At 47.1% G+C, this 288,358-nt stretch overlaps 1 protein-coding gene and 1 long non-coding RNA gene across 4 annotated transcripts; one reads left to right on the top strand and one right to left on the bottom strand.

Moving 5' to 3' along the window:
• Positions 1-1,480: 1,480 nt before the first annotated feature.
• On the bottom strand, positions 1,481-143,102 carry RNF19A (ring finger protein 19A, RBR E3 ubiquitin protein ligase). Of its 3 annotated transcripts, none has more exons than XM_063924201.1 (10): positions 142,818-143,102; positions 31,913-32,662; positions 25,509-25,717; positions 23,719-23,863; positions 20,639-20,801; positions 18,842-18,956; positions 18,032-18,193; positions 14,089-14,302; positions 5,316-5,459; positions 1,481-3,573 (listed from the first exon to the last, which is right to left on the bottom strand). In XM_063924201.1, the coding sequence occupies exons 2-10, from the start codon at positions 32,527-32,529 to the stop codon at positions 2,910-2,912; spliced, it is 2,433 nt and encodes an 810-aa protein (XP_063780271.1). In that variant the 5' UTR covers positions 32,530-32,662; positions 142,818-143,102; the 3' UTR covers positions 1,481-2,909. The 3 variants fall into 3 exon arrangements, with proteins under 3 accessions (XP_063780271.1, XP_063780274.1, XP_063780272.1); XM_063924204.1 differs by lacking the exon at positions 142,818-143,102 and adding an exon at positions 137,588-137,696; XM_063924202.1 differs by lacking the exon at positions 142,818-143,102 and adding an exon at positions 84,367-84,549.
• On the top strand, positions 143,057-164,638 carry LOC134928463 (uncharacterized). The gene is made up of 3 exons (XR_010177934.1): positions 143,057-143,284; positions 152,762-152,840; positions 164,586-164,638. It is a non-coding gene; the product is annotated as an uncharacterized LOC134928463 (long non-coding RNA).
• The last annotated feature ends 123,720 nt before the right edge of the window (positions 164,639-288,358 follow it).

Below are 288,358 nucleotides of genomic sequence, written 5' to 3' on the forward strand. Positions count from 1 at the left end.
GAACCTGTGCTAATTAGAACACCTGAGGGTAGTTGGGAGAGGTAGTGGTGGGGGGGGGGGGGGGGGGGACTGCACACCCTATTTCTATGCATATTAAGAGATGCTACCATGCTGAGGCTTCTAGTGCTACGCTGATGCACACTCCTTAGCACTAAGTAACATTTCTGTATGTCTGAAAGACACCATCCCGGTAACATGTTCCCGGGTTGGCGTCCCTGCTATTAACCAGGGTTTTTTCCGGGACAAAGGTTAAGTGTGAATGGTGTGACCCGGGATTTTACTCCCAGGTAGCACTTAGAAGCCTCTGATAGGCTGTTCGGGTCTGGCAGGAAGGGACCGGGTTTGCCTGCTTACACCCTGAGCTGTGTGTCATCGAAAGTACGCTTTCAGCAAACTGTACATGTATATGACATGTATGTCATGACATTAGTCTGGCAGCCCTGGCTTGTAGAATGCCAGGACAGACCAGGCTTATGTCTGAAAGGGGACGATCAGGGAATTTCCCAGGCCTTAGGTGTAGTGTGAAAGGGGGTCCCACCAAAATCCCAGGATTTTGGGGAGGTGAAAAACCCGGGTCTGTGCAGGGAAATTCCCAGGTCGCATGTCTGAGAGTGGTATAATAAGTTCTTCGTGCAACTGTTCTTAGTTATTAAGAGTGTGCATCAGCATTTTTCTTTTTCCAGCATTGTACTAGAAGCCTCAGCATGGTAGCACCTCTTAATATATTTAGAAATAGGGTGTGTAATCCACTCCCACCCCCCTCCCCCTTTTTCCAACATTATATTGGTAAGAATCTCATGCAGAGAGCTAGAACAAGGGAGAATCGCTACTTTTGCAGTGTTACAGGGTGCATTGTTTGCAACACTCTTTACTACAATTATACCCCTTTCACACCGCACAAATATCCCAGTATCGACACTGTATATTGCCAGGTAGACACGGGTCGCTGTGCTGTGACAAAGGTGCCACGGACGAATTCCTGGGTAGCCTGACCCGGTAATTCAACCTTGGAATAAAGAAGGGTTATTCCTGGGTTAACTACCGGGTCTGGTGCAGTGTGAACGGGTTGCCAGGTCGATGCGACCCAGGACCCGTTCACTGCATAGGGAGAGGCGGCGTGGAGATTATGTAATCTCCCAGTGCCAAATCCGCACCAGACGCCGGCTCCGTCCCCGGATAGCAACCCGTCCCATGGCGGTGTATAGGGTCTAAGGCTGGGTCCCACCTGGGAAGGACCCGTTTCCAATTCCCGGATGGGACCCGGCATCGAGATGTGAAATTGGTATTTAGTAATCAATTTGTAAGATGCCCAACGCTGCTGCCAGTAACAACCAAGTGTATAGTGGAGCGCTCAGCTACAGCTTAGCCTGTTTTGAGGGGGTTTTCCCCAGGGATATATGAAATCGCCACCCTGGAAATCCTCACAGTCCAGATGCCACCGGCACTTGTGTTATTCAGACCGATAAAAGACAAGGGAGCGCTCAGCAGACACATTTATTCAGGTATGCATTATACACGCATCATTTGAAGCAAATTAAAACAAATATACAAATACAAGCTTTGTCAAATGTAACTGGCACTAGTGTTCTAAGCGGAATACACTGGTGATTAGAATCATGTATTGGACTGCAGCGCATGGTGTATGATTGTAGAATCACTGCAGGACATTCAATAGCACCATCCATCGTGACAATACTTACAGAATACCGACGTCCCAATACCTACACCTGGTCTGCATTGTCAAAGTGAATACATTGCACAGATCACCAGTAAAGATGCTTTCACCACTTTCCGGACCTTTAGATTTTACTTTTTCTTTAAGATAAAACTATAAGACTAAAATTGCAGCCATATGCCACAGTCCCCCTTTACCACCCACACTGTGATTTATCTTGCAATTTTAGCTGTCACTTCCTCTTCTAAAGCCTGAGAGTGTCTTTGGTAGGTGAATACATTTGTACTTCATGACAGACATTTATAATGCTCTACCACAGTCTTTGCTTGGCCCGAAGGACATACAGAACTGTGAGGAAAATAAAATAAACATACATTTAATAAAAATTCTCAAAATGACCAGGCACTTATAACCCAGTCTTTGCTCACTGAAGGCACCAAAATAACCAGAGGGTGGTCTGCTCCCCTAAAGAAAGGTGAAATTGAACTGCCCTTTGTTTTCTCAGAGTAAGATTGGTTTAGATAGTGTCATATGGACGCCATTTTGTGTTGGTCTGTTTAACACAAATGATGCTAGAAAAGGGATATTTACAATACTTCTATTCAACATGTACCAGTTCTCTTTGTTGTGCAAAAAGAAAAAACAAAACAAAATACCTCTGCATAACTAAGTCACCACTACGCAACCGGATGCCCCATACCTTGCAGAACAATTAGCTTAAAACGTAACATTTTTTTTTCTCACAACCTCAATAACTTGGAATGAAGTTATAGTATACCCAGAATTAACTAGTGATTGTACTTAGGACCCTGTTATAAACGCTTACAGCAAAAAACCTCTCAGAACATTGACATGCAGTCAATATGGCCGCCCTGCAGTGCACGCAAGCCTGTTGTATATTGGGGAGTTTCAAGTTTGGCTGCAGTTTGCAGGTGACCCCTTACTTTCTGCTAATTGTAGAAGCACAAGCACTGAAAGATTGGGCACTTGGTAACCTTTCAACCGACTAACATATTATTATCGCCATAAATGTGCATTAGACATTGTCATTTTGTCACAATGCTTCAAATACGGGATTTTCAAAATCAATGTTACACAACGGGACGGTTTCAAGTTCTTTATTACTGTATTTTCCCGAGTGGTTACCCAACTGTTTAATTTTTTTTTTTTGCAAAGCTTTCCATATTAGCAGAACTGGTTAGTGGTAAAGAGTAGTATTGCAGCAATTACAGGCCTATATATCAGTTTGCATTGCACAGTTCCCTCCTGGGTGTGTTTTTGGATCAGTCTCTACATCGTCCTCTGTGTTTGGTATGCTCTGACAGGCACCCTCCTCTGCTATATAACTTAATTGTGGGACGTCCGTGCAAGGTACCGGGATGGTAACCATAGCAACTCCACTTGGCTGAGGAGAATTTTCCAGGCGGTCGTTTTCTACTTCCGGTAGTGGGCTGACGGTAACAAAGCGGCTGTGATACTCATTGGAGCCATGGCTGCAAGAAGTCTTCATGCTCTCCATATCGGAACAGCTGAACTCTGAGAAGTGACTGGAGTGAGAGTCTGCCACTGATGGTATGCTGTCACTAAGAGATGGGGAGTCACATTCACTGGAATGGGTGCTTTGCTGCTCCAGGAGCTGAGCGTCCATGTCCTCTCTCGTCTCATTAATCTTGGTGCTACTTTTCTTTCTTAGTTTGCCTTTGCACTTTTTGCCGGCTGTTGCATCTTTGGACCACTTGGTGGCGCTGCACTTACTCTCCGTTTGGCAGGCTACAGAACCACCTGTATTACTGCGGCTCGGGGCACTTCCGTCATCCATGCTACTGCTGCCACTGTGATGCCTGAATTTGGCTGGTTTAGACTCAATGTCCACCTGTACCTCCATGCTGTTACCTTCCCTGCAAATACATTTGTTGAACAATTAGCTCATACAGTGATTCAACCGTATCTGACAAGTAGACACTGGCAAGATATAGCCTATTAAAACAGTTCATTTATTATAAATCAGTAGCTATGGAAATGTGCCAAGACTAAAACAAAGCATTTCAAGATACAACCAGTTAAACAACACTGAATCAGATTGTTGCGTTATGGAAATAAGATCTCTCTCATAAAGCAGCAAGTATTTGCAATTTGATATTTAGCTTAGAATAACATCATTACTGTGACTGTCGTCGTCATGACTGTCTGGATGCTAACTACATCCCAAATATAGCATTTGTGTCTGGCCAATAGTCGTGTATAAAAGGGATTTGAATATCCTTAGCCAGGATTCAGTGTATGAGATTGAGGGAGAGATTTAGCAAAGCTTGAAGAGAGAGGTAAAGTACCAGCCAATCAGCTTCAGTCATACAGGCTGTGCTGGTCAGTCAGGAGCTGACTGGATGGTACTTCTCTACTTTGTGTCTCTCAAAGGCTTAGTACATAACCCTTTCTGTAAGGTAATGATGTTATTCTAAGCTAAATATCAAATTTGGGATGTAGTTAGCATCCAGACAGTCATGACGACGACAGTCACAGTACCGTCCGCGCAACCCCCCCCAGACTGTCCGCCGGTAAGTAATAGGGTTAGGCTGCAGGAGGGGTGGGTTATGGGGAGGGGAGGGTTACTTTACCAAAATGTGTCAGGATTATGACAGTCAGGATGCCGTTGTCGTCATTTTGACCGTCGGCATCCCATACTTGACCTGTATATTTCTATCATAGAGACATATGGGGGAGGAGCCATGAATTTACCTTGCATAAAAGCCTGTTCCGATTACATTAGATCTAATCAGAGCAGGACATGGAGACAATATTGAACAGAGCACCTATTGAGCTGATATAGGGCTGGGTTACAAAGGCGTCTAAGAACAATCTTCTATAAACAGTGGAGTAAGGATCTTTTTAGAACGTATTAATGTTCTCATAGCTCATCTATGACAACTAGCATATAATAGTATAACCAAAGCGTGAATGCTAAATTTCCCTGTTGGAATTCAGAGGCCACACACATACACAAATTGGACATGTCCGCCTATTAGAAACTCAGACTAGGGGGTCACTAGCCTGAGTGACACCAAAATAGCATGCCGCTTGGCAAGCCCCCAGCTTGATGAGAATGGGGATGTGACAAAAAGCCACACCCCAAAAATCATCACATACCAGGGGGTGTGGGGCCACAGGCGCAGGACACTCCCCCTTTCTCAGAGTACAGACAAGGGGGTGACACCCTAATGACCTCACTAGTCTGGGCCACTTTGTGTTGCTCTAGTACTAAAACACACCTTTCACTTAGTGGAGTGGGAAGGGAGACGTTTTGGGGCTCTGTCTATGTTGAAAGCCTGACTTAGGTGGCTGGACTCTTGGGATTGTAGGGCTACATCATCGTGACTATTGGATCAGCTCCAAAAATGCTTCCATTAGAGCACATTTACTTACATTGCATGTAGGTGCAAAAACTTACACTGAACTACAGAAGCCAATCAGCAATGAGCCATCACCTGTCTAGCGCAACATGGCTGCTTCGCTGCAGAACATGGCTGCTTCGTTGCAGTGGCTTAGTACAGATGCACCTATATGCAATGTTGATATTTATTACGGCGTTTACACATCCTAACTGGTATGAAGGACCACCAGGTTGGATAACAGAACTACGTACCTGTCCAGCGGAATATAAGAGTTCAGAATGGATCCAGCCATGGCTTTCGTGCTTGCATTGTCGCTGACTGTTCCTAAACTCACAGTGCCAGATTCCCCACTCAGGCTGTACCGCTCCTTCTGAATGTCTGCTTGGACTTCCAGCCTGCAAAGCGTTAGATAAGGACATGTAAAGCAATGGACAGGAGCACACTGTACGCAGATAGCACCACCATGAGTGAAGGTTAATCCAGGAATCACATCTGTCTCATTCTCCCACCACAGCCTACAACACTAGTAAAATCAGAGGTGCAGTTTTATCCATCACAGTAACCACTTTCATGCAAGACATTGGACCACCTAGCATGATGGGTAATTCCCGCAACATATACCGCCCTAACCATGAATACTTTTGTAGACATTGAGGCTTTGGAAATCTCCCAAGTCTTCTGCCTAATACTTGGGAGATGCACCTTTAGCCACGATTACAGCTGAGACGATAATTCTCATTCATCCATATACAAGTATATACATAACATATACAAATTTCATATTGGGCAACAGGTTTTTGATGTGACAAAGGTCCAGACTACTTTCTTGTATTGAAAGCACTAGATCCAGTATGGGTCTATTTACTATGCCTTGGTGAGAGAAAGCAGAGAGAGATAAAGTACCAAGGAGCTCCTGTTATTTTTCAAACACAGCCTGTAACATAACAGTTAGGAGCTGGTTGGCTGGGACTTTGGGGCAAATTTACTAAGCAGTGATAAGAGCGGAGAAGTGAGCCAGTGGAGAAATGCCCATGTCAACCAATCAGCACTGAAGTAACATCTATAATTTGCATACTATAAAATGATACAGAGCTGCTGGTTGGTCGATGAGGAAATTTCTCCACTGGCTCACTTCTCCACTCTTATCACTGCTTAGTAAATGTACCCCTTAATCTCCGTCCAAGGCTTAGTAAATAGACCTCTAAATCTCTCTCCACGGCTTAGTAAATAAACCCATATGTAATTTTGAAGTCAACCGAAATACCAAAAATAAGAATTTACTTACCGATAATTCTATTTCTCGTAGTCCGTAGTGGATGCTGGGGACTCCGTAAGGACCATGGGGAATAGCGGCTCCGCAGGAGACTGGGCACATCTAAAGAAAGCTTTAGGACTATCTGGTGTGCACTGGCTCCTCCCCCTATGACCCTCCTCCAAGCCTCAGTTAGGATACTGTGCCCGGACGAGCGTACACAATAAGGAAGGATTTATGAATCCCGGGTAAGACTCATACCAGCCACACCAATCACACCGTACAACTTGTGATCTGAACCCAGTTAACAGCATGATAACAGAGGAGCCTCTAGAAAAGATGGCTCACTACAGCAATAACCCGATTTTTTGGTAACAATAACTATGTACCAGTATTGCAGACAATCCGCACTTGGGATGGGCGCCCAGCATCCACTACGGACTACGAGAAATAGAATTATCGGTAAGTAAATTCTTATTTTCTCTAACGTCCTAAGTGGATGCTGGGGACTCCGTAAGGACCATGGGGATTATACCAAAGCTCCCAAACGGGCGGGAGAGTGCGGATGACTCTGCAGCACCAATTGAGAGAACTCCAGGTCCTCCTCAGCCAGGGTATCAATTTTGTAGAATTTTACAAACGTATTTGCTCCTGACCAAGTAGCTGCTCGGCAAAGTTGTAAAGCCGAGACCCCTCGGGCAGCCGCCCAAGATGAGCCCACCTTCCTTGTGGAGTGGGCATTTACAGATTTTTGGCTGTGGCAGGCCTGCCACAGAATGTGCAAGCTGAATTGTACTACAAATCCAACGAGCAATAGTCTGCTTAGAAGCAGGAGCACCCAGCTTGTTGGGTGCATACAGGATAAACAGCGAGTCAGATTTTCTGACTCCAGCCGTCCTGGAAACATATATTTTCAGGGCCCTGACAACGTCTAGCAACTTGGAGTCCTCCAAGTCCCTAGTAGCCGCAGGCACCACAATAGGTTGGTTCAGGTGAAACGCTGAAACCACCTTAGGGAGAAACTGAGGACGAGTCCTCAATTCCGCCCTGTCCGAATGGAAAATCAGATAAGGGCTTTTACAGGATAAAGCCGCCAATTCTGACACGCGCCTGGCCCAGGCCAGGGCCAACAGCATGACCACTTTCCATGTGAGATATTTTAACTCCACAGATTTAAGTGGTTCAAACCAATGTGACTTTTGGAACCCAAAAAACTACATTGAGATCCCAAAGTGCCACTGGAGGCACAAAAGGAGGCTGTATATGCAGTACCCCTTTTACAAACGTCTGAACTTCAGGGACTGAAGCTAGTTCTTTTTGGAAGAAAATTGACAGGGCCGAAATTTGAACCTTAATGGACCCCAATTTCAGGCCCATAGACACTCCTGTTTGCAGGAAATGTAGGAATCGACCCAGTTGAATATCCTCCGTCGGGCCTTACTGGCCTCGCACCACGCAACATATTTTCGCCAAATGCGGTGATAATGTTTTGCGGTTACATCCTTCCTAGCTTTGATCAGGATAGGGATGACTTCATCCGGAATGCCTTTTTTCCTTCAGGATCCGGCGTTCAACCGCCATGCCGTCAAACGCAGCGGCGGTAAGTCTTGGAACAGACAGGGTCCTTGTTGGAGCAGGTCCCTTCTTAGAGGTAGAGGCCACGGATCCTCCGTGAGCATCTCTTGAAGTTCCGGTTACCAAGTCCTTCTTGGCCAATCCGGAGCCACGAATATAGTGCTTACTCCTCTCCATCTTATCAATCTCAGTACCTTGGGTATGAGAGGCAGAGGAGGGAACACATACACTGACTGGTACACCCACGGTGTTACCAGAGCGTCTACAGCTATTGCCTGAGGGTCCCTTGACCTGGCGCAATACCTGTCGAGTTTTTCCCAACGGTTTATAATCATGTGGAAGACTTCTGGGTGAAGTCCCCACTCTCCCGGGTGGAGGTCGTGCTGAGGAAGTCTGCTTCCCAGTTGTCCACTCCCGGAATGAATACTGCTGACAGTGCTATCACATGATTTTCCGCCCAGCGAAGAATCCTTGCAGCTTCTGCCATTGCCCTCCTGCTTCTTGTGCCACCCTGTCTGTTTACGTGGGTGACTGCCGTGATGTTGTCCGACTGGATCAACACCGGCTGACCTTGAAGCAGAGGTCTTGCTAAGCTTAGAGCATTGTAAATGGCCCTTAGCTTCAGGATATTTATGTGAAGTGATGTCTCCAGGCTTGACCATAAGCCCTGGATATTCCTTCCCTGTGTGACTGCTCCCCAGCCTCGCAGGCTGGCATCCGTGGTCACCAGGACCCAGTCCTGAATGCCGAATCTGCGGCCCTCTAGAAGATGAGCACTCTGCAACCACCACAGGAGGGACACCCTTGTCCTTGGTGACAGGGTTATCCGCTGATGCATCTGAAGATGCGACCCGGACCATTTGTCCAGCAGGTCCCACTGGAAAGTTCTTGCGTGGAATCTGCCGAATGGGATTGCTTCGTAGGAAGCCACCATTTTACCCAGAACTCTTGTGCATTTATGCACTGAGACTTGGCTCGGTTTTAGGAGGTTCCTGACTAGCTCGGATAACTCCCTGTCTTTCCCCTCCGGGAGAAACAGCTTTTTCTGGACTGTGTCCAGGATCATCCCTAGGAACAGAAGACAAGTCGTCGGAACCAGCTGCGGTTTTGGAATATTGAGAATCCAATCGTGCTGCCGCAACACTACCTGAGATAGTGCTACACCGACCTCCAACTGTTCCCTGGATCTTACCCTTATCAGGGAATCGTCCAAGTAAGGGATAACTAAAATTCCCTTCCTTCGAAGGAATATCATCATTTCGGCCATTACCTTGGTAAAGACCCGGGGTGCCGTGGACCATCCATACGGCAGCGTCTGAACTGATAGTGACAGTTCTGTACCATAAACCTGAGGTACCCTTGGTGAGAAGGGTAAATTTTGACATGAAGGTAAGCATCCTTGATGTCCCGAGACATCATGTAGTCCCCTTCTTCCAGGTTCGCAATCACTGCTCTGAGTGACTCAATCTTGAATTTGAACCTCTGTATGTAAGTGTTCAAAGATTTTAGATTTAGAATCGGTCTCACCGAGCCGTCCGGCTTCGGTACCACAACAGTGTGGAATAATACCCCGTTCCCTGTTGCAGGAGGGGTACCTTGATTATCACCTGCTGGGAATACAGCTTGTGAATGGCTTCCAAAACTGTCTCCCTGTCAGAAGGAGACATCGGTAAAGCCGACTTTAGGAAAACGGCGAGGGGGAGACGTCTCGAATTCTAATTTGTACCCCTGAGATATCACCTGAAGGATCCAGGGGTCTACTTGCGAGTGAGCCCACTGCGCGCTGAAATTCATTGAGACGGGCCCCCCACCGTGCCTGATTCTGCTTGTAAAGCCCCAGCGTCATACTGAGGGCTTGGCAGAGGCGGGAGAGGGTTTCTGTTCCTGGGAACTGGCTGATTTCTGCAGCCTTTTTCCTCTCCCTCTGTCACGGGGCAGAAATGAGGAACATTTTGCCCGCTTGTCCACGAAAAGACTGCGCCTGATAATACTGCGTCTTCTCATGTTGAGAGGCGACCTGGGGTACAAACGTGGATTTCCCAGCTGTTGCCGTGGCCACCAGGTCTGAAAGACCGACCCCAAATAACTCCTCCCCTTATTAAGGCAATACTTCCAAATGCCGTTTGGAATACGCATCACCTGACCACTGACGTGTCCATAACCCTCTACTGGTAGAAATGGACAACGCACTTAGACTTGATGCCAGTCGGCAAATATTCCGCTGTGCATCACGCATATATAGAAATGCATCTTTTAAATGCTCTATAGGCAAAAATATACTGTCCCTATCTAGGGTATCAATATTTTCAGTCAGGGAATCCGACCACGCCAACCCAGCACTGCACATCCAGGCTGAGGCGATTGCTGGTCGCAGTATAACACCAGTATGTGTGTAAATACATTTTAGGATACCCTCCTGCTTTCTATCAGCAGGATCCTTAAGGGCGGCCATCTCAGGAGAGGGTAGAGCCCTTACAAGCGTGTGAGCGCTTTATCCACCCTAGGGGGTGTTTCCCAACGCACCCTAACCTCTGGCGGGAAAGGATATAATGCCAATAACATTTTAGAAATTATCAGTTGTTACCGGGGGAAAACCACGCATCATAACACACCTCATTTAATTTCTCAGATTCAGGAAAACTACAGGTAGTTTTTCCTCACCGAACATAATACCCCTTTTTGGTGGTACTCGTATTATCAGAAATGTGTAAAACATTTTTCATTGCCTCAATCATGTAACGTGTGGCCCTACTGGAAGTCACATTTGTCTCTTCACCGTCGACACTGGAGTCAGTATCCGTGTCGGCGTCTATATCTGCCATCTGAGGTAACGGGCGCTTTAGAGCCCCTGACGGCCTATGAGACGTCTGGACAGGCACAAGCTGAGTAGCCGGCTGTCTCATGTCAACCACTGTCTTTTATACAGAGCTGACACTGTCACGTAATTCCTTCCAACAGTTCATCCACTCAGGTGTCGACCCCCTAGGGGGTGACATCACTATTACAGGCAATCTGCTCCGTCTCCACATCATTTTTCTCCTCATACATGTCGACACAAACGTACCGACATACAGCACACACACAGGGAATGCTCTGATAGAGGACAGGACCCCACTAGCCCTTTGGGGAGACAGAGGGAGAGTTTGCCAGCACACACCAAAGCGCTATATATATACAGGGATAACCTTATATAAGTGTTTTTCCCCTTATAGCTGCTGTATTGTTAATACTGCGCCTAATTAGTGCCCCCCTCTCTTTTTTAACCCTTTCTGTAGTGTAGTGACTGCAGGGGAGAGCCAGGGGAGCTTCCCTCCAACTGAGCTGTGAGGGAAAATGGCGCCAGTGTGCTGAGGAGATAGGCTCCGCCCCTTTTTCGCAGACTTTTCTCCTGCTTTTTTATGGATTCTGGCAGGGGTTAAAATTCATCCATATAGCCCTGGGGGCTATATGTGATGTATTTTCGCCAGCCAAGGTGTTTTTATTGCTGCTCAGGGCGCCCCCCCCTAGCGCCCTGCACCCTCAGTGACCGAAGTGTGAAGTGTGCTGAGGAGCAATGGCGCACAGCTGCAGTGCTGTGCGCTACCTTGGTGAAGACAGGACGTCTTCTGCCGCCGATTTTCCGGACCTCTTCTGTCTTCTGGCTCTGTAAGGGGGCCGGCGGCGCGGCTCTGGGACCCATCCAGGCTGGGCCTGTGATCGTCCCTCTGGAGCTAATGTCCAGTAGCCTAAGAAGCCCAATCCACTCTGCACGCAGGTGAGTTCGCTTCTTCTCCCCTTAGTCCCTCGATGCAGTGAGCCTGTTGCCAGCAGGTCTCACTGAAAATAAAAAACCTAAACTAAAACTTTCACTAAGAAGCTCAGGAGAGCCCCTAGTGTGCACCCTTCTCGTTCGGGCACAGAGATCTAACTGAGGCTTGGAGGAGGGTCATAGGGGGAGGAGCCAGTGCACACCAGATAGTCCTAAAGCTTTCTTTAGATGTGCCCAGTCTCCTGCGGAGCCGCTATTCCCCATGGTCCTTACGGAGTCCCCAGCATCCACTTAGGACGTTAGAGAAAGTGGAATTCAGTTGTACTGGCGATGTGATGCTGGGAAATGGCATGATGCCTTGCCACGAAGAGTTACACTAACCCTGGCATTGCAAGTTATCTTGCGCAGCTATATGGGGTGTAGGGCAAAATGTGAGATGTAGACGGACGTGATCTGCTGTTGCGGAGTGACAATCCCGTCCATCACGCTGAATTTCCCTCAAAGTGTCCACATATGGAATCCAATATGGCTTCTACAGACAACAGACTGCACCAGGGTATGTGTATCTTAGCACAATGGGCGAGTACTGATGTAACCAATGGTAATTGTGGGGTCCTTTTCTAACTGTCATCAGTAGTTTGTGCTGGATGTAAGAGAACACAATGAGGAAAAGGAAAAACTTTTTATAGCCGCCGGTTGTATTATTTCACACAAAGCAAGTCACTTTTGGCTTCCAGTTTACTTTCAGCTTATGTATACACTTAGTAGGTGTTGAAAGACATTAAATTGTAGTATTGTTATCCAGCTGTCTAAAGGTTTTACCTCAGGAAATTTAGTTTTAACTTTCCATTTTTTTTTTATTTTGAGACCTCAATCTGCAAAACATTTTCATTCGGCACAAAAGGAGCCATTGAAGATGCTCTAGTACACTCGTTCCCAGTTTATTTACTCACACCCTAGGCATCCACAGGTACAGAAGCTAGGGCAGGCAAGCTCACCTGTACACATTAATGCACATTGGTGACCGAACGACTATACAAACTGTATATCCATGAGACCGCTCCACGGTCCGCCTGGTGATACAGCAATCCTAACTGGGCATAAAGCACTGGTCACCTTACATATAGTGCATCAGGCATTGTGTCAGGAGAACACAGCACATTAACTCTCTAGGAGCCAGAACCCCATGAATACATTGCTGTCACTGGCTCCAGTTCTAGGATTACGGATCACATATTAGTTTTACCCCCAGATATAAAGCCACCTATGGGGCACTCGTTATGATGTTGGGCAGGTGGGGAATGGTAAGCACATAACTGCAGTGAAGATGGTTTATAAGCAGTCACCACTGATGGACACTATGCAACTGAAGATAATAGCGACTAGGTCTGTACCTTGATGATATTAATTTTAAATCTCACATATAACCTACAAAAGGTTTCTTTTAATCATTATTGCTCAGAAAAATTATCTGGGATAATACATGTAATAGCGTTCTCCAATCAATCATTTTATGCCTACATAAAGCGGAGGTAGCCAGATTGAAAGGAACTGGAATTCATAATGGCAGTCTGTAACATGGCAGTTAGGAGAGGACTGGCTGGTGCAATTTATCACTTCACAGTGAAATTTATCACTCATTGATAAATGAGCCCAAATGTTTCTATTAATGAACTGCACAGCCATAATAAGAGGGGAAACGAGTGTAAATCCTACGTGCTCTGTTATGGAGCCTTACAGCACACACACCACAGTTGTGTATCATTACCTGAAACATTAGAAGCAAACCATGTATGGGTAACCGTGCATTGCATTAGCCTGTAGGGTTATGCATGGGAGTGGGCTGTGGATAATGGGAGTCAGTCTGTATTGCTGCTGGTACCCAGAGGATCCTGGGACGGTTCCAGCCACTAAGGGCTGCTGTCAGTGTTCTGTATCCATAGCTGAAGCAGTGATTGGTTGATAGCACCTTTAGTCTCCGGTATAACGGGTTCTGTAGTTGTGCTGCTATGTAAGCTTTGAATGATCATACGATGTGCAGATTGGAGCGGTATTTGGATATTGTTGAGTCAGTGATCTAATGGATATATCGGAGTTAGAATGGGCATGACTTAGTGGTCAATAAATTCTTCCTGTAAAGACCCCCCAACATCACTCTGGGTAATCCAAAGGGTGACATCATAAACACCATTTATTTGGCAGAGAATGATTGGATAGGAATCCTTGCTGTCTGCACTATGAGAATACAGGAGCCTGTCCAGTATGTCTTGTGTAATGGGGAATATAAGGAACGGATTATCAGTATGTATACTTGTCACATTCACACTTGCTTACAGGTTTCATGCTAAGTAATATGTACCACTGACAGCTAGAACTTGGGCAGAGAATACATTTATTTCCCTGTTCTCCACACAATTAGCTGGAATGGAGAACGTGACTTGTACTTTACCTATTAAAGCAATTCACCATAGCACTCCCAGAGAGGCTGCCAGTAATGCTGGCCCCTGCCAGCGCCATGGTACTGGCGGTCTCGCTCAGGTTGTCTCGGATTGCGCCAATCCTGTCCATGTGACTGCCGCTGGCGCTCAAGCTGCCAGTCATGCCTCCTACGCTTCCTTCCCCGATACTGGGGTTATGCAGAGCCTCTGCTACAGATGTGGTGTCTAAACAAAACAGAGAAAAGGTTGGAGCAATGCATACAAAGCGCCGACTGCCGCCCACTCTGCACAAAACTACATCACCATCAACTAACAGGCTGTGAAAGCTATGCAAACAATGGCTGAGGATTGCAAAGGTCATACGCCAACAATGACCGGTGACACCAGATCTCTGTTATGTCATATGACATTAATGGCTGAGATCAGGAAGTTACCAGGGGAAATCACGCTTCATACTTTCCCTGAGAAGTCACTGCTATCCTTGGCTCACACACAGTAGCAGGGAAAAGTAATGGGCCTATAGAGAACATAGAGTTCCCCTACTGGAAAATAAACAGGTCTAGTGGATAAAAAACACAGGGGGAGATATAGCACACATTCTGAAAGGGACAAGCTCAGGTGTTGCCCATAGCAACCGATCAAATTCCTTCTACTATTAGAAGGATCAATAAAACTCAGCCACAGGGACTTAATATTCAGATTACACATCTATCACAGCACATTCAGTGATTTCACGGGTATTTGGTGCAGCAGTGTCCGGTGGAACAGCAGTGTCAGGCAACATTCACAGTCACAATAAGCAGTGTGTTTTTTATCACAGGACATTTGGTCTAATGTGCTTTGCAGAAGTAACAGAATGTTGTAAAAATATTGTCACGGTATATTTATACTTTGATTTTTTTCCCCCCATCTCTGTGTCTGTTACAAATATGTATATATATACACACACACACACACACACACACACACACATACATATTTATATATATATATATATATATATATATATATATATATATATATATATACACATACACACATATATATATATATATATATATATATACACATACACACACACACACACATATATATATATATATATATGTATATATATATACACACACACATTAAAAAAAACTCATAAACATGATTTTATTTATGTATAATAAACCTTTATTACAAGCCACCAAACTCGTGTAGGGGTGTCTCTCGGGGTATAAACCGATCACTGGTTGCTAGTGTATAAATGGGCGGCATTCCTGTGTAGCGCGTACTATATGTTCTCTCCAATTACACACAACTGTCCAGTCTCTTACAGAACGCCGTAACACCACAAGCATTTATTCTGCAATGTAATCCTATGAAGGAACATGGAAATTAGTCACATCTACTCTGTGGTTTGCCTAATAGCAGAGGATGATTGCTACACAATGCATGACTGTTCAGTGTCAATGCTGCAGCCCTTGGCAAACTTTAGCCAGAAGATAATTATTTGTCATCTTGGCTGGGAGATTGCTGGCTTGTCTGTGTTAGAAACTATTCTCTTGGCATGAACGGAGCGGTTTGGAGCTTAATCTTGCCTTATATGGGAGGAGACAGCCACCGAAACTGAACAGAGCACCTAACAAAACCCAGCTGTGTAGCTTTAAATGACCAGCAGAGGGCAACAGGGTGTCTTTAATAAAAAATAATATATAGTGTAGTCAATGCATTGTAGTACTAATCGACATAATGCAAATTAGCTGGAGATCTGAAACGCAGACGCCTATCACAAGTTCTGAAAGAGACAGGACACAGAGTACTTTGCCATAACTGTAAAGGTTACAGAAAAATGCTCTATCATCATGTAGTTTTCAAGTCTTATTGTGGATGCTTCTTGGTGTGCTGGGGCAAAACTTCTCTTTTTCTAAGGTTATGGAGATATTAAACTTGGAAAAAAGCAACCACCAAAGTGGCAGAATATATGAGCCATCCCATGGGCGAATGTGGGGAAATCGGCGCTCTATGGCTTTTAGGAGGGGCCCGGAAATCCTTGCAGGCACTGCTGTCAGACTTTCTGCAATTATCATCTAGCCATGCCCAATCCTCACTGTGGATAAGGAGAATAAATGTAAACAGATCAGGATCTACCTTTTCTTTTTGCTTAACTTATTGGGAGTGCCAGCAGGCAGTACAGGAGACAGCCTAATGGCACTGGGGACCTGACGGACCCCAAGTCATGACATGGGCGTGGGAATACAGAAATATAAAGCCTAAGCAGCTGATTACCAAACCAATAAATAATCAAGTGCTAACTTCTCACTGGTGACCACTGACAGGCCCAGGAGACCAACCACATTGATAGACAAGGACACCTTAACTTTAGACTGGGAGCCACCATGTTAATTCTGCTTAGAAATTGCTGGTTCTGGCGCCCCACTCTGAAATAAACTGTTCAGCCCGCCTATATACCCTCCCCATTAACAACTATTTTTTTTAACTCTTTGGGGTCGATTCTATTCGGCAACTTAAGAATAGCGCCGGGAATTAGCTCCCGACGCTATTCAATTCAGCTGCTAGTGACCCGCAATTGTCGGGAATTCTTCTCTCATCCCCGGGGGATGAGAGAAGAAACCCGACAAAAGTGCTGCCTCGCGGCCGGCGCGAGGCTGATTCTGTCGGGAATCAGCCTCGCCGCGGGTAGTTAAGTCGGAGAATGCCCGTTCTCCCGACAAAACTACCTGTTAAGTCGGCGAGAACGGGACATCGCCGACTTAACTGGAGCTGAATTGAATAGCGTCGGGAGCTAATTCCCGGCGCTATTCTTAAGTTGCCGAATAGAATCGACCCCATTATTTATTCAGCAAGAGCCAATTGGACATACAGAAATATATATGCGGATACTTATAAACAGATAGCTCTCAATTTTACAAATGAAAAAAACAAAACATAGTACAAAATGAAGTTAAAGAAAACAAATCATAAGAAGGGGAGGGGGCGGGGGTGGGGGTGGGGGGGGGGGGAGATAGTCAGGTAAAAAAAAAGAAAAGAGAAAGCAAGACAACAGTAAGTACAATTACTGGCGGTAGAGTATTCAGTAGTAAGCTTATAGTAAAAGCAGTGTGGGGAGGGCCCGAGCGCAAATAGTCAAAGGTTCAGGAACAGTTTTCGAAAGAATTGCCAATCCTTAACTAGGACAAGGCGACCTTGCTGACAACCAGGGGTCTCCAACTAAATTGAATTTATGGGGGCAGTCATGGAGAGTACGTAGTTGTCTCCACATTGGCAATAAACCAGATCTAGTTGCTTAGAACTTGTATGGTGAGGGGGGATTTTACATTTCTGGCGATTAAGGATTTTGCAGTACTAAGACATGGGAGAATAATTTGTTCAAGGTGGGGGCCAACATCCTGAAAAGGGCAGGCCAGCAAAAAGACCCAAGGGTTTAGGACAAGCGGAATGCCGGAGAAGGATTTCAACAGATCAAGGACTTTATTCCAGAAAGGAACTATGATAGGGCAAGTCCACCACATGTGATACAAGGTGCCTCTAGCCGCAGCCTCGCCAACTAACCGGAGTAGTAGAGGGGAAGCATTTAGACAGTCTATCTGGGGTATTGTACTACCTATAATACAATTTATAGGAGGTTTCTTTTATGCGAGTTGAGAGTGAGCTCTTAGCAATTCCATCGCTCACCTCCTCTAACATGAGTCACCCGGAGGGGGGCAGAGATCCCACTCCAGCTCATGGTGGGTCCGCACGGGAGAGGCAGCCTCAATCAGTATCTAGTAACCCATTAACAACTTTTAAAGCAACATCAAACTGAATATAATATGTAAAATTAATGTAATACCTTCAGATCTTACAAAGCCTGCGGCGTAGAACCTTGAAAATTTGTCCTTTGTACCCACAAGTTAAGACATGAATAAGTGATTTATAGGGTTTTCCCCTTACTGAGACTATAGCTCTCACCTGCTGCAGTATTTGCTCCTCCAACATTTATATCATTTTCATCATCAAATTCTATCCGGACACCTTTGCCACTGCCAGCTGACACGCCACACCCTCCACTGCGGCAGAGTGATATGGGAACTACGCCGTATACATACGCTAACATAATAGGGACTCCGATACCTTCAGGATAGAAAAAAAAAATCCATGTAAGACAAATAGTTTACATACAAACTCATTTAATGGGGAACAAAAAAAAAATAAGAATAGAGGAAACAGAGCAATTAATGTCTGATTACATTCACACCCTGGAGCGCTGGCAGAAGGATGCACTCCTGTCTGGTAGTACTCGACACCAAGGCAATGTTCTACCACTGTGACTGCAAGTCACAGGCTACTGTCAGACAGTCTTGTCACATGGTGTTTGCAGAGGTCTAACAATTAATTTGTTTAACCAACCACATATCAGATCAAATCATGGCCAGTCTGGTTTAACACCATGTTCTGTGGAATTACTTGTATTCGCTGGTATGGGCTGTCTGCTTTCACTAGTCTCACTTGTATCATATACAAACCCTTAGGGGTCAATCCCATTACGTTCAAGAGGGGTGAGTTGCCATTTCAACAGCACCCTAACTCGCCCTGGAACTGGCATATAGCCACAATTACTCACCGGTAATAGGACTGACCCTTTGATGGAAGGTGGAAAGAAAAAAACAGCCACTTGAATCAGTACAGCAGCTCTTACATGTCAGTCGTACACATACAGGGCACAGAATATATTAGAAAAAAGGGTACTGTAAGCTAAATTTGACATGAATGCTTCCTTACCTACGGTTACAGCAGCAACAACTGGAGACACGATGACGGACAAAGTGACACCGCCCGCAATGGCCAGATTTCTCTTGTGCTTTGAAATGTCTTTACCCTCGTATCGGTTGTGGATCTGAGGAAAACAGTCATTGTGAACACCAGTATGACTGTAGCATAACATACATCTGTCACACTAGAAACACAACCCTATGGAAAGGCTGTGTATCTCACTACAAATAAACAGATTTATTTGATGAACTGACCAGAAGGAATATGCTTCTATAAGTGCAGAGGCTAGATTGCTACAAGAATAAACAGATATAGATGAACACGTGAGCCCCTGGATGTGATTTACCCACCATGGTTACTAATAAAGCTCACCATAATATAATATCCCCCCCTCCTCTCCCACTGAGAGGTGCAGCCATTCATAAACAGGTGAGCATTTGGTCCACCTACTTGTAGGGTGAGCAAGGCTCCCACACCATATAGTATCACTTTATGTCAAGGCGACATTTTCTAAAGTCAAGGGAATCATTGGGTCTATAGTCTCCAATCTACTGAGGTGTTTGCATTAGTGTGACTTTACCAGAAAATCCGTCTGCTTCTGTGCCTTACCCAGTTGCAATACTGAGTAATGTACAACCACATGCAAAGCAACCAAACGGGAAAGTTTTCCCAAAATGAGGACGTAACACATTAAGGGGGTGATCCAAATAGGCATCTGTCCAATTAAATTAGCTACAAGTACCCCGCATGCTAAGCCTCAGATATTGAATTGATCCTGGCGTGAGCTATTCTCCACGCAGCAAACCCTGCTCCTATTTGAATTTTAAACCTCCCCCCCCACCCCCTAAAGATGCATCTAAAAAAGTTGGTGCATGGGAGAAAGACACGTGACCTACAGAAACCAGTGTGGCCTTTATATTGTAGAGCAAATTAGAAGATGAAAGTAAATGTGTTCGTTTGATACGGACTACAGCACCGTTTTACAGTGCACCAGTTTCCTGCACGTCCCGAATTATAGGCAACTGGGAATAGAGGGCTCAGAAGCAGATAGTGAGAACAGAGCATCTCTATATCAATCAATATGCCAGGGCCTCGCTGGTAGAATTACACTCACAGTCATTGTAGAGACCTACAATGAGGTGGGAATGACATGTAGAAATGAATCATAGCACCGTACTACTATTATCATCAACAATGCTATAAGGTTTCTTTCATAGGTTCTCTTTCTCATACCAGCAATCATATACATGGCAGGAAAAATAGGTTTAATATATGTAATAATTATGTTAAAAACTGTAATTTCATTGTAAATGACACAGCTTAGTCGTTACGCATTTAAAAGGACAGTCACATGTATGCAATATGTACACGTATGAGATATTACAGCACATGAACTACTATAACTAACACTGTCGCTTGTTGCTATGGAAAAGAATATGTGGTAGTGGATCGTATAGAGACTGTAAAGTCTCCCACCTGCCCAAGGAAATGGTTTTCTCGCACCCCAAACACCCCCCTCCCCTCCCGGAGCAGATGCCACCTGTAACTTCGCCCATCTGAGCTGGCACTTGTTTACTATGTCTGCACACGTTGGACATGGCTGCACCAGATAAAGAAGGATAAAGCCATGGGAGAATGGAAAGCAGACCAGCACGCTATCTCATATGAAGGCTTATTAAAGAAGAGACTGACCAGAGCTACGCGAGACCCAGCACACGAGGGCATAAGAAGACAGTGCTCTGAAAGCTGTCATAGATAATAATAATAATAATACGATAATAACTAGCAATAGAAAAAAGTCTTTACCTTGCGTCCGACGTACACCGGTATACCAATGATCATGGCGGGAATGGCAATGCCAGCTATCAAAGCTATGCCAACAGGGGCCCCAACTAGGGTGCCAAGCTGCCACAGGATCTTCTTCTTCCGGCTCCAAGGCTTCTTCCCCCAGAACGTACATCCGGAAGGGCTGGAAGATGAAACAGCGACACTACATGAGAACACCGCTCTATCCAAGAGATCCAGAATGCAGCAGCCAAGGAATGTAAGGATGCATTGGGCTGGTGTATACCCAATTACCCTAATAAAGAACCCCGATACACCCTGTCATCAGACGGGCATTACACCATCAGACAGGAATTACACCATCAGGTGGGAATTACACAAGAGGGGTCATCAGACGGGCATTACATCAGACCGATATTACAGTAACATGGTTCTAGATAGCAGATTCACAATACACCATATTTCTGCACTCTTGGCTATGATCATGTTTCACACCAGTTAATAGTAATATTTTACGAGTATTTTGTCCTAATTAATTATCATCAATACAGTAGCAGCAATGATACAACAATACAGCATTTCCAGAAAGCGTTAGACAATTCAGGAATTCAGTATGATATGCCGACATCCTCAAAGTTCACACTGACATAATGGGGACATTCAGAATGTGGACAATACTATTTGTCAACATTGTGGATGTCAATGTACTCAGTCGACACACTCAACCTGTCGACACCCCGAATGCCGACATACTGACTGGAACCCCATTTGGGTAGGATGCATTTTTCCCAGTAATATGCAGTTACCTGTCCTAGAATATGAGAAACATATACATTATACTAGTTGGTTTATCTAACGAACACTTACAGATGCAACACAGGATATCATTGCAAAATAGCAGCCTAGAGTCTTAGATGGAAGAGAAGTTTCCTTGTAAGTATCTGTGTGTGATCTCTTTACCAAGAAGCGTTGTATACAGAAATTCCAGTAACCAGCAATAAGGAAGTAAGGGCTAAAACACACTACCCGGCTTTTGCCGGCCGGGAAAAAACCGTCCGGCTTTTTCCCGTGCCGGCATTGTAGTTAACAGTGTGAGGGCTAGAGTCCCTTCACACTGCACGGCCCCGGCCCGGCTGCCGGGTTGCAGCCGGGTCTCACCACTGGAAGGTCCGGCGGCCGCCGGGCCGTCTTTGCAGCCAGTGAACCGTGTGTGTGAAGGGGAGCTTTCACACACAACGGTTTTTTCTGAAGCAGTGTCTGATGCTGCACATGCGCACAGCATCACACACGGCTCAAAGCCGTCCTGTGTGCGAGACTCTGCCGGTTTCTCCCGGATGGCAAAAAGCCGGACAAAGTTTGTCCGGCTTTTTGCCATCCGGGAGAAACCGGCCAGTGTGTTACAGCCTTAACTGTGAGGAGCACTGATAAAGTACCAGGAATGACAGGCAGTGTGGGGGAAAGATGAAGGACATTTATAAATCTTATATCACATACCAATCCTAACGCCTTTACTGTACTAGAGTGTGTACACAGCCAACGCTTAGGGGATAAAGGTTCTATTTGCAAAACAGAGTATTATGGTGTAGCTTCTGTATTTAACGCAAACATAAATACTGAAACAAGCAAAAACAAACCCCAATGAAACCAGAGTTATTCATTAACTTGAATTCTAAAATGATTCAAAGGAAAACAGAGTTTTTAAACTGAACCGTGGGCCATTTACCAAAGGAGTGTGAATCCGTAGCAAAAGACGGTCGAGGCAAGTAGGACCCAGGCTCTTGTCCAATGGTCGTTGCTACAGCCACACCAAAAACACACTCTCAAAATAGTCACCACTTTCTCCACTTCTATTTAAACCCGTCTATTCTGGGAATGAAAGCCATAATCATCCTTAAGAACACAGCAGGGGAAACGCTATAAACAGCCAAATGCCAGGCTGTATACAAGAGACAGCTATTACTCAAAGCACAAAATGTTTCATTGAAAGGTGACAATGGTAAAATAAATGAAGCTGTCTAAATCCCAACTCTCCGGCCTCATACACATGGGAACTGAAAATCAAGAGCACATCGGCAAAGCCTACCGATGGCCACGCTCCAAAATATAGCACGCACACGAATGGGCCCGTACAAGCGTTGGCTTCACGTCCATTTCCTGACGCTTGGTAAATATGATGGCGTGCTGAATTAAATATATAGGGGTCAATTCTATTCGGCAACTTAAGAATAGCGCCGGGAATTAGCTCCCGACGCTATTCAATTCAGCTCCAGTTAAGTCGGCGATATCCCGTTCTCGCCGACTAAACAGGTTGAATTGTCGGGAGAACGGGCATTCTCCGACTTAACTCCCCGGCGCGAGGCTGATTCCCGACAGAATCAGCCTAGCGTCGGCCGCGAGGCAGCACTTTTGTCGGGTTTCTTCTCTCATCCCCCGGGGATGAGAGAAGAATTCCCGACAATTGCGGGTCACTAGCAGCTGAATTGAATAGCGTCGGGAGCTAATTCCCGGCGCTATTCTTAAGTTGCCGAATAGAATCGACCCCATAGAGTATGCAGCCGGATTACTCTGAGAATGCTCTTTGGTTTATTAAAAGTAAAAGAACAAAGGGGGGGGGGGGGGTGAAACCTCCTCCAGAAAATACTATAGAACACTGTATAAAACTAGTGCAAGAATTATGAAGACTTGTGTAACAGTGAGGTTTAACATTAAAAAAACAAATGTGAGCGTGACTAATTTCTTCTACACGGCAGCTTAAGCTACAAGAACAGCAACAGGTTGATTAAACCCACACACACGCACGAGGTTACTCTCCGCAGCAGCAACCTATGGTCTCCAGGAGGGTGCAGAGCAGGTAATGGTGCATGAAATCCTGGCTGACAGAGCACGCCGGGGGGGCAGATCAGCACTAGGCAGTGAGTTTGGGTCTGCAATCTGCAACACAGCTTAATGCCACAATGTAGGGAAGTTTCCATGTAATTCACATGCTCAGGAAGCCGTAGGGGCTCTGGGACAGTGATATAAACACGGAGAGTCCCATTCATCAAACAAGCTAAGGACAGGCGTGGGCCACTTCATAGTGCGTTTATCTATCGTGTACCAACCTTAGATAATGCAGGTCTGAGATTTCCTTCATGCACAGCCAGCAGAACTCACAGCCGCACACAGCACATGTCATGTGGTTACAGCTCCCGTCATTCATCTTTATGATATATGCAGCACATCTCGGGCAAGGCTTGATATCATCCGCTAGTCACAAGAAAGCAAAAAGCAATTTGTTTAATCCCACCAAACATACAAGATAAGATAAAACAAAAATACCACTTGCACTAGATTTACTAACATATGAAACATGAAAGAGGTACAGGCCTGGGTTTCATTAACGCCATCCTTAACAAACCTCTCAGACATCTTTTCTTAACTTGCCCTCTTTTATTGAATGAAATGTAAATAAATTATTATTACAGGTTGAGTATCCCATATCCAAGTATTCCGAAATACGGAATATTCCGAAATAGTCTTTTTTGAGTGAGAGTGAGATAGTGAAACCTTTGTTTTTTGATGGCTCAATGTACACAAACATTGTTTAATACACAAAGTTATTAAAAATATTGTATTAAATGACCTTCAGGCTGTGTATATAAGGTGTATATCAAACATAAATGAATTGTGTGAATGTAGACACACTGTTTAATGCACAAAGTTATAAAAAATATTGGCTAAAATTGCCTTCAGGCTGTGTGTATATGTTACATAAATGCATTATGTGCTTAGATTTAGGTCCCATCACTATGATATCTCATTATGGTATGCAATTATTCCAAAATACGGAAAAATCCGATATCCAAAATACCTCTGGTCCCAAGCATTTTGGATAAGGGATACTCAACCTGTATAACCAGTTATTTATATAGCGCACACATATTCCGCAGCGCTTTACAGAGAATAATTGTCCATTCACATCAGTCCCTGCCCCAGTGGAGCTTACAATCTATGTTCCCTATCACATGTACACACACATTCACGCTAAGGTTTTGTTGGGAGCCAATTAACCTACCAGTATATTTTTGGATTGTGGGAGGAAACCGGAGTACCCGGAGGAAACCCACGCAAGTACGGGGAGAATATACAAACTCCACACAGTTAGGGCCATGGTGGGAATCGAACTCATGACCTCAGTACTATGAGGCAGTAATGCTAACCATTACACCATCCGTTCTGTGACTATACTAATGAGAACAGAAGTGGTCACATGACAGTTTACTGGTATGTAGCAAAGGGGCATATGGAATAAAGGTACTGATATATTAATGGTGCATTCTATATAAAGGCCCTCAGTGTGGGGGTTATTTTGTGCACTGCCCCCTACTGTGAGCAAGCAGCACTTACACTTTAACACTAATAAGCACTGGGCTCGTCAAATCCCAGAACTGCAAAGACTGCGAGCACCCACAACCATTAAGTCTGGAGGATCACACTAGTACGTATCCTCTGCTGCTAAGGATACACTGTGCAATAGCCTGGTTAACTATTACATCAGACTTTAAAGCCCTGTGTATATTATTCACCATGTGATTCTGGGTACAGATGGGTTATCATCATCAGCACCAGAGAATCACAGTTATCTTACTGCAGAGATATTGTGCTGGCAGCTGGGCTCTATGCCAGGATGTGTGTAATAACGAGACATCTTTACACTGCCTGTCCCGGATCTGCTAGCTGCAAGAAAGTCATTTATACAGGACAACTCTGTGGCTCAAGCTAAGCGGTAAAATATGGAAGAACAAAGATCACCATCAGTATTTTATTACTGCATGGAGAACGGACACATCCAAAGCCATCTTTTTCCAAACCAATCACTATCTTACTACTAAATCATGATAGGAGGAGATACCTGCAGCTCCAGACTCCTGGCTATAACTGATGGACGATGAGCGGACGGTCCTCAGGCGCAAGCTCTGCGCTCTTTCTTGGCGTGCAGCGTCACAGGTCTGATTTGGGTGCCAGATCTGTTTGCAGTGGTAGCAGAACTCTGTCCCGCACCCGTCACGGCCGCAGGTTATCTTTGGGCAGCTGGCACAACCAAAAGCAATTACGGCATAGCTGGGAGACAGAAAAGGATATTGAAAAATGATGGCAATTGATTAGGAGATCAGCAGTGATTGAGAACACAGATATAACTATCATGTCATATATGTGCAACATTATTATTAATGATCTCAGCGAGATCTCGTGGTTTCAATTTACATTAAAAAATCATTTCTAAAATTGCCTTAAACACAGCAATAATAAACAATGAATTTTATAGTGTTAATAATACGAACAATTTAATTGTAACTGCAAAATACTGTTGTTACTGGATGACCTCACTCCGCCAGTCAATCACAGATTCTTTTGTCCACTGACTTGCAATAGAGGAGGGTTGTCCCTGGGGAACCTGAGCGAGCTTATTATAACACTCCTAGGGATTCCCTCTCAGATACAGCCTTTAACTGACTCCTCCTACTGCGCAGAGAGCAGGCAATTTGCTACCACCACCAGGATCCCATAGTGTCACATGGAAACACTTCTCCCAGGCTCCTACCACTGGCACCTGGAAGTGTCTACACACTGCTGCAACACCTCCTGGGTAGAGTCAGCTAATACCCACTGGCTCCTAGCCAGGGATGGACTGGGCTCTACAAGAGATCCTGGCATTCCAGCAGACACAGCAAGGGAGCGTGGTCAGGACTCACAGGGGCACCCCACTGTATGCCGGGTGGCCGAGCTGAGCACAGGGAGGTGGTGCTGTTCGGCCTTCCCCTGGCGCACTCAGGCTTTTAGGCCGGACCGATCCATCAGCCCTTCTGGAATTTGCCATAGGTGCCCAGCCCTGCCCCTAGTTATGGTCCAGTCTGCAGGGTAGCTGGCAAAGTGTTTCAGCTTAGAGACACTGGGCTCAATGCAGCGCTTCAACTTTAACTATTTCACAGCTGGCAGAACTGGTATATTCCCGTGATCTGGGGCGCATATCATACAATAATAATAGATATATTTGTAAAACCCACGGCGCCTGCTGCTGGCAATATATTTGAGAAAATGGCCCTTAGCGGCGGTCTTTTTGAAAATAAATAAATAATAATCTAACACTGGGATCGGCCAACATCACCTTCAGTTTTAACTCCAACATTTCTGAAAAGAGTATTGTGTTTGCATAAGATGCTCATGTAACTTACACTAAGATTTTACTATAACAGGCTAATCTACTGTCAATATTCATTCTTCTTCCTAACTTCCTTATAACAGTAACTGGGTGGGGGCATCACCTCTGGGAACCAAACATTTGCTGTAATTAGTAAGGTTTTGGTAATAATTATTTTAGTTATAGAGCACTTTTCAACAGTAGGGCTCAAAGTCGCTTATGACAAATCAAATCCATCTGAGGAATGTGTGCATCTATCTCGCCAACACTAACACCTACATGTAGCAGCACAGACCAGTGATGTCCCCAGGAAATGCAGCACGTGCTGGGAATAGTGGGAGGTGGAGACGATTAGGGCTAAGAGAGGGGATTTAGTACAGGCAATAACGGTTACTCTCTCCGCATTCACCAAGGTAATCCGTAGCGATCGTTACTTTGGCTATAAAACTATTTTAAACAGGTGTAATAAGAACACAATTGGCTGGAAGTATGCAAGTAACTTTAAGATAGTATATACTTCATGGAGGTGTTTCAATTGTTTTGGGCGTAATTCCTTTTTCCATCTAAACCCTTTTTACACCCAAACAATTAGTCACAATTTAATTGTGTTTGGGCCCCCATGCATAATGCACAAGTCGCGCCCAAACAGACAGGGTTTAGACTCACAAAACAGCTAAACCCTTCTAACGCCCTGCTTTGGGGCGTCCAAATTTTCGTTTAGATGCCCAAAGTGCCCGCTTAGCGCACATTTTTTCTTGGTTCTTAGAAGGCTGCAAGAATTGTGATCCCCAACAGTTAACGTGCTTCTAAGCGGAACAGCAATTGAATTGCTCTGTTTTGCACCCCCTAGTGGTAGCCGCGGGGGAAAACAAATGAAGTGGCCCCCATATGTTTATTTTACTTTGCTATTTCAAATTACCACTTTTTTATTTTGTTTTTATTGTTAAAAACACTCATTATAGTCAAAGACTGGAATTTTAATTCTTATACGTGTGTTTTTGGAGAATTTGCCCCAGGAGTCTGGCCTTTCGGTGACTCGCTGCGCAGCCAAATCCACGGGTGCTGCAGACCGCTTTCTGGAGATTATTCTGCAGGTGACATCCATTGCTTCTGATTGCAGTGTTCTTCAAAATGATTATTATTTTCTAATTCTGGAGCTTTTATTAAAGAGTTTCCTTTAGGGGTTCCATTTCCGATGGCCTTGATGTTTCAGTTGGGCGTCGGTGATGGGAGCACGTTCGTCTAACCTGTTACAATGACGGATACATCTTTTATTTGACGATGCGGGGGGAAAAAAAATCCCTTTTTCCTTCTAAAGATGTTAAAGTTGATAGGTTACATTTAGTTGCAAGTCTGCTGGTGACGGTATTAAAACATACGTCCTTCAACAACTTATTCATTACGAACATCAAATGTTTACTGTGGATTCATATATGGTGTCAAAATAGCAGTAATTGTTCCCAAGACAATCAAGGAACCCAGGAAAGTGGCATTACACTTGTTAGCCAAATATCGCATCTCAAACCTGCCAGGAAAAAGGATCAACTATTCTTAATACTATGCAAAGTCATCCGTTACACTAAAGTGCTTTTACCACTGACAAAAACAAAAGGAGCTGGTCTCCTGCTGAGATCCGCAGTGTGTACTTTGTAAGTACAAACCTCCTATTGCCAGGGTGCACACTTACAGCAGATGTCCACCCAAACACATTAACATAGTCAGAATTAAGAGGGAGTTTCTGATTGGTAGATCTGCCAGCTGTTCCTGCACTCTCGTACTTATGTAATGGATTGCCTTGTGCCGAGAAAACCACCGTCGTCATTTTTCCCCTTCTACGATGCAATCCATAATATAAACAGCAGCTCCTGCTAAGAATTCACTGTCTGCAGATAAACGGAAATATGCAGGGAGAGGGGAATGGCCACGATAAACTATGTTTTAGTGTCCATTAAACCAACATTGCTTGTACATAAAGTGCAGAGTATTTATTGGTGGATCGGCCACGCAGAGAGTTCTGTTCATGTCACACGCATGACACACAGCATGCGTCTTATTCCCGTCCTTAAACACTGAACGATGACAAATGCTGTGACTATGGAAAATGCTGCAGGAGTCATTGATAGATCAATAAGACTATAAGTGGTTTCCTATACAGATGTGCCAGAAATTCATGAGAATTCATTCAACCAAACCACCTGGAACAACCAGTTCCGCAAAACTGGTTCTTAATGTCATGAAACATTTACTTTCACTTTCTAGAAGTAAAACATGAGCAGCTCTGGGCAAAGTGAAGAGTCTACAGATTTACCGCTCTAGGAAATTATTGGCCCAATTTTCCTTATAATATGTTACTGTTCAGCATGTGTGTATAGATGAACAGTAATTTGTCAGCGGAGTTATGATGTTGTGTAAACCATTAACTCTGACAGAATGTGGAAGAAGTGGTATTATTGAGGGAGGAGGCAGGAAACTTGCAGGCTTTACTGAGCAATAATGTTTTCATTATTAGGGTAATTTACTTTTGTACGTCCACCATTTGCAATGGTTTGGGAAGAGGGTGGAGAAGCAAGGGGTGCCAGGTTGTGTCTGATGGCAAAGTAGAACACACTACGCAATAGCATCCGTTCAGCCGATGAACGATATACTGCACAGTGCGTGTGTGTGTGTGTGTGTGTGTGTGACCGGCCCTGCTGCACAGCCGAAGACAATATATTTAGCAGATCTATTGTTTAATCTGCATGCAGGCAACCCGCCGACTGGCCCATTAGGAAGCCGCAGTAGCTGTCGACAGTGACATCACAACGTACCCCTGTCTGTGTCACCCCTGTCTGTCTACCCCTCCCCTTTAGAATGTAAGCTCTCACTAGCAGGGTCCTCTTCCCTCATGTGCTTATCCTTTTCTTACTTTAATAACCTTCAACTGCACCAAATCCCGTGGTCTTCTGCCCCCTGATACTTATGTCAGGGTCATCTGCTGATGTAACTATGTTTATTTACCCTGTACTTGTCCTATACTGTCATCAACTGTAAGTTGCTGTTTTCCTGTTTTGATTATTTGTTTATGTACTATGTAATTGGGCGCTGCAGAATCCTTGTGGCGTCATATAAATAAAGGATAATAATAACAACAACAACAACTGTGCGGGCAAATGTAAATGCCCACTCACTTCTTACGTCTGCCCAGATATAATGAGCGGCCTATGGGTAAGTGAGTACCGCATCCCAAATAGGGAGCTTGGTCAGTGCGAGGGCTGTCTACTTCAGGTATGCTACCCAGCTAAAGACACAAGGGGGACTAGTTGTCCCACATCGGGTAAGGCACATATTCTGTTTCTCTCCAGGGCCTATAGCAGTGATGGCTAACCCTGACACTCCAGCTGTTGTTGAACTACACATCCCAGCATGCTCTGCATCAGTTTTAGCATGGCCAAATAACAAAACTGTAGCAGGGCATGCTGGGATATGTAGTTCAACAGCTGGAGTGTCAAGGTTAGCTATTACTGGCCTATAGATCTGTGAGATGTATTTGACAACATGTTCTGTCCTACTTGACAACACTTTAAAAACAATCAACAAAATATTCCAAAGTGCGGCAGAAAAATCTGGATGTGTACAGTATGTCCAGCATACAATTCTGCCTTATTCGCCCCATATTAGTCAGCGGCACTGCTTCACCCCCATATCTAAACTCCCACATGAACTCAAGACTAATATTTTTGTTCTGGGATACTTATAAGGCCTGGATCTCTATTCATAAGACGTTTTGCAGTAACCCCTTTTGAGTCTCCAAATCTACCATTATGGGGCAATCCTAATTTTCCTTCATCATTCGATAACCGACACTTTTACACATGGAAATGCTGAGGAATATTTGCAATTAAAGATGTCTTTGATCCTGGTAGACAGATGCTCTCTTTCGCACAACTGCAGGACAGGTTTTCCTTGCCTCGCTCTCATTTCTTTATGCATCTTCAGACACGCCATTATATTAGGTCCCTCACAGATCCACTGGGTAAGGCGATCCCCACTTGTGTAGTGCTCGATACCCTCACGTTTTGTAGATGTAATCCATTCAAGACTTGTTATCTCTATAATGACTTGATTGAGGTGTCCGCCCCCTCTTGGTCCTCTCTCTCCTTAACCTGGAAAAAGGAAATCCCGGATGCACCCTCGATAGACGAGAGATCTGCAAATACTGAATCAGTCTTGAAAGCTCTAAAATCCGCTAAATTGCAGAAAGTACATTTGCGGGTTATAAACAGGATGTATGTGTCTCCCTCTCAAAGGAAACACTTCCATCCTGAGGAATTAGGCCTTTGTCCTAAATGTGGAGTATGTAGAACTTCTGTCGCACAATATCTTTGGTTTTGTGGGAAAATCAGAAGGTTTTGGTGTATGATCCTTCAGTATCTATTCCGTTTTCTCAAGATACGCCTTTCTAGAGAGGCAGGCCCGCTTCTGTTTGCAGATTTCTCATCCTGGGTCTTGCAATTTGACCTCCTATGATTACCTTACTGACAGTTATGTTCACGGTGGGGAAGCAGGTCATACTATGATTTTTAAAACGGCTCCGACAATCAGAGAGTGGGAATCAGTTCTATTAGACCAGGCATGTCCAAACTGCGGCCCTCCAGCTGTTGAGAAACTACACATCCCAGCATGCCCTGACACAGCTTTAGCATTTTCTGACAGCAAAACTGTGTCAGGGCTTGCTGGGATATGTAGTTTCAGATGTTGAAAAGTCTGACAGGCTCTCTGACTTAATATTTTAGCCCTTAAATTGTACATTACTTGGGGAACATGGGGCAGATGTATTAACCTGGAGAAGAGATAAGTGATAAAGCAGTGATAAGTGGAAGGTGATAACTAACCAGCCAATCATTACAGATTTGAAAAGAGACAGAAGCTCACTGGCTGGTGCGTTATCACCTTGCACTTATCACTGCTTTATCCCTTCTCCAGGTTAATACATCTGCCCCACTGTCTCTTAAATAGTCCTGCTGGCTATTTCAGAGCTCTTCGTCATTTATTGCCATTACAAATACAACTGTGATAACAAAACACTGTATTACATTTACATACACCACATTCTACACAGCTATAATTCAGTCTCTTACCCACAGTCTGGAGCTGGACACCACCTACAATCTGGGTCGGCAACAAGCCACCTCCTGAGCATAAACTCTTCATATTTCTCCATCAATACGTCATCGTTCAGTATTAAACGGATGTCATAGGGGTTAAAGCGTTCAGAGCACTCTGGACAGCTGATGTTAACCCTGCTCTCTGAGATTTCTATCCGTAGGTATTGACGCAAGCAGTCCGCACATGACCGGTGGTGGCAGGTCATTATTTCTGGGAAACGGTCCTTAGAGTGCCGTAAAAGGCACAGGGGGCACTCCATATAGTCTCCACTCTGTTTACTGACAATGGCTGCCCCGGTGTCGGTGGAGTTCACAGAGGGGGAGAAAATGGAATTTTTATCAGTGCACATCTCAGAGTGAATGCTTTCAATGCTAGCAATCCCATCGACGCCACCAGTTAGGTCCCGTGATTTCCGTTTGGGGTCTTTTTTCTTGCGGAAGATGGATCCCCATGGCATCCTCCTTTTCTTTGGTGCCTTTTTAACTGGAGGGAGGCTGACTGAGGAAGTTGATGACTGGAGGTCCCGATCTGAACCCATCTGCCGATGCAAACTCATTTCTACTACACCACAAATGTTTTGTTCTAACATTTGTGCGCTGCACAGATCATAATTCCAGACCGAATTAGTGCCCTTGAGTAGTAGAAAAACCAGCTGGCTCGTCAATCCTATTCATCCACCTTTCAGTTGGTCAAGCTTGTAAAGGTGTCCACAGTAATCTGATCTGTGAATGCAAACAAGAGCAAGTCAGTATAGCACAAACACGGTCAGAATGCAATATCCAATGAATATAGACTGACAATGACTATAGGCAACTCTCAAAGCTGATTGGTGAATTTACAGATATTATTCAATCCTCTCAATTAAATCATACAGCCATCTCAAAAGATTGGGGGGGGGGGGGGGGGGAGATATTTACTAGAGTGCGTGTTTATAGACATGGAGAGGTTTACCATAACAACCAATCAGATTTTACCATTTATTTAGCACCTTCTAGAAAATAGCTAGAACCTGACTGGTTGCTATGGGCACATCTCCACTTCTATAAACCTGTACTTTAGTAAATATACCCCTAGGAGTCTACGATATAACAACATGTTACAGAGAATAATCAATACAATTCCTGTCACTAACGTACAATTGCTACTGTAACACCTTTTTACGCCTACACTGCTACCTCTTTCTAGTGCGATGCCTTGGGGTGGGTTCGCTTGTGCTGGCCTGCGGGAGTCCCCGTGCCCTGGACTTGAACCTTAGGAATGTTAGGGACCCATCAGATGTGGTCAACTGGTTGCAGTTGGTGGGCCCATATTTTTAGCCAAAATTATGCTAAGCACTTCAGATGTGCTCTATGTTATAGCGCAGAGTTTATCATAGTTATTCAGATTAGCAGTGTTTAGTATTTAGAGTGTGCACCTGCATTTTTTTTTTTTCTGTGTGGAACTACAAGTCTCCGCATGGTAGCACCTCTCATTATGTTTAAAATTAGGGTGTGAAGTCCAAAGCCGAGTACACACTGGAGCGAAGTCGGGACGATTTGCCATTTTGTATCTACAAATCACCTACATCAGTCAGTGTGTACGGGTGATTTCTCGCTCCCGATGGACGTCAGCTTTTATTTATTCCACAGAAAAAACCTAGCGATATCGCTAGCTACCTTGTTTATGCTAACAGAGGACGAAAATTGTGTAGTCTGTTATTAAAGTTGTTCCAGGGTGACACAGAATCATGGCTCAAGGGCATTCGTTCCGCCATCGGGACGATTGCCCGTCGCTCCAGTTCGCACCCAGCTTGAAACTCTTTGAAGTCCAAATGTGAATTACAGCTAAATTTGTTTTATTTGCAACTTAGTTTGTATATAATCTTGCATCATTTTAGTTTATTGGAACAGCTTTCAGTCATTCATTCCCAGTACAGTGACACGTTAACTGCTGCTGAGAATTTTTACTCAATAGTGGAAGTTTGGCCTTCAAAAACGTCCCACTGCTAATAACCATCTATTCACGTTCTGACCTATAAAGATAAGACATATACACAAGCATCATGATTTCCATTCACCTAAAAACAATCCCAGCCGCATCTGTAAAAGGTCTGAGGAGACTTCTGTTATAGGAAAAGATGAGGTGGCCGTCGTAAAGTAAAAGTGTTTTACACATTCCTTTGATCTTTGTTGCGGTGGACAGCGAGAAAGGTTTTTGCAGTATAAAGTTGAAACCAAAAGGAGACACGTAGGTGTCACTTGCAGTAATAATAGGAAAGCGAATACATTTTCTTATATGGAGACTATAAAAAGACAATGATTTGGTTTATAATGCTTTAGAAAAAAAACAAGAACGGAACAGGCGTCAGAACCTACTGTGTGGGCGCAAACCAGGTAAGCCGTATTAAGCCTACGTCTAATAGTGTGACATTTGTCTACACACACTTCAGTGTTGTCTAGTGTAAACATAGTAGGAGAACCCAAGTCACATCGCACTAAACTTAATGCACAACACACTCCTAGAGTTCCTGTATCGCTCACACTGTGTCAAATGTCAGCACCAGGCCTTCATGTTTAAGGGAGTTTATGTCTGACTGAGCCAGGATGCCTTAAGGCAGCAATTCCCAACTCCAGTCCTCAGAGACCCCTAACAGTACGTGTGTGGGCACTGGTGCATTCATTACTGGCTGACACACGGAGTCAGGAGTCCCTGAGGACTGGCGCTGGGAAACACTGCATTAGGCACTTGGATGTAACATTATGATGTAGGACTCCCTTCACTTGTAGAAAGGAAACGGTTTGTACCGATGTATAAGCAGAGTGACTTTTGTGCGGTTACATAACTCTTCCTCTTTATTAGTTATGGGAAACCACGCATGTTACAGTAACATTACGAACTTTTGTACTTTCAGTTATGGTTCTGGGTAAGATAACAGAAATAATACATTCATCATTTGTGTTTTCAATCTGAAAGTTTGTTCCAGTGAGAAAGAAAAGCTGAATACATTTATTACAATATTTTCCAACCTTTATAATAAAGCACCAACAAATCAGTCATAAAATTGGGGTCATGGACACCAACGTGCCTACTTAGCCCCTGAATCACCATTTGTGCTATAGGTCGGTTATGGCAATCACTCTAAAACTCAGCCATTACACTACTCGTTTTAAGGACGTACATGCTTGAGCATAGGTCTCTAACGTTCATTTAGCCATCTGAACTCAGGCTTCCTTATAACCTGGGCTGTAATGGCAGAGTTTGGAGAACCCTGCTCTAAGGAGTCAATTCAATCAGCTGCAAAATGAATCATGGCTGTGAGACATGGAATAACTATATCCAGTATACACCATCAATAGCTGTACAGCATCCACCGTAAAGAAATAAAGTGGTCAGCAACTACACAGTGGGGTCGATCCCATCCCCTGCCATGCTATCGTGGGTGCGAGTAAGGGCGGCACTATGCTGCACTTATGCTACCGCTGATTCACGTAGGGCTGCGAGCTAAAAAGCTGCAAGTCGGGTACTAAAAGGAGCCGTGACAGGTGCGAGTCCAGGTGCCTGTGTTTACATGCCGCGTCAACAGCGCCTCGCACCCTTCGCAGTCAACTGGATTGACCACAGTCTTTGAGGACAGTCTCTAAGTCTGCCCAGCACCAGGTGCTCCTGCAAAATGCAATAAAAATAAAGGGCATTGGTTCAACGTCGGAAATAAACATTTTTAGTGGGCATTAATGGCTTAAAGGCCACCTGCCTACACACATTGCATGAAGCAATGTGGTAGACTGACCTAAGAGTAGGGAACTTCCTGACCTATATTCACAGAGTACTGGTGTATTCATAATGGCTACCATCTTAAGAATATGGCTTCAAACCATAAAATGGCTGCCATCACTGCTTAGGTGACATGAGCCCTTTGAGATAGGGCTGGACACATCCCAGCAGCCAGGTAGATAATACATGAAGAAAAATAAATGACTACTCCTAACTTTGAGCCCTTTCTCTTGATGTCCATGTATCTTCGCTGGCTCCTGAATTACAGATCATTCTGACCGCCCTTGCTTTATAATGTTCCTTTGCTTTTCACCCGTATTGAGCTCATTGCAGTAATATGTGCAACTAATTTATCGGAGTGTTACAGAACAGTCCACATCATATTCAGCCGAAAGCCTACAGATCCTAAATGGGAGAGAATGCAGATAATTACCTTGTCTTGTTATTGGGCTGGAACCCGGCTTCTCACAAGTGATTTGCTTTCCCGTGGGAGTGGAGACATAGCTACAGCTGTTATGTGTGAGCTCTTTCTCACGTATGCGTACGCTGAAGCCCTTCCTCATATTCGTTTTGTACACCCACTGAGTGCTGCATAGTCGTGCATTCCAATATTACTATTACTCCATGTATAAACTGGCCTGAGCAGGATACAAAACCATTTTGCTAAAAGCTGTGCTTGTCTATGCAGGATGCGTGTGCAGAGTACAGGCCTGTATTGATCAGTAGACAGACATATAAATGACATGACAGGCCATGCCCAGGGAGAGAATATGACAGAAGCATCAGCTCAGTAACAATGGTGAGAATAGTATAGCCACCACTTTCTGCCATGCTTTGCGTCTGCCTGCTATAGGGCATTCGATTTGCGCGTTCAAAGAGCGTCTCTCACAAATACTGATCACAAATGCAACAGGGTGATCCTTAATGGATTATACACGGGAGCAGCTATTCTTATGGAGCGCTACAGTTCTATTCAAGGAACCTGTGCCAGCGCCATGTGTTCATTGGAATGTAGCAAAACCCACATGGCTCACATGTAATGTACACGTGTTCTGTGTCTAATCACTAAAACTGTGCAGAGTTTGTATATTCTCCCCATACTTGGTGGGTTTTCCTCCGGGTACTCCGGTTTCCTCCCACAATCAAAAAATATACTGGTAGGCTAATTGGCTCCCAACAAAATTAACCCTAGTGAATGTGTCTGTGTGTACATGTGGTAGGGAATATAGAGTGTAAGCTCCACTGGGGCAGGGACTGATGTGAATGGCCAAATATTCTCTGGAAAGCGCTGCGATTATGTGTGCTCTATATAAATAACTGGTAATAAATAAATAATAAATAACTTTTATTTATATACTTGGGTTATTTTATTATTTATAAAGCGCAAACATATTCTGCAGCGCTTTACAGAGGATATAATGGCCATTAACATCAGTCCCTATCCCAGTGGAGCTTACAATCTATATTCCCTATCACACGTACACAACGAACACTGCTTGAGGATCCCTTGTTCTTGATCCGAAGACCGGAACTTTGTGATTGAGTCGTGACGCCATCAGGTCTACATCTGGTAGGCCCCACTTGTCCACTAGGAGTTGAAAGACTTCCTGATGAAGACTCCACTCTCCGGCGTATACGTCATGACGACCGAGGAAATCAGCTTCCCAGTTGAGGACTCCCGGAATGAACACTCCCAAAATTGCTGGTAGATAGCGTTCCGCCCAACAAAGGATTTTTGACACTTACAACATTGCCATGCAGCTTCGAGTGCCACCTTGATGATTTATGTATGCCACCATGGTGGCGTTGTCTGATTGTACTTGAACAGGCCTGTTCTGTATCAGAGGCAGGACAAGAGGGTATCCGTTCACATGGTCGACCATGTTATGGTCGACAGTCATTAGGTCGACCACTATTGGTCGACACTGACATGGTCGACATGGACACATGGTCGACACGTGAAAAGGTCGACACGTGAAAAGGTCGACACGTGAAAAGGTCGACATGAGTTTAACTTTTTTTTCTTTGGGGGAACTTTTCCATACTTTACGATCCACACGGACTACGATTGGAACGGTAAAGTGTGCCGAGCGAAGCGGTAGCGGAGCGTAGGCACCATACCTGAAGCATGGCGAGCGAAGCGAACCATGCGAGGGGACGCGGTGCACTAATTGGGGTTCCCAGTCACTTTACGCAAAAAACGACACCAAAAAAAGTTAAAAAAATCATGTCGACCTTTTCATATGTCGACCTTTCACGTGTCGACCATGTGTCCATGTCGACCATGTCAATGTCGACCAATAGTGGTCGACCTAATGACTGTCTACCATAACATGGTCGACCATTCATACCGGAACCGGACAAGAGTCAAAGCATTGAACACTGCCTGCAATTCCAGAATGTTTATCAGGAGGACAGATTCCTCCTTGGTCCAACAACCCTGAAGAGAGTGTTGCTCCAGCACCGCGCCCCAACCCCTCAAACTGGCGTCCGTAGTCAGTAGAACCCAGTTGGGGATCCAGGAGGGACGGCCCCTGCTCAACTGCTGGTCCTGTAGCCACCAGCTCAGAAACAGACGAGACTCCGGAGTAAAGGAAATCATTTGAGACCTGATACGATGAGGTAGGCCATCCCACTGGGAAAGGATTAACCTCTGTAGAGGGCGGGAATGAAATAGAGCGTACTCTACCATGTCGAAAGCTGACTTCATGAGGCTTAGCACTTGCATCGCCAAGTGTATCGACACTCTTGGGCGAGAGACGAAGTATCTGATCCTGTCCTGAAGTTCCAGGACCTTCTCTGGAGCCAGAAACAGTCGTTGACTGTGTGTGTCCAGCAGTGCCCCCAGGTGCACCATGCTCCGAGCAGGGACCAGCGAGGACTTCTTCCAGTTGACGGGCCACCCCATGGCTTGTAGGAAGCGTACAGTCAGGTGCAGATAACCGAGGAGGACATCTTGGGAGTTCTCCAGGATCAGCAAGTCGTCCAGATACAGCAGGTTCCTGATTCCCTGACGACGCACATGAGCTGCCATCACGGCTATAACCTTGGTGAAGATCCAAGGGGCCGTAGCCAGCCCAAACGGCAGAGCCTGAAACTGATAGTGAAGTGTGCCAATTGAAAACCGCAGATATTGCTGATGCGATATGGCAATAGGTATATGCAGACAAGCATCTTGTATATCCAGGGATACCATATAATCTCCGGGTTCCATGGCCAGTACAATCGAGCCCAGCATTTCCATACGGAACTTGGGCACTCTCACAAATTTGTTCAGTGATTTGAGGTTGAGTATAGGCCGGAAAGACCCATTGGGTTTCGAGACTAGAAACAGGGTCGAGTGGTATCCACCGCCTCCCTGGGACAGGGGTACCGGCACTACCACTCCTGTATCCAGGAGGGAATGCACAACCAGGTGTAGAGCTTGCGCCTTCAACGGATCTGAAGGAATAACCGTTGTGCAGAACTGGCGAGGGGGACGTCTCTTGAAAGAGACTACGTACCCGCGAGAGACGACTTCTCACACCCATGCATCTGAAGTGGCCTTTAACCAGACCTGGGTGTACTGCAGAAGTCGGCCTCCCACCCTGGGATCCCCCAGGGGGAAGCCCGCTCCATCATGCAGCAGGCTTGTCTTGTTTGGAAGCAGGCTGACTTTCCCCTGAGGTCTAAAGGAACGAAAAGTGGTACTCTTTGCCTTCTGTACAGAACGATTAGTATTCGGGAGAAATGCAGTCTTGGCAGCCGCTAGTCAGTCACAATCTTATTCAGATCTTCCCCAAATAAGATATTTCCCTTAAAAAGAAGTACCTCCAAGATCTTTTTGGAGTCCAGGCCCACCTTCCATGAACTCAACCACAGAATTTGGCGAGCCAGGATGGACGTAGTGGACGCCTTTACACCTGCCTCAGAGGACGCCTCCTGAATATATTGGGAGGCAGATATTGTCTGACCGTGTCAGATATATCCTGAGGCAGCTCATCCTCTATTGCCTGAACCCATGCTTCAATTCCTTTTGCGGCCCAGGAGGCCGCTATAGTGGGTCTATGTAGAGCACCTGTAAGAGTAAATAGATTTCAGGCATCCCTCCACACGCTTATCTGTCGGTTCCTTCAGTGAGGTGACAGTGGTGACAGGCAGAGTAGATGACACCACAAGACGGGTGACATGGGAATCCACCGGTGGTGAATTTTCCCACTTGTTACACAACTCAGCAGGGAGAGGAAAGCGAGCTAGCATCTTTTTAGACAGGGAGAATTTCTTTCCTGGAGAAGACCAGGGTTCCTGACGTATGTCTACTAAGTGGTCAGAATGTGGTAAGACTACTTTAGCTACCTTCGGACGGTTAAACTTATCAGGTTTCTTAGACGAAGTAGTGGGATCTACATCATCATCGATTTGTAGAATCAGCTTAATGGCCTCCACTAGGTCAGGGACATCAACATGAGTTGTAGGTTCCTCGTCAGAAGCAACTGATTCAGTGTCTGATGGAGCAGTATATTCCCCATCCTCATCAGAAGAATTATCTGAAATATTAGTGGATTGTGAGGAAGCAGCCCTCTTAGATGACCCCTTGACCCCAGAGGTACGTGGGATAGGGGTTTGTCTAACCAAAGATTGATTCAATTGCTGCAACTGGGTACACAAATTATCCACTCAAAGCAGATTTACCATAGGGACAATATGTGGCTGCAATGGCACAGGAGGTCCCATAGGGGGTGTAAGGTGTGTCACAAGCGTATTGAGCATAGTTGAGAACGCCGCCCAAGGTGGCTCCTGATTGGTTACAGGAGCTGCGGACTGACTGGGAGATGTATGGCACATATTACACAGATCATCAATTAAAGCTTCCCCCCTCAGGCAAATCCCTGGCGCATGTGCTGCATGATACAGGAGCGTCCGTGGATTTCCCACCCTTCGTGTTAGACATTTTAGTGAATGTAACCGCAGAGCGTATGAGAACTACAGAGTACAATATCTGCAAATAAATCCCCTGGTATGTGACAGCATACACAGTACACAACACCAGCATCTAAATCCAGTACTATGCAACTGCGTACACAGTACACAACACCAGTGAATAAATCCAGTACGAGTTGACAAAGTAGAATACACTTAACGGTAAATACTGTGCAGCACTATATATGAGACCCTGATGCACCTAGTCCAAGGGTGGCCAACCAGTCAGAGACAAAGAGCCAAGAAATCTTGTTAGGTACATCAAAGAGCCGACTTCGAGCCGAAGGCAATGCGCGGTCCGAGACCGGATGTATACATCAGAATACTCGTACAATATATTCTGGTAGAGGTACACTTGTTCTTAACTAACACGGTCTTAAAATGACACGTAGAATACTTAAGTGTCTGTAAAATCACAGCGCTGATGAATCAGGCGGATTTACAGGAGACCTTGCCCTGCAGTCCCGGAGACCAGTCGCAGCTACTGTGAGAAGATGGCGCCCAGCGTCTCAGTCAGAGAGTGTGTGAGGCAGCTCCAGGGCGGGAACACCAGCATTAGATGGCGCCCTGAGCTGGGGGCGGGGCTACAGATCAAGCGCCTTTTCCCCTATGCTGGTCCTCACCACCGGGTACTATGGAGCCTTATTAAAGTGGATATTTTATTATCCGACCTGTGCTCCCATGCCCTGGTGGATATAGTGGGGTCCCTGCTCTGACACAGTGTCCACGCGAGCGTCGCGGTTCGTCTACTTAAACCGCATCCGGAACGCGATTTAATGGCTGGTCCCACCTTGGGGACCCTCTTACCTCCTCCCTTAGTAGAAGCCACGTGATCCAGGAGAGCGTCTGCGGTGGTGTGCCTAGGAACTGGAGCGCCTCCGCCGCAAGTTCCCGGGAACAGAGCCAGCGGGAGTGTGCGATGCCGCTGGGGAGGTGATGGAGCCACAGCACAGTATGTCACACTGACATAAGTTTTCTAAAAAGCTTTTTCAGAGCTGCCTAGAGCAGCCCCCCTGTTGAGTAACCTGCTTCATGCAGACACCAACTCTAAAACTGAGCTCACAGTGCCTGGAGGCGGAGTTAGAGAGGAGGCCCCACAATGCATCCTGAGACAGTCTAAAATTTAGCCTGTTGGTGCCTCTGGATCAAGATCCATCTCTACACCCCGATGTATTCCCTGTGGAACACCCCGCTGACCTGTTTTCGCATGAAAAGGGGTCAAGTTCGGCAGAAAAAAAGCGGGCTCCAGTTGAACTGTCCGGTCATAAATCGGCCAAAATTGAATTCCCCCTTAGTGTCCCGTAAAGGAAATACATAAAAATAAGGGGAAAAGTGGAGAAAGTCCACAGTAACTTGGTGGTAAAATATGTTCTCATTTTATAAAAGTCTCACATTTTTACTTCCAAATTAGTACCACAACAGGAAAGTAAGCGTGATGGGGTTTTACCAGGCGGAAAACAAACTGCATGCACAGTAAGAGAGCTACATAATAGCGTAGAACCATCATAGTCACTTGGATCTGGCTCTGCTACACTAAAGTAATAACCACCTGCAAATTTACAAATATGTATCATCTAAAAAACAAAAACAAAAAAACCAACAACAAAAAAAAACCATTTGTCTGGAATGCAGAAATGAAGCAGAGTGGACTCTGGAATCCCCTATTTTGTTATCAACACAGCAACACCCAGAACCTTTACAGATGTCACACAGAAATATTGGCATACTGCCCTGGCTTCTTTGAAACAGAATTGAAGAAGTAGAAATAACTTTGGTTGTTCAAGTAATCTCATCGTGCAATTAACAGTTCCTCATAGAAATGCATTTGGAATAAAAATCCAGATTGAGGAACCATGTCTGCATTGCTCAATTGCTAATAGATGGAAACATGGCAGATAAGAACAATTTGGCCCATCTAGTCTACCCCCGTTTTACCAAATTTTTACCTCAATCCTTATTTGATCCTTATTTCTTTGTAAGGATATCCTTATGCCTATCCCATGCATGTTTAAATGACTCTACTGCCTTAGCCTTTACCACCTATGCTGGGAGGCTATTCCACTTTTCCACTACCCTCTCTGTAAAGTAATTATTTTCTCAAATTTCCCCGGAACCTACAGTACCTCCCTCCAGTTTCAGTGCATGCCTTCAAGTAGTATTAGAACACAAGGACATTTACTGAAATTGGAGGGAGGTAGGTTTTAGGGGAAATTTGAGGAAAAATTACTTCACAGAAAGGGTAATGGACAAGAGGAATAGCCTCCCAGCAGAGGTGGTAGAGGCTAAGCCATAGAGCAATTTAAACATGCATGGTATAGACATGAGGTCTATGGTACAAAAAAAAACCAAAAAAAACGGCAGAATAGATGGGCCAAGTGGTTCTTATCAGCAGTCAAATTCAATGTTTCTAATCCATCCACATGTCCGCACCAGGCAGACACGACAAACTATAAATGGGAGGTGCTCATTAATGAGGAGTTCCTAATATACAGTAATAGCTGGTTAGAGGGAGTAACCAACACTCCCAGATATAAGCGGACACTCTCTCCGGAATATGATTTATTAGTTCCCTTGGATCAGGATACATTCCTGACACAATAATAGCAGTAATAAAAACCACAAAAACATTTATTCCTCTGGGAATAGATAAGAGGGAATTTATGTTTATCAGTGGTTTCCAATGAACGGATACTCTACATTAAAATGAATATTGGCTATATGATTAGGCGACAGGTAAATCTGAATACCTAAGCACGTAATAAAATAATATCTTGTAAAGTACAGTAATACACTTTGGCTGTGCAATCCCCTGAGAATTATGGCAAAATTGGCAATGGTGGTGCCTGCAAGAGGACATTCTAATAAAAGGCTGCCTCGGGCCTTCACTACTGTGCACATGTAATAAGTACAGTACTCGGGAGATAGGCAATAAGATGACGAGTAATAGTTTGCATTAATGGTGTAAAAGTTAACTATGGGAACTACTCATTTAAACTGTATTTCTCCACATCATGTGCATAAAATATATATATATTTTTTTACACAACATGATCTCAAGTGAAACCATTATTTCTTCTGAAAGAATATATACAATTTGTTACTTAGAAATGCAAGTGCAACGGTGTAACCTACCGCCTGTCATAGAGGCTCCAAATCATCTGAGTTTAAAATATTTACAATCAATTGTCATCAAACCTAGTAAGTGACAAATGACTAGCTAGTGTATTTTCCAGATGCCAATAGTATGATTTTAAGACACAACTTAAAAAAGTATCTACCCACTTACGTACTTGTACCATACAATCCCTACTAGTGCACTGCATCATGCAACCCAAACTAGTGAACCAACTCCAACTAGTGTACTGCGTCATGCAACCCCCACTAGCGTTCTGCGTCATGCAACCCCCACTAGCGTTCTGCGTCATGCAATCCCCACTAGCGTTCTGCGTCATGCAACCCCCACTAGCGTTCTGCGTCATGCAACCCCCACTAGCGTTCTGCGTCATGCAACCCCCACTAGCGTTCTGCGTCATGCAACCCCCACTAGCGTTCTGCGTCATGCAACCCCCACTAGCGTTCTGCGTCATGCAACCCCCACTAGCGTTCTGCGTCATGCAACCCCCACTAGCGTTCTGCGTCATGCAACCCCCACTAGCGTACTGCTTCATGCAACCCCCACTAGCGTACTGCTTCATGCAACCCCCACTAGCATACTGCTTCATGCAACCCCCACTAGCGTACTGCGTCATGCAACCCCCACTAGCGTACTGCTTCATGCAACCCCCACTAGCGCACTGCATCATGCAACCCCCACTAGCGTACTGCGTCATGCAACCCCCACTAGCGTACTGCGTCATGCAACCCCCACTAGCGTACTGCGTCATGCAACCCCCACTAGCGTTGTTCTGCGTCATGCAACCCCCACTAGCGTTGTTCTGCGTCATGCAACCCCCACTAGCGTTGTTCTGCGTCATGCAACCCCCACTAGCGTTGTTCTGCGTCATGCAACCCCCACTAGCGTTGTTCTGCGCTATGCAACCCCCACTAGCGTACTGCGTCATGCAACCCCCACTAGCGTACTGCGTCATGCAACCCCCACTAGCGTACTGTACCATGCAACCCCCACTAGCGTTCTGCGCCATGCAACCCCCACTAGCGTACTGCAACCCCCACTAGCGTTCTGCGTCATGCAACCCCCACTAGCGTACTGCGTCATGCAACCCCCACTAGCGTTGTTCTGAGTCATGCAACCCACTAGCATACTGTATCATACAACCCCACTAGCATACTGTATCCTACAACACCCCCGTAGTATCCTTTATTTATATAGCGCCACAAGGGTTCCGCAGCGTCCATTTACAGAAGTGTACTGTATTACACAACCCCCACTAGCGTACTGTATCATCTAACCCTCACTAGCATTCTGTATCATACTACCCTCACTAGCGTACTGTATCATACTACCCTCACTAGCGTACTGTATCATACTACCCTCACTAGCGTACTGTATCATACTACCCTCACTAGCGTACTGTATCATACTACCCTCACTAGCGTACTGTATCATACTACCCTCACTAGCGTACTGTATCATACTACCCTCACTAGCATACTGTATCATACAACCCCCGTAGTGTACTGCATCATACACCCCTCACTAGTATACTGCATCACACCCCCACACTAGCGTACTGTATCATACAACCCCCACTAACGTACAGCATCATGCAACTCCCACTAGCGTACAGCATCATGCAACCCCCACTGGCGTACTGCTTCATACAACCCCCACTAGCATACTGCATCATACAACCCCCGCTAGCGTGCTGCATTATACAACCCCCACTAGCGCACTATCCTACAACCCCCACTAGTGTACTGTATCATACAGCCCCCAATAGCATACTGTATCACACAACCCCCACTAGCGTACTGTATTATGCAACACCCACTAGCATACTGTGTCATACAACCCCACTAGCATACTGTATCCTACAACCCCCAGTATTATCCTTTATATATATGGCGCCACAAGGGTTCCACAGCGCCCAATTACAGAAGCGTACTGTATCATACAACCCTCACTAGCATACTGTATCACACAGCCCCCACTAGCGTACTGTATCACACAGCACCACTAGAGTACTGTATCACAAGGCCCCCACTAGCGTACTGTATCACACAGCCCCCACTAGCGTACTGTATCACACAGCCCCCACTAGAGTACTGTATCACAAGGCCCCCACTAGCGTACTGTATCACACAGCCCCCCACTAGCGTACTGTATCACACGGCCCCCACTAGCGTACTGTATCACACAGCCCCCACTAGCGTACTGTATCACACGGCCCCCACTAGCGTACTGTATCACACAGCCCCCACTAGCGTACTGTATCACACAGCCCCCACTAGCGTACTGTATCACACAACCACCACTAGTGTACTGCATTATACAACCCAATGAAAACAAATCATCAACAGTATGATGAAGCTTGACAATCCACTGAAAGCATCTAAGGCAGTCTCTGAACAGCTTTACTGGCACATTACTGACACAGACACCAGCTGCGTAAGCCAATCCGATAAGGAGAAAGATTACTTACAGGGATGGACGCCTAGTGCAGGCTCTCACTCGATGTGATGACTGATATACACTCAGAGTAATCAGGACAGACACCCCAGCACACTCACAGCACTCAGTCCTCTTAGGTAAATGGGAATGCTAGACTTTCAGTAATGGGAGTGTTACAGAAACACATCACTTCTTCCTGTGTTGTCAGAGTGAAAGCTGCTCGCATGAATGATTGTCGTTAGATATCAACGCTGCAAGTTCCTCATGAACAGGTTGTGCTGCTGATTCACGTTCATAGCAGTACAGGAAAATCATAACACAAAGTGGTAAAGTGGGGGTCTGTAGCTCACATACATTATTATGTGGGAGGCCAGTGCTGAACGTTAATCATTACCAAGCACAGAGATACTGTATACACCTAAAGGACACAAAGGCTGAGAGAGTGACCTTTACAGCAAACATTCTTCTGCTCTGACCGACACTTCTCAGACAGTTTTACAGAAAGACAGTAACATAAATCTAGGCTGGATCTAGAAGTCTCAGCCCTGGCCAACACACACCCAGAGGATCTCAGGAAAAAACACAACGCTCACTGCAATAAACCAGCTTCCTGTAGCTGCTGTGCAATGCCAAACCAAGCGGATGGGGGAACCATTGCTCCTGCAAGCACATTCGGAGCCAGCCTGCTAAACTGTGACTAGGCTTAGTTCACGTTCACCTAGTTACAACTACATGTAGGCAGGTATCCAGTGCTAAGGTGAATTACTAGTCTGTGTAGCACAGATGGTGTAATGGTTAGTATTACTGCCTCACTGCACTGAGGTCTTGTGTTCGATGTCCACCTTGGCCCTAACTGAGCGGTGTTTGCATGTTCTCCCCCATGCTTGTGTGGGTTTCTTCTGGGTGCTCCCGTTTCCTCCCTACACTCCAAAAACATACTGGTAGGTTAACTGGCGACCAACAAAAAATGAACCCTAGTGTGCGTGTGTGGCAGGGAATATAAATTGTAAGCTCCATTGGGGCAGAGGAACATGGAATGGACAAATATTCCCTGTAAAGCACTGCGGAATATGTGTGCGCTATATAAATAGCTGGTAATAAATACACTATTAGACAAAAGTGAAAAAGTGATTGGATGCTGCTTTATTAAGTTGCATTACCTTCTACCCTATCCTGTGCTTTCACTCTCTTGTAGCCTCATGGGATACTGTAGGCAGCCATCTTAACCAGGATTCCATAGGGGGTCATTCTGAGTTGTTCGCTCGTTGCCGATTTTCGCTATACAGCGATTAGTCGCTTACTGCGCATGCGCAAGGTTCGCAGAGCGCATGCGCTTAGTTATTTTACACAAAAGTTAGGTATTTTACTCACGGCATAACGAGGATTTTTCATTGTTCTGGTGATTGACAGGAAGTGGGTGTTTCTGGGCGGAAACTGGCCGTTTTCTGGGAGTGGGAAAAACGGGGGAGTGTCTGAAGAAACGGGGGAGTGTCTGAAGAAACGGGGGAGTGTCTGAAGAAACGGGGGAGTGTCTGAAGAAACGGGGGAGTGTCTGAAGAAACGGGGGAGTGTCTGAAGAAACGGGGGAGTGTCTGAAGAAACGGGGGAGTGTCTGAAGAAACGGGGGAGTGTCTGAAGAAACGGGGGAGTGTCTGAAGAAACGGGGGAGTGTCTGAAGAAACGGGGGAGTGTCTGAAGAAACGGGGGAGTGTCTGAAGAAACGGGGGAGTGTCTGAAGAAACGGGGGAGTGTCTGAAGAAACGGGGGAGTGTCTGAAGAAACGGGGGAGTGTCTGGCCGAACGCTGGGTGTGTTTGTGACGTCAAACCAGAAACGAAACTGACTGAACTGATCGCAATGTAGGAGTAAGTCTCGAGCTACTCAGAAACTGCTAAGAAATTTCTATTTGCAATTCTGCTAATCTTTCGTGCGCAATTCTGCTAAGCTAAGATACACTCCCGGAGGGCGGCGGCTTAGCGTGCGCAATGCTGCTAAAAGCAGCTAGGGAGCGAACAACTCGGAATGAGGGCCCATGTTCATTTGACAGACCAATAATAGTAGATGAAAATAAATTGTAATGTGTGGTCAGCAGTATGTTCACATAGGTGTTACACAATCCCCGTCCACCCAAAGCTACATTGTGCTCAACTCACATCACGATGAATGCGCCGATAATGTCATCTGGTTTATGGATGGGTGTTGAAAACAGATGGGTACGTTCATGACAAAAAAAATAAAAAAAACGTGCTAAAATGCTAAGAATAACAAACATGAGCAGTATAATTTGACCTGAAGTCCACTTGTCTGCACTACGACTCCTCAGTACTGAGAGTAACACGGGCTAGTAGTTATCATCGCAACCTGTTTGGGACATGGTTGATTTGCAGGATTTGTTAAAATAATAAAATAAATGCATATTATAATAAGAATTTACTTACCGATAATTCTATTTCTCGGAGTCCGTAGTGGATGCTGGGGTTCCTGAAAGGACCATGGGGAATAGCGGCTCCGCAGGAGACAGGGCACAAAAAGTAAAGCTTTCCGATCAGGTGGTGTGCACTGGCTCCTCCCCCTATGACCCTCCTCCAAGCCTCAGTTAGGTACTGTGCCCGGACGAGCGTACACAATAAGGGAGGAATTTTGAATCCCGGGTAAGACTCATACCAGCCACACCAATCACACCGTACAACTTGTGATCAAACCCAGTTAACAGTATGATAACATAGGAGCCTCTGAAAGATGGCTTCCTAAACAATAACCCGAATTAGTTAACAATAACTATGTACAATTATTGCAGATAATCCGCACTTGGGATGGGCGCCCAGCATCCACTACGGACTCCGAGAAATAGAATTATCGGTAAGTAAATTCTTATTTTCTCTATCGTCCTAGTGGATGCTGGGGTTCCTGAAAGGACCATGGGGATTATACCAAAGCTCCCAAACGGGCGGGAGAGTGCGGATGACTCTGTAGCACCGAATGAGAGAACTCCAGGTCCTCCTTAGCCAGAGTATCAAATTTGTAAAATTTTACAAACGTGTTCTCCCCTGACCACGTAGCTGCTCGGCAAAGTTGTAATGCCGAGACCCCTCGGGCAGCCGCCCAAGATGAGCCCACCTTCCTTGTGGAGTGGGCCTTTACAGATTTAGGCTGTGGCAGGCCTGCCACAGAATGTGCAAGTTGGATTGTGCTACAGATCCAACGAGCAATCGTCTGCTTAGACGCAGGAGCACCCATCTTGTTGGGTGCATACAATATAAACAACGAGTCAGATTTTCTGACTCCAGCTGTCCTTGCAATATATATTTTTAATGCTCTGACAACGTCCAGTAACTTGGAGTCCTCCAAGTCACTTGTAGCCGCAGGCACTACAATAGGCTGGTTCAGATGAAATGCTGACACCACCTTAGGGAGAAAATGCGGACGAGTCCGCAGTTCTGCCCTGTCCGAATGGAAAATCAGATATGGGCTTTTGTAAGATAAAGCTGCCAGTTCTGACACTCTCCTGGCCGAAGCCAGGGCTAGTAACATGGTCACTTTCCATGTGAGATATTTTAAATCCACCTTTTTTAGTGGTTCAAACCAATGAGATTTTAGAAATTCCAAAACCACATTGAGATCCCACGGTGCCACTGGAGGCACCACAGGAGGCTGTATATGCAGCACTCCCTTAACAAAAGTCTGGACTTCAGGAACTGAAGCCAATTCTTTTTGAAAGAAAATCGACAGGGCCGAAATTTGAACCTTAATAGATCCCAATTTGAGACCCATAGACAATCCTGATTGCAGGAAATGTAGGAATCGACCCAGTTGAAATTCCTCCGTCGGAGCACTCCGATCCTCGCACCACGCAACATATCTTCGCCAAATGCGGTGATAGTGTTGCACGGTTACTTCCTTCCTTGCTTTAATCAAAGTAGGAATGACTTCTTCCGGCATGCCTTTTTCCTTTAGGATCCGGCGTTCAACCGCCATGCCGTCAAACGCAGCCGCGGTAAGTCTTGAAACAGACAGGGACCCTGCTGAAGCAAGTCCCTCCTTAGAGGTAGAGGCCACGGATCTTCCGTGATCATCTCTTGAAGTTCCGGGTACCAAGTCCTTCTTGGCCAATCCGGAACCACTAGTATCGTTCTTACGCCTCTTTGCCGTATAATTCTCAATACTTTTGGTATGAGAGGCAGAGGAGGAAACACATACACCGACTGGTACACCCAAGGCGTTACCAGCGCGTCCACAGCTATTGCCTGCGGATCTCTTGACCTGGCGCAATACCTGTCCAGTTTTTTGTTGAGGCGAGACGCCATCATGTCCACCATTGGTCTTTCCCAACGGGTTACCAGCATGTGGAAGACTTCCGGATGAAGTCCCCACTCTCCCGGGTGAAGGTCGTGTCTGCTGAGGAAGTCTGCTTCCCAGTTGTCCACTCCCGGGATGAACACTGCTGACAGTGCTATCACATGATTCTCTGCCCAGCGAAGAATCCTTGCAGCTTCTGCCATTGCACTCCTGCTTCTTGTGCCGCCCTGTCTGTTTACATGGGCGACTGCCGTGATGTTGTCCGACTGGATCAACACCGGTTTTCCTTGAAGCAGAGGTTCTGCCTGGCTTAGAGCATTGTAGATTGCTCTTAGTTCCAGAATGTTTATGTGAAGAGACGTTTCCAGGCTCGTCCACACTCCCTGGAAGTTTCTTCCTTGTGTGACTGCTCCCCAGCCTCTCAGGCTGGCGTCCGTGGTCACCAGGATCCAATCCTGTATGCCGAATCTGCGGCCCTCCAATAGATGAGCACTCTGCAACCACCACAGAAGAGATACCCTTGTCCTTGGAGACAGGGTTATCCGCTGGTGCATCTGAAGATGCGACCCTGACCATTTGTCCAACAGATCCCTCTGGAAAATTCGTGCATGGAATCTGCCGAATGGAATTGCTTCGTAAGAAGCCACCATTTTTCCCAGGACTCTTGTGCATTGATGTACAGACACCTTTCCTGGTTTTAGGAGGTTCCTGACAAGCTCGGATAACTCCTTGGCTTTTTCCTCCGGGAGAAAAACCTTTTTCTGAACCGTGTCCAGAATCATCCCTAGGAACAGCAGACGAGTTGTCGGCATTAACTGGGATTTTGGAATATTCAGAATCCAGCCGTGCTGTTTTAGCACTTCTTGAGACAGTGCTAATCCCCTCTCTAGCTGTTCTCTGGACCTTGCCCTTATTAGGAGATCGTCCAAGTATGGGATAATTAATACGCCTTTTCTTCGAAGAAGAATCATCATCTCGGCCATTACCTTTGTAAAGACCCGAGGTGCCGTGGACAATCCGAACGGCAGCGTCTGAAACTGATAGTGACAGTTTTGTACAACGAACCTGAGGTACCCCTGGTGTGAGGGGTAAATTGGAACGTGGAGGTACGCATCCTTGATGTCCAAGGACACCATAAAGTCCCCTTCTTCCAGGTTCGCTATCACTGCTCTGAGTGACTCCATTTTGAACTTGAACTTCTTTATGTACAGGTTCAAGGACTTCAGATTTAGAATAGGTCTTACCGAGCCGTCCGGCTTCGGTACCACAAATAGAGTGGAATAATACCCCTTTCCCTGTTGTAGAAGAGGTACCTTGACTATCACCTGCTGAGAGTACAGCTTGTGAATGGCTTCCAAAACCGTCTCCCTTTCTGAGGGGGACGTTGGTAAAGCAGACTTCAGGAAACGGCGAGGCGGATCTGTCTCTAGTTCCAACCTGTACCCTTGAGATATTATCTGCAGGATCCAGGGATCTACCTGCGAGTGAGCCCACTGCGCGCTGAAATTCTTGAGACGACCGCCCACCGCCCCCGAGTCCGCTTGAGAAGCCCCAGCGTCATGCTGAGGCTTTTGTAGAAACGGGGGAGGGCTTCTGTTCCTGGGAAGGAGCTGCCTGTTGGTGTCTCTTCCCCCTTCCTCTGCCTCGTGGCAGATATGAATATCCCTTTGCTCTCTTGTTTTTAAAGGAACGAAAGGGCTGCGGTTGAAAAGTCGGTGTCTTTTTCTGTTGGGGAGTAGCTTGAGGTAAAAAGGTGGATTTCCCGGCTGTAGCCGTGGCCACCAAATCTGATAGACCGACTCCAAATAACTCCTCCCCTTTATACGGCAAAACTTCCATATGCCGTTTTGAGTCCGCATCGCCTGACCACTGTCGCGTCCATAAACTTCTTCTGGCCGAAATGGACATAGCACTTACCCGTGATGCCAGTGTGCAGATATCCCTCTGTGCATCACGCATATAAAGAAATGCATCCTTTATTTGCTCTAAAGACAGTAAAACATTGTCCCTATCCAGGGTATCAATATTTTCAATCAGGGACTCTGACCAAGCTACTCCAGCACTGCACATCCAGGCTGTCGCTATAGCTGGTCGTAGTATAACACCTGTATGTGTGTATATACTTTTTTGGATATTTTCCATCCTCCTATCTGCTGGATCTTTAAGTGCGGCCGTCTCAGGAGAGGGTAACGCCACTTGTTTAGATAAGCGTGTGAGCGCCTTGTCCACCCTAGGAGGTGTTTCCCAGCGCGCCCTAACCTCTGACGGGAAAGGGTATAAGGCTAATAACTTCTTTGAAATTAGCATCTTTTTATCGGGGGCAACCCACGCTTCATCACATACATCATTTAGTTCTTCTGATTCAGGAAAAACTATAGGTAGTTTTTTCACACCCCACATAATACCCTGTTTAGTGGTACCTGTAGTATCAGCTAAATGTAACGCCTCCTTCATTGCCAAAATCATATAACGTGTGGCCCTACTGGAAAATACGGTTGATTCGTCACCGTCGCCACTGGAATCAGTGCCTGTGTCTGGGTCTGTGTCGACCGACTGAGGCAAAGGGCGTTTTACAGCCCCTGACGGTGTTTGAGGCGCCTGGACAGGCACTAACTGATTGTCCGGCCGTCTCATGTCGTCAAACGACTGCTTTAGCGTGTTGACACTATCCCGTAATTCCATAAATAAAGGCATCCATTCTGGTGTCGACCCCCTAGGAGGCGACATCCCCATATTTGGCAATTGCTCCGCCTCCACACCAATATCGTCCTCATACATGTCGACACACACGTACCGACACACAGCAGACACACAGGGAATGCTCTTAACGAAGACAGGACCCCACTAGCCCTTTGGGGAGACAGAGGGAGAGTTTGCCAGCACACACCAAAAGCGCTATATATGACAGGGATAGCCTTATAATAAGTGCTCCCTGTATAGCTGCTTTTATAATATAATTTTTGCCACTATTTTGCCCCCCCCTCTCTTGTTTTACCCTGTTTCTGTAGTGCAGTGCAGGGGAGAGACCTGGGAGCCGTCCTGACCAGCGGAGCTGTGTAAGGAAAATGGCGCTGTGTGCTGAGGAGATAGGCCCCGCCCCTTTTCCGGCGGGCTCGTCTCCCGCTCTTTAGTGTATTCTGGCAGGGGTTAAATATCTCCATATAGCCCCCGGAGGCTATATGTGAGGTATTTTTTAGCCAAATAGGTTTTCATTTGCCTCCCAGGGCGCTCCCCTCCCAGCGCCCTGCACCCTCAGTGACTGCCGTGTGAAGTGTGCTGAGAGGAAAATGGCGCACAGCTGCAGTGCTGTGCGCTACCTTTAGAAGACTGAGGAGTCTTCTGCCGCCGATTCTGGACCTCTTCATGTTTCAGCATCTGCAAGGGGGCCGGCGGCGAGGCTCCGGTGACCATCCAGGCTGTACCTGTGATCGTCCCTCTGGAGCTGATGTCCAGTAGCCAAGAAGCCAATCCATCCTGCACGCAGGTGAGTTCACTTCTTCTCCCCTAAGTCCCTCGTTGCAGTGATCCTGTTGCCAGCAGGACTCACTGTAAAATAAAAAAAAACCTAAGCTAAACTTTCTCTAAGCAGCTCTTTAGGAGAGCCACCTAGATTGCACCCTTCTCGGCCGGGCACAAAAATCTAACTGAGGCTTGGAGGAGGGTCATAGGGGGAGGAGCCAGTGCACACCACCTGATCGGAAAGCTTTACTTTTTGTGCCCTGTCTCCTGCGGAGCCGCTATTCCCCATGGTCCTTTCAGGAACCCCAGCATCCACTAGGACGATAGAGAAAAAAGAACAATGGTAACATCAGCTCTAACAAATACAGCGATTGGCCTAAACATTTACCTCCAGGAAGTAACCGAAAAATGAGTAACTTCATTGGTGACTCTCACTGTAATTACACATGGGCGATAATTTTTGCTCACGTTCTCATCAGCAGGCTACAGGATGCAGAGAGCAGGTTATCCCCATAACTATGTAGCACAGGGTGTATGTCAGTGTTACTACAGGCGCTGGGAAAGCATCAGCAGGCTACAGGATGCAGAGAGCAGGTTATCCCCATAACTATGTAGCACAGGGTGTATGTCAGTGTTACTACAGGCGCTGGGAAAGCATCAGCAAGCTACAGGATGCAGAGAGCAGGTTATCCCCATAACTATGTAGCACAGGGTGTATGTCAGTGTTACTACAGGCGCTGGGAAAGCATCAGCAAGCTACAGGATGCAGAGAGCAGGTTATCCCCATAACTATGTAGCACAGGGTGTATGTCAGTGTTACTACAGGAGCTGGGAAAGCATCAGCAAGCTACAGGATGCAGAGAACAGGTTATCCCCATAACTACGTAGCACAGGGTGTATGTCAGTGTTACTACAGACGCTGGGAAAGCATCAGCAAGCTACAGGATGCAGAGAGCAGGTTATCCCCATAACTATGTAGCACAGGGTGTATGTCAGTGTTACTACAGGCGCTGGGAAAGCATCAGCAAGCTACAGGATGCAGAGAGCAGGTTATCCCCATAACTACGTAGCACAGGGTGTATGTCAGTGTTACTACAGACGCTGGGAAAGCATCAGCAGGCTACAGGATGCAGAGAGCAGGTTATCCCCATAACTATGTAGCACAGGGTGTATGTCAGTGTTACTACAGACGCTGGGAAAGCATCAGCAAGCTACAGGATGCAGAGAACAGGTTATCCCCATAACTACGTAGCACAGGGTGTATGTCAGTGTTACTACAGGCGCTGGGAAAGCATCAGCAGGCTACAGGATGCAGAGAGCAGGTTATCCCCATAACTACGTAGCACAGGGTGTATGTCAGTGTTACTACAGACGCTGGGAAAGCATCAGCAGGCTACAGGATGCAGAGAACAGGTTATCCCCATAACTATGTAGCACAGGGTGTATGTCAGTGTTACTACAGGCGCTGGGAAAGCATCAGCAGGCTACAGGATGCAGAGAACAGGTTATCCCCATAACTATGTAGCACAGGGTGTATGTCAGTGTTACTACAGACGCTGGGAAAGCATCAGCAAGCTACAGGATGCAGAGAACAGGTTATCCCCATAACTACGTAGCACAGGGTGTATGTCAGTGTTACTACAGGCGCTGGGAAAGCATCAGCAGGCTACAGGATGCAGAGAACAGGTTATCCCCATAACTATGTAGCACAGGGTGTATGTCAGTGTTACTACAGACGCTGGGAAAGCATCAGCAGGCTACAGGATGCAGAGAGCAGGTTATCCCCATAACTACGTAGCACAGGGTGTATGTCAGTGTTACTACAGACGCTGGGAAAGCATCAGCAAGCTACAGGATGCAGAGAGCAGGTTATCCCCATAACTATGTAGCACAGGGTGTATGTCAGTGTTACTACAGGAGCTGGGAAAGCATCAGCAGGCTACAGGATGCAGAGAACAGGTTATCCCCATAACTACGTAGCACAGGGTGTATGTCAGTGTTACTACAGGCGCTGGGAAAGCATCAGCAAGCTACAGGATGCAGAGAACAGGTTATCCCCATAACTATGTAGCACAAAGTGTATGTCAGTGTTACTACAGGTGCTGGGAAAGCATCAGCAGGCTACAGGATGCAGAGAACAGGTTATCCCCATAACTACGTAGCACAGGGTGTATGTCAGTGTTACTACAGACGCTGGGAAAGCATCAGCAAGCTACAGGATGCAGAGAACAGGTTATCCCCATAACTATGTAGCACAGGGTGTATGTCAGTGTTACTACAGGAGCTGGGAAAGCATCAGCAGGCTACAGGATGCAGAGAGCAGGTTATCCCCATAACTACGTAGCACAGGGTGTATGTCAGTGTTACTACAGGCGCTGGGAAAGCATCAGCAAGCTACAGGATGCAGAGAACAGGTTATCCCCATAACTATGTAGCACAGGGTGTATGTCAGTGTTACTACAGGCGCTGGGAAAGCATCAGCAGGCTACAGGATGCAGAGAACAGGTTATCCCCATAACTACGTAGCACAGGGTGTATGTCAGTGTTACTACAGGCGCTGGGAAAGCATCAGCAGGCTACAGGATGCAGAGAACAGGTTATCCCCATAACTATGTAGCACAGGGTGTATGTCAGTGTTACTACAGGAGCTGGGAAAGCATCAGCAAGCTACAGGATGCAGAGAGCAGGTTATCCCCATAACTATGTAGCACAGGGTGTATGTCAGTGTTACTACAGGCGCTGGGAAAGCATCAGCAAGCTACAGGATGCAGAGAACAGGTTATCCCCATAACTATGTAGCACAGGGTGTATGTCAGTGTTACTACAGACGCTGGGAAAGCATCAGCAGGCTACAGGATGCAGAGAGCAGGTTATCCCCATAACTACGTAGCACAGGGTGTATGTCAGTGTTACTACAGACGCTGGGAAAGCATCAGCAAGCTACAGGATGCAGAGAACAGGTTATCCCCATAACTATGTAGCACAGGGTGTATGTCAGTGTTACTACAGACGCTGGGAAAGCATCAGCAAGCTACAGGATGCAGAGAGCAGGTTATCCCCATAACTATGTAGCACAGGGTGTATGTCAGTGTTACTACAGACGCTGGGAAAGCATCAGCAAGCTACAGGATGCAGAGAGCAGGTTATCCCCATAACTATGTAGCACAGGGTGTATGTCAGTGTTACTACAGACGCTGGGAAAGCATCAGCAAGCTACAGGATGCAGAGAACAGGTTATCCCCATAACTATGTAGCACAGGGTGTATGTCAGTGTTACTACAGGAGCTGGGAAAGCATCAGCAAGCTACAGGATGCAGAGAACAGGTTATCCCCATAACTATGTAGCACAGGGTGTATGTCAGTGTTACTACAGACGCTGGGAAAGCATCAGCAAGCTACAGGATGCAGAGAGCAGGTTATCCCCATAACTATGTAGCACAGGGTGTATGTCAGTGTTACTACAGGCGCTGGGAAAGCATCAGCAGGCTACAGGATGCAGAGAACAGGTTATCCCCATAACTATGTAGCACAGGGTGTATGTCAGTGTTACTACAGACGCTGGGAAAGCATCAGCAAGCTACAGGATGCAGAGAACAGGTTATCCCCATAACTATGTAGCACAGGGTGTATGTCAGTGTTACTACAGGCGCTGGGAAAGCATCAGCAGGCTACAGGATGCAGAGAACAGGTTATCCCCATAACTACGTAGCACAGGGTGTATGTCAGTGTTACTACAGGAGCTGGGAAAACACAACACACGGATGGCCTCTATATACAGTAAAGTGGTGTATATTTGTGAGTACACAGACAGGCAGCACATTGTTAGGATTCTCTTGTACACTCCCAGTGTAATCCTCAGTGTAATTCCACTGCTCTCTCTCCTTTTTATAGCCAGTGACACTTCTATTTTCCTGTATGACTATTCTAAACAAACATTTCCAGCACTCGGCCCTCTTCCTTCTAACCCAGAGTCTATTTCTGTCTTAGTGCTGCTTTAAAAGTGTCACAAGACATTACATGGTTTCTTCTCGCACTTCCCCACGTAACCTTTGTACAGCAAAGTACAGTCCAACATTTTATAGTTCTTATGACCGCTGGTGATTACTTCACGTGTTTCACTAGCATTGTAAACATTTGTACAACATCTGTAAACGGTTCTGAAAACAGGACACATTTACCATGCTCGCTAGTACTGGGGGTGACACTGAGTAGGTTTTCCACTCCCAATATTAGTGAAGCCTTATTTGCCTTCAACGTGCCTTTTCTCAAGTGTTTGTACAACGCAAAAAAGAAAGACGCCAGGAAGTACGAGGCACTAAGGGTTATGAAATCCATTATCCAGGAGTTATGCAGATAGCTCTGTTGGTCTAATATGGGGCTCAATTCAATGTGAATGTCATAGCACTACACTTCCATCCTCCTTTCCTGCACATCACAGCGCTACACTTCCATCCTCCTTTCCTGCACATCACAGCGCTACACTTCCATCCTCCTTTCCTGCACGTCACAGCGCTACACTTCCATCCTCCTTTCCTGCACATCACAGCGCTACACTTCCAACCTCCTTTCCTGCACATCACAGCGCTACACTTCCAACCTCCTTTCCTGCACATCACAGCGCTACACTTCCAACCTCCTTTCCTGCACATCACAGCGCTACACTTCCAACCTCCTTTCCTGCACATCACAGCGCTACACTTCCAACCTCCTTTCCTGCACATCACAGCGCTACACTTCCAACCTCCTTTCCTGCACGTCACAGCGCTACACTTCCATCCTCCTTTCCTGCATGTCACAGGGCTACACTTCCATCCTCCTTTCCTGCACGTCACAGCGCTACACTTCCATCCTCCTTTCCTGCACGTCACAGCGCTACACTTCCATCCTCCTTTCCTGCACGTCACATCGCTACACTTCCAACCTCCTTTCCTGCACATCACAGCGCTACACTTCCAACCTCCTTTCCTGCACATCACAGCGCTACACTTCCAACCTCCTTTCCTGCACATCACAGCGCTACACTTCCATCCTCCTTTCCTGCACGTCACATCGCTACACTTCCAACCTCCTTTCCTGCACATCACAGCGCTACACTTCCAACCTCCTTTCCTGCACATCACGGCGCTACACTTCCATCCTCCTTTCCTGCACATCACAGCGCTACACTTCCAACCCCCTTTCCTGCACATCACAGCGCTACACTTCCAACCTCCTTTCCTGCACATCACAGCGCTACACTTCCAACCTCCTTTCCTGCACATCACAGCGCTACACTTCCATCCTCCTTTCCTGCATGTCACAGGGCTACACTTCCATCCTCCTTTCCTGCATGTCACAGCGCTACACTACCATCCTCCTTCACTGCACATCACAGCGCTACACTACCATCCTCCTTCACTGCACATCACAGCGCTACACTTCCATCCTCCTTTCCTGCACGTCACAGCGCTACACTTCCATCCTCCTTTCCTGCACATCACAGCGCTACACTTCCATCCTCCTTTCCTGCACGTCACAGCGCTACACTTCCATCCTCCTTTCCTGCACGTCACAGCGCTACACTACCATCCTCCTTTCCTGCATGTCACAGCGCTACACTACCATCCTCCTTTCCTGCACGTCACAGCGCTACACTACCATCCTCCTTTCCTGCACGTCACAGCGCTACACTTCCATCCTCCTTTCCTGCACATCACAGCGCTACACTTCCATCCTCCTTTCCTGCACGTCACAGCGCTACACTTCCATCCTGCTTTCCTGCACGTCACAGCGCTACACTTCCATCCTCCTTTCCTGCATGTCACAGCGCTACACTTCCATCCTCCTTTCCTGCACATCACAGCGCTACACTTCCATCCTCCTTTCCTGCACGTCACAGCGCTACACTTCCATCCTCCTTGCCTGCATGTCACAGCGCTACACTACCATCCTCCTTCACTGCACATCACAGCGCTACACTTCCATCCTCCTGTACCACTTCACCTTAGCATCTTTTACACTGCTGTGATGGATGACCCAGCAAATATGACAGAGCACAACACACCACTGAGCGGAAGCATCTCTGCGAGACCTGATGCCCTCTATAATTACAGCCTTGTTACCATAATGTAGAGTGCCAGGAGCCATTACATATAGGCCCAAGCTCCGTGCTGCACAACAGTGTGTGACTGCACTGCTCTGACCATCAATGCTGCCAATCACAGGTACCTTTACGGCACGACACTGCAGTGAGTGGATCGGTCCTGCAGCACTACCACAACATGCAAGCCGCAGGGCTTGTTTTCCTAAGAACTACACAGACACATAGCTGTTACAGTGACAATGCTAACCAAATGTGGGCATGGCCTCCTATAACAGCTGACAGGCACACTGTCAGGATACCTTATTGAATGCACACAATTCATTGCAAACAGAGCAGCGTAACGCTTTATCTTCTTATCTGTGTAATTACCAGAAGAGTCAGTCTCTGGGCAATCCCGCTGGCAGCGCAGACAGACTGCACTACATAATGCAAGCCACCTAGTGATGTCAATAGCCAATTATCAGTCTAGAATCTCATGGAGAGTATTAGATTTGAAGTTTGCTTGCACTATACCAAACCACAAATTGGGTTGATACTGTAATGAAGAGCATACATGTGAAAACGGCCTACCCACCAATACCTGCAACATAGCAACACAAGTCCCCTACGTCCTCCCCTAAAACGTGACCACTGGCTGATCACACACCCCTTATCCCCCCCCAGCTGCACCATGATCCCCCAGCCCACAGTATGCCAAACTAATCACTCACCATTCCCAGACTTCTGCCCACAACCCACTTCATGTTGCGCTGACATGCCCATGTCGCTGGCTACAGACATATACTGGCACAGTGGCATGACAATGACAGATTACAAAGCAACTGTGACCCTACATGTCACTGATAGGGAAACACAAGTTGGAAAGCTCTTACCAAAAAATGAAAGTTACTACCTGCAATCACATAAATATAAATAAGTGGTTAGCATTAGCTGGGAACACTGGGAGCTTGGGTTCAGCCCCTCCTCTTGCCCCCCTTAATACTGCAAGGTTGATCATCATAGTAGGGGATTTAGCATGTAAGCTCCAAAGGGACACTGGGGCAGATGTATTAAGGGGTGTAGTATGGTATGCCGGCGCTCGGGCTCCCGGCGACCAGCATACCGGCGCCGGAAGTCCGACCGCCGGCATACCGACAGCGTGGCGAGCGCAAAGGAGCCCCATGCGGGCTCGCTGCGCTCACCACGCTGCGGGCACGGTGGCTACGCGCGCCACACTATTTTATTCTCCCTCCAGGGGGGTCGTGCCGGGTGTCGGGATTCCGGCGCCGGTATACTGTGCGCCGGGATCCCGACATTCGGCATACTGAAGACCACCCGTATTAAGCCTGGAGAAGTGATAAAGAAGTGATACGTGCAAGGTGATAATGCACCAGCCAATCAGCTCCAATATGTAAATTGACAGCTAGGAGCTGATTGGCTGGTGCCTCTATCACCTTGCACTTATCACTGCTTTATCACTTCTCCAGGCTTAATACATCTGCCCCAGGGTGTGATGTGATTGGTTACTTACACTAGTCGGGAACTATGGAATCCATGGCATCATACAAATAACCCATGGTAATTTACACAAATACATGTAATAGGTCCACCAAGTGCTCACATGCTGTGCGGCAGGAAATCATTGCTGCACAGTAACATCTGATACCGTCATAGCAACTTATCCTGTTACATATCTTGTAGAGGGATTTTATAAACATTTCTATTTCTGTATTTTAATAGTATTTGCTTTTTTACCCTGTGGAAGACGCAGGGATCCTCTCTGCTCATTTGCTATAGTGCGGACATGTGAGAACAAGCAGCTTGAAGCCTTCATTTTCATTGTGGTGTTTATGACACATTCACTTATTGAGGACAATTTAACATGGTCCAGTCCTACTTACATAGATCGCATTACATGCAGGACGTTTTGCATTAAAGAGGCTCAACAGAAAGCTTCCATGGAACTACACAGGACATGGCCGACTGCTGCGCCATAAGTGTTGAGGAACCTAAAAAACTGCTGTTTAATTATACTGCAGATAATAACAGCAGATGATACGCTAGCATTGTAAAATAAAAGAGAAGAGACCTGTCGCTCTCCCAGCACAGGAAGCCATGCTATAGCAGCAGCTGGAGAGTACAGGTTGCCTACATTTGCAATACAAATATTCTCTACAACACAATCCTAGTTAATGTGTACTTCATCAGAACAGGAAATGACCTTGGTGGCCATAAACAATTACACTAGTGATCTGAGCTCCTTCCTTCCCCTTTACCCAGGAAATGTCTAGTGCAGTCCCTAAAGCGTCTCTAATACCACTTTCATACCGCCTGAGGCGTCCCAGTGTGCGACCCGCCTCAATACCCCCTTTCACACCGCAGACTGCAACCCGGCAATATGCTGGGGCGGTGACGCGGCGTGGGCGGTGCTGGGAGATCACATGATCTTTAAGCGCCGCCCATCCACACACTGAACGGGAAACGGGTCGCACTGAACCGGCTCACGTTCACACCGCACAGCAAGCCGGGTTGAACACGCGTTCAACCCTGCTCGCTAGCAGGGTTGAAATACCAGGTCACTCAACCCGGTATATTGCCTCTGGTACCTTTCACACCGCACAGGAACACGGGTTATGCGCGCCAATAACCCGTGTTCAAAGCTGCTGGTATGAAAGGGGTATCAGTGGCCCTGATGGCTGGGTTCCAGAGTTATTACCGTTTGTGCCACATGGAGGGATGTACAGGGTCTCCCCCTTACAGTCTTTATTTGGCCTGCGCAATAGTATAGTGCAGGAATCTTTGGTACTCCAGTTGTTGTTGAACTACACATCCCACCATGCCCTGCTACAGTTTTGCTATTTGGCCATGCTAAAACTGTAGCAGGGCATGCTGGGATGTGCAGTTCAACAATAGCTGGAGTGCCAAGGTTCCCCATCACTGGATAGTGTGTCAATACTGCTGCAACTGAGACTTCTAATCAATGCACCTCAGAAGATGGACAGAGGAGGGGGACATTGCCCAATTGATCACTGGCAGAAACATGACGGGAGCAGTTGGGTCACAAACGGTTCTTTAATTAAAAAATAAGAATTTACTTACCGATAATTCTATTTCTCGTAGTCCGTAGTGGATGCTGGGGACTCCGTCAGGACCATGGGGATTAGCGGCTCCGCAGGAGACAGGGCACAAAAATAAAAGCTTTAGGACTAGGTGGTGTGCACTGGCTCCTCCCCCCATGACCCTCCTCCAAGCCTCAGTTAGGATACTGTGCCCGGACGAGCGTACACAATAAGGAAGGATTTTGAATCCCGGGTAAGACTCATACCAGCTACACCAATCACATTGTACAACTTGTGATCTGAACCCAGTTAACAGCATGATAACAGAGGAGCCTCTGAAAAGATGGCTCACAACAATAACAACCCGATTTTTGTAACAATAACTATGTACAAGTATTGCAGACAATCCGCACTTGGGATGGGCGCCCAGCATCCACTACGGACTACGAGAAATAGAATTATCGGTAAGTAAATTCTTATTTTCTCTGACGTCCTAAGTGGATGCTGGGGACTCCGTCAGGACCATGGGGATTATACCAAAGCTCCCAAACGGGCGGGAGAGTGCGGATGACTCTGCAGCACCGAATGAGAGAACTCCAGGTCCTCCTCAGCCAGGGTATCAAATTTGTAGAATTTTGCAAACGTGTTTGCCCCTGACCAAGTAGCAGCTCGGCAAAGTTGTAAAGCCGAGACCCCTCGGGCAGCCGCCCAAGATGAGCCCACCTTCCTTGTGGAATGGGCCTTTACAGATTTAGGCTGTGGCAGGCCTGCCACAGAATGTGCAAGCTGAATTGTACTACAAATCCAACGCGCAATCGTCTGCTTAGAAGCAGGAGCACCCAGTTTGTTGGGTGCATACAGGATAAACAGCGAGTCAGTTTTCCTGACTCCAGCCGTCCTGGAAACATATATTTTCAGGGCCCTGACAACGTCTAGCAACTTGGAGTCCTCCAAGTCCCTAGTAGCCGCAGGCACCACAATAGGTTGGTTCAGGTGAAACGCTGAAACCACCTTAGGGAGAAACTGAGGACGAGTCCGCAGTTCTGCCCTGTCCGAATGGAAAATCAGATATGGGCTTTTGTGAGACAAAGCCGCCAATTCTGACACTCGCCTGGCCGAGGCCAGGGCCAACAGCATGGTCACTTTCCATGTGAGATATTTCAAATCCACAGATTTGAGCGGTTCAAACCAATGTGATTTGAGGAATCCCAGAACTACGTTGAGATCCCACGGTGCCACTGGAGGCACAAAAGGGGGTTGTATATGCAGTACTCCCTTGACGAATGTCTGGACTTCAGGAACTGAAGCCAATTCTTTCTGGAAGAAAATCGACAGAGCCGAAATTTGAACCTTGATGGACCCCAATTTGAGGCCCATAGACACTCCTGTTTGCAGGAAATGCAGGAATCGACCCAGTTGAAATTCCTCCGTGGGGGCCTTCCTGGCCTCACACCACGCCACATATTTTCGCCAAATGCGGTGATAATGTTGTGCGGTCACCTCCTTCCTGGCATTGACCAGGGTAGGTATGACCTCTTCCGGAATGCCTTTTTCCCTTAGGATCCGGCGTTCAATCGCCATGCCGTCAAACGCAGCAAGTCTTGGAACAGACAGGGTCCTTGCTGAAGCAAGTCCCTTCTTAGCGGCAGAGGCCATGGGTCCTCTGTGAGCATCTCTTGAAGTTCCGGGTACCAAGTCCTTCTTGGCCAATCCGGAGCCACGAGTATAGTTCTTACTCCTCTCCGTCTTATAATTCTCAGTACCTTGGGTATGAGAGGAAGAGGAGGGAACACATACACTGACTGGTACACCCACGGTGTTACCAGAGCATCCACAGCTATTGCCCGAGGGTCCCTTGACATGGCACAATACCTGTCCAGTTTTTTGTTGAGGCGGGACGCCATCATGTCCACCTTTGGTCTTTCCCAACGGTTCACAATCATGTGGAAGACTTCTGGGTGAAGTCCCCACTCTCCCGTCCTGCTTCTTGTGCCGCCCTGTCTGTTTACGTGGGCGACTGCCGTGATGTTGTCCGACTGGATCAGCACCGGCTGACCTTGAAGCAGAGGTCTTGCTAGGCATAGAGCATTGTAAATTGCCCTTAGCTCCAGTATATTTATGTGGAGAGAAGTCTCTAGACTTGACCACGTTCCCTGGAAATTTCTTCCCTGTGTGACTGCTCCCCAGCCTCTCAGGCTGGCATCCGTGGTCACCAGGATCCAATCCTGAATGCCGAATCTGCGGCCCTCTAGTAGATGAGCACTCTGCAGCCACCACAGAAGAGACACCCTTGTCCTCGGAGACAGGGTTATCCGCTGATGCATCTGAAGATGCGATCCGGACCATTTGTCCCGCAGATCCCACTGAAAAGTTCTTGCGTGAAATCTGCCGAATGGAATCGCTTCGTAAGAAGCCACCATTTTTCCCAGGACCCTTGTGCAATGATGCACTGACACTTTTCCTGGTTTTAGGAGGTTCCTGACTAGGTCGGATAACTCCCTGGCTTTCTCCTCCGGGAGAAACACCTTTTTCTGGACTGTGTCCAGAATCATCCCTAGGAACAGCAGACGTGTCGTTGGGATCAGCTGCGATTTTGGAATATTTAGAATCCAGCCGTGCTGTTGTAGCAGTACCCGACATAGTGCTACTCCGACCTCCAACTGTTCCCCGGACTTTGCCCTTATCAGGAGATCGTCCAAGTAAGGGATAATTAAGACGCCTTTTCTTCGAAGAAGAATCATCATTTCGGCCATTACCTTGGTAAAGACCCGGGGTGCCGTGGACAATCCAAACGGCAGCGTCTGAAACTGATAATGACAGTCCTGTACTACGAACCTGAGGTACCCTTGGTGAGAAGGGCAATTTGGGACATGAAGGTAAGCATCCTTGATGTCCAGGGACACCATATAGTCCCCTTCTTCCAGGTTCGCTATCACTGCTCTGAGTGACTCCATCTTGAATTTGAACCTTTGTATGTAAGTGTTCAAAGATTTCAGATTTAGAATAGGTCTCACCGAGCCGTCTGGCTTCGGTACCACAAATAGTGTGGAATAATACCCCTTTCCCTGTTGTAGGAGGGGTACTTTGATTATCACCTGCTGGGAATACAGCTTGTGAATTGCTTCCAATACTGCCTCCCTGTCGGAGGGAGACGTTGGTAAAGCAGACTTCAGGAACCTGCGAGGGGGAGGCGTCTCGAATTCCAATCTGTACCCCTGGGATACTACCTGTAGGATCCAGGGGTCTACTTGCGAGTGAGCCCACTGCGCGCAGAAACTCTTGAGACGACCCCCCACCGCACCTGAGTCCGCTTGTAAGGCCCCAGCGTCATGCTGAGGACTTGGCAGAAGCGGTGGAGGGCTTCTGTTCCTGGGAAGAGGCTGTCTGCTGCAGTCTTTTTCCCTTTCCTCTACCCCGGGGCAGATATGACTGGCCTTTTGCCCGCTTGCCCTTATGGGGACGAAAGGACTGAGGCTGAAAAGACGGTGTCTTTTTCTGCTGAGAGGTGAGTTGGGGTAAAAAGGTGGATTTTCCAGCTGTTGCTGTGGCCACCAGGTCCGAAAGACCGACCCCAAATAACTCCTCCCCTTTATACGGCAATACTTCCATGTGCCGTTTGGAATCCGCATCACCTGACCACTGTCGTGTCCATAAACATCTTCTGGCAGAAATGGACATCGCACTTACTCTTGATGCCAGGGTGCAAATATCCCTCTGTGCATCACGCATATATAGAAACGCATCTTTTAAACGCTCTATAGTCAATAAAATACTGTCCCTGTCAAGGGTATCAATATTTTCAGTCAGGGAATCCGACCAAGCCACCCCAGCGCTGCACATCCAGGCTGAGGCAATCGCTGGTCGCAGTATAACACCAGTATGAGTGTATATACTTTTTAGGACATTTTCCAGCTTCCTATCAGCTGGTTCCTTGAGGGCGGCCGTATCGGGAGACGGTAACGCCACTTGTTTTGATAAGCGTGTGAGTGCCTTATCCACCCTAGGGGGTGTTTCCCAACGCGCCCTAACTTCTGGCGGGAAAGGGTATAATGCCAATCATTTCTTAGATATTAGCAGTTTTTTATCGGGGGAAACCCACGCATCATCACACACTTCATTTAATTCATCTGATTCAGGAAAAACTACGGGTAGTTTTTTCACACCCCACATAATACCCTTTTTTGTGGTACTTGTAGTATCAGAAATATGCAAAGCCTCCTTCATTGCCGTGATCATGTAACGTGTGGCCCTACTGGAAAATACGTTCGTTTCTTCACCGTCGACACTGGAGTCAGTGTCCGTGTCTGTGTCGACCGAATGAGGTAATGGGCGCTTTAGAGCCCCCGACGGTGTCTGAGACGCCTGGACAGGCACTAACTGATTTGCCGGCTGTCTCATGTCGTCAACAGTTTTCTGTAAAGTGCTGACACTATCACGTAATTCCTTAAATAAGACCATCCAGTCAGGTGTCGACTCCCTAGGGGGTGACATCACTAATACAGGCAATTGCTCCGCCTCCACACCATTTTCCTCCTCATACATGTCGACACACGCGTACCGACACACAGCACACACACAGGGAATGCTCTGATAGAGGACAGGACCCCACTAGCCCTTTGGGGAGACAGAGGGAGAGTTTGCCAGCACACACCAAAGCGCTATATATGTATAGGGACAACCTTATAAATAAGTGTCTATCCCTTATAGCTGCAATATATCTATATCTAGCCAAATAAGTGCCCCCCTCTCTTTTTTACCCTGTTTCTGTAGCAGGAGTGCAGGGGAGAGTCTGGGAGCCTTCCTACCAGCGGAGCTGTGTGGAAAAATGGCGCTTGTGTGCTGAGGAGATAGGCTCCGCCCCCTTCTCGGCGGCCTCTCTCCCGCTTTTTCTGAGGTAAAATGACAGGAGTTAAATACATCCATATAGCCCAGGAGCTATATGTGATGTATTTTTAGTCATATATAGTGTTTTCATTGCGTCTCAGGGCGCCCCCCCCCCCCCAGCGCCCTGCACCCTCAGTGACCGCGGTGTGAAGTGTGCTGAGAGCAATGGCGCACAGCTGCAGTGCTGTGCGCTACCTTTATGAAGACATGGACGTCTTCTGCCGCCGATTTCTGGACCTTTTCTGTCTTCAGCATCTGTAAGGGGGCCGGCGGCGCGGCTCCGGGACCCATCCATGGCTGGGCCTGTGATCGTCCCTCTGGAGCTAATGTCCAGTAGCCAAGAAGCCCAATCCACTCTGCCCGCAGGTGAGTTCGCTTCTTCTCCCCTTAGTCCCTCGATGCAGTGAGCCTGTTGCCAGCAGGACTCACTGAAAATAAAAAAACCTAAGTCTATACTTTTATTCCAAGCAGCTCAGGAGAGCTACCTAGATTGCACCCTTCTCGGCCGGGCACAAAAACCTAACTGGGGCTTGGAGGAGGGTCATGGGGGGAGGAGCCAGTGCACACCACCTAGTCCTAAAGCTTTTATTTTTGTGCCCTGTCTCCTGCGGAGCCGCTAATCCCCATGGTCCTGACAGAGTCCCCAGCATCCACTTAGGACGTCAGAGAAATATATATATTTGGTTACTAGATTTAGCCTCTGTCTCCTAAGTTTTGATGAAATGTGTCCAGGCCTGCCATACCTCAGGATAAAGGGACATACGTTTCATTGCAGAACCTAACGTGAGCTTTGCACATTGGTCTGCTCCCATTCTGCCTACTTATCATCTAATTGCTGTACTCAGAGCCAGAATGCTGATGTTAAGAGCAATTTACAACCCTGACCTAATTCAGCACAGGGTACTACAAATGGAAAATAAATTATCAGGACGGTTGCGGATTGTTTTATTAGTCAATAAAGTGTTTCACCGCTGCAGAGTTAAAATGTTCTACACAACATCTAACCTTTAGACCAAGCTGCTACTTCAGCCCCAAACATAACACACCAGGCACTAAGTTACCATACAAAATACTGCCCGTTAGGGCGCTGTGTTCATTCACTGAATTATCCAATCAATGTCAACCTTGGCCAAACCGTATAGCGCAAGCTGTTCAGAGGGAGCGCTGATAGAACGGGCAATCACATACAGACCATTGCAGCAATTAAAGTCAGCATCCTGTGACCTAAGGTCAGGGGAAAACAACAGTACAAGTCACAGTATTCCTAGGCTGTGGATCATTAGATCGACAGTGTCTAGGTCGACAATGTTTAGGTCGATCACTATAGGTCGACAGGGTTTGAAGGTCGATATGTTCTAGGTCGACAAGTCAAAAGGTCGACATGAGTTTTTCATGTTTTTTCGGTGTCGTTTTCTCCGTACAGTGACCGGGAAGCCCAATTAGTGCACTCGCTTCACTCGCCATGCTTCGGGCAAGGTGCCTCGCTGCACTCGGCACAGGTTACTATTCCCAATCGTAGTCAGCGTGGATCATTAAGTATGAAAAAGTTCAAAAAAAAGAAAAAAAAATTGAAAAATGCATGTCGATCTTTTGACCTGTCAACCTTGAAAACATGTCGACCTAGTGACTGTCGACCTAGTGACTGTCGACCTAGTGACTGTCGACCTAGTGACTGTCGACCTAGACACTGACGATCTTGAGACAGGATCCCATATTCTTAGTGGGATGGAATCTACTTGGGGACTAGTGGATATTACAGCCATGGCTCATTGTGCCAATAGCAGGTCTCTGTATTTGCCTCCAACCACACTATGTATCTGGGAAATCTCTGTTGGCATTCAGAAACCACGATCATCATTTATTACTGAGAGACCATAATATATCCTAAGCATCAGTTCACCTGAGAGCTAAGGCAAAGGACCAGGAAGATGTACTTTCCTGCTCTGTCAACACCAAACAGAAACAAGATTATCTTTTGCTCTCCAAAGCCGAAGTGAAAAATCGGAGCTTGGGCTCTCTGAGCGGAAAGGATAATGATGCTTCCTTATTTTGTTACAAATAGTCACCAAGCCAGCCAAGCCTTCCAATGTGTGAAGGCGCGGTGACACCTGTTGCCGTGCAGGATTGTGTTCCAGTGATCCATTCATAGGAGATGCAACCGGACACTCTGCTAATCATAGGGCTAGAGGGAAATAATAACTCTGTCCTCGTAAATCATATTTACAGAATTACAGTGAAGCGCAATCATAAATGCAAGTTTTAGGATGTATAATATTTTCAATTGTTTCATTTGGTTTTAAATACCACACTTATTTCTCTAAGACAGCCAGGAAACTAAGGGGCTGATTTGGAGTCTGATGCAGACTTATTGCAAACACAGCTACAAAGCCCTTCCCTGGCGTATAACTGTGCGCATAAACGGGCAAGGACTGAGATGCAGAAAATAAGAATTTACTTACCGATAATTCTATTTCTCGGAGTCCGTAGTGGATGCTGGGGTTCCTGAAAGGACCATGGGGAATAGCGGCTCCGCAGGAGACAGGGCACAAAAAAGTAAAGCTTTTACCAGATCAGGTGGTGTGCACTGGCTCCTCCCCCTATGACCCTCCTCCAGACTCCAGTTAGGTACTGTGCCCGGACGAGCGTACACAATAAGGGAGGCAATTTGAATCCCGGGTAAGACTCATACCAGCCACACCAATCACACCGTACAACTTGTGATCTAAACCCAGTTAACAGTATGATAACAGAAAGAGCCTCTTAAAGATGGCTCCTTAACAATATAACCCGAATTTGTTAACAATAACTATGTACAGTATTGCAGATAATCCGCACTTGGGATGGGCGCCCAGCATCCACTACGGACTCCGAGAAATAGAATTATCGGTAAGTAAATTCTTATTTTCTCTATCGTCCTAAGTGGATGCTGGGGTTCCTGAAAGGACCATGGGGATTATACCAAAGCTCCCAAACGGGCGGGAGAGTGCGGATGACTCTGCAGCACCGAATGAGAGAATTCCAAGTCCTCTTTTGCCAGGGTATCAAATTTGTAAAATTTTACAAACGTGTTTTCCCCCGACCACGTAGCTGCTCGGCAGAATTGTAATGCCGAGACCCCTCGGGCAGCCGCCCAAGATGAGCCCACCTTCCTTGTGGAATGGGCCTTAACAGATTTAGGCTGTGGCAGGCCTGCCACAGAATGAGCAAGTTGAATTGTGTTACAAATCCAACGAGCAATCGTCTGCTTAGAAGCAGGGGCACCCAACTTGTTGGGTGCATATAGTATCAACAGCGAGTCAGATTTTCTGACTTCAGCCGTCCTTGAAATGTATATTTTTAAGGCTCTGACAACGTCCAACAACTTGGAGTCCTCCAAGTCGCCAGTGGCCGCAGGCACCACAATAGGTTGGTTCAGGTGAAACGCTGATACCACCTTAGGGAGAAAATGCGGACGAGTCCTCAGTTCTGCCCTATCCGAATGGAAGATTAGATAAGGGCTTTTATAAGATAAAGCCGCCAATTCAGATACTCTCCTGGCGGAAGCCAGGGCCAGTAACATAGTCACTTTCCATGTGAGATATTTAAAATCCACCTTTTTCAATGGTTCAAACCAATGGGATTTGAGGAAATCTAAAACTACATTTAGATCCCACGGTGCCACCGGAGGCACCACAGGAGGCTGTATATGCAGTACTCCTTTAACAAAAGTCTGTACCTCAGGAACTGAGGCCAATTCTTTTTGGAAGAATATTGACAGGGCCGAAATTTGAACCTTAATAGATCTCAATTTGAGACCCATAGACAATCCTGATTGTAGGAAATGTAGGAAACGACCCAGTTGAAATTCCTCCGTCGGAACACTCCGATCCTCGCACCACGCGACATATTTTCGCCAAATGCGGTGATAATGTTTCGCGGTGACTTCCTTCCTTGCCTTAATCAAGGTAGGAATGACTTCTTCTGGAATGCCTTTCCCTTTTAGGATCTGGCGTTCAACCGCCATGCCGTCAAACGCAGCCGCGGTAAGTCTTGAAAGAGACAGGGACCCTGTTGTAGCAGGTCCCTTCTCAGAAGTAGAGGGCACGGGTCGTCCGTGACCAACTCTTGAAGTTCCGGGTACCAAGTCCTTCTTGGCCAATCCGGAGCCACTAGTATTGTTCTTACTCCTCCTCACCGTATAATCTTCAATACCTTTGGTATGAGAGGCAGAGGAGGAAACACATATACTGATTTGTACACCCAAGGTGTTACCAGTGCGTCCACAGCTATTGCCTGTGGATCTCTTGACCTGGCGCAATACTTGTCCAGTTTCTTGTTGAGGCGAGACGCCATCATGTCTACCATTGGTCTTTCCCAACAGTTTATTAGCATGTGGAAGACTTCTGGATGAAGACCCCCCTCTCCCGGGTGAATATCGTGTCTGCTGAGGAAGTCTGCTTCCCAGTTGTCCACGCCCGGGAAGAACACTGCTGACAGTGCTATTACGTGATTCTCCGCCCAGCGAAGAATCTTGGCAGCTTCTGCCATTGCACTCCTGCTTCTTGTGCCGCCCTGTCTGTTTACATGGGCGACCGCCGTGATGTTGTCCGACTGAATCAACACCGGTTTTCCTTGCAGGAGTGGTTCCGCCTGGCTTAGAGCATTTTAGATTGCTCTTAGTACCAGAATGTTTATGTGAAGAGACTTTTCCAGGTTCGTCCATACCCCCTGGAAGTTTCTTCCTTGTGTGACTGCTCCCCAACCTCTCAGGCTGGCGTCCGTGGTCACCAGGATCAAATCCTGTATGCCGAATCTGCGGCCCTCCAATAGATGAGCCTTTTGCAACCACCACAGAAGATATACCCTTGTCCTTGGCGACAGGGTTATTCGCAGGTGCATCTGAGGATGCGACCCTGACCATTTGTCCAACAGATCCCTTTGGAAAATTCTTGCATGGAATCTGCCGAATGGAATTGCTTCGTAAAAAGCCACCATTTTTCCCAGGACTCTTGTGCATTGATGTACAGACACCTTTCCTGGTTTTAGGAGGTTCCTGACAGGTCGGATAACTCCTTGGCTTTTTCCTCGGGAAGAAAAACCTTTTTCTGAACCGTGTCCAGAATCATCCCTAGGAACAGCAGACGTATCGTCGGAAAACAGCTGCGATTCTTGGAATATTTAGAATCCAGTCGTGCCGTCGAAGAACTACTTTAGATAGTGCTCTTCCGACCTCCAACTGTTCTCTGGAACTTGCCCTTTTTAGGTCGTGCAAGTAAGGGATAATTTAGATGCCTTTTTTCTTTGAAGAAACATCTTTTCGGCCATTACCTTGGTAAAAAGGCCCGGGGTGCCGTGGATAATTCAAACGGCATCGTCTGAAACTGATATTGACAGTTCTGTACCACGAACCAGAGGTACCCTTGATGAGAAGGACAAAATTTGGACATGGAGGTAATCCTTGATGTCCAGGGACACCATATAGTCCCCTTTTTTCCGGTTCGCTATCACTGCTCTGAGTGACTTTATCTCGATTTGAACCTTTTATGTAAGTGTTCAAAACATTTTAGATTTAGACTATGTGTCACCAAGCCGTCTGGCTTCAGTACCACAATATAGTGTGGAAAAATAATACCCTTTTCCTTGTCGTAGGAGGGGTACTTTGATTATCACCTGCTGGATATACAGCTTGTGAATTGTTTCCAATGCTGCCTCCCTGTCGGAGGGAGCCGTTGGTAAAGCAGACTTCAGGAACCTGCGAGGAGAAGATGTCTCGACTCTCCAATCTTTACCCCTGGGATAATACTCGTACGATCTAGGGGTCAACTTGCGAGTGATCCCACTGCGCCCTGAGACTCTTGAGACTACCCCCCCACCTTGAGTCCGCTTGCACGGCCCCAGCGTCATGCTGAGGACTTGGCAGACGCGGTGGAGGGCTTCTTTTCCTGGGAAAGGGCTGCCTGCTGCAGTCTACTTCCCTTACCTCTATGTCTGGGCAGATATGACTGGCCTTTTGCCTGCATGCCCTCATGGGAAAGGAAAGATTGAGGCTGAAAAGACGGTGTCTTTTTTAGCTGAGATGTAACTTGGGGTAAAAAAGGTTGGATTTCCCAGCTGTTGCTGTGGTCCCCAGGTCCGATGGACCGACCCCCAAATAACTCCTTCCCTTTATACAGCAATACTTCCATCTGCCGTATGGGATCTGTATCACCTGACCACTGTCGTGTCCCTGACATCTTCTGGGAGATATGGACAACGCACTTATCTTGATGCCAGAGAGCAAATATCCCTCTGTGCATCTCACATACATATATATAGAATGCATCCTATTAAATGCTCTACATGAATAAAATATTTTCAGTCAGGGAATCCGACCAAGCCAACCCAGCACTGCATCTCCAGGCTGATGGCGATCGCTGGTCGCAGTATAACCACCGTATGTGTGTATATACTTTTTAGGATATTTTTCCAGCTTCCTATCAGCTGGCTCCTTGAGGGCGGCCGTATCTGGAGACGGTAACGCCACTTGATAAGCGTGTGAGCGCCTTATCACCCTAAGGGGTGTTTCCCAACGTACCCTAATTTCTGGCGGGAAAGGGTATAACGCCAATATTTGCTATCGGGGTAACCCTACGCATCATCACACACTTCATTTTATTTTATCTGATTCAGGAAAAACTACAGGTAGTTTTTTCACTCCCACATAATACCCTTTCTTGTGGTACTTGTAGTATCAGAAACACGTAACACCTCCTTCATTGCCCTTAACGTGTGGCCCTAATGAGAAATACGTTTGTTTATTCACCGTCGACACTGTATTCAGTGTCCGTGTCTGTGTCTGTGTCGACCGACTGAGGTAAATGGGCGTTTTTAAAACCCCTGACGGTGTTTCTGAGACGCCTGGACCGGTCCTAATAGATTGTCGGCCGTCTCATGTCGTCAACCGACCTTGCAGCGTGTTGACATTCTCACGTAATTCTCTAAATAAGCCATCCATTCCGGTGTCGACTCCCTAGAGAGTGACATCACCATTACAGGCAATTTCTCCGCCTCCTCACCAACATCGTCCTCATACATGTCGACACACACGTACCGACACACAGCACACACACCGGGAATGCTCTGACAGAGGACAGGACCCACCAGCCCTTTGGGGAGACAGAGGGAGAGTCTGCCAGCACACACCAAAAACGCTATAATTATATAGGGACAACCTTATATAAGTGTTTCTCCCTTATAGCATCTTTTATATATATACAATATCGCCAAAATCAGTGCCCCCCCCTCTCTGTTTTAACCCTGTTTCTGTAGTGCAGTGCAGGGGAGAGCCTGGGAGCCTTCTCTCCAGCTTTTCTGTGAGAGAAAATGGCGCTGTGTGCTGAGGAGATAGGCCCCGCCCCTTTTTCGGCGGGCTCGTCTCCCGCTATTTTTGAAGTTAGGCAGGGGTTAAATATCTCCATATAGCCTCTGTGGGCTATATGTGAGGTATTTTTTGCCTCTAATAAGGTTTTTATTTGCCTCTCAGAGCGCCCCCCCCCAGCGCTCTGCACCCTCAGTGACTGCCGTGTGAAGTGTGCTGAGAGGAAAATGGCGCACAGCTGCAGTGCTGTGCGCTACCTTTATGAAGACTCAGGAGTCTTCAGCCGCCGATTTTGGACCTCTTCTCTCTTCAGCGTCTGCAAGGGGGCCGGCGGCGCGGCTCCGGTGACCATCCAGGCTGTACCTGTGATCGTCCCTCTGGAGCTAGTGTCCAGTAGCCAAGCAGCAAATCCACTCTGCACGCAGGTGAGTTCACTACTTCTCCCCTAAGTCCCTCGTTGCAGTGATCCTGTTGCCAGCAGGACTCACTGTAAAGTAAAAAACCTAAGCTAAACTTTCTCTAAGCAGCTCTTTAGGAGAGCCACCTAGATTGCACCCTTCTCGTTCGGGCACAAAATCTAACTGGAGTCTGGAGGAGGGTCATAGGGGGAGGAGCCAGTGCACACCACCTGATCTGGTAAAAGCTTTACTTTTTTGTGCCCTGTCTCCTGCGGAGCCGCTATTCCCCATGGTCCTTTCAGGAACCCCAGCATCCACTTAGGACGATAGAGAAATACCGGTAAACACACCAGACCTATGGTGGGTACAGTTTCTCTGCCCGAGTATGGCCTCCTATAACTTTAACCTCTATGCGAGCGTTCGCGCATCTGCTTTCAGCGACATGCAAGATGCACTCTCATAAGGCGGTCAAATCCTTGTGCATCTAACTAAGCCAGGAACGCTAAATATACATAGAAACCAATTCTCAGACCGTGCATCTACCATGTACCTCAATCACAACTGTCACTATCTGGACACATGCGCACTGCGGTTTAGATGAATACGCAGAAGAAAAAAACAATCGCTCCATTTGTCTCCACCACTATTTAGGTCATTGGTGGAAATGCCTCAGTTCCATAAAGAGATGGAACATTACCTTGGCTTAGAGACAACAGATCATGTCATCTCTGGCTGGTAAGAAGACATCACTAGCCGATTATACACCTACTTGCTAACACTCTGACAGACACTGATCTCCCCAGTCACTAGTAGCGGGGAGATTCATTTGTTTAAAAGATAGGCATATGATACTGTGGATACCAAATGTCTGTCAAGGAGTTTTAAAGGGAAAATTATTGCTTTGGGCTTCTAGGGTGGATCAAAAAAATTAGTAGTATTCTTGTCCAGAAACAAAACTTGATCAAATGATTCAAGTAACAAAAACATAAAAAAAATAAAAAAAAATAAAAATCTCACAAAATGTTCTATCTTCGCTCACGATGAAGCTGAAGGTGGGATCGGATATGATGCATTGACAGAGATCTGCGTTTGGATAGGCACCTTTCTACCTAAACTGGTAGATACAGTAGTTGATCTATGACACGGACCCCTCTGGTGGCTGATAGTGGGATTGCTGAGACAGTGTCTAAACACCAAAGAGAATACAAACACTACATTCTCTTTTGTAAGAAATTCCATCTTGAGGCCACCCAGACATGACGGAAAAGAGGTCTCTTTAGTGAGAGACATGAAGGAAGCACTCAGTCATATCCTGCTCCTATCTAACCAGAGCATGTCACATTCTCTCTTGTTCAGACTTTTTCCATGACAGAGTAGTAATCACTGTTTGTTTTGTAAATACAAAAAAATCTTTAAACTTCAAGTACTTAGGTTTCAGGTAGCTTAATGGTATGTGTAATATGTAGCATAGCAGCATTCGGGTGTGAAAGGATGATCCCGGATATTCAGAGTGTAAATGATGACAACTTCTTGTGTTGATTCAAAAAATGAAAGCCAGCCAATCAGAGGACAGCAGGAGTCCGAGCAGAGGCAACTTGCCCAATAGCATTTTCAGCCAATGTTTTAGGAATAACCATGATTTGGAATTTAAAGGTACTTAAACTGTGCATTGAGCCTCCGTGTTTTTTTTTTCTTCTAGGACTATGGAAGAGAGAATGATGCCTGGGTACTTTCAGAAGACACCGCTTCTCTAAAGAACCTGAGGGCACGGCCCTGGCGTTCCCCATACAGCTCAATGACCGCACCAACTATCTGACTCTGTTCTCCGGTTACAAAACTGGAGGCATAACAAATATAGAGATATAAAAGATTTAAAAAAAAACTAATCAATAAGTCCAACTTCTGAGTACCAACCAGGAGAGCAGTCTGGGAAATACCCCCCTGAAAAGTGGCATCACCTATAGATTGGTCAGCATTGGAGATGGCACCTATTGCAGGACAGAAACCTATTGCAGGACATTTCTAACATGGCTTTAAAGAGAGGTAATAATCATGGGAGACTTTCAGAGGGGTCTTTTGTAAAGGGTGCATACACAATGGACGTTTTTGCAAGTGTGTTGCAGAGCAATGATGTGAACATCGCTGGGTGGAAAATCGCACAGTGCATACACATGGAGCGATTTTCACCCGGTCCAGCGATGTTCACGTGGGGGAGACTGTGGATGGTGGTTTGCACAGCCGGCAAAACATGCCGGCGAACGGCGGAGTCCAGCGATTATGTGGGAGTGTGCATCAGTGTTCACCGCCCGGCCATACACACTAGGCGATTTTGAGGTCAAAGTAGCTCAAAATCGCCTAGTGTGTATGCCACTTAAGTTCCACTAGACATAGTGCTAAATTCCTTGCAGGCAGCCTACTCCCAAGGATGCTATTTTAGGCTTGATATACACAAGTAGGGCAGAATATCAGACGTAATAGATAGATAGATAGATAGATAGATAGATAGATAGATAGATAGATAGATAGATAGATAGATAGATAGATAGATAGATAGGACGATATGACGTCTCTGTGTGGTTCTTTGTCCCTTTCAATACATATGCACAATCAGTGGTCCATATGAAAACATAATTAATGGCAAAACATAGTGTCATTCCAAAAAGTAACAATTTAACTAATCAAAAGGTAAAAACATAGCATTATAGCTGTAATAAAATTGGTATACTTGCAAGATGTGGAGAATACAGTAGCCAGATGTACGTAGGTATTGCACAACTACAATATAATGATGTCACATTCAGGTAAATGTGTGAGAACCCAGGATCCAGTGATCATCCAGCAGTATGGTTTACTATAAAAGACTGGGTTCGACTCATACCAAAGACATAGCCTTTAGGAAATATAAGCAGCTCCACATAATGAGAACAAAGTACTGTATCTTGTCAGACAGTTGCATAGGGAGAGGAATCAGTACCAAGAAGAAAGAAGTAATAAAACCACTGTATAGGTCTTTCGTACGGGTGTAGTATGTCTGACCGGCGGTCAGCTTACCAACGCCGGGATACCGGCAGCATACCGACGCCGGAATCCCGGCAGGGAGGGGCGAGTGCAGCAAGCCCCTAGCGGGCTCGCTGCGCTCGTCACGCTGCGGGCTCGGTGGCGACCAGCGGTCGCCACGGGTTCTATTCCCACTCTATGGGTGTCGTGGACACCCACGAGTGGAAATAGTCCCTGTTGGTCGGCATGCCGACCATCGGGATAGTAACCCGTCGAGCTGGTGGAGGAGGTCATGTGACTGTCGGTCAGCTGACCGGCGGTCACATGAATACCACCCCCTTTCGTACGGCCCCATCTAGAATACTGTATGCAGTTCTGGAGGCCATATCTCCAGAAGAATATTAATACATTAGAGACTGTACAAAAAATGGCAACTAAAATGGTGCATGGCCTACAGCACAAGATAACTTAAATGTATAGTTTGTAGCAGAGAAGGGAAAGGGGACAGGATAGAAACTTCAAATATATCAAGGTTTTAACAAGGTACAGGAGGGAAACTTTCTTCAAAGGAAGAGAAGCATTAGGGCACAAGGACTTATGTTGAAACTGGAGGGAGGTAGGTTCAGGGGCAAACTGAGGAAAAATGACTTCACAAAAAGGGTAGTGGGCAAGTGGAAAAGCCTCCCATCAGAGGTGGTAGAGGCTAAAGGCCAGTACTGACGGGAGAGATGTGTGCTGAGCAATCTTAACACAGACCGCTCAGCACACATCTCTCCCCCCGCTCAGCACATATTCCAAGAATATAAGAATATACTGGTAGGTCAATTGGCTCCCAACGAAAAATGAACCCCAGTGTGTAAGTGTCTGCGTGTACATGTGGTAGAGAATATAGATAGAAAACTTCTCTGGGACAGGGACTAATGTGAATTGATGAATATTCTCTGCAAAGCACTGCAGAATATGTGTGTGCTATATAAGTAACGGGTAATAAAAGAATAATTGCGGCGAGTCGGATAGGTATGTGTTTATAAAACATGTGCAGTTTCCTGCATGTGTTCCCTAACTGTGCCAAAACCACAACACCATTCCCAGCCATTGTTAGCGAAATAAAGTACATTTCATTGTGGCAGCCATCAGAATATCCAGAGAAATGGCTGCAAGGTTAGTGCCTAAACATTTAACCAAATAAGGGAGATGTCCACCTTCAGATGACTAATGTAATGACTCATTCACTCTTACAGGCCCTACACACTTACAGATTACAGTGAGCGATATGAACGAGCTATTATTCATATCACTCAGTGTGTAGGCACCAACGATGAATGATGCGCGGCCCCGCGGTCATTCATCGTTGGTGCCGGCTCGTTTATACATGCAAGCCAATATGGACAATCTCGTTTATATTAGCATGCAGGGCTATAGGGCCGGGTGACGTCAGGGAGTGTAGAAACTTCACTCCCTCCGTCACCACCACCACCCGCCGCGTCGCCCGTATCGGCTGTCGGGCACCATGGCGGAAAATGGCCAGAGTGTAGGGCCCTTTACTTATACCCCTATCAGACCGCCAGCTATGAACACGGGTTATTGGCACATGAATGCGCATAAACCGTGTTCATGTGCGGTCTGAAAAGTGCCAGGGTTGAAATACCGGGTCAAGCAATCCGGTATTCCAACTCGGGTAGTGAGTGGGGTTACGTGTTACGGCTCGCTGTGCAGTGTGGATGGCAGCCGGGTCGGTGCGACCCGTTTACCGTTCACTGTGTATGGACGGGCGGCGCTTGGAGATCATGTGAGGCGCGTTGCACCCTGGGAGCTCCCGTGTCAGGCTCCCAGGCGCGACTTTGCCTTTCTATCCTCCTGCTATGTACTCACATAATCAGACAGATCGGTTTTATTGCCCTGGGTTATGACATAGCTTTGCTGCGCCCTTTGGACAACTAATCAATACAGACAGCAAATTTCTTTTGTATCTATAGGCAACGAAAATAAACAATTATGCATCCTGATAAAAAGACAGATTACACAAGGAAAAGCTATTAAACAAAGGAAACAAAAAAAAAAATCGTAAAGAGGGCATGAACAAACGGTTCCGGTATGAATGATCGGCCATGTTATGGTCGACAGTCATTAGGTCGACCACTATTGGTCGACATTGACATGGTCGACATGGACACATGGTCGACACATGGAAAGGTCGACACATGGAAAGGTCGACATCAGTGTTTTTTTTTGTTTTTTTTTCCGGTGTCGTTTTTTGCGTAAAGTGACTGGGAACCCCAATTAGTGCACCGCGTCCCCTCGCATGGCTCGCTTCGCTCGTCATGCTTCGGGCATGGTGCCTTCGCTTCGCTCGGCACAGATTACCGTTCCAATCGTAGTCCACGTGGATCGTAAAGTATGGAAAAGTTCCCCAAAAGAAAAAAAAGTTAAAAAACTCATGTCGACCATTTCCATGTGTCGACCATGTGTCCATATCGACCAATAGTGGTCGACCTAATGACTGTCGACCATAACATGGTCGACCATGTGAACCGATACCGAACAAACTAATACATTACAGCCACATGAAGGTGGAGAAACCAGAAGCTACTATCATACAGACATGGATCCCAAAGTTTAGTTTTACTCAATAGCTTAAAAGATCAAAGAAAACTTCAGGCAAAATCCAATACAGACAAAGAATTGAATGCAATGTGAGCAGAGACGTCACACACAAAGGAGGACACCATAATTCAATGGTGATTCCTCAGCTTTACCCAATCTGATCAATAGAATTTAAAGCTGGCCATACATTAGGGTGATATCGATTTACACGCATCGTATGATGCATTGTGTGCGCATCGTATGTGTTTTGGGTATGATTACGATGCGAAGTGCGGACCAGTGGTTCGAATGTCGCATCATATTATCCGTCGGAATCGTATGCACATCGTACCTCGTTTTACGCACATACGATGCATCGTATACGATCAGCATCATTTTTTAGAGGCATTTCCTTCCAGGTGATCGCGTGCTTTTTGTGAGGCACACAATCGATAGACTGTGTGCTTCATCGTATGCACATAAAACTCCAAATTGTGTGCCAAGGGCTCCTGGGGTGATTGAAGAGCAATCGTATGAGGAATCGGATCAGATGCTGGTCGTCCGAATGTATGGCCAGCATCACTCCTCATGTACAAACAATTGAATTATGGGAATATAGATTTTCATTATTTATGCACTGGCAGCATAATATAGGGAGAGAGGAGAACACAGGGCATTGGCAGCATACATATATGGAGAGAGGAGGACACAGGGCACTGACAGCATACATATAGGGAGAGAGGAGGACACAGGGCACTGGCAGCATACATATAGGGAGAGAGGAGGACACAGGGCACTGGCAGCAAACATATAGGGAGAGAGGAGGACACAGGGCACTGGCAGCATACGTATATGGAGAGAGGAGAACACAGGGCACTGGCAGCATAGGTATAGGGAGAGAGGAGGACACAGGGCACTAGCAGCATACATATAGGGAGAGAGGAGGACACAGGGCACTGGCAGCATACATATAGGGAGAGAGGAGGACACAGGGCATTGGCAGCATACATATAGGGAGAGAGGAGAACACAGGGCACTGGCAGCATACATATAGGGAGAGAGGAGGAGAACACAGGGCACTGGCAGCATACGTATAGGGAGAGAGGAGGACACAGGGCACTAGCAGCATACATATAGGGAGAGAGGAGGACACATGGCACTGGCAGCATACATATAAGGAGAGAGGAGGACACAGGGCACTGGCAGCATACATATAGGGAGAGAGGAGGACACAGGGCACTGGCAGCATACATATAGGGAGAGAGGAGGACACAGGGCACTGGCAGCATACATATAGGGAGAGAGGAGGACACAGGGCACTGGCAGCATACATATAGGGAGAGAGGAGGACACAGGGCACTGGCAGCATACATATAGGGAGAGAGGAGGACACAGGGCACTAGCAGCATACATATAGGGAGAGAGGAGGACACAGGGCACTGGCAGCATACATATAGGGAGAGAGGAGGACACAGGGCACTGGCAGCATACATATAGGGAGAGAGGAGGACACAGGGCACTGGCAGCATACATATAGGGAGAGAGGAGGACACAGGGCACTGGCAGCATACGTATATGGAGAGAGGAGAACACAGGGCACTGGCAGCATACATATAGGGAGAGAGGAGGACACAGGGCACTGGCAGCATACATATAGGGAGAGAGGAGGACACAGGGCACTGGCAGCATACATATAGGGAGAGAGGAGGACATAGGGCACTGGCAGCATACGTATATGGAGAGAGGACGACACAGGGCACTGGCAGCATACATATAGGGAGAGAGGAGGACACAGGGCACTGGCAGCATACATATAGGGAGAGAGGAGGACACAGGGCACTGGCAGCATACATACATATAGGGAGAGGGGACACGGCACTGGCAGCATACATACATATAGGGAGAGGGGACACGGCACTGGCAGCATACATATAGGGAGAGGGGACACGGCACTGGCAGCATACATATAGGGAGAGAGGACGACACAGGGCACTGGCAGCATACATATATGGAGAGAGGACGACACAGGGCACTGGCAGCATACATATAGGGAGAGGGGACACGGCACTGGCAGCATACATATAAGGAGAGGGGACACGGCACTGGCAGCATACATATAGGGAGAGAGGAGGACACAGGGCACTGGCAGCATACATATAGGGAGAGAGGAGGACACAGGGCACTGGCAGCATACATACATATAGGGAGAGGGGACACGGCACTGGCAGCATACATACATATAGGGAGAGGGGACACGGCACTGGCAGCATACATATAGGGAGAGGGGACACGGCACTGGCAGCATACATATAGGGAGAGAGGACGACACAGGGCACTGGCAGCATACATATATGGAGAGAGGACGACACAGGGCACTGGCAGCATACATATAGGGAGAGGGGACACGGCACTGGCAGCATACATATAGGGAGAGGGGACACGGCACTGGCAGCATACATATAGGGAGAGGGGATATGGCACTGGCAGCATACATATAGGGAGAGGGGACACGGCACTGGCAGAATACATATAGGGAGAGAATGCCACCAGCTTGGAATGTCCACGACACCCATAGAGCGGGAATAGAACCAAGCCCACAAGGGGACTCTGCGCTCGCCCCGCTGCCAGCACTCTGCCGGCCGGGATGCCGCTGTCGAAATATGGACAGTCGGCATTCCGCCCGCCATTAAATCATACACATTCCATAGGGGGGACACAGGGCACTGGCAGCATACATATAGGCGAATATGGGGACTCAGAGCACTGGCAGCATACATATAGGGGGAAAGGAGGACAATGAATGCTGAGAGTAGGGGACAGGAGAATATTAGGCATCGTATATTACAGAAGGATACCAACTACAGATCAAAAGGAAGAAAAGCAACAGGAGGGAGGGGGGGGGGAGGAAGTGACTCTCTCAAAGTCTTCACAATGCATATAATTAATGGAACTTACTGGAGACATTACAGCAGCAGGCCTAAATATTACAATGTTACTCTTCCCTAGAACGTAAATCAAGCCAACAACAGAATTGTAAGAATAACCATATAGTATAACTTTATTTAATCCTTACCTGCAGCTAGTTTTCTTACTTCAATGACATGTTTATAGGATCTGTGCACAACCATTGCTGAGGATGTACAATGTGGCTGAATCCTAGCAGTGTATATTCGGTGAAAGTCTAATATCAATACATCTATTTCTGCTTAAAATATTTCCCATGGTTGCCTAGACACAGACAGCAGTGTCTTGGAATAAACATACGCATGGACTTTGCAGAGAATGCGGGATAACCTGTAGAAGGAGTAAAGTCAATAAACAGTACAGAGTACAAGCTCTGCGAGTTATTAATATTATGCATACACTTGTACAGTCCATACCAAGATTCCTCACATACCTCTGTATTGTCAGGTACAGATTTATGTAGTGGAGAATGGAGAAGAGCTAGAGAAAGCCAACGCAGTCTGTAACAAGAAGGCAAGATGGTACTGTAAAGTCTCCTGTCTGAAGAGGATGAGAAGAGCTTGGAATGTGTACTGTACAATGAACTACAAGTATACCAGCCGAGGCACTGACATAACGTTAAGTAGAATGTAGACCATCATTAGCAAGCAAGAGTATGGATGGCAACATTCTCAAGAACGGACAGGCTGAACGTTGGGTCACCAGACAAGATGGCTGCACCCACACAGCAAGCAACTTCCAGTCCAGTAGGGTGCCTCACACCTATGTAGTGCTCCAGATGACATGGAATGCTTGCAGAAAGTGTCACCAACTGTGTATTTAAATGATGGGAGGAAAAAAAATTCAGTAAGCAATTATCAGCTTTGCAATGACTACAATCTCAGCCATTACAGATAAGCCAACAGTGATGTGGTGGCTCGGTGTATCATCAGAAGAACATGTTTTGGACCAAGTTACATTCATGTATTTGACTGTACATATCTGTTCAACCCCCTGCAAGTCTGTACACCTGCCCCTATTCACTCCCCACCAGTATAGGACCCCATTAATAATATGTATATGGGGAGATGCACCCACATGCATAGAGTTGGCACCCAACCAGCAGAGTATACACCAATGCTCACACATAATAAGTGCTAGATTGGGAAGTGAATAAAAGCCGTTTCCCTTTACATTATATTTATCTATCGTTTTGCCTTTTAATTAAAATCAGAATATATGGGAAAACTTCTTTCTTTACAGAGAAGAATTGAGCCATACAACAAAGGGAATAATTACTGAACCATGTTTAAACTTCAACTATAACATTATTTTATTACGCACTGTAAAATTAGGGCGCGCTATGAATGATCACATAACCACAGAAAAGTGATAGCGTGCACCGCTAGTGATAACATATAGAGAGATTGTTTACACAGGCGATCACTGCATGGTAAGAAATAGTATTTAATATGTAGGCCCATAAGAAATATCAATAGAGCTCTTGTAGGATAAATATGGGTAGAAAGTGTCTCACATCTCAGTAGTGACATAGGGGGGTCATTCAGACCAGATCGCACGCTGCATTTTTTCACAGCCGTGTGATCGGGTTTGAACTGCGCATGCGTGTGACCCGCTGTGCGCGTGACCCACAATGCGCAGGTGCTTCGGCTGTCGCCAGGCAGCATCGGTTCCCACGAAACAAAAGCAATCGCACCTGGCAATCGCAAAAAGATTGACAGGCAGAAGGCGTTCGTGGGCGGCAACTCACCGTTTTCTGGGAGTGTGCGGAAAAACGCAGCCGTTTCCAGGGAGGGTTCCTGACGTCAGCAACATCCTGGATCGTCGCAGCGGGTGAGTAAGTCCTGGGCTGTGCAGAAACTGCACAAACTTTTGTTTGTGCAGCTCTCTGCACAACCGATCGCACCCCTGCAAAGCGCTTACTCCCTTCCCCTATAGGCGGCGATTACCTGGTCGCAGCAGTGCAAAAAATAGCCTGCATGCGACCAGGTCTGAATTAGGCCCATAAAAGGCTAAAATGCTACTAACAATAATTTAGTGAACAAAATGGATGCATGCTTTAGGCACCAGTTACACTTGCGGCAACTATCATTCATCATGCACTTAAAAGGTGCCTAAAAAAATATGCTGCCCCGAACAATGGGGAAAAGGAAGAGATGCTGATTACTGAAACATGTAAGAGGGACAAGGAAGTTGGTGGGGCAAATAGGACAACTGGAGGAGGTAGAGCCAGATTTATGGTTCACAATCAAAGGCGGTTGTTAATATGCTCCAGCAACCATCAAATGTCAGCATTCGCTAAAAAGTCATTCTCCAAACGAAGTATTTAATGCCTGGAAGCAATAATAATAATAAAAGTATGCGCTCTATCTATGACAGAAATAGGAAGGAACATCTCCCAATAGACCTCCTGGTTTCCTGAGCACTATTTAATACAGTCACAACCCCTACAGGGCAAACCTAACAGAACAACCTGCATTTTATAAGACCATTACTACAGATTAAGGTGAACGCCAGCACACAGATCGCCGTCACGCACCTCGGAGACGTTAATAATAGAGACGTTAACTACTTTACTGGATCTGTGTGCTATTCTCCAGAGGAGGCTTATTTCCCTTTAATTATTAACCTGAGTTTCAGACACATTCCAGAGGAGGAACTCAAAACAATAGCTGGGTTTATGCTCTGAACCTCCCACACAGATTTACTCCTCTCTGCTCCGCAGCATAAACACTGGGAGCAACATCTGTATTTTAGGAGGTTTCTTAGAAGTAAACAATCTGGCTACTCTCACCAAGAACGCCAAGCTGGCCTTATTAGGCTATAGGCTGCATTGGAATAGTTAATCAGCTGCACCGAAACAGCACCGTGACCATTCACTAACGCATGAGAGCGATGCAGCACCTCTATGCCCAGATCAGTACAATACACTGTAATAGATTTATAGAACAGTCTTCTCTTATATAGGATCTAGAAGAAATGATGGGGTGAATATTATGACATTGGCCACACCTCTCAGATATGTCAGAGGCCTATTAAACACTGTGCACTCATAGCTTGGACAAGAATGGTCACTTACATATGGTATAATGAGCCCATAGCTAATCAGTAGACGTCTAGAATATAAAGGGCCACAGCATGCATACAATATACAGAGCAGATTACATTATAAGAACATTACCGATAAATGACAATGGTGACAGATACTTAGGAGTGAGCGGTTTATCTACACTCTGCTGTGCAGTAATCACAGTGTGCTCCCTGCTTTGCTCTGAATGTTGCAGACCCCTGTGTCCTCCTCTCTCCATATACGTATGCTGCCAGTGCCCTGTGTCCTCCTCTCTCCCTATATGTGTGCTGCCAGTGCCCTGTGTCCTCCTCTCTCCATATACGTATGCTGCCAGTGCCCTGTGTCCTCCTCTCTCCCTATATGTATGCTGCCAGTGCCCTGTGTCCTCCTCTCTCCCTATATGTATGCTGCCAGTGCCCTGTGTCCTCCTCTCTCCCTATATGTATGCTGCCAGTGCCATGTGTCCTCCTCTCTCCCTATATGTATGCTGCCAGTGCCCTCCTCTCTCCCTATATGTATGCTGCCAGTGCCCTGTGTCGTCCTCTCTCCCTATATGTATGCTGCCAGTGCCCTGTGTCCTCCTCTCTCCATATACGTATGCTGCCAGTGCCGTGTCCTCCTCTCTCCCTATATGTATGCTGCCAATGCCCTGTGTCCTCCTCTCTCCCTATATGTATGCTGCCAGTGCCCTCCTCTCTCCCTATATGTATGCTGCCAGTGCCCTGTGTCCTCCTCTCTCCCTATACGTATGCTGCCAGTGCCCTGTGTCCTCCTCTCTCCCTATACGTATGCTGCCAGTGCCATGTGTCCTCCTCTCTCCCTATATGTATGCTACCAGTGCCATGTGTCCTCCTCTCTCCCTATATGTATGCTGCCAGTGCCCTGTGTCCTCCTCTCTCCCTATATGTATGCTGCCAGTGCCCTGTGTCCTCCTCTCTCCCTATACGTATGCTGCCAGTGCCCTATGTCCTCCTCTCTCCCTATACGTATGCTGCCAGTGCCATGTGTCCTCCTCTCTCCCTATATGTATGCTGCCAGTGCCCTGTGTCCTCCTCTCTCCCTATACGTATGCTGCCAGTGCCCTATGTCCTCCTCTCTCCCTATACGTATGCTGCCAGTGCCATGTGTCCTCCTCTCTCCCTATATGTATGCTGCCAGTGCCCTGTGTCATCCTCTCTCCCTATATGTATGCTGCCAGTGCCATGTGTCCTCCTCTCTCCCTATACGTATGCTGCCAGTGCCCTGTGTCCTCCTCTCTCCCTATACGTATGCTGCCAGTGCCCTGTGTCCTCCTCTCTCCCTATACGTATGCTGCCAGTGCCCTGTGTCATCCTCTCTCCCTATATGTATGCTGCCAGTGCCCTGTGTCCTCCTCTCTCCCTATATGTATGCTGCCAGTGCCATGTGTCCTCCTCTCCCCCTATATGTATGCTGCCAGTGCCCTGTGTCCTCCTCTCTCCCTATATGTATGCTGCCAGTGCCCTGTGTCCTCCTCTCTCCCTATATGTATGCTGCCAGTGCCATGTGTCCTCCTCTCTCCCTATATGTATGCTGCCAGTGCCCTGTGTCCTCCTCTCTCCCTATATGTATGCTGCCAGTGCCATTTATCCTCCTCTCTCCCTATATGTATGCTGCCAGTGCCCTGTGTCCTCCTCTCTCCCTATATGTATGCTGCCAGTGCCCTGTGTCCTCCTCTCTCCCTATATGTATGCTGCCAGTGCCATGTGTCCTCCTCTCTCCCTATATGTATGCTGCCAGTGCCCTGTGTCCTCCTCTCTCCCTATATGTATGCTGCCAGTGCCATGTATCCTCTTCTCTCCCTATATGTATGCTGCCAGTGCCCTGTGTCCTCCTCTCTCCCTATATGTATGCTGCCAGTGCCCTGTGTCCTACTCTCTCCCTATATGTATGCTGCCAGTGCCCTGTGTCCTCCTCTCTCCCTATATGTATGCTGCCAGTGCCCTGTGTCCTCCTCTCTCCCTATATGTATGCTGCCAGTGCCCTGTGTTCTCCTCTCTCCCTATACGTATGCTGCCAGTGCCCTGTGTCCTCCTCTCTCCCTATATGTATGCTGCCAGTGCCCTGTGTCCTCCTCTCTCCCTATATGTATGCTGCCAGTGCCATGTGTCCTCCTCTCTCCCTATATGTATGCTGCCAGTGCCATGTGTCCTCCTCTCTCCCTATATGTATGCTGCCAGTGCCATGTTTCCTCCTCTCTCCCTATATGTATGCTGCCAGTGCCATGTGTCCTCCTCTCTCCATGTACGTATGCTGCCAGTGCCCTGTGTCCTCCTCTCTCCCTATATGTATGCTGCCAGTGCCCTGTGTCCTCCTCTCTCCCTATATGTATGCTGCCAGTGCCCTGTGTCCTCCTCTCTCCCTATATGTATGCTGCCAGTGCCCTCATCTCTCCCTATATGTATGCTGCCAGTGCCATGTGTCCTCCTCTCTCCCTATATGTATGCTGCCAGTGCCCTGTGTCCTCCTCTCTCCCTATATGTATGCTGCCAGTGCCCTGTGTCCTCCTCTCTCCCTATATGTATGCTGCCAGTGCCATGTGTCCTCCTCTCTCCCTATATGTATGCTGCCAGTGCCGTGTCCCCTCTCCCTATATGTATGCTGCCTGTGCCCTGTGTCCTCCTCTCTCCCTATATGTATGCTGCCAGTGCCATGTTTCCTCCTCTCTCCCTATATGTATGCTGCCAGTGCCATGTGTCCTCCTCTCTCCATATACGTATGCTGCCAGTGCCCTGTGTCCTCCTCTCTCCCTATATGTATGCTGCCAGTGCCCTGTGACCTCCTCTCTCCCTATATGTATGCTGCCAGTGCCATGTGTCCTCCTCTCTCCCTATATGTATGCTGCCAGTGCCCTGTGTTCTCCTCTCTCCCTATATGTATGCTGCCAGTGCCCTGTGTCCTCCTCTCTCCCTATATGTATGCTGCCAGTGCCCTGTGTCCTCCTCTCTCCCTATATGTATGCTGCCAGTGCCATGTGTCCTCCTCTCTCCCTATATGTATGCTGCCAGTGCCCTGTGTCCTCCTCTCTCCCTATATGTATGCTGCCAGTGCCCTGTGTCATCCTCTCTCCCTATACGTATGCTGCCAGTGCCATGTGTCCTCCTCTTTACCTATATGTATGCTGCCAGTGCCCTGTGTCCTCCTCTCTCCCTATATGTATGCTGCCAGTGCCCTGTGTCCTCCTCTCTCCCTATATGTATGCTGCCAGTGCCCTCCTCTCTCCCTATATGTATGCTGCCAGTGCCCTCCTCTCTCCCTATATGTATGCTGCCAGTGCCATGTGTCCTCCTCTCTCCCTATATGTATGCTGCCAGTGCCATGTGTCCTCCTCTCTCCCTATATGTATGCTGCCAGTGCCATGTGATCTCCTCTCTCCCTATATGTATGCTGCCAGTGCCGTGTCCCCTCTCCCTATATGTATGCTGCCAGTGCCATGTGTCCTCCTCTCTCCCTATATGTATGCTGCCAGTGCCCTGTGTCCTCCTCTCTCCCTATATGTATGCTGCCAGTGCCATGGGTCATCCTCTCTTCCTATACGTATGCTGCCAGTGCCCTGTATCCTCCTCTCTCCCTATATGTATGCTGCCAGTGCCCTGTGTCCTCCTCTCTCCCTATATGTATGCTGCCAGTGCCCTGTGTCCTCCTCTCTCCCTATATGTATGCTGCCAGTGCCATGTGTCCTCCTCTCTCCCTATATGTATGCTGCCAGTGCCATGGGTCATCCTCTCTTCCTATACGTATGCTGCCAGTGCCCTGTATCCTCCTCTCTCCCTATATGTATGCTGCCAGTGCCATGTGTCCTCCTCTCTCCCTATATGTATGCTGCCAGTGCATAAATAATGAAAATCTATATTCCCATAATTCAATTGTTTGTACATGTGCCCTGTGTCCTCCTTTAGTAACACTGCCGAGTACAATAAAGGACAAAGACTGCCAGACTGTTACCAAGTGCATGAAATCACTGCAAGCAAATCCACACAGAGAGCGGACATGTGTAAGTGCTGGGGGGGGGGGCAATAACGAGACCGCCTGTCAGTATCCCAGCGGTCACAATCCCGCAGCCGGAAACCCAACAGGCGGTGAAATGCCGCCGCCAGAATTCCAGTGCCACAGGCTTTTCTCCCTCTGTGGGTGTCCACGACACCCATAGAGGGAGAATATAACCTGGCATGGCGAGTGCAGCAAGGCCGCAAGGGTCTTTCTAGCGCTTGCTCCACCGCCGGCATACTCACGGCTGGGATGCCGCTGTCAGTATCTTGACAGCCCGGCCACTTGTAAATAGTATGTATTCCGCTGCTGGCGCAGCACTGCTCTACGCCCATCAAACACCATCAATAACTGCCTACTGCACAGCCACAAATCACGGAAAAGTGCTGGGTTAATTCAAATACGTAGATGTATGCACGTGTATATACGGTATGTACACCACACCAGTATACTCACAGGGCTTTTCATCAGTCAGGAATCCAAAGTTGTCCCAATCGGCTTAGCGGAACATTTCTTCCATAAGTCAACCTTACTTTTATTTTATTACATTTCATCAGGACATACCGCAAGTCCTGAAGAATGTATTAAATTTAAAAAACCGCTGACTTATAAAAAGAAATGTCCCGCTATGCTGATTGGGACAACTTTGGATTCCTGGCTGATGAAAAGCCCTGTGCCAATACCTTCTATTGCCTATTTACAATTGATTGAGGGCACCCAGGCCAATAATGGGAGTGCCGGCGCTGGTGATCTGGAGTATGATAAGCAGGAGTGCCGACTCTCCTGAACCCTTTTTGTTCAGAAACTGTTAAGAATATAAAATGTACAACTCATTCTATTCTTGTTTCATTATTTAAAACTTTTATGGCACATTTTTTTGCTTTTAGATACAATAATGGTGCCTAAAAACTAGATAAAACGCACATTTCCTATTAAAACAGACCGGTCATCTACACACAACTGAACATAACCAGATCTCCAGAGATAGCACATAAATTAACTTTTTACATTTAAGTCTGAAGATAGAATTTTTCTTGGCATCTATAAATAGTTATTAATGCGAGTGAAAACCACCCGTATACTGGCAGAGTGCCGGAGAGACGTGTCACATGACATCAGGCTGCTAGTCCATTGGCTGTGAATATATCACATGACCTCAGTGTCAGAGCAGTGGCTTCCCTGGCCAACAACCAGTTTGTAGGGGAGTTTGATAGTATAGGTTTGGGAGGAGATTTTATTAAAAGATTTCTTGGAATAGTGGCAGGTCTGCATGAGTACTGTACAAAGCTAACATCTGGAACATTATCTGATAAGGGAGAGGACAGGGTGTGTACAAAGAACAAGATGAATGTATTTATAGAATGCATTCAAGAACTGCAACATGAATATCTATGTAACCACACTAAATTAAACCTTCTTGCAGGTGTAGCTCATAGCAACCAATCAGATTCTAGCTATCACATTTTATAAAATGATAGGTAGACTATAATTGGTTGTTATACGCAACATCTTTACTTGATAAATCTCTCCCTATGGGGTTCAATCCAATTAAGCAAAAATATTCTCTCGGGTGCAGGTAAGTGCGGCGCATAGCTGCACTTATGGTACTGCCAGACTCGTGGATTCTTGTTCGCAGACACATTGGGGCCAATTCAATTGTGGCACACGTCACCTGCTGGCCATCTAAAGGTGCGAGAAAAAAAAAGTGTTAAATAATCTGTCCAAACCCAGACTTTGGACACTCATTCATGCTCTTAAAACAGGTTAAACTGCTTTGGGGTCAATTCTATTCGGCAACTAAAGAATAGCGCCGGGAATTAGCTCCCGACGCTATTCAATTCTGCTACTAGTTGCCCGCAATTGTCGGGAATTCTTCTCTCATCCCCGGGGGATGAGAAAATAAACCCGACAAAAGTGCTGCCTCGCGGCCGGCGCGAGGCTGATTCTGTCGGGAATCAGCCTCGCGCCGGGTAGTTAAGTCGGAGAATGCCCGTTCTCCCGACAAAACTACCTGTTAAGTCGGCGAGAACGGGACATCGCCGACTTAACTTTAGCTGAATTGAATAGCGTCGGGAGCTAATTCCCGGCGCTATTCTTTAGTTGCCGAATAGAATTGACCCCTATGTGCGGCTAAACCCCAGAGCGGTCAGGAGTCTTAACTAGTAATGGGCAACAAGTGTGTACTGGTAGTGGCCAACAATTGAATAGCTCCGATAGCTGCTCATTGAAACAAACAACCAGCAAGGGGCGCAGGGAACAACTGAATAGGACGCATTTGGCGGTGTACAAAAATCCACAAATCTGGGGTGAGATTGGGCCGTGAGCAGTGGCGTTACTAGAGGCTTGGAGGTCCCTGGCAAACTTAAATTGGGCCTCCTATTTGATTTCTATAAACCCTTAGGTCTAAATGTGCAGCTGTGTAGGTACCAACGGAGCCAAACACAGAACTGTTAGTCAAGGAGGGAGCTGTACAGAATGCTGATCAGAGGCACTCCCAACGGGCAGTCGCAGGGGTACCTGCAGGGATACCAACCTCTACAGGCGGAGCACAACGACAGAGGAGCCTCCTCAAATAAGAGACAGACAGCGGGGATCAGGCGGGCCTGCCAGGCAGCAGCGTCAGCATGGTCATGGCAGACTAGTATCAAGAAGTCTGGAAATCCAGGCCACTGCCTCGGGCCTATACAGAAACCGGAGCTAGGATGCTGGAGCTTAGTGGGCCCCTGGACATTTGCCAGTGTAGCCACTGGCCGCAAGGGGAAGGGGGGGGGGGGGGGGGGGGGATGTGGTATTTACATATTATTTTATTATCATTACAGTTAATTGAATTGACCCCTATACGTGATGTGAGTTCAGAAATACACAAACCTTTGATTAACACCTGATCGTCTAGTCTGACTGGTCTCCTCCTATCAAGACATCACCCCTGCAATCCATGTCAGCAGCTAGATTTCTAATCCTCACCAAATTATACTGCTGATCCACTTTGACAAACTCTACATTAGTAGCCTGTACTTTACAGAATCCAATATAAATACTTCTAGAACCATTCAACGTCATTAACAAAACACCCACATACATCTCTCCCCTCAACTTGAAATATATAGCAACTCAGTGACGGAGGCTCAAATTAAGATCTGCGCCTCTCACCCACATATTACAGGACATTAACCAGGGAGCAACAAGTCTGACACTGCCTCCAAGGCAAGTACAGCAAATAAGATATTCAACCCAATTACATCATCTGTTTCTATTCTTAATCTAATCTGTATACGAAATGACACACTATACGGATATCATAACAATGATACACACAGACAAAGGGACATTTACCGGCATTTACATATTCCTAGGACCACAGTTTCCGTATTAGGATTCAGTGTCTAGGTCAAGCGACCACCTGACAAATGCTTCCGCCATCTTTATTTCAATTATTATTCACACAGCAACCACCCCACCACCGAAAACAAAATGAAACGAAAGAAAGAAAGAAAGAAAGAAAGAAAGAAAGAAAGAAAGAAAGAAAGAAAGAAAGAAAGAAAGAAAGAAAGAAAGAAAGAAAGAAAGAAAGAAAGATCAAAGAACCCACCACACAACTTTGAATCAAATAAGGTAGAAAATAAAAAGCCTGTGAGGTGAAAAAGGAAAAACAATTAGATGAAATACCACACATCAGGGGTTGTAACTGTATTGTGTCAGTGGCGTTTGATATTCCTGAAGAACTTTTACAGATCTTTAACAGTGCTACTTGAAAAGATGATATAGTCCTAGTAATTTAGGCCAAAATCATGTTTGTAAGTAAAACAAAAAAGCAAGCATCTGGGCAAAACCAAGCTGCACTGCAGGTGGGGCAGATGTAATATGTGTAGAGAGGTTAGATTTGGGTGGGGTGTGTTCAAACTGAAATCTAAATGGCAGTGTAAAAATAAAGCTGTCGAAAGCTAGGTACACACTATACGATTATTGGGCCGTTTTGCAAATAATTGGGACATCGGCCTGATTTATTGTACAGTGTGGACGAAAGATTGTTTCGGCGATAATTCTGGAAAATCGTGCACATACCCGAACGACTGATTTTCTTCTCAATTGGCCCAGACCAAAAATCTTGGCCACAATCTCCAGATATCTAGCAGTGTGTGTGCGTTCTCAATAATCTGCCCATATTTCCTATGTTTTCCTCTCAAGACATCACCCTCCTTGTGGGCGGACATATGCAAAAGTAGTGTGATGAGGCAGAAAATTGGTAACTGGGAAAAAAAAAAATCTTTAGATATTGGTGCCTACAATTTCCTGAAAAATCGCCCGATTGTCAGGCAGACCAAAAAAAATCTGCCAGTGTGTACCTAGCATGGACTACGCAAAAGCAGCCAGTATTCACACTGCACAGAAACAATATAAATGTGTTTGCTTCCCTTGCATGGCAACATGGTTTGTTCCAGACACAAAGTTACTTGCTTTTTTTTTGCTTTACTTACTAACAAACCTGAATCGGGCCTTTTTTTCACACATGCAGATATCTCTATTAGCATGGCACAGCTGTTACCTATTTTTGTGGTGGATATTTTATAGGTTAAAGCCTCAGTATTTAGCTTTATTTTTAATACAACACTTCGTAATTATACGGGTAATAAACGTGACACACAGGAGGAGCCGCGCAGAACCCAGCCCGGTTTTCTTGCACTGTTTAAAGTGCAGCGCCCGTATAATTAACTAGTATTATTACAGGGATTACCAACACGTCTTCTCCATCTGTCTAAAAGGATGTCCCACGTGCAAACAGCTGCAATATTAACTAACAGTGTTGTCTACAACCAACATCCCCTAACCCAAGCACACGGAGTGACTGAAGGCAGAGTTAAACGTCTCTTTAACCCTGCACAGCAGCTGCGTTTATCTCGGAGTTAACTCAGAGTTAAACGTGGGGTAACCTGTGGAAACAACGATGCAGCTCTAGGCACGCGCTCCCATTCCTCCCTATGAAAAGTACAGTTAGAATGAACACCGTGTTCCCGTAAATATAACACATGCAAGTTTTCCTTCAGAGTTTAAGCCCAAATTCCGTGGAAACATTACTTCTATTTCTATCTTATGAATATGAGATCGTTTCCAACTTTTTTTTTTTTTTTTAATATAGTGCCAGTAAACTAACAATGACTCAATACTGCCAGGGGGCATAAACTGAGTGAAAAATACTACTGTGGTTAAAAAGGCCTGTAAAGTCCTGGTTAATATATGACAAAATAAAAAGGAAATGTTTAGCTAACACATAAAAGCGATGATACTCTCATTAAAAAAAAAAGGAAAAAAAATCCCCACCCAGCTTCTCCCAATCCTGTATTTGACGGCTAGTATTTGGAGGAAAGCAGAAAGTGATCATACAGGATCATCAAGATACGGATGGTGTAATGGTAGCATTACTGCCTCACAGCACTGAGGTCATGGGTTCCATTCCCACCATGGCCCTAACTGTGTGGAGTTTGTATATTCTCCCCGTACTTGCGTGGGTTTCCTCCGGGTACTCCGGTTTCCTCCCACAATCCAAAAATATACTGGTAGGTTAATTGGCTCACAACAAAATTAACCCTAACGTGAATGTGTGTACATGTGGTAGGAAATATAGATTGTAAGCTCCACTGGGGCAGGGACTGATGTGAAAGAGCTAATATTTTCTGTAACGCGCTGCGGAATATGTGTGCGCTATATAAATAACTGGTAATAAATAAATCTTCCCAAGAGATAGACTATCCTCCTTTCACATTTTCCACGGCCCAATAGGAAGAGTTCATTATGTATCACTTTACATAGAGAAACATATACTGAGTGTTATATTATGCCAAATAATTAACAGAGGCAAAAAAGTTTCCCAACCATAGCCAACCAACTGACGTGAATGGGCAAAATACTCTCTGTAAAGCGCTGCAGAATATGTGTGCGCTATATGAATAACTGGTAATAAATAAACAAACATTAGCATAATTGAATAGAAACGGTCTGACAAGCCAAACCCTTTTCACAGTAGGTCACACAAGTTAGGGCATTTGGGATATAAAACTGGCCTTCACTTTCTATTATCTCCTGCAAAACGGAGAGGATTGCCACACATGGATGAGACCGGCTCTGGCTGGAGATAAGAGTACAACGGAGCACAGACAGAAAGAAAGGCTCTCTATGAAATATTTATGAAGGGGTTATCAACCTGTAGAAAACGGGTTGGGGATGGAATCCTGGCGGTCAGAATATAGACGCCGAGATGCCGGCAGCGAGGCAAGCGCCCACCTCACGTTGTATTCCCACTCTAAAGGGCCCCATACACTAACACGACATGTCCGACCGTCATGTCGCAGGCGATCACCCCGGCAGCCTCCCGGGCGGCAGGATCGCATAAGACACATCGTATGCTGCCCTTTTGCATACCATGTATCTTATGCGTTCCCAGCCATGACTGCGGGGTCGGACATGATCGTTAGTGCAGCACATTCAATCTAGGGGATCCGTTACGATGCGCACTGCATCGGAACAGAAACACCTCCAAAATGCCCGATTTCCCCCCAATATATCGTCCCGAATGCCCGAAATCGGATGAAATCCAGCATTATCGTTCTAGTGTATGGGGCCCTTAAGGGTGTCATGGACACCCACGAGTGTGAACAGCCCTGGCGCAGCTGTCGGCATTCTCGGCAGTCGGGATATTAACTACATCCCGTAGAAGACACCACAATCACTAAAGTGCTAGAACAAGTATATTGCACATTCACTTCTAAATATTTGTAGTAATAATTTTTAAATTTTTGGAAAATCTAGCTGCCAGCTTAAAGGCCTCATGCATCTATTGAAAAACACATAACCCTGAGGGAATATACACTATGGTGTTTGCAATATATGTATTTACTGATAAAACACAAGTAAAAACACATGGAGAGGGGGTGGGGGGTATGTAATTGTATTCTGTGCATCTATGGGGCGCGAGTGCAATGGGCACCCACTATTTTTGCTCACACTCTTCTGAGGATGTGAGCAGAAACGTGAGAAAAGTCCAGCTTTTAGGTGCATTTCGGCAGTGTGCCCAATAGTTTAGAAGGGTTTAGTTGCTTGACATTTCAGCTTGCAGCATAAACGTGACTTTTTACACGCCCAAACAATTGTCACTATTCAATTGCTGCTTTAGCTCACATACATTTCACGCATGTCCCTCCCAAACAGACCGGGTTTAGCCGCCTAAAACGGCTAAACCCGTCTAAACTCCTGCTTTGGGCGTCCGTCCTTTGCACACATTTTTTCCTCACACCTTAGGAGGCTGCAAGAAAGAAAAGAATTTACTTACCGATAATTCTATTTCTCGTAGTCCGTAGTGGATGCTGGGGACTCCGTAAGGACCATGGGGAATAGCGGCTCCGCAGGAGACTGGGCACATCTAAAGAAAGCTTTAGGACTATCTGGTGTGCACTGGCTCCTCCCCCTATGACCCTCCTCCAAGCCTCAGTTAGGTACTGTGCCCGGACGAGCGTACACAATAAGGAAGGATTTTGAATCCCGGGTAAGACTCATACCAGCCACACCAATCACACTGTACAACTTGTGATCTGAACCCAGTTAACAGCATGATAACAGAGGAGCCTCTAGAAAAGATGGCTCACTACAGCAATAACCCGATTTTTTGGTAACAATAACTATGTACCAGTATTGCAGACAATCCGCACTTGGGATGGGCGCCCAGCATCCACTACGGACTACGAGAAATAGAATTATCGGTAAGTAAATTCTTATTTTCTCTAACGTCCTAAGTGGATGCTGGGGACTCCGTAAGGACCATGGGGATTATACCAAAGCTCCCAAACGGGCGGGAGAGTGCGGATGACTCTGCAGCACCAATTGAGAGAACTCCAGGTCCTCCTCAGCTAGGGTATCAATTTTGTAGAATTTTACAAACGTATTTGCTCCTGACCAAGTAGCTGCTCGGCAAAGTTGTAAAGCCGAGACCCCTCGGGCAGCCGCCCAAGATGAGCCCACCTTCCTTGTGGAGTGGGCATTTACAGATTTTTGGCTGTGGCAGGCCTGCCACAGAATGTGCAAGCTGAATTGTACTACAAATCCAACGAGCAATAGTCTGCTTAGAAGCAGGAGCACCCAGCTTGTTGGGTGCATACAGGATAAACAGCGAGTCAGATTTTCTGACTCCAGCCGTCCTGGAAACATATATTTTCAGGGCCCTGACAACGTCTAGCAACTTGGAGTCCTCCAAGTCCCTAGTAGCCGCAGGCACCACAATCGGTTGGTTCAGGTGAAACGCTGAAACCACCTTAGGGAGAAACTCAGGACGAGTCCTCAATTCCGCCCTGTCCGAATGGAAAATCAGATAAGGGCTTTTACAGGATAAAGCCGCCAATTCTGACACGCGCCTGGCCCAGGCCAGGGCCAACAGCATGACCACTTTCCATGTGAGATATTTTAACTCCACAGATTTAAGTGGTTCAAACCAATGTGACATTTGGAACCCCAAAAACTACATTGAGATCCCAAAGTGCCACTGGAGGCACAAAAGGAGGCTGTATATGCAGTACCCCTTTTACAAACGTCTGAACTTCAGGGACTGAAGCTAGTTCTTTTTGGAAGAAAATTGACAGGGCCGAAATTTGAACCTTAATGGACCCCAATTTCAGGCCCATAGACACTCCTGTTTGCAGGAAATGTAGGAATCGACCCAGTTGAATTTCCTCCGTCGGGCCTTACTGGCCTCGCACCACGCCAAATGTGGTGATAATGTTTTGCGGTTACATCCTTCCTGGCTTTGATCAGGATAGGGATGACTTCATCCGGAATGCCTTTTTTCCTTCAGGATCCGGCGTTCAACCGCCATGCCGTCAAACGCAGCCGCGGTAAGTCTTGGAACAGACAGGGTCTTTGTTGGAGCAGGTCCCTTCTTAGAGGTAGAGGCCACGGATCCTCCGTGAGCATCTCTTGAAGTTCCGGTTACCAAGTCCTTCTTGGCCAATCCGGAGCCACGAATATAGTGCTTACTCCTCTCCATCTTATCAATCTCAGTACCTTGGGTATGAGAGGCAGAGGAGGGAACACATACACTGACTGGTACACCCACGGTGTTACCAGAGCGTCTACAGCTATTGCCTGAGGGTCCCTTGACCTGGCGCAATACCTGTCGAGTTTTTCCCAACGGTTTATAATCATGTGGAAGACTTCTGGGTGAAGTCCCCACTCTCCCGGGTGGAGGTCGTGCTGAGGAAGTCTGCTTCCCAGTTGTCCACTCCCGGAATGAATACTGCTGACAGTGCTATCACATGATTTTCCGCCCAGCGAAGAATCCTTGCAGCTTCTGCCATTGCCCTCCTGCTTCTTGTGCCACCCTGTCTGTTTACGTGGGTGACTGCCGTGATGTTGTCCGACTGGATCAACACCGGCTGACCTTGAAGCAGAGGTCTTGCTAAGCTTAGAGCATTGTAAATGGCCCTTAGCTTCAGGATATTTATGTGAAGTGATGTCTCCAGGCTTGACCCTAAGCCCTGGATATTCCTTCCCTGTGTGACTGCTCCCCAGCCTCGCAGGCTGGCATCCGTGGTCACCAGGACCCAGTCCTGAATGCCGAATCTGCGGCCCTCTAGAAGATGAGCACCAATTAACAATTATTGGATAAAGAATTTATTGTTATTCATTCATACAGTTCTACTGAGTCAATCATTCTATATGACAGACTGCACACTATAGTTTTATTTGTTACAGTGTACATATAGCGCGGAGTATATATAAAAAAAATTTTTTTCTTGTTCTATAAAGTTGGCAACCTAGCTAGTTGCCGTACTCAGCTGCTGTTGATACACAATTAATTAATTCTTTTGATAATTAGCGCCGGAAGAATATCAGATGGGGACAGTTGTCCTGATCTGATTGTTCCTTGAAATCTTCTCTTTGCTTCGTAGGAAGCCACCATTTTACCCAGAACCCTTGTGCATTGATGCACTGAGACTTGGCTCGGTTTTAGGAGGTTCCTGACTAGCTCGGATAACTTCCTGTCTTTCCCCTCCGGGAGAAACACCTTTTTCTGGACTGTGTCCAGGATCATCCCTAGGAACCGAAGACAAGTCGTCGGAACCAGCTGCGATTTTGGAATATTGAGAATCCAATCGTGCTGCCGCAACACTACCTGAGATAGTGCTACACCGACCTCCAACTGTTCCCTGGATCTTACCCTTATCAGGGAATCGTCCAAGTAAGGGATAACTAAAATTCCCTTCCTTCGAAGGAATATCATCATTTCGGCCATTACCTTGGTAAAGACCCGGGGTGCCGTGGACCATCCATACGGCAGCGTCTGAACTGATAGTGACAGTTCTGTACCATAAACCTGAGGTACCCTTGGTGAGAAGGGTAAATTTTGACATGAAGGTAAGCATCCTTGATGTCCCGAGACATCATGTAGTCCTCTTCTTCCAGGTTCGCAATCACTGCTCTGAGTGACTCAATCTTGAATTTGAACCTCTGTATGTAAGTGTTCAAAGATTTTAGATTTAGAATCGGTCTCACCGAGCCGTCCGGCTTCGGTACCACAACAGTGTGGAATAAATAAGAATTTACTTACCGATAATTCTATTTCTCATAGTCCGTAGTGGATGCTGGGACTCCGTCAGGACCATGGGGAATAGCGGGCTCCGCAGGAGACAGGGCACATCTAAATAAAGCTTTTAGGATCACATGGTGCGTACTGGCTCCTCCCCCTATGACCCTCCTCCAAGCCTCAGTTAGGTACTGTGCCCGGACGAGCGTACACAATAAGGAAGGATCTTGAATCCCGGGTAAGACTCATACCAGCCACACCAATCACACCGTACAACTTGTGATCTGAACCCAGTTAACAGTATGATAACAAAAAACGAAGTAGCCTCTGAAAAGATGGCTCACAACAATAGTAATAACCCGATCTTTGTAACAATAACTATGTACAAGTATTGCAGACAATCCGCACTTGGGATGGGCGCCCAGCATCCACTACGGACTATGAGAAATAGAATTATCGGTAAGTAAAATAAGAATTTACTTACCGATAATTCTATTTCTCATAGTCCGTAGTGGATGCTGGGACTCCGTCAGGACCATGGGGAATAGCGGGCTCCGCAGGAGACAGGGCACATCTAAAAAAGCTTTTAGGTCACATGGTGCGTACTGGCTCCTCCCCCTATGACCCTCCTCCAAGCCTCAGTTAGGTACTGTGCCCGGACGAGCGTACACAATAAGGAAGGATCTTGAATCCCGGGTAAGACTCATACCAGCCACACCAATCACACCGTACAACTTGTGATCTGAACCCAGTTAACAGTATGATAACACAAACGAAGTAGCCTCTGAACAGATGGCTCACAACAACAGTAATAACCCGATTTTTGTAACAATAACTATGTACAAGCATTGCAGACAATCCGCACTTGGGATGGGCGCCCAGCATCCACTACGGACTATGAGAAATAGAATTATCGGTAAGTAAATTCTTATTTTCTCTAACGTCCTAGTGGATGCTGGGACTCCGTCAGGACCATGGGGATTATACCAAAGCTCCCAAACGGGCGGGAGAGTGCGGATGACTCTGCAGCACCGAATGAGAGAACTCCAGGTCCTCTTTAGCCAGAGTATCAAATTTGTAAAATTTTACAAACGTGTTCTCCCCTGACCACGTAGCTGCTCGGCAAAGTTGTAATGCCGAGACTCCTCGGGCAGCCGCCCAGGATGAGCCCACTTTCCTTGTGGAATGGGCCTTTACAGATTTAGGCTGTGGCAGGCCTGCCACAGAATGTGCAAGTTGGATTGTACTACATATCCAACGTGCAATCGTCTGTTTAGACGCAGGAGCACCCAACTTGTTGGGTGCATACAATGTAAACAACGAGTCAGATTTTCTGACTCCAGCTGTCCTTGAAATATATATTTTTAATGCTCTGACAACGTCCAGTAACTTGGAGTCCTCCAAGTCGCTAGTAGCCGCAGGCACCACAATAGGCTGGTTCAAGTGAAATGCCGAAACCACCTTAGGGAGAAATTGAGGACGTGTCCTCAATTCTGCCCTGTCCGAATGGAATATCAGATATGGGCTTTTGTATGACAAAGCTGCCAACTCCGAAACTCTCCTGGCTGAAGCCAGGGCCAACAGCATGGTTACCTTCCATGTAAGGTATTTTAAATCTACCGATTTTAAAGGCTCAAACCAATGAGATTTGAGAAAATTTAGAACCACGTTCAAATCCCACGGTGCCACTGGAGGCACTATTGGGGGTTGTATATGTAGTACACCTTTGACAAAAGTTTGTACTTCAGGCACTGACGCCAATTCCTTCTGGAAGAAAATTGATAAGGCCGAAATTTGAACTTTAATGGACCCCAATTTGAGGCCCATAGACAATCCTGCTTGCAGGAAATGTAAGAATCGACCCAATTGAAATTCTTCCGTTGGAGCCTTCTTGGCCTCACACCACGCAACATATTTTCTCCAAATGCGGTGATAATGTTGTGCGGTCACTTCTTTCCTGGCTTTAATTAAAGTAGGAATAACTTCCTCAGGAATGCCCTTCTCTTTTAGAATCCGGCGTTCAACCGCCATGCCGTCAAACGCAGCCGCGGTAAGTCTTGGAACATACAAGGTCCCTGCTGAAGCAGATCCCTTCTTAGAGGTAGAGGCCACGGATCCTCCGTGAGCATCTCTTGAAGTTCCGGATACCAAGTTCTTCTTGGCCAGTCCGGAGCTACCAGTATTGTTCTTACTCCTCTTTTCCGTATAATTCTCAGTACCTTTGGTATGAGAGGCAGAGGAGGGAACACATACACTGACTGGTACACCCACGGTGTTACCAGAGCGTCCACAGCTATTGCCTGAGGGTCTCTTGACCTGGCGCAATACCTGTCCAATTTTTTGTTGAGGCGAGACGCCATCATGTCCACCTTTGGTTTTTCCCAACGGTTCACAATCATGTGGAAAACTTCTGGATGAAGTCCCCACTCTCCCGGGTGAAGGTCGTGTCTGCTGAGGAAATCTGCTTCCCAGTTGTCCACTCCCGGGATGAACACTGCTGACAGTGCTACGACATGATTCTCCGCCCAGCGCAGAATCCTTGCAGCTTCTGCCATTGCACTCCTGCTTCTCGTGCCGCCTTGTCGGTTTACGTGGGCGACTGCCGTGATGTTGTCGGACTGGATCAACACCGGCTGACCCTGAAGCAGCGATTTTGCCAGGCTTAGAGCATTGTAGATCGCTCTTAGCTCCAGTATATTTATGTGAAGAGACGTCTCCAGGTTTGACCACACGCCCTGGAAGTTTCTTCCCTTTGTGACTGCTCCCCAACCTCGTAGGCTGGCATCCGTAGTCACCAGGACCCAGTCCTGTATGCCGAATCTGCGGCCCACTAACAGATGGGCAGTCTGCAACCACCACAGGAGAGACAACCTTGTTCTCGGTGACAGTGTTATCCGCTGATGCATGTGCAGATGCGATCCGGACCATTTGTCCAGCAGATCCCACTGAAATGTTCGTGCATGGAATCTGCCGAATGGAATCGCTTCGTACGAAGCCACCATCTTTCCCAGGACTCTTGTGCATTGATGTACTGACACAGTTCCTGGTTTTAGGAGGTTCTTGACAAGTTCGGATAACTCCCTTGCTTTCTCTTCCGGGAGAAATACCTTTTTCTGAACCGTGTCCAGAATCATGCCCAGGAACAGCAGATGTGTTGTCAGGGTCAATTGAGATTTTGGAAGATTTAGAATCCACCCGTGTTGCTGAAGCACTACTTGTGTTAGCGCTACACCGACTTCCAGCTGTTCTCCGGACTTTGCCCTTATCAGGAGATCGTCCAAGTAAGGGATAATTAATACGCCTTTTCTTCGTAGAAGAACCATCATTTCGGTCATTACCTTGGTAAAGACCCGAGGGGCCGTGGACAACCCAAACGGCAGCGTTTGAAACTGATAATGACAGTCTTGTATCACGAACCTGAGATACCCTTGGTGTGAGGGGTAAATCGGGACATGTAGATAAGCATCTTTTATGTCCAAGGACACCATGAAGTCTCCTTCTTCCAGATTCGCTATCACTCCTCTGAGTGACTCCATCTTGAACTTGAATTTCTTTATGTACAGGTTCAAGGATTTCAGATTTAGAATAGGCCTTACCGAACCGTCCGGTTTCGGTACCACAAATAGTGTGGAATAATACCCCTTTCCCTGTTGTAGGAGGGGTACCTTGACTATCACCTGCTGAGAATACAGCTTGTGAATGGCTTCCAAAACCGACGTCCTTTCTGAGGGAGACGTTGGTAAAGCAGACTTTAGGAACCGGCGAGGGGGAGACCTTTCGAACTCCAGCATGTAACCCTGAGATACTATCTGCAGGACCCACGGGTCCACTTGTGAGTGAACCCATTGATTGCTGAAAATCTTGAGTCGACCCCCCACCGTTCCTGAGTCCGCTTGTAAAGCCCCAGCGTCATGCTGATGGCTTTGTAGAAGCCGGGGCGGGCTTCTGTTCCTGGGCAGGGGCTGCTTGCTGCCCTTTCTTACCCTTTCCTCTGCCTCGCGGCAGATAAGACTGTCCTTTTGGTCGCTTTTTATAGGAGCGAAAGGACTGCGGCTGAAAAGACGGTGTCTTTTTCTGTTGGGAGGGGGTCTGAGGTAAAAAAGTGGATTTGCCGGCAGTTGCCGTGGCCACCAGGTCCGAAAGACCGACCCCAAACAATTCCTCTCCTTTATATGGCAATACTTCCATATGCCTCTTGGAATCCGCATCACCTGACCACTGTCGCGTCCATAAACTTCTTCTGGCAGATATGGACATCGCGCTTACTCTTGATGCTAGAGTACAAACATCCCTCTGAGCATCTCGCATATAAAGGAAAGCATCCTTTAATTGCTCTAGAGTCAATAAAATACTGTCCCTATCCAGGGTATCAATATTTTCAGTCAGAGAATCCAACCACACTACCCCAGCACTGCACATCCAGGCTGAGGCTATTGCCGGTCGCAGTATAACACCAGTATGTGTGTATATACTCTTCAGTGTAGTTTCCAGCCTCCTATCTGCTGGATCCTTGAGGGCGGCCGTATCAGGAGACGGCAACGCCACTTGCTTTGATAAACGTGTGAGCGCCTTATCCACCCTAGGGGGTGTTTCCCAGCGCGCCCTAACCTCTGGTGGGAAAGGGTATAATGCCAATAACTTCTTGGAAATTAGCAGTTTTCTATCGGGGTTAACCCACGCTTCATCACACACGTCATTCAATTCCTCTGATTCTGGAAAAAATACAGGTAGTTTTTTCACCCCCCACATAATACCCCTTTTTGAGGTACCAGCAGTATCAGAGATCTGCAAAGCCTCCTTCATTGCCGTGATCATATAACGTGTGGCCCTATTGGAAAATACGTTTGTTTCTTCACCGTCGACACTAGATTCATCTGTGTCGGTACCCGTGTCGACTGACTGAGGTAAAGGACGTTTTACAGCCCCTGACGGTGTCTGAGACGCCTGAACCGGTACTAACTGGTTTGCCGGGCGTCTTATTTCGTCAACTGACTTTTGTAATGTGCTGACATTATCACGTAATTCCATAACTAAAGCCATCCATTCCGGTGTCGACTCCCTAGGGGGTGACATTACCATCATCGGCAATTGCTCTGCCTCCACACCAACATCGTCCTCATACATGTCGACACACACGTACCGACACACAGCAGCCACACAGGGAATGCTCTAATCGAAGACAGGACCCCCTAGCCCTTTGGGGAGACAGAGGGAGAGTTTGCCAGCACACACCAAAAGCGCTATAAATGTATATAAACAACCCTAGAAGGTGTTGTTTACTATATATGCGCTCTTAATATATAAATATCGCCAATTTATGCCCCCCTTCTCTTTGTTACCCTGTTTCTGTAGTGCAGTGCAGGGGAGAGACCTGGGAGCCTTCCTCACCAGCGGAGCTGAGCAGGAAAATGGCGCTGAGTGCTGAGGAGAATAAGCTCCGCCCCTTTTTCGGCGGGCTTTTCCCCGGTTTTTAAGAAACTGGCCTGGGTTAAAATACATACATATAGCCTTAATGGCTATATGTGATGTATTTATTTTGCCACTAAAGGTAATTATATTGCTGCCCAGGGCGCCCCCAGCAGCGCCCTGCACCCTCCGTGACTGAGTCAGTGAGCCGTGTGACAACAATGGCGCACAGCTGCCGTGCTGTGCGCTACCTTCAAGAAGACTGCGGAGTCTTCTGCCGCCTGCTTTCCGGACCTCCGTTCTGCCGTCTCTTCAGCGTCTGTAAGGGGGATCGGCGGCGCGGCTCCGGGACGAACCCCAGGCTGACCTGTGTTCCGACTCCCTCTGGAGCTAAGTGTCCAGTAGCCTAAGACTCCAATCCATCCTGCACGCAGGTGAGTTGGAAATCTCTCCCCTAAGTCCCTCGATGCAGTGATCCTGTTGCCAGCAGGAATCACTGAGATTGAAACCTAAAAAAAACTTTTCTAAACAGCTCTTTAGGAGAGCCACCTAGATTGCACCCTCTCGGACGGGCACAAAAACCTAACTGAGGCTTGGAGGAGGGTCATAGGGGGAGGAGCCAGTACGCACCATGTGACCTAAAAGCTTTTTTAGATGTGCCCTGTCTCCTGCGGAGCCCGCTATTCCCCATGGTCCTGACGGAGTCCCAGCATCCACTAGGACGTTAGAGAAATTCTTATTTTCTCTAACGTCCTAGTGGATGCTGGGACTCCGTCAGGACCATGGGGATTATACCAAAGCTCCCAAACGGGCGGGAGAGTGCGGATGACTCTGCAGCACCGAATGAGAGAACTCCAGGTCCTCCTTAGCCAGAGTATCAAATTTGTAAAATTTTACAAACGTGTTCTCCCCTGACCACGTAGCTGCTCGGCAAAGTTGTAATGCCGAGACCCCTCGGGCAGCCGCCCAAGATGAGCCCACTTTCCTTGTGGAGTGGGCCTTTACAGATTTAGGCTGTGGCAGGCCTGCCACAGAATGTGCAAGTTGGATTGTGCTACAGATCCAACGTGCAATCGTCTGTTTAGACGCAGGAGCACCCATCTTGTTGGGTGCATACAATATAAACAACGAGTCAGATATTCTGACTCCAGCTGTCCTTGAAATATATATTTTTAATGCTCTGACAACGTCCAGTAACTTGGAGTCCTCCAAGTCGCTAGTAGCCGCAGGCACCACAATAGGCTGGTTCAAGTGAAAAGCCGAAACCACCTTAGGGAGAAAATGAGGACGTGTCCGCAGTTCTGCCCTGTCCGAATGGAAAATCAGATATGGGCTTTTGTATGATAAAGCCGCCAACTCTGAAACTCTCCTGGCTGAAGCCAGGGCCAATAGCATGGTTACCTTCCATGTAAGGTATTTTAAATCTACCGATTTTAGAGGCTCAAACCAATGAGATTTGAGAAAATTCAAAACTACGTTCAAATCCCACGGTGCCACTGGAGGCACTATTGGGGGTTGTATATGTAGTACACCTTTGACAAAAGTTTGTACTTCAGGCACTGATGCCAATTCCTTCTGGAAGAAGATTGATAAGGCCGAAATTTGAACTTTAATGGACCCCAATTTTAGGCCCATAGACAATCCTGCTTGCAGGAAATGTAAGAATCGACCCAATTGAAATTCTTCCGTTGGAGCCTTCTTGGCCTCACACCACGCAACATATTTCCGCCAAATGCGGTGATAATGTTGTACAGTCACTTCCTTTCTAGCCTTAATCAAGGTAGGAATAACTTCCTCTGGAATGCCCTTTTCTTTTAGAATCCGGCGTTCAACCGCCATGCCGTCAAACGCAGACGCGGTAAGTCTTGGAACATACAAGGTCCCTGCTGAAGCAGATCCCTTCTTAGAGGTAGAGGCCACGGATCCTCCGTGAGCATCTCTTGAAGTTCCGGATACCAAGTTCTTCTTGGCCAGTCCGGAGCCACCAGTATTGTTCTTACTCCTCTTTTCCGTATAATTCTCAGTACCTTTGGTATGAGAGGCAGAGGAGGGAACACATACACTGACTGGTACACCCACGGTGTTACCAGAGCGTCCACAGCTATTGCCTGAGGGTCTCTTGACCTGGCGCAATATCTGTCCAATTTTTTGTTGAGGCGAGACGCCATCATGTCCACCTTTGGTTTTTCCCAACGGTTCACAATCATGTGGAAGACTTCTGGATGAAGTCCCCACTCTCCCGGGTGAAGGTCGTGTCTGCTGAGGAAGTCTGCTTCCCAGTTGTCCACTCCCGGGATGAACACTGCTGACAGTGCTATGACATGATTCTCCGCCCAGCGCAGAATCCTTGCAGCTTCTGTCATTGCTCTTCTGCTTCTCGTGCCGCCTTGTCGGTTTACGTGGGCGACTGCCGTGATGTTGTCCGACTGGATCAACACCGGCTGACCCTGAAGCAGCGATTTTGCCAGGCTTAGAGCATTGTAGATCGCTCTTAGCTCCAGTATATTTATGTGAAGGGACGTCTCCAGGTTTGACCACACGCCCTGGAAGTTTCTTCCCTGTGTGACTGCTCCCCAGCCTCGTAGGCTGGCATCCGTAGTCACCAGGACCCAGTCCTGTATGCCGAATCTGCGGCCCTCTAACAGATGGGCACTCTGCAACCACCACAGGAGAGACAACCTTGTTCTTGGTGACAGTGATATCCGCTGATGCATGTGCAGATGCGATCCGGACCATTTGTCCAGCAGATCCCACTGAAATGTCCGTGCATGGAATCTGCCGAATGGAATCGCTTCGTAAGAAGCCACCATCTTTCCCAGGACTCTTGTGCATTGATGTACTGACACAGTTCCTGGTTTTAGGAGGTTCCTGACAAGTTCGGATAACTCCCTTGCTTTCTCCTCCGGGAGAAACACCTTTTTCTGAACCGTGTCCAGAATCATTCCCAGGAACAGCAGACGAGTTGTCGGGGTCAATTGAGATTTTGGAAGATTCAGAATCCACCCGTGTTGCTGAAGCACTACCTGGGTTAGTGCTACACCGACTTCCAGCTGTTCTCTGGACTTTGCCCTTATCAGGAGATCGTCCAAGTAAGGGATAATTAATACGCCTTTTCTTCGTAGAAGAACCATCATTTCGGTCATTACCTTGGTAAAGACCCGAGGGGCCGTGGACAAACCAAACGGCAGCGTTTGAAACTGATAATGACAGTCTTGTATCACGAACCTGAGATACCCTTGGTGTGAGGGGTAAATTGGGACATGCAGATAAGCATCTTTTATGTCCAGGGACACCATGAAGTCCCCTTCTTCCAGATTCGCTATCACTGCTCTGAGTGACTCCATCTTGAACTTGAATTTCTGTATGTACAGGTTCAAGGATTTCAGGTTTAGAATAGGTCTTACCGAACCGTCCGGCTTCGGTACCACAAATAGTGTGGAATAATACCCCTTTCCCTGTTGTAGGAGGGGTACCTTGACTATCACCTGCTGAGAATACAGCTTGTGAATGGCTTCCAAAACCGACGTCCTTTCTGAGGGAGACGTTGGTAAAGCAGACTTTAGGAACCGGCGAGGGGGAGACCTTTCGAACTCCAGCATGTAACCCTGAGATACTATCTGCAGGACCCACGGGTCCACTTGTGAGTGAACCCATTGATTGCTGAAAATCTTGAGTCGACCCCCCACCGTTCCTGAGTCCGCTTGTAAAGCCCCAGCGTCATGCTGATGGCTTTGTAGAAGCCGGGGCGGGCTTCTGTTCCTGGGCAGGGGCTGCTTGCTGCCCTTTCTTACCCTTTCCTCTGCCTCGCGGCAGATAAGACTGTCCTTTTGGTCGCTTTTTATAGGAGCGAAAGGACTGCGGCTGAAAAGACGGTGTCTTTTTCTGTTGGGAGGGGGTCTGAGGTAAAAAAGTGGATTTGCCGGCAGTTGCCGTGGCCACCAGGTCCGAAAGACCGACCCCAAATAATTCCTCTCCTTTATATGGCAATACTTCCATATGCCTTTTGGAATCCGCATCACCTGACCACTGTCGCGTCCATAAACTTCTTCTGGCAGATATGGACATCGCGCTTACTCTTGATGCTAGAGTACAAATATCCCTCTGAGCATCTCGCATATAAAGAAAAGCATCCTTTAATTGCTCTAGAGTCAATAAAATACTGTCCCTATCCAGGGTATCAATATTTTCAGTCAGAGAATCCAACCACACTACCCCAGCACTGCACATCCAGGCTGAGGCTATTGCCGGTCGCAGTATAACACCAGTATGTGTGTATATACTCTTCAGTGTAGTTTCCAGCCTCCTATCTGCTGGATCCTTGAGGGCGGCCGTATCAGGAGACGGCAACGCCACTTGCTTTGATAAACGTGTGAGCGCCTTATCCACCCTAGGGGGTGTTTCCCAGCGCGCCCTAACCTCTGGTGGGAAAGGGTATAATGCCAATAACTTCTTGGAAATTAGCAGTTTTCTATCTGGGTTAACCCACGCTTCGTCACACACGTCATTCAATTCCTCTGATTCTGGAAAAGCTACAGGTAGTTTTTTCACCCCCCACATAATACCCCTTTTTGAGGTACCAGCAGTATCAGAGATCTGCAAAGCCTCCTTCATTGCCGTGATCATATAACGTGTGGCCCTATTGGAAAATACGTTTGTTTCTTCACCGTCGACACTAGATTCATCTGTGTCGGTACCCGTGTCGACTGACTGAGGTAAGGGACGTTTTACAGCCCCTGACGGTGTCTGAGACGCCTGAGCCGGTACTAACTGGTTTTCCGGCCGTCTCATTTCGTCAACTGACTTTTGTAATGTGCTAACATTATCACGTAATTCCATAACTAAAGCCATCCATTCCGGTGTCGACTCCCTAGGGGGTGACATCACCATTACCGGCAATTGCTCTGCCTCCACACCAACATCGTCCTCATACATGTCGATACACACGTACCGACACACAGCAGCCACACAGGGAATGCTCTAATCGAAGACAGGACCCTCTTAGCCCTTTGGGGAGACAGAGGGAGAGTTTGCCAGCACACACCAAAAACGCTATAAATGTATATAAACAACCCTAGAAGGTGTTGTTTTTGATATAAGCGCTTTTAATATATCAATATCGCCAAATTATGCCCCCCTTCTCTTTGTTACCCTGTTTCTGTAGTGCAGGGGAGAGTCCTGGGAGCCTTCCTCACCAGCGGAGCTGAGCAGGAAAATGGCGCTGAGTGCTGAGGAGAATAAGCTCCGCCCCTTTTCCGGCGGGCTTTTCTCCCGGGTTTTAAGAAAACTGGCCTGGGTTAAATACATACATATAGCCTTAATGGCTATATGTGATGTATTTATTTTGCCACTAAAAGGTATTTAATATTGCTGCCCAGGGCGCCCCCAGCAGCGCCCTGCACCCTCCGTGACTGAATCAGTGAGACGTGTAGCAACAATGGCGCACAGCTGCAGTGCTGTGCGCTACCTTCATGAAGACTGAGGAGTCTTCTGCCGCCTGCTTTCCGGACCTCCGTCTTCAGCGTCTGTAAGGGGGATCGGCGGCGCGGCTCCGGGACGAACCCCAGGAGGACCTGTGTTCCGACTCCCTCTGGAGCTAAGTGTCCAGTAGCCTAAGACTCCAATCCATCCTGCACGCAGGTGAGTTGGAAATCTCTCCCCTAAGTCCCTCGATGCAGTGATCCTGTTGCCAGCAGGATTCACTGAGATTTAAACCTAAAAAAACTTTTTCTAAGCAGCTCTTTAGGAGAGCCACCTAGATTGCACCCTTCTCGGACGAGCACAAAAACCTAACAGAGGCTTGGAGGAGGGTCATAGGGGGAGGAGCCAGTACGCACCATGTGATCCTAAAAGCTTTATTTAGATGTGCCCTGTCTCCTGCGGAGCCCGCTATTCCCCATGGTCCTGACGGAGTCCCAGCATCCACTAGGACGTTAGAGAAATACCCCGTTCCCTGTTGCAGGAGGGGTACCTTGATTATCACCTGCTGGGAATACAGCTTGTGAATGGCTTCCAAAACTGTCTCCCAGTCAGAAGGAGACATCGGTAAAGCCGACTTTAGGAAAACGGCGAGGGGGAGACGTCTCGAATTCTAATTTGTACCCCTGAGATATCACCTGAAGGATCCAGGGGTCTACTTGCGAGTGAGCCCACTGCGCGCTGAAATTCATTGAGACGGGCCCCCCACCGTGCCTGATTCTGCTTGTAAAGCCCCAGCGTCATACTGAGGGCTTGGCAGAGGCGGGAGAGGGTTTCTGTTCCTGGGAACTGGCTGATTTCTGCAGCCTTTTTCCTCTCCCTCTGTCACGGGGCAGAAATGAGGAACATTTTGCCCGCTTGTCCACGAAAAGACTGCGCCTGATAATACGGCGTCTTCTCATGTTGAGAGGCGACCTGGGGTACAAACGTGGATTTCCCAGCTGTTGCCGTGGCCACCAGGTCTGAAAGACCGACCCCAAATAACTCCTCCCCTTATTAAGGCAATACTTCCACATGCCGTTTGGAATACGCATCACCTGACCACTGACGTGTCCATAACCCTCTACTGGTAGAAATGGACAACGCACTTAGACTTGATGCCAGTCGGCAAATATTCCGCTGTGCATCACGCATATATAGAAATGCATCTTTTAAATGCTCTATAGGCAAAAATATACTGTCCCTATCTAGGGTATCAATATTTTCAGTCAGGGAATCCGACCACGCCAACCCAGCACTGCACATCCAGGCTGAGGCGATTGCTGGTCGCAGTATAACACCAGTATGTGTGTAAATACATTTTAGGATACCCTCCTGCTTTCTATCAGCAGGATCCTTAAGGGCGGCCATCTCAGGAGAGGGTAGAGCCCTTACAAGCGTGTGAGCGCTTTATCCACCCTAGGGGGTGTTTCCCAACGCACCCTAACCTCTGGCGGGAAAGGATATAATGCCAATAACATTTTAGAAATTATCAGTTGTTATCGGGGGAAAACCACGCATCATCACATACCTCATTTAATTTCTCAGATTCAGGAAAAACTACATGCAGTTTTTCCTCACCGAACATAATACCCCTTTTTGGTGGTACTCGTATTATCAGAAATGTGTAAAACATTTTTCATTGCCTCAATCATGTAACGTGTGGCCCTACTGGAAGTCACATTTGTCTCTTCACCGTCAACACTGGAGTCAGTATCCGTGTCGGCGTCTATATCTGCCATCAGAGGTAACGGGCGCTTTAGAGCCCCCGACGGCCTATGAGACGTCTGGACAGGCACAAGCTGAGTAGCCGGCTGTCTCATGTCAACCACTGTCTTTTATACAGAGCTGACACGGTCACGTAATTCCTTCCAACAGTTCATCCACTCAGGTGTCGACCCCCTAGGGGGTGGCATCACTATTACAGGCAATCTGCTCCGTCTCCACATCATTTTTCTCCTCATACATGTCGACACAAACGTACCGACATACAGCACACACACAGGGAATGCTCTGATAGAGGACAGGACCCCACTAGCCCTTTGGGGAGACAGAGGGAGAGTTTGCCAGCACACACCAAAGCGCTATATATATACAGGGATAACCTTATATAAGTGTTTTTCCCCTTATAGCTGCTGTATTGTTAATACTGCGCCTAATTAGTGCCCCCCTCTCTTTTTTAACCCTTTCTGTAGTGTAGTGACTGCAGGGGAGAGCCAGGGGAGCTTCCCTCCAACTGAGCTGTGAGGGAAAATGGCGCCAGTGTGCTGAGGAGATAGGCTCCGCCCCTTTTTCGCGGACTTTTCTCCTGCTTTTTTATGGATTCTGGCAGGGGTTAAAATTCATCCATATAGCCCTGGGGGCTATATGTGATGTATTTTCGCCAGCCAAGGTGTTTTTATTGCTGCTCAGGGCGCCCCCCCCTAGCGCCCTGCACCCTCAGTGACCGAAGTGTGAAGTGTGCTGAGGAGCAATGGCGCACAGCTGCAGTGCTGTGCGCTACCTTGGTGAAGACAGGATGTCTTCTGCCGCCGATTTTCCGGACCTCTTCTGTCTTCTGGCTCTGTAAGGGGGCCGGCGGCGCGGCTCTGGGACCCATCCATGGCTGGGCCTGTGATCGTCCCTCTGGAGCTAATGTCCAGTAGCCTAAGAAGCCCAATCCACTCTGCACGCAGGTGAGTTCGCTTCTTCTCCCCTTAGTCCCTCGATGCAGTGAGCCTGTTGCCAGCAGGTCTCACTGAAAATAAAAAACCTAAACTAAAACTTTCACTAAGAAGCTCAGGAGAGCCCCTAGTGTGCACCCTTCTCGTTCGGGCACAGAGATCTAACTGAGGCTTGGAGGAGGGTCATAGGGGGAGGAGCCAGTGCACACCAGATAGTCCTAAAGCTTTCTTTAGATGTGCCCAGTCTCCTGCGGAGCCGCTATTCCCCATGGTCCTTACGGAGTCCCCAGCATCAACTTAGGACGTTAGAGAAAAAGTCTTTTGTGTCTGATGGGCACCGGAATGGCAGAAAAATTGAATTGCTGCCGTTGGGCGTTTAGTGGCGGCCGCAAATAAAACAATTGAATCGGCCCCTGTGTGTCTAAACCCAGTCCATTTGGGGGCAACATAAACTATAAGTAATGGGCTCGCGTAGTAGCTACTTCGCTGCCAAAATAAATTAAATATTGTCCCATTGGGAGATCAGTGTGGGCAAAAAACCAATTGAATCACCCCCATAAACCCCACTGCATGCATGTAGGTGGTTTTTAGATGTACTTCCATGTGCAATCAAATGAGTCAGTGATAAAAGACCTTAACATCTCGAGTCAAACCCACGTGGAAATGTTCCTTCAATAGAATCTATGTTTACATCGGCTCCCATTGAGTCAAATGGAAGCTTTCGCCTGTGTAGCAGATTCACAACAAGAAATGCCTAAAATAATACACTGTAGTGCAAAGCACGCAAGGAGCACATACAAAATGCAAATATTCTGTACTTCTGGTTTATTTTCACATCCATTTCCATGCACTTAGCATGCATTACACACAAACAAAGCCTTATCTAAAATCTCTTTGGTTGCTATCCTGAAATGTTTACGTGCTTCTCCATCACTAATGACTTCCTGTAAAAGGAAAACATTTGGGTGAGATGAGCCGGCCCTGGGTTTGTGCAATGTGTCTTACTGCAGGTGCGGCCAATACTGGTTAAAGAATAACAAGGTTTGTGGCTGCGGAGTAGGGGAAGAGGTGGTTTTACATCATATGCAGTAATGATGTGTACCAGGTACTGCCCTTGTGTACAGGATATGTCTGATAAGGAAACCACAAGCTGTATAGAGAGGAGTGTACGGACTAGATCAGAGGCTCTCAGTATTTTTTTTTTTTTTTTTTTAGTGGAGGGCCTCAAAAACTTTCTTTGCTTAACAGACACTGGCAGAAGGCAATACGTACATATACCTGTGTGTTATTTACAGCCGTGACCAAAAGTTTTGAGAATGACACAAGGGGGTCGATTCAATTCTCTGACAGTTGAATAGCGCCGGGAATTAGCTCCCGTTGCTATTCAATACAGCGCCAACTGACACTCAATTGTCAGGAATTCTTTTCTCACCCCCGAGGGATGCGAGAGGAAATCCGAGAAAAGTGCTGCCGCGCGGCCGGCGCGAGGCTGATTCTGTCAGGAATCAGCATTGCGGCATGGAGTTAAGTCGGACAATGCCCGTTCTCCCAACAAATCAACCTGTTAAGTCCGGGAGAACGGGCATTCACCGACTTAACTTGAGCTGAATTGAATAGCGACGGGAGCTAATTCCTGGCGCTATTCAACTGTCGGAGAATTGAATTGACCCCAAGTATTGGTTTTCATAAAGTTTGCTGCTTCAGTGTTTATAGACCTTTTTGTCAGATGTTACTATGGTATACTGAAGTAAAATTACAAGCATTTTGTAAGTGTCAAAGGCTTGAATTGACAATTGCAAGTTTATGCAAAGAGTCAATATTTGCAGGGTTTTTCAAGTCCGCTGCATGCTGTGAATCAACTTCTGGGCCACATAATGGCTGATGGCCGGCCATTCCTGCCTAATTAATGCTTGGAGTTTGTCAGAATTTGTGGGTTTTTGTTTGTCCACCCGCCTCTTGACGATTGACCACTTGTTTTCAATGGGATTAAGGTCTGGGGAGTTTCCTGGCCATTGACAAAAATGTTGATGTTTTGTTCCTTGAGCCACTTAGTCATCACTTTTGCCTTATGGCAAGGTACTCCATCATGCTGGAAAAGGCATTGTTCGTCACCAAACTGTTCTTGGATGGTTGGGAGAAGTTGCTCTTGGAGGATGTTTTGGTACCATTCTTTATTCATGGCTGTGTTCTTGGGCAAAATTAATAGGGAGTCCACTCCGTTGGCTGAGAAGCAACTCCAGACATAAATGGTCTCATGATGCTTTACTGTTGGACTAATGGTAGCGCTCACCTTGACATTTTTAAAGAACAAGTATGTGTTCTAGATATCTGCAGTAAATAAACATGCTGTGAAGGAAATATGATTGTGTATTGTATTTGTTTGTTCTAACAAACTTAATGCATTAATTTGTATATGATATATGTACGGTAAGTCATACTCTGTATGCAACACATTCTCAGCCTACTAAGCCTAGATTACTAAACTAAATTTTAGAGAAATGTTCTTCAGAAAAATCCATTACAGTATCATTAAACTGTTTGCAATAGTTATGACTAAAACATTGACTAAAATTACACTACAATGAAAACTGAGATCCACTGACTAACTCTGGACTAAAACAAAGTAAAAGAAAAAGACTAAAATGTGACAATACACCAAGTACAATATTAAGTACGCGACTAAGTCTAAAACGAATTTCAAAATCCTTGTCAAAATGAACACTGCTTAGCGGTCATTTGCAGTCTGACTGTGGCCTGTGCCACTATCACCACTAGATGGTGACTTGGAAGAGAATGACTACGCTTTTTCAAGAAACGGTCATTAGTCCATGACCCATTAACTAACAGTCCCTGGACACTACCCTCTGCAGTGTTTGGGGTCGATTCAATTCGGCAACTTATGAATAGCGCCGGGAATTAGCTCCCGACGCTATTCAATTCAGCTGCTAGTTACCCGCAATTGTCAGGAATTCTTCTCTCATCCCCAGGGGATGAGAGAAGAAACCCGACAAAAGTGCTGCCTCGCGGCCGGCGCGAGGCTGATTCTGTCGGGAATCCGCCTCGCGCCGGGGAGTTAAGTCGGAGAATGCCCGTTCTCCCGACAATTCAACCTGTTTAGTCGGCGGGAACGGGCCATCGTCGACTTAACTGGAGCTGAATTGAATAGCGGCGGGAGCTAATTCCCGGCGCTATTCATAAGTTGCCAAATTGAATCGACCCCTTTGAGAGCTGTACTTCTTGAAAAACAAAATACCCTCTTCTATTTGGCCCTCTCTATTATTATCTTCTATTTGGCCTTCTCTAGTAGTCTGAAAATGCAAAAAAGCATACTGTATACAATCACTTACTAACATAATACATGAGGACTAAAACATTTGCAGCTACTCTGCCCTACCTATATTTGCAGAATGCTCAGTTTAGGTTGGTCATTTGTAGTCTGTAGTCCTAGACATGCTTCAGAATACTACACTGTTATCCGACAGTGAGCAGGACTTTGGGAGGGGGGGGGGGGGGGATGTATCATACCTTTGAGAGGGTAACGGTGGAGAAGTTGTCCACAGAAACCAACTTCTCCACGTTATCGCTCTCAAAGGATTAAAGGTTTTATGCGTCTCCCCTTACCTGTGCCAGGATATACCCCGCAGAGACCCAGGCTTTGCTGGGTAAGAAGGCCATGCTTGGCTTCGGGGTTTAGCACACCTAAAGGGTCTCCTCTGCGAGGAAAGGAAGTAAATGTAGGAGGGGAGGGGCACAGCGCATGCAGTAGGAGAGAGAACCACTCTAAACATAATTAAGTGCCATCTTGCAGCACTAGTGTTTGCCAAGGGTTGCCTACCTTAGCAGTAGACGGATCCACTTTCCAGACATACTTAAGATACCAAAGAAGAACGGTGTAATGGAAATGTAGTCATTTAGTACAAAAAACACATCTCAGAAACAAAGGCCAACTAAACTACTCTCCAGAACGTGTTCTTTCAATCATGGTTACATTGTAAAACTTCTTTTGTTCAACAGTACAATAATAGAGATGCAGATGCAACATGAAGAACCACAATGTTCCTCAGTGCATGTCCAAACAATTCTGGGACTTTACAGGTGTGATCAATGTCTCTGATGAGGCCAACCCCCAGAATATACTGTAACTCGTGCAAATTCCTTGCAGCGAGAGAAAGCCATCCCAGACTACAATGACTCAGTGCCTTGAAATGAGCTGGTAGGTTACAGCGTTACTTCTCTGGCTAGCAGGCTGGGGTGGGGGATCAGCTGACATCATTTTAGTATAGAGAAAACGAAAGTAAAAAGAAAAGAAAAATCATCCAGACTAAATTCTGAGAAGAGGAAAGGGACAGAGCGAGAATGCCACACCCTGGGAGGCTCTAACAAGAACACATCGACAATGATGGGGTTAAAAGCCGAAAGAGAGGCAGCTGACTTGCGGCAGACAGCAGTATTCTGATCTGACTATGAGTCACACCAGCTGGGCTGAAGCCAAGCATGGGATATTACCTATACTGTTATAAGGACCCTTCTGTCTGATAATTCTCAACAGCCTGTGTAATCTGTAGGGTGCAAAATAAACATGACCCCTGGTCCACTCCCCACTCCATGGGGTAAATTTACTAAGGTGGGAGATATTTAGAACTGGTGATGTTGCCCATAGCAACCAATCAGATTATATCTATTATCTGCTAGAAGCAGCTAGAAAAATGGTAAGAAGAATCTGATTGGTTGCCATGGGCAACACCACCAGTACTAAAAATCTCCCACCTTAGTAAATTTACCCCCATATATCAACTGATGTGATGTGAGGCATGAGGCACTTTCTAGCTCAGTGACTAAATCCTACTGCAGCCCAGGAAAGTTATAATTTTTTTTTTTTTTTTAAAGTGTAGAGGAGTAACGTACATGTTCTCTGTAAAAGGCAAATCTGTGCTTTTACAGAAGTCCTTCACCCTTTTACATCCGCCCTAGCTAGACAATACAAAAGAGGAACAATTAAACATCCATCACCATCTGCAGACTGTCTTGAAGTCGGTGTGACCTGAAATGAGAGAACGTGCGGACCAGTAATGGATGTAGCCGTTACCCTAGCAAGAGCGAAGCCGTTTCTACGGCAACAAAGATGGCTCCGAGCAGGCACTTACTGGAGACACGCCACATTGTGGGTTAACACTTTCACTGCCATGGCACCATTTACTTAGGATGAGGGCAAGTGCATTTGTGAATATAACAGTTTATACAATACAGGAAAGGTGATGCAGTACATTTCACTATATACTATAAAAAGTCTTATTACTAGCCCTGTATTAGCTAAAGGTCTATGGGACCTATGTACTAAGTCTTGGAGAGTGATAAAGTGGAGAACGACAAACTACCAATCAGCTTGTAACTCATTTTTCAAACACAGCCTGTAACATGGCAGTTAGGAGCCGATTGTCTGGTATTTTATCTCTCTCTAATAGGCCCTACACACACTGCAATATTTAAGAATGATATTGTTCAGAAATGAACAATATCGTTTAGTGTGGCGACACAGACGATGAACGATGTGCGTCCCTGTGGTCGTTCATTGTTGCTTTTTCATCGTTAAACATAGCAAGCCAATTTGGGCAATACCGTACAGCGTTCATATTGATCATCGTCCAAATCGCCCAGTGTGTAGGGCCTATAAGGCTAAAACTGAGGACACAGTGGGGCGATGTGTACCCAGCCGATATGTCAGCCCGACACAGTGGAACCTAGGTACACACTGAGCGATGTTATTGAAGGACGGAATGATCGCTGTTCCGTCCTCCATTAGCATACATGGGGTCGATTCTATTCGGCAACTTAAGAATAGCGCCGGGAATTAGCTCCCGACGCTATTCAATTCAGCTGCTAGTGACCCGCAATTGTCGGGAATTCTTCTCTCATCCCCGGGGGATGAGAGAAGAAACCAGACAAAAGTGCTGCCTCGCGGACGGCGCAAGGCTCATTCTGTCGGGAATCAGCATCGCCGCAGGTAGTTAAGTCGGAGAATGCCCGTTCTCCCGACAAAACTACCTGTTAAGTCGGCGAGAACGGGACATCGCCGACTTAACTGGAGCTGAATTGAATAGCGTCGGGAGCTAATTCCCGGCGCTATTCTTAAGTTGCCGAATAGAATCGACCCCATGGTGTCGCTAGTGATATTGTCAGGTTTCATGTGCAGCACATTTTTGCTAGCAACCGCAGACACCCGCATATCAGGCACGCACACTGCTCGATATGTTGGTCCAATCCGCCGGATCAGACGACATATCGCTCAGTGTGTACCCAGCTTTAGTACATCACCCCCTATGACAGAAAACAAGAAACAGATGGTGAATTAGAGGGTGCTTGCAAACAGAAATTACTGCTAGAACCATTATCTGCTCTCTATTGGTATTTTTTCTCGGGACAAAAATAATGTTGCCCTGCGTTAGTCATGGAGGATCACATGGCGTCATGCTGCCATCTACATAGATGCAGGAAAACAAATTGGTGCCCTGAGGCTATAATGCACTTTTATCATACACACAGTACAAATGGACGGGTGGTCTTCAGGTTGGCGACTGTCGGGATCCCGGCGCACAGTAAACCGGCGCCGGAATCCCGACAGCCGGCATGCCGACAGTTTATCTCCCTCGTGGGGGTCCACGACCCCCCTGGGGGAAGAATAAATAGCGTGGCGCGCCACCATACCCCCACGTGGCGAGCACAGCGAGCCCGCAAGAGGCTCATTTGCGCTCGCCACGCTGTCGGTATGCCAGCGGTCGGGCTTCCTGCGCCGGTATGCTGGTCGCCGGGAGCCCGGCCGCCGGCATACCATACCACACCCCAATTGGACATAGCACTTAATGTACAGAGACATCTAACAAAAGGTGAAGTACAATATCCACCAATGAAAAGGGCCTAATCTCTTCAGAACAGCAAAAAAATAAACTATTTATTCACTAACATTTATTTATATAGCGCCAGCAACATTCCATGGCCCTTTACAATTGGAAACAAACAGTGACTAAAACAAGACTTCCTATTTCTTATTGACTTATTAACAGATATTTATAAAGCGCACACATATTCTGCAGCGCTTTCTTCAGTTATTTATGTAAATCCCTGCCCCAGTGGAGTTTACAATCTATATTGTCTACCTCATGGACACACATACGCGCTTGGGTTACACTTTAGGCCTAATTGAGATCTGTTCGCTCACTAGCGTTTTTCGCTGCGCAGCGATCAGGTAACTAGTGCGCATGCTTATGCACCGCAAAGCACAGGCGCGCCGTATGGTTACAAAGCGGATCGTTGTTGTGCACTGGTTCTAGCGAAGAAACCATTCGGACAGCCGTTCGCAAGACGATTGACAGGAAGAGGGCGTTTGTGGGTGGCAACTGACCGTTTTCTGGGAGTGGTTGGAAAAACGCAGGCGTGTCAAAGCGTTTGCAGGGCGGGCGTCGGACGTCAATTCCAGGCTCGAATAGGCTGAAGTGATCGCAGCGGCTGAGTAAGGTCAGAGCTACTCAGAAACTGCACAAGCTGTTTTTGTACAGGGCGGCTGCACACGCGTTCGCACACTTGCAAAGCTAAAATACACTCCCCTATAGGAGGCGTCTATCTGTTCGCAGCGCTACAAAAAATAGCTAGCGAGCGAACAGATCTGAGTTAGGCCCATGTCGGAAGCAAATGAACATAACAGCAATTGTTTGTAGTGTGGTAGAAAACCGGAATTCCCAGAGAAACCCCATGAAAACAAGGAGAGTACATACACACTCCACATAGATAGGGCCCTGGTGCGAGTCAAACATACGACTTCAGTGCTTTGAGGCAGCAATGCTAAACATTAAGCAACCTTGCTGTCCATGGGTATGAACAAGAAATAGGGTAAGAGGGCCCAGCAGAAACCTACTAAAAGATTGTTTTGGCTTTTAATGGGATAATAAATTCAAGCACAAGAATGTACAGGTGTGTGTTCAGAAACTGGTCTGACACACAAAACTACAGTATATACAATACATTGTACGAACCAAAAGCAAAATAGTCACCGAGACGCACAGAACAATCTTTGCAAGAAAGGATGGGAGGCTTCAGCCTACCAGTGAGAGATGAAAATGCCTCTCTGACCAGGCTTTCACCATAGGGTAGGTTGCTCCAAGCGGGTTAAAAAGTCCCATATCGCCGTACCTAATGTTTTTCAAGCTTTAGTGCCAGAATCATCTGTGGCAAAATACTTGAACATTTCCATCTTGACATTTCTACGGTCAGAAAGATAAAGAATGGAAGTTTAGGGGATCTACTGAAGCCAAATCTGGACAGATAATAGCTGCTAGAACTTCCCATAAACTGGTCAGATAAGCTAAACTCACAGTGTAACATTGCAAAGGATCTGCAGAAGGTTTAGCAGTGGTCCACAATACAGTGTTAAATATACAAAACATATTGGAAGACTTATCAGAGGGACAATATCTACTCTACAGTGAGAAAAACAATACTTTGCCCGAAACATAAAATGCTGTGGACTGATGAGATTAAAATGTCACTGTGGTTATGACCACAACAGATAATTCAGAGAAAAACCAGTGAAGTATTTAAAGAAAAGAACATGGGGGTGGCTCTATAATGCTTCAGGGTTACGTGGCAGCTGGTGGCACAGGAAACAATCTCCAAACAGAAGGAAGGATGGATTTAACCAAACAACAGAACCTAAAAGCTAATGTCAAAAGCGTGGTGAAAATGAGCAGAAGTAGGAGATTTCAGACCATGTAATAGGGTGTGAAAATAAGAAAGTGAGAGATCTCCTGGTTTTTTTTTTAAGTGGCAATCATTTACACGGCAAAAGCAACCTGGTTTTACCATGTGAATGATTGCCACTTTTAAAACTAAACAGGAAAACACTCACAAAATCTCTCACTTTCTTATTCTCACACCCTATTACACCCCTCCCCCATGATCCAAACAGACCTCTCCGTCAGTGGTCTCCCCCGCTATACTCCATTCTCCTCCTCACCTCACTACCTACCTCTCCGTCTGTGGTCTCCCTCACTATCCTTCATTCCCCTCCTCCACTCACTACCTATCTCTACGTCTATGGTCTCCCTCGCTATCCTCCATTCCCCTCCTCCGCTCACTACCTACCTCTACGTCTATGGTCTCCCTCACTATACTCCATTCCCCTCCTCAACTCACTACCTACCTCTCCATCTGTGGTCTCCCTCACTATCCTTCATTCCTCTCCTCCACTCACTACCTATCTCTACGTCTATGGTCTCCCTCGCTATCCTCCATTCCCCTCCTCCGCTCACTACCTACCTCTACGTCTATGGTCTCCCTCACTACACTCCATTCCCCTCACTACCTACATCTCCATCTGTGGTCTACCTAGCTATCCTCCATTCCCCTGCTCACCTCACTACCTACCTCTCCGTCTGTGGTCTCCCTCGCTATCCTCCATTCCCCTCCTCCGCTTACTACCTACCTCTACGCCTATGGTCTCCCTCGCTATCCTCCATTCCCATCCTCACCACCTACCTCTCCGTCTATGGTCTCCCTCGCTATCCTCCATTCCCCTCCTCAGCTCACTGCCTAGCTCTCCGTCTATAGTCTCCCTCGCTATCCTCCACTCTCCTCCTCAGCTCACTACCTGTCTATGGTCTCCCTCACTATCCACCATTCCCCTCCTCACATCATTACTCACTACCTACCTCTCCACCTATGGTCTCTCTCACTATCCTCCATTTCTCTCCTCACATCACTACCTACCTCTCCGTCTATGGTCTCCCTTGCTATCCTCCATTCCCCTCCTCACTACCTACCACTACGTCTATGGTTTCCTCTACTGCCCTTGAGAAGTTGCCCATAGCAACCAATCAGCTTGTAGCTACCATTTATCAAGTACATACTATAAAATGAATAGTAGAAGCTGAAACATTCCCATAGTGGCTTGCAGTCCTTCCATTTCATGTAAGTATGGGTAGGTTGCTGCTCCTTATTAGAATGCTTACCTTCTGAAATACTCGTCACTGTGAGCACTCTGATTGGTTACAGATTATTCTACCCCCACCCACTTCAAACTTGGCTGAAGTAGACGAAGAGAGAACAAACTATCACAAAACATGCTTAGTCCACAGCCAAACACACCTCAAAGATCTCTGCTACATAAATTAATTCTCAAGTAGGGAATTTCCAAATCAAAATGAGCTCATGGATAATTAAACTATCACTTCAGAATAAATTAAGACATTCAAGTGAAACACATTGCAATCTTCTATCCAGACTTTGCTGGAACGGTGAAGTAAAAAGATGACTAAAAAATGTTCCTCAGATCCTGGCAAGCGTAACACATGGAAACTTCCACCCAACCCTGCGCCCCACGATAAACAGTGTAGCCGGGACACGTACAGTAGCTGAGCAAAGTGGCCAGACCACATGGAGCGAAATGAAAGCTTCCACATATAGATGTGTATTTTTACATAGTGTTACCGTTTCATCACAGACAGAATACACGGACACAAATAGTACACCCCACCCCATATGCTCAGCTATCAATTTAATCTAAATGGCTTCCAACACTGTAACTATGTGCAACAAAGTCCAACACAGTCACAATGGGGTCGATTCAATTCGGCAACTTATGAATAACGCCGGGAATTAGCTCACGACGCTATTCAATTCAGCTAAAGTTAAGTGGGCGATGGCCCGTTCTCGCCGACTTAACAGGTAGTTTTGTCGGGAGAACGGGCATTCTCCAACTTAACTACCCGCGGCGATGCTGATTCCCGACAGAATAAGCCTCGCGCCTGCCGCGCGTCAGCACTTTTGTCGGTTTTCTTCTCTCACCCCCCGGAGATGAGAGAAGAATTCCCGACAATTGCGGGTAACTAGCAGCTGAATTGAATAGCGTCGGGAGCTAATTCCCGGCGCTATTCATCTGTTGCCGAATTGAATCGACCCCTTTGTGCACTACGTAACACAAAGACATTCTCTTGTTTAAGTTTCATTTTCCCTCAATTAGACAGTACAATGTGGCTTGTGTCCAACATGCAGGTTTCTTACAGGATTCTTATGTACAGCTGTCAAAACAGTAACAGAATCAACAAGATCATTTAAACCAAGTCACCTGTCAGTCAGCTGTTGCGGGACTACAAATCCCAGCACACCCTGACAGCTATTAAGCCTAGTTCATACCATGAAGACTACCATAATAGAGCGATAGAAAACACTGATGCAGATGGAGCTCTGCATTTTCACACCTCACGCCGGGTGTTGGGGTGGCTGTCACATCTGACATTCCTGTATTGTCGTATTTCTCAACAAAAAGGAGCGTGGTTCGGGAAAACATTTTTGTCTCCCACAGTCTCATTTCGTAGGGAAAACAGAACAAAAGCAGCTAAGTAACAGGACTGTTACTAGGGCTGAGATGTGGATTTTGTGCACCGTCAGCCCCTGATGATCTTTAAAGTTTAATTCCCACGTAGCAAAATAGCGCGTGTAATTACATGAGTGTGCCTGGGTATAACTTACAGTCATGGGAGCATGTGATACCACAGCACAGGCCCCTGGTGTAAGTCTCATCAGTGCATTCTACATCGCAGGTAATGGCATCGTAAAGTGGAACTAAAAATATTGTATAAGTGATCAAAAAATAGTTTGACATTGACGGATGTCAGGATAGCACTACTGAAACAGAGCAGCCTTCAGACACTAACATTGCACACATGCTCAGACACTTTCTAACCATTGCATGAACTAATCCATATATTAATAGTAGAAGGAAGACTTATGAGCGACATGTCTATGATGCCGTTGTCTGAGCAGGGCCAGTCATATACAAAATTAAAGCTCTAGGTTGCAATTGGTTGCTTCATTTCGGAGTTATGTGGTAAAACGTCTGCCTATCATTTACAATGCATCCCCATTGTACTCTGGAAAATGTGACAGTTGTTGAACTTTCCTTGCTGGGTGGTCTGGAAACTGTGACAGTTATTTGCAGCCACATACTAAGCAGGGATTTTTCGACTCATAAGGGGGTAAAAAGTTCCGCCCAGCAAAGCTCTGCCCGGTTGAAACCAGGCACATCAGCTAGTCTAGAATGAGGGTAACAGAGCTTTACGGAGGAGTTCCATTAAAACTCAAGCAGTTGGGACAATGGGCCTAATTCATGTTTGTACACAAATGCAATTGCGATTTCCTCGACTATGGAGCTTTTAATGTTAGCAAGTGAAGCTGCCATCCAGCAGTGAAAAGAGACGCCCACTGGAGCCAACGCAGTGTCATGTACAGTCGCAGTCTACGTGCAAAACTGAGGAACATCGAGAGCGTAGGTCTATGGCTACACAGACTGGACACAGCAGTAACGATGCTGGTGACAATGTTTCTGCACGTACAAGTTTGCAGCCGACAGAAGACATACGCCCTGAAAATGGCAATGACACTCCTGTGTTTTTTGAGCCACGCCCCTTAAATACCTCCAAATAGCCACTTCCTGTCACTCTGCAATGAAGTCCTCAGTGGAGCCGATTCAATTGTTTGGGGCGTCTAAAAATTCTGTCTAAACTGGACTTTGTAAACGCCAAAACAATTGTGTTTGGGGGCCCATGGATATCACGCTCAAAGAGACTGGGTTTAGCCGCCTAAAACCCATCTAATCTCCCTGTTTTGGACGGCTCGCTCCTCAGGAAGCTGCGATAGAAAAGGTGAGCTCTCCGGCCGCTGATTCCCCGAACAACTGAATTGCGGTCGTTGGACGCCCTCTAGTGGCAGCCGTCCCAAAAAAAAACCACACAATTGAATCGGACCGTGAGCGAGATCGCAGCAGTATCTTGATGCATGCGCATTGCGATCGCAGCACAGTTTGACAATCGCTCCATTAGGTGAACATCGACATTGCGTACCATATAAACTAGGCCCAATGTAACAGAGAAACAACTTCATTAAAATAAGAATTTACTTACCGATAATTCTATTTCTCGTAGTCCGTAGTGGATGCTGGGGACTCCGTCAGGACCATGGGGATTAGCGGCTTCGCAGGAGACAGGGCACAAAAGTAAAAGCTTTAGGATCAGGTGGTGTGCACTGGCTCCTCCCCCTATGACCCTCCTCCAAGCCTCAGTTAGGATACTGTGCCCGGACGAGCGTACACAATAAGGAAGGATTTTGAATCCCGGGTAAGACTCATACCAGCCACACCAATCACACTGTACAACCTGTGATCTGAACCCAGTTAACAGCATGATAACAGCGGAGCATCTGAAAAGATGGCTCACAACAATAATAACCCGATTTTTGTAACAATAACTATGTACAAGTATTGCAGACAATCCGCACTTGGGATGGGCGCCCAGCATCCACTACGGACTACGAGAAATAGAATTATCGGTAAGTAAATTCTTATTTTCTCTGACGTCCTAAGTGGATGCTGGGGACTCCGTCAGGACCATGGGGATTATACCAAAGCTCCCAAACGGGCGGGAGAGTGCGGATGACTCTGCAGCACCGAATGAGAGAACTCCAGGTCCTCCTCAGTCAGGGTGTGCCCCTGACCAAGTATCAGCTCGGCAAAGTTGTAAAGCCGAGACCTCTCGGGCAGCCGCCCAAGATGAGCCCACCTTCCTTGTGGAATGGGCATTTACATATTTTGGCTGTGGCAGGCCTGCCACAGAATGTGCAAGCTGAATTGTACTACACATCCAACTAGCAATCGTCTGCTTAGAAGCAAGAGCACCCAGTTTTTTGGGTGCATACAGGATAACAGCAAGTCAGTTTTCCTGACTCCAGCCGTCCTGGAAACTATATTTTCAGGGCCCTGACAACATCTAGCAACTTGGAGTCCTCCAAGTCCCTAGTAGCCGCAGGTACCACAATAAGCTGGTTCGGGTGAAACACTGACACCACCTTAGGGAGAAACTGGGGACGAGTCCGCAGCTCTGCCCTGTCCGAATGGACAATCAGATATGGGCTTTTTTGAGACAAACGCCGCCAATTCTGACACTCGCCTGGCCGAGGCCAGGGCCAACAGCATGGTCACTTTCCCTGTGAGATATTTCAAATCCACAGATTTGAGCGGTTTAAACCAATGTGATTTTAGGAATCCCAGAACTACGTTGAGATCCCACAGTGCCACTGGAGGCACAAAAGGGGGTTGTATATGCAGTACTCCCTTGACAAACTTCTGGACTTCAGGAACTGAAGCCAATTCTTTCTGGAAGAAAATTGACAGGGCCGAAATTTGAACCTTAATGGACCCCAATTTGAGGCCCATAGACACTCCTGTTTGCAGGAAATGACCGAGTTGAAATTTCTTCATGGGGCCTTCCTGGCCTCACACCACGCAACATATTTTCGCCACCTGTGGTGATAATGTTGTGCGGTCACCTCCTTCCTGGCTTTGACCAGGGTAGGAATGACCTCTTCCGGAATGCCTTTTTCCCTTAGGATCCGGCGTTCAACCGCCATGCCGTCAAACGCAGCCGCGGTAAGTCTTGGAACAGACATGGTACTTGCTGAAGCAAGTCCCTTCTTAGCGGCAGAGGCCATGAGTCCTCTGTGAGCATCTCTTGAAGTTCCGGGTACCAAGTTCTTCTTGGCCAATCCGGAGCCACGAGTATAGTTCTTACTCCTCTACGTCTTATAATTCTCAATACCTTGGGTATGAGAAGCAGAGGAGGGAAGACATACACCGACTGGTACACCCACGGTGTTACCAGAACGTCCACAGCTATTGCCTGAGGGTCTTTTGACCTGGCGCAATACTTGTCCAGTTTTTTGTTCAGGCGGGACGCCATCATGTCCACCTTTGGTTTCCAACGGTTCACAATCATGTGGAAGACTTCCCGATGAAGTCCCCACTCTCCCGGGTGGAGGTTGTGCCTGCTGAGGAAGTCTGCTTCCCAGTTGTCCACTCCCGGAATGAACACTGCTGACAGTGCTATCACATGATTTTCCGCCCAGCGAAAAATCCTTGCAGTTTCTGCCATTGCCCTCCTGCTTCTTGTGCCGCCCTGTCTGTTTACGTGGGCGACTGCCGTGATGTTGTCCCACTGGATCAATACCGGCTGACCTTGAAGCAGAGGTCTTGCTAAGCTTAGAGCATTGTAAATTGCCCTTAGCTCCAGTATATTTATGTGGAGAAAAATCTCCAGACTTGATCACACTCCCTGGAAATTTTTTCCCTGTGTGACTGCTCCCCAGCCTCTCAGGCTGGCCTTCGTGGTCACCAGCATCCAATCCTGAATGCCGAATCTGCGGCCCTCTAGAAGATGAGCACTCTGTAACCACCACAGGAGAGACACCCTTGTCCTTGGAGATAGGGTTATCCGCTGATGCATCTGAAAATGCGATCCGGACCATTTGTCCAGCAGATCCCACTGAAAAGTTCTTGCGTGGAATCTGCCGAATGGAATCGCTTCGTAATAAGCCACCATTTTTCCCAGGACCCTTGTGCAATGATGCACTGACACTTTTCCTGGTTTTAGGAGGTTCCTGACTAGCTCGGATAACTCCCTGGCTTTCTCCTCCGGGAGAAACACCTTTTTCTGGACTGTGTCCAGAACCATCCCTAGGAACAGCAGACGTGTCGTCGGAAACGGCTGCGATTTTGGATATTTAGAATCCACCCGTGCTGTCGTAGAACTACTTGAGATAGTGCTACTCCGACTTCCAACTGTTCTCTGGACCTTGCCCTTATCAGGAGATCGTCCAAGTAAGGGATAATTAAGACGCCTTTTCTTTGAAGAAGAATCATCATTTCGGCCATTACTTTGGTAAAGACCCGGGGTGCCGTGGACAATCCAAACGGCAGCGTCTGAAACTGATAGTGACAGTTCCGTACCACGAACCTGAGGTACCCTTGGTGAGAAGGGCAATTTGGGACATGGAGGTAAGCATCCTTGATGTCCAGGGACACCATATAGTCCCCTTCTTCCTGGTTCGCTATCACTGCTCTGAGTGACTCCATCTTGATTTGAACCTTTGTATGTAAGTGTTCAAAGATTTCCCATTTAGAATAGGTCTCACCGAGCCGTCTGGCTTCAGTACCACAATATAGTGTGGAATAATACCCCTTTCCTTGTTGTAGGAGGGGTACTTTGATTATCACCTGCTGGGAATATAGCTTGTGAATTGTTTCCAATACTGCCTCCCTGTCGGAGGAAGACGTTGGTAAAGCAGACATCAGGAGCCTGCGAGGGGGAGACGTCTCGAATCTCCAGTTTGTACCCCTGGGATACTACTTGTAGGATCCAGGGGTCCACTTGCGAGTGAGCCCACTACGCGCTGAACTCTTGAGACGACCCCCCACCGCACTTGAGTCCGCTTGTACGGCCCCAGCGTCATGCTGAGGACTTGGCAGAAGCTGTGGAGGGCTTCTGTTCCTGGGAATGGGCTGCCTGCTGCAGTCTTCTTCCCTTTCCTCTATCCCTGGGCAGATATGACTGGCCTTTTGCCCGCTTGCCCTTATGGGGACGAAAGGACTGAGGCTGAAAAGACGGTGTCTTTTTCTGCTGAGATGTGATTTGGGGTAAAAAAGGTGGATTTTCCAGCTGTTGCCGAGGCCACCAGGTCCGATGGACCGACCCCAAATAACTCCTCCCCTTTATACGGCAATACTTCCATGTGCCGTTTGGAATCTGCATCACCTGACCACTGTCGTGTCCATAAACATCTTCTGGCAGATATGGACATCGCACTTACTCTTGATGCCAGAGTGCAAATATCCCTCTGTGCATCTCGCATATATAGAAATGCATCCTTTAAATGCTCTATAGTCAATAAAATACTGTCCCTGTCAAGGGTATCAATATTTTCAGTCAGGGAATCCGACCAAGCCACCCCAGCGCTGCACATCCAGGCTGAGGCGATCGCTGGTCGCAGTATAACACCAGTATGTGTGTATATACCTTTTTAGGATATTTTCCAGCCTCTCAGCTGGCTCCTTGAGGGCGGCCCTATCTGGAGACGGTACCGCCACTTGTTTTGATAAGCGTGTGAGCGCCTTATCCACCCTAAAGGGTGTTTCCCAACGCGCCCTAACTTCTGGCGGGAAAGGGTATACCGCCAATAATTTTCTATCGGGGGAAACCCACGCATCATCACACACTTCATTTAATTTATCTGATTCAGGAAAAACTACAGGTAGTTTTTTCACACCCCACATAATACCCTTCTTGTGGTACTTGTAGTATCAGAAATATGTAACACCTCCTTCATTGCCCTTAACAAGTAACGTGTGGCCCTAAAGGAAAATACGTTTGTTTCTTCACCGTCGACACTGGAGTCAGTGTCAGTGTCGACCGACTGAGGTAAATGAGCGTTTTACAGCCCCTGACGGTGTTTGAGACGCCTGGACAGGTACTAATTTGTTTGCCGGCCGTCTCATGTCGTCAACCGACCTTGCAGCGTGTTGACATTATCACGTAATTCCTTAAATAAGCCATCCATTCCGGTGTCGACTCCCTAGAGAGTGACATCACCATTTCAGGGAATTGCTCCGCCTCCTCACCAACATCGTCCTCATACATGTCGACACACACGTACCGACACACAGCACACACACAGGGAATGCTCTGATAGAGGACAGGACCCCACTAGCCCTTTGGGGAGACAGAGGGAGAGTTTGCCAGCACACACCAAAAACGCTATAATTATACAGGGACAACCTTTATATAAGTGTTTTTCCCTTATAGCATTTTAATATATATATACATATTGCCAAATAAGTGCCCCCCCTCTCTGTTTTAACCCTGTTTCTGTAGTGCAGTGCAGGGGAGAGCCTGGGAGCCTTCCCACCAGCATTTCTGTGAGGGAAAATGGCGCTGTGTGCTGAGGAGAATAGGCCCCGCCCCCTTTTCGGCGGGCTTCTTCTCCCGTTTTTCTGAGACCTGGCAGGGGTTAAATACATCCATATAGCCCCCAGGGGCTATATGTGATGTATTTTTAGCCAGAATAAGGTACTATCATTGCTGCCCAGGGCGCCCCCCCCCCCAGCGCCCTGCACCCTCAGTGACCGCTGCTATGAAGTGTGCTGACAACAATGGCGCACAGCTGCAGTGCTGTGCGCTACCTTATGAAGACTGAAGAGTCTTCTGCCGCCGTTTCTGGACCTTCACTTTTCGGCATCTGCAAGGGGGGTCGGCGGCGCGGCTCCGGGACGAACCCCAGGGTGAGACCTGTGTTCCGACTCCCTCTGGAGCTAATGGTGTCCAGTGGCCTAAGAAGCCAATCCATCCTGCACGCAGGTGAGTTCACTTCTCTCCCCTAAGTCCCTCGATGCAGTGAGCCTGTTGCCAGCAGGACTCACTGAAAATAAAAAACCTAACAAACTTTTACTCTAAGCAGCTCTTTAGGAGAGCCACCTAGGATTGCACCCTTCTCGGCCGGGCACAAAAATCTAACTGAGGCTTGGAGGAGGGTCATAGGGGGAGGAGCCAGTGCACACCACCTGATCCTAAAGCTTTTACTTTTGTGCCCTGTCTCCTGCGGAGCCGCTAATCCCCATGGTCCTGACGGAGTCCCCAGCATCCACTTAGGACGTCAGAGAAATAGATGTGAGATAAGCACAGGTCTGTCCTGAGAGTAAAGATGCACACACACCAAGTGATATTTTAGACGATATCGCTTATTTTCAGCCTTCTGAGCGATATTGTTTATAATACTGCCCAGTGTGTATGCTACGACAAATGGACGATGTGCGCTCCAGTGGGTCATGCAGCTCAATTTGGACGTATCATCCAAAATTGCATGTATGGGCCGGCTGCGGCGGGACGTCACTGAGCGACATCGTTAGCGATAGTGTGTATGCGCTATATCAGCCACCCGAGAGTCAAGGTAAAAAGACTAGACGATATCGCTCACACAGCCTGGTGTGTACCCAGCGTAACAGATCAATAAGTATACTGAGCATTTAGTGTTTCTTTATTCACTCAAAAGGCAACATGCTGCAGTTAGCACCTGAGAGGCTCCTTAAAACCTGCCCTGCAAGGGATCCCTTAGGCCTGCTAAAAAAAAAAAAAAACTTTTTTTTTTTTTTTTTAGAGCCTAAGATCAGAAAAATCTATCAATAATGCTACATTGTGAAAGTGGAAAGTGCAGAAAACGTTAGCGGCATCTGTAAATGGAAATTCCCCCTGGTTCCCAAGCACCTGTACAAGCAGATTTGGAACGCTTCCCTGCATCAGTTAAATACATATATTATGTATTCCATGACATCAGCAGGAATTTGGCAACACAGATTAATGTTAATTTCTGCAGCGTTGGATAAGGAACTCAATGCAATGCTTTGTTGACCCCACTAGTGGAAGAGCGTTTAAGGCAGCAGTCAGTGAAGTTTAAGATCATACATATAGCTAAACTGAACTGGCCAAAGCAAAACCTTCACTAGAAATGTGGCCATTCCACCAGCAGGAACTTGCAGACAGGATGCAGTTATGTGACACCCACAGAGTGGGAATAGAATCTGTGGTGAGCTCAGCGCCCGCAAGGGACTTTGTTGCACTCGCACTCGCGCCCCCCCCCCCCACCATTCTGCGGCCGGGATCCCAGTCGCCGGTAACGCATACCACACCCCTTGCAGACTACTGTTACCAAACATAAAAGTCTACCTATCACTAACACATTTATTTATTAATGTTACTTATATGGCGCAAGGAAATTGTGTTTCACTTTAGAATTTAAATAAAACCGTAATAAAACAAGGCTGGGCAATAACAGACTAGGGGGGTGGGATATTCGATTTCACCCGGCTTGCCTACTTTGTCAGTCCCAGGTACCACAAATTCTGATGGCAGTCCTGACTGCCAGCATCAGGGACAACCGATTAGTCCTGGGGTTGGGGAAGGGGGGGGGGGGGGGGGGGTGAATTATCTGCGGTATTTAAATTAACCAGCAAGAGTAAGAGGGTCGTGCTCGTAAGCTTCCATTCTATAGTCACAGGCCAAACCATTATTTATAAAAATGAAACCATGGATTCAATGTTATTACACAGGATTTTAGCAGATCCTGGCACCATTGTGGGAAATAGTGGTCATCATGGGAGGTAATTAGGTCGTTGCTCCCACCAAATCCGCCCCCCCTTCCCCCCAATAAGAGAGGCTACCTTATCATGACTATTTGCCATTGGATATTGTGGTGATGCCTAGCTGCGCACATATCGGCTATTTACAGTAGTGCCGACATCACAAGTTTTCCTTTGCACCTCTACGGTAGTGGGCAGGATTTGATATTGAGGAACAGCACATTGTGTCTAAATGAGTACCTCCCTATGTGCCCAAGCTCCAAATGCTGTTTAAAAATGTTATTTCAAACAACTGCAGTTTCATGAAATGGGCAATGATAATGAGGGCCACTCAAGAGGCTATGGACAGACCTACTAGGTCCATAGAGTGGATGTGGGACAGAAAAAAGGCCTCCGGAAATTGCCAGCTACCCATGCATATTTTCCCTTAGTCTAATGCAGCATATATTTCACAGTGACCATAAAAAAAAAAACCAGACAATTATCCTATCACAGCATTACGGCCAGAGTCACACGAATACTAGGGAGGGATGTCAGGGTTACTTATACCCCTTTTACACTCGCACTCCCGGGATGCTTCCCGGGACTGACCCCTTTCATACTGCACTAAGACCTGGGATCGACCCGGGACAGCCCTATTTACACTGATCCCGGGATATCCCTGCAAATTCATATGCATGTCATTAGAAATGGCCTTGGGCTCAGAAAAGATGACATCTTCTTTTCTGAGCCCAAGAAAGCTCCAATCCGAGGCCTTTTAACAGTCCCGGGATAGTGAATCCCGGGACGGGCCCTTTCACACTACACAGCTTCCCGGGACGGTCCCGGGACCAACCCTGGTCGAGACCTGGGTTGAAATCCCGGGATGCTCGTCCCGGGAAATTGACCCTGTACCCTTTCACACTGAGAAAAATCCCGGGATGATGCGCGTTCACGTGCAAAATCCCGGGATTTTCATGCGAGTATAAAAGGGGTTTCAGAAACTCCTGCTGTAACACACTCTGATGCAGTGACAGTGTGATCTGATCTTTCTGACATGACAACTAGAACCTCAGCATCAGTGTATAGGAAAATCGTGACACACATCTGCAATTATTAGGACACTGGCATTATACTGTGCGGGGAGAAATTCTCTCTTGCTCAAGCAGGTTAAAGTAATAACGAGCTGGAGATTGTGCGGCTCTTCCTCCACAGGTGTGTGACAGAATATACATTTACGCAGCTCAAGAAGCAAAGGGTTACAATAAAAGAACAAAACACTTTCATAAAGCAAGCACACTGCTCACAAAGGCAGGGAGACGTGCAGTATCGGATAAACAAAGGGCTTTATACAAGCCATAAGCACTCGCTTGTCATAAAGAGATGAGAGTGCAGATCGTAAACCGTCACGGGCTGGGCCCATTCACCCTCTTGAATCAGTTTATGTGAGATTGTATAGTTTCTATGCCACTTAAAACCAAAGTCTTCCTGGGAAATGCAGTTTTTTTTTCTCGCCCCTTAGTAATGGGTGCAAGACGAGTGCCGCGGGCGTCCATCATTTCTGCTTGCACCCTCCTGAGGTGGGGAGCAGAAATGTGCATAAAGCCAGGCTTTTGGGCACCCAAACAGCATCTTCTGTGTCGTGCCCCGTATTTTAGACAGGTTTAGCCGCTGTATGCGCCTAAACTCATTGCTTTTGGGCGTGGTAAGCGGGATAAGTAGTGGGCACCCAAAAACAATTGAGTGACTCGTACGGACAGCCATTACTTACCGGTGCACAAGAAAACAATTGAATCCCCCCCTTACAGACAAATATAAATGGTCATATCCATAATTGTTTGATAATAACAACCATCGTCATCATCTTTGTCCACGTGTTAAATGGGGATCGGTATGCGATCCCAGCAATCGCAATACAGACGACGGTATCCCGATGGTCAAGATCCAGACGTCTGCAAAGTAAGTATTTAACCCCACATAACCCCCCCCCCCCCCCTTTACCACAACCTAACCCTAATCTCCCTCTGCCTGCCTGCCCCCCCCCCTCCTTTTGCAGCCTAACCCTAACACCCCACCCCAGGGTGGCGCCTAAACTTAAACACACCACCCATCCCGCAGCCAAACCCTAAACCCCCCCCTCCCCGCTTGCTTCCACCACCAAACTCTAACCCTGCCATCTATAACTACCTTTGAGATGCCGGATGTCGGCATTTCAGCGTCGGATTCCTGACCTGTTCTGGATTTTGGCATCAGTGTTCTAATTGGTGTCGGGATTCCGGCTTCTGTATATGATCAGCTGGGATAACAACAGACGGTATCTTGAACGTATACTGTTAAGTGTGGTCTACATTCTCTTCTATAACCAGTATATTATAAATAAGGAGCATTGTGAGAAACTATGGGTGAAGCTCAACACTTCACACCATACCATGTTCTACTAACAATCTTCTCATGATCTAATTCACATAAAAACACTTGTTTCCACTGGGAGGTAAAGTACAGTGTTTGCTGGCGTATAAGACTACTTTTTTGCCCTGAAAAACATGCCTCCAAGTGGGGGGGTCGTCTTATACGCCAGGTGCCCTTCAGTTGGGATAGACATAGCTGCCATAGTGGCCTTCCGATACTCGCCCGGTGCCCATAGTGGCCTCCCGATGCCCGCCCACCTCATTCTACTCACCATCCAGTATCGCGCGATATCCAGTGCGGCCGCGGCGGGTCACTAGTGCCAATTACAGGGAGATGCAGGGACTGGCCGGAGGCGCTGCAGGCGCGTTGTGGCCATACAATGGTGACAATGACAGGTACTGTAATGATACTAATACTAATGGCAATCATGTGAAACCGGTAACACTAAATGCACACAGGGGTATACTTTTATACATTTTACAACTTTCTCCTCGCCCCCTCCCCCCTTCTTATGCATACCTTGATAAATACTCCCTATCCAAATCTCTTATCAGGTCATAATATACAGTATGTCACAAATCTGATGTTCTTTTACGTTTTATTTGGTGTGTGGAAGGGGGTAGTCTTATATGGCGAGTATATAACAAACTCTATATTTTGAGTGGAAATGTTGGGGGTCGTCTTATACGCCCAGTCGTCTTATACGCCGGCAAATACGGTAATTAATTATCAAGGTTACTGGAGCTTTTCAGAGGAAACATATCACCCTGAGAGACGTTTAACGTGAAAACGGCTCAGACTTCGCTATTGTAATAGGACAATCGTTTTGCAGAAAGTCGTTTATTTAATATTTTTGCAATTTGCATAACAATATTGTTGTGTGCAGTCTTGTAAGGTTCCTTCCTGATACATGGAAAGGCGCTACAGTAATGTCACAGCTTAGAACATTTTTGTGACCAATGACTAAGTAATTGGAGAAATGCAGAAAAAGAGCAAGTCACATAACCTGCGGCTGTTATAGGAGAACCTATTAAACACATGAAATAAACCAATTGTAATGTTTTATCAGACTCTATAGCGGCTCTAATATAGCAGAACCCTAGATTACTGCATTCCCATCCTTTCACATTTATCCACCTATACACAGTCCGCTCGCCCAGCTCCCTTTCATGTGTATTCTGCAACCCTAAAGAGAGATGCAGAGACTGGGAATAGGCAGCAAATGTGTAGAATGCAGCAGATGATCACACGTAAATATGTTTTACATAATCCTTTGGGTGAGCCACAAACTCTTATCAGATTGGGAAGCCGCCATCAAATCAGCTTAAGGTGGCCACATATGGCGATCCCAGGTTTCAAATGGATTATCAAGCAAGCAACCGGGGAAAACGTTGGTGACAAAAATTGCTAAATTAACAGCAGTGGTTATTTGAAGCCAGGTCAAACAGGTACCCAGTGGTTGGCAACCTTCATGGCACACACACAGTGATAACAGTTGCTAACATGTTCCAGTCTCCCACTGTCTCATTCCTTAGCCGCATTTATGCCACACACCTCCATTCAATCAACCAATGCCTTCCCAGGCCTCACTTTGGGGGAGATGTACTAAGCCTTGGAGAGATAAAGTTCCAGCCAATCAGCTCCTAACTGCCATGTTACAGGGCAGTGTTTCTAAAATGAAAGTTAGAAGCTGGTTGGTTGGTACTTTATCACTCTCGAAGCCTTTAAGTACATCTGCCCCCGTGTTTGCCTCTTCTGTCACTGTCCTACTGGTGCGTTCTGCCAGCACTGTCACCAATACTGTCTTTTTTCAGCCTTTAGAGTCCTATCTTAGGGGCCAAGTTGCTCCCTGTCCCATCAAGATAAGGGATTTGGATCATACCTGCACATAGCAAACTACCAGCTGCCAGTCAGAAAAGGACAGCGGCCAACCAGCAATGTCTGCATTTATAGTTATTAGGATAAATCATGGTTTCCTGTGGATGATGCACAGAGGGTGCAGAAACACAGCAGTCAGAAGAGGGCGGGTGTGGGTCAGACAGTCCTAAGGTTGCCTAGCAGTGTCTGTTACCGGAGACACCAAACTAAACTGGAAAGTTCCATAGATAGGCAGATAGCGTTAGTGTATACAGAACAGCGCTATCTGGTTTGATGATGTATCACGGAATACGTATGCTTGGGCCTGAGATTTAATGCAAGTGTACAAGTCGTAATGATAGACTGTTCTGCTCCCCTAACAGCTCATTTCTCGTAGGGCAGGCCTGGCCAACCTGTGGCTCGCCAGATGTTGTGAAACTACACATCCCAGCATGTTCTGCTGCAGTTTTAGCATTGCCTAATAGCAAAACTGTGGCAAGGTATGATGGGACTTGTAGTTTTACAATAGCTGGAGAGCCACAGGTTGGCCAGGCCTGGCGTAGGGTACGAGTTTCTATCACAACGCCACTGACAATAAAAGTCAGGAATGCATAGAAAATAAAAGATTTATAAGAAGAAACTAATTAATGGTAAGTTGAACATAAACCTCAGGAGCCAGGATGCAGAGATTGATATACGGTGAGAATATTTAGTCATGCAACTATACTAAACAACCCCGAAACATGGACCACACACACGTGTAGAACGAAGATGCAGAGACTATTAAACATGCGGATGCTGTAACATTATAATCCGCCAAAAACTATTGGTATCCGGACTCCAGGTCGACAACAAAAATGTCGACACACCTTAGGTCGACATGGACAAAAGGTCGACATGGACAAAAGGTCGCCATGGACAAAAGGTCGACATGAGTTTAAAAGAAAAATCTTTTTTTGGAACCTTTTCATACTTAACGATCCACGTGGACTACGATTGGAACGGTAATCTGTGCCGAGCGAAGGCACCATGCCCGAAGCATGGCGAGCGAAGCGAGCCATGCGAGGGGACGCGGTGCACTAATTGGGGTTCCCGGTCACTCTACGAAGAGAACGACACCAAAAAAACATAAAAAACGCATGTCGACCTTTTCCCATGTCGACCTTGTTCCTGTCGACCTTTTGTCCATGTCGACCTAATGTGTGTCGACCAATTGGCGTTGACCTAAGGTGTGTCGACCTTTTTCTTGTCGACCTGGAGTCCCAGACCCAAACTATTTCCCTACACTGATATGATGCGAGACTTGCAAAGCCTCCTGTTGCTTATATACTATTATTGTCTACTATGTTGGATGCTATATCGTTGATGCACCTCACCAGTTACAAATAGAATGTAGACTCTTCGTTTGGCACCATACTGTATATATAAGTACAGTGTATTCCTGTCTCCAACAGGGCCTATAAAGGGTGACTGCAACTCGCATTCAAAACAAACATATCAGAGACATCACTAACAGCAGAGCACATACTCTCACGCCTGTGTAAAATGCAGCACTTCATAATCAACATATTTTAACTGTACTGGGAAAGGGGGGGGGGGGGGGCGAACACTGACATCTTTGCTTAATTAAAAACATAAATATACAGTATGTCTGATGACTGGCCTGGCCAACTGTAGAGTGACGGACTACTTTCAGTTTCAGAGAGTACACCGACTACTAGCTCTGACAACTGCGACGACAGCTGCATATGTTAAAGTTTAGTCCTGTGAAGACAATATACAGATGCCAATATTTTGTCCTAAAGTGATCAAATAAATATACGAGGGGGTCATTTCAGACTTCTGCATATATACATTTTATGTTTAGTGCTTAGTAAATGGGACGTTTGCAAAAATAAGTCAGCCGTAATGATTTTTATACATAAAAGTTTCAAAGCATATTATATGATGTATGGGCCTCAGATGTTGCGACCTACAAAACATTTAGGAATTTTTACTACACCATAGCCAACTAACGTTGGTACTTGTGTACTGTACGGACTCTTTACCTTATTATACAGAACCTTCGGGAGCCTAAAACTGGAAATATCTTCAAAAATCGCTTTGCAAGGATCACAGTTATTTAGAAAAGTCTCCACATAAAAAAAAATTGTGTTGTTTTCTTCGTAAAGTGACCGGGAACCCCAATTAGTGCACCGTATCCACTCGCCATGCTTTGGGCATGGTGCCTCGCTGCGCTCAGCACAAGTTACTATTCCTAATCGTAGTCCACGTGGATCGTAAAGTACGAAAAAGTTTAAAAAAATTAAGAAAAAAAAAAATGAAAAACTTATGTCTCTGCAATGAGACCGTACATGAGTCCGTAAAGTACACAAGTACCCTAACGTATATCAGCCATAGGTGCCCAGGTGCCAAACGACCTCACCCAGTCGTCGGGCACCAGGCCTCCAGACTGGCACACTCCTTGGCTAGTAAGGCTCCCGAGTATGTGCACTTCTTAGAAAATCTTAATGAGCCTGCAGGATTTCTACCACAAAACACAGCATTATCACTACATTACCCAGTTCCTCTCTGGTCGTGTTCTCACCACCCGGCACCACGACACGCTCCGCGGGCAGCGGGCACCACGACACGCTCCGCGGGCAGCGGGCACCACGACACGCTCCGCGGGCAGCACGACACGCACGCTCCGCAGGCACCACGACACACGCTCCGCAGGCACCACGACACACACGCTCCGCAGGCACCACGACACACACGCTCCGCAGGCACCACGACACACACGCTCCGCAGGCACCACGACACGCTCCGCAGGCACCAGACTGCACGATACACTCCCCGGGCACCAAGTGCCAACCACACTCCTCAGGCACGGGACTCAGCCACAGTGCCCAGGTACCTGGTCTCACCCAGTCTTTTGGCACCAGGTTTCCAAGCTGGCACACTCCCTGCCCAGTAAGTCTCCGCTGTATATTTCCCATGCACTTTCCAGCGGACCACAAGGATTTCTACCATGAAGTGTCTCGCACAGCATCACCACTACACTACCCAGGGGAGCCCTGGCCATGATCTCAAACCCTGGCACCAGCTCCCCGTCCCAGAGACCCTACCAGTCGCCACCCTGCACTTTCCGGTCTCCAGCACTTCTTACCTAGCGACAGAGCCCCCGGCGGTGATCCCCCAGACAGGCCGGCCCGTCGTTGTATATCAGCCTCCTCCAATACCGTACCCCGGTGTCGCCGCCGTTGTCTGAGCCATCGGAGAAGCGGAAGTGACTCGTGAACCGGGGAAGGAGGGGGGGTGGGAAAGAGAGCAGGGAGGGACGCGCGCCGCCGACACTTCCTAACCGTCACGGGCGCGTGGTGGCGGACACAGCGCGAGATTCGAAGACGTCATGCGCGGGCGCGGCCAGAGGATGGTGCCGCTGCGGAACAGCCTGGGCGCGCGCACGTCACGTCTCCCGCGCCCGCGCATGACGCGAGTCCCCAATCCCCATTCTGTGTGTGGGTGGAACTGTTTGCTGCAGAAATCGTGTATCCCTCATTATATCCCTATTATTTCTGTGTATAGTGATAATAACGCTGCATGTGCTTAGTAATGGTCTCATTAAGCAACCAGGTACACCCTGTATACATAGGCCCTGATTCTCAGTACATATGACTAATGTTTGTTAACTATATTCTACCTGTGCCCACTTTGCCCAAAACCTTGCTAGGTCAGGTAAAATACAAGTGGGCTGTATGCACATGGCCACAATATGTTGAATCCACTCTCAAATGTGAGGTCTGCTATTTAACCCTTGCAAAACTACAGCTACTTACTATAGTAAACATAATATGTGGCATTTTTGCCCGCTTTGCCACCCTATTTCATGCTCCGAAACCTTACTGAGCCAGGCAAAATGCCAAGTGGGTCATATGTAAGTGTGACCAACTTCTGTTGTATGCATGTGTCAGATTTGTGGCCCAAGTCTGTTTTACCATTGAAAAACCGCAGCTACTTATTCAAATCAATAAAAATTGTACCCGTGCCACCCTAGTTCATGCCCAAATCCTTTTTGGCACTGGCAAAATTCAATTGAAACGTGTTAGGGATACACTTTTTTTGTTTATACAATGTTAACCAAAGCCCCATTAAGACATTTTGCTGGGTCTAGCAGCCGGCAAATTACCGGGTGTCCGCTTTCATGCACACCTTACACCCATGGGCCCTTATTCTGAATCGCACGCGAGTTGCAGTGCGCACAGTTGTCATGCATTTCAGCATACTGCACATGTGGCGAAGTAATAAACCGTCTTCTGTGCATGCACTGGATCAGGTGGAGTTCGCTGCTGCGTACGGACTGATATGTACATCGACTGAGCGCACTATCTGTTAAATGGATGTTTCTGGCCGGTTGCTGATGCACAGAACTCTTCTGTATCATGTGACTGTTGTGGCGTGTAAGACGCAGGTTGCGGACGGAGATGGGACGCCTGTTTCAGATCTTTGCCACCCAGGATGGGGTGGGTGCAAGTTGTCATACTAATCATGGCAGTTGCAGAAACAGTGGACGGGATAGGCTTCCACATACAGGAAGTAAGAAGCTTGCCGTAGCCACATGGATAAGCGTATGCATCCAACTCAGAATCGGGCCAATAATCAGTGGAGGCACCGGGGTCGGTGACACCCGATGCAGTAAACTGATACTCCCTGCATGCACACTCAAAAGGGGGGTGGCTTCCAGGGAAGCCCCCAGTTACGTCAACCTGGCAGTGTGGCCTCAAGAAAAAGGGTTGTGGCCATGTGGGGAGTCCCCATTCGCAGCATTCCTGGAGTAGATGCTGGGCTGCCCATGAGTCTCTGGCTGCACTGCCGTCTCCTCCCGAGTAACAGGAGCTGAGTACTGCACAATAGTGTCATGGTGCAGCATCAGTCTCCCCATCACCGGGGAGCATTGGTGGTCATTCCGAGTTGTTCGCTAGCTGCATTCATTCGCTGTGCGGCGATGAGGCAAAAAAATGGCACTTCTGCGCATGCGTATGCTGCGCAATGCGCATGCGTGACGTACTATTACAACGAACAATGTAGTTTCACACAGTCTAGCGAAGCTTTTCAGTCACACTGGCTGCCGCAGAGTGATTGACATGAAGTGGGCGTTTCTGGGTGTCAACTGACCGTTTTTAGGGAGTGTTCGAAAAAAACGCAGACGTGCTAGGAAAAATGCAGGCGTGGCTGGGCGAACGCAGGGCGTTTGTGACGTCAAAACAGGAACAGCAGTCTGAAGTGATCGCAATTTTGAGCTACTCTAAAACTGCACAAAAAAACTTTGTAGCCGCTCTGCGATCCTTTTGTTCGCACTTCTGCTAAGATAAAATACACTCCCAGTGGGCGGCGGCATAGTGTTTGCACGGCTGCTAAAAACAGCATGCGAGCGAACAACTCGGAATGACCACCATAGTTGCCTACCCTCCCTCATTCTGCAGGAGACTCCCTGAAATAGTAGCAATCTCCCTGACTCCCTGAATAGTCCATCAATCTCCCTGATTGCACCTTATCTCCATTATGCAGCTGTTACATTCTTGGGGGAAACTATTAAATCAGAGCTACATACTGTACATTCAAATGGGAACATCAGTGCCATTTCCCTGCATTGTTTCTAAGGCACAATTATCCCTATGGCTATATGCATTTTAAATAAGGTTTCTCCTGGCCACTTTAGGTGCATACAGAATAGACGTTTTTGCCCAGCGCGTATGCACAGCAATGATGTGAACATCGCTGGGCGGAAAAATCACATACACACTGAGCGATTTATACCCCAGCCCAGCGATGTTCATGGGGGTGAACCACTTTCCACAGTAGGAGACTGTGGAAAGTGGTTCACCCGGCTTGTAAAACAAGCCCATTAATGGCGACGGCCAGTGATGATGCGAGAGCGCGCATTAGCGCTCACCGCTTATCGCCCGCCCATACACACTGGTCGTGTTTGAGCTCAAAGCAGCTCAAAATGCCAAAAGTGAGCTACTTTGAGCTCAAAATCGCCCAGTGTGTGTATGGGCCTTTACAGTATATGGAATCTCTTGTAAAACATAGTGGGCCTAATTCAGATCTGATCGCTGTTGTGCATTTCCGTTTGTGGGTGGCAACGGACCATTTTCAGGGAGTGTCCGGAAAAATGCAGACGGGCTCAGGGGTTTTCAGGGAGGGTGTCTGACGTCAGCTCCGGCCCCGATCAGCAGGAATCAATCGCACAGGAAGAATAAGTCCTGGGCTGCGCAGAGACTGCACAAAATCAGTTTGTGCAGCTCTGCTACACATGCGATCGCACACTTGCACAGCGATTCAATCCTTCCCCTGTAGGCGTCGACTATCTGATCGCAGGGCAGCAAAAAACGCAGCCCAGCGATGAGATCTGAATTAGGCCCAATACACAAACTAATCCTGAAAAATATCAGTGTCTTTTCTTCAACATGTAGATCTTACTAACTGCTATGGGGTTCATTTACATTTGGCTGTAAGTCATGTTTATGACACACCTCTCAGATGTAGAAGTATACGTCAGCCTGATAGGTGTTACTTCATACTTGCCTACTCTCCCGGGATGGCCGGGAGGCTCCCGAAAATCGGGTGACCCTCCCGGCCCCCCGGAAGAGCAGGCAAGTCTCCCGATTCGCAGGGTCCCCCTGCCCGTCTGCCCACTTAGTGTGTAAAGTGGGCGGTCCGGGCAGTTGATGACACGATTGTTGCTGAATCGCGTCATCATAGCCACGCCCCCTGCAGTGTAATGCCGGTGATCGCGGTATTACAGAGCAGGCGTGGCTTAAATGAGGCGTCACCGTGACTCCGCCCCCGCTCCGCCCCCATCCCGCCTCCGTCCTACCCCCTCAGCCACGTCACAGACTCCCCTGCCCGCCCTCTGAGCCGACCTGGCTGCTCTATCCTGCAGAGAGCAGCCAGAATGTAGGTAAGCATGTGTTACTTTCACATCTCCCTGAATTGCTTTTTCAAAAGTAGGCAAGTATTCTGGGGAGGAGTCGGCATTGTGGTGTCAAAACCTTGGTGAGGTCCGCACCCCCCTAGTGACGCCTCTGCCTATAATTACTAGCCCTGGAAATCCCTATTTTCAGTCCCAAGTTTAAAATATTTGTTGCTGAAAATCGCCTTATTTATCACTATTGCCCAACTGCACAGTAAAATGTAACATTTTATACGTTTTATATTTCTCTAACGTCCTAAGTGGATGCTGGGGACTCCGTAAGGACCATGGGGAATAGCGGCTCCGCAGGAGACTGGGCACATCTAAAGAAAGCTTTAGGACTAACTGGTGTGCACTGGCTCCTCCCCCTATGACCCTCCTCCAAGCCTCAGTTAGATTTCTGTGCCCGACGAGAAGGGTGCACACTAGGGGCTCTCCTGAGCTTCTTAGTGAAAGTTTTAGTTTAGGTTTGTTATTTTCAGTGAGACCTGCTGGCAACAGGCTCACTGCATCGTGGGACTAAGGGGAGAAGAAGCGAACTCACCTGCGTGCAGAGTGGATTGGGCTTCTTGGCTACTGGACATTAGCTCCAGAGGGACGATCACAGGTTCAGCCTGGATGGGTCCCGGAGCCGCGCCGCCGGCCCCCTTACAGAGCCAGAAGAGCGAAGAGGTCCGGAGAAAGCGGCGGCAGAAGACGTTCCTGTCTTCAAATAAGGTAGCGCACAGCACTGCAGCTGTGCGCCATTGCTCTCAGCACACTTCACACTCCGGTCACTGAGGGTGCAGGGCGCTGGGGGGGAGCGCCCTGAGACGCAATAAAAACGATATAAAAACCTTATATGGCTAAAAAAAATGCATCACATATAGCTCCTGGGCTATATGGATGCATTTATCCCCTGCCAGTTTCCTGAAAAAAGCGGGAGAAAAAGCCGCCGTGAAGGGGGCGGAGCCTTTCTCCTCAGCACACAAGCGCCATTTTCCCTCACAGCTCCGTTGGAGGGAAGCTCCCTGGCTCTCCCCTGCAGTCACTACACTACAGAAAGGGTTAAAAAAGAGAGGGGGGCACTAATTAGGCGCAGTATTAACTATACAGCAGCTATAAGGGGAAAAACACTTATATAAGGTTATCCCTGTATATATATAGCGCTCTGGTGTGTGCTGGCAAACTCTCCCTCTGTCTCCCCAAAGGGCTAGTGGGGTCCTGTCCTCTATCAGAGCATTCCCTGTGTGTGTGCTGTGTGTCGGTACATTTGTGTCGACATGTATGAGGAGAAAAATCATGTGGAGACGGAGCAGAGTGTCTGTAACGTGACAGTGTCAGCTCTGTATAAAAAAACAGTGGTTGACATGATACAGCCGGCTACTCAGCTTGTGCCTGTCCAGACGTCTCATAGGCCGTCAGGGGCTTTAAAGCGCCCGTTACCTCAGATGGCAGATACAGATGCCGACACGGATACTGACTCCTGTGTCAACGGTGAAGAGACAACCGTGATTTCCAGTAGGGCCACACGTTACATGATTGAGACAATGGAAAATGTTTTATACATTTCTGATAATACGAGTACCACCAAAAAGGGGTATTATGTTCGGTGAGGGAAAAACTACCTGTAGTTTTCCTGAATCTGAGAAATAAAATGTGTGATGATGCGTGGGTTTCCCCCCGATAACAATTGATAATTTCTTAAAAAGTATTGGCTGTATACCCTTTCCCGCCAGAGGTTAGGGTGCGTTGGGAAACACCCCCTAGGGGGGATAAGGCGCTCACACGCTTGTAAGAACAAGGGCTCTACTCTCTCATGAGATGGCCGCCCTTAAGGATCCTGCTGATAGAAAGCAGGAGGGTATCCAAAAATGTATTCACACACATACTCGTGTTATACTGCACCCAGCAATCGCCTCAGCCTGGAGGTGCAGTGCTGGGTTGGCATGGTCGGATTCCCTGACTGGAAATATTGATATCCTAGATAAGGATAGTATATTATTGCCTATAGAGCATTTAAAAGATGCATTTCTATATATGCAGGATGCACAGCGGAATAATTGCCGACTGGCATCAAGTATAAGTGCGTTGTCCAATTCTACCAGTAAAATGGTCAGGTGATGCGGATTCCAAACGGCATTTGGAAGTATTGCCTTTGAAAGGGGACATTTGGGGTCAGTCTTTTAGACCTGGTGGCCATGGCAACAACTGGGAAATCCACGTTTGTACCCCAGGTCGCCTCTCAAAATAAGACGCCGTATTATCAGACGCAGTCCTTTGTTGGCAAGCGGACAAAAGGTTCCTCTTTTCTGCTCGTGACAGAGGGGGAGGTAAAAAGGCTGAAGAGATTACCCAGTTCCCAGGAACAGAAATCCTTCCCGCCTCTGCAAAGCCCTCAGTATGACGCTAGGGCCTTACAAGCTCAGGCACGGTGGGGGCCCGTTCTCAATGAATTTCAGTGCGCAGTGGGCTCACTCGCAAGTAGACCCCTGGATCCTTCAGGTAATATCTCAAGGGTACATATTGAAATTCGAGACGTCTCCCCCTCGCCGTTTCCAAAGGTCGGCTTTACCGACGTCTCCCTCTGACAGGGAGGCAGTTTTGGAAGCCATTCACAAGCTGTATTCCCAGCAGGTGATAATCAAGGTACCCCTCCTGCAACAGGGAACGGGGTATTATTCCACACTATTGTGGTACCGAAGCCAGACGGCTCGGTGAGACCGATTCTAAATCTAAAATCAAAAATCTTTGAACACTTACATACAGAGGTTCAAATTCAAGATTGAGTCACTCAGAGCAGTGATTGCGAACCTGGAAGAAGGGGACTACATGATGTCTCGGGACATCAAGGATGCTTACCTTCATGTCAAAATTTACCCTTCTCACCAAGGGTACCTCAGGTTATGGTACAGAACTGTCACTATCAGTTCAGACGCTGCCGTAGGGATGGTCCACGACACCCCGGGTCTTTACCAAGGTAATGGCCGAAATGATATCCCTTCGAAGGAAGGGAATTTTAGTTATCCCTTACTTGGACGATTCCCTGATAAGGGTAAGATCCAGGGAACAGTTGGAAGTCGGTGTAGCACTATCTCAGGTAGTGCTGAGGCAGCACGATTGGATTCTCAATATTCCAAAATCGCAGCTGGTTTCGACGACTTGTCTTCTGTTTCCTAGGGATGTTCCTGGACACAGTCCAGAAAAAAGGTGTTTCTCCCGGAAGAGAAAGCCAGGGAGTTATCCGAGCTAGTCAGGAACCTCCTAAAATCGAACCAAGTCTCAGTGCATCAATGCACAAGGGTTCTGGGTAAAAATGGTGGCTTCCTACGAAGCAATCCCATTCGTTAGATTCCACGCAAGAACTTTCCAGTGGAACCTACTGGACAAATGGTCCGGGTCGCATTTTCAGATGCATCAGCGGATAACCCTGTCACCAAGGACAAGGGTATCCATCCTGTGGTGGTTGCAGAGTGCTCATCTTCTAGAGGGCCGCAGATTCGGCATTCAGGACTGGGTCCTGGTGACCACGGATGCCAGCCTGCGAGGCTGGGGAGCAGTCACACAGGGAAGGAATATCCAGGGCTTAGGGTCAAGCCGGGATACATCACTTCACATAAATATCCTGAAGCTAAGGGCCATTTACAATGCTCTAAGCTTAGCAAGACCTCTGCTTCAAGGTCAGCCGGTATTGATCCAGTCGGACAACATCATGGCAGTCACCCACGTAAACAGACAGGGTGGCACAAGAAGCAGGAGGGCAATGACAGAAGCTGCAGGGATTCTTCGCTGGGCGGAAAATCATGTGATAGCACTGTCAACAGTATTCATTCCAGGAGTGGACAACTGGGAAGCAGACTTCCTCAGCACGACCTCCACCCGGGAGAGTGGGGACTTCACCCAGAAGTCGTCCACATGTTTAAAAAACTCGACAGGTATTGCGCCAGGTCAAGAGACCCTCAGGCAATAGTTGTAGACGCTCTGGTAACACCGTGGGTGTACCAGTCAGTGTAGGTGTTCCCTCCTCTGCCTCTCATACCCAAGGTACTGAGATTGATAAGATGGAGAGGAGAAAGCACTATATTCGTGGCTCCGGATTGGCCAAGAAGGACTTGGTAACCGGAACTTCAAGAGATGCTCACGGAGGATCCGTGGCCTCTACCTCTAAGAAGGGACCTGCTCCAGCAAGGACCCTGTCTGTTCCAAGACTTACCGCGGCTGCGTTTGACGGCATGGCGGTTGAACGCCGGATCCTGAAGGAAAAAAGGCATTCCGGATGAAGTCATCCCTATCCTGATCAAAGCCAGGAAGGATGTAACCGCAAAAACATTATCACCGCAATTGGCGAAAATATGTTGCGTGGTGCGAGGCCAGTAAGGCCCGACGGAGGAAATTCAACTGGGTCGATTCCTACATTTCCTGCAAACAGGAGTGTCTATGGGCCTGAAATTGGGGTCCATTAAGGTTCAAATTTCGGCCCTGTCAATTTTCTTCCAAAAAGAACTAGCTTCAGTCCCTGAAGTTCAGACGTTTGTAAAAGGGGTACTGCATATACAGCCTCCTTTTGTGCCTCCAGTGGCACTTTGGGATCTCAATGTAGTTTTTGGTTCCAAAAGTCACATTGGTTTGAACCACTTAAATCTGTGGAGTTAAAAATATCTCACATGGAAAGTGGTCATGCTGTTGGCCCTGGCCTGGGCCATGCGCGTGTCAGAATTGGCGGCTTTATCCTGAAAAAGCCCTTATCTGATTTTCCATTCGGACAGGGCGGAATTGAGAACTCGTCCTCAGTTTCTCCCTAAGGTGGTTTCAGCGTCTCACCTGAACCAACCTATTAGTGGTGCCTGCGGCTACTAGGGACTTGGAGGCCTCCAAGTTGCTAGACGTTGTCAGTGCCCTGAAAATATATGTTTCCAGGACGGCTGGAGTCAGGAAATCTGACTCGCTGTTTATCCTGTGTGCACCCAACAAGCTGGGTGCTCCTGCTTCTAAGCAGACTATTGCTCGTTGGATTTGTAGTACAATTCAGCTTGCACATTCTGTGGCAGGCCTGCCACAGCCAAAAATCTGTAAATGCCCACTCCACAAGGAAGGTGGGCTCATCTTGGGCGGCTGCCCGAGGGGTCTCGGCTTTACAACTTTGCCGAGCAGCTACTTGGTCAGGAGCAAATACGTTTGTAAAATTCTACAAAATTGATATCCTGGCTGAGGAGGACCTGGAGTTCTCTCATTTGGTGCTGCAGAGTCATCCGCACTCTCCCGCCCGTTTGGGAGCTTTGGTATAATCCCCATGGTCCTTACGGAGTCCCCAGCATCCACTTAGGACGTTAGAGAAAATAAAAATTTACTTACCGATAATTCTATTTCTCATAGTCCGTAGTGGATGCTGGGCGCCCATCCCAAGTGCGGATTGTCTGCAATACTTGTACATAGTTATTGTTACAAAAATCGGGTTATTATTGTTGTGAGCCATCTTTTCAGAGGCTCCTCTGTTATCATGCTGTTAACTGGGTTCAGATCACAGGTTATACGGTGTGATTGGTGTGGCTGGTATGAGTCTTACCCGGGATTCAAAATCCTTCCTTATTGTGTACGCTCGTCCGGGCACAGTATCCTAACTGAGGCTTCGAGGAGGGTCATAGGGGGAGGAGCCAGTGCACACCAGTTAGTCCTAAAGCTTTCTTTAGATGTGCCCAGTCTCCTGCGGAGCCGCTATTCCCCATGGTCCTTACGGAGTCCCCAGCATCCACTACGGACTATGAGAAATAGAATTATCGGTAAGTAAATTCTTATTTTTTTTGTATCTCAAAAGTTTTACTACTTTTTATGAATACTAAAATAAATAGAGGGGTTGGGGGGGAGTTAGGTTTTTAAGCACCACCAGGGGGGAGGTTAGGGTTAGGCACTAAGGGGGAGGTTAGGGTTAGGCTATGGGAATGGAGGGTTAAGGGAGAGGGGGGATTATACTTACCTCGCCTCTGTCGGGATTTCACAGATTGGGATGCCGGTGTCAGTATCATACTGAACCCGATAATTGTTATGCTTAGGTGCTGCCGGGAGGGTTAGTATTAGGCTGCGGGGGGAGGATGGGGTTAAGCACTAAAGGAAGGGTTAGGGATAGTGAGAGAAATACTAACCAGAAAGCTGCAACATTCCAGGTCTGCGCCGGAAGTCACTGTCACAGCAACACCGGGACCCGAAAGAAGATACTGGAGCCACTGTTACTGCTGGGAGCAGGTAAGAGACCACGAGAGCACCAGGGACATGATAACTGTCGACCTGTCATACCACACCCTTCTGTACAGCACTGCTGAAAGTATGTGGTGCCTTGAAAAAAAACCTACATTATAATATTGTTAAATATTGCCAAAAACTATGGCCCTCATTCCGAGTTGATCGCTCGTTATTTTTCATCGCATCGCAGTTAAATTTCGCTTAGTGCGCATGCGCAATAGTCGCACTGCGACTGCGCCAAGTAACTTTGCTATGAAGATTGGATTTTTACTCACGGCATTTTCTTCGCTCCGGCAATCGTAGTGTGATTGACAGGAAATGGGTGTTACTGGGCGGAAACACGGCGTTTTAGGGGCGTGTGGATGAAAACGCTACCGTTTCCGGAAAAAACGCAGGAGTGGCCGGAGAAACGGGGGAGTGTCTGAGCGAACGCTGGGTGTGTTTCTGACGTCAATCCAGGAACGACAAGCACTGAACTGATCGCACAGGCAGAGTAAGTGTGGAGCTACTCTAAAACTGCTAAGTAGTTTGTGATCGCAATAATGCGAATACATCGGTCGCAATTTTAGGATGCTAAGATACACTCCCAGTAGGCGTAGGCTTAGCGTGTGTAACTCTGCTAAATTCGCCTTGCGACCGATCAACTCGGAATGAGGGCCAATGTTTCTGTGATAAAGGGCCCAATTCAGGGTTGATCGCAAAAGCAAAATCTTTCTCTAATGGGCAAAACCATGTGCAGTGCAGGTGGGGGGGGGGGGGGGCAGATATAACATGTGCAGAGAGAGTTAGATTTGGGTGGGGTGTGTACAATCGGAACTCTAAATTGCAGTGTAAAAATAAAGCAGCCAGTATTTACCCTGCACAGAAACAATATAACCCACCCAAATCTAACTCTCTCTGCACATGGTATATTTGCCCCACCTGCAGTGCACATAGGGGGTAATTCAGACCTGTTTGCTCGCTAACGGTTTTTGCAGCGCTGCGATCAGTTCAGAACTGCGCATGCGTATGCACCGCAATGCGCAGGCACGTCGCACAGGTACAAAGCGAATCGCCGCTCAGTGATGGTTTTGTGCGACAGATCCATTCGCACAGGCGATCGCAAGGAGGTTGACAGGAAGAAGCCGTTTGTGGGTGGCAACTGACCATTTTCTGGGAGTGGTTGGAAAAACGCAGGCGTGGTCAAGTGTTTGCAGGGAGGATTTCTGACGTTAATTCCGGTCCCGGGCAGGCTGAAGTGATCACAGCGGCTGAGTAAGTCCTGGGCTGCGCAGAGACTGCACAAGTTCTGTTTGTACAGCTCGGCTACACATGCATTCGCACACTTGCAAAGCGAAAATACACTCTCCTATGGGCGGCGACTATCTGTTCGCAGCAGTGCAAAAAACCCCTAGCGAGCGATCAGGTCTGAATTAGGCCCATGGTTTTGCCCATTAGAGAAAGATTTTGCCTTTGCGATCAAACCTGAATTAGGCCCAAAGTTCTCCCCAAAACCAGGTTTAGGGGTGTATTCACAGACGGAAAAGATCCGACAATGCAGTATTCAATTCTCGACTTTGTTTAAAGTCGGATTGACATTGTCGGAAACGGGGCTAAAACCTGTCGAATTTGCCCACGGAATCCAACAAAACATGTGGATCCGTGGATAATCCGCCGATCCACGTGTTTTCCGACAAGTCGGAATTGCCAACCTGTCGGAAAAATGGCAGCCCGATTTGAATAGGTCGGAACAGTTTCCGAACTAAAAAAGTCGGAAACTGCCGTCTTTCTGACTAGACGGCAGTTCTGACTTCAATTGAATACCCCCGTAATTCTCACTGGAGTCCTTCTGTTTGCTAAGGAATGTACTGGCTCACCCCTCTGACATTACCTTCTGATGCATGATTTCCACCAGAAGTGTCTTGCAGTATGAGTAACGCAGTGTTGGCATGATAGAGTTGGATGAGACAGGAGACATTTTTTTTGTTTATATTACTTTTTATTCCCACCTACGTAGATCAGTTGAGTGTAGAGATGCTCCATGGTTTCACTGCATAACTACATTGAGGCCCCAGGATTATGTGGCAATGTTTCCTTAAATGGCATTCCAGCATGATCAATTTCAGAGGGATGCAATGTTCTCAATGAAGAGTGTCCATGTCCCCACACCTTGATAAACCACTTAACCCTCTACCCTGTCTGCTGTAGCTGGATGGCAATGTGTAATGGTAGGGGATTTTATAGGCTGGATGTCTAGTAAACGGTATCTAATGGCACAATGCTGGTATCAGAGGTTATTGCTGGCAGCCTGCTCCTGCACTAGTATATTACAGGACAACCATACACCTGTCCTGTTGGTCTTGGAGCCAGGTGTCTCTGGGTTTATATGCTGCCAAACACCCACTATGCTGCTTGTTTCCCGATTCCGGGATGTCTAATGTTGGGAGGTATGGGATTATCTTTGCAAGATGTTTGCAAACAACCTTTATACCCCTTTCACATCTCCAATGCCGGATCCCACCCGTGAATTGGAAACGGGTCCTTCCCGGGTGGGATCTGGCATTGGAGACTCAGCACTGGCTTCCCGACCCGTCAATATGCCAGGCTGGATGCCATAGCGGCGGGGGATGGGGGGGGGAGGGGCGCAGCAGGGGGTGGAGGTGGATCTGGGAGATGACCTCATCTCCGCACCGCCTCCCCCTATGTAGTAAATGGGTCCCGGTAACCCATTTACACTGCCACTGACCCGTTATTCACCCTGGGAATAACACTTCTTATTACTCGGATTGAATTACCGGGTCAGGCGACATGGGAATTCTCTAAGGCCCCTTTCCCATCGTAAACTGACCCGTGTCGACCCTTCAATATGCCGGGTCGATACCAGGTTATTTTTGCGATGTGAAAGGGGTATTAGAGGGGATTCTAACAGTATTTAGATGGCTTTCCTCTGTCAAAATGTGGTTCCAAACAAGTGGTGATCCTTGTTCTGCTGCAGTCTTCATTGCCAATATAACTCAATATCCTGATTTTTACTACCTCAGAATGGTAGTTGCTAGATCCCAGTAGCCCACTTGTTTTTAGACTGCTAGATCCTAGTAGGCTAAAGGACCTCTGATGACGTCATAACATCTGACCTGCCTACTCATCATGGGAGGATTCAGCGCAACGGGGGATCCAGCACACCTGGGTACGTTAGGGTTAGGTACCTGGTGGAGATTAGGGTTAGGTACCGGGGGGGGGGGGGGGGGTAGGTTTAGATGTGGGCAAGATCCTTTAGCCCACTTGCAATTAGACTTAACTCTCACAGAAGGCATCATCAGTGGGTAACTCATATTGATGAAGGTGCACCCCAGCTTAGCAATTTCATAGTACATTTGTTTTCTAACGGCAGCTGATCCATTAGTACTGGATCAGTATACTGTAGTTTATCTTATGCAGAGGATTCTGTTTACTTTTGTGATAACATGGACAAAAAAGATCCATAGACCAGGCCTCAGAGACCCAGTACATGGTGTAGTTAAAACAAGATCTTGGTCCTGGTAGAAAAAATATCTAGAAATGGGGCTGTGTGAACCCGTCCACCCCCTTCATCATTTATTTTTGCCTTAGATCACCCCTAATGTTAAGCCGAGTACACACTAGACGACATTTCAAACAAATTTTCCGATGACGACCATTCGTTACGACAAATTCAGCAAGGGTTGTAGTTGTGCGAAAAATCGCACAACAACCCTTTACACTAACATGCGGGGGGATGCCCAGCATAGGGCAAGTCCGACCCTCATGCAGAGTCCTATCCCACCCCTGCTAACATGCGAGAGCTTCGCTCAGCAGCAAAGTGCTCGCATGATTAGGGTTGCCCGCTGCTTATGCAGCCTAGCTGCAAAGGCAGTCGGTGGGCAGCCATCTTTTGGGTCACAGTGGCTTTAGCAAAACTAAGGGCCTAATTCAGCATTGATCGCTATTCTGAGAAATTGCAGTTGTCTGGGAGTAGAAAGGTGCCAACCCGACAGGAGGAAAATGAACGTTATGGTAAGAACTTACCGTTGATAACGTGATTTCTCTTATGTCCACAGGTATCCACAGGATAACATTGGGATATTGTCGAGCGACAGCGAAAATGGCACCAACACGGTCACGAGCTTTCTGGCCTCCCAGGATGCATTGGGGCCTCCACTATATAGTCCCGCCCACTGACTCAGTCAGATCAGTTCTTTCCACAGCGATTATAGGCAGGAACATTAGGTAGAGACCTGTACAAGCGATAAGAACACACATGCACACCCTTCCATACAAGAAGGAAGAGGTTTTTAGTGTTTGTCTAGATCCTCAAATCAGATGCGTCCGGGTGGGATCCCTGTGGATACCTGTGGACATAAGAGAAATCACGTTATCAACGGTAAGTTCTTACCATAACGTTCATTTCTCTGGCTGGGTCCACAGGATTATCCACAGGATAACATTGGGATTCCCAAAGCCATTTTAGTGGTGGGGACGCTCCTGATTGCACAGGAGGACCTTTCGCCCGAAGTCTGCGTCATGAGAGGCAAAAGTATCCAAGGCATAATGTCTGATGAATGTGTTTATGGAAGACCATGTGGCTGCCTTACATATCTGTTCTGCTGATGCACCCTGTTGTGCTGCCCAAGAAGGACCTACCTTACGTGTAGAGTGTGCAGAGACATTAGCCGGAATAGGGAGATCTGCATGAGAATAAGCTTCAGATATTACCATTCGGAGCCATCTCGCCAGCGTCTGTTTACTAGCAGGCCAACCTCTCCTATGGAATCCGTAGAGGATGAAGAGGGAATCTGTTTTCCTGATGGCACTAGTACGATCTATGTAGATTTTTAAAGACCGGACCACGTCCAGTGACGCTTCTCCCGCAGATAGTCTCGATACCTGAAAAGCTGGGACTACAATCTCTTCATTCAGGTGAAACTTTGACACCACCTTTGGAAGATAACTAGATCTCGTTCTGAGAACTGCTCTGTCTGGAAAAAAACTTAGGAAAGGAGACTTACATGATAATGCTCCTAAATCTGACACTCTTCTGGCTGACGCCATTGCCAGTAAAAAAAGAACTTTAACAGTTAACCACTGCTCTCTCAAGTGGTTCAAACAAAGAACCCTGGAGAAATTTAAGAACTAAATTCAAATCCCAGGGAGCTGCAGGAGGAACAAATGGAGGTTGAATATGTACTACTCCTTGGAAAAAAGTACGTACATCCTGTAGGTCAGCAATCTTCTGCTGAAACCATACAGTCAACGCTGAGACTTGCACCCTCAAGGAAGCAACCTTCAACCCTTTATCCAATCCTGCCTGCAGGAAATCCAAAATTCTAGCTACTTTAAAAGATCTCGGATTATAATTTTTTCCAGAACACCAATGAATATAGGCTTGCCATATTCTATGATATACACGGGCCGAAGAAGGCTTTCTTGCTCTAAGCATGGTTTGGATGACCTGCTTTGAAAATCCTTTAGCCTCTAAGATAGAGGTTTCAACAGCCACGCCGTCAAAGACAGGCGATACAGATGACTGTGACAACAAGGACCCTGCATTAACAGATCTGGACGTTGAGGGAGCAGTATCGGTGCTTCCATGGACATTCTCAACAGATCTGTGTACCAATGCCTTCTTGGCCAAGCTGGAGCTATTAGAATGATTGCTCCTTTTGCCTTTTTTATTTTTCTCACTACTCTGGGTAACAGAGATATTGGAGGGAACAGATATGCCAGCTGAAACCTCCATTCCACTGACAGTGCGTCTACCAGGACCGCTCCTGGGTCCCTTGCCGCTTCCCAATTTAGTACACCCGGGACAAATACTGCTGACAATGCCGGGAGATGGAGTTCCGTCCATTTTAGAATGGAAGTTACTTCCTCCATCAGACTCTTACTGTGAGTTCCTCCTTGATGATTGAGGTATGCTACTGCCGTCGCATTGTCTGAGCGGATCTGGACTGGTCTTCCTTGTAGATTGTCCTTTGCCTGAACTAGGGCCAAGTAAATGGCTCTTATTTCTAACAGATTTATCGGCAGGCGACTTTCCCTTGCGGTCCATTTTCCCTGGAACCATAGGCTTCCGAGTACCGCCCCCCAGCCTTGCAGGCTGGCATCTGTCGTCAGGACTTGCCACTCTTTTATCCAAAAGGGTCTCCCCTTGTTTAAATGGTCTGTCTGTAGCCACCATGCTAGAGACCTTTTTACATTTACTGGAATCTTTATCATCTGCTTCTTTATTGTTTGATGATTTCCGTTCCATTTTGTCAAAATGAGATGCTGCAATGGTCTGGAGTGGAATTGCGCATATTCCACCATGTCGAACGTTGATACCATCAGACCCAACAGTCGCATGGCTGCATGGACTGACATTGTCTGGGCTTGCAACGCTTCCTGAGCCATGACCTGCACCTTGACTATTTTCTTCTCTTGTAAGAGAACTCTCTGTAGGTCTGAATCCAATATGGCTCCCAAATGAACCATCCGCTGTGATGGATTCAGGGACGACTTCTCCCAATTTATGAGCCACCCGTGTCTCTGTAAACAAACTATCGTCTGTTGGAGATGGCTCAACAGTAAATCTTGCGACTGTGCTAAGATTAATAGGTCGTCTAGGTATGGGAATATCCTTATCCCTTGTTTGCGCAGACAAGCTGCCATAACCACCATGATCTTGGTAAACACCCTGGGTGCTGTAGCTAGCCCAAAGGGCAGAGCTTGGAACTGGAAGTGTTCCTTGAGGATGGCAAACCTGAGGTAACACTGATGTGATAGTGCTATAGGCACATGTAGGTAAGCATCCCGCACATCCAGAGATACCGTATAGTCTCCCGGTTCCATAGCCAACATTATGGAGCGTAACGTCTCCATGTGGAACTTCGCGATCCATATGTAATTGTTCAACATCTTCAGATTTAGAATTGGTCGATGTGACCCATTTGGTTTCTGGATTAGAAACAGATTGGAGTAATACCCCTGTCCATTTTGTGATGGAGGTACTGGGACAATCACACCTGACTGCAGTAATTTTTGGACTGCTTCTTGCAAGGCATTGGCCTTCGACTCTATACGAGACGGGCTGGTGCAAAAAAATCTTTGAGGAGGCTGCCTCCTGAATGGGAACCCATACCCCTGAGATACTACCTTCTGCACCCAGGCATCTGTTGTTGACTGTTGCCATGTGTGTGCAAATTGCAGGAGTCGGCCCCCAACCCTGGAATCCTCCAGGCAGAGGCCCGTCTCTTCAGGCTGAGGGCTTCTGTTCAGGTTTGGAAGCTGGCTTTTTGCTAGCCCACTGCTTCCTACCCCTGGATTTAAACTGGGGTTGTTTAGGCTCCTCTTTACCTTTCGCTTTGCCTTGCCAGCGAAATGAGCAAAATTTTAAACCCTTGGACTTAGGGTTGTAGGTAGCCGGAAATCTTACCTTTTTCGATTCAGCCTCTGACTCTAGGATATCCGATAAAGGTTTTCCAAATAATATATTATTGCTTCCAATTATTGCTTCCAATTCCAATATGCTTCCAATTCCTTCTTGGACTCCGCATCTGCCTTCCAGGTCCGTAGCGAGACTGCTCTGCGAGCGACTACTGCCAGGGCTGAAGCTTTAGAAGCAACAGTGCCTACATCAATGGCTGCTTCTTCTAAATACTGGGCAGATTGTCTTAAACGGCAAAGACGATCCTCTTGCTCCCTAGTAGGAGAGGGGATGTCATTCTCTAGTTCCTCTATCCATTCGCCCATTGCCTTTGCTACCCAGGCCGAAGCCATAGCAGGTCTTACCACTGCACCCACAACAGAAAAAATATTTTTCAATAGGCTCTCTACCCTCCTGTCTGTGACATCATTCAAAGAGGTAGATGACAGTGGCAAAGCAGATTTGTGCACGAGTCGCAGAACATGTGCATCTACTTTTGGAGGAACTTCTCTCTTCGAACAATCTCCAGCAGGAAATGGATAATAAGAATCCCATCTCCTAGGAATCTTATACTTTTTACCGGGCGCTGCCCAAGACTCATCCATCATTTCCGTCAACTCCTCTGACGCTGGAAATTCAGCTTTCACTGACTTTGTTCGTTTGAATACAGGTGCCTTTGCTTTTAACACTATCTTGGCTGGTTCTTCCAGAGAAAGCACAGCCTTTACTGCATTAATGAGTTCAGCTACATCATCTGAACTAAAGCTCTGCGACTGATCATCATACGGAGTTGAATCTATTGTTTCCGCATCATCATCCGATGTATCCTCTTGTGTAGTCTGCCATACAGACGTATCTGTCTTAGTCTTACCTACCCCTTGGTTGCTTGTAGAGGCTACTGGAACCAAACCATAGGAAGGGAGCTGCATGTATGGGTTCATAGTGTAACCTAACCCTTGAGGGGGTGCTACTGGAGCTAACCTGTCCGCTATTGAAGACAGAGTCTTTGCGAACATATTCCATGGTGGCTCTACTGGAGGTTGAACTAACTCCTGTTTTTTACTTCGCTGAAAAGCGAAACAGTTTGCACACAAACCCTCATAAGTGACCAATTGAATCATATCAATTACCCCTGACTTACAAGATAAGCATGTTAGGGCTATAGGAGTGCTTGACAAATTCTCCTCATCACTTTTGCCGCTCACAGACATTATTTCTGATATTGACTACACAATTTTGTGACTGAACCACACCCTATAATCAGTATATAGAGGTGAAATCAATCTGACCACAGTGCACCTGATTTGAGGGTCAGAACAGGACTGACATTACACAGAAAAGTCAGCACACATACTAGCAGTCAGTCACATGTTAAAGCATTAGACATTGCCATATGAGAATACAACCTCCATAATAACTTATACATAAGTAGGAAAATTGTACTTCTGTTTAACTGGTTCTTTTTCAACATAACATGCAGAAAACACAGTAATATACAGGTCTCATATGCAATAGGTACTAAAAATTAACAGTGCACACTAAGAAGTAGAAGGAATTTTTAGTACTGTATATCCTGCCTCCAGGGAGCGGGATACAGGGAGACTCACCACACTTCCATATCCAAGCAAAGACGCTCGTAAGACGCTGAGTGGATTCAGACGCTACTGGTGTACACTGCCACTCTTGGTAACTGATAACGGACACGGACGCTCACCAACGGACACGGACGCTGAGCGACTCCACGTGCATGCAGACACTAAAGGCCTGCGACTCGGTCTGGGCGGGTTTATATCCAGTGTACACAACCGCAACGTCTAAGCTGCGACCGAGTACCCTCGTGGTAGCGTCTGAGCCGGAAGTGAGGTCATTCAGTTCATGAAACGAGAGACACGCGGGAACTGGCCATGAACTCGGAGGAGGGACGGCCAGGAGAGCGTCTGAAACCCCCTGTTGACTTAAACTCCCAGGATCGCGGCCTCACCTAGTCCTGGCGCCTATGATCCCCAGAGCTTAGCGCTGTCACACTCGAGATGTTCGGCGCATCAACACACTGTTTGCAGTCTCCACCAAATCAGTGTAGCTGTGTCCTGACCCCTCTAGTAAGAGGAAGCCCATAGACTCACCATCTCCCCATGCTCCGGCCACAGCCTGGTAACGTCTGCTGGACCTGCTAGAACATTCGACACAGACGCCCGTCGAGACAGCACTGTACCGCGAAGGTAAGCGTTGTTGCGACCCGGTGGGGAGTTGTTGGAGCGACTCTTTCTAATATGCGTTTAAGACGCTGTTAAGAGAAGTCGCTCAAAAACCAAAACAGTAAGTCTATAAAAAGTAATGAAACTTGAGGCTGCTTTCACAGCAGCCCTGTGACCATGCGGCTCCTGCCGCACCAAGCAAAAAACTGATCTGACTGAGTCAGTGGGCGGGACTATATAGTGGAGGCCCCAATGCATCCTGAGAGGCCAGAAAGCTCGTGACCGTGTTGGTGCCATTTTCGCTGTCGCTCGACAATATCCCAATGTTATCCTGTGGATAATCCTGTGGACCCAGCCAGAGAAAAATGCCACGTGCAAGTTAGTGAATGCATCGCAGATCGCTATCCACTCGCAGATGCATATGCGATTTTTTAATAACTAAGATTTTATGCTGTTTGAGTAGGTCTGAGGCTGCCACTAATCTGTGACTTAGACGGCCTGGAAGTGGTCTGCGCTGACGTCAGACACCCTCTCCAGAAACGCCTGGGCACACCTGCGGCTACATTGCGATTATGATCTGTACACAATTTCTGTCGCTGTTACCCCTCGTGTGTGTACAATGTGAATGCTATGCATGCGCAGTCATTTGATAATCGCTCAATTTGCGATTTCTCTAAATAGTGGTCCATGCTGAATTAGGCCCTAAATTAGTAAAACTGCAATTGATGCTGAATAAGGGGGGAAATTCAGATCTGATAGCTGCTGTGCATTTTTGCATAGCGTGCGATCAAATCTCAGTTGTGCATGCGTCTTGAGCCTCAATGCGCCGGCGCATTGCACATCAGCGACAGGCATCGGCGCCTTATGACGGGATGGTGCGAAAAATCCGAACACATGGGCGTTTGCAAGGTGATTGACAGTTGTGGGTGGCAACTGAACATTTTCCAGGAGTGTCCGGAAAAACACAGGCGGGATCAGGCGTTTTCAGGGAGGGTCCGGCCCCGATCAGCAGGAAACAATCGCACACGAAGAGTAAGTCCTGGGCTGTGCAGAGACTGCACAAATTGATTTTTGTGCAGCTCTACAAAAGAAGCGATCGCACACTTGCACAATGCTTTTCCCCTCCCCCTGTAGGTGGCGACTGTCTGATCGCAGGGCAGCGAAAAACGCAGCCCAGCGATTAGATCTGAATTACCCCCAAGGTCCTTAGGGCCTAATTCAGCATGAGTTGTAGTTTTACGAGACGATCGATTTCATCCCCCCCCCCCCCACATCCTGCTGATGGCTCACCTTGCCTGGCCGCCGGACTCCTCTGTACAGGCAGTGCTTCTCCTGGCTCCGGTCCCCAGTGCCTGCGGCGGTGTGGCTCCTCAGTCTCTCCTGTTGCCGCTGGCACTGCTGGGGGTATTACGTGTATGTGGCACTGCTGGGGGTATTATGTGTATCTGTCACTGTTAGGGGCATTACGTGTATCTGGCACTGCTGGGGGCATTACGTGTATCTGGCACTGCTGGGGGTATTACATGTATCTGGCACTACTGGGGGCATTACATCTATCTGGCACTGCTGGGGGCATTACGTCTTTCTGCCATTGCTGGGGATATATTGTGTGGCATAATGTGAATTTGGCTCGTACTGTATGCTGGAGGTTTTACATGTAGCTGGCACTGCTGGGGGTATTATGTGTATCTGGCACTGCTGGGGGTATTACGTGTATCTGGCACTGCTGGGGGTATTACGTGTATTTGGCACTGCTGTTGGGTATTACGTGTTTTTGGGACTGCTGAGGGCATTACGTGTATCTGGCACTGCTGAGGGTATTGTGTGTGGCGTAATGTTAATTTGGCTTATACTGTGTGGCATATTGTAAATTTCGGCTCATACTGTGTGGCCTAATATGAATTTCAGCTCATACCGTGTGGCCTAATGTGAATTTTGGTTCATACTGTGTTGCATAATGTGAATAAGGGGCACTACTGTCAGTAGCTGGTTCGCATGGGGAGATGTGTGACAAATGCTGGTGTCCTGCGGAGGGGTCTGATGACATAGAAAGAGGCAGATGTGGCTCTGCTGGCACATGTGTAAATTTTAAACTTTACTTGTGTTAGATTAAAGTTCAAATGTTCACCCCCCTAACTCTCCCGTTCTTTTCAGAGTGGCCCACTCAAAATCGGGATATAATGACAGGGATGACATCAGGTGAGGGCGGAATTTCTCTTCTACCCTTACAGCATGTTAACATTTTCTCGAACCTCCGTTCATGGTAGGGCATTTTGTTTTATTTATGCTGCATTGTGCCCTTGCAGGCTCGCTTTGATTGCCACGCTTCGGGCCCAATATCTCGCTCTGCTTCACTTGCCACAGGTTACTATTCCAAATTGTTGGTGATGTTGACTCAGTGCATTATGGGAAAGGTCCTCTCAACGAAAGGAATTAAGATGTTACCGTGGGAGGGGGTGAGGAGAGGGGAAGGGTAAAGAACTAGACCCACCACTCTCTATTTCCCATACGTCCTAGAGGATGCTGGGGTCACTTCAAGAACCATGGGGTATAGACGGGATCCGCAGGAGACATGGGCACTTTAAGACTTTCAAATGGTGTAGGGCTCCTCCCTCTATGCCCCTCCTCCGGACTCCAGTTTAGAATCTGTGCCCAGTGAGACTGGATGCACTCTGAGGAGCTCTACTGAGTTTCTCTGAAAAGACTTTTGTGACAGGACGGTCCCGTACGAAAGCACTCGCCGCTTTCGCGTCCCGTCGGCTGCGCACAGAATGGAAGGTCAAGTCACATGAGGCCTGACCACATAGGGGATTCCCGCTTACCGCCAGTAACCGCCTGTTACTGACTCCACCCACTGCGCTGTGGGCGGGTTTTTGCTGCCACCACCAAACTCCTAACCTGCCGTGGCGTTTGAAACCACGGTTCTGCTCTGTATGTGCCGATGCACTGCCTTACCACACCTGTGTGGTGTTGACGAATCCCCACTAGCCACTTGCTAGGTCTCTACCGGTAGCTGGCGGAAGGCGGAGCTTGGAGACGTTAGGTGCTTCCCTGGACAGCCCGGAGGACGGGGCTAGGTTTGGCCTAACCCTGTTGGTCACAAGATGACAATGATGTTTATTTGCTCAATGATAATAACCTTTAAAAAGGCTCCTCCCTATTGCTAGGGGCAACAGCATACAATCAGATGTTTCAGCAGAATAAGATGGTACAATACACACTCCTATGGGCCAACTGCCCTCCTTTTATCCCTCTCCAAGACCCATTACCACAGGGGGTAAGCCCGCCCTGTGGTGTACAACCAATCAATGTTTACCCATGAGCTGTGCATGCCTTGGTCACATGCACAGCTAACATTGTTCCCTATGGACAGTGGGGAGTGGTCGGTCTCCTTTGACTATCCCATCTTGGAGGATCAGGATACGCCCCGGTGCCGTTCAGTCTAGGCTGGGGGAAGGTTTCCCTCCTAAAACTGACTTCCAGAAACCTCCCCGGGACCCAGCCCACTGCCTGCAGCCTGGATTTGGGCTCCAGAGCTGGGCAGCCTGGCTCCCCGGTCCAGGTTTCTAGGCCACTACGGGTGATCTCCATGGAGCTCCAAGAAACCACTCAGCTTGTTTCATAGCTGAGCTGCTTCTCTTTCTCCCAGTGCCCCATTGAAGTGTGAGGCTGGATGGGAAAGCATTCCGTTTTTGGGGAAAAGGTCTGGGAGAATCCATCAGCCTGCACAGCTATGGATTCCCCCCTCCTGGGACACACAACCAAGTAAGTGCAATTTACCTTTAAATACATCACATTTAAATCACACTGTACATGTTATACATTTAAAACAATGTCTTTGTTTTTTTTTTCTTTTTACACCCTGTCCCCTAGTCCTGCAGCCTGGCTGCTATGACTCTGTCTCTCTGTGCTGGAGGTATGGGGCTGGCTTCCCCCATCCTCCAGCCTGCCTGCCTCTGGGGTCCAGGGAGCTGGCGCTCCCTGTCCCCCCAGTGGGGCACTCACGTTGTGGCCTCGCCGCACACAGCGGCGCACCCCCCTGTTCCGAAGCCCAGCGGCCCGGGACACTTGTCCCGACCGCTATGGCTCTGGCTCCTTTGCAGCGCTGAGGTGCCGGGAGCATAGCTCCCGGACCCCAGCGATCACCATCCTGCTCACCCCCCGCCGCTAGGGAGCTGGCTAGCCCGGTCCCCCATGAGCGGCGCACTGTGGTGGCCTCGCTGCGCAGGGGGCCGGCTAGCCCGGTCCCCTGTATGCGGCGCTGAGATCGGCGCACCCCCCTTGCCGGCCAGCAGCCCTGGACGTTTGTCCCGGCTGCCGCGGCTGTCCACCCCCGACGGGCTGAGGCGCCGGGAGCAGAGCTCCCGGCCCCCAGCGGCGGCTCTCCCTTCTCCCCGGCGCGCACACAGTTAGTGCGCCCGGGGCTGCACTGACCGCTGCCGGGAGCGGAGCTCCCGGACTCCGGCGGTCAGCGGCTCCCTTCTCCCCCGGCGCGCACACACTGCTCAGCGCGCCGGGGGGCTGTCCTCACTGCCGTGGTCTCCGGAGAGGTCCGGGACCACGGCACATATTGAAAACATTTTTTTTAAACATTTTATAAACACGGCGCCTAGCGCCCACAGTCTTTCAAATCTGGCGCCAAGCGCCCATTGTCTTTAAAATGGCGCCGGGCACTAGGGGTTAACCCCTTCAGTGCCGCGGCGGCCATTTTACACGTGGCTGGAGCCTCTCCGGCCACAACTTTATGTTAGGTTTTTTATTTTCAGGGAGTACTGCTGGCAACAGTCTCCCTGCTTCGTGGGACTTAGGGGAGAGTAGTCAGACCTACTTCTAGTGAGTTTAAAGGCTCTGCTTTTTTGGCTACAGGACACCATTAGCTCCTGAGGGTTTGGAACACTAGGTACGCCTAGGGGTTCATTCCCAGAGCCCGCCGTCACCCCCCTTGCAGAGCCAGAAGTCAGAAGAACTTCAGTGATGGCTTCTGAGGTACCGCACAGCGATCGCGCTGCGCGCCATGCTCCCACACACAGCGGCACTGTAGGGTGCAGGGCGCGAGGGGGGGGGGGGGGCGCCCTGGGCAGCATATAAATCCTCATATGTGACTGGAAAAGAGTGGTATGAGTGCCTGGGCACTAAATCCTGACCCCCGCCAGTATAAATATAATGAAAAATAGCGGGGCTGAAGCGCGCCATTAAGGGGGCGTGGCTTAGCTTTCATCAGCTCCATTTTCTCTCCACAGAGTTGTAGAGACGCTGGTCCTTCCTCACATAACAGAGTGAAAACGGGGGGGACAGTTGATTTGGTGCAATATAAGTTAGTTATAAAAGCACTACAGGTCTGAGACATTATATAAAGGTTTTCAGAACCGGGATTGAGCGCTGGGTTGTGAGCTGGCAAACTATATCTGTGTCTCCCTGACAGACTTTACTGTGGGTCTGTCCCCCATATATGCCCGGTGTGTCGGTGGCTGTTTGGTACACGTGTGTCGGCATGTCTGAGGCTGAGTGATCTGCCCACAAACGGCTGTGGGAGTGACCCTGTCGGCACCGCCGACTCCTGATGGGGCTTGGTACATGTGTGTCAACATGTCGGTGGCTGAATGTTTTTCCCAAGAGGAAAATATAGTAGGGACACAGTCGTGTGTGGGTGGCCCTGTCGGCACCACTAATATCTGACTGGGTAAAAAAAAATTGGGGTCGCAAAAAAGATTATTTTGCCCAGTTATTACTCCCTGATATCGACACGGATACCGTTTCCTATGTCGACCATAATGTTTCCTGATTAGATCCACAAAAAAAAGACAAAAAAAGAGAGCATTCAGTACATGATTAGTGCACATTAAGGACGTATTAACGTCACTGAGGACCCTGCTGTTACTGACAAAAGGGTCTACATATGTATATATATATATATATATATATATGTATATATATATATATATAGATAGATAGATAGATAGATAGATAGATAGATAGATATAAATTTATAATGAAAGCTGAGGTAACATTCCTTCTTCTCATGTGCTGAGCGCTCTGTGTGAGAAAGTCTAGGTCAGCCCTGACAAGAGGGTTTCAAATCCTCAAGTGGATTCCGATTGTTCATTCTTTTCCCGCCGCGGACTGAATAAAGTGGGAGTCACCCCCTGTTCTGCACGGGGCCCTGTCACAAACCCTGCGGATCGTATGCAGGACGATACGTTATTTTCTGGTTATGTGTCCGCGCGTACGTTGGATAGACCTGCCATTACATGCGCATGGGGGAGTAGTAGTATTCAAAAATTGGTCGGATGCCTGGTCATCCAATATAGATACCATCCTTACGTTGGGTCATATCAAGAACACTGCAGCATACTTTCGTGCGACTGCAAGGGATATAGGACTTTTGGGTTCACAGGCCAATTCCATGGCGGTCTCGGTTAGGAGGGCATTGTGGATTCACCAATGTAATGCTAATGCTGACTCCGAGAAGAAATAGAGTCTCTGCTCTATGAAGGTGAAGCCTGGTTTGGTGACGGGCTAGTTAATTTGATCTCGACAGCTGACGCTGGTAAGTCTACCTTCTTGCCCTATGTTCCCTCACAACGGATGATGACGCATCATTGTCGGATGCAGTCATCTCGGCCCAATAGATACAGATTCCCTTTTCTTTACAGATAGAGGAGGGAGAAAAGGGAAGAGGTCCGCAATCTCTTCAAGATCACTGGAGCAGACATCATCCTCTGTTCTGCCACATCCACCGCATGACGCTGGGACTCTCTTGCAGGAGTCCACACCGGTGGGGCCACGTCTAAAAATTCTTCAGTCAGTCCTGGAACGGACCTGGACCCGTGGGTTTTACGAATAGTGTCCCAAGGGTACATACTGGAGTTTCCAGACGTTTCACTTTCCCCTCACCAATTTTTCAAATTAGAGAGTCTCCTCCGGAAGGGGAGGTAGTATGCGACACAATACTAAGGTTGTATTAGGATCAGGTCATTGACCTGGTTTTCCCCTGTCACAACAGGGAGAAGGTTTTTATTCAAGCCTCTTCGTGGTCCCGAAACCAGACGGCTCGGTCAGACCAATCCTAAATCTGAAATCCCTCATTTTCTACTTAAAGAAATTCAAATCCAAGATGGAATCTCTCAGGGCAGTGATCTCCAATCTGGAAAAATAATTTTTTTTCCATGGTCTCAGTAGACATAAAGAACCTCCGCATTAGGCTTGCCTGAGGTTTGCAATTCAGGGGTGTCATTACCGATTTCAGACGTTGCCGTGGGTCTGTCCACGGCTCCAAGGATTTTCACCAGGGTGATGGTGGTAATGATGCTTCTCCGTCGCTAGTAAGGAGTCACAGTTATCCTGTACTGGGACGGTCCCCTGATAACAGCGAGTTCAAGGAACCAGTTGGTGCAAAATGTTGCACTCTCCCTGACAGTTCTTCAACAATAGGGTTAGCTCCTGAACTTGCCAGAATCACTGTTGGTCCTAACGACGCGGTTGTCTGTTTTGGGAATAATACTAGACACAGAACTACAAGAAGTTTTGTTCTTCCAGTGTAAAAGGCTCTGGAGATCCAGAGTCTGGTCAAACAAATTCCGAGACCAGCAAGAGTGTAATTTCATCAATACATTCAATTGCTGGAAAAGATGGTTGCGGCCTACGAGGCCACTCAATTTGGCAGGTTCGATGCCGGGGTGTTCCAGAGGGACCTGTTGGACAAGGGGTCCGGTTCCCACCTACAAGACCAGAATCTCACTCCTGTGGTGGCTGCGCAGTTCTCACCTCCTAGAGGGGCGCAGGGTCGGGATCCAGGACTGGATCCTAGTGACCACGGATGCGAGCCTCCGAGGCTGGGGGGCAGTCACTCAAGAGGAAAACTTCCAAGGAAGATGGTCAAGTTAGGAAACTGATCACCACATTAACGGTCTAGAGTTAAGGGCCTTTTACAATGATTTTCTACAACGAAAAACAGAACAGCAATGGCAGAGGCCACAAGGATTTTTCACGGGGTGGAAAAACATACAAGCGTTTTGTCAGTAATGTTCATTCCAGGAGTGGACGACTGGGAAGCAGACTTCCTCAGCAGACGATCTCAGGAGAGGGGAGACCTCTTCCAAGTAGTCTTCGAAGACAGGTCATTGGGATTTCCTCAAGTAGGAATGATGGCATCTCGTTTCAACAAGAAGCTTCAGAGTTCCAGGTCAAGGGACCCTCAAACAGGAACAGTGAAGGCGCTGGTGACACCGTGGGTGTTTTCAGTCGGTATATGTATTCCCTACGTTTTCTCTCGTTCCAAAAGTTCTGGGTTCATAAAAAGGAAATTCGGGCGAGCCTCATGGTCCCAGACTGGCCAAGGAGAGCTTGGTATACAGATCTCAGGAATTACTCATAGGAGATCCCCGGCCTTTTCCTTTGCGCGAGGACCTGTGGCGGCAGGGGCCATGCGTGTATTAGGACTTACCGCGGCTACGCGACATGGCGGTTGAGCACCAGATCTTAGTCCGTAAGGGTATTCCCACGGAAGTAGTTCCCACACTTATTCGGATTAGAAAAGGGGTAACGTCTAAACATTACTACCGTTTTGGAGAAAATAAGTTTCTTGGTGTGAATCCAAGAAGACGCCTACGGTAGAGTTTTCAGCAATCAAAATCGGCCTTATCGGTTTTCTTTCAGAATCAATTGGACTCCCTTTCAGAAGTTCAGACTGTCGTGAAGGGAGTGTTGCACATTCAACCTCCATTTGTGCCCCAGGGGCACCAGGGGATCTTAATGGGGTGTTGCAGTTCCTTCAATCACATTGGTTTGAACCTTTACGTAAGGCGGAGTGAAACTCCTCACTGGTAAAGTGGTCGTCAGGTTGGCCTTGGCATACACAAGGCGAGTGTCTGAGTTAGCGGTCTGGCCTCACAAGAGACCTTATTTGATCTTCCATGAAGATAGAGCAGAGTTGGAAACTCGTCAATAATTTCTACCGAAGGTGGTTTCTTCTTTCCGCATATACCAACCTATGGTGGTGCCTGTGGCTATGGACGCCTTCGCTGAATCGAAGTCTCTGCATGTGGTCAGAGTTTTTGGAAATTTATGGTGCCAGGACGGCTCCGTTTAGGGACACAGCCTCTATTTGTCCTGTTTGCTCCCAGCAAGATTGGGTGTCCTGCTTCCAAGCAGACCGTTGCGCCCTGAATCTGTGGTACAATTCAGCATGCTCATCTCACGGCAGGATTGCCGTTACCAAAATAGGTAAAGGCCCATTCTACTAGAAAGGTGGGCTCGTCCGGGGCGGTTGACCGGGGAGTCTCGGCATTGCAACTTTGCCGAGCAGCTATTTAGCAAAACATTGGGCTATGGGGGTCATTCCGAGTTGTTCGCTCGGTATTTTTCATCGCATCACAGCGATTTTCCGCTAACTGCGCATGCGCAATGTTCGCACTGCGACTGCGCCAATTAAATTTTCTATGTAGCTAGGTATTTTACTCACGGCATTACGAGGTTTTTTCTTCGTTCTGGTGATCGTAGTGTGATTGACAGGACGTGGGTGTTTCTGGGCGGAAACAGGCCGTTTTATGGGAGTGTGTGAAAAAACGCTACCGTTTCTGGGAAAAACGCGGGAGTGGCTGGAGAAACGGAGGAGTGTCTGGGCGAACGCTGGGTGTGTTTATGACGTCAAACCAGGAACGACAAGCACTGAACTGATCGCAGATGGCGAGTAAGTTTGAAGCTACTCAGAAACTGCTAAGAAGTGTCTATTCGCAATTCTGCTAATCTTTCGTTCGCAATTTTGATAAACTAAGATTCACTCCCAGTAGGCGGCGGCTTAGCGTGTGCAAAGCTGCTAAAAGCAGCTTGCGAGCGAACAACTCGGAATGACCACCTATGTTTTACAGCTTTAATACCTTGGCCGAGGTTGACCTCTTGTTTGGTCATTCGGTACTGCAGAGTCGTCCGCACTCTCCCACCCATTCTAGAGCTTTGGTATAACCCCATGGTTCTTGAAGTGACCCAGCATCCTCTAGGACGTATGAGAAAATAGGATTTTAATACCTACCGGTAAATACTTTTCTCTTAATCCGTAGAGGATGCTGGGCGCCCGTCCCAGTGCGTACTGTATCTGCAGTTATTGGTTGTGGTTACACACAGGTTGTGTTACGTTTTTTGTCAGCATATTGCTGCAAATTCTTCATGCCGTTGGCTTGTGTTCTGTTGAATGCCACGTTCTGCGGCATGCTTGAAGTGTGAGCTTGTAAGGTGCTCACCGTGGTTTAACAATAAATTCTTTCCTCGAAATGTCCGTCTCCCTGGGCACAGTTCCTTAAACTGGAGACTGGAGGAGGGGCATAAAGGGAGGAGCCAGGTCACACCATTTGAAAGTCTTAAAGTGCCCATGTCTCCTGCGGATCCCGTCTATACCCCATGGTTCTTGAAGTGACCCCAGCATCCTCTACGTACTAAGAGAAAAGGATTTACCGATAGGTATTAAAATCCTATTTTCCGCCACTGGGTCAGGGATAGGTTGGGGAAGTGTAAGCAGTGATAGGAAGCAGCGGCAGTTAGGACTGAGGGTTATGCCACCAAAAGGTGGTCATAGACTCGCCCAAAAGGTGGTGCTAGACTCGCCCAAAAGGTGGTGCTAGACACGCCCCTTCTGCGGTGAACCTCCTAGTAAAATTAGCTGTGCACAACACTAACCTTTTACATTGCTACAGAATATATTGATATGTCTGAATTCGGTAGCTTGAATGAATGAATGAAGGCAGAATTGTTAGGAAAGGTCCATATATTTTAGCTAGATTTACTTTAACAGGAAAGGTTTGACATTGATAAATATATTTCATAAAACCGTCAATTGAAGTGTATAACAGAAGATGGATGGCTGCTGTATGACTGTGACTTTAGTTTATTCCAGACCATTGCTCCGTACATGGGCACCCATGTTTGAAATTGCCAGTGTTCCAGAGTACAACGTATCCAGTGTTTCCTGTTTAGAAATGCTTTCTTACCAGATCAACATTTGTGTGACCATTATGAAACGCAGCTTCATTTTATTTTTATACTTTGACAACTATTTTTATTAATATATAGTGTACCTGCATAATATTTTGCTGCTGATTGGAGATGAATGCTAGTTTAGTTGGAGTACAGTGCATGGGAATACTTGCCATTGCTAGATTATGGGATCAACAGAGTATAAGTAAATCAGGTTATTTTTTTTATTTTTTTTTGTGTAATTATCCCCATACACGGGGCCTGATTCATACCTTATCGCTGCTGTGCGTTTTCACACAGCGGGAAAACAGTTACTAACTGCGCACACCCGTCAGACAGCACCAAAGGGCATCGCTGGTCAGCTACTGGATGGTGCGAAAAATCCGATCGCACGGGCGTTTGCAAGGTGATTGACAGGAAGAAGCCGTTTATGGGTGGTAACTGACAATTTATTGGGAGTGTCCGGAAAAATGTAGGTGTGCCCAAGCGTTTTCAGGGAGTGTCTGACGTCAGCTCCGGCCCCGATCAGCCTGTTCTCATCGCACTGTAGGAGTAAGTCCTGGGCTGCGCAGAGACTGCACAAAGTTGATTTGTGCAGCTCGGCGTACACATGGGATCGCACACTTGCACAACGTATTTACACTCCCCGTGGAGGCGGCGACTATCTGAACGCAGGACAGCAAAATTAGCAGCCCAGCGATCAGATCTGAATGACCCCCCCCCCCCCCCCCCCCACACACACACACACAATTGCCGACATTTAAAGATAATTTTAAATTTCTGGCTGAGTGTGTTACAAAAAGCATATAACGCCAGAAATGTTATAGGTTCCAATCTTACAAAATCATCAATTTTCTGTAATTTTGTCAACAGGTTTTAGAGCAGCAATGTTATTAAAGGCAAAGTGTTTTGTCGTTAGTTACATTGCCATTTTATAAATTGGCAGTTTTGCAAAATCTGACCTTTTACATTTCCCCTAAAGAGTTTACAAATTTACTGTACTTAAGTTATCTTATAATTCACTGTACTTAGTTATCTTATAATTACTTACAGTAGTTATCTTATTTGTATTAATGTAAGACCAGAGATGCAGGTAGTCAGAATTGTACCTCATACTCCTTTCAGACATAGTACCTGGGAAATACACGGGCACGACCCATGTCTGCCAACACAGGAATTTCCTGGGTCTCAGTCTGAGACCCCCATTCACACTACACCAAAGACCCAGGAATGCGGTCACACAACCTGGGTCTGCCTGGAATTTGGTGTGTATTTAAAGGGGGTGCTTTTATGTATACTGGTGGTCATTCCGAGTTGTTCGCTCTGTAATTTTCTTCGCATCGCAGCGATTTTCCGCTAATTGCGCATGCGCAATGTTCGCACTGCGACTGCGCCAAGTAAATTTGCTATGAAGTTTGGTGTTTTACTCACGGCATTACAAGGTTTTTTCTTCGTTCTGGAGATCGGAGTGTGATTGACAGGAAGTGGGTGTTTCTGGGCGGAAACTGGACGTTTTATGGGAGTGTGTGAAAAAACGCTACCGTTTCTGGGAAAAACGCGGGAGTGGCTGGAGAAACGGAGGAGTGTCTGGGCGAACGCTGGGTGTGTTTGTGACGTCAAACCAGGAACGACAAGCACTGAACTGATCGCACTGGAAGAGTAAGTCTCGAGCTACTCAGAAACTGCACAGAGAAGTCTTTTCGCAATATTGCGAATCTTTCGTTCGCAATTTTGATAAGCTAAGATTCACTCCCAGTAGGCGGCGGCTTAGCGTGTGCAATGCTGCTAAAAGCAGCTTGCGAGCGAACAACTCGGAATGAGGGCCATTGTTCAGCCTTTGATGTGTGATATTGGCAAATTATGAGTTTTATTTCCTATTTAAAAAATTCTTGCCGATATTCTGGGCGCCTCCTCAGGGAGGATGCAGCCAGCTTGGCATGGCGGGGGACATGGTACGGCATACTGGAGGTGTGATGGAGGGGGGTGGTGATGCTAGGCAGAGGCAGTGTGTGGTCGTGTCCGTAAAATTGCATCACTGCGGACCCACCCTGCCACACAATGCCGAGGTTACAGGCATTGTGAGGCAGGGGGCATGGCCACGATGGCGTAATTTACTGCGCACAACGTCATCAGCCTCCCTGTCTGCGGTAGGTTGTGTGCTACTGCGAGGGGGGGGGGGTGTTCTGGCGGCTGACCAGGAGACTTGCCCTCTCTTCTGGGGGGCTGAGACTGCCATTCGATTTTTGGGAGCCTCCCGGCCATTCCGGGAGAGAAGGCAAGTATGATTTAAATACACGTTGCTTTAAAACTGTGCTACTTACTAGGTAATTATTTTTTCTTACTACGGTGCTCCCACTCACATCCACCCCCCATCCCTGGCTATCAGCTAGTATTACCATTTATCTGTGTCAGATTTAGTTATTAACAGTTTCTTATATAGGGGGGAATTCCAAGTTGATCGCAGCAGGAATTTTGTTAGCAGTTGGGTAAAACCATGTGCACTGCAGGGGAGGCAGATATAACATGTGCAGAAAGAGTTAGATTTGGGGGGGTTATTTTATTTCTGTGCAGGGTAAATACTGGCTGCTTTATTTTTACACTGCAAATTAGATTGCAGATTGAACACACCCTACCCAAATCTAACTCTCTCTGCACATGTTATATCTGCCTCCCCTGCAGTGCACATGGTTTTGCCCAACTGCTAACAAAATTCCTGCTGCGATCAACTTGGAATTACCCCCATAGTACAGCATATTCCGTTGCTCTTTACAATGAGAACAACAGTAATAGAACAAAATTGGGTAAAAACAAACAGACATAGAGGTAGGAAGGCCCTGCTCACAAGCTACAATCTATAGGGAAATAGGCATTGATACACAAGGATAGATGCTACCTAATAATGGTCCACCAGATTGTTAGGTTCTTAATGGGTTGTATAAAATGATCACCCAGTAATGTTGGCCAAGGGTCAGGAGGGTGTGAGAGTAAAGAAAGACAAAATATGTGAGGTTATGTGGACTGTACATAGAGGATGTAATTAGATAGGGAAGAATTGAAGGTTATGTGGTGGGGCTGGAATTTGATAGGCTTGTCTGAAGAGTTTTCAGGGAATCTTTAAAGGTTTGGAGACTAGAGGTGATCTGCACTTCTTGTGTGTGAGGGATAAACACTGATAGAGAGCAGAGGTGTGGACCCGGAACTTTGACCCCGGTCATTTCTGGTCACACATAGCAAAAGCCTGAGTCGATGCACGTTCACTGTATGTCTGAAAGGGGTATTATATAAAGCAGGAGTGGGGAACCTTTTTTCTACCGAGGGCCATTTGGATATTTATAAAATCCTTCGGGGGCCATACAAAAATTCTCATCTTAAAAAATTACCCTGCCCCCCAGCAGGTCTGCCCCATTGAGGTACTGTGTGTGCGCGCCGGAGGCGTGCGCACCAAAAAAATGGGTGTGGCCAGTTAAAATGGGACGTGATACATATATGCCCCCAATAGTGCAGTGCCAAATCCACAATTGCCCCCACAGTGCCAGGTATACAAATGCCCCTCACAGTGCCAGGTATACAAATGCCCCCACAGTGCCAAGTATACAAATGCCCCTCACAGTGCCAGGTGTACAAATGCCCCTCACAGTGCCAGGTATACAGATGTCCCCACAGTGCCAAGTATACAGATGACCCCACAGTGCCAGGTATACAGATGCCCCCACAGTGCCAGGTATACAAATGCCCCTCACAGTGCCAGGTATACAAATGCCCCCACAGTGCCAGGTATACAGATGACCCCACAGTGCCAGGTATACAGATGCCCCCACAGTGCCAGGTATACAAATGCCCCTCACAGTGCCAGGTATACAGATGCCCCCACAGTGCCAGTTATACAGATGCCCCCACAGTGCCAGGTATACAGATGCCCCCACAGTGCCAGGTATACAAATGCCCCCACAGTGCCAGGTATACAGATGCCCCCCACAGTGCTAGGTATACAAATGCCCCCCACAGTGCCAGGTATACAGATGCCCCCTCAGTGCCCCCCCCCCTTCCGTGCTGCTTACCGCTCTTTTCGGCGGGACACGGAGGAGAGCGCGGCTATGTTGGGCGGCGGCGTGTAGGACTGAAAAACCCGGCCGCCGGTACGAGAGCCAATCAGAGCTCGCGGACCGGCAGCCGCGGCTCCTGATTGGCTGCCGGTCCGCGAGCTCTGATTGGCTCACGAACTGGCGGCTGGTTTCAAGTTCTACACGCCGCCGCCGCCGCGCTCTCCTCCCTGTACTGACACTGACAGCTGAGACACGCTGCCGCCGGACTGAGCGGCGGCGTGTCTCACTGGGAGAAGCGGGTGGGCCGGAGCAAACGGCTTTGCGGGCCTTATACGGTATATAAAGCATAAGAACTATAATGGACAGTTGGTCAGTTTTGTCAACTTTTTAAGGGACAAGGAAAATATGGTCCTGATTCATAGCTGTACACTATGCTGATGTTTTCCCAGTTGAAAAATGATTGTCCGGCTGCACATGCGTCTAAGCCGCACTGTGTACACCTCAAAGTCCATTCCCGTAGTTGCACACAGTGAGGATTCATTTGCAAAGTGACTGACAGGAAGAGAACGTTTCGGGGAGGTAACAGGAAATGGCAGATAAATGCAGGCATGTCGCAGCCATTCTGCGTGACCATAGGTCGATAAGCAAAATTTCTGCAATTGCTGAGATTAGCAAGGCCTCCTGTGGGCGTCTTAATACAAATCCTGGCGGCAGAGACATTTGCATATTTTTCGCACAGTATCTGTGTACTATGAATCAGGCTTATGGTTTAAGATGGCACAGCAATTTGGAGTACGATTTAGGTTCTGTAGACCATATTGACCCCAAATGGCACAAATGTGTGGGCCCAAAATACAAACACTCCAGTGGGGCTGTGATAGCAATGGGCCTGATGTGGTTGGAGTAGCAGCATGTGCCGCAAAGTACCGATGTGCAGTACTTTGTGCATGCGCAAGATCCATTATTATTATTATTGTCCTTTATTTATATGGCGCCACAAGGGTTCCGCAGCGCCCAATTACAGAGTACATAAACAAATCATCAAAACAGGAAAACAGCAACTTACAGTTGATGACAGTATAGGACAAGTACAGGGTAAATAAACATAGTTACATCAGCAGATGACACTGGAATAAGTATCAGGCGGCAGAGGACTGATGGATTTGGTGCAGTTGAAGATTATTAAAGTAAGAAAAAGGATAAGCACATGAGCACATGAGGGAAGAGGGCCCTGCTCGTGAGAGCTTACATTCTAAAGGGAAGGGGTAGATAGACAGGGGTGACTCAGACAGGGTACATAGAGAGCGTGGAACAGAGGGTTAGAATGAGATTTGGCTGGGTTTGGTGAAGAAGTGGGTCTTGAGAGCCCGTTTGAAGTTTTGTAGAGAGGTGGAGAGTCTGAGGGGGTATTGATTTATGGAATCATATTTATGAATATTAATATTTAATATAACATATATGGTTATTAATATATGGATATATTTAAATTAATATGCGTTATCATATATATCTGCAAATATATTATGTCAGGCTTACAAATTAATTGGCTGATAAATATATGCAGTCCTTATATATATATGACGTATGAAATTATGAAGTTAAGATTCCTTAAAGAGAGTTCAAGCTTGAATATTACCGCTCTTTTTATATGATTCTTTATTTACAGGCAGATCAAATCGTACAGAATAAGATATACACAGTAGTGATATATATACTAATTATAATTATATTAAGCTATGCTATGTTTCCTTCGTTACATAACATAAAACAACATGACATAAGTTTCACAAACAGTTTCAATTATTATCATATTTATACTTGCAAGTTAAAGATTGCCATCCCAAGAATCATTCCTTCTGCATGTTCTCCATGACTTCTCCTCCTGACTGACTTCCTTCCTTCTCCTTCTTCTTCTCCCTCTCCCTCTTCCTTCTAACTCCTAACTACAAGTCTGGTCCTTTTATCTCATATTTTACCAATTCAAACTATCATATTCTCATAGTTTCCAATGGGATAGGTAATTATAGGTTTGTCAGATTCCAAGGTGTAATAAAACAAACATTGAACTGGGCTGTCGTGTCCTGTTCATGGAGGCATGGTGTCATAAAAGTGTGGTGTCCACACTGCCTTAAGCAAGTATAGTATTGTAAAATCTGGAATGTCTTTTCATCCAAAGTTCTGTTGTATTGACAAGTTTTCCTGGGGTCGGTTACACAATGTTTTATCAATGGATGTGATCTCTTTTCATAGTAGTTAATTTATGCTCCCTAGCTTTTAACCTTCACTGGACAATAGACAAACCAGTAGATTCTGATCTACTGTAAGCACACCTGTGAATTCCAATGACCAACAGAGCTCTGTCACATACCTATTATCATTTATGGCCTAATACCTTTTCTCTACAATGACTCTTGATCTTACTGTAACCTCTCTGGCCTTATTTATGACTAGAGCAGAATAAACCTGTTCCCTACACTATTTTTTACCATCTTGCAGTAAAACACAAATATACAGTATATCTATATAAACACATACACAAACCTAATTTCTTAAATCAGCTAAACATTACCTCATACATTCAAACTTATTTCATATCTATTCCTTACTATATATATCCACTATACTGTCCACTATGGTAACATCGCCTATTTATAATGAATTATATTTTGATTCAGACAACATCTATTGCCCTAATATTAGACTAAGTGCAGACAATTACCTATAAGGCAACAGTCGCCCCCTTGTGGCCATGAGAAATTATTTTGATTGGCCACACATTAAACTAGCGTAATTGCTTCCAAATACATTTCAAAATTTCTTCAAAACATAACTTTTGTTGTAACCATAATATATACCATAAGTGTAATAATAATAACCATTATGATTTTTAAAAATCTCTAAAAATTCTTAGCTTACCTAACCTTATTCTACTTTTTAACTAAAGCAGACCAAGACTGAGGTTTTTATTCAGTATTCATGAGGAAAACTAATTTCTACAGACATTTGGAATACCATAGCCCAATTGTAGACCTTTTTTCTGTATCTGGATCAGTACGTTTGGACATTTTTGCTGTTCTTGGCTGTAGCAATTTACTGGTATAAGACTGTCATCTGCGTGGTTTGCTTGCAATTGGAGACGCCTTGCGTTTGCATTATGGAGGCAGTTGAAGTAGAATTCTTCATAGCAGCTGCTCCTTTGCTTGCCATTTCGCTGTTTGAGGCAGAGGGCTGTGTACGTCGAGTGCTGTGTCTTGAACATTCAGTACTTGTGACGACCCTCAGTAATGGTCTTTAGCCTTGTGCGTCCTTTAAATGTTTTTCCAATGCCGCAGTTGTGACAAGTGTCCATATTGCTTTTGCACAAACAGGTTGTGATTTTGAATAGAACAGGCATATATGAAACAGTCTTTTTTTTTTCTCTTTCTTTCTTTCTTTCTTTCTTTGCTTGTTAATAGTAGGTCTTAATTGTCTTCGGGCAATAGTACCACAAATGGCTGCGAGTAGTACACCTACTCTGTTTACTGTATTTCCTCACTGAATAAATTACCATGCAGTCTTAAATCTCCTTATTCTACCTTGTACCTATTTATACATCTCAATCTTACATAAACTTATACCAGTTTAACCCATATAAAGGCGTTTTCTATCCTACCTATATTTTGACTAATAATTATTTAAAATGCTTTTGATGTGTATATAGTAACATCCTATCAATACAATAAATGAATATAATTTTGCTTCAAACAGATATTAAATATAATTTAGGAATGGCTTTAAATATCAAATAATTCCCTTTGACTTGTTACAGTCTTTATTAAGAGAATTATTCATCCCACTTAATAATCTTGTCCCAATTTGTTAAAACGTGGTATACCATCCTGTATTAGATATTTAATTACTTTTGAAGCTTTTACGAAGGAAGCATAGGTAGTATCTACTGTGTAATATAAAAAAAACATAAAATATTTACAAGGTATATAATACAATGATATAATATATATATATATATATATATATATATATATATATATATATATATATCAGACAAATGTTTACATATATATTTGATTAAGGTATATGAAGGGATGAGACAGTTCTGTATAATCACAGTGATGAGATGTGCTGTACACTGTTGTGGGGGTGTACATGTAGTTTGAAAGACAAGTAATGATTACTTGTGATGAAAGGGTTAATGAAAACCTTCCCCTTTCTTGTGAAACTGGAAAACTCCTTGAGGATTTGTCCATATATCAGTCTTTAGGGATGCTATGTAGATTTTGCTGGATAGCAGCGATGAAAGGGTTAATGAAGACCTTTTCCCTTGTAAATTGGAGTCTTTTTGGAGTCTTGCACCATTCTGTATACAGGTTGCCAGGATTACTATGAATCAAACAAAAAGACATACAATGAATATCACAGATATTTATACAGTGATTTAACATACCGTGCTATGCATTCTGTCCTATCTGCTGCATGTTATCAGGTACAGAATTTACAAATGTGTCTTTAAAGATTGAATAACAAATAAACAATTGTTTCTGGCCTGTGCCAATCTTTCCTGTCACCTTGTGTGTCAATGGCAGCACAATTGTCGCTGCAGATATGATGCAGGTTTAATTTGGAAACTGTGGCTGTTGGAACATCAAAGCAAACAATGGCTACATTGGATCTAACAAGTAAAGGAATGATACTACCGTATTCACTTGTGACCATACTCCCTTGTGATGCAGCCTGGTCCCAGACTGTCTCCAACCATAGCGTTTGCTGCTTGGCATGGCTTCTTGGTCTTGAAGCATCTTGTATTTCCTGAAAAATGTTCTTGTGGGGAGAGAAACTTGTTAGACTTTGCCAAATATGTATTGCAGGTCCCAGGGCTTTCTGTCTTTCCACACCTGTAATAAAATGGTTATGGCACCAGTGCATAAAAACATTTTCATCCTGGTGATCCTTTTTGTCATTGTTAATTGGTGTGTGGTTTGCAGAATGACACTCTGCATGTGGTCTCTCTGAGAGCATGCAAACATTTGCACCATCACTAGATGTCTCTGAGTGTTGTCTGGGGGTTACAAAAGTTTGGGAACTTTGTTTGTAAACATGCATTCCTGTATTAATTTCATGGATTTTCCCTTTAAACATGTTCCCAGGTGAATACATTTCAGGGTTTTCAACTCTGGTTACCATTGGATTTTTCACCATGGAGAACTTCTCCACCCCTGTGTGCACTGTACTGCAGCTATCAGTGTTTAAGTCTGCTGACAATTCACCTTTGCCTAAGGGCATAACAAATTCTTCATTTACATTGGGAACTCTGAGAGTGTATTCAGCAGAATACTCATAATCTGAATTACACTGATCTTCCCCCTTACTAGACACAGTATAGGGGACATCTCCTATTGCTGCTACCTCCTTTACATTAATGTGCTGTCTGATGATAGACACATCCTGCACATTGCTACTTTCTTCCTTTACCAAAGAGGCTGTTCTGCTGGTGGTCTGTGTGACCATAGCAGACTCTGTGTGCTGCACATGGACAATGCTGTCCTGAGTCTCACCTACATCTACAATATTCTCCCTTGTACTTCCTTTTATCTCCTCCTGAGAGGTCATGACAGTTTGCTTACAATCTGCCAGGCGTTTTGCTTCTGCCCCAAACTTTTTCTGTTTATTTTTCTGTTTAAGGGACTTAAATAATGAATGCATTTTTGCATTAATGGTCAGGCACGCCTTACGAAGACGTGAACCTGATTCTTCTTTACATTTCTGTTTGGCTTCTAAAGCCGCAGTTCTGCGCATTTTTCCTAATGCTGCTGCAACTTTTTGCATATTTAACATTTCAATGCTAAATTTATATATTCTTTGTTTTTAGTACTGAAGGTATCCTCTCCTTAAGATTGACCGGTGTCTTAAGGTTAAACTCTAATACCTGGTACATTTATACATTTATTTGGAAATACTCATTTCCACTGTGCACATTTTCTACTCTAGGCCTTTAAATTCTTTATTCTCATTTGTAACCTATTCCACTGTGATCTTGTACTTTGCCAGCAGGCTTATAGCCATTGGTGCTGCTTCCTAATAGATATTATGTTAGTTAAAATAACGTATATTGCACTAACACATTTATCCTAGGTTATACAGAATACAAAATTGACATTACACAATGGTAATAAATTTTCATAGATACATCCCCACCGTGATTCTGCAGATTTGGTAGCCAGCTTATAGCATTTGCTACTCCTCATAAATATTATAAATCAGATAATCAGATTCAGTAATAACAAGTCCAATTCGTGGTCGCCAATATTGATTTATGGAATCATATTTATGAATATTAATATTTAATATAACATATATGGTTATTAATATATGGATATATTTAAATTAATATGCGTTATCATATATATCTGCAAATATATTATGTCAGGCTTACAAATTAATTGGCTGATAAATATATGCAGTCCTTATATATATATGACGTATGAAATTATGAAGTTAAGATTCCTTAAAGAGAGTTCAAGCTTGAATATTACCGCTCTTTTTATATGATTCTTTATTTACAGGCAGATCAAATCGTACAGAATAAGATATACACAGTAGTGATATATATACTAATTATAATTATATTAAGCTATGCTATGTTTCCTTCGTTACATAACATAAAACAACATGACATAAGTTTCACAAACAGTTTCAATTATTATCATATTTATACTTGCAAGTTAAAGATTGCCATCCCAAGAATCATTCCTTCTGCATGTTCTCCATGACTTCTCCTCCTGACTGACTTCCTTCCTTCTCCTTCTTCTTCTCCCTCTCCCTCTTCCTTCTAACTCCTAACTACAAGTCTGGTCCTTTTATCTCATATTTTACCAATTCAAACTATCATATTCTCATAGTTTCCAATGGAATAGGTAATTATAGGTTTGTCAGATTCCAAGGTGTAATAAAACAAACATTGAACTGGGCTGTCGTGTCCTGTTCACGGAGGCATGGTGTCATAAAAGTGTGGTGTCCACACTGCCTTAAGCAAGTATAGTATTGTAAAATCTGGAATGTCTTTTCATCCAAAGTTCTGTTGTATTGACAAGTTTTCCTGGGGTCGGTTACACAATGTTTTATCAATGGATGTGATCTCTTTTCATAGTAGTTAATTTATGCTCCCTAGCTTTTAACCTTCACTGGACAATAGACAAACCAGTAGATTCTGATCTACTGTAAGCACACCTGTGAATTCCAATGACCAACAGAGCTCTGTCACATACCTATTATCATTTATGGCCTAATACCTTTTCTCTACAATGACTCTTGATCTTACTGTAACCTCTCTGGCCTTATTTATGACTAGAGCAGAATAAACCTGTTCCCTACACTATTTTTTACCATCTTGCAGTAAAACACAAATATACAGTATATCTATATAAACACATACACAAACCTAATTTCTTAAATCAGCTAAACATTACCTCATACATTCAAACTTATTTCATATCTATTCCTTACTATATATATCCACTATACTGTCCACTATGGTAACATCGCCTATTTATAATGAATTATATTTTGATTCAGACAACATCTATTGCCCTAATATTAGACTAAGTGCAGACAATTACCTATAAGGCAACAGTGAATCAATATTTATGAATATTAATATTTAATATAACATATATGGTTATTAATATATGGATATATTTAAATTAATATGCGTTATCATATATATCTGCAAATATATTATGTCAGGCTTACAAATTAATTGGCTGATAAATATATGCAGTCCTTATATATATATGACGTATGAAATTATGAAGTTAAGATTCCTTAAAGAGAGTTCAAGCTTGAATATTACCGCTCTTTTTATATGATTCTTTATTTACAGGCAGATCAAATCGTACAGAATAAGATATACACAGTAGTGATATATATACTAATTATAATTATATTAAGCTATGCTATGTTTCCTTCGTTACATAACATAAAACAACATGACATAAGTTTCACAAACAGTTTCAATTATTATCATATTTATACTTGCAAGTTAAAGATTGCCATCCCAAGAATCATTCCTTCTGCATGTTCTCCATGACTTCTCCTCCTGACTGACTTCCTTCCTTCTCCTTCTTCTTCTCCCTCTCCCTCTTCCTTCTAACTCCTAACTACAAGTCTGGTCCTTTTATCTCATATTTTACCAATTCAAAATATCATATTCTCATAGTTTCCAATGGAATAGGTAATTATAGGTTTGTCAGATTCCAAGGTGTAATAAAACAAACATTGAACTGGGCTGTCGTGTCCTGTTCACGGAGGCATGGTGTCATAAAAGTGTGGTGTCCACACTGCCTTAAGCAAGTATAGTATTGTAAAATCTGGAATGTCTTTTCATCCAAAGTTCTGTTGTATTGACAAGTTTTCCTGGGGTCGGTTACACAATGTTTTATCAATGGATGTGATCTCTTTTCATAGTAGTTAATTTATGCTCCCTAGCTTTTAACCTTCACTGGACAATAGACAAACCAGTAGATTCTGATCTACTGTAAGCACACCTGTGAATTCCAATGACCAACAGAGCTCTGTCACATACCTATTATCATTTATGGCCTAATACCTTTTCTCTACAATGACTCTTGATCTTACTGTAACCTCTCTGGCCTTATTTATGACTAGAGCAGAATAAACCTGTTCCCTACACTATTTTTTACCATCTTGCAGTAAAACACAAATATACAGTATATCTATATAAACACATACACAAACCTAATTTCTTAAATCAGCTAAACATTACCTCATACATTCAAACTTATTTCATATCTATTCCTTACTATATATATCCACTATACTGTCCACTATGGTAACATCGCCTATTTATAATGAATTATATTTTGATTCAGACAACATCTATTGCCCTAATATTAGACTAAGTGCAGACAATTACCTATAAGGCAACAGGGGAGAGGTAGGGAATTCCAGACAAATGGAGCAGCACATGAAAAATCTTGGAGGTAGGAGTGGGAGGAAGTAATCCGTAGGCAGGAGAGTCGGCGTGCATTAGCAGAGCGAAGAGGACGGGTGGGAGTGTAAAGGGAGATAAAGTCAGAGATGTAGATGGGAGAGGCAGGGCCGGATTAAGCCTTGGGGGTGCCCGGGACACTTTAGACAAGGGGGCCCCAGTGGAAGGAGGGGGGTGGGGGGCTGTGTATAAGATTGTGCATACCTTCAACATGACCCATTCCAGGAGGGACAACATGTTCTTTACATGGACTTCCCTCTTAATATATGATTGTAGTCACCTGTGTTGAACTATTTAATAGATAAGAAAGGTATTTCAACACATGTGATTGCAATCATAAATTAAGAAGAAAGTCCAAGTAGAGAGCATTTTGTCCATCCTGGAATGGGTCATGTTGGGATGTATGGATTGTGTATATTAAATTTAGCCCAATGGTGTATATTAGATTTAAACTAATAGTTTATTAATGTCTAGGTATTGTTTATTGCTCCACCTAATTGAAAGACAACTATTATATAAACTGTTCTTGTAGTGGAACAAAGACAACTTAAACAACCTTAAAATACACATAGAAAAATAAAATCTATAATTTTTCTTGTCACATGCAAGAATAGCAGCAGCCTCTGTACTACTTACACACTGGGACAGGACTCAGAAGGACTGTGTGTGTGTGTCTTTCTAGACCCTCATTAGATAATAAGTTACACAGGGCTCCCACCCAGGTGTGGCAAGAGCTGTAAGTGAAACAGGGATCCCACCCTGTTTCACTTATAGCTCTCTCCACCATCCTATCTCTCCTCTGGTTGGGAAGCTCTGTCGATAGTTCATGAATCTGATGCAGAAGTGGGACATCTAGTGATGTCAGTGTGCTCTGGCCGGGGGGCCCCCTGACAGAGGGGGGCCTGGGGTACAGTATGCCCTGCATCCCCCCCTTTAATCTGGCTATGGGGAGAGGAGTAGGTTTGGGCTTTGTAAGTGAGTGTGAGAAGCTTGAAATGGATTCTGAAAGGGAAGGAGAGCCAGTGAAGGTTTTGTAAGAGAGGAGAGGTGGACGTAGTGCGTTTGGTGAGGAAAATGAGCCGGGCAGCAGCATTGAGGATAGATTGGAGTGGAGAGAGGTATTTGTCAGGAATGCCAGTCAGGAGGAGATTACAGTAGCCTGGAGATGATAAGAGTCTTAGTAATAATAATAATAATAATAAATGTATTTATATAGCGCTCTTTCTCCAATAGGATTCAATAGGACTCAAGTAGCATCCTGGGTCAGAAGGGGTCTGATCCTGGAAATATTTTTGCAATGAAAACGGCAGGTTTGTGAGAGGTACTGAATGTGTAGCTTGAAGGAGAGTGAGGAGTCGAGGATTACTCCAAGACAGCGCACTTGGGGGCTAGAGGAGATAGTAGTGCCATTAATAGATAATGAGATTGTAGGAGGTGAGGTTATGCGGGAGGGAGGGAAGATGATCAGCTCGGTCTTAGACATGTTAAGTTTAAGAAAGTGCTGGGACATCCAAACAGAGATAGCAGAGAGACAGTTGGAGATACGAGTGAGGAGAGCAGAGGAGAGGTCTGGAGAGGAAAGCTAGATTTGAGTGTCATCAGCATAGAGATGATATTGGAAACCAAAAGAACTAATGAGCTTACCTGGAGAGGACGTATAGAGAGAGAAAAGAAGAGGACCAAGGACAGAACCTTGGGGTACACCTACAGTTAGTTTAAGTGAGGGGGAGGTGGAGTCATGAGAGGAGACAGAGAATAGATGGTCAGAGAGATAGGAAGACAGCCAAGAGAGGGCAGTATCACGCAGACCAATGGAGTGAAGGATTTGCAGTAGGAGAGGGTTTTCCACAGTATCAAAACCAACAGAGAGATCAATAAGAATAAGTAGAGAGTACTGTCCCTTAGATTTAGCAGCATGGAGGTCATTGCAGACTTTTGTAAGGGCAGTTTCAGTGGAGTGGAGAGGACATCCATATGCCACATGTGCAGATCGTCGGTTGCAGTACAGCATCAGACTATCAGTGATTGACAGTCTGATACCATTTGGGTGCAGGAAGGGTGTGGTGATGGCCTCCACTTATCTAAATGGAGGCGTGTTGCCACTGTTATAGGGGAGGGACGAGGCCAGGATCTCCTTCAGAGGATGGAGATTTCCTGGCCCTTGGGTAGGATTTGCGGCAGCCGGCTTGCACAACCCCATGGGTCATACAGCCGGATGATGGTGCCGGGGAAGATTAGATAATGCGTCCTTAGACGCAGCTCAGATCAATTATGCAGCATGAGGCATGACGCCCCCTGCTGCATTATCATATTAGTGCTATCGCTGCTGTGTCTGTGTAAACAGCAGCGATAGCACCTCCAACCACATCTGAATCAGGCCCAATATGCCAGCATGTCATTAGCCAATTGCATAATATTGGCTCCATATCATTCCATGCCGCAATGTGTACGAATGGGATGTAGGATGGATGAACGTGGCTCCATCTGTAAGGATCTCCTCACAAAGAACTGATATGGATCAAATAGGCTTTGAGGTAACAAAAGGTTAAAAAAGGGGCAGTTTGATATATGATAATGTACAGGTTATATAGAGCAAGTTCCAGGAACGCCTGGCTCCTCAGCGCTGAGTCCTACAGCAGAAAAGTCGCAGAGCAGCTACATCTGATGTTGATCTTTAAACAGTTTCACCAGGAACTATGTGTGAGAGATGGTTAGCATGACACCATATGGATTTTTTTACATCATGCACATAGTCCTGGATAATGTCAAATAAACTCAGAGCAGATCGGCTGCTGGGAAAGTGTTAGGCCTGTGGAGGGAATATTTGGTCATTTACTTTGTGCTGTTTACACTTTCGTTTTCTGTAAAATCACAAAGTACCAGAAATACTGAGCAAAAGTGCTGTCATAAAAGTGCCATCATAAAAGTGCCATTTCACCTCAAACTTAAGTGCATTGTGTATATGCTCTAAATTAAAATATTTAATTTCTATGAGTAAAATTGAGAGGCTGTCACATTAACGCTTCATTTGCTGGGGCGACTTTCAAAACTCTGACAGCAGTAATTTGCGCTGTGTCTGCTCTATGGCGCAGGCGCATTTTCTCCATCTGACTATGGCCTGCAATGTCTCATTGACACGCCCATAGTACCGGTTGCGATTGAAATGCCGGCGATCAGAATACCGACCTCGGCATCCCGAAACATAACCACGACCCAGTGGAGTCAGTAGGAATTTTGCTCCCCCAAGCCAGAAAAGTTTGCTCATGGCCAGGGGTGTAATGCCATCCAGCTGGCCACTTAACGAGTGAAGTGGTCTACTAGGTGGCCAATGACGCGTTTCGCTCTGAATTACATCATCCAGTTTAGCTTCCAATCATTGTGGTGCATCATCTGAACATAATATACATTTGACTCCGTACTACTAACTTTATTAAAGTCTTATAACACAACTACCCTCTCGTACCAATCTGTCATCATTTGTGAGAGTCTAGAACAGAGGTTCCCAAACTTATTTGGCCTCCCGCCATCTTTTCAGAAAAATTGACTCAAGATGTTGTTGTAAATAAGACTCCTTGCAGCTTGAAATGAGTGTGTTGTGTGGAGTAGAACCTTTAGGCTATGGCATTGGTTCTGCCGCACTGTGAAGTTTCAGGCTGGCAATCTTAGGTGGCTCAATATGCCACCAGCCCAGGTGGCAGATACCATGTTGGCCGAGTTTAAGTTTGTTTGACACGATCTGTCCCTCACAAACCCATGCTGACTCTTGCTAATAATCATATTAGTCTGCAGATAATTCTCTATGATATCCCTCAGAATTCCTACCAATATTTTACCCACTATAGAGGTTAAACTGACTGGTCTATAGTTGCCAGGATGATTTTTAGTTCCGTTTTTAAATAATGGCACTACCTCAGCTATACGCCAATCCTTCGGTACCATGCCTGATCTAATTTAACTATAGAAAATCAAGTATAGGGGTCTTGCTAGCTGTGACTTAAGCTCCATAATAACCCTCGGGCAAGGTGATTTATTAATCTTTATGTTGCTTAGTCTCTCCATGACTACTTCCTCACTTAAGCAAGCATCTAGCCAAGAGTCATTACCTTCACTGTCGTTATGCATTACTATCACCTTCTGATCCTCCCTGGTGAACACTGAAGAAAAAAAATTGTTCAATATTGCCGCTTTCATTTTGTCATCGTTTATCAAGGCTCTCAGTTCGTCTATTAATGGGCCTACGCTCTCCTTTTTTAACCTTTTACTGTTTATGTATTTATCAAACTTTCTAGGATTGGTTTCACTCTCTATAGCGATTTGCTTTTGTTTACAATTTTAGCTGTTTCCCAAGGTCTCCCCAACTTTTGTGTTTGATATAATGTCCACATTATTGGTAATAACTAGGTAATAACAGAATAGTTTTACCTCTAGTTGGGTCCTCGACTAATTGAGACAAGTAGTGATCCTTTAACGTATTTAAGAACCTGTTGCCAGAGGCGTACCTAAGGGGAGTCGAGCAGGGCACGTGCCCTGGGCGCCGTGGCACACCCAGCAGAGGGGGGCGCCGGCGGGCCAGGGCATCATGCTCACCCGCCCCCGCTACGTACATCCCGACACTCCCGCCTCCCGTTTCCCCGTCCAGTCTGCTCCCATGTTAAATCCGGGTCCGGGTCCCGCCCCCTCGGTGGCAGCAGCAGCGGTTCCCTCCCCCCATCGACAGCGGCAGCAGCAGCGGTTCTCCCCCTTCCCCTCCCCTCGGTGGCAGCAGCGGTTCTCCCCCCATCCCCCTCTGCAGCAGCGGTTCTCCCCCTTCCCCCTCGGCAGCAGCAGCGGTGGTCCCCCCCTCGGCGGCAGATGAAGCAGAAGCAGTGGTTCCCCCCCTCCCCCTTTCCCCTCGGCAGCAGGAGCAGCGGTTCTCCCCTTTCCTACTCGGCAGCAGCAGCAGCGGTGGTCCCCCCCTCGGCGGCAGATGAAGCAGGAAGCAGCTGCCCCCCCCCCCCTTCCCCCTCGGCAGCAGTGGTTCTCCCCTTTCTCCCACGGCAGCAGCAGCAGTGGTTCTCCCCTTTCTCCCACGGCAGCAGCAGCAGTGGTTCTCCCCTTTCCCCTTCGGCAGCAGCAGCAGCGGTGGTCCCCCCCTCGGTGGCAGATGAAGCAGCGGTTCCCCCCTCTCCCCGCCCCTGCACATTTGAAGCAACGGGCACTGGGATATCTACGAGGGGAAGTGATATCAGCGTGCATTGTCGGAAGCGGGGGCCAAACCCGACAGGTTTTAGCCCCGTTTCCGACAATCTCAATCCGACTTTAAAAAAAGTCAGATTGAGATGAGGAAGCTGAGACCAGGAGACGGGGGAGCAGCGGGGAGAGCAGGAACCCAGCGGCAGCGTCCACCCGGCTCCAGCGAGCGAGGTCCCGCTTGCTGGAGCCGGGTGGACGCCGCCATGAGCCTCCGCTGCTGCAGCCACTGCTTCCCCGTCTCCTCCTCTCCTCCCCCCATCCGCTCCATCTTCTCCGCTGCTCTCCCCGCTGCTCCCACCACCGCCGCAGACATCTCCTCACCCCCGGCGCCGCTGACAGATCCCCCCACCGCCGCAGACATCTCCTCACCCCCGGCGCCGCTGACAGCTCACCCCACCGCTGCAGACATCTCCTCACCCCTGGCGCCGCTGACAGATCCCCCCTCACCCCCAGCGCCGCTGACAGCTCCCTCTGCCGCATCTGTCAGCGCACCCGCAGCGCTGCCAGCAGCAGGTCAGGAAACCGGGAACGCCAAATCGGATTTGACCGCTCTTTTGAATAGGGGTTGTCGGGTCCATTCCGACAACTGCATGTTGGAATGGACCCGACTCTTATTGAATATACCCCTAAGACCGCATGCGCACATGTGCTAAAATCCGCTAATTGCGATTTTAATACCATAGTGGCTGATCCTGTATCAGCCCCTAAATCTGCATAAAAAATACACAAAATCATGTCACATGTGGGTAGTGGCAGTTTACGCGCAATCTGTGGGTTTCCGTGCCTGAATCACGATTTTTCAGCACAGAAAAAAGGATATTTAATTTTATCGCCTTTCCCAGCGCCGTAGGGATTTTTGTCGACAATTAATTGTGGGGTAAACCCCGTGGCTAATTAGATACCCCCCATATATTTATTTGTGAACAGTTTGAATAATTTATAGAATATACCATTCATCATATTGCTCCTTATATGTCCAATAAAAATGAAACAAAATTGCCAAAAAGTGTTTTGTTTTGTTTTGTTTTGTTTGTTTGCTTGTTTGTTTTTGTTTTTTTCCATCTAAATGAAAAAAAAAGTGAGCTTAAACCAAATATATATATTTTTTTACTGTTTTAGTTATTGTCTGGTGACAATGACTAGAGCACTTGTTATGTTGCTTATGTTGTATATGTGGGTAATTAAGAGAAGCTTCGTTCCTATCCTATTACTTACTAATGACACTTGTTTCTTAGCCATTGGAGTTACTATAATGGGTCTAACGTGTGCGGTGCTCCTGGGTCCAGGGGGGCCCCACACAGCACACAGTTAAAGCGCCCCTGTTCTTGGTGATATCTGTAGGCCAAACCAGGGCTTATTTCAGCTATTTCCTTTATACCTCCTCATGGTCTCCCTGAAATATGACATCACAGACCAGCACCACACTCTCCAGTTTGCCGCCATTCCACACAAGGGGGGTCATTCAGACTCGATCGCTCGCTGCAGTTTGTTGCAGCGCAGCGATCGGGTCGGAACTGCGCCGGCGCCGCAGTGCTCCGGCGCATGGCAGCCGTCGTTACCTAGCGATCGCCTCTGAGACAGAGGCGGTCGCTAGGCGGGAGGGGGCAGAACGGCGGCGTTAAGCCGCCGTTTAGGGGGAGCGGTCCGGCCAACGCAGCCGTGGCCGGGCCGTTCGGAGGCGGGCCGCGGTGGCTGCGTGACGTTTCACGCAGCCGCTGCGGCCAGCGGGAGCGACGAGTAACTCCTGGCCAGCCGCAGACATGAACTCAGACATGCGGGGGGGGGAGGCAGGCACTGACATGCGGGGCGGACTAGCCCTGTGCTGGGCGTCCCCCCGCATGTCTGAGTTTATGATCGTAGCTGTGCTAAATGTAGCCCAGCTACGATCAACTCGGAATGACCCCCAATGTACTGTAGAGGGTGGTGGGGGAGAGTGGCCAGGCAGGACTTATGTATGAGCTTAATGGGATTGATGCCTAGGCTTAGAATCAAGTGTTGTTTCTCAGCCCTGATTGCTGTTGCTATCCCTAGTGCTGAGATGTGTGTTGCAGTTGTTTCCTACTTGTTTTTGACCATCTCAGACTTGGGTTAGAGTTTGGATAATTACAAATATGCTTTGCAATTTAAAGCTATTACATACTTGGGCATCCAAATACCAGAGAGGGAAGCAAAGATTTATGAGCTTACACATTGGCGGAACTAGAGAATGGTGGGCCCAGGTGCAACAATATGCCTTGGGCCCCCCTCCCATATTAAAAATAGGGAAAGCGCATCACCCAAAAATATTAGTTTTATGGTAAGAACTTACCCTTGTTAAACTCTTTCTGCGAGGTACACTGGGCTCCACAGGTCTGGACAATGGGGTGTAGAGTAGGATCTTGATCCACGGCACCAACAGGCTCAAAACTTTGACCTTCTTCCCAAGATGCATAGCGCCGCCTCCTATATCACCCCGCCTCCCAGCACAGGAGCTCAGTTTAGTTAACCAGCTCAATGCAGTAGCAGGAAAAGAGACGACAACGGTTAGTAGCCACATACACCACACTCTCACGACAAAAGAAGTGTCAGCGGCTAATGCCATATCAACCCAAAGAAGCTAAGTGCGTCAGGGTGGGCGCCTTGTGGAGCCCAGTGTACCTCGCAGAAAGAGTTTTAACAAGGGTAAGTTCTTACCATAAAACTCGTTTTCTGCTGCGGGGTACACTGGACTCCACAAGTCTGGACAATGGGGATGTCCTAAAGCAGTTCTTTATGGGAGGGGACGCACTGTAGCGGGCACAAGAACCCGGCGTCCAAAGGAAGCATCCTGGGAAGCGGCAGTATCGAAGGCATAGAACCTTATGAACGTGTTCCCGGAGGACCACATAGCCGCCTTGCACAATTGATCAAGGGTCGCACCACGTTGGGCCGCCCAAGAAGGTCCAACAGACCGAGTAGAATGGGCCGTAATGTGAACAGGAGCTGACAGACCGCCTTCACATAAGCATGCGCAATCACCATTCTGATCCACCTGGCCAGGGTCTGCTTGTGAGCAAGCCAGCCACGTTTGTGAAATCCAAACAAAAAGAGAGAATCAGACTTTCAAATAGAAGCAGTTCTCTTCACATAGATACGGAGAGCCCGTACCACATCCAAAGACCACTCTTTGGGAGACAAATCAGGAGAGACAAAAGCTGGAACCACAATCTCCTGATTAAGGTGGAACGAAGAAACCACCTTAAGCAAATATCCGGGACGAGTCCTAAGAACCGCCCGGTCACGGTGAAAAATCAGATATGGGGAACTACAAGACAAGGCACCCAAATCCGACACTCTTCTAGCAGAGGCAATAACCAACAGAAACAGCACCTTAAGGGAAAGCCACTTAAGGTCAGCTGAACCAAGAGGTTCAAATGGAGACTCTTGTAACGCCTCCAAAACCACCGACAAGTTCCAAGGAGCCACAGGTGGGACATAGGGAGGTTGGATACGCAACACACCCTTAGTGAAAGTATGAACATCAGGTAAAGTCGCAATTTTTCTCTGAAACCACACCGACAAGGCAGAAATATGAACCTTGAGGGAGGCCAGACGCAGGCCTAAATCTAGGACCTGCTGTAGAAAAGCCAAAAGTTTGGCCGTACTAAACTTGGAAGCGTCATAATGGTTAGATGCGCACCAAACAAAGTAGGAATGCCAGACCCGATGGTAAATCCGAGCAGAGGCCTGTTTCCGGGCCCGCAACATAGTTTTAATGACCTCTTCAGAAAAACCCTTAGCTCTTAAGATGGAAGCTTCAAGAGCCACGCCGTCAAAGACAGCCGGGCTAGGTCCTGGTAGACACAGGGGCCCTGAACGAGGAGGTCTGGGCATTGTGGAAGTAGAAGTGGACGCTCTGACGATAGGCCTTGCAGGTCTGAGAACCAGTGCCATCTGGGCCACGCCGGAGCTATGAGAAGCAGATTTCCTTTTTCTTACTTGAACTTCCGAATTACCCTGGGCAGGAGTCACACCGGAGGGAACACGTATGGCAGCCGAAACCTCCACGGCACTGCCAGCGCATCCACGAATGCTGCTTGAGGATCCCTTGTCCTTGCTCCGAAGACCGGAACCTTGTGATTGTGTCGAGACGCCATCAGATCCACATCTGGAAGTCCCCACCTTTCCACGAGGAGTTGAAACACTTCTGGATGGAGGCCCCACTCGCCGGCATGCACGTCCTGACGACTGAGAAAGTCCGCTTCCCAATTCAGGACTCCCGGAATGAATATTGCCGATACTGCCGGTAGATGGCGTTCTGCCCAACGTAGAATCCGTGAGGCTTCCTTAATTGCCAAACAGCTTCGAGTGCCGCCTTGATGATTTATGTAAGCCACTGTGGTGGCGTTGTCTGACTGTACTTGAACAGGACGGTTCTGAATCAAATGCTGGGCTAGGTTCAACGCATTGAAGACCGCCCGCAATTCCAGAATGTTGATCGAGAGGAGAGTTTCCTCCTTGGTCCACCGACCCTGGATATGGGTCTTTAAATTTTTCAATGCTTTTTGCTCTTTATAGGTGAGGTTGCTCTTAATATTCCCTTTTTCTAATTTTTGTAAGTCCTCTAGAACCAAAGCTCCAAAGGATTCTAAAAAACATCCTTTCAAATGTGATGGAAAAAATGTGGATTTAGGTCTGAACGGGGTTATATCCATCTGTCCTTGGATTGTTTCCTCATTCGCCTTCAAGCTGAAAAACTTTTTCAGGGTAAGTTTCCTAAGGAATTTCTGAACATCCACAAAGATTTCAAATTGGTCTATCCTTGTGGAGGGACAGAACTTCAATCCTTTTTCTAATAAGGACCGTTCTTCCTCTAATAGTACATGTGTGCTAAGATTATACACTTGGAATTTCAATAGGATCGTATCCTCTCTCCCACACATGCAAATTGTCTACCAGTTAGACATTTCTCTACGGTACGGATTCTACCTACATAAAGAAGGACAATTCATATAATAATATCAGTATTACACTATTGTATTTTTTCTTTCTGTTTGAGGGTCAATTTACTGATGGTCAGCTAGATCATTGAGAAGTACCCCACATGATTTACATCAGCGCCTGAAGATATTTTGGTGATATTTCTTTTTTACGTTTTGTATTGGGGTGTGCGGTGACACCTGGTTTCACTGAAAAGTCATTAGGCAGCTATAGCGCACCATAAAATCTTCATATTTTTGATAGTAGTCATATTATACACGTAGGACTAAACACAAAGGCTGCTTGGCAGAGCAGCACCGAGGCAGCCATCCGCGGCGCCAACTAGAACTCAAACAATGCACATAATACAGAAGATTTAAGTATTACATCAAAAGATAAACCACACAGACAATAAAGACAGAAAGCATAATGCAGGGTTGGTGTAAGCATTTTGGGTAATAACCTCCAGGGGTTGTGTATTCCACCCTCACAAGGTACCAGGTGCAGCAGCCATCTTAGGCGCTCTGCGTAGGATTACCCAGGGTGGAATAGTCCACCCCTAGAAAAGAACACAAAACGGGGAGATTGCAGAGTCCTTAGGTTCAGAGTAGGGTTCCAATAAAACCATCAGGTCCATGTATTTTTCATCCCATCCACAAGTTTACCAGATAAGGCAGCCATGTTGGGCGCACTACGAAGGTTACACAGTGGGAGATGAGCCATACAAGGGCCAAATGCATTCACGGGAAAACTGACACGAGTGTAGGAGTATGCTATACCCTGCATGGAAAGATCCAAATGAAGCACACCCTGCCCATGGAGGAACCATCCGAGGCAGCCGTGTGAGGCGCACTGTGTAGGTTACTGCTGGCAGGGTGTGCAACCAATGGAGGTACACATTACAGGAATAGCACACAGTGGGGGGAAAGTACCCTGTAAGAAGAAAGAAGAGTAAGACACATTTGCAGGAAAACATTAATTTGTGAAAATGATAAATGTCCTGGTCTCATGAGAGCAGTGCGGGTGGGTGTGAGAGTGTGGGGAGCAGTGCGGGTGGGTGTAAGAATGTGGAGTGCACACTAATGTCCAGTGGAACTGACCCAGCAAAATCTGGTCCTGATGCGCACGCCCCTCAGTTCCCTGCTCAGCTTGAGGGGTAGTCTTGGGGGCAGTCATGATGTTCTTGGACAGAGAAGTAGTAGGCATTGGTCCTGGTGTTCTCAAGGCAGAGGTGAGGAGAGGCCACATGATGGTCCTGAGTATCAGTGTTTGGGGAAATTTGTATTATTCGTGATTTTAGCGTAGTCCAAATCCAGTTCAAACTCCGGTTCTAACTCCATTCTTAAATCACATTCTTAACAATTGCAATCTTCACAATTGCAAGCAGGCCAAGTCCTGACTGCAGGCCTTGATAATATTGATCTTAAATGCTCCAACTATATCAGCTGGCAAAGGGGGAGGTATGCAATCAGAAGTTCAGCTAATTAACAGAGGTTACTTTGCATTGAAGAAGGATCACAGACATTTGCAGACAAACTTCCTTGGGGTGTGAAAAGTGTAGCCAGAGAGAGATGAGAGACTCAGATATACAAGCATGAAGATGGTGTTTTTACCTGTGAAGAGAGGAGAAATGGTTTTCAACTCCGGTTCTAACTCCATTCTTAAATCACATTCTTAACAATTGCAATCTTCACAATTGCAAGCAGGCCAAGTCCTGACTGCAGGCCTTGATAATATCTAAAAGGTATGCCCAAAACTGGTAATGGAGGTTGCCAATATCGAACCTCAGGTATTGTTGATGTGACGCTGCTATAGGAATATGCAGGTAAGCATCCTGTATGTCCAGGGAGACCATGTAGTCCCCAGGTTCCAAGGCCAGAACTATAGAGCGAAGGGTTTCCATACGGAACTTGGAAACCTTCACAAACTTGTTCAGTGCCTTGAGGTTGAGAATGGGCCGGGAGGACCCATTCGGTTTCGGGACTAGAAACAGCGGAGAATAGTACCCCGGCCCCTCTGAGCAAGAGGCACCTGTACTATGACTCCTGTATCCAGGAGGGTCTGTACCACCGATGGCAGAGTGTTTGCCTTTGTCTGGTCCGACGGGACGTCTGTCTGGCAAAATCGATGAGGGGGTCGGTTTTTGAAGGCTATGGCGTAACCTCGAGTGACGACTTCCTGTACCCAGGCATCTGAAGTGGTCTTCAACCATTCCTGGGTATACCCTAGAAGCCGGCCCCCCACCCTGGGATCCCCCAGGGGGAGGCCCGCCCCGTCATGCGGCAGGCTTTTCGGTCTTGGCTGCTGGCTGATGGGCAGCCCAGGCTCTTTTGGGCTTCGGCTTACCAGGTTTGGAAGTGCGGGCCTGCTTATGGTACGCCTGACCTTTTGCTTTACCTGAAGGACGGAAGGGGCGAAAGGACGTGCCTTTGGCCTTCGACACAGAAGGAGCTGTATTAGGCAGACAGGCAGTTTTGGCAGTAGCCAAGTCAGCCACTATCTTATTTAAGTCCTCCCCAAACAGAATATCCCCCTTGAAAGGGAGTACCTCCAGGGTTTTTCTAGAGTCCAGATCCACAGACCAGGATCTCAGCCACAATATCCGGCGAGCCAGGACTGACGTAGTAGAGGCCTTGGCTGCTAGGATACCGGCATCAGAAGCCGCTTCTTTAATATAGCGAGAAGCTGTGACAATATATGACAAGCATTGTCTAGCGTGGTCAGAGGAGATTTCAGCCTCTAACTCCAAGGCCCATGCTTCAATAGCCTCTGCCGCCCATGTAGCTGCAATAGTGGGCCTTTGTAAATCGCTTTTAGACAACCCTCGACACGTTTATCCATAGGCTCTTTTAGAGACGTGACAGTAGTGACAGGTAGAGCTGAGGAAACCACCATCCTAGCCACATGTGAGTCTACTGGAGGAGGCGTTTCCCAATTCTTAGACAGCTCTGGCGCGAGGGGATAGCGAGCCAGCATCTTCTTTTGAGGCACAAACTTCGTACCCAGGCTTTGCCAGGGTTCCTGACGTATATCCACTAGGTGGTTAGAGTGAGGTAAAACTTGTTTAATCACCTTCTGACGCTTGAACCTATCTGGTTTCTTAGGAGGAACGGATGGCTCGGGATCATCTGTAATCTGCAGAATTAACTTAATAGCCTCCAAAAGATCAGGAACATCCACATGTGAACTACCCTCCCCATCAGCCGTATCTGAGTCAGAACCTGTGGGGTCAGTGTATGTGCTGTCTTCATCAGACGAGATGTCAGTGACAGCAGTGGATTGTGAGGAGACGAGCGCTCGCTTAGAGGACCTCTTGGACTTAGGCGAGCGTTGGTCAGACTTTTTAGTAGTCAGGGACTGGTTCAACTTCTTTAATTGAGCAGATAAATCGTCCGCCCACGGCGGGTTAGCTGCAGGGACCACATACGGTTGTACCGGCATTGGGGGTCCAATAGGGGGTGTTAGTTTATGAACTAGCGTATGCAGAAGCGTGGAAAAAGCGGCCCATGGAGGGTCAGTATGTGCCTCCGTTGCCACAGTCCCACTGGGGGGCAAGGAGCCCCCAGAACCAGAGCCCACAGCTGCTATATTCTCCCCATATGTGCCTGTGGCTTCAGCAACACCAGCAGTGTGTTCCGCCCCAGAACCGTTACCCTCAGAAGCAGACATGATATAACTTGCAGTATGAGGTAACACAGTACAATTATTAGCAGCACTATATCCCTAAACCCAAACCCCTGCGCAGTGTAGTCAGCACCAGCAGAGATAAAGGAGAGATATGGTGACTAAATCACAGAGAAAAATACGTAATACAGTATATCTTTATGAAAATCCTATATTAAATAACACCTGACGCACCAAGCCCCCTCAGGTTATAGAATATAGGGATAGCAAGTTGAGTGAAAGACACGAGATGGACACCACTCAGCTATCAATGCACACACAAATAGTCACAGTTTGTACAATGCAGAGGTTATTACAGACAATAATACTGCACTGGACTAGCTTACACAGCTATATAACAGTAGATATAACACTACACAGTAAGAAACTGGATGTATATCACAGGGTAATTGTACTATATAAACCCCTGACTAAATGCACTCTTTCTTACTAACACTGACTAAAAAGGCAGGTAGAATACTTAAGTGTCATGTAAAGTCACAGCGCTGTCAACCAGGCGGCTTTACATAGGAGGATTTGCCCAAGCAGTCCCAGGAACAGTGAGCTGAGGAGTAATGGCGCCGCAGACACTGACAGGGAGTGAGGAAAATACAGAGATGCAGCTCCAGGGTGGGAACACTTGCTGGAAATGGCGCCCTGGGGCTGGGGGAGGGGCTTCAGGTCTAAGCCTTATCCCCCTTGCTGGCAAAGCCACCGGGTACTGTGGGCGATATTACAATCGGTTTTAAGAGAAAACCTGACCTGCGCCCATGCCCTGGTGATCTAGTGGGATCGCCTGTATCCACAGTGTCCACCGCCAGCGCCGGATCGCGTTAAAGACCGGGTCCCGCGAGCGGGACCCACTTACCACCTCCCGAAGCGCGGCCGCGCGATCCTGGAGAACCCCAGCCGTGTGTGTCTAACATGAAGAAAACCGGAGCCTCCACTGTAGGTACCCGGCAACCAGGGCTCGGGAGTGTACAGCGCCCAGTGGCACACCCAGGGGGGGTTTCCGAGCACCCAGAAACCCCCCTCCACTAAAAAAAATAAAATTTTTTTTTTTTTTTTTTTTTTTTTAGCTGCATGAGTATTATTAATGGCTGTCTAGCGTCCTCTGCAGCCTGCTGTCTTCCTGGTGGCACTTGTAAGTGCAATAAAAGTTTACTTTATTTTATAGTACATATATATCCATGTGCATGCATATATACACATGTATATACATACATATAAACACACACACACACACACACACACGATAGATATATATATATATATATATATATATATATACATGTGTATATATATGTGTACTGTATGTGTGTGTACATATATATATATATATGTATGCATGTTTAATATGCTCTGTATATGTGTATATGTATGTGTGTGTGTATGTATATATATATATATATATATATATGTGTAGATATATGTATATATATATATACACAGACACACTAGTTTTACGGACCTAGCATATACTGGGTCACCTCAGTCCGCACCCCCTTGATTGGCTCCGCCCAGTTCTGGAAACTCCCCCATGCAAATCCTGCGTTTGCCACTGGCGCCACTGGGGAGAGCTGGAGCTGCAGCTGCAGCAGTGAATGTCACAAGACATTTACCACCGCTGCTGCCCTTGAAGTCTTCACTTTTTACCTCATAAAAAGCTTTTCTCAGGGCTGCTTGGAGGAGCCCCTCTGTTAAGTGCCTGCTTACTGCAGCACCAACTGACAAACTGAGCTCCTGTGCTGGGAGGCGGGGTGATATAGGAGGCGGCGCTATGCATCTTGGGAAGAAGGTCAAAGCTTTGAGCCTGTTGGTGCCTCGGATCAAGATCCTACTCTACACCCCATTGTCCAGACTTGTGGAGCCCAGTGTACCCCGCAGCAGAAATGGTGTTTTGTCCCACTGAGAAGGAGTAAAACGCTACACAATAATACTCCCAATTATCCGTCCGAGTATGGCCTCCTTTGTGAGCAGTTGGGTGTCCCTGTACGCAACCACTGACCAAAACTCCCGTGACACGCCCATAAGATCCATCCATCTCAGTGAATCTGAACAGTCATCTCCTAGAAACGCCCAATACATTCTCAGTACACACTGTGTGCGTGCATCTGAAATCGCAACTTTGACTCTGAACAAACACAAATCAGGAAGGGTGTGTATCACATTGCCGGCGTTCGGGATCCCAGCGGCCAGCACTCCGACGCCAGGATCCCGACCGCAGAATGCTGGCAGGAAGGGGGAGGGGGCGGTCGTTGTAAGCCCCTTGCGGGCTCGGTGGTGACCGGGTTCTATTCCCACTCTATGGGTGTCGTGGGCATGTATGAGACCATCAGTCTCCTGACCGCCGGTCACATAACTACATCCCATCAGGAGGCATGCTAGACACTTGAGCAGTACTAAAAAAAAAGACGTCCTCATTAACCAGGTCACAGATCTACTAGTTACTATAGCCTGTGTCCGCCTTACAACAGTGGGCCTTAATCAGACCTGATCGGTGCTGTGCGTTTTTGCACAGCAGCCGATCAGGTCTGAACTGCGCATGCGCCGGCGTCTCAGCCCTGTGATCACCTCTGCCCGATTGACAGGTAGAGGCAGTCGCTGGTCGAGAGGGGGCAGGCCGGTGGCATTTGCACCTCCGTTTTAGGGGGGCGGGCTGCGGCGGCTGCGTGACATCACATGCAGCTGCTGCGACCCGAACAGCGATGAGTAGCTCCCTGCCAGCGCGCAGGAGCCGTGCTGGTAAGGAGCTACTCTTCATGTGCAAAAGCATTGCTGCTGTGCGGTGCTTTTGTACTTGTGCGGGGAGGGGGGGGGAGGGCCTGACATGGGGGCAGACTAGCCCTGTGCTGGGCGCCCCCCCGCATGTCGCACATCTACGATCAGGTCTGAATTAGGCACATTGTTCCCCCATAGTTTCCATGTCCTGCCCATGTTACTATACTGCTCATTAAATGTAATTGAGGATTAAATATCGAGAACAGTAGAATCATTTTAACAGAATCAATACCACATTGAGACGGAAATCAGAAATTACACGGTTAATATCAACATTTATACGTGCCATTCATCATTTAATTGGGTGCTGCCATGAGAAACGCCTGGTGCTGGGACTAAGTGCGGGTGTCCACATAGTGTGGGGGCAGTGGCGGGCCTACATTTTGGGGCCCTGAAGCTTGAACTGTTATGAGGCCCCTTTGCAACCAGCAACAATAGAGTAACATCCAACAAGGTCCAAAGGGCCTTGCTGCCCTTGCAAGGACCTCAAGGCCCCAGTGGGAGGGAACAGGGTGGTTGGGTTGGGTATAGTCCTTGAAAATGGACCATACAGTGAGACACTCCACACCATCAACGAGGTCTGGGTAACTGTTATCATCTTCAGTGGGGTTGTTCCATGGCAGATTACCACTACATCTCAGATCGATTAAAATTGCTGTAGTGGGTTATCTGACATGTCAAAGTCACTGGTGTAAACAATAATTCTCTAGACTATGCCTTATAGTTTACGAGTTATGGGGGCTGAAAATTAGGGAAATATCATTAATCACCTCACAGCACTTTTCTTCCCCCCTTCAATAAACACCTGACAACACACACCGCTCAGCGCCAGCAAAATTACCTTATTAGACACCTCCTGTCCCGAGCTCCTTCTCACCTTTCATTTCTCCCAGCCTCCTTCCTAAGACGGGCCCCCCCAGGCTCCGCCATTCCTGGGAATGTCACAAAGAGAAATTCTGCAGACTGTCGGGAATTGTAGTTTAAAACAGATACACGTTTCACGCTATTTACAGAGGGCAAATCAGTGAGCTAGACTACAACTCCCAGCAGCTCCCGCAATACTAATCAACGCGTATCTAAGCTGTAATAGCAGCTATGCTGTACTAGAAGCCTGATTGTCACTGGCCTATTATTCTATCACTAAAATAACCTTAATGTGTTAACACACACTAAAAAAAACCCTGAAAATTTCACTCATAAAAAAAAGTTGTTTCAGGGCCCTTCCAGGTTGAGGAGTCCTGAAGCTTAAGCTTGATTAGCTTCATTGTAGATCTGCCCCTGTGTGAGGGGCGTGGTCATACTACATGGGCACATGGCCACAATGGGAAAGTTTAGACTCCAGAAGAGGCAGTATGACGCTAAAGGGGCCATGTCATGTTGGGGATGCGGCTTTCCCAAGCCATGTTGCTTTGGGAATCTGTTGACAGCCACAAATGGGTTTAGCTTTCGCAATTAATTCAGCCCTGTAAATGGCACATACTTGCCTACTGACAAGAGTCAGGAAGATTACAGTAGGATGCGTTGTAGAGGAAAGTGTCGTACTCTGCCCACAGGGTGTGTCTAGCTGCACATATGGGTGTGTCTATGCTGGAATGCTTGTTGTTTTTGCGAGATAGTTCTATATAACATTAGTAACAATATATGTTGGGAAGCTTTGCAAGTATTGATACTAACATTGCTGCCTGAAATACTGGCTTTGTTTGCAACCATATATTCGCTGTGATATTTCTTTTTTTTCTTACTCAGCACAATATACATGATAAATGTGATGCCTATTCAATAAATCCCAAATACAATTTGACCTTGTGTGAATTCATCCCTAAACATATAAGTGTGTTGCAGCTCCAGCATCCCCATTGGTTACCACACGGACTTGCTGTTAGAGTAGCGGCGGGTCCTAGTGCCTGCCGGCTCTTTTATAAAATCTGACTGACGCAAATAGCAGCAGTGGTGCTGCTGTTCTCCTCTTGAAAAAAAAAAGAACTCAGAAATTACAGGGGGGGGGGGGGGGGGGGCCACGGGCACGAGTGCCCCCCTGATCCGCCTATGCCTGTGTGTGATCATGTACTGCTGTCTCTCTCTCCTGTCAGGGGATGATAATTAACTACAGCAAATTACAGTGATTACAGCAAATTACTGTCCTTGCAAAGAAACTCCTTAGTGACACCCCTGGCAAAATCTGAAGAATATGGGAGATTTGACCTAAAAAGCGGGCAGCAGGAGATTTATGCTTGAAACGGGGAGCGCGGGAGGGTAGGCAACTATGATTAATGGCATCAAATGTAAAGTATGTCTTCTTCACTAGATTTCAGTCGGTTTATGATTTTTTGTGTGAATTTAACAAATATGTACCTCATTTATACCCCTTTCACATCACAAAAATAGCCCGGGTCAGTGTCCGATGTGAAAGAGCCCCATGAGAATTTCCGGGTCGCCTGACCCGGTAATTCAACCCGGGTAATAAGAAGGGTTTTTCCCGGGTTGAATACCGGGTCAGTGGCAGCGTAAACGGATTCCCAGGTCGATGCGACCCGGGACCCTTTTACTACATAGAGAGAGGCGGCGCAGAGGTGAGCTCATCTCCCAGCACCGCCTCCACCCCCGCTGCCGGGTCCACCCCCCCGCCGCTATGGCAACCAACCCGGCATATTGCCGCCTCGGAAAGCCAGCACAGAGGCTCCAATGCCGGATCCCACCCGGGAAGGACCTGTTTCCAATTCCCGGGTGGGATCCGGCATTGGAGATCTGAAAGGAGTATTAGAGTTAGGATTCTCCCTCTTTCATTCCTTTTTCTCCCTTTTCTTTGTGTGCGGCCACCCCACTTCCTCTGCTTTCATTTTTCTTTCTATATTCTTATTCCTATTTCTTTGCACTCTACTGTACACTACAAAACTGGATGAGATTACCTTATATTGTTCTTGTGAATTATTGATGGATCTTATAAGTTTAAGGTCATTGGTTCTTACTGTTGTACCATTTGCTTTTATGGACCTCTGCGTAGGGTGAGTTGCCTATTGTCTCCCATTCTTTCAATAAAATTGACTTTAAAAAGAAATAATGCAGCTGGTATATGTGTGACACATGCCAACTGTATACTCTGCATCAGTGTCGGACTGAGGCATGTAAGGCCCACCGGGGGGGATACAGTGGTAGGGGCCCATGTTTAGGGGTGTGGCCAGTCTATAGAGGGTGTGTACCCAGCCGCCACATTGGTTTGCCTAACCATTTTGCAAGTGTTGGTCCCCTAGATAAATATATACATTAAATACTGTAGTGCATGCATGATAATGTACTAGATTAGTAACAGTACGGTCTGAAACCTGATCCCTAGAGGAGGGGGTGGGCCCCCAGGCAGTAGGGCCCACCGGTGGTTTCCCCTGTACCCCTGTGGGCCAGTCCAACCCTGCTCTGCATGCACACAAAAAAACAATAATAAAAAATTAGATTTTGCACCCCATCCATCTCATCATGATTTGCTCAGGAGAACATTTCCACCATAGAGTTGGGGTACAATCCCTTCTAGCTATACCTGAGGCCCTCTGCCAGACAGAGCCGTCTTAACAGCAGTGTAGGCCCCTGGGCACAGAAATGCACTGGGGCCCCTACCCACCCATCAGCGGTAGGGGTGGGGGTTGCTATCAGTGGCAGCTTTGATGTTCCGCGGGGGGTAGGGGGGTTCTATCTTTCGCTCAGCATGAAGGACCTGGAGAAATTATTTCTGCTAATTACTCCTTTACTGCACAAATGAGGCGGGAAGGAGAACACTAAACTGTAGAAGGGGACATTGTGCTGAATGAAGGGGCCCTGGTACATGACTTCCAGGGTGGTAGGGTGTGTTTAATACACAAGGGAGGGGTGAATAGTGGAGTGGGCTTAATATTCATAATTTTCTGGGGTCAGGGCAGCATGCTTTACTGCAGATATCTCCAGTTCCTGGAAATAGATTTCTTAGCTTTAATGGGATAAAAAAACTAGAGACTCCCACCTTTCAGGAGTTACTGGGGACTTGGAGATCAGACTTGAGGAACCAGAGCAATCCACCAACAAAAATATAAAACTGCATATTAGGCGTGTGGAGCTGGAGCAGGGACCAGCTGCTTGAAGGCTGATATCTCTAGTTCTGGGCATAGTAAAGACAAGCTGCCAGCGTCAACTGAAAGGGGAGAGTCACAGCTTTTGATGTATACCCTCAGAAAAACTCTAAGTCAGTCAGAACCCGAGATATCTGGCTGGTAAAAACAATTAACAGGCTTGGATGGGGACCACTGCTTTGAAGTCGGATATCTCCGGTTCCCCAGGTCCGATTTAAAAAAATCTGGTACCCCTGGAAAGAGGGGACCCTCAGCTATCAGACTAGGGCCCTTTTACTCCTGGGGCCCTTGGGCAAGAGCCCATTGAGCCCATACGAAAAGACGGCCCTGCTGCCAGAGCCGGCCCTAACCAATATGATGCCCTAGGCAAGATTTTGGCTGGTGCCCCCTAGCACCACCGCTGGTTCTGCCTCTGACCTTGCACCTCTTTCCCAGCACCATCACCCCTCACCCATAGCAGTCCTTGTACCCCCTATATTTTAAATAGGAACAGTTCGCACATTTGACGCACAGCCCAAAAAGGGGCATCTTCTTGCTGGGAAGGGGCATGGCCGCACAATAGTAACCCCAATTCCAGTTACACCACACAGTACTGCAACTTTATTCACATTTTATCTTGCGATAGTGTCCATAATTCATATTACATCCCACAGTAGTATCACTTTACCTTATAAACGTTTCTCCTCACAGTAGAGCCCCTTATTCACATTACATCACACTGAATTGCTCCTTATTCACATTACACTACACCTTATTGCTCTTTATTCACATTAGACGACACAGTAGTGCTCTTTCTATATGCAACGCCACATAGTAGAGCACCTTATACACATAATGCCAAACATTAGTAATGCATTTATACACAATTCCACACAGTAATGCCCCTTACACATATGAGACACATTAATGTCCTTATAAACATAATGCACCTTACACATTATGACAACCTTTATTAATGCCCTTTTACACATAATGTCCCTTACACATATGCCGCACATTATTAATGCCCTTATACACATAATGACACACATAGTGCCCCCTACACATATGCTGCACATTATTAGTGCCCCTTTACACATAATGACACACATAAAGTAGTACCCTGTTACACATATGCCGCACATTATTAATGCCCTTATACACATAATGACACACATAGTGGCCCTTTACACATATGTTGTACATTATTAATGCATTTTTACATGACACACATAATGCTCCTTACACATATTCTGAACACTACTGCACAACCAACCCACTCACATGCACACAGCACTCACACTTCCACTAACACTGTGACCTCTGCCTCTGCTTGGATACAGATGTGTCCTCACAACTCTTGCATCAATGCTAACGTCGGGCACCTTTTTTTTTAATGAAAATGCATCTTATTTGCATTGCTATGTGGCTTGGATGCACAAGCAGCTTCTGCTGATTAAAATTATATGCAGCATGCCTATATACTGTGTGGGACTGTGGCTGTATCTGCATATGAAATGCTACATACAGAATATAGACATGCTGCATATCATTTTAATCAGCAGAAGCTGATGATGCCCCTAGGCATGTCAAATGCCCTAGGCAATTGCCTAGTTTGCCTATGCCTATGGCCGGCTCTGCCCTCTGCACACCATGGAGTTACACTTCGTACATTTCTGGCCTGTTAAATGTGAGTATTGATGTCATTCTAGGGGACAGAGTTGCCCAGCAACAACAGACAAACCTTGTGACGTCCATGATTACTTTGGTTAATGTAGCTGTCATCCCTCAATGCCTTATTGCTGCCGTAAATAAATAAAATATCTAATTTAGTTATTATTAAGCATTCATTCCTACTTGTCTAGAATGACTCAGATGTACTTGAAGTGAAAACCACGTCACATCTTATCCATAATTACCAATAAAAATGCCCATTTACTCAACCACTCAGACTCCTTCAACTCTTCATCCATTTTTTAAGAATTGAAAAATCAATTTTACTTTTCCTCTCAGACACCATTGATATTTCGAGCACAGGGAAAAGTGGCCAATAATGACTGTAACAAAAATGAAAATCACCATAGACATTGCATGTATTATTATTATTATTATTGTTGTTTTAAAGAGTTATTTTTTCAAGGTGACAATAAAGAAAACAATGGGGGTAATTCAGATCTGATTGCAGCAGCAAATTTGTTAGCAGTTGGGCAAAACCATGTGCACTGCAGTGGGGGGGGGGGAGATAGAACATGTGCAGAGAGAGTTAGATTTGGGTGGGGTATGTGCAATCTGAAATCTAAATTGCAGTGTAAAAATAAAGCAGCCAGTATTTACCCTGCACAGAAACAACATAAGCCACCCAAATCTAACTGTCTCTGTAAATGTTATATCTGCTCCACCTGCAGTGCACATGGTTTTGCCCAATTGCTAATACATTTTCTGCTGCGATCAACTATGAATTATCCCCAATGAGCCATGCTACCCAACGGGGCTTTCTTGCAATTACTTATGTTCTGTACATGATCCATCATATTCCAATAGGCATATTGCATATGCTGTAATTCATGATTCTTTTAATATAAGGGTGGTGGTGGTTGGGGGGGGGGGGGGGGGGGGCGTTAAATGGGGACATGGTACATGTTCCTGTCTAGAGACCCGATGAAGGCAAAGTCCTGCCAAGGAGGCACAGCCATGCCTTAAGATGGCATGGCCATGTTCATGTGTAAACCTCATTCTAACTTCAGTGGTCTTCCTACCAGACTAGAGGTTTGGGAGCCAAGGCAAGGTAATGCAGCTGGGAGAGCCATAGGTTACATTACTTTGATTATGAATGTTAGGTAGATCAACCAATCTTTGTAAAACGGGTGTATTGGAAACTAATGGCACATCTCTAGAACTGCCCATGTGACAGCTGTGGGATCCTGTTCCACAAAAAAAAAGTATAATGTAAACCTAATAGACTTTTAGCAAAAATGTACCCAGGCAATTATCAGATTTGGAATTTAATGAGGATAAAATTACTGTATATGTAATTCAGACTAATGTAACAAATTGCTTCTAATACAAGTATAACTCCACCTTATTGAGAACAGGGTTGGACTGGCCATCCTGCACTTCTGGCAAATGCCAGAGGGGCCTAATGGGATGGTCTGGTCACCTGAAAGCCTGGCCGAGCACGTCTGGCATGCAGAGAGTCGGGGTAGCGTGCTGCTACCCATGAGGTGTGCCCATACCGTTTTTTGCATTTGTGAGCTAACAATGCTGGAGCCATTTCATGGCCCCAGTCCATTGCTGTTGGACAATGACTGGGAATAAAGCAAACATGTTTCTGAAGTTCGTGAGATTGATGTTTAATGAAATCATGCTTAAAATACTGTTTTTCTCTAACGTCCTAAGTGGATGCTGGGGACTCCGTAAGGACCATGGGGAATAGCGGCTCCGCAGGAGACTGGGCACATCTAAAGAAAGCTTTAGGACTATCTGGTGTGCACTGGCTCCTCCCCCCATGACCCTCCTCCAAGCCTCAGTTAGATCTCTGTGCCCGAACGAGAAGGGTGCACACTAGGGGCTCTCCTGAGCTTCTTAGTGAAAGTTTTAGTTTAGGTTTTTTATTTTCAGTGAGACCTGCTGGCAACAGGCTCACTGCATCGAGGGACTAAGGGGAGAAGAAGCGAACTCACCTGCGTGCAGAGTGGATTGGGCTTCTTAGGCTACTTGACATTAGCTCCAGAGGGACGATCACAGGCCCAGCTTGGATGGGTCCCAGAGCCGCGCCGCCGGCCCCCTTACAGAGCCAGAAGGCAGAAGAGGTCCGGAAAATCGGCGGCAGAAGACGTCCTGTCTTCAACAAGGTAGCGCACAGCACTGCAGCTGTGCGCCATTGCTCTCAGCACACTTCACACTTCGGTCACTGAGGGTGCAGGGCGCTGGGGGGGGGCGCCCTGAGACGCAATAAAAACACCTTGGATGGCAAAAAAAATGCATCACATATAGCTCCTGGGCTATATGGATGCATTTAACCCCTGCCAGAATCCATAAAAAAGCAGGAGAAAAGTCCGCGAAAAAGGGGCGGAGCCTATCTCCTCAGCACACTGGCGCCATTTTCCCTCACAGCTCCGTTGGAGGGAAGCTCCCTGTCTCTCCCCTGCAGTCACTACACTACAGAAAGGGTTAAAAAAAGAGAGGGGGGCACTAATTAGGCGCAGTATTAACTATACAGCAGCTATAAGGGGAAAAACACTTATATAAGGTTATCCCTGTATATATATAGCGCTCTGGTGTGTGCTGGCAAACTCTCCCTCTGTCTCCCCAAAGGGCTAGTGGGATCCTGTCCTCTATCAGAGCATTCCCTGTGTGTGTGCTGTATGTCGGTACTTTTGTGTCGACATGTATGAGGAGGAAACTGATGTGGAGGCGGAGCAGATTGCCTGTAATAGTGATGTCACCCCCTAGGGGGTCGACACCTGAGTGGATGAACTGTTGGAAGGAATTACGTGACAGTGTCAGCTCTGTATAAAAGACAGTGGTTGACATGAGACAGCCGGCTACTCAGCTTGTGCCTGTCCAGACGTCTCATAGGCCGTCAGGGGCTCTAAAGCGCCCGTTACCTCAGATGGCAGATATAGACGCCGACACGGATACTGACTCCAGTGTCGACGGTGAAGAGACGAATGTGACTTCCAGTAGGGCCACACGTTACATGATTGAGGCAATGAAAAATGTTTTACACATTTCTGATAATACGAGTACCACCAAAAAAAGGGGTATTATGTTCGGTGAGGAAAAACTACCTGTAGTTTTCCTGAATCTGAGAAATTAAATGAGGTGTGTGATGATGCGTGGGTTTCCCCCGATAACAACGGATAATTTCTAAAATGTTATTGGCATTATATCCTTTCCCGCCAGAGGTTAGGGTGCGTTTGGAAACACCCCCTAGGGGGGATAAAGCGCTCACACGCTTGTAAGGGCTCTACCTTCGCCTGAGATGGCCGCCCTTAAGGATCCTGCTGATAGAAAGCAGGAGGGTATCCTAAAAGGTATTTACACACATACTGGTGTTATACTGCGACCAGCAATCGCCTCAGCCTGGATGTGCAGTGCTGGGTTGGCGTGGTCGGATTCCCTGACTGAAAATATTGATACCCTAGATAGGGACAGTATATTTTTGCCTATAGAGCATTTAAAAGATGCATTTTTATATATGCGTGATGCACAGCGGAATATTTGCCGACTGGCATCAAGTCTAAGCGCGTTGTCCATTTCTACCAGTAGAGGGTTATGGACACGTCAGTGGTCAGGTGATGCGTATTCCAAACGGCATTTGGAAGTATTGCTTTATTAAGGGAGGAGTTATTTGGGGTCGGTCTTTCAGACCTCGTGGCCACGGCAACAGCTGGGAATTCCACGTTTGTACCCCAGGTCGCCTCTCAACATGAGAAGACGCCGTATTATCAGGCGCAGTCTTTTCGTGGACAAGCGGGCAAAAGGTTCCTCATTTCTGCCCCGTGACAGAGGGAGAGGAAAAAGGCTGCAGAAATCAGCCAGTTCCCAGGAACAGAAACCCTCTCCCGCCTCTGCCAAGCCCTCAGTATACGCTGGGGCTTTACAAGCAGAATCAGGCACGGTGGGGGGCCCGTCTCAATGAATTTCAGCGCGCAGTGGGCTCACTCGCAAGTAGACCCCTGGATCCTTCAGGTGATATCTCAGGGGTACAAATTAGAATTCGAGACGTCTCCCCCTCGCCGTTTCCTAAAGTCGGCTTTACCGATGTCTCCTTCTGACAGGGAGACAGTTTTGGAAGCCATTCACAAGCTGTATTCCCAGCAGGTGATAATCAAGATACCCCTCCTGCAACAGGGAACGGGGTATTATTCCACACTGTTGTGGTACCGAAGCCGGACGGCTCGGTGAGACCGATTCGAAATCTAAAATCTTTGAACACTTACGTACAGAGGTTCAAATTCAAGATTGAGTCACTCAGAGCAGTGATTGCGAACCTGGAAGAAGGGGACTACATGATGTCTCGGGACATCAAGGATGCTTACCTTGATGTCAAAATTTACCCTTCTCACCAAGGGTACCTCAGGTTTATGGTACAGAACTGTCACTATCAGTTCATACGCTGCCGTATGGATGGTACACGGCACCCCGGGTCTTTACCAAGGTAATGGCCGAAATTATGATATTCCTTCGAAGGAAGTGAATTTTAGTTATCCCTTCCTTGGACAATTCCCTGATAAGGGTAAGATCCAGGGAACAGTTGGAGGTCGGTGTAGCACTATCTCAGGTAGTGTTGCGGCAACACGATTGGATTCTCAATATTCCAAAATCGCACCTGGTTCCGACGACGTGTCTTCTGTTCCTAGAGATGATCCTGGGCACAGTCCAGAAAAAGGTGTTTCTCCCGGAGGAGAAAGCCAGGGAGTTATCCGAGCTAGTCAGGAACCTCCTAAAACCGAGCCAAGTCTCAGTGCATCAATGCACAAGGGTTCTGGGTAAAATGGTGGCTTCCTACGAAGCAATCCCATTCGGCAGATTCCACGCAAGAACTTTCCAGTGGGACCTGCTGGACAAATGGTCCGGATCGCATCTTCAGATGCATCAGCGGATAACCCTGTCACCAAGGACAAGGGTGTCCCTCCTGTGGTGGTTGCAGAGTGCTCATCTTCTAGAGGGCCGCAGATTAGGCATTCAGGACTGGGTCCTGGTGACCACTGATGCCAGCCTGCGAGGCTGGGGAGCAGTCACACAGGGAAGGAATATCCAGGGCTTATGGTCAAGCCTGGAGACATCACTTCACATAAATATCCTGAAGCTAAGGGACATTTACAATGCTCTAAGCTTAGCAAGACCTCTGCTTCAAGGTCAGCCGGTGTTGATCCAGTCGGACAACATCACGGCAGTCACCCATGTAAACAGACAGGGTGGCACAAGAAGCAGGAGGGCAATGGCAGAAGCTGCAAGGATTCTTCGCTGGGCGGAAAATCATGTGATAGCACTGTCAGCAGTATTCATTCCGGGAGTGGACAACTGGGAAGCAGACTTCCTCAGCACGACCTCCACCCGGGAGAGTGGGGACTTCACCCAGAAGTCTTCCACATGATTAAAAACTCGACAGGTATTGCGCCAGGTCCAGGGACCCTCAGGCAATAAGCTGTAGACGCTCTGGTAACACCGTGGGTGTACCAGTCAGGGTATGTGTTCCCTCCTCTGCCTCTCATACCCAAGGTACTGAGATTGATAAGATGGAGAGGAGTAAGCACTATATTCGTGGTTCCGGATTGGCCAAGAAGGACTTGGTAACCGGAACTTCAAGAGATGCTCACGGAGGATCTGTGGCCTCTACCTCTAAGAAGGGACCTGCTCCAGCAAGGACCCTGTCTGTTCCAAGACTTACCGCGGCTGCGTTTGACGGCATGGCGGTTGAACGCCGGATCCTGAAGGAAAAAAGGCATTCCGGATGAAGTCATCCCTATCCTGATCAAAGCCAGGAAGGATGTAACCGCAAAAACATTATCACCGCAATTGGCGAAAATATGTTGCGTGGTGCGAGGCCAGTAAGGCCCGACGGAGGAAATTCAACTGGGTCGATTCCTACATTTCCTGCAAACAGGAGTGTCTATGGGCCTGAAATTGGGGTTCATTAAGGTTCAAATTTCGGCCCTGTCAATTTTCTTCCAAAAAGAACTAGCTTCAGTCCCTGAAGTTCAGACGTTTGTAAAAGGGGTACTGCATATACAGCCTACTTTTGTGCCTCCAGTGGCACTTTGGGATCTCAATGTAGTTTTGGGTTCCAAAAGTCACATTGGTTTGAACCACTTAAATCTGTGGAGTTAAAATATCTCACATGGAAAGTGGTCATGCTGTTGGCCCTGGCCTGGACCAGGCGCGTGTCAGAATTAGCGGCTTTATCCTGAAAAAAGCCCTTATCTGATTTTCCATTCGGACAGGGCGGAATTGAGGACTCGTCCTCAGTTTCTCCCCAAGGTGGTTTCAGCGTCTCACCTGAACCAACCTATTGGTGGTGCCTGCGGCTACTAGGGACTTGGAGGCCTCTAAGTTGCTAGACGTTGTCAGTGCCCTGAAAATATATGTTTCCAGGACGGCTGGAGTCAGGAAATCTGACTCGCTGTTTATCCTGTGTGCACCCAACAAGCTGGGTGCTCCTGCTTCTAAGCAGACTATTGCTCGTTGGATTTGTAGTACAATTCAGCTTGCACATTCTGTGGCAGGCCTGCCACAGCCAAAAATCTGTAAATGCCCACTCCACAAGGAAGGTGGGCTCATCTTGGGCGGCTGCCCGAGGGGTCTCGGCTTTACAACTTTGCCGAGCAGCTACTTGGTCAGCAGCAAATACGTTTGTAAAATTCTACAAAATTGATATCCTGGCTGAGGAGGACCTGGAGTTCTCTCATTTGGTGCTGCAGAGTCATCCGCACTCTCCCGCCCGTTTGGGAGCTTTGGTATAATCCCCATGGTCCTTACGGAGTCCCCAGCATCCACTTAGGACGTTAGAGAAAATAAGAATTTACTTACCGATAATTCTATTTCTCATAGTCCGTAGTGGATGCTGGGCGCCCATCCCAAGTGCGGATTGTCTGCAATACTTGTACATAGTTATTGTTACAAAAATCGGGTTATTATTGTTGTGAGCCATCTTTCAGAGGCTCCTCTGTTATCATGCTGTTAACTGGGTTCAGATCACAGGTTATACGCTGTGATTGGTGTGGCTGGTATGAGTCTTACCCGGGATTCAAAATCCTTCCTTATTGTGTACGCTTGTCCGGGCACAGTATCCTAACTGAGGCTTGGAAAAGGGTCATGGGGGGAGGAGCCAGTGCACACCAGATAGTCCTAAAGCTTTCTTTAGATGTGCCCAGTCTCCTGCGGAGCCGCTATTCCCCATGGTCCTTACGGAGTCCCCAGCATCCACTACGGACTATGAGAAATAGAATTATCGGTAAGTAAATTCTTATTTTTTTTAGTCTACAGGATATCTGACTCTATAAGTAAACTTGAAGAATGCGTGCATTATGGGTTATTGACTTATTGTTCATATTTAAGGCAATAAACATATTTATTTATTCTGTAGCTGAACTTCCAACATGCATTGGCGCACACAGGGAGGGCTTCGGAGTACCTGCAAACCTCCCCTGGTGGGTCAATTTTTTTTTTTCCAGAGATGGATACAACAAATGGATAACAAACCCAAATACCTTTATCCTGCACTAATGAAATATAAAGGTTCCACAATTTAAATAAGTCTTAGATATGTTTGACAGCTTGACAAGATCCCTATCAGCACAGGATCTAATTAACCACATACAATTCTCAAAAATAAAGAGAACACTCTCATTTAAAACCATAAATTATCACAATGCCCACAATCTAATTGTACATGTTAGATATTAGTTATTCTTGTCCAGAGCCGGATTAACAGTGGGGCGGAAGGTGAGGTCGTCCCGGGGACCCCCACACACTGTAATCACAACTGCAAAAAAACATCGGAGTAGGAGTACAGCATTTACCTGTCTCCTCTCCGTCCTCCTCGGCAGCTGAGATGTTCCATTACAGCTGCGGCCGCCGAGGAGAGTGAAGCTCCTCGGCGGCCGCAGCAGTAAAGGAACAGCTCAGCTGCCGAGGAGGACTGAGAGGAGAAAGGTAAATGCTGTACTCCTACTCCGATGTTTTTTTTGGCAGTTGTGAGCAGTAGCGGATCTTGCCACGGGCAAGCAGGACTTTTGCCCGGGGCGCCACCTTCCAGAGGGCGCCGCACCATGGCAAGATCTGCTGCTGCTGTGGTGCCCCCGCTGCTGCTGCCCGCTGTCCTGTGAAGGGAAACCAGACGCTAGGCGTCTAGTTTCCCTTTGTGGGCTGCCCGCTGTGAAGGGAAACTAGACGCTACGCGTCTACTTTCCCTTCCTGGAGAGGACCTTAACTGTAATGATGTGCGGTGCGCGTTGACATCATCGCGCACCACACAGCAAAGGTCCTCTCCACGAAGGGAACTAGACGCTTAGCGTCTAGTTTTCCTTCGTGGAGGGGACCTTTGCTGTTCGGTGCGCGATGACGTCATCGCGCACCGCACATCCTACTAAAGTACAGTTGGCGTAACTGACCACGCCCCCTGTACGAAGCCACACCCCCTAATGCCGCCCGGGACGCAAGAAGCCCCGGAACCGGCCCTGGTTGTGAGGACAGTGTGTGGGGGCTCCACAAATTTGTTGCCATGGGGCCCCCACAGACCATAATCCGGCCCTGTTCTTGTCTGTATAGGGACTTATACTGTGTCTGTGCAAAAGAAAGATCTGGAATAAGTATAAATGGTCCTATCCAAATACCGATGTGTAGTTTGGCTATACCATGAGCAAATCCAGTTTTGATTATGTTTGAGACCTGATTTTGCGGGTCTGATTAGAGGATCCAAAAGCAAAAGGTTTCACAACACCAGTACCAGTCTTCCAGTTCCTGAATACAGATTAAATGAAAGACACGGGTTCAGAGGGATTTATTGGTTGGACTGATTCTATCTCTGCGATCCCAAGAAAATGACCACTTCATAGAATGGTTGGTGCTCATCTTTTAATGAATTTTTTTGTGAAGTGTATATACAAAATCAATGTTGGAGCTCAAATTTTGTGATAATTTTTAGTTTTAAGTGTGAGCGCCCTCAAAAAATAATAATATAATATATATATATATACTAGGTGCTTCATCGCGCCCTACGGGCGCTCTTCACACCGTCGCAAGGGGCTACGCCCCCTTAACCCTTGCATGCCTTTCTGGGGTTTAATATTTGTATTATATGGAGTATTACCTGCATTCCTTTGTTAGTGGTTAAATATTGCACAATGAAAGGGCGTGCGATGGTGAAGGAGGCGCAGCCCCTTGCGACGGCGTGAACAGCACCTGCAGGGCACGATGTACAGAATGTAGCGGGTGCGGGGGGGACTGCAGATGGTGTCTGTAGATGCTGCGGGTGGAGGGGAGGCAGAAGTGGGGGTGGGGCCCGGATGGGGAATGTTTGGGAGGTGCTGCGCGTGGGGGAGGGGCAGAGGAGTGGGGGCTGCAGATGGGGGAGGGGTCCGGAGGCACTGCAGGTGGGGGAGGGGCAGGGGTGCCACGGGTGGGAAAGGGGCAGGTGTGGGAATGTTGTGGATGGGTGAGGGGTTCCGGAGGTGCTGTGGGATGGGAAGGGACGGGAGTGCCGGGGGTGGGGTAGGGGACCGCAGGCACCATGGGTAGGGTAGGGGCAGGTACGGGTGTTGCGGCGGATGGGAAAGGAGGTCCGGAGGTGCTGCAGGTGGTGGAGGGGCAGGTGCGGGGGTGCCATTGGTGGGGGAGGGGTGGGTGAGGGGGGGACCGCTGATGGAGGAGGGTTTCTGCAGTTGCTGCGGGTGGAGGGGGGCAGGTGTGGGGGGAGACATATAAGGGGGGTGAATGGTGGAAGGGGCCTGGAGGTGCTGTGGGTGGTGAAGGGGTGGAGGAGTGGGAGCCACGGGTGGTGTAGGGGGTTTGGAGGCACAGCATGTGGGGGAGGGGTGGAGTACCGCATGTGGTGGAGGGGAAGGTGCGGAGGTGTGGTGCATTGGGGAGAGGTCTGGAGGCGCTGCGGGTACTGTACATGCCATAAAAGGTAGTTGGAGGGTATGCAGTAACAGGGCCAGGACAGGGGTGACAGGGTCAGTACAGGGTTGACGGGGCCAGGACAGGGGTGACAGGGTCAGAACAGGGGTGACAGTGCCAGGACAGGGGTGACGGGGCCAGGACAGGGGTGACGGGGCCAGGACAGGGGTGACAGGGCCAGGACAGAAATGATAGGGACAGGATAGGGGTGACAGGGCCAGGGTAGGGACGGCAGGACCAGGACAGGGGTGACGGGGCCAGTATAGGGTTCACAGGGCAAGCACAGGGGTGACAGGGCCAGGATAGGGGTAACAGGGCCAGCATAAGGGTGACAGGGCCAGGATAAGGGTGAAAGGGCCAGGATAAGGGTGGCAGGGCAAGGCCAGGGGTGACAGGGACATGACAGAACACAGGGCACGGGAGAGATTGGTATTAGGGACAAAACAGTGGTGACAGACAGATGTGTCTTACCGGAGTCACTGCTGCTGGCTGCTGCTGTTCCACTCCAACCTGTTGGGATCTGCTGCTGCTGGAGACTTGGCATGGCTGACTCTCTCAGGCTGGAGTCCTGCTTCCTCTGCCCGTCCGCATCCCTCCCCCCCTCCTCAGTCACACACCGCAGACCTCGCGCAGCTGCCGGGCACTGTGGTAAGGTGAGACTGGAAATGACTGGTTAGCCCCCAGGAGATGCTGCGGATGGAGGGAGGAGGGGGTCATAGCATGCACGTGGCGCGGACCTCACGGCTGGAGGGCACTGTGGTAAGGGGAGGCTGGGAGTGACTGGTTAGCTCCCAGGAGATGCTGTGGCTGGAGGGAGGAGTGGGTCAGAGCCTGCAAGCAGCTCGGATTTCTGCAGCGCTACCCACCAGCTAAAGTGTGTGAATGAGCTGGGCGCACTCCACTGCGGGTGGCAGCGCTGCAGCTAGCGGTGGGGTTGCCGGGGCTGGAGATAACAGAGGCAGTATGGAACCTGCACAGCGGCAGGTGCCCCACTAAACTGCAGCTAAGAAGCGTGGAGTGTGCCAGAAAGTGACGCTTCTCCGCACCAGAGAGACCCTGCTGAGTATGCCGATGTGGGGGGTCAAGCACACAGTGAGCCGGTGCCCGTCTGTCTGTATGACATACCCCTCATACACCCCCATACCTCCCAAATGTCCCGATTTTCGCGGGACAGTCCCATTTTTTGGGGTCTGTCCCGCTGTCCCACCCACGGGTCGCAGTGTCCGACGGTGGGGGGGGGGGCAGTTGGAAAGCTCCTGTATTCGCTGTTCTGCTTAGCAGAGCAGCGGTGAATAATGGAGACAGAGGGAGAGGGGGCATCAGGGGGTACGGATTAATGGGGGGGTTCCAGCAGCAGAGCCGGATTAAGGTGGGGGGGGGGCAGGGGATACGTACCGTTGGCCCCACAGTTTTAGGGGGCCCCCCGGCTAGAGTAGCTCTGTCCCAGCTCAGAAGCTCCCCCGTCCTGCCAGCAACAGCGGCAGCATTGTGCTACAGTCAGCACACGCTGCTGCATATTGGCAGGTCTGTGGTGTTGCAGGGAGGCAGCAGTCTCCCTGCTTTCTTCTGCCTGTGCGGGTGTGTAGGGGGGAGCGACCACCTCCTCTGGATTTAGCCCTAGCTGAGGGGCCAAAATCCCATTTAAAAAATAAAAATCGGAATTTGCATAAGGGGGCGTGGTCGCGCGGGCCGCGATTAGGCCACGCCCCCAACCCCCAGCAGGCACAGCAATGAGATAGGGCTCCCCTGTCTCAAGTGCCCTGGGCCCCCCGGACTCATAATCAGCCCCTGGGAGCATGCCAGCAGCTCACAGAGCGCTGGGCATGCTCCCTCACTGACGAAAACGGGGACCCTCCCGTGAAGCCACGCCCCCTTTTTGCCGAGAGTGTGTGTGTGTGTGTGTGTGTGTGTGTGTGTCCCTCCTTCTGCCTGCAGAAAGCTCCTGCAGAAAGCTGGGAGGTCTGCACCCCTGCCTGTGACATGCCCAATGCCCATGCTATCTGCTTCTGCTCCTAGTCTCCTGTAGATTTGGCCAGATCTCTGTGACTCATTTGACTAACTCCGCCCACTGTTGTGACTCCGCCCAGCGTAAGCAAATGAATCACAAGGTCACAGAATAGGGCTATTATATAGGAGATATATACACACACACACAGTCTATATATATATATATATATATATATATATATACACGCACAGTCTATACATATATATATATATCAAACAAATACTCTCCCTCTGTGCTAGTTTGTTAAAACTGTCACCCTAAATAAAACGTAGACTGTTTAGTATAGGCAGCCTGATTCAACTAAGTCCCCTGTTAGAAGGGACTGGAGATAAGAATGTGCAACAATAGAAGAATTGGCGCCAAGGGGTCGCATCAACTCCCACTATTCTAACCCTTAATTGGTTAACACTTTTTAACATAACATCTTATGTTAAAAAGTGTTAACCAATTAAGGGTTAGAATAGTGGGAGTTGATGCGACTCCTTGGCGCCAATTCTTCTATTGTTGCACACATATATATATATATATATATATATATATATACAGCATATATTTGTTGACTGAGGTTTTATAACATTGCTTTGAGGAAAAAGAATCGATTTCCACATAAATGAAATAGGAACAGAAAAGAAAGGGAGAACTAAAATTTAGTATCAGTAAACTGAGCCTACATAATTTTTTTCTGGAGAAACTGGATACTATGTATCAGTCTCTACACAGCATGAAACAAAGTCCATCATTGTGATATATCTTTAACAACTTAGGCAGCATAAGCCAAAAAAGCATTCGAACAGCCATTTTTCTTTGACTCGCTTTACTAAAATCGTCACTGCTCCCCTCACTTTTGTCATACATGAATGTTTCATACACTAAACCTCCCTCGACAAATATATAGAATTGTGAAAACCACATCAAAATCCGTCCAGTCGTCTTCGAGATTAGCCCGAAGAAATAGACAGACGCCTCCCGGGGACTTTATTTTATGCTATGTAGAGATAAAAAGCACTGTATACTGCATTTAATTTTCACATGTGCGTAAGAGATAAATGTGGAATGTTTATCTGCTATTACTAATACATATACGCTGTTTACAAAACACATATTTCCAAAATACACATACGTATGGACGGACGGACGTGTGAAAAACTCACCATACAATGTCACAGAGGGACTAGGGGGAGGGGGACATAAATAAAGGAGAGTTGAATATTGTGACAGCTGACAAATACTAGCTATAAACTAAATGAAAATGTTCTGGGCAAATGAGCAATGTTTTACATATATGCCTGTTTCAGTGATTACAATCAAATGAAGAACAATTAGTTTTCACATACTGATGTGTAAATATCATTTTAGAGCAGTGATAAATTCTTTCATGTTGCAGATCTGTTTAATGTACAAATATGAACTTGCTTATTTAAGGGGAAACTTCACAGGCAAGGCGACACATTGGAGGGATTCAGTCATAGGCAGAAGAATTATGGCACCCAGAGTATAGTACTGTAACTGCTTCCGGATATATAACAGCTACTGTATATACATTCTACTAGAATATGTATATCGATAACTGACGAATGGAGGATAGACTCGTAAAGTGCATATTAACACTAATATAAACTGTTTAAAAACTGAGCTATATTTTAAATTTGGAGAACAGGTTGCGTGCATCCATGATTGAGTATATCCTGAACTGATGATAAGAGTGCTTCCATATCTGTATATAAAGTACAGTGGTGCAAGTAGAAAAAAAATCTCAGTGTTACTGTGTGCGTGCGCTAAAGGCACGTGCACCAAAAATTGGGTATGGCCACATGCCACACAGGGCATGGTCAATGAAAATGGGGGCGTGATACACATATGGGGGCCAGCTACACATATGACCCCAATAATGCAGTGCCAGATACACAAATGCCCCCAATAGTGCCAGATACACATATGCCCCCAATATTGGAGTGCCAGATATACATATGCCCCCAATAGTGCCAGATACACATATGCCCCTAGTATAGTGCCAGATACACATATGCCCCCACAGTGCCAGATATGCCCCCACAGTGCTATGTACACACATGTCCACACAGTGCCAGATACACATATGCCCCCCCAGTGCCAGATACACATATGCCCCCAGTGCCAGATATGCCCCCACAGAGCCAGGGACACACATCCCCCCCTGCTTACCACTACTGCTGCTGTTGCTGCTGCTGTGTGTCTGAGGGGAGGAGAGCGGAGCGTGCTCAGTCTGGTTCATGAGCCAATCAAGCAATCGGTCCGACAGTCAATCAGGAGCTGCAGCTGCCAGTCCGCAAGCTCTGATTGGCTAACGAACTGGCGCCTCATTTGAGATACACACCGCCGCTGGAGACCGGACTGAGCAATGAGGGGTAGGAGAGGCGCGCGCTGCACTCTCCTCCCTCACACACAGCAGAGGCTGCGAGCATAGCGGTCGGGCCGGCGTTACTGCGTACCAGCTGGCAATTTCTTACCGGTACGCAGTACCACCCCGTACCACCATACTTGCAGCACTAATAAAGTATAACTTACCCCTGTCACTATAGCGGAAAAAGCTGGTGCCCCCTCCATATCACCAGCAATCCCCTTTTTTTAGTCGATCCATTGCTACAAAATCGGGCTGGTTCTAGACCTTGTGGTGCCCAGGGCGAAAATTTCCTTTGGCGCCTCCCCTTCCCCCCTGACAGGTAAAACAGAGTTAGTGCGTGCATCTTAAAATAGGGACGTGGCTTCAGAGGGAAGGGACGTGGCTGTAGATATGCCCCCAGTAGCTGTGCCCCCAGTAGATTTGCCCCAGTAGTTGTGCCCCCTGTAGCTGTGCCCCCTGTAGTTGTGCCCCCTGTATCTGTGCCCCCTGTAGCTGTGCCCCCTGTAATTGGGCCCCCTAGTAGCGCTGCCTACAAACACAAAAAAAAAATCAATAGTCACCAGCCCCGCTCCTGCTTCCCGACCGATGCTGCTCCGTCTCTGCTGGCTGCCCCCTCCTCTCTATGGGAGAGAAGTAATGATTTCTCTCCTATAGCACCGCACAGACACTAGAGGTCAATTATGACCTCTAGCGTCTGACAATGGCACTAGCTGCAGCAGGGGGGTGCGGGTGGGCGGAAGGCGTATGCGGGGTGACTGTGACCACGCCCATGGACCACAGCCCCCCGGGCGCCCGCCCTGCTTGCCCATGCCTAGAACCGCTCCTGATTTAAACACTGAGCAAGACACTAGGGACAGCAGACATTATATTAGACGTGACCCACAAAAATTATACCAATAGAGGGATCCCACATGATATTATACCACTACAGTAAAGACCATTTTTATAATGGGTATAAAATACGGACCCCTTATTCTAGTGGTTAGTTTACAACATAGAACCCATTCTCACACTATAGTACTCGTTCTCTAACAGGCAATAAAGAAAAAGCAATCACCCGGAGCAGAGGTTCTCAAACGCCACCTTTACAGTCCAGGTTTTAAGGCTATCCATGCTTGAGCACAGGTAACTTAATTAGTACTTCAGTCAATTTGACCATCTGGGATCAAGCATGGATATCCTTAAAACCTTAAAACCTGGACGGTAATGGCAGAGTTTGTGAAACTCTGACCTAGGTGATTTTGTACATCACAAAACACCTTGCAGGTCCAATGTACAATAAATCCCATTCCTGCTGGCCCAGTGTGTAATAGATCCCATTCCCTGCTGGCCCAGTGTATAATAGATCCCATTCCCTGCTGGCCCAGTGTATAATAGATCCCATTCCCTGCTGGCCCAGTGTATAATAGATCCCATTCCCTGCTGGCCCAGTGTAATAGATCCCATTCCCTGCTGGCCCAGTGTATAATAGATCCCATTCCCTGCTGGCCCAGTGTATAATAGATCCCATTCCCTGCTGGCCCAGTGTATAATAGATCCCATTCCCTGCTGGCCCAGTGTATAATAGATCCCATTCCCTGCTGGCCCAGTGTATAATAGTGTCACACTCGCGGTGCTGCGGCTGCCACGCTTACCGCTCCGGGTGCGCTGGGTCTCCCGGCGGTCGCCGCCCCCGGTGGGCTCCGGGTTGTCGCGTCTTGCTGGCGCTACCTCCGGCGGGTTCCCGGGGTGTGGGCGCTGCCATTGCGCCCGGCGTCCACAGGAGCGTGGTGGGCGGGTGACGTCATCAGCCACTTCCGCCAATTGGGAGAGAGCAGGAAGTTCAAAGGAAGACGCCGTGCAGGGCTCCGGCGCCTGAGTATCGTCTCTACTATGATCATCAGTGCTAGCAGCGTTCAGTGAGTTCTCTAACTGAACGTCTCCTGAGTTCCAGCGTTTGCAGAGTATCTCCCAGTGGAACATTTCCTGTGCTACCAGCATTTGCAGAGTATCACTCAGTGGAACATTTCCTGTGCTATCAGCGTTTGTAGAGTATCACTCAGTGGAACATTTCCTGTGCTATCAGCGTTTGCAGAGTATCACTCAGTGGAACATTTCCTGTGCTATCAGCATTTGCAGAGTATCACTCAGTGGAACATTTCCTGTGCTACCAGCGTTTGCAGAGTATCACTCAGTGGAACAAACACTGTGCTACCAGCGTTTGCAGAGGATCACTCAGTGGAACAAACACTGTGCTACCAGCGTTTGCAGAGTATCACTCAGTGGAACAAACACTGTGCTACCAGCGTTTGCAGAGTATCACTCAGTGGAACAAACACTGTGCTACCAGCGTTTGCAGAGGATCACTCAGTGGAACATTTCCTGTGCTTCCAGTGTTTGCAGAGTATCACTCAGTGGAACAATCACTGTGCTACCAGCGTTACAGTGGATCACTCAGTGGAATATTCACTGTGCTCCCAGCGTTGCAGTGTATCACTCAGTGGAACATTCTCTGAGCTACAGTGTTTCTCTTAGAGGGACACCTCCTGTGTTTCCAGTATTACATGTTATCTCTAAGTGGAACTCCTCTCATACTTCCAGAGTTACACTGAATCTTAAATCCTCATTTATTTCTTCAACATCGCTCTCAAGTTCCTCATTCTTCAAACATCACTCACAGTGCCGTTTCTAGCGGCGGGCGAGCCGTGCAACCGCACGGGGCGCCCGCCGCGGCACTTTGTTACTCCTTATCGCCTCTCCCGAGTGCTCCTGCTCGGGGGGCGGAGTTTCGCGGAATGACGCGTTGCATCGTGACGTCACGACGCAAACGCGTCATTCCGCGAAGCCCCGCCCCCCGAGCAGGAGCGCTCGGGAGAGGCGATAAGCAGATAAGCAAGAAGGAGGAGGCGGCCGGCGCGAGGGACGTGAGGCGGCGGGACCGAAGAGCGGGAAGACGTAAGTATTCTCTCTCTCCCCCTTCCTTCCCCTCAACTTGAAACCTGCCTGCCGCTCTGTGTAAAATGGGGACACCTGCCTATGGGGATACCTGCCTGCCGCACTGTGTAAAATGGGGGCACCTGCCTGCGTACTGTGTAATATGGGGGCACCTGCCTGCGTACTGTGTAATATGGGGGCACCTGCCTGCGTACTGTGTAATATGGGGGCACCTGCCTGCGTACTGTGTAATATGGGGGCACCTGCCTGCGTACTGTGTAATATGGGGGCACCTGCCTGCGTACTGTGTAATATGGGGGCACCTGCCTGCGTACTGTGTAATATGGGGGCATCTGCCTGCGTACTGTGTAATATGGGGGCACCTGCCTGCGTACTGTGTAATATGGGGGCACCTGCGTACTGTGTAATATGGGGCACCTGCCTGCGTACTGTGTAATATGGGGGCATCTGCCTGCGTACTGTGTAATATGGGGGCACCTGCCTGCGTACTGTGTAATATGGGGGCACCTGCCTGCGTACTGTGTAATATGGGGGCACCTGCCTGCGTACTGTGTAATATGGGGGCACCTGCCTGCGTACTGTGTAATATGGGGGCACCTGCTTACTTACTGTGTAATATGGGGGCACCTGCCTGCGCACTGTGTAATATGGGGGCACCTGCTTGCGTACTGTGTAATATGGGGGCATCTGCCTGCGTACTGTGTAATATGGGGGCATCTGCCTGCGTACTGTGTAATATGGGGGCATCTGCCTGCGTACTGTGTAATATGGGGGCATCTGCCTGCGTACTGTGTAATATGGGGGCATCTGCCTGCGTACTGTGTAATATGGGGGCATCTGCCTGCGTACTGTGTAAAATGGGGATACCTGCCTGCCGCGCTGTGTAAAATGGGGATACCTGCCTGCCGCGCTGTGTAAAATGGGGATACCTGCCTGCCGCGCTGTGTAAAATGGGGATACCTGCCTGCCGCGCTGTGTAAAATGGGGATACCTGCCTGCCGCACTGTGTAAAATAGGGATACCTGCCTGCGTACTGTGTAATATGGGGGCACCTGCCTGCGTGCTGTGTAAAATGGGGATATCTGCCTGCCGTGCTGTGTAAAATGGGGATATCTGCCTGCCGTGCTGTGTAAAATGGGGATATCTGCCTGCCGTGCTGTGTAAAATGGGGATATCTGCCTGCCGTGCTGTGTAAAATGGGGATATCGGCCTGCCGTGCTGTGTAAAATGGGGATATCTGCCTGCCGTGCTGTGTAAAATGGGGATATCTGCCTGCCGTGCTGTGTAAAATGGGGATATCTGCCTGCCGTGCAGTGTAAAATGGGGATACCTGCCTGCTGCACTTTGTAAAATGGGGGCACCTGCCTGCGTACTGTGTAAAATGGGGATACCTGCCTACCGTACTGTGTAAAATGGGGATACCTGCCTTCCGTACTGTGTAAAATGGGGACACCTGCCTGCCGCGCTGTGTAAAATGGGGACACTTGCCTGCTGTAATGTGTAAAAAGGGGACTTTTATTTTTATTTTTTCCCCCCTGTGGTGGGTGTGATGATATCAGATGAGGCCATGCCCACTTTAATGAGACCACGCCCATTTTAATCAGGCCACACACCCTTGTCGGGAGCGCGCGCGCCTACGGCGCGCGCATGCTTTTTCTTTTTATGGCTATGTGGGGGGGGGGCACACTTTTTTTTTTTAGAGCAATTGGGGGGGGGGGGGGGGCGCATTTTGAAATCTCGCACTAGGAGCCAAATTGTCTAGAAACGGCCCTGATCACTCACAAGTTCTTCATTCTTCTGTGGGCTTCACCATCGTTCTCAAATCCTCATTCATTTCTTCAGCATCGCCCACAAGTTCTTCATTCTTCTGTGTGCTTCACCATCGTTCTCAAATCCTCATTCATTTCTTCAGCATCGCCCACAAGCTCTTCATTCTTCTGTGTGCTTCACCATCGTTCTCAAATCCTCATTCATTTCTTCAGCATCGCCCACAAGCTCTTCATTCTTCTGTGTGCTTCACCATCGTTCTCAAATCCTCATTCATTTCTTCAGCATCTCCCACAAGTTCTTCATTCTTCTGTGTGCTTCACCATCGTTCTCAAATCCTCATTCATTTCTTCAGCATCGCTCACAAGCTCTTCATTCTTCTGTGTGCTTCACCATCGTTCTCAAATCCTCATTCAATTCTCTAGCATTACACGCCAGTTACTACGGCTAGTTCTGCATGAGGGAAACCTACATCCGGCCCTCCCTGCTCCGGCCCAGCTGTGGTTCCTCTTCCCGACCATCGGAAGAACCCCGGAGTTCTCAACACTCCGAACCCAGGTCAGTGACAAATAGATCCCATTCCCTGCTGGCCCTGTGTATAATAGATCCCATTCCCTGCTGGCCCAGTGTATAATAGATCCCATTCCCTGCTGGCCCAGTGTATAATAGATCCCATTCCCTGCTGGCTCTGTGTATAATAGATCCCATTCCCTGCTGACCCAGTGTATAATAGATCCCATTCCCTGCTGGCCCAGTGCATAATAGATCCCATTCCCTGCTGGCCCAGTGCATAATAGATCCCATTCCCTGCTGGCCCAGTGCATAATAGATCCCATTCCCTGCTGACCCAGTGTGCCTTAAAGGCCACTCCCTGCTGGTCCAGTGTACAATATGGCGCACTCCCTGCTGGCCCAGCGTACAATATAGCCCATTCCCTGCTGGCCCAGCGTACAATATAGCCCATTCCCTGCTGGCCCAGTGTATAATAGATCCCATTCCCTGCTGGCCCAGTGCATAATAGATCCCATTCCCTGCTGGCCCAGTGCATAATAGATCCCATTCCCTGCTGGCCCAGTGCATAATAGATCCCATTCCCTGCTGACCCAGTGTGCCTTAAAGGCCACTCCCTGCTGGTCCAGTGTACAATATGGTGCACTCCCTGCTGGCCCAGCGTACAATATAGCCCATTCCCTGCTGGCCCAGCGTACAATATAGCCCATTCCCTGCTGGCCCAGTGCATAATAGATCCCTATCCCTGCTGACCAAGTGTGCCTTAAAGGCCACTCCCTGCTGGTCCAGTGTACAATATGGCGCACTGCCTGCTGGTCCAGTGTACAATATGGCGCACTCTCTGCTGGCCCAGTATACAATAAAGCCCATTTCCTTCTGGTCATGGGGGGTCATTCCGAGTTGATCGCACGCTGCAACTTTTTGCAGCCTGTGCGATTAACTAGATGCCGCCTATGGGGGAGTGTTTTTTTGCATAGCAACGCTGCGATCGCTTGTGCAGCCCTGCTATGCCAACAAAGTTTTGGGCAGAACAAGACCAGGGTCAAAGTTACTTACCCTGTGCGATGAATCCAGCGTTGATGGCCCCGGAATTTTTGCCAGACATTCGCCCTCCAAACGCCTGGACACACCTGCGTTCGCCGCACCACTCCCAGAAAACGGTGAGTTGACGCTCCGGAACGCCTTCCTCCTGTCAATCTTCTTGCAGTTGCCGCTGCGATCGATTTCTTCGCTAGCGGCGTCGCTGGCAAGCGACGGCCGTCGCCGGGTAACGGCTCGCCTGCGCAATGCGGCCGCATCTCGTGCGCAGTTCCGACCCGATCGCATGGCTGCAACGAAGCGCATCGTGCGATCGGGTAAGAATGACCCCCCTAGTGTACAATATAGCCCATTCCCTGCTGGCCCAGCGTACAATATAGCCCATTCCCTGCTGGCCCAGTGCATAATAGATCCCATTCCCTGCTGGCCCAGTGTATAATAGATCCACTCCCTGCTGGTCCAGTGTACAATATGGCACACTGCCTGCTGGTCCAGTGTACAATATGGCGCACTCCCTGCTGGCCCAGTATACAATAAAGCCCATTCCCTGCTGGCCCAGTGTACAATATAACCCATTCCCTGCTAGCCCAGTGTACAATATAGCCCATTCCCTGCTGGCCCAGTGTACAATATAACCCATTCCCTGCTAGCCCAGTGTACAATATAGCCCATTCCCTGCTGGCCCAGTGTACAATATAGCCCATTCCCTGCTGGCCCAGCGTACAATATAGCCCATTCCCTACTGGCCCAGTGTACAATATAGCCCATTCCCTGCTGGCCCAGTGTACAATATAGCCCATTCCCTGCTGGCCCAGTGTACAATATAGCCCATTCCCTGCTGGCCCAGCGTACAATATAGCCCATTCCCTGCTGGCCCAGTGTACAATATAGCCCATTCCCTGCTGGCCCAGCGTACAATATAGCCCATTCCCTACTGGCCCAGTGTACAATATAGCCCATTCCCTGCTGGCCCAGTGTACAATATAGCCCATTCCCTGCTGGCCCAGCGTACAATATAGCCCATTCCCTGCTGGCCCAGTGTACAATATAGCCCATTCCCTGCTGGCCCAGTGTACAATATAGCCCATTCCCTTTTGGCCCAGTGTACAATATAGCCCTTTCCCTGCTGGCCCAGTGTACAATATAGCCCATTCCCTTTTGGCCCAGTGTACAATATAGCCCACTGCCTGATGGCCCAGTGTACAATGGAGCCCATTTCCTGCTGGTCTAGTGTGCAATAGATCTCATTACCTGCTGGCCCAGTTACAGTATAGCCCATTCCATGCTAGGCCATTATTATGTGTAGAGAACAATCAAATACAAATAACATGAAAGCCTAAGGGGTATATTCAATTAGCGTCTGATCCATTCCGACATGCATTTGTCGGATTGGATCCGACAACCCCTATTCAATGCCCATCTCAGAGGAGGAGAGGGGTGGAGCCGCGGGGAGACCAGCGGGGGGAGCCGGCGGGCAGATGGAGGAGATCAGCGCTACAGTAGCGCTGTAGGAGGATGTCACACAGCCGCCCGACCTCATGGCAGTGTCCACCCGGCTCCAGCTAGCATAACCTCACTTGCTGGAGTCGGGTGAAAGCTGCAGAGAGCGGCGCGGCTGTGAGACATCCTGCTGCAGCGCTGTGCTGTAGCGCTGATCTCCCTATATGCCCTCGGCTGTCCCCCGTCTCCCTGCGGCTCTCCCCCCCTCTCCTCTGGGTCTCACACCTCAGTCCGACATTTTTTTATGTCGGACTGAGATGGTCGAAAAGGGGGCCCCCGTTTTCGACACAAGCACGTGGATCAGCAGCTATTCCGCCGATCCACGTGCTTTTCGACAAGTCGAATACCACAACTTGTCAAAAATATTGGTTAGGTTGGAACCCCTTCCGACCTAAAAAAAGTCGAAAACTGCCGTCTTTTCGACAGACGGCAACTTTCGACGTCAATTGAATATACCCCTAAATGTAAGAGGACACTTAGGGGTAAATGTACTAAAGCTTCTAAAACAGAGAATTGGTGATGTTGCCCATATCAACCAATCAAATTCTATTGTTTTCTAAACGGTAATAGAGAGATGATAGACAGCATCTGATTGGTTGCTGTTGGCAACATCGCCAATTCTCTGTTTAAAGGCCCATACACACTGGGCAATTTTGAGCTGAAAGCAGGTCACTTTTGGTGTGTTGAGCTGCTTTCAGCTCAAAGCCGCCCAGTGTGTATGCCTCGGCGATGAGCGCTGATGCGCACTCCCGCTTCATCGCTGGCGGCCGCCGTTCATCTACTGGTATTAGCGTTCTGCTATGGAAAGTCGTTCACCCCCGCTGACATCGCTGGGCAGAGGAAAAAGCGCTCAGCGTGTATGCACTGAGCGATTATCAGCCCAGCGATGTCAGCGATCATCACTGTGCATACACGCTGGGCAAAAACGCCCAGTGTGTATTAGTGATGAGCGGGTTCGGTTCCTCGGAATCCGAACCCCCCCGAACTTCAGCCTTTTCACACGGGTCCGAGGCAGACTCGGATCTTCCCGCCTTGCTCGGTTAACCCGAGCGCGCCCGAACGTCATCATCCCGCTGTCGGATTCTCGCGAGGCTCGGATTCTATCGCGAGACTCGGATTCTATATAAGGAGCCGCGCGTCGCCGCCATTTTCACACGTGCATTGAGATTGATAGGGAGAGGACGTGGCTGGCGTCCTCTCCGTTTATAGAGAAGAGAGTAGAGAGTTAGAGACACTATTTACTAATTTTGGGGAGCATATTAGGACTGGAGTACTACTACTTGCTGATAGTGTGACCAGTGACCATTGACCACCAGTTTAATTAATCCGTTCTCTGCCTGAAAAAAAACGATACACAGTGTGACACAGTCACATACCATATCTGTGCTCAGCCTCAGTGTGCTGCATCATCATATGTAATACTGTATATCTGACTGTGCTGAGTGCTCACTGCTCACACAGCTTAATTGTGGGGGAGACTGGGGAGCAGTTAGAGCAGAAGTACATAAATAATATATTTTAAGTACAGTGCACACTTTTGCTGCCAGAGTGCCACACTGCCAGTGTGACTGACCAGCGACCACACTGACCACCAGTATATTGTGATTGTCTGCTTAGGACGGAGTACTACTTGCTGATAGTGTGACCAGTGACCAGTGACCACCACCAGTTTAATTAATACGTTCTCTGCCTGAAAAAAAACGATACACAGTGTGACACAGTCACATACCATATCTGTGCTCAGCCCAGTGTGCTGCATCATATGTAATACTGTATATCATTATCTGACTGTGCTGAGTGCTCACTGCTCACACAGCTTAATTGTGGGGGAGACTGGGGAGCAGTTATAGCAGGAGTACATATTTTAAGTACAGTGCACACTTTTGCTGCCAGAGTGCCACTGCCAGTGTGACTGACCAGTGACCACTGATCACCAGTATATTGTGATTGTCTGCTGACCACCAGTATATTGTGATTGTCTGCCTGAAAAAGTTAAACACTCGTCGTGTGGTGTTTTTATAAACGCATTCTGCAGACAGTGTCCAGCAGGTCCGTCATTACATAATATATACCTGTCCGGCTGCAGTACTAGTGTGATATATATATATTTTAATTTTATCTCATTATCATCCAGTCTATATTAGCAGCAGACACAGTACGGTAGTCCACAGCTGTAGCTACCTCTGTGTCGGCAGTCGCTCGTCCATCCATAATTGTATACCACCTACCCGTGGTTTTTTTTTTTCTATCTTCTTGATACTAGTAGCTTACTTTAGGAGTCTGCAGTGCTGACAGACAGTGTCCAGCAGGTCCGTCATTACATAATATATACCTGTCCGGCTGCAGTACTAGTGTGATATATATATATATTTTAATTTTATCTCATTATCATCCAGTCTATATTAGCAGCAGACACAGTACGGTAGTCCACGGCTGTAGCTACCTCTGTGTCGGCAGTCGCTCGTCCATCCATAATTGTATACCACCTACCCGTGGTTTTTTTTCTCTTTCTATCTTCTTGATACTAGTAGCTTACTTTAGGAGTCTGCAGTGCTGAGCTGACAGTGTCCAGCAGGTCCGTCATTATATAATATATACCTGTCCGGCTGCAGTAGTGATATATATATATTTTATATCTCATTATCACCCAGTCTATATTAGCAGCAGACGCAGTACGGTAGTCCACGGCTGTAGCTACCTCTGTGTCGGCAGTCGCTCGTCCATCCATAATTGTATACCACCTACCCGTGGTGTTTTTTTTCTCTATCTTCTTGATACTAGTAGCTTACTTTAGGAGACTGCAGTGCTGAGCTGAGAGTGTCCAGCAGGTCCGTCATTATATAATATATACCTGTCCGGCTGCAGTAGTGATATATATATATATATTTTTTATATCATTATCATCCAGTCTATATTAGCAGCAGACGCAGTACGGTAGTCCACGGCTGTAGCTACCTCTGTGTCGGCAGTCGCTCGTCCATCCATAATTGTATACCACCTACCTGTGGTGTTTTTTTTTTCTATCTTCTTGATACTAGTAGCTTACTTTAGGAGTCTGCAGTGCTGACAGTGTCCAGCAGGTCCGTCATTATATAATATATACCTGTCCGGCTGCAGTAGTGATATATATATATTTTTTATATCATTATCATCCAGTCTATATTAGCAGCAGACGCAGTACGGTAGTCCACGGCTGTAGCTACCTCTGTGTCGGCAGTCGCTCGTCCATCCATAAGTATACTAGTATCCATCCATCTCCATTGTTTACCTGAGGTGCCTTTTAGTTGTGCCTATTAAAATATGGAGAACAAAAATGTTGAGGTTCCAAAAATAGGGAAAGATCAAGATCCACTTCCACCTCGTGCTGAAGCTGCTGCCACTAGTCATGGCCGAGACGATGAAATGCCAGCAACGTCGTCTGCCAAGGCCGATGCCCAATGTCATAGTACAGAGCATGTAAAATCCAAAACACCAAATATCAGTAAAAAAAGGACTCAAAAATCTAAAATAAAATTGTCGGAGGAGAAGCGTAAACTTGCCAATATGCCATTTACCACACGGAGTGGCAAGGAACGGCTGAGGCCCTGGCCTATGTTCATGGCTAGTGGTTCAGCTTCACATGAGGATGGAAGCACTCAGCCTCTCGCTAGAAAAATGAAAAGACTCAAGCTGGCAAAAGCACAGCAAAGAACTGTGCGTTCTTCGAAATCACAAATCCACAAGGAGAGTCCAATTGTGTCGTTTGCGATGCCTGACCTTCCCAACACTGGACGTGAAGAGCATGCGCCTTCCACCATTTGCACGCCCCCTGCAAGTGCTGGAAGGAGCACCCGCAGTCCAGTTCCTGATAGTCAGATTGAAGATGTCAGTGTTGAAGTACACCAGGATGAGGAGGATATGGGTGTTGCTGGCGCTGGGGAGGAAATTGACCAGGAGGATTCTGATGGTGAGGTGGTTTGTTTACGTCAGGCACCCGGGGAGACACCTGTTGTCCGTGGGAGGAATAGGGCCATTGACATGCCTGGTGAAAATACCAAAAAAATCAGCTCTTCGGTGTGGAAGTATTTCAACAGAAATGCGGACAACATTTGTCAAGCCGTGTGTTGCCTTTGTCAAGCTGTAATAAGTAGGGGTAAGGACGTTAACCACCTCGGAACATCCTCCCTTATACGTCACCTGCAGCGCATTCATCATAAGTCAGTGACAAGTTCAAAAACTTTGGGCGACAGCGGAAGCAGTCCACTGACCAGTAAATCCCTTCCTCTTGTAACCAAGCTCACGCAAACCACCCCACCAACTCCCTCAGTGTCAATTTCCTCCTTCCCCAGGAATGCCAATAGTGCTGCAGGCCATGTCACTGGCAATTCTGACGAGTCCTCTCCTGCCTGCGATTCCTACGATGCATGTGTAACGCCTACTGCTGCTGGCGCTGCTGTTGTTGCTGCTGGGAGTCGATGGTCATCCCAGAGGGGAAGTCGTACTCGTAAGACCACTTTTACTACTTCCACCAAGCAATTGACTGTCCAACAGTCCTTTGCGAGGAAGATGAAATATCACAGCAGTCATCCTGCTGCAAAGCGGATAACTGAGGCCTTGGCATCCTGGGCGGTGAGAAACGTGGTTCCGGTATCCATCATTACTGCAGAGGCAACTAGAGACTTGTTGGAGGTACTGTGTCCCCGGTACCAAATACCATCTAGGTTCCATTTCTCTAGGCAGGCGATACCGAAAATGTACACAGACCTCAGAAAAAGACTCACCAGTGTCCTAAAAAATGCAGTTGTACCCAATGTCCACTTAACCACGGACATGTGGACAAGTGGAGCAGGGCAGGCTCAGGACTATATGACTGTGACAGCCCACTGGGTAGATGTATGGACTCCCGCCGCAAGAACAGCAGCGGCGGCACCAGTAGCAGCATCTCGCAAACGCCAACTCTTTCCTAGGCAGGCTACGCTTTGTATCACCGCTTTCCAGAATACGCACACAGCTAAAAACCTCTTACGGCAACTGAGGAAGATCATCGCAGAATGGCTTACCCCAATTGGACTCTCCTGGGGATTTGTGGCATCGGACAACGCCAGCAATATTGTGTGTGCATTAAATCTGGGCAAATTCCAGCACGTCCCATGTTTTGCACATACCTTGAATTTGGTGGTGCAGAATTATTTAAAAAACGAGAGGGGCGTGCAAGAGATGCTGTCGGTGGCCAGAAGAATTGCGGGACACTTTCGGCGTACAGGCACCACGTACAGAAGACTGGAGCAACACCAAAAACGCCTGAACCTGCCCAGCCATCATCTGAAGCAAGAAGTGGTAACGAGGTGGAATTCAACCCTCTATATGCTTCAGAGGTTGGAGGAGCAGCAAAAGGCCATTCAAGCCTATACAACTGAGCACGATATAGGAGGTGGAATGCACCTGTCTCAAGCGCAGTGGAGAATGATTTCAACGTTGTGCAAGGTTCTGCAACCTTTTGAACTTGCCACACGTGAAGTCAGTTCAGACACTGCCAGCCTGAGTCAGGTCATTCCCCTCATCAGGCTTTTGCAGAAGAAGCTGGAGACATTGAAGGAGGAGCTAACACAGAGCGATTCCGCTAGGCATGTGGGACTTGTGGATGGAGCTTAACAAGGATTCACGGGTGGTCAATCTGTTGAAATCAGAGCACTACATTTTGGCCACCGTGCTCGATCCTAGATTTAAAACCTACCTTGGATCTCTCTTTCCGGCAGACACAAGTCTGCTGGGGTTCAAAGAACTGCTGGTGACAAAATTGTCAAGTCAAGCGGAACGCGACCTGTCAACATCTCCTCCTTCACATTCTCCCGCAACTGGGGGTGCGAGGAAAAGGCTCAGAATTCCGAGCCCACCCGCTGGCGGTGATGCAGGGCAGTCTGGAGCGACTGCTGATGCAGGGCAGTCTGGAGCGACTGCTGATGCTGACATCTGGTCCGGACTGAAGGACCTGACAACGATTACGGACATGTCGTCTACTGTCACTGCATATGATTCTCTCCCCATTGAAAGAATGGTGGAGGATTATATGAGTGACCGCATCCAAGTAGGCACGTCAGACAGTCCGTACTTATACTGGCAGGAAAAAGAGGCAATTTGGAGGCCCTTGCACAAACTGGCTTTATTCTACCTAAGTTGCCCTCCCACAAGTGTGTACTCCGAAAGAGTGTTTAGTGCCGCCGCTCACCTTGTCAGCAATCGGCGTACGAGGTTACATCCAGAAAATGTGGAGAAGATGATGTTCATTAAAATGAATTATAATCAATTCCTCCGTGGAGACATTGACCAGCAGCAATTGCCTCCACAAAATACACAGGGAGCTGAGATGGTGGATTCCAGTGGGGACGAATTGATAATCTGTGAGGAGGGGGATGTACACGGTGATATATCGGAGGATGATGATGAGGTGGACATCTTGCCTCTGTAGAGCCAGTTTGTGCAAGGAGAGATTAATTGCTTCTTTTTTGGTGGGGGTCCAAACCAACCCGTCATTTCAGTCACAGTCGTGTGGCAGACCCTGTCACTGAAATGATGGGTTGGTTAAAGTGTGCATGTCCTGTTTATACAACATAAGGGTGGGTGGGAGGGCCCAAGTACAATTCCATCTTGCACCTCTTTTTTCTTTAATTTTTCTTTGCGTCATGTGCTGTTTGAGGCATAGTTTTTTGAAGGGCCAGCCTGCGTGACACTGCAGTGCCACTCCTAGATGGGCCAGGTGTTTGTGTCGGCCACTTGGGTCGCTTAGCTTACTCACACAGCTACCTCATTGCGCCTCTTTTTTTCTTTGCGTCATGTGCTGTTTGGGGAGTAGTTTTTTGAAGGGCCAGCCTGCGTGACACTGCAGTGCCACTCCTAGATGGGCCAGGTGTTTGTGTCGGCCACTAGGGTCGCTTAGCTTACTCACACAGCTACCTCATTGCGCCTCTTTTTTTCTTTGCGTCATGTGCTGTTTGGGGAGTAGTTTTTTGAAGGGCCAGCCTGCGTGACACTGCAGTGCCACTCCTAGATGGGCCAGGTGTTTGTGTCGGCCACTTGGGTCGCTTAGCTTACTCACACAGCTACCTCATTGCGCCTCTTTTTTTCTTTGCGTCATGTGCTGTTTGGGGAGTAGTTTTTTGAAGGGCCAGCCTGCGTGACACTGCAGTGCCACTCCTAGATGGGCCAGGTGTTTGTGTCGGCCACTTGGGTCGCTTAGCTTAGCCATCCAGCGACCTCGGTGCAAATTTTAGGACTAAAAATAATATTGTGAGGTGTGAGGTGTTCAGAATAGACTGAAAATGAGTGGAAATTATGGTTATTGAGGTTAATAATACTTTGGGATCAAAATGACCCCCAAATTCTATGATTTAAGCTGTTTTTGAGGGTTTTTTGAAAAAAACACCCGAATCCAAAACACACCCGAATCCGACAAAAAAAATTCGGTGAGGTTTCGCCAAAACGCGTTCGAACCCAAAACACGGCCGCGGAACCGAACCCAAAACCAAAACACAAAACCCGAAAAATTTCCGGCGCTCATCACTAGTGTGTATGCACCTTTAGAAGCTTTAGTAAATTTGCCCCTTAGAAATTTGCTCACTATAGTACTAGGAGACAGTTAATTGCTATTGCAATTTCTCTTCTCCTTTCAGGTTTATACATATTGCTTTCGAAGACCTTCCCACCGCATGACTTAGAATGGGATTATGACAGCAGAGCTTAGTAGCAAGAACTGTCAGGAGACAAATGGTAGGATGGAACAACGCAGGACAAAAGCTGTCCTTATCAAAGTGTATTTAAAATAGAGGCAGTCACACACTGTGGGCCTTATGCAGCAGCTGCATCCAGAGAATCTGCGTACACGCCCCCGGCCGCAGTGTGTGTGCGCGACCCTATTACCATGGGACCGCATCCTGGAAGATGCTACCAAAAGGTGATTGACAGCGGCTGCCGTCAGACGTGTCCGGACTGTTTTCGGGGCGGCTGCATGACATCACAGGCTGCGCAGCCATGGGTCGACCTCAAATCAATGCGTTCCCAATTAAATAGCAAACGCATCACGGGGCGGCGCACCACACATGCTGTGCAGAAGCAAGTTCTGCGTCTATCTGTGAATAACCCCCTGTGTGTAGTTACTGATGTAACTAGTGGGCTAGGAAAGTCGTCTATATTTTTGAGGCATTTTAATAAGTTTCTTAATAAAATACCAGTACCTTAAAGTATATATTTTTAGGCTTCCCTCTTGTCATGGGTACAAATCTGCCCCTTTACGCCCACTGAGCAAGGTTCAGTGAGAAGCCATGCTTGAGTAGAATTCTAACCCCACCGCAATGGATGGCCCATTGGGTAGACAGTCTGATATAGTATGTTAGTGCATACTATGCTAACCAGGCTGGAAAGCCCTGGTACAGTATATTAGCTCAGGTAACCAACCTCTGCTTTGGAGGTCTCCTCAGATTCCTGCAGTGTATAATGTCTGCCACAAACTACAGCTATTTTGCCCGTTTAAAGCCTGGACGAGCGGAGAGCTTTCCCTCCTTAATCTGCCTAGCATGCACTCGCTGTTCAGCTGAAGATAAGCCCCCGTTTCTGTGGATACAAATAATATTCCAGAAGGAGAGTGTTGATGGGGGGTGGGATGTTGAGTGGAAAAAAATATCTCATTTTCTAGGTTTACTGGTCCTATTCATTTATGTGATGCTTTTTTTTTTTCTTTTTAGGGACAAGAGTGTGCATTCATTTGTCCTGTCTGCTGAGGTTGCTGTCAGGAGAAAAGATTAGAAGATAGTACTGAGATCACCCAGGTTACACTGGCATAACACAATTTAGCAGACCTGGCCATTTGCACCATTAAGTCCCTCTAGGACTAGGTTATTCATGTATGAGTCCTTTTTTTACATCATTTTCTAGAAATCATTAAACCCTTTAAGGTTCTTTATATAAAAATAGGATTTAATCTGCCAGCAATAGCTACATATTCCGAGACAGATGCATGGATTAGTTTTAGCAGTGTCTTGTGTAAGGTTTGGTCGTATTTTGGATATGTTGTTTAGATGTATGTAACATGATTTTGAGACAGATTGAATGTGGGGAACAAAGGACAGTTCTGAGTCGAGGATGACACCTAGGCAGCGAGCTTGTGGGGGAGGGTGGATTGTCCAGTTTTCAACAGTGATGGAGATATCAGGTTGGTAACTACTATTGGCCGGAGGAAATATAATTAGCTCTGTTTTTTAAATATTAAGTTTGAGGTGGCGATATGTCATCCAGGATGAAATGTACCCAAAAACAAGTTAAAAAAATAAAATGGATGTTTACAATGTGCCTTATATACAGCAGACAACGCCTCATTGTTAATATGGACCTGATCAGTGCCCCTGTCCTGGCGACTCAGAAACGATACACCCTGTTTAATAAATAATCCTTATTGCTACAAGAAAACTGAATAGTGACTCCAGTGCAGTTTAGATTCTGAATTCAAATATGTGATTAGAATTTTTCCATCAGGCATTGTGTGTTTGTGACAATTACTTTTCTTTTTTCAGATTTTATGGTCTTCGTGGCCTGTCATACATTCTAAATTTCCCAAACTATGGGATGCAATACTGAAAGAAGGAATTCATTTATAGGGCCATAAATAAGATCAGCAATGGTTGATGAAAAATTTCAGGAATTGTTATAATCACGGGAAAAGGCATCCTGGTAGTTATTAAAAAATATCTATTCTTGTTTTCTTGGAAATCATAAAGCAGACAACTATTGTGGTATAGTGAGGGATCTAGTGAATTCAGGGTTGGACTGGCCCACAGAGGTACAGGGGATACCCCCAATGGGCCCCACTGCCTATGGCCCCACCCCCTCCCTAGGACGGGTAATAATGTTACTCCTCCCCTGTTCCCTACCCTAAGTCTAACAGAAGATAGTGGGGGTGTCGGCAATGGCTAAGACACCGGGGTGTCAGCTAGGGCTAAGATGCAGGGGGTGGCAGCTATGGCTACCCCTCACCCCTTTAGTGCCTAACCCCCGGGCCCTAACCCCTATAGGCACCCTGATACTTACCTTCAGGATATTCACGTTCGGTGTTCCAGTTCCTGGATTCCGGCGTCAGTCACATGGCTGCATTCCCATTTATCAAGAGGCCCAGACCATGCACTCTCTAATGGTTAGCCAATCATTTATAGGAGCTGGCCACACCCCTAAGCATGGGCCCCTACCACTGCATTTCCCCGGTGGGACCTTCATATCCCAGTCCAACACTGATGGGATTTAACATGTTTTTAAAATTTCACTTCTTGGACTCCCACGTAGACTTCTGCCCAGAAAATCCTGGGGCCGTCAGTCATAAGCATGGCAAGTGTTTCCATCAACAGATTTCTACGATGGAAAAGGAGTACCAAGACAAATGGAGTTCCAGTATGCTTGCTGACTATTCCTAGACCATGAAGAGAGACATCCGAAATACAAAATATGGCCAAAAATCATCATCTACAAATTTTTAGGCCAGCCAGAATGAAGTATATATTTATCATTTAGACTTATGTAAGTATTAATTTTATAAAATTGTAAACATGTCACACACAAAAATTTGCTGACGGAAAAAATCGGAATGCATAGTCGAATTCAGAAAAAATACATTTGGATTCAGTTTATTTAGTTATTGTGAAAGAAAAAAAGTTTATTTTTGTAGACCACTGCATTACTGAAATATGGGTCTAATTCAACGTTGATTACAAAACAACATTTCTCTAACGTCCTAGTGGATGCTGGGACTCCGTCAGGACCATGGGGAATAGCGGGCTCCGCAGGAGACAGGGCACATCTAAATAAAGCTTTTAGGATCACATGGTGCGTACTGGCTCCTCCCCCTATGACCCTCCTCCAAGCCTCAGTTAGGTTTTTGTGCCCGTCCGAGAAGGGTGCAATCTAGGTGGCTCTCCTAAAGAGCTGCTTAGAAAAAGTTTTTTTAGGTTTAAATCTCAGTGAATCCTGCTGGCAACAGGATCACTGCATCGAGGGACTTAGGGGAGAGATTTCCAACTCACCTGCGTGCAGGATGGAATGGAGTCTTAGGCTACTGGACACTTAGCTCCAGAGGGAGTCGGAACACAGGTCCTCCTGGGGTTCGTCCCGGAGCCGCGCCGCCGATCCCCCTTACAGACGCTGAAGACGGAGGTCCGGAAAGCAGGCGGCAGAAGACTCCTCAGTCTTCATGAAGGTAGCGCACAGCACTGCAGCTGTGCGCCATTGTTGCTACACGTCTCACTGATTCAGTCACGGAGGGTGCAGGGCGCTGCTGGGGGCGCCCTGGGCAGCAATATTAAATACCTTTAGTGGCAAAATAAATACATCACATATAGCCATTAAGGCTATATGTATGTATTTAACCCAGGCCAGTTTTCTTAAAACCCGGGAGAAAAGCCCACCGAAAAAGGGGCGGAGCTTATTCTCCTCAGCACTCAGCGCCATTTTCCTGCTCAGCTCCGCTGGTGAGGAAGGCTCCCAGGACTCTCCCCTGCACTGCACTACAGAAACAGGGTAACAAAGAGAAGGGGGGCATAATTTGGCGATATTGATATATTAAAAGCGCTTATATCAAAAACAACACCTTCTAGGGTTGTTTATATACATTTATAGCGCTTTTGGTGTGTGCTGGCAAACTCTCCCTCTGTCTCCCCAAAGGGCTAAGAGGGTCCTGTCTTCGATTAGAGCATTCCCTGTGTGGCTGCTGTGTGTCGGTACGTGTGTGTCGACATGTATGAGGACGATGTTGGTGTGGAGGCAGAGCAATTGCCGGTAATGGTGATGTCACCCCCTAGGGAGTCGACACCGGAATGGATGGCTTTAGTTATGGAATTACGTGATAATGTTAGCACATTACAAAAGTCAGTTGACGAAATGAGACGGCCGGAAAACCAGTTAGTACCGGCTCAGGCGTCTCAGACACCGTCAGGGGCTGTAAAACGTCCCTTACCTCAGTCAGTCGACACGGGTACCGACACAGATGAATCTAGTGTCGACGGTGAAGAAACAAACGTATTTTCCAATAGGGCCACACGTTATATGATCACGGCAATGAAGGAGGCTTTGCAGATCTCTGATACTGCTGGTACCTCAAAAAGGGGTATTATGTGGGGGGTGAAAAAACTACCTGTAGCTTTTCCAGAATCAGAGGAATTGAATGACGTGTGTGACGAAGCGTGGGTTAACCCAGATAGAAAACTGCTAATTTCCAAGAAGTTATTGGCATTATACCCTTTCCCAGCAGAGGTTAGGGCGCGCTGGGAAACACCCCCTAGGGTGGATAAGGCGCTCACACGTTTATCAAAGCAAGTGGCGTTGCCGTCTCCTGATACGGCCGCCCTCAAGGATCCAGCAGATAGGAGGCTGGAAACTACACTGAAGAGTATATACACACATACTGGTGTTATACTGCGACCGGCAGTAGCCTCAGCCTGGATGTGCAGTGCTGGGGTAGTGTGGTTGGATTCTCTGACTGAAAATATTGATACCCTGGATAGGGACAGTATTTTATTGACTCTAGAGCAATTAAAGGATGCTTTTCTTTATATGCGAGATGCTCAGAGGGATATTTGTACTCTAGCATCAAGAGTAAGCGCGATGTCCATATCTGCCAGAAGAAGTTTATGGACGCGACAGTGGTCAGGTGATGCGGATTCCAAAAGGCATATGGAAGTATTGCCATATAAAGGAGAGGAATTATTTGGGGTCGGTCTTTCGGACCTGGTGGCCACGGCAACTGCCGGCAAATCCACTTTTTTACCTCAGACCCCCTCCCAACAGAAAAAGACACCGTCTTTTCAGCCGCAGTCCTTTCGCTCCTATAAAAACAAGCGACCAAAAGGACAGTCTTATCTGCCGCGAGGCAGAGGAAAGGGTAAGAGAGGGCAGCAAGCAGCCCCTGCCCAGGACCAGAAGCCCGCCCCGGGTTCTACAAAGCCATCAGCATGACGCTGGGGCTTTACAAGCGGACTCAGGAGCGGTGGGGGGTCGACTCAAGATTTTCAGCAATCAGTGGGCTCGCTCACAAGTGGACCCATGGATCCTGCAGATAATATCTCAGGGTTACATGTTGGAGTTCGAAAGGTCTCCCCCTCGCCGGTTCCTAAAGTCTGCTTTACCAACGTCTCCCTCAGAAAGGACGTCGGTTTTGGAAGCCATTCACAAGCTGTATTCTCAGCAGGTGATAATCAAGGTACCCCTCCTACAACAGGGAAAGGGGTATTATTCCACACTATTTGTGGTACCGAAGCCGGACGGTTCGGTAAGACCTATTCTAAACCTGAAATCCTTGAACCTGTACATACAGAAATTCAAGTTCAAGATGGAGTCACTCAGAGCAGTGATAGCGAATCTGGAAGAAGGGGACTTCATGGTGTCCCTGGACATAAAAGATGCTTATCTGCATGTCCCAATTTACCCCTCACACCAAGGGTATCTCAGGTTCGTGATACAAGACTGTCATTATCAGTTTCAAACGCTGCCGTTTGGTTTGTCCACGGCCCCTCGGGTCTTTACCAAGGTAATGACCGAAATGATGGTTCTTCTACGAAGAAAAGGCGTATTAATTATCCCTTACTTGGACGATCTCCTGATAAGGGCAAAGTCCAGAGAACAGCTGGAAGTCGGTGTAGCACTAACTAGAGATGAGCGGGTTCGGTTTCTCTGAAACCGAACCCGCACGAACTTCATGTTTTTTTCACGGGTCCGAGCAGACTCGGATCCTCCCGCCTTGCTCGGTTAACCCGAGCGCGCCCGAACGTCATCATGACGCTGTCGGATTCTCGCGAGACTCGGATTCTATATAAGGAGCCGCGCGTCGCCGCCATTTTCACACGTGCATTGAGATTGATAGGGAGAGGACGTGGCTGGCGTCCTCTCCATTAGAAATTAGATTAGAAGAGAGAGAGAGATTGTGCAGAGTCAGACAGAGTTTACCACAGTGACCAGTGCAGTTGTTGTTAGTTAACTTTTATTTATTTTAATATAGTTCTCTGCTATATCCGTTCTCTGCCTGAAAAAAAACGATACACAGCAGCAGCCAGTCACACAGTGTGACTCAGTCTGTGTGCACTCAGCTCAGCCCAGTGTGCTGCACATCAATGTATAAAAGGCAAAGCTTATAATAATTGTGGGGGAGACTGGGGAGCACTGCAGGTTGTTATAGCAGGAGCCCCCAGGAGTACATAATATTATATTAATTTAAAATTAAACAGTGCACACTTTTGCTGCAGGAGTGCCACTGCCAGTGTGACTAGTGGTGACCAGTGCCTGACCACCAGTATAGTAGTATATTGTTGTATGTATTGTATACTATCTCTTTATCAACCAGTCTATATTAGCAGCAGACACAGTACAGTGCGGTAGTTCACGGCTGTGGCTACCTCTGTGTCGGCAGTCGGAACTCGGCAGGCAGTCCGTCCATCCATAATTGTATTACAATATATACCACCTAACCGTGGTATTTTTTTTTCTTTCTTTATACCGTCGTCATAGTGTCATACTAGTTGTTACGAGTATACTACTATCTCTTTATCAACCAGTGTACAGTGCGGTAGTTCACGGCTGTGGCTACCTCTGTGTCGGCAGTCGGCAGGCAGTCCGTCCATCCATAATTGTATTATTATTATAATATATACCACCTAACCGTGGTTTTTTTTTCATTCTTTATACCGTCGTCATAGTGTCATACTAGTTGTTACGAGTATACTACTATCTCTTTATCAACCAGTGTACAGTGCGGTAGTTCACGGCTGTGGCTACCTCTGTGTCGGCAGTCGGCAGGCAGTCCGTCCATCCATAATTGTATTATTATTATAATATATACCACCTAACCGTGGTTTTTTTTCATTCTTTATACCGTCGTCATAGTGTCATACTAGTTGTTACGAGTATACTACTATCTCTTTATCAACCAGTGTACAGTGCGGTAGTTCACGGCTGTGGCTACCTCTGTGTCGGCAGTCGGCAGGCAGTCCGTCCATCCATAATTGTATTATTATTATAATATATACCACCTAACCGTGGTTTTTTTTTCATTCTTTATACCGTCGTCATAGTGTCATACTAGTTGTTACGAGTATACTACTATCTCTTTATCAACCAGTGTACAGTGCGGTAGTTCACGGCTGTGGCTACCTCTGTGTCGGCAGTCGGCAGGCAGTCCGTCCATCCATAATTGTATTATTATTATAATATATACCACCTAACTGTGGTATTTTTTTTTCTTTCTTTATACCGTCGTCATAGTGTCATACTAGTTGTTACGAGTATACTACTATCTCTTTATGAACCAGTGTACAGTGCGGTAGTTCACGGCTGTGGCTACCTCTGTGTCGGCAGTCGGCAGGCAGTCCGTCCATCCATAATTGTATTATTATTATTATAATATATACCACCTAACCGTGGTTTTTTTTTCATTCTTTATACCGTCGTCATAGTGTCATACTAGTTGTTACGAGTATACTACTATCTCTTTATCAACCAGTGTACAGTGCGGTAGTTCACGGCTGTGGCTACCTCTGTGTCGGCAGTCGGCAGGCAGTCCGTCCATCCATAATTGTATTATTATTATAATATATACCACCTAACCGTGGTTTTTTTTTCATTCTTTATACCGTCGTCATAGTGTCATACTAGTTGTTACGAGTATACTACTATCTCTTTATCAACCAGTGTACAGTGCGGTAGTTCACGGCTGTGGCTACCTCTGTGTCGGCAGTCGGCAGGCAGTCCGTCCATCCATAATTGTATTATTATTATAATATATACCACCTAACCGTGGTTTTTTTTTCATTCTTTATACCGTCGTCATAGTGTCATACTAGTTGTTACGAGTATACTACTATCTCTTTATCAACCAGTGTACAGTGCGGTAGTTCACGGCTGTGGCTACCTCTGTGTCGGCAGTCGGCAGGCAGTCCGTCCATCCATAATTGTATTATTATTATAATATATACCACCTAACTGTGGTATTTTTTTTTCTTTCTTTATACCGTCGTCATAGTGTCATACTAGTTGTTACGAGTATACTACTATCTCTTTATCAACCAGTGTACAGTGCGGTAGTTCACGGCTGTGGCTACCTCTGTGTCGGCAGTCGGCAGGCAGTCCGTCCATCCATAATTGTATTATTATTATAATATATACCACCTAACCGTGGTTTTTTTTTCATTCTTTATACCGTCGTCATAGTGTCATACTAGTTGTTACGAGTATACTACTATCTCTTTATCAACCAGTGTACAGTGCGGTAGTTCACGGCTGTGGCTACCTCTGTGTCGGCAGTCGGCAGGCAGTCCGTCCATCCATAATTGTATTATTATTATAATATATACCACCTAACCGTGGTTTTTTTTTCATTCTTTATACCGTCGTCATAGTGTCATACTAGTTGTTACGAGTATACTACTATCTCTTTATCAACCAGTGTACAGTGCGGTAGTTCACGGCTGTGGCTACCTCTGTGTCGGCAGTCGGCAGGCAGTCCGTCCATCCATAATTGTATTATTATTATAATATATACCACCTAACCGTGGTTTTTTTTTCATTCTTTATACCGTCGTCATAGTGTCATACTAGTTGTTACGAGTATACTACTATCTCTTTATCAACCAGTGTACAGTGCGGTAGTTCACGGCTGTGGCTACCTCTGTGTCGGCAGTCGGCAGGCAGTCCGTCCATCCATAATTGTATTATTATTATAATATATACTACCTAACCGTGGTTTTTTTATACCACCTAACCGTGGCAGTCCGTCCATAATTGTATACTAGTATCCAATCCATCCATCTCCATTGTTTACCTGAGGTGCCTTTTAGTTCTGCCTATAAAATATGGAGAACAAAAAAGTTGAGGTTCCAAAATTAGGGAAAGATCAAGATCCACTTCCACCTCGTGCTGAAGCTGCTGCCACTAGTCATGGCCGAGACGATGAAATGCCAGCAACGTCGTCTGCCAAGGCCGATGCCCAATGTCATAGTACAGAGCATGTCAAATCCAAAACACCAAATATCAGAAAAAAAAGGACTCCAAAACCTAAAATAAAATTGTCGGAGGAGAAGCGTAAACTTGCCAATATGCCATTTACCACACGGAGTGGCAAGGAACGGCTGAGGCCCTGGCCTATGTTCATGGCTAGTGGTTCAGCTTCACATGAGGATGGAAGCACTCAGCCTCTCGCTAGAAAACTGAAAAGACTCAAGCTGGCAAAAGCACCGCAAAGAACTGTGCGTTCTTTGAAATCCCAAATCCACAAGGAGAGTCCAATTGTGTCGTTTGCGATGCCTGACCTTCCCAACACTGGACGTGAAGAGCATGCGCCTTCCACTATTTGCATGCCCCCTGCAAGTGCTGGAAGGAGCACCCGCAGTCCAGTTCCTGATAGTCAGATTGAAGATGTCAGTGTTGAAGTACACCAGGATGAGGAGGATATGGGTGTTGCTGGCGCTGGGGAGGAAATTGACCAGGAGGATTCTGATGGTGAGGTGGTTTGTTTAAGTCAGGCACCCGGGGAGACACCTGTTGTCCGTGGGAGGAATATGGCCGTTGACATGCCAGGTGAAAATACCAAAAAAATCAGCTCTTCGGTGTGGAGGTATTTCACCAGAAATGCGGACAACAGGTGTCAAGCCGTGTGTTCCCTTTGTCAAGCTGTAATAAGTAGGGGTAAGGACGTTAACCACCTCGGAACATCCTCCCTTATACGTCACCTGCAGCGCATTCATAATAAGTCAGTGACAAGTTCAAAAACTTTGGGTGACAGCGGAAGCAGTCCACTGACCAGTAAATCCCTTCCTCTTGTAACCAAGCTCACGCAAACCACCCCACCAACTCCCTCAGTGTCAATTTCCTCCTTCCCCAGGAATGCCAATAGTCCTGCAGGCCATGTCACTGGCAAGTCTGACGAGTCCTCTCCTGCCTGGGATTCCTCCGATGCATCCTTGCGTGTAACGCCTACTGCTGCTGGCGCTGCTGTTGTTGCCGCTGGGAGTCGATGGTCATCCCAGAGGGGAAGTCGTAAGCCCACTTGTACTACTTCCAGTAAGCAATTGACTGTTCAACAGTCCTTTGCGAGGAAGATGAAATATCACAGCAGTCATCCTACTGCAAAGCGGATAACTGAGTCCTTGACAACTATGTTGGTGTTAGACGTGCGTCCGGTATCCGCCGTTAGTTCACAGGGAACTAGACAATTTATTGAGGCAGTGTGCCCCCGTTACCAAATACCATCTAGGTTCCACTTCTCTAGGCAGGCGATACCGAGAATGTACACGGACGTCAGAAAAAGACTCACCAGTGTCCTAAAAAATGCAGTTGTACCCAATGTCCACTTAACCACGGACATGTGGACAAGTGGAGCAGGGCAGGGTCAGGACTATATGACTGTGACAGCCCACTGGGTAGATGTATGGACTCCCGCCGCAAGAACAGCAGCGGCGGCACCAGTAGCAGCATCTCGCAAACGCCAACTCTTTCCTAGGCAGGCTACGCTTTGTATCACCGCTTTCCAGAATACGCACACAGCTGAAAACCTCTTACGGCAACTGAGGAAGATCATCGCGGAATGGCTTACCCCAATTGGACTCTCCTGTGGATTTGTGGCATCGGACAACGCCAGCAATATTGTGTGTGCATTAAATATGGGCAAATTCCAGCACGTCCCATGTTTTGCACATACCTTGAATTTGGTGGTGCAGAATTTTTTAAAAAACGACAGGGGCGTGCAAGAGATGCTGTCGGTGGCCAGAAAAATTGCGGGACACTTTCGGCGTACAGGCACCACGTACAGAAGACTGGAGCACCACCAAAAACTACTGAACCTGCCCTGCCATCATCTGAAGCAAGAAGTGGTAACGAGGTGGAATTCAACCCTCTATATGCTTCAGAGGTTGGAGGAGCAGCAAAAGGCCATTCAAGCCTATACAATTGAGCACGATATAGGAGATGGAATGCACCTGTCTCAAGTGCAGTGGAGAATGATTTCAACGTTGTGCAAGGTTCTGATGCCCTTTGAACTTGCCACACGTGAAGTCAGTTCAGACACTGCCAGCCTGAGTCAGGTCATTCCCCTCATCAGGCTTTTGCAGAAGAAGCTGGAGGCATTGAAGAAGGAGCTAACACGGAGCGATTCCGCTAGGCATGTGGGACTTGTGGATGCAGCCCTTAATTCGCTTAACAAGGATTCACGGGTGGTCAATCTGTTGAAATCAGAGCACTACATTTTGGCCACCGTGCTCGATCCTAGATTTAAAGCCTACCTTGGATCTCTCTTTCCGGCAGACACAGGTCTGCTGGGGTTGAAAGACCTGCTGGTGACAAAATTGTCAAGTCAAGCGGAACGCGACCTGTCAACATCTCCTCCTTCACATTCTCCCGCAACTGGGGGTGCGAGGAAAAGGCTCAGAATTCCGAGCCCACCCGCTGGCGGTGATGCAGGGCAGTCTGGAGCGACTGCTGATGCTGACATCTGGTCCGGACTGAAGGACCTGACAACGATTACGGACATGTCGTCTACTGTCACTGCATATGATTCTCTCAACATTGATAGAATGGTGGAGGATTATATGAGTGACCGCATCCAAGTAGGCACGTCACACAGTCCGTACTTATACTGGCAGGAAAAAGAGGCAATTTGGAGGCCCTTGCACAAACTGGCTTTATTCTACCTAAGTTGCCCTCCCACAAGTGTGTACTCCGAAAGAGTGTTTAGTGCCGCCGCTCACCTTGTCAGCAATCGGCGTACGAGGTTACATCCAGAAAATGTGGAGAAGATGATGTTCATTAAAATGAATTATAATCAATTCCTCCGCGGAGACATTGACCAGCAGCAATTGCCTCCACAAAGTACACAGGGAGCTGAGATGGTGGATTCCAGTGGGGACGAATTGATAATCTGTGAGGAGGGGGATGTACACGGTGATATATCGGAGGGTGAAGATGAGGTGGACATCTTGCCTCTGTAGAGCCAGTTTGTGCAAGGAGAGATTAATTGCTTCTTTTTTGGGGGGGGACCAAACCAACCCGTCATATCAGTCACAGTCGTGTGGCAGACCCTGTCACTGAAATGATGGGTTGGTTAAAGTGTGCATGTCCTGTTTTGTTTATACAACATAAGGGTGGGTGGGAGGGCCCAAGGATAATTCCATCTTGCACCTCTTTTTTCTTTTCTTTTTCTTTGCATCATGTGCTGATTGGGGAGGGTTTTTTGGAAGGGACATCCTGCGTGACACTGCAGTGCCACTCCTAGATGTGCCCGGTGTTTGTGTCGGCCACTAGGGTCGCTAATCTTACTCACACAGTCAGCTACCTCATTGCGCCTCTTTTTTTCTTTGCGTCATGTGCTGTTTGGGGAGGGTTTTTTGGAAGGGCCATCCTGCGTGACACTGCAGTGCCACTCCTAGATGGGCCCGGTGTTTGTGTCGGCCACTAGGGTCGCTAATCTTACTCACACAGCTACCTCATTGCGCCTCTTTTTTTCTTTGCGTCATGTGCTGTTTGGGGAGGGTTTTTTGGAAGGGACATCCTGCGTGACACTGCAGTGCCACTCCTAGATGGGCCCGGTGTTTGTGTCGGCCACTAGGGTCGCTTATCTTTCTCACACAGCTACCTCATTGCGCCTCTTTTTTTCTTTGCGTCATGTGCTGTTTGGGGAGGGTTTTTTGGAAGGGACATCCTGCGTGACACTGCAGTGCCACTCCTAGATGGGCCCGGTGTTTGTGTCGGCCACTAGGGTCGCTTATCTTTCTCACACAGTCAGCTACCTCATTGCGCCTCTTTTTTTCTTTGCGTCATGTGCTGTTTGGGGAGGGTTTTTTGGAAGGGACATCCTGCGTGACACTGCAGTGCCACTCCTAGATGGGCCCGGTGTTTGTGTCGGCCACTAGGGTCGCTTATCTTTCTCACACAGTCAGCTACCTCATTGCGCCTCTTTTTTTCTTTGCGTCATGTGCTGTTTGGGGAGGGTTTTTTGGAAGGGACATCCTGCGTGACACTGCAGTGCCACTCCTAGATGGGCCCGGTGTTTGTGTCGGCCACTAGGGTCGCTTATCTTTCTCACACAGTCAGCTACCTCATTGCGCCTCTTTTTTTCTTTGCGTCATGTGCTGTTTGGGGAGGGTTTTTTGGAAGGGACATCCTGCGTGACACTGCAGTGCCACTCCTAGATGGGCCCGGTGTTTGTGTCGGCCACTAGGGTCGCTAATCTTACTCACACAGCTACCTCATTGCGCCTCTTTTTTTCTTTGCGTCATGTGCTGTTTGGGGAGGGTTTTTTGGAAGGGACATCCTGCGTGACACTGCAGTGCCACTCCTAGATGGGCCCGGTGTTTGTGTCGGCCACTAGGGTCGCTTATCTTACTCACACAGCGACCTCGGTGCAAATTTTAGGACTAAAAATAATATTGTGAGGTGTGATGTGTTCAGAATAGGCTGAAAATGAGTGTAAATTATGTTTTTTGAGGTTAATAATACTTTGGGATCAAAATTACCCCCAAATTCTATGATTTAAGCTGTTTTTTAGGGTTTTTTGAAAAAAACACCCGAATCCAAAACACACCCGAATCCGACAAAAAAAATTCGGTGAGGTTTTGCCAAAACGCGGTCGAACCCAAAACACGGCCGCGGAACCGAACCCAAAACCAAAACACAAAACCCGAAAAATTTCCGGCGCTCATCTCTAGCACTAACCCAGGTAGTGCTTCAGCAACACGGATGGATTCTGAATCTTCCAAAATCTCAATTGACCCCGACAACTCATCTGCTGTTCCTGGGAATGATTCTGGACACGGTTCAGAAAAAGGTGTTTCTCCCGGAGGAGAAAGCAAGGGAGTTATCCGAACTTGTCAGGAACCTCCTAAAACCAGGAACTGTGTCAGTACATCAATGCACAAGAGTCCTGGGAAAGATGGTGGCTTCTTACGAAGCGATTCCATTCGGCAGATTCCATGCACGGACATTTCAGTGGGATCTGCTGGACAAATGGTCCGGATCGCATCTGCACATGCATCAGCGGATAACACTGTCACCAAGAACAAGGTTGTCTCTCCTGTGGTGGTTGCAGAGTGCCCATCTGTTAGAGGGCCGCAGTTTCGGCATACAGGACTGGGTCCTGGTGACTACGGATGCCAGCCTACGAGGCTGGGGAGCAGTCACACAGGGAAGAAACTTCCAGGGCGTGTGGTCAAACCTGGAGACGTCCCTTCACATAAATATACTGGAGCTAAGAGCGATCTACAATGCTCTAAGCCTGGCAAAATCGCTGCTTCAGGGTCAGCCGGTGTTGATCCAGTCGGACAACATCACGGCAGTCGCCCACGTAAACCGACAAGGCGGCACGAGAAGCAGAAGAGCAATGACAGAAGCTGCAAGGATTCTGCGCTGGGCGGAGAATCATGTCATAGCACTGTCAGCAGTGTTCATCCCGGGAGTGGACAACTGGGATGCAGACTTCCTCAGCAGACACGACCTTCACCCGGGAGAGTGGGGACTTCATCCAGAAGTCTTCCACATGATTGTGAACCGTTGGGAAAGACCAAAGGTGGACATGATGGCGTCTCGCCTCAACAAAAAATTGGACAGATATTGCGCCAGGTCAAGAGACCCTCAGGCAATAGCTGTGGACGCTCTGGTAACACCGTGGGTGTACCAGTCAGTGTATGTGTTCCCTCCTCTGCCTCTCATACCAAAGGTACTGAGAATTATACGGAAAAGAGGAGTAAGAACAATACTGGTGGCTCCGGACTGGCCAAGAAGAACTTGGTATCCGGAACTTCAAGAGATGCTCACGGAGGATCCATGGCCTCTACCTCTAAGAAGGGATCTGCTTCAGCAGGGACCTTGTATGTTCCAAGACTTACCGCGTCTGCGTTTGACGGCATGGCGGTTGAACGCCGGATTCTAAAAGAAAAGGGCATTCCAGAGGAAGTTATTCCTACCTTGATTAAGGCTAGAAAGGAAGTGACTGTACAACATTATCACCGCATTTGGCGAAAATTTGTTGCGTGGTGTGAGGCCAAGAAGGCTCCAACGGAAGAATTTCAATTGGGTCGATTCTTACATTTCCTGCAAGCAGGATTGTCTATGGGCCTAAAATTGGGGTCCATTAAAGTTCAAATTTCGGCCTTATCAATCTTCTTCCAGAAGGAATTGGCATCAGTGCCTGAAGTACAAACTTTTGTCAAAGGTGTACTACATATACAACCCCCAATAGTGCCTCCAGTGGCACCGTGGGATTTGAACGTAGTTTTGAATTTTCTCAAATCTCATTGGTTTGAGCCTCTAAAATCGGTAGATTTAAAATACCTTACATGGAAGGTAACCATGCTATTGGCCCTGGCTTCAGCCAGGAGAGTTTCAGAGTTGGCGGCTTTATCATACAAAAGCCCATATCTGATTTTCCATTCGGACAGGGCAGAACTGCGGACACGTCCTCATTTTCTCCCTAAGGTGGTTTCGGCTTTTCACTTGAACCAGCCTATTGTGGTGCCTGCGGCTACTAGCGACTTGGAGGACTCCAAGTTACTGGACGTTGTCAGAGCATTAAAAATATATATTTCAAGGACAGCTGGAGTCAGAAAATCTGACTCGTTGTTTATATTGTATGCACCCAACAAGATGGGTGCTCCTGCGTCTAAACAGACGATTGCACGTTGGATCTGTAGCACAATCCAACTTGCACATTCTGTGGCAGGCCAGCCACAGCCTAAATCTGTAAAGGCCCACTCCACAAGGAAAGTGGGCTCATCTTGGGCGGCTGCCCGAGGGGTCTCGGCATTACAACTTTGCCGAGCAGCTACGTGGTCAGGGGAGAACACGTTTGTAAAATTTTACAAATTTGATACTCTGGCTAAGGAGGACCTGGAGTTCTCTCATTCGGTGCTGCAGAGTCATCCGCACTCTCCCGCCCGTTTGGGAGCTTTGGTATAATCCCCATGGTCCTGACGGAGTCCCAGCATCCACTAGGACGTTAGAGAAGAATAAGAATTTACTTACCGATAATTCTATTTCTCATAGTCCGTAGTGGATGCTGGGCGCCCATCCCAAGTGCGGATTGTCTGCAATACTTGTACATAGTTATTGTTACAAAGATCGGGTTATTACTATTGTTGTGAGCCATCTTTTCAGAGGCTACTTCGTTTTTTGTTATCATACTGTTAACTGGGTTCAGATCACAAGTTGTACGGTGTGATTGGTGTGGCTGGTATGAGTCTTACCCGGGATTCAAGATCCTTCCTTATTGTGTACGCTCGTCCGGGCACAGTACCTAACTGAGGCTTGGAGGAGGGTCATAGGGGGAGGAGCCAGTACGCACCATGTGATCCTAAAAGCTTTATTTAGATGTGCCCTGTCTCCTGCGGAGCCCGCTATTCCCCATGGTCCTGACGGAGTCCCAGCATCCACTACGGACTATGAGAAATAGAATTATCGGTAAGTAAATTCTTATTTTTCCTCTAATGGCCAAAACCATGTACACTGCAGGTGGGGCAGATATAACATGTACAGAGAGAGTTAGATTTGGTTGGGTTATATTGTTTCTGTGCAGGGTAAATACTGCCTGCTTTATTTTTACACTGCAATTTAGATTTCAGTTTGAACAAACCCCACCCAAATCTAACTCTCTCTGCACATGTTACATCTGCCCCCCCTGCAGTGCACATGGTTTGGCCCATTAGAGGAAAATGTAGTTTTGCAATCAACCTTGAATTATTCCCTATGCCAGCACTCACTACGGATTCATGTTATGGTTATCCAGAGCTATACTGACACTGAAAGACAAGACACCACAGGTCACCCTCTACGGCATATAACTTCATTTTTCTCTAACGTCCTAAGTGGATGCTGGGGACTCCGTCAGGACCATGGGGTTTAGCGGCTCCGCAGGAGACAGGGCACAATAATAAAAGCTTTAGGATCAGGTGGTGTGCACTGGCTCCTCCCCCTATGACCCTCCTCCAAGCCTCAGTTAGATCTTTGTGCCCGGCCGAGAAGGGTGCAATCTAGGTGGCTCTCCTGAGCTGCTTAGAATAAAAGTTTAAGTTAGGTTTTTTATTTTCAGTGAGTCCTGCTGGCAACAGGCTCACTGCTACGAGGGACTTAGGGGAGAGAAGTAAACTCACCTGCGTGCAGGATGGATTTGCTTCTTAGGCTACTGGACACCATTAGCTCCAGAGGGAGTCGGAACACAGGTCTCACCCTGGGGTTCGTCCCGGAGCCGTGCCGCCGACCCCCCTTGCAGATGCCGAAGTTGAAGAGGTCCAGAGGTCCAGAAACAGGCGGCAGAAGACTTTCAGTCTTCATAAGGTAGCGCACAGCACTGCAGCTGTGCGCCATTGTTGTCAGCACACTTCATACCAGCGGTCACTGAGGGTGCAGGGCGCTGGGGGGGGCGCCCTGGGCAGCAATGTATTATACCTTTTTTATGGCTAAAATACATCACATATAGCCCTTGAGGCTATATGGATGTATTTAACCCCTGCCAGATCTCACAAACTCCGGGAGAAGAGCCCGCCGTTTTAGGGGGCGGGGCCTATTCTCCTCAGCACACGGCGCCATTTTCCTGCTCAGCTCTGCTGTGAGGAAGGCTCCCAGGCTCTCCCCTGCACTGCACTACAGAAACAGGGTTAAATCAGAGAGGGGGGGCACTTATTTGGCGATATGATTACATATGTGAAAATGCTATAAGGGAAAACACTTGTATAAGGGGTTGTCCCTGTATAATTATAGCGTATTTGATGTGTGCTGGCAAACTCTCCCTCTGTCTCCCCAAAGGGCTAGTGGGGTCCTGTCCTCTATCAGAGCATTCCCTGTGTGTGTGCTGTGTGTCGGTACGTGTGTGTCGACATGTAGGAGGACGATGTTGGTGAGGAGGCGGAGCAAATTGCCTGTATTGGTGATGTCACTCTCTAGGGAGTCGACACCGGAATGGATGGCTTATTTAGGAATTACGTGATAATGTCAACACGATGCAAGGTCGGTTGACGACATGAGACGGCCGGCAAACAAATTAGTACCTGTCCAGGCGTCTCAGACACCGTCAGGGGCTTGTAAAAACGCCCATTTACCTCAGTTGGTCGACACAGACACGGACACTGACTTCAGTGTCGACGGTGAAGAAACAAACGTATTTTCCTTTAGGGCCACACGTTACATGTTAAGGGCAATGAAGGAGGTGTTACATATTTCTGATACTACAAGTACCACAAATAAGGGTATTATGTAGGGTGGGAATAATCTACTTGTAGTTTTTCCTGAATCAGATAAATTAAAGTGTGTGATGATACGTGGGTTTCCTCCGATAGAAAATTATTGGAGGTATACCCTTTCCCGCCAGAAGTGAGGGCGAGTTGGGAAACACACCTTAGAGTGGATAAGGCGCTCACACGCTTATAAGAACAAATAAGAATTTACTTACCGATAATTCTATTTCTCGTAGTCCGTAGTGGATGCTGGGGACTCCGTCAGGACCATGGGGTTTAGCGGCTCCGCAGGAGACAGGGCACAATAATAAAAGCTTTAGGATCAGGTGGTGTGCACTGGCTCCTCCCCCTATGACCCTCCTCCAAGCCTCAGTTAGGATACTGTGCCCGGACGAGCGTGCATAATAAGGAAGGATATTGAATCCCGGGTAAGACTCATACCAGCCACACCAATCACACCGTACAACCTGTGATCTGAACCCAGTTAACAGTATGATAACAACGAAGGAGCCTCTGAAAAGATGGCTCACAACAAGAATAACCCGATTTTTGTAACAATAACTATGTACAAGTATTGCAGACAATCCGCACTTGGGATGGGCGCCCAGCATCCACTACGGACTACGAGAAATAGAATTATCGGTAAGTAAATTCTTATTTTCTCTAACGTCCTAAGTGGATGCTGGGGACTCCGTCAGGACCATGGGGATTATACCAAAGCTCCCAAACGGGCGGGAGAGTGCGGATGACTCTGCAGCACCGAATGAGAGAACTCCAGGTCCTCCTCAGTCAGGGTGTGCCCCTGACCAAGTAGCAGCTCGGCAAAGTTGTAAAGCCGAGACCCCTCGGGCAGCCGCCCAAGATGAGCCCACTTCCTTGTGGAATGGGCTTTTACTGATTTTGGCTGTGGCAAGCCTGCCACAGAATGTGCAAGCTGAATTGTACTACAAATCCAGCGAGCAATCGTCTGCTTAGAAGCAGGAACACCCATCTTGTTGGGTGCATACAGGCTAAACAGCGAGTCAGATTTTCTGACTCCAGTCGTCCTGGAAACATATATTTTCAGGGCCCTGACAACGTCAAGTAACTTGGAGTCCTCCAAGTCCCTAGTAGCCGCAGGTACCACAATAGGTTGGTTCATGTGAAAAACAGAAAACACCTTAAGGAGAAATTGAGGACGAGTCCTCAATTCTGCCCTGTCAGAATGAAAAATTAAGTAATTGCTTTTATATGATAAAGCCGCCCATTCTGACACACGCCTGGCTGAAGCCAGGGCTAATAGAATCTTCACCTTCCATGTGAAATATTTTAATTCCACAGTGGTGAGTGGATCAAACCAATGTGACTTTAGGAAACTCAAAACAACATTGAGATCCCAAGGTGCCACTGGGGGCACAAAAGGAGGCTGTATATGCAGTACCCCTTTTACAAACGTCTGAACTTCAGGCACTGAAGCCAGTTCTTTCTGGAAAATTTGACAGGGTCGAAATTTGAACCTTAATGGACCCTAATTTTAGGCCCATAGACAGTCCTGTTTTCAGGAAATGTAGGAAACGACCCAGTTGGAATTCCTCTGTAGGGACCATCTTGGCCCCACACCACGCAACATATTTTCGCCAAATGCGGTGAAAATGTTTTGCGGTTACATCCTTCCTGGCTTCGACCAGGGTAGGGATGACTTCATCTGGAATGCCCTTTCAGGATCCGGCGTTCAACTGCCATGCCGTCAAACGCAGCCGCGGTAAGTCTTGGAACAGACAAGGCCCCTGCTGGAGCAGGTCCTTTCTTAAAGGTAGAGGCCACGGTTCTTCCGTGAGCATCTCTTGAAGTTCCGGGTACCAAGTCCTTCTTGACCCATCCGGAACCACGAGTATCGTTCTTACTCATCTCCTTCTTATGATTCTCAGTACTTTTGGTATGAGATGCATAGGAGGGAACACATACCCTGACTGGTACACCCACAGTGTTACCAGAGCGTCCACCGCTATTGCCTGAGGGTCCCTTGACCTGGCGCAATATTTGTCTAGTTTTTTGTTCAGGTGGGACGCCATCATGTCCACCTTTGGTTTTTCCCAACGGTTTACAATCATGTGGAAGACTTCCCGCTGAAGTCTCCACTCTCCCGGGTGGAGGTTATGCCTGCTGAGGAAGTTTGCTTCCCAGTTTTCCACTCCCGGAATTAACACTGCTGAGAGTGTTATCACATGATTTTTCGCCCAGCGAAGAATCCTTGCAGTTTCTGCCATTTCCCTCCTGCTTCATGTGCCGCCCTGTCTGTTTACGTGGGCGACTGCCGTGATGTTGTCCCACTGGATCAATACCGGCTGACCTTGAAGCAGAGGTCTTGCTAAGCTTAGAGCCTTGTAAATTGCCCTTAGCTCCAGTATATTTATGTGGAGAGAAGTCTCCAGACTTGATCACACTCCCTGGAAATTTTTTCCTTGTGTGACTGCTCCCCAGCCACTCAGGCTGGCATCCGTGGTCACCAGGACCCAGTCCTGAATGTCGAATCTGCGGCCTTTTCATAGATGAGCACTCTGCAGCCACCGCAGAAGAAAACACCCTTGTCCTTGGAGACAGGGTTATCCGCTGATGCATCTGAAGATGCGATCCGGACCATTTTCCCAGCAGATTCCACTGAAAGGTTCTTGTGTGAAATCTACCGAATGGGATCGCTTTGTAAGAAACCACCATTTTTCACAGGACCTTTGTGCAATGATGCACTGATACTTTTCCTGGTTTTAGGAGGTTCCTGACTAGCTCGGATAACTCCCTGGTCTTCTTCTCCGGGAGAAAACATCCTTTTCTGGACTGTGTCCAGAATCATTCCTAGGAACATTAGACGTGTCGTCGGAAAAAGCTGCGATTTTGGAATATTTAGAATCCACTCGTGCTGTCGTAGAACTACTTGAGATAGTGCTACTCCGACCGCCAACTGTTCTCTGGACCTTGCCCTTATCAGGAAAGCGTCCATATTTCTTTTAGGAAGAATCATCATTTCGGCCATTACCATGGTAAAGACCCGGGGTGCCGTGGACAATCCAAACGGCAGCGTCTGAACTGATAGTGACAGTTCTGTACCACGAACCTGAGATACCCTTGGTGAGAAGGGCAAAATTTGGACATGTAGGTAAGCGTCCCTGATATCCAGTGACACCATATCGTCCTGGTTCGCTATCACTGCTCTGAGTGACTCCATCTTGATTTGAACCCTTGTATGTAATTGTTCAAATCTTTTAGATCTCACCGAGCCGTTTGGCTTCAGTACCACAATATAGTGTGGAATAATACCCCTTCCCTTGTTGTAGGAGGGGTACTTTGATTATCACCTGCTGGGAATACAGCCTGTGAATTTTTTTCCAATACTGCCTCCCTGTCGGAGGGAGACGTTGGTAAAGCAGACTTCAGGAACTTGTGAGGGGAAGACGTCTCGAATTTCCAATGTACACCTGGGATACTACGTGTAGGATCCAGGAGTCCACTTGCGAGTGAGCCCACTGCGTGCTGAAACTCTTGAGATGACCCCCCACCGCACCTGAGTCCGCTTGTATGGCCCCAGCGTCATGCTGCGGACTTGGCAGAAGCTGTGGAGGACTTCTGTTCCTGGGAATGGGCTGCCTGCTGCAGTCTTCTTCCCTTTCCTCTAACCCTGGGCAGATATGACTGGCCTTTTGCCCGCCTGCCTTTATGGGTACGAAAGGACTGAGACTGAAAAGACTGTGTCCTTTTCTGCTGAGATGTGACTTGGGGTAACAAAAGTGGATTTTCCAGCTGTTGCCATGGCCACCAGGTCCGATGGACCGCCCCTTTATACGGCAATACTTCCATGTGCCGTCTGGAATCTGCATCACCTGACCACTGTCGTGTCTATAAACATCGTCTGGCAGATATGGACATCACATCTACTCTTGATGCCAGAATGCAAATATCCCTCTGCGCATCTCGCATATATAGAAATGCATCCTTAAAATGCTCTATAGTCAATAAAATATTGTTCCTGTCAAGGGTATCAATATTTTCAGTCAGGAAATCCGACCAAGCCCCCCCAGCGCTGCACATCCAGGCTGAGGCGATTGCTGGTCGTAGTATAACACCAGTATGTGTGTATATATTTTTTAGGATATTTTTCAGCTTCCTATCAGCTGGCTCTTTGAGGGCGGCCGTATCTGGAGACGGCAACGCCACTTGTTTTTATAAGCGTGTGAGCGCCTTATCCACCCTAAGGTGTGTTTCCCAACTCGCCCTCACTTCTGGCGGGAAAGGGTATACCTCCAATAATTTTCTATCGGAGGAAACCCACGTATCATCACACACTTTAATTTATCTGATTCAGGAAAAACTACAAGTAGATTATTCCCACCCTACATAATACCCTTATTTGTGGTACTTGTAGTATCAGAAATATGTAACACCTCCTTCATTGCCCTTAACATGTAACGTGTGGCCCTAAAGGAAAATACGTTTGTTTCTTCACCGTCGACACTGAAGTCAGTGTCCGTGTCTGTGTCTGTGTCGACCAACTGAGGTAAATGGGCGTTTTTACAAGCCCCTGACGGTGTCTGAGACGCCTGGACAGGTACTAATTTGTTTGCCGGCCGTCTCATGTCGTCAACCGACCTTTTATTCTAAGCAGCTCAGGAGAGCCACCTAGATTGCACCCTTCTCGGCCGGGCACAAAAATCTAACTGAGGCTTGGAGGAGGGTCATAGGGGGAGGAGCCAGTGCACACCACCTGATCCTAAAGCTTTTATTATTGTGCCCTGTCTCCTGCGGAGCCGCTAAACCCCATGGTCCCGACGGAGTCCCCAGCATCCACTTAGGACGTTAGAGAAAGTGGCGTTACCGTCTCCAGATACGGCCGCCCTCAAAGAGCCAGCTGATAGGAAGCTGAAAAATATCCTAAAAAGTATATACACACATACTGGTGTTATACTACGACCAGCAATCGCCTCAGCCTGAATGTGCAGCGCTGGGGGGGCTTGGTCGGATTTCCTGACTGAAAATATTGATACCCTTGACAGGAACAATATTTTATTGACTATAGAGCATTTTAAGGATGCATTTCTATATATGCGAGATGCGCATTCTGGCATCAAGAGTAGATGTGATTCCATATCTGCCAGACGATGTTTATAGACATGACAGTGGTCAGGTGATGCAGATTCCAGACGGCACATGGAAGTATTGCCGTATAAAGGGGCGGTCCATCGGACCTGGTGGCCATGGCAACAGCTGGAAAATCCACTTTTGTTACCCCAAGTCACATCTCAGCAGAAAAGGACACAGTCTTTTCAGTCTCAGTCCTTTCGTACCCATAAAGGCAGGCGGGCAAAAGGCCAGTCATATCTGCCCAGGGTTAGAGGAAAGGGAAGAAGACTGCAGCAGGCAGCCCATTCCCAGGAACAGAAGTCCTCCACAGCTTCTGCCAAGTCCGCAGCATGACGCTGGGGCCATACAAGCGGACTCAGGTGCGGTGGGGGGTCATCTCAAGAGTTTCAGCACGCAGTGGGCTCACTCGCAAGTGGACTCCTGGATCCTACACGTAGTATCCCAGGTGTACATTGGAAATTCGAGACGTCTTCCCCTCACAAGTTCCTGAAGTCTGCTTTACCAACGTCTCCCTCCGACAGGGAGGCAGTATTGGGAAAAAAATTCACAGGCTGTATTCCCAGCAGGTGATAATCAAAGTACCCCTCCTACAACAAGGGAAGGGGTATTATTCCACACTATATTGTGGTACTGAAGCCAAACGGCTCGGTGAGATCTAAAAGATTTGAACAATTACATACAAGGGTTCAAATCAAGATGGAGTCACTCAGAGCAGTGATAGCGAACCAGGACGATATGGTGTCACTGGATATCAGAGACGCTTACCTACATGTCCAAATTTTGCCCTTCTCACCAAGGGTATCTCAGGTTCGTGGTACAGAACTGTCACTATCAGTTCAGACGCTGCCGTTTGGATTGTCCACGGCACCCCGGGTCTTTACCATGGTAATGGCCGAAATGATGATTCTTCCTAAAAGAAATATGGACGCTTTCCTGATAAGGGCAAGGTCCAGAGAACAGTTGGCAGTCGGAGTAGCACTATCTCAAGTAGTTCTACGACAGCACGAGTGGATTCTAAATATTCCAAAATCGCAGCTTTTTCCGACGACACGTCTAATGTTCCTAGGAATGATTCTGGACACAGTCCAGAAAAGGATGTTTTCTCCCGGAGAAGAAGGCCAGGGAGTTATCCGAGCTAGTCAGGAACCTCCTAAAACCAGGAAAAGTATCAGTGCATCATTGCACAAGGGTCCTGTGAAAAATGGTGGTTTCTTACAAAGCGATCCCATTCGGTAGATTTCACGCAAGAACTTTTCAGTGGAATCTGCTGGGAAAATGGTCCGGATCGCATCTTCAGATGCATCAGCGGATAACCCTGTCTCCAAGGACAGGGGTGTTTTCTTCTGCGGTGGCTGCAGAGTGCTCATCTATGAAAGGGCCGCAGATTCGACATTCAGGACTGGGTCCTGGTGACCACGGATGCCAGCCTGAGTGGCTGGGGAGCAGTCACACAAGGAAAAAATTTCCAGGGAGTGTGATCAAGTCTGGAGACTTCTCTCCACATAAATATACTGGACCTAAGGGCAATTTACAAGGCTCTAAGCTTAGCAAGACCTCTGCTTCAAGGTCAGCCGGTATTGATCCAGTGGGACAACATCACGGCAGTCGCCCACGTAAACAGACAGGGCGGCACATGAAGCAGGAGGGAAATGGCAGAAACTGCAAGGATTCTTCGCTGGGCGAAAAATCATGTGATAACACTCTCAGCAGTGTTAATTCCGGGAGTGGAAAACTGGGAAGCAGACTTCCTCAGCAGGCATAACCTCCACCCGGGAGAGTGGGGACTTCAGCGGGAAGTCTTCCACATGATTGTAAACCGTTGGGAAAAACCAAAGGTGGACATGTTGGCGTCCCGCCTGAACAAAAAACTAGACAAATATTGCGCCAGGTCAAGGGACCCTCAGGCAATAGCGGTGGACGCTCTGGTAACACTGTGGGTGTACCAGTCAGGGTATGTGTTCCCTCCTATGCATCTCATACCAAAAGTACTGAGAATCATAAGAAGGAGATGAGTAAGAACGATACTCGTGGTTCCGGATGGGTCAAGAAGGACTTGGTACCCGGAACTTCAAGAGATGCTCACGGAAGAACCGTGGCCTCTACCTTTAAGAAAGGACCTGCTCCAGAAGGGGCCTTGTCTGTTCCAAGACTTACCGCGGCTGCGTTTGACGGCATGGCAGTTGAACGCCGGATCCTGAAAGGGCATTCCAGATAAAGTCATCCCTACCCTGGTCGAAGCCAGGAAGGATGTAACCGCAAAACATTTTCACCGCATTTGGCGAAAATATGTTGCGTGGTGTGAGGCCAAGAAGGTCCCTACAGAGGAATTCCAACTGGGTCGTTCCTACATTTCCTGAAAACAGGACTGTCTATGGGCCTAAAATTAGGGTCCATTAAGGTTCAAATTTCGACCCTGTCGAATTTCTTCCAGAAAGAACTGGCTTCAGTGCCTGAAGTTCAGACGTTTGTAAAAGGGGTACTGCATATACAGCCTCCTTTTGTGCCCCCAGTGGCACCTTGGGATCTCAATGTTGTTTTGAGTTTCCTAAAGTCACATTGGTTTGATCCACTCACCACTGTGGAATTAAAATATTTCACATGGAAGGTGAAGATTCTATTAGCCCTGGCTTCAGCCAGGCGTGTGTCAGAATGGGCGGCTTTATCATATAAAAGCCCTTACTTAATTTTTCATTCTGACAGGGCAGAATTGAGGACTCGTCCTCAATTTCTCCTTAAGGTGTTTTCTGTTTTTCACATGAACCAACCTATTGTGGTACCTGCGGCTACTAGGAACTTGGAGGACTCCAAGCTATTTGACGTTGTCAGGGCCCTGAAAATATATGTTTCCAGGACGACTGGAGTCAGAAAATCTGACTCGCTGTTTAGTCTGTATGCACCCAACAAGATGGGTGTTCCTGCTTCTAAACAGACGATTGCTCGCTGGATTTGTAGCACAATTCAGCTTGCACATTCTGTGGCAGGCTTGCCACAGCCAAAATCAGTAAAAGCCCATTCCACAAGGAAGTGGGCTCATCTTGGGCGGCTGCCCGAGGGGTCTCGGCTTTACAACTTTGCCGAGCTGCTACTTGGTCAGGGGCACACCCTGACTGAGGAGGACCTGGAGTTCTCTCATTCGGTGCTGCAGAGTCATCCGCACTCTCCCGCCCGTTTGGGAGCTTTGGTATAATCCCCATGGTCCTGACGGAGTCCCCTGCATCCACTTAGGACGTTAGAGAAAATAAGAATTTACTTACCGATAATTCTATTTCTCGTAGTCCGTAGTGGATGCTGGGCGCCCATCCCAAGTGCGGATTGTCTGCAATACTTGTACATAGTTATTGTTACAAAAATCGGGTTATTCTTGTTGTGAGCCATCTTTTCAGAGGCTCCTTCGTTGTTATCATACTGTTAACTGGGTTCAGATCACAGGTTGTACGGTGTGATTGGTGTGGCTGGTATGAGTCTTACCCGGGATTCAATATCCTTCCTTATTATGCACGCTCGTCCGGGCACAGTATCCTAACTGAGGCTTGGAGGAGGGTCATAGGGGGAGGAGCCAGTGCACACCACCTGATCCTAAAGCTTTTATTATTGTGCCCTGTCTCCTGCGGAGCCGCTAAACCCCATGGTCCTGACGGAGTCCCCAGCATCCACTACGGACTACGAGAAATAGAATTATCGGTAAGTAAATTCTTATTTTTGGGAGGTTTAGGGGGTCATTCTGCGTTTATCGTAGCCGTGCTAAATTTAGCACAGCTACGATCAGGCACTCAGACATGCGGGGGGACGCCCAGCACCGGGCTAGTCCACCCCGCATGTCAGTGCCACCCCAGCCCCCCGCAGAAATGCAAAAGCATCGCACAGCGGCGATGCTTTTGCATCCCAGGAGTTACTCCCGGCCAGCGCAGTTCCTGCGGCTGGCCAGGAGAACCTCTTTACTGCCCCGGGTCGCATCGGCTGCGTGTGACATCATGCAGCCGCTGCGGCCCGCCCCCCCAACGGTCCGGCCACGCCTGCGTTGGCCGGACCGCACCCCCTAGCACCCTCCTGCCGGACCACACCCTCCAGCCCCCTCCTGCCCAGCGACCGCCTCTGCCTGTCAATCAGGCAGAGGCGATCGCTAGTCAACAACGGCCTTCGGCCGCCTGGCATGCGCCGGTGCACTGCGGTGACGGCGCATGCGCAGTTCCGACCCGATTGCTGCGCTGCGATAAACTGCAGCGAGCGATCGGGTCGGAATGACCCCCTTAGTTCCACGGTGCGGTACACAACTTCTGTCAGGTGTTACTGACTTTATTAGATGTTAAAAGGAGCGTACCCATTAATTCTCTTCAGTACTATCACACAAAATAGGTTAAACATTCGCAGCTTACCATTACACAAGAAGATTAATATGACAAAGTCATTATCATGGTCACAGTGATAGGAAATGAATTGGTAGACAATCTGCTTCAGAGGCTCAGTCTATACAGAGGAAGCTGAGCGCATACACCAGCCTGGGATAAATAAATGGCCCAGTCCTCTGACAATGAATAGCCGCAGCTTGCAGGATGTGTTATTGTGTCTCTAGGTTAATTTTGGACATGGATTACATTGCAAGGAAGCAAAAGTAATTATCGTGTGCTGTTTACTCTGATTACTATAGACTGTTCTCTGTAAAGAAAGAGTGTGATTTATTATTAACCCCTTTTACCATAGTCCATAGCGTAATTAAATCAATTGTAACTAGTTTATTTTGTGATGATAGACATTTTCTTATATAGAATTCAGGATATACACAGTACGGCGCAGCAGAACAAAATAAATAATTAGGTTCAGTGCTAGAGTATTTACATATTTTTCATGGATATTATTCTGCTTCAAGTCGTTCAATATGGGCACACACAACACAAAGCATTGGCTTCCACTAAGAAATGTTATAAAAGTCATCTAACCACAAATAAAACCCAACAAAAAATGTACAACATAACAGACCGAGGACGGGATGCATAAAGTATCACATTTGGCTTGCGAAGCATCTCCCACTCTTCACAAGCATAAGAGCATTTATTGGGGGTCATTCCGAGTTGTTCGCTCGTTGACGATTTTCGCTATGCTGCGATTTGTTGCAAACTGCGCATGCGCAAGGCACGCAGGGCGCATGCGCTTAGTTATTTAACTAAAAACTTAGTAGATTTGCTGTGGCTTCTGCGTCGCTTTTCAGTCGCACTGCTGATCGGTGAATGATTGACAGGAAAGGGGCGTTTCTGGGTGGTAACTGAGCGTTTTCCGGGAGTGTGCTAAAAAACGCAGGCGTGTCAGGGAAAAATGCAGGAGTGTCTGGAGAAACGGGGGAGTGGCTGGCCGAACGCAGGGCGTGTTTGTGACGTCAAACCAGGAACTAAACGGACTGAGCTGATCGCAATCTGTGAGTAGGTCTGGAGCTACTCGGAAACTGCAAAGAATTATTTAGTAGCAGTTCTGCTAACCTTTCGTTCGCTATTCTGCTAAGCTAAGATACACTCCCAGAGGGCGGCGGCCTAGCGTGTGCAATGCTGCTAAAAGCAGCTAGCGAGCGAACAACTCAGAATGAGGGCCATTAAGGCTGTATTCTTGGGGAAATCCCAAAGGACAGCTGTTGCGGTAAGAGCTGTCCTTTGCAATGAGAGGACGTCCGAGTTTATGACCTGGAATCCTATCTGCGCATGTGTGGGCTGATGTGAGCTCCTCTGGGGGAGCTGGGAGGGATCCAATCCCTGATCCCTCTAAGGGGGAAAATGCGAAAGAAGACTAAAGGCTTCTATTGGGCAACACCTTCTTTAGATGGCGTTGCCCACCGCATCCAAACCCCAGAATCTATAGCAGTCCAGGGCTTGGTGCATATACGGTAAGTAACAAAACCTCCAAAAACCAACTTTTCTGAGGTTTGGCCACATTTTAAAGGTTGGCGCATCCTACCCTGATACTGTAAAATGTTCTGTGTGCAAATCACCACAGAACTCTGGAGAGCTGCAGAAGTGTGTTTTTACTAGCTGCATCAGGCTGAACACTAAGCTGCAGAAGCACTTCCTGTATAACAAACACTTCCTGTATAACTAGGGTATGGCAGAGATGCAACGTCCGCCATCCATATACTGTATACATCTGCAGATACATCACATTTTATACTGACATATACAAACAAAGTAGACAATTGCGCCTCATGGGTGAAATAAATAGAATTGGACTCAATTCTTCCAAAGAGGACAGATTGAGAAGCCCATAGCAATAAATGGCTTCAAGCTATTATTTTATAGAAACTACCTGATAAATTGTAACTAAATGCTGATTGGTTTCTTTGGGCAACTTCTCATTTGTCCTCTCTAGAAGGTGTGATACATCTACCCCATTGCCTTGGAGTTCAGATGCACTTAAGAATCAGTTTGTGGACTTTGTAGTGCTTCAAACTCTCACTTGCTTTAAAATGAGCTGGACAAAGTGGCCTCCAATTCTAAAGCAGTATTACCTTCTGAATGAGAGGGGAACATGTGCATCCTTAATAGCAGATGTTCTGGTAAATCTCAGTTTCCGTGAACAATAATAACCACTCAAATTCTTATCTCCAGTGCAGTTTCCATCTTATTGCGTTAAATTAAAGTAATTATGTTGCTGCAACCTCGCTGTAGTTGATATTAGTCAGGTCACGCATCACAAAGATTCTTCTCTGCTATAATATAATATAATATGCTTCCCTTATCTTTTTGTGTGACTTATTTTCAAAGGGGCATTAAAACTTGATCCTCAATCTTAATGCTTAATTATTTATGCGGATATGACTCTTTGTCCGCCAAATGTCCTTTAATGAGCTTGTTAGACTTCCCTTCTCCAAGTGAGTTCCACTTTGTGGATTTGTGGATCCACCTGAATGTATGCATGGTGCTACATCAAAGTCTACCTTACCACTACTGTAGGACAATGCCCTTCATTAATGTAGTCATTATGTTACAGTTATGGCTTAGATTAATCATGAGAGTGGGAGGCCATCGGGACAATCTGTGCTACATATATCCCCTTTCTGCCCTTAAATGTTTTATGACATTACTTAAAGTGGTCCTTAAACTGTTCTTTTCTGTCAGAGGGCAACTGACAGGTGCAAAATGCATCCTATTAAAAGTATGAGACCCGCTCAGGAAGATTTGTATATAATTGTATACAAGTGAATTTTACGCGCTTTTTTATTTTTTCACTTTTCTGTTGCTTACCGTGTTTACTTATATATATATATATATATATATATAGAAAATCGGCAGGGGTCCGGCACAGCCACTTAAATAATTACCACACTGGGTGCCTTCACAAAGAGATAGTCAGCAAGAACGGCAGGTGCGGCACTCCAATGATTTGAAGACACGTTATACAGTAATTCCTGTATAACGTGTCTTCAAATCATTGGAGTGCCGCACCTGCCGTTCTTGCTATATATATATATATATATATATATATATATATATAGCAAAACAGAATGGGCGGCACTCCGAGTCTTAATTCAAATGAGATAAAGTGCAACGACTTTTATTAGTCAAATACGTATGATCTACGTTTCGGGGTCGCACCACTCACCATAATGCCCATTACACATTATGCCACACACTGTAATGGCTTACATATTATACCACGCACCGTAATGCCTATTACATATTATGCCACACACAGTTATGCCATTGACACCATTTTATGACCCACACACAAAAATGCCCCTTATAAATTATGCCCCATTAGTGAGTTGGTGGTACTGAGTACCACCACCATATTTCTTAATGGCACTCTGTACCACCCCGTACCACCCTACTTTCAGCACTGCACACATGTCTTGCTGAATCACTGGGCTGTAGTTTATTCAGGATAATGCCATGATTGTACAGACAGCATTAGGTATGGTTCCAGCAATCATATCCATAAAGTATTCCCGCAACCCTGTCACTGGCTAGACACAGGGGTAAATTTACTAAGGTGGGAGTATTTTAGAACTGGTGATGTTGCTCATAGCAACCAATTAGATTCTACTTAACATTTATCTAGCTACTTCTAGAAGATAATAGATAGAATCTGATTGGTTACTAATGCTATGGGCAACATCACCAGTTCTAAAAAAAACTCCCACCTTAGTAAATTTACCCAACAGAGGGGGTAATTCCAAGTTGATCGCAGCAGGATATTTTTTAGCAGTTGGGCAAAACCATGTGCACTGCAGGGGGGGGGGGGGGGGGGGGGCAGATATAACATTTGCAGAGAGAGTTAGATTTGGGTGGGTTATTTTGTTTCTCTGCAGGCTAAATACTGGCTGCTTTATTTTCTCTATCGTCCTAGAGGATGCTGGGGACTCCGTAAGGACCATGGGGAATAGACGGGCTCCGCAGGAGATAGGGCACTTTAAGAAAGCTTTGGATTCTGGGTGTGCACTGGCTCCTCCCTCTATGTCCCTCCTCCAGACCTCAGTTTTACACTGTGCCCAGAGCGAGATGGGTGCACTGCAGGGAGCTCCCCGGAGTTCTCTGCCTAGGAAGCATTTTTGTTTGGATTTTTTTCTACATTTTTACAGGGAGCACTACTGGCAACAGGCTCCCTGCATCGAGGGACTGAGGAGAGAGGGGCAGACCTTCTTAAATGATAGGCTCTGGTTCCTCGGCTACTGGACACCATTAGCTCCAGAGGGGGTGAACGCAAGTTCTTACTGGGCATCCACCCCCGGAGCCGCGCCGCCGTTCTCCTCACAGAGCCAGAAGAAACTAAGTCAGAAGACGTCTCAGGTGGCAGAAGCCTTCAGAGCTTCACTGAGGTAACGCACAGCACTGCAGCTGTGCGTCATTGCTCCCATACACCTCACATACTCCGGTCACTGTAAGGGTTCAGGGTGCAGTGGGGGCGCCCTGGGCAGCAATATAACACCTCTCTTATGGCAAAAGACAATATACATGTACAGGTGGGCACTGTACATGTATATAAAAGAGCCCCCGCCATTTTTTTATAACTTTGAGCGGGACTGAAGCCCGCCGCCGAGGGGGCGGGGCTTCTCCATCAGCACTCACCAGCGCCATTTTCTCTCCACAGCACCGCTGAGAGGAAGCTCTCCGGACTCTCCCCTGCTTACACACGGTGAAGGGGTGTTTAAAAGAGAAGGGGGGGGGCACATAATTGGCGGATAACATATTATACAGTGCGGCTGGGGAAAAACATTTTGTGTTGGTCTCCAGGGTCATTGCGCTGGGGTGTGTGCTGGCATACTCTCTCTCTGTCAAAGGGCCTTAAAGGGGATACTGTCTTCAGAAAAGAGTTTCCCTGTGTGTGTGTGAAGTGTGTCGGTACGCGTGTGTCGACATGTTTGACGAGGAAGGCTCGCTTAATGTGGAGGGGGAGTGCTTGAATGTCATATCGCCGTCGGCAGATATGATGGATATGCTGAATGTCTTAAATGCAAATGTCCATCTATTGCATAAAAGGTTAGACAAGGCTGAAGCTAGGAATCAGTCAGGTAGCCAGACCATGCCTGTCCCTGTGGCGCCAGGACCTTCGGGGCCTCAGAAGCGCACCATATCCCAGATCGATGACACAGATACCGACACGGATACTGACTCTAGTGTCGACTATGAAGATGCAAAATTACAGCCGAAGGTGGCAAAAGGTATTCGGTACATGATTATTGCCATTAAAGAGGTTTTGCATATTACTGAGGAACCCCCTGTCCCTGACACAAGGGTACACATGTATAAAGGGAAAAAGCCTGAGGTCACCTTTCCGTCCTCATTTGAGCTGAGCGAATTGTGCGAAAAGGCTTGGGAATCTCCAGATAGGAGACCACAAGTTCCCAAAAGGATTCTTATGGCGTATCCTTTTCCACAAACGGATAGGATACGATGGGAATCTTCGCCTAAAGTAGACAAGGCGCTGACACGCTTATCCAAAAAGGTGGCACTGCCTTCGCAGGATACGGCTTCCCTCAAGGTCCTGCTGATTGTAGACAGGAAATTACCATAAAGCACATTTACACTCATTCCGGTATTATTGTTAGACCGGCTATGGCGTCGGCCTGGGTTTGTAGTGCTGTCGTGGCATGGGCAGATTTCTTATCTACGGAGCTTGACACCTTAGATAGGGATGCCATTTTAATGACCATAGAGCATATCAGGGAGGCTGCCTTGTATATGAGAGATGCTCAAAGAGACATTTGTTTACTAAGCTCCAGAATAAACGCTATGTCTATTTCTGCTAGGCGGCTCTTGTGGACCCGACAGTGGACGGGAGACGCCGATTCAAAGCGGCATATGGAGTCCTTGCCTTACAAGGGGGAGGAGTTGTTTGGAGACGGCCTCTCGGACCTTGTCTCTACTGCTACGGCTGGTAAGTCAAATTTCTTACCTTATGTCCCCCCGCAGCAAACAAAAAAGGCACCTCATTATCAAATGCAGTCCTTTCGTTCCAATAAGAGCAAGAAGGTACGGGGATCGTCCTTTGTTGCCAGAGGAAAAGGCAAGGGAAAAAGGCTGCACACAGCTAGTTCCCAGGAGCAGAAGTCCTCCCCTGCATCTGCAAAGTCCACCGCATGACGCTGGGGCTTCCCGGGGGGAGGCAGATCTAGTGGGGGCTCGTCTTTGGTTTTTCAGCCACGTCTGGGTTCGCTCGCAGGTGGATTCCTGGGCATTAGAGATTGTTTCTCAGGGATACAGGCTGGAATTCGAAGACTTGCCTCCTCGCCGGTTTTTCAAATCGGCTCTGCCGGCTTCCCCATCAGAGAGGGAGCTAGTGTTGGCAGCAATACAAAAATTGTATATTCAACAGGTGATTATCACAGTTCCTCATCTCCAGCAAGGAGAGGGATATTACTCAACCCTGTTTGTGGTCCCGAAACCAGACGGTTCGGTCAGACCCATTTTAAATCTAAAATCCCTGAACCTGTACTTGAAGAGGTTCAAGTTCAAAATGGAATCACTCAGGACGGTCATCGCCAGCCTGGAGGGGGGGGGATTGGATGGTGTCCCTGGACATAAAGGATGCTTACCTTCATGTTCCGATATTCCCCCCTCACCAGGCGTTCCTGAGATTTGCAGTGCAGGACTGTCGCTACCAATTTCAGACGTTGCCGTTTGGGCTTTCCACGGCCCCAAGAATTTTCACCAAGGTAATGGCAGAAATGATGGTGCTCCTGCGCAGGCAGGGTGTCACAATTATCCCATACTTGGACGATCTCCTCATAAAGGCGAGATCTCGGGAGAAGTTCCTGGACAGAGTGTCTCTGTCCATGAAGACGTTGCAGTTACACGGCTGGATTCTCAATATACCGAAGTCCCAGCTAGTCCCTACAATGCGTCTGACCTTTTTGGGCCTGATTCTGGACACAGACCAGAAAAAGGTTTTTCTTCCGATCGAAAAGGTTCAGGAGCTCATAGCCCTGGTCAGGAACCTATTAAAGCCAAAAAAGGTTTCAGTGCATCATTGCACACGGGTTCTGGGGAAGATGGTAGCTTCATACGAGGCCATCCCCTTCGGCAGGTTCCATGCGAGGACTTTTCAATGGGACCTCTTGGACAAGTGGTCAGGGTCCCATTTACAAATGCATCAAAAGGATCACCCTGTCTCCCAGGACCAGGGTATCTCTCCTGTGGTGGCTGCACAGTGCTCACCTACTAGAGGGTCGCAGATTCGGCATTCAGGACTGGGTCCTGGTGACCACGGACGCAAGCCTCCGAGGCTGGGGAGCAGTCACACTGGGAAGAAATTTCCAAGGTCTCTGGTCAAATCTAGAGACTTGTCTACACATCAACGTCCTGGAGTTGAGGGCCATATACAACGCCCTGCGTCAAGCGGAGGAATTGCTTCGGGAAAAACCGGTTCTGATTCAGTCAGACAATGTCACGACAGTGGCTCATGTAAACCGCCAAGGCGGAACGCGAAGCAGAGTGGCCATGGCAGAAGCGACCAGGATTCTACGCTGGGCGGAAGGCCATGTAAGCGTACTATCAGCAGTGTTCATCCCGGGGGTGGACAACTGGGAGGCGGATTTCCTCAGCAGGCACGACCTGCATCCGGGAGAGTGGGGACTTCATCAAGAAGTCTTCGCACAGATCACGGGTCGGTGGGGGCTGCCTCAAATAGACATGATGGCGTCCCGTCTCAACAAAAAGCTAAAGCGATATTGCGCCAGGTCAAGGGACCCTCAGGCGGTAGCGGTAGACGCTCTGGTGACACCTTGGGTGTTCAGATCGGTCTATGTGTTTCCTCCTCTTCCTCTCATACCCAAGGTGTTGAGAATAATAAGAATAAGCAGGGTCAGAACAATCCTCATTGTTCCAGATTGGACTTGGTATCCGGAGCTGCAAGAGTTGCTCACAGAAGATCCGTGGCCTCTTCCTCTAAGGCAGGACCTGCTGCAGCAGGGGCCCTGTCTGTTCAAAGACTTATCGCGGCTGCGTTTTACGGCATGGCGGTTGAACGCCGGATCCTAGCGGAAAAAGGGATTCCGGAGGAGGTCATTCCTACCCTGATCAAGGCTAGGAAAGACGTGACGTCGAAACATTATCACCGTATATGGTGAAAATATGTTTCTTGGTGGGAGGCCAGAGCTGCTCCTACGGAGGAGTTCCAGTTGGGCCGTCTGCTTCACTTCCTTCAAACGGGAGTGAATTTGGGCCTAAAATTAGGGTCCATGAAGGTTCAAATTTCGGCCTTATCCATTTTCTTTCAAAGAGAATTGGCTTCTCTTCCTGAAGTACAGACTTTGGTGAAGGGCATGCTGCATATTCAGCCTCCCTTTGTACCTCCGGTGGCGCCTTGGGACCTAAACGTGGTATTAAGTTTCCTCAAGTCACCTTGGTTTGAACCACTCAAAACAGTGGAGTTGAAATACCTCACTTGGAAAGTGGTCATGTTGTTGGCCTTAGCTTCTGCAAGGCGGGTTTCGGAATTGGCGGCTTTATCATATAAAAGCCCATACCTGATTTTTCACGTGGATAGGGCAGAGTTGAGGACTCGTCCACAATTTCTGCCCAAGGTGGTCTCATCTTTTCATATGAACCAACCTATTGTCGTGCCTGTACACGGGACTTAGAGGATTCCGAGTCCCTGGATGTGGTCCGGGCTTTGAAGATTTATGTGACCAGAACAGCTAGGATCAGGAAGACCGAAGCTCTGTTTGTTCTGTATGCGGCCAACAAGGTTGGCGCTCCTGCTCCTATTGCTCGCTGGATCTGTAACACGATTCAGCAGGCGCATTCTTCGGCAGGATTGCCATTGCCTAAATCGGTTAAGGCCCATTCCACTAGGAAGGTGGGCTCCTCTTGGGCGGCTGCTCGGGGGGTCTCGGCACTACAACTGTGCCGAGCTGCTACTTGGTCGGGGTCAAACACCTTTGCAAAGTTCTATAAGTTTGATACCCTGGCTGAGGAGGACCTCCTGTTTGCTCAATCGGTGCTGCAGAGTCATCCGCACTCTCCCGCCCGTTTGGGAGCTTTGGTATAATCCCCATGGTCCTTACGGAGTCCCCAGCATCCTCTAGGACGTTAGAGAAAATAAGATTTTACTTACCGGTAAATCTATTTCTCGTAGTCCGTAGAGGATGCTGGGCGGCCGTCCCAAGTGCGGACTTCTTCTGCAAGACTTGTATATAGTTATTGCTTACATAAGGGTTATGTTATAGTTGATCGGGTTTGAACCGAGGCTATGTTATTGTTCATACTGTTAACTGGGTAGTTTATCACAAGTTATACAGTGTGATTGGTGTGGCTGGTATGAATCTTGCCCTTAGATTTACAAAAATCCTTTCCTCGTACTGTTCATCTCCTCTGGGCACAGTTTCTCTAACTGAGGTCTGGTGGAGGGACATAGAGGGAGGAGCCAGTGCACACCCAGAATCCAAAGCTTTCTTAAAGTGCCCTATCTCCTGCGGAGCCCGTCTATTCCGCATGGTCCTTACGGAGTCCCCAGCATCCTCTACGGACTACGAGAAATAGATTTACCGGTAAGTAAAATCTTATTTTTACACTGCAATTTAGATTGCAGATTGAACTTACCACACCCCAATCTAGCAGTGCACATGGTTTTGCCCAACTGCTAAAAAATTTCCTGCTGTGATCAACTTGGAATTACCCCCAGAGTTTTCTTCTCTAGTCACCGGCCAACTAATTGGCATAGGTTGCCCCACCCCCAACAGAAGACCATCTACTTATGCCTCCTTCCCAAGCACTCACTAGCTTATCAGTCACACCCATGTGCTCCACTTGTGTATCTGTATTCTGTGTGCATGGATATGCGGGGAATTAACCCTGTCTTTAACATGAGGGAGACTATCACAGGAAGCATTAGTCTCTTTCATAAGAGACTGAGACAAACTACCCTGCTTACAGAGGTGGGTGATGCAAGCAGACCCACAGTCTTATGAGGACCTTGCCAAAGCGATAGACCGATATTCGGCCCTCCAACATATGTCAAAGGTTCCTGAGGGGAATCTAAAGCTGATGCTAGGACAAGGTGACACTGCCAACTGTGGAGTGGTGGGCAAAGTCTCTCTGACTAAGTGCTTTAAATGTGGCAAACTCAGCATTTCCGTGCTGTGTGTCATCATGAACCCATGACCTGTACAGTTACTTGGCTAGGTTCCACCTTTCCTAGTTGCTGCACCATGTTCCTTTCTCCCATATCTGCTGTGGTGGTCCCTCCATTTCTGACAGCAGCCGCAGCTGCAACCCCCAAGTTCCAAAATTAGATGCATTCCGGAAGATGGCATTGGTATCAGAAGATGGCGTTGTGCTGCTGTGGCCTATGGGCTACACTTTGCAAAATATACCAGGAGAGGGCTACTGTGCATGCGTGGTCAGTAGGCTGAGCATGCGCAGGAGTCCCAACACAAGTCAAGAGACTGCCAATGCGGTCTCTTCACTTGAAACACAACGCTGGAACAGACTCCTCATCGGAGTCCCTGTCCCTGTGGGTGTTCACTGATACATCAGAGTGGTATAATTGCATACTGCAGTGCAATTTTGGGCGGTAATATCACGCCCTGATCACACTGCAGAATGATTATTAATAAATGGACCCCATAGTTTCCAAAATGACAATCTCTTTGAGATCCAAATAACCGTTGATCTTATTGATCAAACACGCAGATCTGCAGCATGGTTCACACTAATTGGTGCCCTGGTCCAATAACTGCATATCATAATGACACTTCTCTGCTGTACCTAGTCAGACTGCAGTGCTCTGTTATCGCTTCCTGCCCCAGCTTGTAGAGCTCCCCGCACCATCATCATTACTGCACACGGTTTTCACCGGAAGGCAAAAGCCAGACAAACTTTGTCCGGCTTTTTGCCATCCGGCAGGGTCTTTCACACACAACGGCTTTGAGCCGTGTGTAATGCTGTGCGCATGCGCAGCAGCAGCTAAAAGAAACCGGTGTGTGTGGAAGCTCCCATTCACACACACGGTTCACGGCTTACAAAGACGGCATGGCCCTGGCGCGGCAGCCGAACCTTTCAGTGGATATTTTCGTCTCCAACCCGGCAGCCAGGCCGGGACCGTGCTGTGTGAAAGCCCCCATATACAGCAAGACTCAATCAAAGAACATGCACGGGGGAAAAAACGGACGGCTTTCTGCCGTCCTGTCAAAACCGCTGTGTGTAAAATAGCACTAAGGGCTATTACACACGCTCCGGTTTTCCCCGGATGGCAAAAAGCCGGACAAACTTTGTCCGGCTTTTTGCCATCCGGGGGGGTCTTTCACACACAATGGCTTAGAGCCGTGTGTAATGCTGTGCGCATGCGCTGCAGCAGTGGCTAAAAAAAAGTTGTGTGTGAAAGCTCCCCTTCACTCACACGGTGCCGTGTGAAAGGACACATTGCTCTGAATGTGTCTCAGCAGCACGGCAGCGTGAAAAACACGTCCGGGATTTTGCCGGGCGGCAGGAGCCGGCGCGTGTGTTACAGCCCTTAGAGTGCATGGTTAGAGCCAACCACTCGGCACACAGAGGAGGGGAGGAGAAACGTCCTGATAATTAGTGAGGCTCCATACACTGCACAATGCATGGCGGCGATGTCCATTATCAGGATGAAGTTTGATAATCTCAAGTAGGTAACCCGTGACTATACCTAAGCAACCTCAGTGGATGTGGGTATAGCTATAGTGGGTGCAAGGGGTACCATTGCTATGGAGCATAGAGGCTTAGGGGGGCCTGGAGCTAGGTTATAAAGTTGCATACCAATTTCCCAGATTTGCCTGCTAAGCAACTGGGTCTGATCCACTGCCCAGCTGGAATTGTGTGACATTACATTGTTAATGAGAGGTGAGTGTAATGGATGTTATAATGGTAAGGGGGCACTATAATGTGGCATAATTTGAACTGTTCATTGTAATGTGGAGGTCACTATAATGTTATATAATAAGAACTGGGGCACTGTAATGTGGCACAATATGAAATGGAGGCTCTATTGTGTGGCACAATATAAACTGGGGCACTGTAATGTGGCATAATTTGAGCTGGAGGGCACTCTAATGTGGCACAGTATGTACAGGGAGCACTAATGTGGCATAATATGAATTGGGGACACTGTGTGGCATAATGTGTACCCGCATAATGTAAACTATGGAACTACGATGGTGCATAAAATAAGCTAGGGTACTACCATGGTGCATAATATTAACTAGGGATCTACTATGGGGCATAATATTAACTAGGGCGCTACTATGGTTCCACTGGCGGCTCCAGAAGGGGGGGCACTCGGGCTCGTGCCTTCCCTGTCATTGCTGGCATTATTTTTTTTATGGAAGGAGATCAGCAGCAGCACTACTGGTTTCTCCATTGAGTTCCGCAGTGCTGGTGGGCACTAGGACCCGCCGCAACTCTAACAGCAGGCATCCACCCAGCCACATGTTTTACTGTGCATACGTGGTAGCAGTCACTAAGTGCGGAGTTAGAAGAGGACCTAAGTGGCCGCACACTGGCAACAACGGGGAAGGGGGGGCAGCAGGACTCACCCCCCCCGGGCCCCTCTAAAAGGCACGGTTAAAGAGTACCTGCTCCCCCCCCTGCCCTCCTCTGCGCCAACGGTTATGGGTTGACACTATTATGTTGATGACAGAGAGCCAGTTAGAGTCCCATCTAGTCATGCGTACAAATTATCATTGTAGAGTTTACAGTGTATAATCAATTATACATTCTAGAAAACCAATTCACTATCCTGGGAGAAGGTGAGATAGAAAAATCCTTTCAGCAGGTGTTTCAATTAAAATCAGTTATAAAAATGAGCAGTTGATTTTATACTAATTTAATTAGCAATGGCAATTCCCTTAGCTGCTACTGCTCAGGCTGTGGAAAGTGAAAATAAATATTAAAGACATAAGGTGGAATCATGTACGAGACTCGAAATACAAACAGAGAGAATGTATCTCAGCAACAAGTGTTTACTGTGCGCCTATTGTGGTTAGACTGGAAGTTCCCTGCATAATACAGAAACAAAGTCTTAGCCTGAATGGCTGCTTTTACGGTGAGGTAGAGGCTGAGCTATCTTAGGTATTCGGGTTAGGTGTAAAAATATATGTAAGTGCGGGTTTAGTACATAGGGCTAGGGGTCTATGTACCAAGCCTTGGAGACTAGTGAAAGTGGACGTATATAGGGACTAATTCAGACCTGATCGCCTGTGCGCGAAATCGCACAGCCGACGATTATTGAATGAACGCGCAATGCATGTGGATCGCAATGCGCATGTGCAAGGCCAAACTGCAAAAGAATGGTGCGAAAATTTTGATCGCTAGACGTACGCAAGTTGATTGACAGGATGGGGACGTTTGGGGTGGTAACTGGCCGTTTTCTGGTAGTGTCAGGAAAAACGCAGACATTCCCATTCCAATCATTTTCTGGGAGGGTGTGTGACGTCGTCTCCGGACTCAATCAGCCTGTTTGTATCGCACTGTAGGAGTAAGTTCTGGGCTGTGCAAAGACTGCACAGACTGGAAAAATAATTTGATGGTGAGTGAGTTGAGAACAAATTTGCAGATGTCCGCTGTCTGGTGAAGTTTTCGCACGGCGTACACATGCATTCGCACATTTGCACGGGGGTGGGTTTCAACTCTCTATGGGCGGCGGCTATCTGATCGCAGACCTCAGCAAAAATGATCAGGTCTGAATTAGGCCCATAAAGTAACAGCCAATCAGCTCCTAACTTCCATGTTACAGGCTGTGCTTGAAAAATTAGTTAGGAACTGGTTATCTCTGTCCACTCTCTCTCTCTCCAAGGTTTAGTACATAGAACCCCTAGGGCTGATTTGTCACTGAGTTTAAAAATTCATAGCGTATGATAAATGGTGCCCCAGCTAATCAGCTTCCAACTGTCATTTTTCAAACATTTGATAGTTAGGAGCTGATTGGCTGGAGCTCCATTTATCGTACAAAATGAGTTTTAAAACTTGTTGCGTATGATAAAGGAGGAGGCCCATGTTCAGGCTCCGTCTGGGCCCTCTCCTTTCTCCTTTCTAGACAGCGGCATCGCTTAGCTCTGGGCACTAGGGTCCTTAGAGGACCCTAGTTCTGTCACAGAGTCAACAGCCCTTGCGCAGCAGCGTGGCGGCCATTTTCCCAATGAGTTTTCTACTGCGAATGCACAAAACACTGGGAAAATAGCGCCACACCATTTTCTCAGTGATTTCTGCAGTGCTGCTGCTGCGTCGCAGGACTCTGGAGGGTAAGTATTAAAATAATGGAGATCCCCTTAAAAAAGTTTGTTCTTTTCAATTTAAGGAATACCCCTACCTACAGTATGTGTATAGATAGCATGCTTACTCGTTAAGGTAATTTTTAGTAATTAAGAGTCCTGTTTATTAAAATTATAATTAGAATAGTGATAACTGCAGAGTTTTTTTTATTGCCAGTTGCCTTAGTTTATTAAAAAGGGGAAGATTAAGGGTGATTCGGCTGCCCAAGCAATACTTACCACTTTGCCCGTCAGCCTCTTTACATCCCTATAGTCCCAATATGAGAAAATCTTCACACAAGTAAAACAGACCACAGTCTATTAGATTCCCGGGGGAACATTTACTCAAGCTTCTAAAACAGATGGGAGGTGTTGTTGCCTATAGTAACCAACAAGATTCTAGCTATCATTTCTATATTGCATTCCAGAAAATGATAGGCAGCATCTGGGCACTTTTTGGAATCTTTAGTAAATCTACCCCTCAGGCTCTTCATTCCCTTATTTTCAGCAATGTTGGGAGGTCTGACATTTCTTACAGTACATGAAAGCTTTAAAGCCTCGGTTGCTGTGTGCAGACATGTCTGGAGTCTGGACACATTTATTTTTTCGTCTTTCAGTTTCATAATGGACTTGAGTATTTCTTGGAATTGGATTTATACATAATTACTGACACTGAAAGACAATCTTCGGAGAAGGGACCCCTTTCCCATCTATAAACGTGGCTCAGCCTGGTAGACTGAAATGCCTTATAATGAGCTGATTACTGGACTGTTAGTATTTTATATGCTCTAGAAGTATAATCTAAGAACATAGCATATTAAGGGGGGATGCTGGGCATACTGTACCCCAGGCCCCCCTTTGTCAGGGGCCCCTCGGCCAGAGAAAACTGATATCACTAGCTTTCCCTCTTAATGCGAGATGAGAGCCATAATGCGAGCAGGACAGTATTCAGTGAAGGCAGAGACACAGGAATATCATGTTTCATGAGCTACCAACAGAGCTTTCTGACCAGAGGAGAGATAAGAAGGTGGACAGAGCTGTAAGTGACACAGGGATCCCATCTTCTCCTCCCTGCCTGGGTGTCTGAGTCACTGTAAACTGTTATGCAACTAAACAATTTGGGTCTAGAGATACACACACAGAGAGTCCTCCTGAGTCCTGTCCCAGTATGTAAGTAGTACAGTATAGGCTTATGATATTCTTGCATGTGACAAGATAAATTATTTTATTTTTCTATGTGTATTTTAAGGTTATTTAAGTTGTCTTTGCTCCACTACAAGAAAATTTTATTAAAAAAAATGTCTTTCAATTAAGTGGAGCTACTGTAAAAATGCTTTTGTACTTGTGTGTGTGTGTGTGTGTGTGTGTGTGTGGGGGGGGGGGGGGGGCGGCATGACATGTGGGGCAGACTAGCCCTGTGCTGGACGTCCCCCCATATGTCAGCGTGATTGTAGCTGTGCTAAATTTAGCACAGCTACGATCAGGTCGGAATACCCCCTAGGTGTCCTGTTAGTTGCTTTTCATTTTACCCTTGTATGCCTTACTGCCATGTTTTACTAATCGCACAGTGTAACCTATGTAGTGCGCCCAACAAGGCTGCCTCGCCTGGTACTCTCTTGTGTAGAATTAACAATGCATGGTTCTAAACTATCCTAAATTTATTCCTCTTCTTTGTCTTCTTCTTCTTCTTCTACTTCTTTGTCTTCATCTTCTTCTTCTTATTATTATTATTATTATTATTTCTCTTACGTCCTAGAGAATGCTGGGGTCCACATTAGTACCATGGGGTATAGCCATGGGGTATAGACGGGTCCACCAGGAGCCATTGGCACTTTAAGAGTTTGAGAGTGTGGGCTGGCTCCTCCCTCTATGCCCCTCCTATCAGACTCAGTTTAGAAAATGTGCCCGGAGGAGCCGTTCACAGCTAGGGGAGCTCTCCTGAGCTTTTCTAGTAAAAAGTTAGTTTAGAGTTTATTTTTTTACAGGAGGTTGTTGGCAACAGCCTGACTGCAGCGTGGAACTAAGGGGGGGCGCAGTGTCCACCCTGCGGGGTCTGAGCCACTGACTCAGCTGACTGGACACTGAGCTCCAGAGGGGTCGGATCGTTCTCCGCCACAGGGGACCGCTTGCCCCAGCAGCATACCGCCAACCTCTTACAGAGCTAAAGAGTGGTGAGTGAGACACCGACCCCCCTAGCAAGCGGGTGGCCGGTGTGAAGATGGCGGCAACGGGGAGGGACTGCGCTCCTATGAAGGTCCAGAGGCACATGGTGCGACACTGTGAGGGGCGCCCTGGGCCAGCGCTTACCCCCACACTGGTCCAGAAGCCTGTCGGGGTCCGCGGATCTCAGCCAGCACATTTCTCCTCAGGCCAGTATAATCTGTGAAGAGCGGGAAGACAGCGCCATTATAGGGGCGGAGCTTCTCCTCAGAGCAGACCCAGCAGCATTCCAGACCCATTTTCCTGCCTGCACAGCGCTGGATGGAAGAACAGATCCCTCCACAGCAACTCCAGCTAACAGTACACGGTACCAGGGGGTTGTAGAAGGGAGGGGAGGCTGTAAAACGACTGTGTATCCTATTAAGGGACACAGTCAGCGCTGACAAGGGGTCTCCCTTTGCTGTAAGCGCTGTGTGTGGGTTGGCTCCGATCTCTGTGTCTCTCTTGCCATTCTTCGGGGGGAAACTCTGTCTGCCCACGCCTGTGTGTGTTGTCAAAGTCAAAAATATTACATAGAGAGAACATACAAACTGCACACATTTAAGTCGCTATACTTGCAAATATGCGCAGCGAGCACAGCAATATATGGTAACACACGCATTTACTCGGACATGGCACAGAGATGGATTCGACACTTATTTCATACAGTACATATTTATAATAATATCAAGCACCAGACATCATGGAGATTTAAAATTAGCTAATGAATTAATGTCATGAATGTGTATTATTGGAACGGAACCAGATACACCGGTCATATTTACTATTAAAACAACCAGCTCAATGCGTAGATTAATTTGATACTTGTTATTAAGTTGTAGGACATTGCAGCGGATAGTTATGATTGAATGTATAAAAGCTAAAATCACTTTGTTAGAACAATAAATGATACAGTGAACAGGGAACTCAAGCCAACCCTTTTGGCAGTTTCAGGGCTGAACCTGATCAGCATATACATAAGAGAATTGTGTAGTAGAGACCCCTCCCCCAGGAACTAGGAAAAACAGGAAAGTTGTTGCTGGCTAGGGAGAGAGGAGGGCAGTTGCTGGTGGACTCAGAGGAAGATGGAGGTTTTGCATGATTTTAAAGAGGAAAGAGAGAAAGACAGAGTCATATGGAGAGATAAACTAATAATGAGAAGGATCTGGTAAATGTATCGCAGGCATTTAACTATAACTATATGTAACTGTGTTTTAACTATGTTCTAACTGTTTTCTGTGTGTGTGTGTGTGTGTGTGTGTGTGTGTGTGTGTGTGTGTGTGTGTGTGTGTGTGTAACCATGTAATTATAGATATACTGTACTTTGTAATATATATTGTATCCATATCCTTTTAACAAGAAATATATACTTCACTGAGCTTTGGAACTCAGATAATGTGTGGGTGTATCGTTTTCTCTTATGGGATGCTGTGGTAGGCTTATGAGGTGTTGTGCGATGCAAGTGCACATTTATGGGATTTTGGTAATAAGATGTGCAGGGATTTACAATATATATATATATTAGAGCGGGCATCTTAAATATTTGTGAGAAATCTAAAAATGGCATTCATAGATGGGGGCTCGTCCGGGATATCACGTTCTTAATGATGCACTGTACATTACAAACGCGGCTGTAATTGACCGGCTAATGACGGACATCTAGCGAAATGCTGAGGAAAAAAAAAAAAAAACATCCACGTTAATGTATTGTGGTATCAGTAAGACGCTGATAGGAAATTTTAAGGGACAAGGCGTTTCTCTTAATATTTAAGATGCTAAAATGTATTTTTATAGTTGCAAAACAAGGTTCAAATGGATCATATCGTGTTTGATTAAGATTAGATTGTTTATCTGTTTAAGTAGGTTTAAAAGTACATTTAAAAGTTGCTGCATAGCCTTGATATAGTTTTTTTTAACTCAGGCCTAAATTACTTTAGAAGCTTGCATGGTGATTTTCTTTATGACAAAAGCCGCATGGTCTGTCCACCATTTTGTGTAACCCTCATGGAGGTGGAAGGGGGAGGAGCAGCGGCCATTTTGGGAAGGTCAATTTTTTTTCCCTAAAATGGCTGATTTTCAGGAAATAATCAGCCATCCATTGTCAAAAAAAAAAAAAAAAAAAAAAATCACCATTTATGAGTTACCAATGCATTTATTTAACCAGTGTCATAGTCAATTATAAATAGTTCAGATAGGGCTTAATGAAAGTTGTTGTTTTGTTTTTTGTTGTTTTTTTTCTTTTTCCCCTCTCACCTCCAAGATTCTAGGATTCTCTGCTAGTTGTGAGATGGGCCATTGAAATGCAAATCAACCTGTGTGACTGGTTTGTTGTTTTTTTTTTCTCTCCCAGCAGTGAAGGAGATTGCCTTCACAGATAGTTTGAAAGCACATTCGTATGCGAATTGGAAGCACTGAATAAGGTCTAATATATGTAATAAGTGATTAGTACATATATGTAATGTCTATATGTCTGTGCTTACATCAATGTATGTTATTAGATTAATTTAGAATTGCATTTTCATCTGTGTACTTTCACATATCTCACCTTCCTGTTTGCCATTGTATAATTGATAAACGTGCTGAGAAAGATTTGTTGCTATTGGTAGTTAAAGAGTAAAAACGATACATTAAGGGGTAATTTGTAAAACACACGCACAGCTTCGCCTGAGATACAAGGAAAGACCTGTGTGGTGCTTGGTAGATGATTACAGTTAAAGATCATCTACATTGATAAACGTGCTAATTGTATTTTTGTATGGCCAGCGTACACGTGTCTCTAACAAAAGGCTGAGACTCGCGAACGCAACACAAAGGCCGACGCACGCAGCGTATATTACGCAACGGAGCGTCTGGGTACGCCCACCGAAACTCAAATCGCACAATAGCATTGTTTTAGTGGGGGCGGTATAGCATAGCCACGTGATAATAGCACAAATTGATTTCAGTTTTTCCAAAACTTAGTTTAAATACCTTACTTTACTGTAATGCCTCTGGGGACAGCTATCAGACTACGGGAAATGATTTTTCTGATCAGAAAACTATAAGAATGATAGTGGGTTGAAAACGGTATGAGTGTATTGAATCCCGCTTTGTGAACTGAGTGATCTGGGTGATCTTTGGTGGAACGTGATGAGCACGGTCTGAGTGAAAACGTGCAACAGAGTGTGATAAAGTTTTCGTTGTATTACGCTCTGGCTGTTTTGGAGCACAGTAGGGAGACTCCAATGATCCTACCATTTATGGGCAACAAGTGTCTATAAGTGGTACGATTGGACCGCACGGTTGTATGTGTGACCAATAACGCAACGTGATATGAGGTAGTATATCCATGCGTAAATCTTGCCCTCATACGTGTTGTAGGGAGCACATGCAAGCGTGATTTGTGTAAAGAAGGGAATTTTCACTGGTCTCTCAGGAAAATCTCTAGAGATAGGGCCTGTAACGGTTACACGTGTCTGCTAAAAGGGGCGGATTCGTTGTACTCGGAGCAGAAGGAGTTCAGTGGAAGAGCTTTAAGGATTTCCACCGTAGACTTCTGTGTTTGGTGCATTTTAGGAAGTTTTTCTGTGTTAAAAAGGTCCACAATGGAAGCCAAGTGCACAACACAGGGACGTTCAGCAGTCAGGGTTCAGACTGCAGAGGCTTGCAGACCCCGAGGGTCTGCTCGGTTAGTAATGTGGAGGAGGTATGGTCCCCACACTGAGACCTTTTGTGATGAATGGACACGAATGACTGCGGGGGATAAGGCACCATTTCCCGGGATAGGTAGTTTTGACTTAGAGGTATTGCATAATTTAAGGCGAAGGATCTGTCTCATAAAATCCTGGAAACAACGAGTTAAACATAATGATTGTTTACAGATATGGCTACAGGAAAGTGACATGCAAAGAAATGTAACTTACATACCTAACTTTCATCCTGAAAGGAGAGACATGGCAATGGAGAGGATTATGGTTGCGGAGAAAGGCACGATGGGGTGCGATAAAAGTGCACTTAGTAACTATATTAAGAATGAATGTAACAAACGTAATAAGGTTTATAAAAATGAAAGTATTAAATGTACAACTATTAACCCATGCAAGTCGCACCCCTTGTTAAACTTTCCTCAGGAACACCAACAAGAAAGTGAGCCCAGCACAATGTCGGAGCCTTTTCCAGCAGCCATCACACAAGACATCCAGGTGGACGCGACCAAATCGGTAAAGACTGTAATCAAACCCCCTAACGGAGGGTCAGGTGAGGTCGTGTCCACAGGTACGTATGGTATTATACATCACGCACAAACAAATGTACCTCATATCGTGGAATCAATTCAGAATGACGTTACTGGACTTAATCCTGTCAAGGTAATTGCAGTACCAAATGGGAAAACTGACTCTTCAGGAGTCACTCCTGTCAGGAACATCGCCATGTACTGCCCCTTTTCCCGAACAGAATTAAGAACAATTCTGTCTGAATTTCCTGATCCCAGGAAAGACTTAGTTGCTTGTCAAAAATACATTAGAGTGCTAGGAAACACTGCAGAGCCAAATAACAAAGATTGGAGGACAGTTTTGAGGGCATGTTTACCCCCCGATGTTGATTCATTGAAATTTATCGCTGATTGTAAGCTAGATGAGGAAGTACCACTAACAGACAAGTATAACCAAGATAATGTAAAAAGAATCAATCTACAGTTGAAAGAATATTTTCCTGCAGTAGTAAAGTGGAATAAAATCTTTACAATAAAACAAAAAGAAGGTGAATCCGCATCAGAGTATTTTCACCGGGCTCTGCAGGATATGGCTAGGTACACTGGTATAGATGACATTGAAACTAACGTACACCACAGAGAGGTAGTTGTGTCTGTATTAATGGACAGCTTAAAAGACACACTAAAAATTAGGGTACAAACCTCTATACCTCATTGGAGAGGTATCTCGGTGGCTGCATTAAGAGAGTCCGCTATCGAGCATGACCAAAATATCCAAAGAACCAGGGAAGCACAGGGAGAGCGGTTGATGGTACTGAGCATCCAAGCACTAGAGGAGGCATCAAGTCGACCGGAACCCCAGGCCCTTAGCACATGGAGAAAGCCAAGGATTTGTTATCATTGTAGAAGAGAAGGGCATTATGCCAGCAACTGTAATAACCCACATAAAGTCAGACCCCCTAGACCAAGAAATGAGCAAAATTATAACACACACAATTATAATCAGGGATCTTTTAGGAAGAATTTTGGGCCACACCCATGATATGTAGTCAGGAAAGGTGATCATTAGGACTG

Source organism: Pseudophryne corroboree, chromosome 5 (genome assembly GCF_028390025.1).
Source record: "Pseudophryne corroboree isolate aPseCor3 chromosome 5, aPseCor3.hap2, whole genome shotgun sequence".
NCBI lineage: Eukaryota > Metazoa > Chordata > Amphibia > Anura > Myobatrachidae > Pseudophryne > Pseudophryne corroboree.

Bases quoted from the DNA above. Each gene is read 5' to 3' on its own strand.
- RNF19A (XM_063924201.1), bottom strand. From the start codon at position 32,529: ATGTTAGAACAAAACATTTGTGGTGTAGTAGAAATGAGTTTGCATCGG. The intron at 25,718-31,912 runs GTAAGAGACTGA...TCTGTCTCCCAG, and splicing joins TGTCCAGCTCCAGACTGTGG to CTATGCCGTAATTGCTTTTG. The intron at 20,802-23,718 runs GTTGGTACACGA...TTCATCTTCCAG, and splicing joins TCAGACCTGCATTATCTAAG to CCCTTCCGGATGTACGTTCT.